Here is a 243,793-nt window from a genome sequence, read left to right on the forward strand (position 1 = left end):
CTGAGAACAGAAAGAGTGTGGCCAAACTGTGAACCTAAAACAACATGGCCGTCCACGTGAGCTGCAAGGGAAGTCAGGTGACTCTGGAGGAGCTGACCAGATCTACAAGCTCAGGTGGGAGAATCCGTTGACTGTACATCTCTCACAAATCTGAACTTCGTGGAAGTGGCATGATGACACCAAATTGTTATGTTTTCCCTTCCATGCAATACAAGTAACACGTCACATCAACCTCTCAGTAAAACATGGCATCATGTGGTGGCGATACTTTCGTAAAGAAAGACTTCTGTTGAATCTAAGGAGGGTATCAGGGGGGTTGTGGTGGTCTGTCATAAACTCCCAATGAAATAAACTGAATGTTGACGTAAAATGAACAAAACTGAAATGTTATACTTTGGCAACCCTGTGTGTTCTGGTGGTCTGGGCTGACAACGAGGCTGCGCAGCCTCTCCTCTGCTTGTCTGCTCGTTCAGGGTGTAAATGCCAGTGAAAGAGACAGAGTGGGAGACACACGGGGAGGTGGAGGACAAACACATGGAGATGCTCATGGAATATACACACACACACACAGAGCAGAGAGAGGTTTTGCCGCTCCAGCGTGCCACCATACACACTCTGCCTCTACTTTATCAGCAGAATGAAAGTGCTTTCTGGCAGTATTTGAATGAGAGAAAAGAGCCCTATTCAGCCCTTGTGCCCAGCTTTTATTAACACTGAGCGTCACTGAGGCGGCGACATAAGCCCCCCCACCTCTAACCCCTCCTCTCAAACTCCCTCTGTCTGTCCCCCCACCCCTGCATACAAACACTTTTCACGTTGCATCACACGCATATACACAGATGGAGTTCTCCTGTTCAGGTATGTTCCTGCTTTTACCATTTTTTTATTTCATCATTTCTAAGTTGACTCCTCCTCATTTGTGGGCTGCTGTTGCCTCACATACCCTCCCACCCACCCACTCACCCCCATTCCCCTCCACCCTCCTCCTCTTTTCCCCCCTCCTGTCCTTTTCCACCACACCTCCCTCCCTGCTCTCACTTTCTCCGCTTCTCCCTCTATGACTGTGTGCCTCCGTGCCGCTGAATGGGAATACGCACAGATGCGTAAAGGGGCGGTCAGACTCTCCAGCACAACCACCGGTGGCAGCGGCGACCATCCACCTGTCTGATCCCGCTCGTTTTTTTGTGTGGTTTTTTTGTTTGTTTGTTTTTTCCCCCCCGGACAAGATCACCACGCAAAAAAGGAAGGTGGGAGGGAAGCTATACTGTTTTGAAACAAAAAAAATGGGGGGGGGGGAGGTATTTCTAACTGAGACCAACCGGACCTCCGTTTGTTCGGATCAGCCTCAGAGGTCCCAGAAGAACCGGACGGAGGACGCAGATGGAACAGTAGAGGAGGAGGAGAGACACCGGTAAATGAGTCAGAGGAAGCATGGATGCACGTCTCCCTCCTGCTCCAGCTGCTGCTGCTGCTGCTGCTGCTGCTGCTCCTCGATCCAGAAATAGCTGCAGCTCGTCAGGAGGTGGTGTGAGGAAGCGTCTGTAATGACGAGGTTTTATTCGCAGAATAATCCGCCAGCTTTTGTGTTGTTGTTTTTGTTTTTGCTTATTTATTTATTAGATCTCCCTCGTCGCCTCTATTTTGAGCTTCCAGCTTTGATGCCGCTCAGTCTGCTTGGGGTCGCACTAATTAAGGGCCTGATTGACAGCTCGGTAATTGGATTTATTTCATATCCGCTCCTTGAAGTTGTGAAACCTCTTAAGGCGAGACAAGAAAGAGAGAGGGGTTTTCAACCTCTGTTTCATGAGAAGGAGGGAGGGGGGGAAAAATCCCCAACTTACCTGCTCTTGACTCTCAGAGGTTTGTGTTTTAAACGTTTTGCTCTCGTTTTACTTGCAGTTTCTTGACTCGTTATTTTTTTGGGGGGTGGGGGGTTCAAATAGTGCTGGAATTTCAAAGGCCAAAGAGGTCAAGAAAGAACATTTTGCTGTAGACAGAAGATGCTGTTTCAGTCCTGCAGCTGAAGCACTAAACTACAGAACCGTGATTTACAATTTAAGAGTCTTATTCACTTTTAAATCTCGCTTATGTTAAGAACCTGCAAAACATCAGAGAGAGACGGATCTCCACACAACTTCCACATGAGGACTTCACTACATAAACATATACTTTGATTCGTAAACTTGCAATGCAATAAACCTTCTGCTAATTTACATTTAACGCTAACAATACGAATCTAATTTTCTGTTGTCTAAGTCCTCAGACTTGATTTCTTTGCAGCAGATTGCTCCTGAGGAAGAGGACAACAGGTGCCACCGTTCTGCACTGGCGGGAAAAGCATTTACATTTTGAGCTTTTAGCTGCATTAGCTGCCACAAAACCTCCAAGTGAAAAAGGAAATCGACTTATAATAACGCAAGTCTTTAATTTCAGAATAAGACTAATGCCAATGATTTTACCGACTGGAAATGTTTACTGGTAAACAGTTTTGCATGACTGCACCAGTTTAGAAATATTTAAAGAAGTTTTGTATTCTGTTCTTTGTTCTTGCACATCATTTGAGGACTTGAGGATCATCTTGAAATTTAAAACCTGAAGTAATATTCTGAAATAAACTAGCTTAGTGTCCAAAAGTGGACTTTGTGCAACTCTGTGACCTGTAATCTGACTGTCTGTGACGGTTAGCAGATGACTAATGTTCCCGTTCACAGGAGCGATCACAAGACGTCGTTCAGTGTGATCCTAAGGAAATGTGTCTCTACTGGGGATTTTTAACCTGTTGCCTAATCCTCTGACTCCCTAACATCTCTCCTGTTTGATGATTCGTCATGTGTTTCTCATTTAACCTGCACATTTAAAAAAAAAAACATTATCTTCTCATCAGCCCCGGGGTTATTCTGTATTTTCCGTTCATCTATTAGAGGGCAGAGCATCAGCCTGTCTTCCTCTGGAGGTATCCATGTCCTTCACCTGCTGTCTGTTTTCCACTTCTGTTAGCCTGAGGTGGTTTTTGTTTGAAGCTGTTTCCTTCTATCATCAGAGTTTCTGTCTTCTTGTTGTTGTGTTTTTTTTCAAAATGGCAGTCTTCCCTATTCCCAGTTCACTGTATGGCTTTTTATTCCTATCTGACTGTGCTAATGGCTCATATAGGGATGGAAGCCATGCACTGCGCAGGGAGCAAAGCATACTGGGCCACAAACTCATCTCTGACACCACACACACACACACACACACCCACCCCTACGACATTCACACACCGCTACTCACTGAAGGCAACAAATGCACAGACACGTTCAGACGCCTGTCTCAGAAGAAAAATATCCTTGCACATGCACTTCACAAATAAACATTTATGCATTTGTTTATGCGTATGCATGTTGTAGTTATGCATATGTATGCTGAGCGCCATTACAAACACTCCGAATGGAAATACCCTGCCCTCCCCCTCCCTCCCTGCCTCCTCGTCCCATCAGGCCCCTGCTGCAGCGAGCCAGTCTGAAGCTGTCAACTGTATCGGCTGACAGACGGTTCTCTGAAGTGAAGCACGCACATCTGCCACAGCATCCCAACATGTTCGATCCAGATCACAACAGAGATGGATGGAAATGATACTGAGAGGAAGCGGACTGGATTGATTCAGAACAGAGAGGGAGAGACGCGCTTTCAGGGGAACGACGCAGGCTTGTCACCAAAGAATTCATTCTGTCATGCTCTTTTCCAGTTCAAACCGCTTTTTTTGTTTGTTTGTTTTCTTTTCTTTTTGTATTTGGAGATCTCTTGGGGATGAAACAATGTTTCAGGCTGGAGAACTTCAGGAGGTGTTTGGTGTGGAGATTTCTTTTTTCTTTTTTGTTTTTGCAGCTGTATTACAGCCAGACGTCTTCCTGACAGAAACGTGCATAGTAACGATGATTTATGCCGCGCAATGAAAATGAAGACATATTTATAATATATTCATGATACGGTTAGGTGTAAAACAGATGCATACTCGGAAACTGAGATGAATATTTATATCAAAGAACAACTGATGAAGATGATTCGTTTTCTCACAAGAAACAGAAACAATATGAAATCTGGCTCATCTGCTTACCGTGTACACTGGCTTGATTAACATGTCTTCTCTTGACAGGTGATTCTTATTGACACTTGTCCATATTAAAGTTAAATCTTCAGTAAATGTGACGTATTAGTCCTTTTTGATGTATCTGTTTCATCTCAAACATTTGCGCTGTCGTAATGATTGTTTTGTGCAAAAAGTTTAGGACAAGATTCACATTAAAGGAGAGATTTCTCCTAAATTCATACCATTGTGCTAAATTTTGACTAAACGCTTCACAAAGAATTGTATCAATATTTTAATTACAGATTTTATTTTGGTTTTACTTGAAGTTTTGAACTCCTGATTCAGATGTTTTTATCATGATTATTTTGGGGAGGAATAACACATAAGCAAAGGGGGAAAAGATTATTTGGTCAGAGATCAGGATGGGCAATTTTTTCCTTGGTCAGCTTTGATCCGGCATCTCCTCCATCGAAAACTAAAGTCTGAAATCATTTTCCCATCCAAGAACATATGAAATTAAGAACAGTGAGAGCATGTGGTATTTTTCAATATCTAAAAATAAGTTATTGGGGAAACGTTACAGGCAGAAATGCACCGATTCAGCTTTTATGGGGGCCAATATTGATTTTCAGCTTTATTTGGGGTTAGACTTACTGATTTTGATTTTGATCAGTTGAGCTTTTCTTTTCACAAAAAAACAACAACAAAATTATTTGCTTTTTTTTATAGCAAGCTACAACGTCTGTAAACATGACGTACTTCTTTAAGGACATCAGGTCTACCTTCAGTGCAAAAACGTAAAATTTTTCCAAGAGCATTTGTGTTATTTCTAGTCAAAATGTCTAATTTCTAGTCAAAATAAGTCTTATTACACTTAAAATAAGACTCATCCTGTAAAAAGTAACTTGTTTTTAGACAATCACCACTTGTTTCAAGCGAACTTTCACTAAAAAATAAGTAGAATAATTTGCCAGTGGAGCAAGTTTTTATTTCCTATTACAAGGAAATAGATTGTGCATTTTTATCATTACATTATTGTTTGAGTTTGCTATGACACGTTCATAATGATGCTCATAAACGTTGCACTTTTCCATGCAAAGCCTTTCACATAGGCAAGCAGGAATACTTGAATTAATGACTGAGCTCGCTATGACATGTTCATAATGAAGTTCATAAAGTTTGCACTTTTCCATGCAAAAGCTGCACACTTTTATCTGCACTTTTATAGCAAATAATTAGCTTAAAAAAAAAGTAAAAAGTGGTTTTGGATCCAACAGAAAATGACAACATTTAAAAGACTGTCCAAATTTAGCCTACATTTTAGCATAAGAGCATATGTCCTCAACACATATGTTTTTTAACTTTATTAAACTGAAGGAAGGACATCAATTCTTATTGTTGGAAAGAGTGTGCTTGACCTCAGAGACTAAATGTTTTGTTATTGGAGATGCACTGATTAATAGGCTAGAGATCAGCTCTGATCTCTGATATCAAATGCTAAAAAAAAATTCTCCCTAGCCAGAAACAATCTCGATTCCATTTTTTAAATCTTAAAAATATGATACATAAAACAAAACGTGCTACAAGTGGGTTGATAGAGATAGTAGTTTTGAATCCGATTTTTAAAAAATTGGAAGGAATATCAAAGTAGTATGTAGCATTGTTCTGCCATGTGATTTTTGTTCAGCTCAAAAGAAATTGCACAGAAGTGTATGCTGTCTGTGGTGTTTTCTGTTTGCATGCATTTCATGGATAATGTAAAAAGAAAAGAAACACTTAAAATCTTCAGTATTTGAATTGCAAATCAGTGATTAAAAAAACAGGCCAACTGAAGGATTGATAAGCACCTCTATAAAAGTTATCAACTAAGATTACACTATCACATTTAGTTCAAGCCATTTTTATAGATGCCACTTTGTACTAGATTCATGTTATTATAATGTAATCTAGATTTTTTTAAAAAAAAACAGTGGTAGCGTTCAGCTCAATAGGTAATAAGCTAAATTTCATAGCTGACAGCTGATTTTAATTGGCTTTAATTTGTCTCTCAGCAGGGAAGCTTTTCTGCAGCTGTGCTCATGATTCACTTCTTTATAGTTAAATGCCATAAATGTAAAAATGAACTCCTTGCCCCTTGCAGAATCCTATCATGAGGCTCGCTTTTTATAGAATTCAATGACTGCTCTCAATATGTCACTGAGGGAAATAAATTGAAGATAACACTTAAATATCAAGAGTAGGAGGACTCAGTTTAAGCTCTTCAAAGGTCTTCATGCATGGACAAGCTGATTTATTATGTATTAGACAGGATCCTCTGAGCAGATATATATAATTTAGTTTCTTCTTGTCAAAATGAACATTTCAGATCAACCGAAAGTGAAATGTGTTGTCAACAATCTACGTTCCTAACGTTTCAGATTTCATTGTGTGTAGGAATGCTGTTTTCCATGTAGGGAAATAGCATTTATGTCAGAATGAACATTAAGGATGTCTGGAAAAGAGCTCCAGAGAAAACTCACATTGTTACCATAGTGATAAGTTTTACTATTTGTATCCACAATAAGGGAAATAACTGCTCCAGATTTCTAAATCCATTATTTTAAGTCTCCATTTGATTTAGTAAAAATATATAGAGATGCAAACATTGTTTGTGCAATGATTAGATGAATTAACTTGTCAAAAGAATTTGGTAGCTCTATTCTCTATTTTCTAAATCAGTCATTCGTGCAATCAACAATTAAGTTTAATTGTGTCATTTCCTTTAGAAATATATATACAAGTTTCAATTAAACTTTTGTCATATAAAACAGATGTGTGAAAACCATTGAAGATAGTGGTATGGATGTCTGAAATTATTTTAATTCCATGTATGAAGACCGTGGATACATGGAACTTGAAGCTTGGTAAACATCAATGGGAATATTGACAATTTTGATTCTAGGCAGAATCAAAATACTTCCTAGAACCTGGAATCGTCAATCAATGGATTGACCTGGAGGAAATGTACCTTTCTGCAATGCATATCTAGTTTTTTAGAGTAAAACCGGTTGGTTAAACTTTTTAAAGCATGTTGCCTCCAGGCAGAGGCAGATTGTTGCTGCTAATGAAGTTGGGATTTCACACGTTAACCAAAAGCAACAGAATTGCAGATGTTATGCCTCTGTGGAAAACATAAAATGTAGTTCCTGTTTCCAAGCACCTGTATACAAAGGATTAGCTGATTCTATAGTACAAAGTTTTCCTGATTAAATTTTATTGTTTTTGAGAATACTGTAAAATCGCTCATGCTCTGGAGTGAGTGAAAGACATTCATAAAGGAACAAAATGAAGGACAATTAAAGAAAGCATGCATTTCAATAATTAAGTAACAAATGAATCTTTGTTGCAGACTTTGAAAAAAAAATAAGATGTCTAAAACAGAATTTTAGACATCTTTTTATTTCAGTTATTGTTAGCAAGAATCCCATTTTGAGTGCGAGACTTTTCAATAGTATGCTGGTTATATTTAACAATAGCCTTCCATAAGGAAGAAGTTTTTCGTGGTAGTTTTATGTAAAATGAGGTACAACACTGCCGCTTGGTGTTTAAATGAGGCATTACAATAGATTACCGAAGCTTGACTGTATTTAAGATACTTGGTACACATTTATGCTAGAATTTAAGGGTTAATATAGGCTGGTTCACATAGAGCTCCTGTGGTTTAGAAGAAGCAAATTCATCTCTTTCTGGAATTTATTTCCAGCGGAACAAAATGCCGACTCCAGCGGAAGTGATGTCACGGTCCGGCCCCCTAAACAGCAGCAGCCTGATGTTATGAAAACACGTCAATGAAATGTTGAGTAACTGCCTGCTTCTTCGGCGTTACACAAGGCCATGTGGAGAGGTTAATATCAGCTACTCCAATAGTTGGCCAAATAAAAATCTCCAGGAAGTAGTCTGGACTGGGAGAAGACACCAGGCAGGCGGCATGGCCAAGCGGAGGAAGTGTGCAGAGACCGAGGCCGATACAAAGAAGCCGAAGCAGGTGCTGAACGCAGAAGGCAGGGGAGCAAAGACGAGGAGCAGGAAGAAAGCTCCAGGTATTAAAGTCAGGGATGCAAATCTGACGTGCTTTTTTTTACCAGCAGTAGCTGGCTTTGCAAGGGTTGCTGCTGGCATCCTAGAAAACTGTCATAGATATGTAAATCTGTATCTGAGATCATTGTTTCAGCAGCAGAGTGAGTGAATATTATAGGTTAATTTACCTCTAATTGACATCCAAAGATATTTCCAGTTGTGCAGAACATTGTAACTTTCACATTAATTTTTGCAGGACATAAAGAAAACATTGAGTTTGTTATTGCGATTTGATTGTTTGTTTGTTTGTTTTAAATCAAGCCCCGTACTTGAATGGAAATTATCATTGAACTCCTCTTTATTGTGCACATGTGTGTATATTTTCATGCTGGCATAAGCAGACAGTTTGAGCTTTCAGTGCAGGTGCATGGATGAATGGTGTGCATGGTTACTGGAGTGGAGCTGCTGTCCTACATGCACATCTGTGCTCCACTTCATCAAAACACGATGCACAATACTTTACCTCAGTACAAAACATGAAAGATTTGAGTTTTGTAGTCTTGCTGGTCTGTCCATTAGTTTTAGTTTTGTTTTTCTCCCTGGTTTTATAGTTTCACACCAACTACGTTGATCAGATGTTCACACACACTCATCGTACACATGGATTTTGTATTCATTTCATTTTTTTCATAAGTAATTTAAACTCAGTTCCATACAGCAAATAATTTTGATACATTTGGATACAAGTTTTGATCTGTTGCAATATTTTTTGAAGCCACAGAGGTTCAATATCACACATACATACAGCCACTCTTATTGGGTAAAATATCTCATAGCATTTTGGTTAAAGTTCAGCAATAACCTCCTCACTCCTGAGTCATACTTTTTGTTGCCGTGTCTGCATAATCGTTGTCTCCTCTATAAAATAGTTATCTGGAAGGGGTCAGATTGGGTCAGATTGTTAAAACTTGGACACAGCAGGACAATGATCCCCAAACACACATCAAAACTGGTTTTAAATTAGATCAGTTAGGCTAACATTAAGATCCTTTTCAAAAACTTGTGAACTAGGGCCTTAAAAATTGATTAATCCAAAGAAAATGATCAAATTTAATGAGCTTATTTGACTAATAAATTCAAACGTGTTTATTCTGATTGACACTGTACTTTATTTTTTATTGTCAATTTTTTTGTGGGGCTAGAAAACGATCCCGCAGAAAAAGAGGAGAGGCTCGAGAGGAAGGTCAACCCCAAACCACGTTTGTCTTCAAAACGTGCAGCACAGAATAAATCCTCTTCAACCACCATCATCACTGCTGACAGTAAAACAAGTAAGTACTTCCAGTCTCTGCCCAAGGAGGAGGTTAACAGTGAAGACGACTTTGAGATGCTGACCGCTGCGCCAGCCGCAGTTAAGAAGAGCACCAAAAAACCAGAGGAGGAAGAAGAAAAAGAGGAGGAGGAAGAGGATGATAGTGAGGATGAGGATGACTGGGAGGAAGTGGAAGGTAAGCCTGGAAAATCAAAGATTTAATGGTGTGAGCAGACGGGTGGAAAGGAATCTGAAAACACTGGGTTTGTTGTTGTGTGTGTGTGTGTGTGTGTGTGGGGATCAGAGCTGGCCGAGCCGCTGGGTCCGGCTGAAACACCAGAACCCGTCCTGCCGCCTCAGCCTGTAGAGATCGAGATTGAGACCGCAGAAGTCAGAAAGCAGTGAGTAGATATGTGCAGAAACAATTAGAAATACTAGAAATATTTTAGCTTTAGTGTTATTTTTAATTATAATAAAAAATGATTACAGTGTTGAAATAATAGTAGTTTACACCCCTTACCTCTCACCCCATAAACACTTCAAACCTCCTGTGCATGCAAGTCAATGGGTCATGAGGACACTCCTGTCCTCATGCCAGTTGAGGGGCTTTAAAGATGGATGATTTCACGAACTTTGGGTTTTATAGCAGACATACAAATAATTGCACAAATATTCTCACCCCTTGATCTTTTTCACATTTTCTCATGTTAAAATATGGCCTGTAATAGACCGAATTAGTGAAATGAAATGTTTATGGAAAATGATTCATGGTTTTCTGAAGCTTTCATAAGCAAAAATCTGAAAAGTGTGGTGGTGTATTTAACTCACCACCTCCAAATCAACAATTTGCTGAACCAGTTGGATTTGAGTCTTGACTTTGACTAGGACATTATAGTACATAAATGAGCTTTGATGTGAAACTTTTAATCATAGGCGTAGCTCTGACTGTATGTGTAGACACCTTTTCCTACTGAAAGGTGAACATGCACAACCTAATCAGTCCAGGGGCCCAAATGGAACAAAACGTCCAGAAAGCTGCAAAACATTCGAAACACTGAGTTTCTTTAAATCTGGGCTAAAAACCCCCTTGTTTAGAGTAGTAAACAGAACATGGATCAATATGTTTGATGTGCATTGACTTGATGATTTTGATGATGGCATTTGACTAAATGAAATGCTTGTTTCATAAATAGTGACACAGATTTTTTTTTTTTATGATGTAACAGACTTTGAACTGCCTTGCTGCTGAAATGTGCTGTACCAATAAACTTTGTACGGCCCTACTCTAAACATTCTGAAGTCTCATACATTTTTAATTTAAACATAGGTGGTAATAGTTTTAGGTTTTGTAACCTTTATGACAGATATACAAACTGCAATATCTCCATTTTATATGACTAGGAGTTAAAAGCAAGTATTTGTTTCTGACATTCTGCCAGGAAGAAGAGGCAGGCGGAGTTTGAGACGTACCTCAGGCGAATGATGAAGCGGTACAAGAAGGACCTGCTGATAGACACACACAAGGTGAAAACACCATTCACACCTCCGCTCCTTTGGCCTCATTTTTGTCGGCGCAGCGGGGTTTCCTGATCTTCACCGACCTCTGACCTCTGGTGTTTCAGGTCCACCTCCTGTGCCTTCTAGCTAACGGGATGTTCCGCAACAGGCTGTGCAGCGAACCGGACCTGCTGGCGGTCGCTCTGTCTCTGCTGCCCCCGCACTTCTGCACGGTGGCCAGGGAACGCATTGACCAGAACTACCTCTCTGGACTCCTCAAGTGGTGTGTGTGAATGTCTGCAATGTGCCTGAACTTTGAACTCTTATTTTTTTTTTTTGGAAAAACTCTAAATGTCCTCAAATTCTGCCAACCATGTGAATGTGGACATTGGAATCCTCTTTATACCTTTCAATTAGAGTAGAAGCATGTTGTGTATTTTTTTATATATTTTTTTTATTAGAGCCAAAGGAAAAAAAAAAAACATGCAATACACATCTCACTATGCACACATACTAATCAATACACTCAACAATACAATACTGACAAAACATTGGGCAAAAAGAAAATTAGAAAATTTTAAGGCACCAGTTTCAGCCCCTTTTTTTTCCAACAGAAAAAAAGAAAAATTAAACAATAAAACTAGAAAACAGTTATAATAGAAAACAGTAAATATTGTGGGACATTTATCAGACTTCCAGTGTAACAATAAAGTACATCTGTCCATTAAAGATGGAAAAGCAACAATATCCATTTGAGCAGAACTTGGCACTAAAGTAGGGTTGAGAATTACATTTTTTAATTTTTTTTTATTGTATTCTACCTTTTTGCCCCTTTTAGGTTTAGAGCGACCTTCACCCTTGACCCCAGTCTTCCCACTGAGGAGCGTCCGGACCCTCAGGCTCTCCTGCAGAGGCGACTGGGAAGCCTTCTCAGCCAGAGACCACCAGGAGATGACTCATGTTGGTTTTTAATAAATAATAAATGAATAATTAATAATAAATAATAGTTTTAGCATTAATTCCATGTATTTTGTTTTTTCCTGCAGCTTTTCCTGTTGTTCCTGAGGTCTCTGCAGCTCTTCTGCCGACTGGTTCTCTCTCTGCACCCAGTTCCTTTCAAGCCTCCGTCCTCAAAGGTGATAGATAGCCTTTCACTAACTTCATGTTGATGGACATATTCTGTTTAGATGATTTCTTGATTCTGCAGGTCAGGCAGAATAATTGAATAATTGCTTTATTATAGATTCATTATAGAGCTACAGTACTTCTCAGTGCAACGCTGGTAAAAACTTAGTTGTGTTGTGATGTTGTGATGACTTTCTGAAGGCAAGGTTTCAGAAAAAGCAGGTGTTTTTAAAGAGACAGAGCCCCAACTTCAAGGTGCTAAATTATGAAATCTGTTATATTTGATAGAGCATTTTTATAAGAAATGACTGAAAACTAGTTGATTGTGCGATTTATTTATTCTGTGTGGCTTGAAAACACATAATACTGCTGCTTTAATGTCAACATTAGCTTGATACTGAAACATTTAGGTGTGACAAAATGACTAAAGCCTGGAGAAAGCTCTAGAGGCACAACTGTAATAACCATAAATAGCTATTTTTTCCAGTCCAAGGGGCTAAAACATCAACTGGCGCTGCAGAACGTTGCCAGACAAGCCAGGAAAGCTCCAAGAGCAACTCTCCTGAGACAAAAGTTTCTCCAGGCACCAAGAGACGAGCTCAAGGTGAGAAAGTCAAAGGGAGCAGCAGAGGCAAGAAAGCAAAGAGGAAAGAAATGAAGGAGGAGGAAGAGGAGAAGCCCGTGTTATCTGGAGGCCAGAGACCAAAAAACTCCAAACGCCGCAGCATCGCCTCAAAGGTCAACTACAAAGAAGAGAGCAACAGTGAGGCAGACGAGGAAGAAAAAGAGGAAGCTAGTGATGCCGAGGAATATCAGGAATCCAGCGAGGACGATTTTGAAACCAGCACCAAACCTGCAAGAAAGAAGACGGGGAACGGAAAGAGCTCTGAGAAGACCTCAAGTACCCAAGGCTCTCTAAAGAGAAGAAGAACCGGTGGGAAACAGCAGGAGAAAAACGAGGACGGTGAGTGGGAGGAGGGTAAAGAAGAAGAGGATGATGAAGACGAAGGCACGACGAGCAACAGAGCGAAGGGACGGAGCAGGCAGAGGAAAGACGGACCCGGAGCGGATGAGTGGATAGAGGTCTACCTAGACAAATCGTCTTCGTGGGTGTGCGTGGACGTGGAGCACGGAGTCGGAGTTCCCCACCTCTGCTCACAGAACGCCACCGCGCCGCTGACCTACGTGGTGGCGGTGGACGGAGACGGCTTCCTGAAGGACCTGGGAAGGAAGTACGACCCTACCTGGATGACGGCGTCCCGTAAGAGGCGAGGTGGACGACGAGTGGTGGGAGGACACCCTGGAGCCATTCATGGGCCCAGAGGATGAGCGGGACAAAAGGGAGGAGAAAGAGGTATGTCCAAACAATCGACTCCAAATGCTTCACGAATTATTTTCTTCTCTTGTAGTAAATCCAGTGCTTGTAAAACCATTGATTTCTCTTGAACTCCTGCACTTTGGCTCAAACTGTGATGAGTATTATTGGGATTTCATGTGATAGATCAATACAGATGTGAATAATTGTGAACTGGAATGAAAATGATCCATAGTTTTCCAAAGGTTTCTACCAATAGAAATCTGAAGTGTATTTGGTATTTCTGTTAAGCCTTTTTATGTTTGATACCCCTTAAATAAACTCCAGTGCAACCAATCGCCATCAGAAGTCACCTTATTAGTAAATGGGGTCTGCCAATGTGTCATGTAATCCAATTTTAAATCCAGCTTTTCTTTAAAGACCAACACTTCAAGTAGTGTGGTGTTACTGCAAACATTTGGCTAAATTATGTACAATGTGACAAACCAGGTTAATTACGAATGATCTGAAAGGTTGTGTCAAGGAAAAGAAAATGCACACTTTATGCATTTACTCATAAATAAACTGTATGTATTTTTGATCATTTCACCTCCCTTCCCAGCTCCAGAGCAAGCTGCTGAACAAACCTATGCCGACCTCCATAGCGGAGTATAAAAGTCATCCTCTGTACGCCTTGAAGAGACACCTGCTGAAGTACGAAGCCCTCTACCCTCCAACAGCCGCTGTGCTCGGATACTGCAGAGGAGAACCAGTGTACTCCAGGTCAGTTCTACCCCTGTCCTTATCAGCTGTACTGAGCCAGGAGATGGATATGAGTATTTAAAATGTTCGGTAGCCTGCAGAATTTGAGTTTTACGCAGTCGTTAGCAGTTTGGAGTTTATTTCAGCTTCCTTTTTTGCATAAAACCAAAAAACTAGATCATTTCTAAACAGAAACAAGCTGGTCGACTAGGGTTCTACCTGTAAATATTGCCCTAAAGATGGAAACTGTTGAGTCCATGTTTTTCTGTGTCCACCTGATGGTGCTGTGTTGTTCTTAAAGCTGTTCTTCTCCACTTCTCAGTCCAAAGTTAATGTCATTTTAATATTACACCTTTATTAGAAATACACCTAAAAGTTTTCAGTAAGCTGCTTTATAGAGCAAATACCCCAAATAGTCATAAAGAGGATATGATTGTATTCAGATGTAGTATATATTTAAAAGAAAACCGTAGGATACGGACTTTTAACGACAAATTAGGGTAAAAGAGAAAAATAAAAGCATCTTAGATTTGTTTTGGAAACGCTCATTTTATTTGCATATCTAAAGTCTGATAAAACACGATTCCATGTATTTCTCCTTTATTTTTTTCATTCTGATTAGAAGGCCAGACCTCAAAGAGTCTAGGGACTCGAATGGCTTCTTAGATATCGTGGTGCTCTCCCATTTTAAATGCTTTAAATTTACAGTCAGGCCTGACAAGCCATGTTTGACTGAAGCAATTTTTTCCCCCTTTCTTTTACAGAGATATCTTGCTGTTAACTAAAACCTAACAATAAAAAGAACAGTCTAAATGCAATTTGTGTTTCCTTCCTCCAACACAACATTTTGCTCATTTTAGTACCAATAATAAAATTTCAAACAGGAATAATGTAATGCCTTTTCATTTTCTGTCATCGTCACTCATGAGTGACTGCATCTGGTGGTTTCACTTTGCCAGCATGAAAAGAATTTTAAAAATGGAGTGGGAAAATAATATTTCTGTCTTCACCTTTGTTAGGGATTGTGTGCACACCCTCCACTCCAGAGAAACCTGGCTGAAGGAAGCTAGAACTGTTCGACTTGGAGAGGAGCCGTACAAGGTGACACCCTAGCTGGATCCTGTTAGCCTCTGAAGTTCGAGGAAGCCTTTAAATGAAAACACGGTTCTACTCTTACGTTTTAGATATGTCCGATCGACATCCACTTACAACCTCTTTTAAATACTTCTGTTAATTATTCCATCCTTATCAGATGGTGAAAGGCTTCTCCAACCGCTCCAGAAAGGCCAGGATGATGTCCGAGATGAAGGACGAGAATGATCTTCCTCTGTTTGGAGAATGGCAGACTGAAGAATACCAGCCACCCATAGCTGTGGATGGGAAGGTAGCTGCCTCAAGAAGAAACACACAGTTGTGCTCATGTGTTTGCAAACCCTGATAGAATTTCTGGGGTGCTGTGGGGGAGGTTTGGCAATCTTTTAGAGAACATGAAATTGCAACAAGTGGAAAATTATTGGAAACAACAAAATTTTCATCATAACTGCAAAGACGATTATTCAAGATGCAAAGAAAAACCCTTAAAAGTTTGCCGCCTGTTTGCAATACGCACAATAAAGAGGCACTTGAAGAAATTTGATCTCTGCGGCCCAGTTTCCAGAAGAAAGCCAATACTACTCTATAATTCACAGAGACACGTTTATGGGCGAATTTTACTGCCATAAGTCAAGAGCACACATTTTCAATTTGAAAGCTGTTTCATTTCTTTGCACTCAAAACTTCTGCTCTCTTTCAGATGTTCTCTGTGCGCTCTCAAATCTTTGTACTCGCACTCAGACTTTCTCCTCACGCGCAAAACTTCTCTCCACACTGGATTAACTCTCCGCTCGCAAACCTCTCTGCTCGCTTGTGAATTATTTTCTGTTCTCTCTCAAAACAAAAAAAAAACCATCGCCCTGGCAACGTTTCAGCCAATACAATGAAAGTGTTATTCTGTAAATCTGTAAGATCCCATCAACAGTGTGTCCTATCCCATTTAAAAGGGCAAATTAAAAGAGAAACATGCAACATTTTCGGCATAATTCTCTTATTTACTCCCTCTGTGTCCCGTTCAGGTCCCCCGTAATGATTACGGTAACGTCTACCTGTTTAAAGCCTTGTATGATCCCGGTGGGCTGCGTTCACCTGAGGCTGCCCAACCTGCATCGCGTGGCTAGGAAGCTGGACCTGGATGCTGCGCCTGCAGTCACAGGATTCGACTACCACGGAGGATACTCCCACGCTGTGTAAGACCCGACGGCAGGGCTGACACACACTGCCACAGCACCTTTACTCGCACCTACAAGCTCCAGCTTTCCCTTTTTGAATATCCTCATCGTGTATTTGATCAATTAGTAAATTCCTCTGTGTTATAGGACTGATGGTTACATCGTGTGTGAAGAGAACGAGGAGGTCCTCCGAGCTGCCTGGGTGGAAGAGCAGGAGAATTCAGAAACAGAAAGACAAAGAGGTGTGGATCTTTCTGGGGTTCGTTTTTACTGAGTGGACTGTTTTGAACTTCAGGTTTCCCACGAGGTCAAAACGAGTCAGGAAAAGTCTGGATGTTCGTTATTCTTCTATGCAAATGTTTGATCCGACTGTCCATTTGTACATCCATCCATCTAAACATCCCTCCATCTAAACATCCCTCCATCCATCATTACATTTAGACGTCCATCTATCTATCCATCCATCCATCTATTTGTGAGTCCATCTGACCATTTGTACATCCATCCATCCATCTATACTTCCATTCATTCATTCATCCTTTTGAATCTCCATCCATCTAGCTGTCCATTTATCCTTCCATCCATCCATACGTCTATCAATCCATCCATCTATTCATCCATCCACTGATAACTAAGGAGTTAAATATAAAAAAGTAAACAGTTCTGACCATCCATGTAGTATTTTAGTTAAAAGTGATTAGATTTTTTTTTCCAAGTTAAACACAAACCAGCCATTTAAACTCCACTTACCTGGAAAACTCAGCTTGAGCTTGTTTTCTTCTTTCTATCTTTCTGCCTCCCAGAAAAAAGAGAAGAGAGCGATCGCCAGCTGGACTCTGCTGGTGAAGGGACTCCTGATCAGAGAGAGGCTGAAGCAGCGTTACAGCCAGAAGAGCCAGGGCCTAGGGGAGCCTCGCTCCTGGAGAGGAAGCTGGAGGTTTCTCCTCCGATGAGGACGGGGTCGAAGTTGATCTTCCCGGAGCCAAAACGGCATCTGAGACTCTGGCGCTGTCCTGGCCCCAAAACAGACAAGCAGAGGAGGACGCAGATCCAGGCAAACAGAAGAAGAAGAAGACGACAAGGCGAGAGAAGAAGGGTCAAGAGAAACATTTATTTCCTTTTGAGAAAGTTTAAAGCTAGAAACCAAACATCAACGGTTTTCCTTTTTGGCTAAAAAAAAAAAAAAGTGATTCAAAATGTGAATCGACAAAGCACTAAACTGAACACTTCTAGCATTTTCTTGCTTTGGTAGCAGGATGTAATGCTTCTCAGGAGCTGATGCCACAAATTTTAGCAAGACTAAACAAAAAGAGGAGGTGAGGAAAGGAGAGAAATGTTTCTTCTTCCAGCTGTGATGCTTTTTGTATTTGCGTGTTCACTATACAATTTGGAGCCAGCAGGAATGCTCTTGTTAAACCTTTCTGTAGAGAAAACAAACACAGTATGAATGTTAAAAAAAGTGTCCTTCAGGTTAAGGTGTGCAAATCATCACACTGCTGCTGGTTAGAGGTGGCTGCTGTCCAGTAGGTTTAGCATTTACTGTCTCCATTGGTGAAGATGTGTGCAATTATATTTTATTGCATTATATTTTATTGCAGCAGTATAATCTCACACTAAAATATTTTCAGCACTTATAGAGATCTTTTACCTCCCACATCCGTTTTTCTTCGCTGTGCACAACATCAAGATAAACCTGTGTCCTCCACCAAGTTGTTGTTTTAAACTTTTTAATCACATCTCTGTAGATATTGAAAAGTTCCAATAAGAAATTATTTTCGTGCAGCTGTTTTCAGACTAGTTGATCAACAGATATCTACCTTACTTGAAAGAGAAGAAAAGAAACGGAGAAAATGGATGGATGGACGACTATGACTATGAACGGCCCTCTGTGTCGCATCATATTTATACTCCAGGGAAACAGGTTGTCATGGATTGCTTATGCTTTTGAATAATATTATTTTAAGTGAATTGTTAGAGATGTTAATAAATGTTGGATTGTATGCCCACACTGAATCAGCTAAAAGGTTGTATTTCTTTAATTTTTTAGTGTGAGATTATACTGCTGTGGCAATAAAGGAATTTATTTCATGACTTTTTAATGCAATTTTCCCCAATAATTGTAGAATCTGTAGCCTATGATAATGTGTTGAAGGTAATTACAGTGGTTGGTTGAATTGGCTGATCCACCAGTTGTTTTTTTCACGCTCTATAAAAAAGAATCTGCAACAAAAACATGACAATAGAAATTCAGGAAGGACCAAAAGTCCTGCTGTGTTTATTTAACCTCCGATTGTACAGATTTGTCCATTTTAACGCAATCACAGCGACGTTTAGCATTGATGTGAATCGGTTTTGGTTTGTGAGGCAGAAAGCACTTGATGATCAAAGAGCAGGCTGAGTCCTAAAGTTCAGGGTGTCCTTACTCTTTGAAAATGTTCTCTTGCTTATGTGCTCCATTCTTTCACAGTATTTTTTATTTTCATACAGATTCCATTGTACAACTTTCCACATTTGTCTTTGTATCTTTTGTCACTCTTTCTCAACTTTAATTTCTGCAATATTCTTGTACACGAGGTGACTGTAGCAGTAATAAAACTAGTAATGTGTTTTTCTATGAAAAGTATTTTTGTAAGAAATGTTATGAGTAAAAAGCAAAATAACCAAAAGAATTGATGAAGTCTTGTCTTTTTTGTTTTCAAGCACTTACAAGACAAACAGAGCTTAACAAGTTTTAAACCACTAAGCAAAGGGCATATCTGAGATCATTTGACTTGAAGCAAAACCCTCTTGTGCAAACTGTACAACACATTGATTAGATTAGGCATCATAGTTGTTGGAACATTTTCACTCTTTACATCTTTTCACTCAACACAAAGTCCTCTTTTATTGTATTACTTTATTCTTAATGCATGGATATAATAGTTGCCTAGTTGCAATTAATACATTAACATTAAAATTCTCCTAGATAGATGCTAATTGACTGACTGAGTAATCTTTATGATCTTAAAGATAAACAGAAGGATTACAAATAATAATCTGCAAATAGTATCCTGAAATCTGTTATTGCTTATTGATTCTCACACTTTTCTCGATGTCCATATGTTGTGGTTTTATCTGTGTGGCCAGCTTTTCCAAAGTTTCTTTATCAGGGGAGACTGATTGGGAGGTATTTGTGTACAGTGAACTGACAGTTCCAGTACTTTCTGGTGAATTTTGCAGCTGATTCATTATTAAAATAAATTAATTAATTACTCATCTTCTGAATGTGAATATGAGGAACTTTAAATCTACACTTTAAACTTAAAATTGAAACTTCAATGTCTGGCATAAATTTTTCTTCTTCTTTTTTTACCCATTTATCAAGTTACAACCAAAACACAATGTATTATAGTAGCATTGAAAAGTGGAAGGAAAACTATTCTTGTTCTCCGTAGTTTACTATTTAAAAACTGAAAAGTGTGGTGTACATTTGTTTGCAGAAACATGTAATCTAACACATCTAAATAGAATGTAGTGCAACTAGCTACATTCAGAATTTAAGATCTTTTTGGCCTATGCGCAAAACTAAAATTAGATACAACACATAATTACAGTAAAACATGGTTCGGGTGTCATTGTCATACAACCACAGGGACAGGGAAGGTGGTCAGAGATGATGACCGCCTTCCCTGAGGATAGATGAAGCAAAACTACAGGGGAATACTGAAAGAAAATAAGTTAGATGCCCTACCAGACTTGAGAACAGGACAGTATAAGAAAAACCATTAACACAGTCACTATCTTGAAAAATTCAGGACCAGAAGATTTGCTTTCTACTGCTTGAACAATAAAACTGAACTCTGGCTAATGTAAGCAAAAGCTCCAGAGACATAAAAGCCACTGCACACTTTTCTTTTATTGAACTTTCCTTTAAAACCCCGGCTGCTTTGAAACCTGAATACTAAGGAAACGTACCACTCTTATCGAATGTAAAATATAAACAGTTGCAGCATTAAGCACATTAGACCTACCTCCTCAGCAGTTCCGGACCTATTATCTCTGCATTTACTCCTGCTCCTCAACCCCCTCGTTCTCATTTGCAACACAGAAGCACATTAGAGGATAATGCATAAAAAATGTAGACCTTGCTCCGATACCTTTACTGCCACAAGTGCATTATCTCATCTAACAGAAGAGATGCATTAATGTTTCACAGTTTCACTTTAACCTATGGAACTTGTGAAAAACGCAGTGGGCATGTTCTGGGTCTGTCAGATGACGAATTTATGGGTCATTAGTGGACAGGGATGTTCTTTATGGTATGACATCAGGACATTGGACACTGAGGACACCATCCATGTTCACTCAAGAGCATCTCATCTACTCTGAAGTTTCATGATGTTGTTTTTGTTGCTGACACAAGTGTGGGATGTGAAACCGAGAGCAGCAGAGCATGCACTTAAAGCAGGAGAATGAATGCTTATACGGACTAGAGTGGTTATTATTACTGTGTTAAATTGACATGGCTTCTCTTTGCATCTGCACACTCCATTTTCAGTCCAGAGCGTGAAATTGTCAATAAATAATTCTAAGTAATTTGAACTTAGAACAAAGGACTTATTTTTGCTAAGGCAGATTTAAATGTACATATTTGACTAATTATTTTTTAATATGTTTATTACTGAAATTTTTTAACAAATCATTTACTGTTTTATTACAGTCCCTAAGAGGACAGTGAGAGGAGCTAACTCCTAATTGGTCTTAACTTGGGTTGCTGTGCAGGTCAACCAATCAAATTTTAAGGTCAATAGTGAGAAAGTGATAGTCTCACACACGACGTAAGCAACATTTACAGGTAGGCCTAATATCAAAATAGTTCTAATAATGATTTTTTTTCTTCTCCAAGCAAGGAATAACACTTTTCACTTTTCTTATGTAAATTCTATGTAAGTTTTTGTTGTTTTTTTCATAATGTCATGTCGATAATGTTATGTATGTTGATAATGTTATGTCGCTTCTAATACAATTCAGATAGTTACTTTACTAAAAACTACTGATTTAAAAAAAAATAAAAAAGTAAAATCAGTATGTTTTAATTTCTCAAAACATTGAGGAATTAATGTTTGGCTGGAATTTATTATTGGGTTATTTTGGGATGAAATTATGAATAATAATAAAAAAATACTCGGTTCTAAAGAGCATTTTAGTGCTGATAAGGCGCTTTAATGCGACCACAGAGATCCGTCCTGCAGCGCAGAGAGAAGCGGACGTTACGTCGCCGATAAGCGCCTCGCCACCTTCCGCCAAGCAAAAGAGTGGAAATCGCTCTTTAGGTTTTCCCCCACACAGAGGCCGTTGTCCGCTGTTACAGCAGGTCCAGCCAGCTCTACTCTGACAGGTAACTGTCGGCCTGGTTTTTGCTCTGGAAATGAACGCAGCAGTTGTTTAAATGGACGTGTTTACTCCGGAGCTGCACCGGGCCTTGTTTACATCTCAGTCCCCGGAGTAGAGTAGGTGAGAGGCGGAGGCTGAGGGGAGTGATAAGGAAGGGTGGCTACTTCTTGGTGTGCTTTTTTTTTTAAAATTCTTAACTGAGTAAATATAACTTGTCGTATAACACTTTTGCAAGCTCCCTCTAGTTGCGCTCATTGGTGTAACTCGTCGTATTTTGGGGGTTTACGCATATCGCTACTTAAACTGCTGAACACAACTACAGCACGCTAGCCTGGGAGCTAACCCTGCTAACGACAGAGGCAGCCACTCTGGGGATTTAACTTCAGCCGTTCTTCTGGCTCTGGTCGGACTAAAATGCCAGTGCCCACACTTTATTAACCAGTTTTCCCACTTTCAGTTCCCCTTCCGAACACGCCAGCAGAGTTCGGTTAAACCTGTTATCTAACCTGTACGGTCGCTGTGTTGCATTAGCCTAGCGGGATGTGTGTCACCCACTTTGCTGACTATTTTTAACTTGGATCGGACGGAATGTGAACGCTGGTCCAAAGCTAGGCTGGCACCGGGACCCGCTGGCTGGCTCCCCCCGTGTTTTCTTTCCAGATTAACATTTGCAAAGTCACATCTGAAGTCCGTTACCAGTTGACCTCTTTAATATATATTTTAAACTGTAATAAATAATCGTGTATAGAATTTAACTAGGCCACCTGGGCCTTGTTGTCCCTTATAATTCCCATAGTTTTTATTTTGTATGCTTATAAAGAATTCAGTATTAAAGATGGTAGTCATACTTTTACTCTAAACTCATATAAGATACTTTATCTTAGATTAAAAAAATCAATTGGTCAAGTTTTCTATTTAGTTCGATATTTCTTGTGTAAAACAATAATTATACAATGTATATTGTGTGCATATATATACAGTACAGACCAAAAGTTTTTTACACACCTTTCTAATTAAATGGGTTTTCTTTATTTTCATGACTATTTATAAGGCAAGAAATCCCACTTATTAACCTGACAGGGCACAGCTATGAAGTGAAAACCATTTCAGGTGACTACCTCTTGAAGCTCATCAAGAAAATGCAGAGTGTGTACAAAGCAGTGAATCACAGCAAAAGGTTGCTACTTTGAAGAAACTAGAATATAAGGGGTATTTTCAGTTGTTTTACACTTTTTTGTTTAGTGCATATTTCCACATGTGTTATTCATAGTTTTGATGCCTTCAGTGTGAATCTACAATGTCAATAGTCATGAAAATAAAGGAAACTCATTGAATTAAAAGGTGTGTCCAAACTTTTGGTCTGTACTGTATATATATATATATATATATATATATATATATATATATATATATATATATACTATATATATAACCTTATCAAAACAAGCAGCTAGCCAACATGCCTCTAGTGATGTTACAAAACAACTGCTCATTTTTAAGTATGTCCATTTGTATTTCTTGTTTTTTCTGTTTTGCTTAGTAAAATTCTTCTTTAAGGGGCATTACTTGTATTTCTGTAACAAATTTACCGTACTTGAGATGGAAAATGTGATAACAAAACGCATGAGGCTTTTCTTGAAGAGAGTCAGACAAGTCGTGTCAAAAGAAAAAAAAAAATTGCTTAGCGTTTGTCGTTTTCCAGATCATTATTTCTTGTCCCTTGATGTCACCGACCAAAATACACATCGAGCAAAATTTTCAGTTTTCAACTTTTGTGTGCTTTAAAAAAATATTTTTTTGTGAAATCCTGCAGTGAAAATCAATATTTTATTATTCCACTGCCAGTTGTTGTTGGTGTAAAGTTTGTACTGTAAAAATATACTACTGAGTAGACTCTTTAAGGATCTCTTTTTAGTTTGGTATGATCTAGTCCAGGCTGTTTAAAGCCTAGTTAGAGTTCATCAACAGGGTCAAACTTCTCTTTGAATTAAGACCATCTAGTCATCTGGAATCCATAAGAACTAATAAATCAAATTTACAAAGCGGTAGTTATAATTGAGACCTATTCTAGATCGTTTTATGGATATAATAACTGAAAGATCAACTGTTTAGAGGAGAAATGGTTGATTTAAGGACACTTTGGATTTTAGCACAATCTGGTTTGACTTGATTGATTCTATGCAGTTCAGGTCTAACCTCGTCTTCTATGACTAGCTTATGGGGATCAGTTGTCATGCATAGCAAAAGTATTTTCTCTGCGATTTAGTTTTTTACTTATTTTATCCACCGCAGCATGTCTTTAGTCTACAGAGGATAGTGTTCATATTTGTGAAATAGCCAAAACAATTATGGACTGTGTCTAACACTCACAAGTTTTGCTTAGTTTTTTAAATACTTTAGTCACTTGTTGTTTGGTGCCGTTTTTTTTTCCTCAATGGAATTTGGCTTCGACTTTAAATCATGCGGTCATATTTCTGGCTAGTTAAGGAAACCGATAATAAATTTTGCTCTCATTTATCCTGCTGCATTGCTGTGAAAAAGTATTTGCTGCCTTATCTGTTTCTGTGTTTTTGTCATAGTTAAATGTTTCAGATCTAAATTAAATTTCAGTAATGGAAATTTACTCCGGATATACCTGAGTAAATATGAAATTCAATTAAATTTATCAGTGGAAAAAGCAATATGAAACTCTCAATCCCGTGTAAACGAGTAACTTCTAAAGCCAATCACTTGTGTCACCACCGTTGGCATTTCTGAAAAGAAGAGGTTAGGGTTTAATGTGATTGTAATGTTACCTTCTGGGGCTGATTTGGAGCTTCGGGACCACAATAACTTGCTATAATTGATGGATCCATGAATTCAGCTTTCTACCAAAAAACTCCTGAAACGAAGTGTCTGCATTAAAATGATCTGAAGTCACCAGCAGCAAATCCACTTGCGAACAGCTCAAAAACAACTGAAGGATTTGGAGTGTCCTTGTCAAAGACTTGTATAACAATTAGTTTCATCTAAAACATCGGAGTATGACCGAAAGCACGGTCCAACCACATGGAGTATTGTTTAAACTATATTTTCACAAATGTACTTTTTTTTCATGTAATCAGTTTGCCATTAAAAATAAAAATAAAAATCAGAACATTTTTATAAAAATTTTGCATTTTTGGCAGTACAGAAACTCTATGAACATCAGTTTACAGCCATTTTTAACTGGAAAGAAATATCACAGTACTCCTGAAATGTGTTGGTACACCATCTGTGTCTTATATAACCTCCAAACTAGTAACAAGATGTTTGAATATGGAATTAAACTTCATGGAACTCATTGACAGGTCACTTTTCCATTATTTTTGTTACTGTTTTTACTCTTCCTTTGTCTGTTTTGTCCTCTTCCTCCAGATTGCGCCTGGAACCCGTTTTCCAAATGAGTGACGGGGAGTGTGACTTCTTCTGCTTTTTCCGCTGCTGCTGAGTGCGCTCCGTTGCGCCTCAGTCAGAAAGGAGGGGAGGGTTTCTCTCTCTCTACACACTGACTCGAAGTGGAAAAGAGGAGGGAGCGGAGCTTCAGTCAAACCATTTCAGCTAGGGCTGGACCTTCTGAAATCCGACAGGTAGGCGGCTCGTCTACCTGTCCGGGTGATTGGCACAATCGACTGAATGTCTGTGGACATGAACAGCCAGGCATCGGACAGCAATGAGGAAGACTTTGGGGTGAACTCTGAGGAAGAGCAGGAGGAAGACGATGGAGGAGAGGAAGAGGATCCGGGCGATATCGCAGACTATTACGATGGGGTGGCCAGTGACGTTGAGCAGCAGGGGGCGGATTCCTCCGACCCAGAGGAGTACCAGTTTACCTGTCTGACCTACAAGGAGAGCCAGCGAGTGTTGACGGAGGAAGTGAACACCGTGGCTGCTGCTCTCGAAGGTACGTTTATCCCATAACTGGACTAAATCGTTGGGAAAATCTCACTTACTTTCTGCACCAGAGCGAGAACATAAAGTACTTCTACAACATAAAATGTTTTCCAGCATTTCCTCTGTGAGCAGTTATTGATTGTAGTAGTTGAGGTGACAGTGTCAGAGAGCAGACATTTTAAATTGACATTTGAAACACTCTTGTTAGCAGGGTTGCTAGGTTTCTAAAACAACAAGTTTTCTATCTACTTCTTTAAAAAAAGCAAAAACACCTGTAAGATCTTAAATCAGAAACTTCCTAAAGGCTGTCAACGATTCCAAATCCAGATTGTTCCATGTCAGAGCACGGTTGAAAGCTCAGAAGGACTAAAACATCAACCTTGCTGTACTCCAGTCCACTCAGCCTTCCTGTTTACTATTTAAAGTGTTGCTCTCTTGCAACAATGTCCTTGAAAAGAGTTTAATCTCTGCTCTTTCTTTGAATTCATTTTATGGCGCATTGCTGATTCTAAAATCAAACTAACTGAATCTTCACTCAGTTACAGAGTAACGGCCGCATGTTTAGGTTTGATGATGGAGTTTGTCTCTCTGGGGTGTGTTTAGTTTGTTTCTGGAGCAGTGATAGAATAGGTTTTACATACATGGGGTAGGTAAAACGTAATTAAGCAAAGTGTGTTTTGATTTCTATTGTTTTATATTATTTAGAATAAATAGTTTACTTGGACATACGACTAATATTATTGTTTTACACATGCAGTAATGAGACCTACAGAGATTAAACCCCTGCTTTTCTCACTCTTCTTTCTCTTTTGTTCTCATAATGTTCCAGCTTCTCTCCTTTAGCGTTAGCATCTCAGTCACTAAATCGAACTGTACACATTGAAGAGAGTTAAACTCCTTCCAGTGGGTTCAAATTTAATTGTGGCAATGCAATATGTGACTGCATGGCCTCTTGATATATAGTTGCCCTCTAAATGTTGCATCCAAGCAGTCTTCTGTGATCGCAGAGTTGCACACACATGGTATTGCAGTGACCTTTGCAATTCTGTAAATTGTGCAAGCTCTATGTAGTTTAGCATCATTAATCAGCACTGATCAAAATCAGACAGTTCTCTTGACTGTTGTTTGACTCAAATCACTGATCGGCAGACTAGAAAATGAAAATAATGTTTTGTTTTCATTATGCGTTGGAACATTACATGCATTAACACTGAACACTTTACTCTGTTCATAAAAACATCAGCAAACGGCATATTTAGTGATGCATTTTGTTTCAAGTTTAGTAGAAGTCATATAAAGGTTAGGACTGATCCTTTAATTGCAATGACAGGCAAGTTCTTTTATTTTAAACTTCTGCTCTTATCAAGGAAGTTGTAGAATATGTTTTCTAATCCAATATATCTAGCTTTTATTTTTGTCATTTTACACAGACTACTTTTGCAAGAAAATCCTCAGAATCCTTTTTTCTTAATCAAAATCACTGTGACTTTAAATTAAAAATAACTTTAAACCATGTCTTGTTTTTTTTCCCTTGCAGGTTTCACCGTCGGTAGCAAAACTGATCCTGGTGCATTTTCACTGGCAGGTTTCACAAATACTGGACAGGTATGTCTCTTCTTATGTGTCACAATTCATAGATTTTTTTTTTTTAAATAACTGGTTGTTAACTGGCTCATCTTCCTCAGTCACAAGGTTCTCTCAAACCTTTTTGTTAGTTTTTTTTTCATCTTAGATCCCTCTGATTTCTCTAGAATATCATTTTGATTTACATAACGTCTCTTATGACTCTGTTACGTTGATTTTATTGGTTTTACTGCAGTTAGTGCCAAAGTCCAGCTCTTAAGGACTTTCTAAGATGATATCTAGTATTAATATATAATGCTGATAAACTCCTTCACAATACTTTTGACATTTAAAGCTATCACAACAATGATATTTCCCAATCCCAGCTCTACACTGAGAGATCGACTTTATAGTGGTGACGCTACTTTTCAAGCATTTGTTCTTTAATATTGAGCTGTTACATGAACTAATCTGTGAACAGAAAGCTCTGTTTTGTTTTATTTATGTTTTTTCCTCTTTCCCTTTCAACCTTTTTTTTTCTGCCCATCTTTCTGACAGATGTAAGTCCAGCTCTTCTCAGCTTTTGTCAGATGCTCTGGTCCAGTCTAGCAGCGCATGCAGATTAGCCACTGTGAGTACAACTTCTTTCTCTTGGCCAGTGATTGACTGTAGGGTTGGTAGAATTTTATTGCAATATTTTTGGTGCTATTGTGATAACGATAAAAATTAGGTTAACTGTATGGCTGTGATTACATGGCACAGCATTTATAATGCCACAAACACAAATACAAATATTGAAAAGAATTTCCATTTAAAATGGGTTTGTTTAGGATGCCACTTACTAAGAAGTGTTATATCACACAAAGTATCTTCATTCAATCATGTTTTCAAATCTACTGGTATTTATTGATGCTGTCATGAAGCAAACAGTGGAGAAAATGGTAAAAATGACATTTCCAATAATACAATAAGTTTTTTTTTTTTTAAAGTTGTCATTAATTGAAATTTATCAAGACAAAAATGAATCAAAATTCTTAAGTTATTTCTCAGTAAATGATGCAATAAATGCCCATTTTTGGGTCATCATTACACTCCCTTTCTTGTATCATCAAATTTACAATTTATTGTAACAGCTGAAAAATTGGTTGTTACTCATATTTGTCAACTTCAGCTAGATTGACCCTGACTTGGTTGTAGAAATAATAGTAGTAGTAAAGTAGCTCAGAGCTACCAGGTCATAAAGCCTGTAACGACAAGAAGAAGACTCTAGATTAGAGGTTTTCAGAATCTCTAGGTGTTTAATGATCCAATAATTGATATAAAAGGAGCATCTATTTTCATTGATATATCCATAAATGTCAGCAGGTCCATTGTGGCTGTGAGAGGACGAGCGAGAGCACTACTTTCAACAGGCAGGCTAAATGGAGCGGATTAATTTGCCATTCATGAAATAATTACTAAAAAAATAAATGTATTAGGTGAGCGGATACTGCGACTGCTGTGCTTACTTATCTTCCCGTGTGTGTTTCAGGCCGCCCAGTCCCTCCAGTGCGGTGTGTGTCTACAGGTTGTACGGAGAGACTCCCTGCTGGCTCTGCCCTGTCAGCACTCCTTCTGCAAAGCATGCTGGGAGCAGCACTGCACCGTGCTAGTCAAAGACGGCATGGGAGTGGGTGAGTGCTGTGCTCTGAGCATGTGTGCGTGTGTCTCTGCGATCATCCCATCTGGTGTTACAGTGGCCGAGTCATTCTGGTTGTGTTCCTGGTCAGAGGTTGGGTTATTCAGAGCACGCACAGTTTTAGGGTTTTTTTTACTGGCTGAAGGCTTTGCAGGTCCTAGATATGTCTCTACAGGTTTCTTCATAAATATGGAGTCAAAATGTCTTAAAGATTTTAAGCTTTTAGAGGAGATTTGATGAGGCCCATCTGGATTGCAGTTTACAAATAAAGCATGCGGTTGCAGCAGGCTCATGAAAATCAGCAAGTGTGTGAAAGTGTGCTTGTGTCAGCAACAAAACAAATTAGTGTGTAGGCGTGTATATGGATTGGTTTAAAGTTGCTCTGTGTTTGTGTGTGTAATGGAAAAAAAAAAAAGCCTAGTTTATTAGAGTCACTTTCCTGAAGTTGTGACTCCACTAGTTCTGTTTATGATTCTGTTTGTATGAAAAATGTTCCTGTGCTTCTTTTTAATGACCTCTGTGATAAATTCAGCCTGTAAAGGTCAGATGACTCTGTGCTGGCTGCAACCAGGACAGATTTAAAATGACCTCCAACCCCAGTCCAGTGTAACAGTAGAAACCAGTTTGTTTTCAAACCAAACACAACAGCATGGATTTTCCAAGTTATTAATCAGTTCTATTTGGTGTTGCTTTTACACAGCGTTGTGTCCAATCAGTGCTCTCTACAGTAGCAATTCACTTTGCTGGTCTATTGTTTTTATCTTGGAGCTGACTCGGTCTGTTTTATATATGCAGTAAGCGCCTTGCAACCTTTTCATATTTTATGACATTGTAACTGCAAACTCTCATACTCAGTCTGGTTGGATTGAGACCATTTGTGAGCATCCATTTTTACATTTTGTAACACCTCTCAATTCACCATCCCTTCATGAGACTGTCTTGGGAAAACAGAGTGTCTTCAGTCAGAGGCCTATTCAGATTCGCTGTAAAACAGACTGCTACTAGAGATCTTTCTTGCGAACAGCCATCACTTTCTACAATAACTCTTTGAAAAATTTTAATTAATGAGTTACAACAATATTTTATTTCCCTTTGGGGAACAATACAGTATTTTTGAATTGAATTGAATTTGATCTGTACTTTGACTGGGCCATTCTAACTCATGATATGCTTTGATCTGCACCATTCCATTGCAGCTCAGGCTGCAGGTTTGAGGTTGCTCCTCGGTTTGAAGGTGAACCTCAGCTCCCAGTCTCAACCTTTTAAGGGTGATGTGAAACCCTTAAAAGCAAATTTTTGTAAATCTGTATTTATAGCAATAGAAAAGTTTACATTGTTTTTTTTCTGAAGACAACTGACACTCTATTTTACTAAGAGTAATGGAGTAAAATGAGCTGATTAGAAATGCATATCACATAATGTTATTTAGCTCGGTTTGAATTTCTCTACTACTTCATAATTATAAATCACTTTATGTTGGCCAGTCATTTAAAAATCCTAATAATCCTAACTGCATTGGTTCTTTCTTCATTGCCTGTTTATTTTTAATTAAAAATACCCTGACTTTTTCTGTAGGAGAGGACTTGTAAAGGTTGTCCCTTGTGGATGCTAGTTTAGCCACGTATGCTTATTCTGACCTGATGAGTATCTGAGTTACCTGAGGAATAAACAGCCGGACTGCCGGTATCAATATGTTATTGTTTGGACCTTCAGTTTTCCTGTTATTAACCCGGGAAAAAATTACCTGACCTGTTTTTTATTCTTTCCCTAAAAGCTTCAAAAAGATTGAGGGTCTGTGGAAAGCTCTGCATCCATGTTTTGTCACCGAGAGCCTCGACATTTCATCAAACAACGTTTGTGCTTTCAGGAATCTCATGTATGGCTCAGGACTGTTCCCTGCGGATGCCAGAAGACTTTGTCCTCCCGTTGCTGCCAGGAGAGGAGCTAAAGGACAAATACAAACGCTACCTCTTCAGAGACTATGTTGAGGTGTGTTCGTCCACCTGTCTGACGAAGCAGCAACCAAACACATCAGTTTAGCAACATTTGTGCGAATGTCGAAATTCAGCGAGCTTCAACATTCACACAAATGATGGCAGAGAGAGGTTTGTGTTGAATTGAGTAGAATAAAATGTTCACTCACTGCCGAAATCACTTACTGTTTAATGCCAACAACAATTATTGATTTCATTGCAATCAAACAATCAGATGAACATCTAAGGCTATGTTCACGTAGCAGGCAAATGTGACCCATATTTGGCTTTTTTACCGCAGCCTGAATGGGCCAATTCCAACCTTTTCATAAAAAATAAAAAAAATGAAAGAAATGCGATCTGTGCCACTCCCATATGTGGTACTAATTCAGAAACCCTCTATTTGTTTTTAACGTGTCTGCAATCTGAACTGGCCATGTCACATTTTATCCTCCTCCTATGTCATTCATGTGAGACATGCGGCAAAATTCTGCTCCAGAAAAAGCCAGACGTGGTAAATCCAGACGTAAACACTGGCTGAAAATTATAATTATGAACTTATGAAAGAAGTTTGTTCCACTGAAGCGAAAGATCACAATCCCACCACTCTTCCCTCTGCCTACACATCCAGACAGACGTCTTTACAGAAGCTGCAGTCAATGCTCTACAAAAGGCCATTATTAGTCCAGATTTTTTTTTTATCATCTTCCTTCTTATGATTTTGATGATACTGTCAACTCCCAATTCTAAAAAAACTTTAACCTCCATCCATAAATATCTCCATATACTATTAATTCTGTAAAAAAAGAAGTGTTGCTGTGACATCAACGTTCTTCTTCTGTGCATGCGAGGCACTTCGGGGTCATAAACCGTTCACACAGAAGCCTCACTGCGGTTTAATTAGTAGTAAGAACGACCAAGCAAAAAAATCAATAAAAAAATCAAGAGTTTTGGCAAAAAAGAAAAAAAAGATCATAATTAAACATTAAGACCTGATGTGTAAAGGTAGCCTAAATATTAAAAGCAGGGAAATTATTTCGCAGTTACAGCAATAATTTTTTATACACAGATTAACACACACACGACAGGAGCTGCGTCTGCAGGCAGCCAGCTGAGCCGGCGCCATAAAAACGTCCTGCTAGAAATGTTCCCTTCTTAGACCTGGATAAACTGTGAAATCAGTTTTATTAAAACATTTTAAAGGGTTTCTCTTGACTTGCATACATTCTTTGTGTTTTATTTTTTTCAGAGTCACTTCCAGTTGCAGTTGTGTCCAGGTGCAGACTGTCCCATCGTCATCAAGGTGCAGGAGCCCAGGCCGCGCAGAGTGCAGTGCAGCCGCTGCAGTGAAGTCTTCTGGTACGACGCAGAGAATGCAATACGTCGATTGAAATTTGTGAATCTTTTATTTAAAAAAAAAAAAGTTGAAAATCCTGGAATCCAAGTTGCTTGTTGACACATTTCAGCTAAAATGCAACTTTCTTCCAGTTTCAAATGCCGCCAGATGTACCACGCGCCGACAGACTGCGCAACAATTCGGAAATGGCTGACTAAATGCGCAGATGACTCAGAGACGGCAAACTACATCAGCGCACATACTAAAGATGTACGGTCGCCACACACAAAGCTTTGTGACCGCTGTTTACTTTGACATGCAGCAGATACTTACTGTGCGCTCGGAGTTTAGAATAATAACAGAAGGACTTAGGTGTTTCTCTGTGATCTTCGGATCAGATTTGCGATAAAGAGCCTTTTTTTTTTTTTTTTTTCTTCCAGTGTCCGAAAGTGCAATATCTGCATCGAAAAGAACGGAGGGTGCAATCACATGGTGAGAATCCCACTTTGTCAGAGTACAGAAAATACTTCTGACTCCAGCTAAACACTTTATCAGCATATATTTGCTGTTACCTCTGTTGAGTGTGACTAATAGAAGTAGCTGCTTTTTGGTTAATTTCTTCCTTTTTTTTAATCTCTTTTAGCAATGCTCCAAGTGCAAACACGGTAAGTTTTGCTTCTCAGACTTTCTCATCATTAAGAAGCTATTATCCATCACTCATACTCCCAATCATTTTGGATGCATTTGGAGTCCGTTAAGGGTTATTTTTCTGCTAAAAGATTTCTGCTGGATGTGTCTTGGGGACTGGAAGACTCATGGCAGTGAATACTACGAGTGCAGCCGATACAAAGAAAACCCTGATATAGTCAACCAGAGCCAGCAAGCTCAGGCCAGGGAGGCACTCAAGAAATACCTCTTCTATTTTGAGAGGGTAAGATGCTTTTCTTTTTTCTATTTGATCTTTTATTGCTCTGGATGACCATCTCAGCTAAATACAGGGGCTTAAAAGAATTCTAGATTTAAATCTTTCTACATTTTTTAAATGTATAATTTTAGATTTTTTTTTTTAAATTTAGCTCCTTAGATAGGTTTATGATTCATTTTGTCATTTGTATGGAGACGAATAAAAGATTTTAGAGAGTTTCAGAAAATGGTGCAGCCTTGTTGGATTCAGGAGTATCCAGATTAGACAGAATCATCTTTAACTTTACATTTTGCTGATGCTGCTTTGTTCATACCCAGTTGTGGTTCTGTCTCTCCAAAGCCTGTGATGCTTCAGCAACTTACAGTCCTGGAACAATTTTAGCTTTTTATAGTCACTTTTTGTACTCTAAAAGACAATTCTCCTCAATAAAATAAGGTGGAAGGAAATGTACGCTGGAAAAGCTTCGAGGGCCTGATCTACTGTTTAGTTTTTTTAACCTTAACTACAGATATATTTCATAAGTGAGAGATGCCTTGTTTTATATTCCCGTTTATTTATGTTGGCTGTTTTTCGTGTAACAAGTGGGAGAACCACAATAAGTCCCTGCAGTTAGAGGCTCAGACGTACCAGAGGATCCAGGAGAAAATCCAGGAGAGAGTAATGAACAATCTGGGAACTTGGATCGACTGGCAGTACCTGCATAACGCTGCAAAGCTACTGGCTAAGGTATGGATGAAACAAATTATCTGATTGGATGGTTGGATAAACTGCAAGTATACAAGGTTACTACAAAGACTTTTAGTCTGGAATTTAATTTTAGTGTTTTCCATGCCTGGATAAGTATGGATAAATGAAAATAAGGGGTGGAAAAATATTTGTATTTGTTTTCTTCCCTTTCCTCCTCTTCATTATTTCTTTCTTTTTGGCTTTATGTCCTTTTCTTCCCTGCTTTTCTTTTTCCTTCCTTCGTCTAGCATTTATTAAGCATTTATTTCAAACATAAATGTGTTAAACAACTGACACCTTTATTTGAATTAAACTCAGTTGTTTTATTCTGCTGTTCTGTATATGAACATAACAATCAGCAGAGAAGAGAATGTTCTTCAGGTTGCTACACTTTGTTCCTTCATTTGTTATTCTATTCCTACTGGAGGCTTTATTTAGAACAAAGCATATGCACTATCAAAGCTTATGTCAGTAAATTTAACTGTATTGGCTCATTTTTAGCTTTTGTTGAAATGACTAGGATGAGTTTTCCTTTGTTTCCAGTGTCGCTACACGCTGCAGTACACCTACCCTTACGCCTATTACATGGAGTCTGGGCCGCGCAAAAAACTGGTGAGAAACAAACTTCTACACAGTCAATTTTACAGGTTTTCATTGTTCAAATGTTTTGGTTTTTAAATTATGTAAGCTGACCTTTACGTGCACAAAAACATGCCAGATTCCATCGTGTTGTTGATGAAGTCAAAATGGGAATTTGTACAGAACAAATGAAGATCTAGAAATGATAAAAAAAATTGTATTTTCCTTTTTACTTTACTTTATATCAGCTGCGATTCAACTTTGTTACCATTTTGGCTCAATCTTATCTTACGTGAACTTTGTATCGGTTAGAAATGGAGCCCTCCTTTGAAGCAGGAGATCTGTTTCTTTCCTCTGCAGTTTGAATACCAGCAGGCGCAGCTGGAAGCAGAGATAGAAAACCTGTCATGGAAGGTGGAGCGGGCCGACAGCTACGAGAGAGGAGTGGTGGGAGGAGAGGTGGAGCTCAGCGCCAGCGACAGAGGGGTGAGCATGTTATAAATCTATATTTATGTTGCATCTTAACCCCCCTCCACTCATGAAATCCACCATTTCACCTATCATGGTCTAACTTTCTTAATCTGAAAAAGTATTGAAATGTTTGAATTTCCATATTTCTGCCATATTTTCTTATCTAAGAAATAGCAGTTTAATTTTCTACCTTAGATTTCTCATGTCGGTGATGAAGTGTTTGTCCAACGTTGGAGTTACTGATAAATCCACTCTTATTGAAAAATCTACTCTTTTTCCTGTTTGGATGTAGACACAGAATCCAGCTCCAGCATTGTGCTTGCGATTTATGTAACATGCAGATAAAAAAACCTCAACTTCGTAAAGGGTTTCTACTCAGACTTCAAGAATGTTGGAAGAAACCATCAGAGAAATGTAGAACTTTGAGTCTGTATGGAGTTTTGTTGGAAGAAATTTTGTAGGAACCCCGTACGTTCAGACCCCTTCTCTCTGATGCCTCTAAATATGCAAGACCAAATATTCTCTTTCACAATACACCTAAAAAGCTGACATTTCATACAAATGCAGGCCATGTACCATTTTTGTAGTTCTCATGTGTAAAAATGTGAAAAGTTAAGGATACATAAAAATTTACAGAAAACTCTGGTCATTATAGCATGCTGATGACACAAGCATAGTTGTGGATAAGCGCTTACCATCTGGTTTGAGTCTACACACGTTGTGTCTGATAAGTTGATTAACACAACTTTTTATTGTGTGTTTACATTTGTTCTTCTCTTTGCTGGATATTTAGAAGACTTATTAAACTCTCCAAATAATTTTGACCCGGCCCCCGACTCGGGCCTATATATCAAAACACCGTGCATACAAATGGACAAGTGTATGCAAGTGTTGCTCAGCACGTTTTTTTTTTTTTATTTTTCAGGATCTGGAGAATCAGATGCACATTGCTGAGCAGAGGCGACGCACGCTGCTGAAGGATTTCCATAAAACCTGAAGCTCCATTCGCGACTGCAAAGCACCAGCGTCCTCCCTCCTTTTCTTTGTTCCTCGCCCTCCTACCTTTGCTTCCTTCCCCTATCAGCCGTTGTTGCAGTCACACTTTCCCTCCCTTCCTCCCTCACTCTGCCTCCCCACACTGACTCATTCGCTTCCTTCGCTCCGCCTTTCCCTCCTCTCACCGCCATAACGCTGCAGGGTCACAGAATGTCACACTTGCTTCACTCCCTTCCTTCTCATTTCATTCCCATCTCCTTAGATATATTTGACACAACGTCCTGTTGTGGTCACACTCGTTTCAACACATCCGGTCTGATCTCGTGGGTCACCGTTTGAGGTTTCGTGTCTGAAAACAGAGTAAAATTGCTTTGACATAAGCAACTACAAGCAATGTGTTGCCTGCTGGAGATTAGGCAATCTTCCTGAGTAGTTTTTCCTCTTATGGTGGGATTATCATTTGAGAAGAGCAACTGAAGTAGAAGCTTGGGCTATTGAGTAGAGGAGGAATTGGTGGCAGAATGATCGTATTGGTTTTTTTTTTAAGGCAGCAGTGCAACCAGTGGATCTGTATTTTGTGGTTTTTTTATATAAACCTGACTGATATACAGGCACCTGTTAAGTCTTGCACCTGTGATAGTAATTTGATTTGGAAATTTTAAGAATGGATATCGTCTCATGTGCTGCAAAATAAGTCATGGAAATGATTAAAATAATTCCTAAAAATGTATTTTCCTGGTTTACATCAACTCATACAACTGCTAAGTTGTATAAGAAAGATGCTTCCTACTTTTGTCTTTCTTTTTTTTTTTTTCTTTACAAACTGTTCTCAGCACCCTACTTAATATGCGTAACTTCAAACCAAATTTAAAAGTAGTAATATTAAGGTCCAAAAGAGTTGAATAAAATGTAGGGATTTAGACGGCAGCTACCTTGAGTTTTTGCCACCGATGTTTACCTTTATTAGGTGTTGCACCATGACCTGACAGCAACACACGAGGTAAAACCGAGATTTGACCTCCTTCCTTAATGTCCAACATTTAAATGTAATCTCATTCGCATTCGTCATTCACAAGCGCTACAGCACCTCCCGGCGACATTCAGATGGCGCGCGCACGCCAACGCTCCCATGTGCAAACACTCCACTAAAGAAACAGTAGCTGTTAATTTGTTCCCCCTGTCCTCCTCCCCCCCACCGCTCCGTCTCATGCTCTCTCTTCTTACTTTGTCATCCCAACGTTTTATTTTGCCGTTTTTTTTTTTTTGTTTTCCTTCAGCTCATGTTGCTCACCTCTGAAAAATGGCTGTTGATAGTTAGATCATTTAAAAAAAGAAATGGGTAAAAAAAAAAAAAGAAGAAGAAAAAAAATACACAAAAAAAATTTGCTGTAATTTTCAACGGTTGTACATTAATACAGAAATAGAGTTACTGAAAGTTTTTAAAACCGGACAATGTCTCTTGTGTGTTCATTGCACATGCAAACACTGAATAAGCACGCTGCACACAAACTACACACATTTCAGAAAAAAATCTTAGGTTTGAGAAAATTATTCATAGGTGGAATCTCACTGTAAAATAAGAAAGCCAGTTTCTTTTGTTGATTTTTTTTTTTTTGCAAGATCCATTCTTATTTTTATTTTACTTGTAAAAAAAAAAAAAAAGTCCACTTCTAACGTAACCATGCTGGCCCCTCATCACCTGGATCAGAGTCTTCCACAGAGTTTTCTAGTTGAATGCTACTGTGTGCCAAGAAGTATCTTAAGTGTTGCCACTGTTTGGCCGTATGTTTGTGTCTCATATGTTCACAGTTGAGTCTGTGAATGATTACTCCCTCAAGTGGTTACGTCAAAAACACCTCTATTCTATACCAGCTCCATGTCCACCAAGGGCCAGTCTGATGGCCCTTGGAGCTCTTGGCCCATTTTGCTGGTCGTGAGAAATGTTTTGTGCATCAAAGGGGGAGAAAAAATTGGTTTGGTAAATAACTTAAATTCAGACAAAGGCTAATTTGTATTTTTGCTTTTCTCTTTGTTTAGAATGTTTTATTCCATGAAAAGTCAACCTGCTATCGGATTGGCCTTTTTGTTCACTGCCCCATGTATTAAAATGATCCAATGCACAGTGGTGCAGTTGATGTCTCTGTTGCCTTACAGTCCAAAAACGTGCTTGGTTATTTACTGTCCTGTCTTTAACTCCATTGAACCCATTTGAACCTATACAAAATTTTTCATTGACATGGTAAGATGAACTAAACTTATTGTGTTCGGCCCTCTGTTGCGGTACAGTCGTATTCTCTGAGAACAGCTAAAAGACCATGTAAACCTGCTTTTCAACCTCAAATGTCAGGACAGGAGAAATTAATGTGTGCAGGAGCAACAGAGCCCCCTAGAGTCATTAAGCGGGACGTAGCGAAAAGGTTCATTCCGAAATAAAAATAATAATAATAAAAAACTGCCAAAAAATGTTAACATTTATGTCCAAAAGTCATAAATGTTTGTAATAATGAAAATATTTTTGGTGATTCTTAAGGGGGGGGGAAAAAACCCGGCGAATTACCCGGATGTGAACGTCAGGTGTCGGAAACTGTCAGGAGCAGGTTGCACGTGCGGACTGAACATGAGCAGCAGGCCAGCGGAGACGCAGAGGCCTGATGAAGGGACGAAATCATTTTTACACACTCCACATTTGTGCTTGGTTTTAGCAGCTAAGCACACCCAGACAGCAGGACCCACAGCAGCTGCTGGAGGAAGGTTGGACCGGTAGCTAAACGGACGGAGCTCAACTCACGGCAAGAGGGAGGAAAGTTCTGGATCCGCGCTGTTGACCAGCCGGTGTGTCCGTCCGGTTTCACATTCTGCGCCCCCCTCAATACCTAGGTTTTTTTTTTTTTTTTTTGTAAAGGTGGTTTCTTAGTTTGGTTCTGTTTGGAGAGTTTGACCATGGCGGACTACCTGATCAGCGGGGAGACCAGTTACGTACCGGAGGACGGGCTGACGGGACAGCAGCTGTTCAACTGTGGAGACGGCCTCACATACAAGTAAACACTAGATAAACACCAATAACTTGGGTTTAAATGTTGACGTTGCTCGTATTTGAATCATGGGGATTTCTTAACAAAACGTCATAGCTTAATACTAAAGAAGGATTACTTTGTTTAAAATGATTTATGCCTCCTGTGTTACAGGTCATGTATGAATGTCACCCCTTGTAAATTATTATTAGAAAGACCTTTAAACGATGTCAGGGTGATCCTAACAGCGTTTTGAAATGCGATTATTTTAGTGTTTTTACAACTAGAGCGCATATTTAATATCATCGTTTCTCTGCCACTATAGCAATTTGTTGTTGCTCAGACCACCCTGTGATGTAAAGACCCCCTGGGTGCAGAGCCATATTGCCCATGTGAAAAACCACCACTGCTTGGCTCACCGGCTGACACTCACTCTGTTTTTAGCCTTATTTCTTGTTTAACTGGTCCTCTTCTGAAATATCATACTCTGAGGTGCTTAAATAATTCATGTCATAACTTGAACTTACTCAAGGAAGTTTGTTTTATTATGTTTTCCAGTCAAATAGATTGGCTTAGTCCTTTGAACTGAAGGTTTCTGGAAATTGTAAAGCTCTGTGGAAGTGTTTTCCAGGTCTGGATAACATGGAAAAATAAACTTGGATTTACTTTATTGTCATTGCACAAAGACACAAGAATTTGGCTACGAAATGTCGTTGCTTGGTTACCAGTGGACACAGAAAAAATACTGAGAGCTATATGTGTGACTATATATACACACATGCACTTATAATACTACTATTTCTAAACTTTATTCTCTATCCCATTATTCCTCCATCTTGCCAGTCTGCTAACTATCCTTTCTTGTCATCCATTCTTCCATTCGTCTGGTTTAGATTCATATTTGAGCCTGATTGTTTAAGGGGGGAAAAAACAAAGGCATAAATTCAGAATAAACTAGTGTAAGTCTGAAAATATAGAGATTTCGATGTGAAAAATGCATTGTAGCTCTGTGAACTTGGAACAGCACAAGCAGATCAGTGTCATATAAAACTTTAGTTTTAATTCTATTCGATTTGTATCTCAATCTCGTTGTAATCTGTTGATGACAATGACAATAAATCTTATCTTATCTTATCTCCTATTTGTGTAGAGAAGATGGGTACGTTTAAGCAGCTAGTGTTAGCTAAAGTAAGTTTGGACGTTTTTAACTAACCTCGGTGTGTAAATGCTTAGTTTCTAAATCAGTTATCTCCAGTTTATGAAGACGACTTTATGAAGGCTCCTAGGATGGATAAATGTGTAACCAGCTATTCTTTCTCTTCTTCAGTGACTTCCTGATTTTACCTGGCTACATCGACTTTACGGCTGAACAAGTGGTGAGTAAATATGCACAAACATGCCGTAGCCTCTCCATTGTGCTTTGACTGGAAGTGATTGGATTGCATAAAGTCTGTATAATTTCAGATTAATTCTTGGTGGTTTTTCACAGTGTGACATTAAAAGAATGAACAGGTGTGTGAGCCATGTTTCAGCGCAGTGAGACTTAAACTGAAGGGGCTAAGTTTAGCCCTGTTATCTGACACAGATTTGCAGGCTAAGCTGATGTATTTTGACGTGCGTCTCTCATTCAGGACTTGACATCAGCGCTCACCAAACGGATCACCATGAAGACACCGTTCGTCTCGTCCCCGATGGACACAGTAACAGAGGCCAACATGGCCATCGCCATGGCGGTGAGCGATCGCAGAGACCCAGGGTTTCTTTAGGACGCAGTGATGTTCACTCACTCACTCGTGTGTTATTTCCGTCTCAGTTAACGGGGGGCATCGGCTTCATCCACCACAACTGTACTCCAGAGTTCCAGGCTAATGAAGTTCGCAAAGTCAAGGTACTGATTGAAAGCTTCACTGTGCTCTTTCTTCTTCTGCTGTTTTGGTTACACTTCTTCCTACGATGTAATGACTTTGTTTGATCTAAGATATTTTCTTTGTTTTTATTCATCCAACCCCATTTTCATCATCTCGCTGTCTTGATTTTGCATGTTTGTCCCACTTCCTGGGGGGGGGCAGTAATGTTGTCTGTTGATCCTTTTAGAGCAATCTTTTTTTTTCTCCGTGTTGCTCGTCTCCCGGCTGTAGAACGTAGTCAGTGATTGCTTTATGTTCCCTGTGTTGCTCTCTCTCCGCTGCGGCCTCCAACTCCCCAATCCTTCCACATCCCAATTCCCGGTCTTCCCACGCTTCCTCCCTCCCTCCAGCGGTACGAGCAGGGCTTCATCACAGACCCTGTGGTGATGAGCCCCCAAGAGCGAGTGCGAGACGTCTTCCAAGCCAAGGCGCGCCACGGCTTCTGTGGCATCCCCATTACAGACAACGGCAAGATGGGCGGCAAGCTGGTGGGAATCATCTCGTCCAGAGATATCGATTTCCTGAAAGAGGACGACCACAACCTGCCACTAAGTGAGGTGAGGAATATTCATAAACTTAAAACAGGTGTCAGGTTTCAACAAAGTTAAGTAGCTTTTGTGGTTTTAATCAAGTACTCAAGATGAAGTGGGGGTTTTTTATGTATACCTTCTGTTGGGCTCAGTAGCTATTTTAGGCACTTTTGGGTTTAATCATTTAACTGTGACTTGTTTATTAACAGCGCCTTGCTAAAGTATTCAGTGTGCTTTTGTCCACTTACAAAAACTTTATTGAAATGGATGTGATTAGGGTTATAGCTAACTGATCATTTTAGTAATCGGTTAATCTATAGATTATTCTGATGATTCACATTTAAATCGAGAAAAGATATGGCACATTCTACAGATTTTTTTATTTAACCACTTAATTCTGTTTGGGACTATATTAGAAAAACATTAAATATGACAAACAATTTAGCTCCTTTTTTAAATAGAAAGAGTAACATTTTATTGCCTAAAATGCAGTAACATAGAATTCCTTTAGTAAATCTGAACCGGGTGAAATTTTGGCTAGAAAGCTATTTACAGACTAAGGTATTATTATCTGAAATGCAAAATGTATATATTTTTGCACAGTTTTGCTTAATTACTGCTCTGAATATGTTGTTTTCTTTCAGCAAATTGCTTTGTTTTGAGTCTATATTCTCCAGTTAATAATTAATCGATTCCTAAATTAGTTGAGGATTATTTCAATAATCGATTAATCTGATTTATCGTTTCAGCCCCTAGATGTGACAAACACTTTCTACCACAGTTGAGATGTGGGAGGGAAATAATGCAGTTTTCTAAAAGTGACAAGTGTAGCTTCAGTTTGTAAGAAATAGAAAAAGTTTGGCTCTGCTACATCAGGTCAGTATCTCAGAATCTATTGACAACAATTAGTGTCTCACTCCACAAACCCTTTTTTTTTCTTTCATTTTTTAATAGAAGACTGGCAAGAAGAAATTCATTGAAATAAGATTTGCCGCTTTTCATATTCAATCAAAATCTTTGGCCAGATTTATAAATTGTTGCTTACAGAAATTTTCCAATCTGACAAGATTTGTACTTCTCTGTGTAGATTTGGGAAAATATTTCAGTCTCTATATTTGTGTAAAAGGTAGAGATGAGTTCTACAAAAAGCCGTCTGAATATAAATGTAGAACACATTGTTTCTGATTTGTCTCTCTGACTTGCTTATGTACTTAATATCACAAAAAATACTTTGGAGTTGGTGAAGTAAAAGATTATTATGAGTTGAATGAATAATAATGAGTGTGCTGTTCTTACCAATATGGCAGGTGATGACTAGGGAGGAGGATTTAGTAGTTGCTCCAGCTGGAGTGACGTTGAAAGAAGCCAATGAAATCCTCCAGAGGAGCAAGAAAGGTGGAGGGAAAAAAAACACATTTTGCACAACTTGCTGCTTTTAAATGTAGCCAAAGTGGAACTATGCAAACTCAGTGTGTTTACCTGGTTCCTCCTGCAGGTAAACTTCCCATCGTGAATAAGGAGGGCTCCCTGGTGGCCATCATTGCGCGTACAGACTTGAAGAAGAACCGGGACTTCCCTCTGGCCTCCAAAGACTCCCGGAAGCAGCTGCTGTGTGGCGCCGCCATCGGAACCCACAATGACGACAAGTACAGACTGGACCTGCTGGTGCAGAGCGGCGTGGACGTGGTCGTACTGGTGAGCACTTCTGCTTCTACTGGTCTGCTGGGACGAGGAGGACGACTGTGTTTAGAGACTCCAGAGTTTTTGTTGGACCAGTCTGGAGAGCTATGGAGTTTGATTTCAGCATCCGACAGTCCTTCTGTTTGTCTGTCCTCCCTCCTTTTCTTTCTGGTGTCCTTTCTTCATCGTGGCAAATCTCCAGTTCTTGATTATTTTCCTATCCGTCCTACCTTTCTTCCTCATTTCCCATTTGCTACTTCCTTTTCTTCCTTGTATCCACACTCCTGGCTTTCTTTGTTGTATTATACCTTTATTCCCTCTGTCCTCCTTCTTCCATGTTTTCTACTTTGCTTTCATTTGTTCTTAACTTGCATCTTTCCTTCTTTCTTCTGTCCCTCTCTAGTTTTCATACTTCAACTTATTCATTGTGTAAATCCTTTTTGCCTCCTACCTCTTTTCGGTCTTTTCTTTTTCCTTCTTTGTCATCCGTTCCCTTCTTCCTCTTTTTTGTCTTCCCTCCCTTGCTTCCCTCTTCTTTGTGTCCCCCCGACTTTCCTCCTTACTTCGTCGTGTCCTACCATTCATCAATTACATCTGTACCCACAGATATCTGCAGTAACGTCACAGTGATGATGATGATGTGTTTCTGTCAACAGGACTCGTCTCAGGGCAACTCCGTCTTCCAGATCAACATGATCAAATACATTAAAGAAAAGTACCCCAGCTTACAAGTTATTGGAGGCAATGGTAACCACACAGATTAATTTCTACATCTGAAATGTAAAAGTGTCCTTGATTAATTCTACTGATCTCTGCTTCCCAAATGAACTGTTTGGAAATATTGTTCTGGAGGCCATTTATTCTCCAAAAGCAGATCATTGTGATAGAAGAAGCATATATTGTATTTTTGTCATTATCTTTGATGGGGAATGTATCAAAAATGTAAACTTTTAGTGAGAAATCTTTTAAATTCTCTTGAGTTCTGAGGTTCTGGTTGAGTTCTTACTGGTCCTCTGTCTCCCCCTGTCTGTGGCAGTGGTGACTGCGGCTCAGGCCAAGAACCTCATTGATGCAGGCGTGGATGCCCTGAGAGTGGGGATGGGCAGCGGCTCCATCTGCATCACACAGGAAGGTGAGGAACACAGAAACATGGCCGAACTCAGGAAATAACACAGCTCCACTCCTTCTGCTCTCATCTTTCTGTTTGATCCTGATGTCTCAGTTCAGTTTGTTTGGAAAAATAGTGTTGTTAGAATCTGCAAGTTTGTAACAAGAACAATAATGCTACATCCCAGATGGATGTGAAATACCTTTTTTTATTTCTTTTTACATCTTTTCATTTTTCTGAGATGTGGTTCTTATTGTTTGTAATACAGGTGATAGATAGAAGAAAACAAGTGGCATCCATTTGACATCAGTTTGGATTCTGAAAGTGTCTTATTGATGCCTTATTCCTCATTTTCACATGTACAGTTAATACAAATAAAGCACTAAAATTGTGGTAATTGATAGTATTATATGATAAAGGCAGTTAAAAACGTCAATCTTTATATTTTTGAATGTTTCCAAACATGAGCTGTAAAATAGTTCCTCAAACCAGGTGTGACACAAGATAAAGTTATTGGTCAGGAACCGGTTCAAGGCTCCTCTACAGTCACATCTTTTATTTAAAATGTCAATCCCTGATTTAAGTATTTCTGGTAACAGCTTTGCATTTGTGGGTGTAGGTTTTAGTGGCTGGAGTTTTGGGGTTTGCTTGCTCTTGCATCCATTGATCTATTAACCATCCATGGTCTTCCTCCACCAACTTTTCTGACCTGTTGCTCTCTAGACATGCAGTAGGATACCAAAAGTTGAAAGAATGTTGAGGACAGCTCAAACTAAAGCTTCATCCTTTTATTTCTGATTTTTTTGTTTTGTTTTCTAAACATGTAAATAAAGACTTTTTTACTAAACTTTTGAGCAGCAGTTTGATCACTTTCATGAATGCAGATAGGGAGAGCAAAGATGTTCCTCTTAACAATGATTTGCTGGACTTTTTCAATCAAATATTTCATGGTGAATAAATGAAAGGAGGAGCCCTTTTTAGCATTTTTTGCTAATGCCTTTCATACACACTGGAGGAAGTTTCAATGAGTGAAAACTCTGTCATCCCGACATTACGCATCCTTAAAATCAGTGAATAACTTTACTACTGATCGTCCTTGTTCCTCTTTCTTAACACTGATTGGTCGGTTTCAGAAACCTATCAGCCGGCTGTACTGAGCTTAATGCTGGCAGATGAGTAATATGGAGAGTTTTGGACATGGTTTGATATTTTTTGTGCTGATGTGGCAACTTTAACTTCCTCATTTTCACACGTAGCAAACACGAAGAGGCACATTATCAGCTTGTGTTTTTACTCATGTATTCTTTTATCACTTCCTGTATTTAAAACGCGACATGCACTTCATTTTTTAAAAATCAAATTAGCTTATATGAATTCTGTATTTTTTTACTTTAGATCTGTAAAAGCAGAAAAGAACAAAAATCAGACTTTAAACAGATCATGTGAAGAGCGCGGGTCTAAAGCCAGTCATCAGACTGGAATTAAACTGGTACTCTTCCTTGGCCGTCCATGGTAACTCCTTTGACTCTGTTTTATCAGTGCTGGCGTGCGGCAGACCCCAGGCCACAGCCGTTTATAAAGTTTCCGAGTACGCCAGACGTTTCTGTGTGCCCGTCATTGCTGACGGTGGCATTCAGACTGTTGGGCACATCGCCAAAGCCCTGGCTCTGGGAGCATCAACAGGTGAGGATGACGGAGGAAATACGCTCAGAAATAAAAGTTTTAGGATGCGATGTATGTCAATTTAGGTGTGTGTATGTACCTGTAGCAATAGACGGAAATGTAAATAATTTGCAGTTAGAAGGTGTGCGCCTTTTGTTTAAAGATTTTTTTAGAAGTTGGTTCATAGAGTTATGTAGTAGTTTTCAAATGGTGAACCATGGTCACTCAACACACAATTGTATCTTGACTGACCATGTTGTAGATTCTAAATAGATTTGCATCAGAAACTGCTTTGGGTGAAACATTTTTATATATATATGTGTGGGCGTGTGTGTGTGTGCGTGTGTGTGCGCAGTGATGATGGGTTCTCTGCTGGCTGCCACCAGCGAAGCTCCTGGTGAATATTTCTTTTCCGACGGGATTCGGTTGAAGAAATACCGCGGCATGGGCTCCCTGGACGCCATGGACAAAAACCTCGGCTCCCAAAACAGATACTTCAGGTATGCAATCCACACAACATCCTGCTGCCACAGTATTCTGCTTCCCCCCCCCAGCTTTCATCACGTCTTCCTCATTTCATTCTCAGTGGTATCTAGACAGCATCTTGTGGCACAGACTGATGAGCCTGCTAGAAAAGAGTGGCAGAGATTTCAGGAAATGTCTGAAATGTCTTCATGCAGTGATTTTTTTTTTTCCCCCACAGGAACTTCATAAAAACCGAAGTGTGCCGCAAGGAGGGGTTTTGCACTTGATCTTAATACAGTCATGACTACATGAAAGCACATCCTCTTTCAATTAGGAGGCTTTACAGACAAGAAAAAAGCTGTTCTAGAGTCTAAAAAGCTTTAGCATCTCAAATGTACAAAACCAAAACGGAAAAGATGTGCATGAAAAGTTTAACTCCACCTTTCCAAGCAATCAGTGGTGCCCATTAATCTGGGAGGGGTTTTAAGGGTATTCCCAACTATCATCCTACAGTCCCACTGTAAAAAATTTCTGAAGGCCCTTTAAAAAATAGATTTACAGTCAAAAGAGTTAGTTGAAGAGTATAAACATTTGGACTGTAGCCAGTTTTCTGATGATGTGAAGCAGTGCTATGCTCAGGGAATTTGCAAAAAGAGCATAAATTTGAAATTTAAGACCAACGAAAAGATTTTTGGATATAACACATGTCAGATTTCTTTCTGTACCAGCTGTATGCATGGTGGTGGAGTATTGATGATTTGGGCTTGTGTTGTATCCAAAGGACCTAAACCTCTTGCTGTCATTGAATCAACCAGTGAACACAACCAAAACACAAATATGACACCATTTGTCCAACAGAATGGCTGAAAAAGAAAGGAGCCAAGGTGTTGCAATGGCCTAGTTCAAGTCCAAACTTCAACCTGACTTTAAATGCTGAGGCGGCAACGTAAAGCTGTGTAGAACGAAATGAAAACAAAACTCCTATTGACGCAACTTTGTGTTGTTGCTGTTAAATGTGGTTCATAATTTATTGGCTCAAATATGTTTTGTGTTGTGAACATGATATGGTGACGTGCTACTGGAGGTCAGGTCCGTTTTATTGTTCTCGTCATGGGAAGCCCTTTAAGTGGGTGTACTGTCTTATCAGTACTTCAGGTTAGTCCGGTGTATCCTGACTAATCTGAAATCAGATTTAAGAAATGAATGAAGATTACTGACATTTACCCAAGTTAAGCAGGTCTGACCCCACCAGACTCACCTAACCGACACTCCACTTTTCCATCTCTTCCTTCACAGCGAGAGCGACAAGATTAAAGTTGCTCAAGGCGTTTCTGGAGCTGTGCAGGACAAAGGCTCCATCCACAAGTTTGTCCCCTACATACTGGCTGGCACTCAGCACTCCTGTCAAGACATCGGCGCCAAAAGCCTCACCCAGCTCAGGTAAGGCTGCGCCGACACCATCAAAGTGTCGCAGTCCCCAGTTCAGTGATACAAGAGGTACAGATGAGCTTAGAGGACAGTTACTGTCCCGTCAACATCTGGTGACGTAATGGTTCGTTTTTGTCCGTTTAGAGCCCTGATGTACTCTGGAGAGCTGAAATTTGAAAAGAGAACATCATCAGCTCAGATAGAGGGCGGAGTCCACAGTCTGCACAGGTATATAAAACACACACAAATTGGTACTTTCCACTCGGTTTCACATTCCATTGTCCTAATCCGCTAGTTTCGTGTCTTCACCACAATCACACAAGCCTTCGGTTCGACTTCCTCTTGGTGCCTCAGTTTGGACGCTGAGCGAGTCGTGTGATCTCTCCTTCTGACTTTCCCACAGTTACGAAAAACGTCTGTTTTGAGAGGAGCGGCGCGTTCAAGTGGAGAATCAAGTCCGGCGGATGACACTACAACCTCTTCCAAGACCTGCTTAGAATCCTGCAGCCGACTTCAGATTACACTAAATCACTACTCTTCCAGAGATCCATTAGTCTTCCTTTCAGTGTCATCTATGCATTGTAGGGTGTGTGTGTGTGTGTGTAATGGAGAATGTTGCGAAATTAGCTTTTATTAATAGGTGCATGCATGAGTTGAATGAGGAGGGAAGTTCACTCCTATTGTGATATCTCCATGTTTGTCCATTTTAAAGCAAAAAAAAAAAATTAAAGGCCTCATTGTTTTTCACACTTGTCTGTTTTTCTTGTCTAGAAGATTAAAGTCAAAATTCAGGAAGTACTTTTATTCCTTAACTAGTAGCAACTTATATGCAAGTCAGTCTGCATATAATTAAATAACTAAACAAGCTTAAGAAGAAGAAGTTTGCGTCTAAGAATATACCTAACCTGCCTTTGCAGTGTTTAAGGGTGAAGAGGCAGGTAGGGTTACCAGGGTCTCATTACCTGGAGGGGGGCTCGTATCCCATGAGGACTTGCTACAGCTTGTAGTGAGAAATCTGAGTCTGCAAGGGACAAAAGGATTCAGCTGAGGGCATGTGGTGAACTGTTGGGCTTAACTGCTTGTAATGAGAGGTTTTTGCTACCAGTTTATAATAAAGTCAGACAGGCAGTGAGGATATATTTTAATCTAAGAAGGGAAGAAACAACTTAATATCACCTAAACCATAACTCTGCAATCTTTACAGTCCAAAGAGCCATTTTTATCCTCAATGTTGCCAAAAATCCTTATTTAGAGACATACATTAAGACATTTTATTTTAAATACCTACTGTAGGAAATTTGTCATTTTTTAAAGGGGCAACTTTTTAATTAATATTAAATTTTAATTAAAAAAACACATTGGGCAGAAAATGGATACATCGTTTTCCTATAGGAAGTTACTCGTAGAAAATGTAAAAGAAAGACAAGAACAATGTTTTAGCAAATGCGAAACCTCCATCTTGTTTTAGTATCTATATTTAAAAACAGTTTGTTTTATCTTAGCCTTAGACTACAGATGCTCTTTACTGCAAATCATCCAAACTACATGGAGTAAACCTTCAGTACCTTGCAGAGAAGTAAAGATGTCATTTATTATCCATCATGGTTTTCATGGGATCAACACAAAGTTCCCTTCATGTCGATCCTTTTACTCTGATACGTCTAACAAATTGCCTTCTGGGGTCACCTAAATAGGGTCTGGCTGTGTGTGTTTTAATGTCTCCTCTCTGATTCAGCTGTTCTGTTAAGGCCTCATGTTTGTTCATAAACAGCATCATGAAGACCAAGGAACGTGGCAGACAGAACAAGGACAAAGATGTGGAGAAGGTTACTTCATGGTTGGGTAAGAAAACTACTCCAAGCTTCGAGAGCTGTTCATTTCTTCAGCATGGACAGTAAAGCTGCGTGGTCAGAATGGGTGGAGGATCTGCTAGATGCTGTAGAAAGTTGGGTGGAGGTTCAGGAACTTAGCGTACAACCAGCGGTACAATGCAGTGGTTTAGAACATCATGTGTTGGAAAAGACCAGACCTAAAACACAACGACAATCAGTCAGATCGGTTTTTATTTGTATAGTCCCAAAATACATTTATGTAAAGACTTTACATATTATATAATTTTAATAGGTGCTCATGAATTCAATTAACATTTTGGCAGTTTGTTAATTTTACACTCTACCCCAACCACTGAGGGCATTCATGATCTTGATTTGGCCTGAAATGAAAATGTTTTAATCAGAAAATCCACACACAAAAAAAAAAAGTCTGTTTGTAACATGACAAAATGTGGAAAGGTTTAAACAACCATACTTGTATATGGGAAAACTATTTCATATTTATTCAAGTCAAAAATTAAACAAAAAAATAAATAAATAAATAATGCACACGTTTCTTTACTGCTAAACCTCTAACGAACATCTGGTCCAAAGCACATCATTAATGAGTTGCACTGAACCGAAGAACAAGCAAACAGCTCGTCTCCTCTCGTCCCACCTCCACCTTCCTCCTCCAGGTCTCCAGAGAGAATCAGGTGCTCCTCTGAATCCTCCGGACTTTCCAGGCTGAAACCCAAACGGACCTGATGGGAGTCGTCCCCGTCACGCTCTGTTGGTCACACCTGTCTCACATCATCCATCATGAGGCGCTCAGATGTTTCTAATTAGACAGAGAAGAAGAGCACATCCACAGACCTCCATTAGCCTGGTAGAAAGATGAGCTTTTCCCATGAGAACTAAAAAAAAAAAACGGCAGCTCATGAAAGTTTACCTCAGCCAGATGCTCGCTGTACTACAGTCACAACCAGTTTCATTAATACTGACACAACATCACTGCTTTTGTCCCATCAACAAAATTATAAAATGTGTTCATTTTTTCTTGCTTAAAATACAAATTTCTATTGCCTATAAAACACAAGCTGTATTAACAGACGGTTGCACTGAATGTTGGATATCACTCACTTAACAGTGCAAGCTTCTTGCTTGAATGCATTCAACCAGGAATATGAATAATTTTGTGCTCAACTGTAACAAATCCATGATGAATCCAATCCAAACCAGTATAAGAAATAAGCAAAATGCATGAAATTACTGAATTATCTGATTATCTTAACACTTGATGGGTGTTTTTTTTATTTATTTCGACAGGTCGGAGTATTTTATTGCATTTTAGGCAAGAAAGGGTAGCTGAAGCGTTCTTCTGCGTGTTTTATGAAATAGCTACGTAGAATATCTAAAACAGAAGGGGCATATTTAGCTTCAAACTATTTGTATTATATTTTTAAATGGTTTGTGCATCTTTTTTTTTTTGGAAACAACTCACTCTGCTGGCCTCATCCTAAAAACATGTTTTTTTTTCCCCTTAGTAAAAGTTACATCATGTGGTTCTAAAATCTGAAAAATGGAAATATATTTAAAATATTGTAGTTTAATTTCTTTAGCTTTTAAAATGAAACATTTAGCATTTGCAGCTTTCATCTACCAAATGTAGCTAATTATTTCTATTTGCTAAATGCCAGAAAACCTGGCGTGAACTGTTTTTTTTTTTCAACTTTCCTTGAATTCAAGTGGTTACATACATTTGGTCAGTATCAGGGATAACTGTGTTTTAAAATGTATGATTTTGGTCAAACCCAAATGGACAATGACCCTAAGCAGAGAGACAGAGAGGTTATAACGTGGGTTAAGGACAACAAAGTCGATGTTTTACTACAAAACCCCAATCTCAGTTTTATGGAGAAGTTTTGTGGGAAGATCTGAAACGGCGTGTGCGAGTGAAGCGGCTATCAAAGTGGACCCAAGTCCACCTGCTCCATCTGGAGGAAGAGCCAGAACTCCAGCAAACTATTGTGAGGAGTTTGTGGAAGGAAGCCCAAAAGCCAGACAGCTTAAAATACAGTTATCTCTGATACTGACTAAATGCATATAAACTTTTGAATTTTTGAAAATTATGTTAAAAAAAAAAAAGTCTAAAAATCTTTTAAGTTCTACAGACTTTAGAAAATATAAATTTGGTTAATTTTAAATAAGCTAGACACAATAAAAGTTTGGTTTGATTCAACTTCAGACAGTGATAAAAAAAAAATGTGTCTTTGTATTCAGTGTATGTAAATATCTGGTTTCAACTGTAAGCCAAAAATGCTTTTTGTCTCCTTAAAGTGCACGTGATAAAATACGGTCGACCTGCCACGGAGCTGATTTTAGGGTTATTGATTGAACGGTGCTTTGTCAGATGTTCAAATGTTGCAATGTTGTTCTGCAGCCTAAAACCTGTTTTGTTCAAACTTCTCCAAAACGTTCTCCCTAACCTGTCTGCTACATTGTTTGGTCTTCATAATGTCATTTTTCCTGTAATACAGTAGAGGCCTTCACAGAAAAGCTGAACTCTATTATTTACACTGGATTGTATTTATTCATTTGTTTTCACTCACTTTCACAACTCTGCGTTATTTTGTATGATCGGTCACATAAAATTCCATTAAAATGCATTGAAGGTTGTGATAAGTTTGCACAAAGTTCAAAGGGGTTGAATACTTATGCAAGTTACTGTATTTTAATGGGACCTGTTCAAATTAAAAATGGATTTTACCATTGTGGTATGAAAATATTTCCTAACACTGCTATCTGAAAATGCACATCCTTCTGGTAAAAACAAACAAACAAAAAAAACATTTCATATGGAATATTACCAAAAATCAATAGAGAATAATAAGAAAATACAGAATAATAGAGGTGAGAGAAAAAAAAACCTTTCTGCCCAGAAGGCAGAAGGGAGAGGAGGCAGGGAGTTAGTGGACAAAGGAAGGAAAGGAGGAGTTTGGGCCGCTCAGGAGAAGTGAAAGTGAAATGAATCTCTGGAGTATTTAAAGAGGAAGTTTGGACTAACAGAGCTGTTGGCAGGCAGCGCTGCGGAGGACGACCTGCTGCTCCGAGACGATGGTGAGCTCAACAACATTTCCTATTCTTCACACTCCACCGCTCATTTATCCACAGACAAGCCCAGGCAGCGGCTGCTTGTTTGTTTTCACTTTGATTTTATTCATTAGGCTCTCTCAAAGTCAGTCCGCCCTCTTTATTCATTCTTCACTTTGTCACTCATTTAATATTTCACCTGACTTATTCTAATATTGGATCACTTCACTGCTTTAACAGGCGGTTAAAATGAATGTTTCACAGGCACAAAAGTGAAAATGTTTCAGGCTGTGAAGGTTTGCAGTACAGCTGTCAAACTGAAAGTATGTTTAGGACGATTGTACTCTTAGGTGTGTTTAGGTTCATTTTCTGTCAGTCAGTTTTCAGCTTTATTTAAGTCGTCTTGTGTCTTTAGGCTACAGGAAGCTTCAAGTCGGGGTAAATCAGACGTTTAAATCTCTTTCAGCCGTCTCTTCCTTTATCACCTCATCAGCCCTTCCTCGTCAGATTGACCTCTTGTACAACTCCTTTCCTGCATTTCTCCTCCCACCCCCCATTTGTCTTACAACAGATAATACACAACAGGTTTTTCAAGACAGAGCGCTAAATAACAGCACAGTGATACAAAGAGAGAGATGAGCCATTATGCAACACAAAATGAAAAATATACAACTTCCCTGCTGGACTTCCAGACTTTTAAATATGCAGAGTTTTTTTTCCCCCCTCTTTCTTCTTCTTCTTTCTAATTGAGATAAAAGTTGTTTTCATTCTTTGACGACGCTGTTAGGCTGCGACAGATGCATCTTGGTGCCGCTCCTTCTCGTACACGACCCAAACGTCAAGGAGGAGTCACGGCTTTGGTATTTTTTGTAGATTGATCTAATCTGGCTGCTAAATCTGCAGGTTGTTTCTTGGAAAGAAAATGTAAAAAAAAAACAAAAACATGTCTGAACCACAAGAATTGCAAAAATATATCATCACTTTTTCTTGTAAATAGAAAAAGAAATCAACATTAAGAAGAAATGTAGACAATTTCGCAGCAGGTTTGATCTTGAAGAGCATTTTAGATTCAGTCATAAGGACCCGGGTTATTATTTTTTAGAAATTGAACAGTTCTGATTAGATTCTAACTTTGTGGTTTAACTCAAGTATCTGAGTTCAGGCTGAATTAGAGCGATCACTCTATTTATCAAAACAAAACTGAAACTCTTTAAGGTGCCAATAAAGTTTTATAACCATTTATAGTGCAATGTGCTCTGCTAAATACAGCTTTACAGTAGGTGGAATACTTTTTACACCCAATAATGCATCAAGTTCCACTCTGATTACTGTAAAAAAAAAAAAAAGACAATTTCTTCCTGATCACGTGTGACTGAGTCACATCTGCATAATAAAAATGGTGAGCAGAAGTCACTTTGCCATTGCTGCCACATTATTTCTCAGTAGTTTTTGTCAGAGTAGAAAGAAGAGTCAGTTCCTATTTTCAAACCAGTTTCTATAACAATTTAAAAACAAAAATAAGTTTTGCTTGGAGTTCAAAATTGATTTAGGGGAAGATTTTTTATTACACCTTGTTTTTTTTTTTTCCTCTACAGCGCTACAATATGAACCAGAAAACCCAAGAAAAAAAAGCATTTTTTTCTTTTTTCTCTGTTTCTAACCGAGTTTTGTCTTTTTAGCTGACCGGACACAAGCCCACCCTTGCAACCTGTTTTCTCCTTTTGTGGGTGGGATTGTAACGGAACCCATAATGCAGCTGTGATTCTGAGGCCCAGCTGGTTATGGGGTCCGTTTCCATCCCACAGTGCACAATACACCCCGAGGAGACGCACCAATGAGGAGAACCTCTGCAGCGAGACGAACGATCCGACTGCGTCCTCCTTTTTACATCCACTGTAAGGCGCAGTGACAGAATTGGTAACACAATTTGTCACACCTCGAGTCTTTATTGCTCAATAGTGGGGCAGTGAAAACAAGTCTAAAAAAATGAGGTCAGAACAGAACAGTGTGAAAAACGACAGGCAGCTACTCCCCTGCCGCCTCCATTTTATGTTTAGCTTCAGTTTGGCTTTGATACGGAACGAAGTGAAACTAAAACCACCAGGGCTACCTGGGCATAAAGGTTTCTTGGTTTGCCTTCATGGTCCGATGATGATGTTGTTCCTCAATGACACGTTTTCTCCCGGATTGCTGGTAAGCCTGAATGCAACCGGGAATTTCGTGTCAGCCAAGAATGACATCTATGTCAACACTTAAAAAAAAGAAACAAAGAAAAAACAGTAGCCATTTGTAGAAGGAGTCCATGTGTCAAAAGTCTTAATAAATGTTGTGTTTTTAATATATGGATGTGTGTATTTTTGTTTAATAAGTCACTTCAATTTAGCTTTAGAACAAATTGAGTTTCTCCACCTGTCAATGCAAACCTTCACATTAATGTCAGTAAGAAGTGAATAATAAATTTCCTTCAACACAAACAAAGAATGGAGCATCTCTGGTCTCTGAAAAGAGCAGCATGCGTACAGGAAGCTCAGGAGCTGGTTGCTGTGATAAATATTTCATATTTATCTATTCGTCCTGATCTGTATCAGAGCAGATGGTCACGTTAAAACAGCAGCTAGAAATGCAGGAGGCCTAAAAATGATCAAATAGAGTTTAATTTTCTACTTTGATCCATCTTCTCTGAAATTATTACTCCGTCCTTCGCCATTTAAAAGCAGCAGCCAGACTTGCTAGAAGGGGTTTATTTTCTGAGATATCTGTCTGGCTTTTGAAATGCTTGCAACATTTTCTTAGCCGCTCATTGAGCAAGCAGATCTCTTTTCTCGCCGCTTAAAAAGCGATCTATAGAGGTCCTGGGTGTCCTTATGTTGCATGCTATTCATGCTGATGAACATTTAAATTCTTAATCTAAAAGAGTGCACTCTAGCTATAATATAGTCTGAACTAAAAACAGAAATCAGCATGTGCCCATAAAACTCTGATCAACTCAAAGTATCTTGTAAATGTGACATTTTAGGAGATGCAACACTGACACACACACACAAAAATAATAATTTCAACATACTAACCTCTAAGTCAAATAAATTTTTACTGCAATACATATTTTTCTACCAGTATCATATCCGAGTCTCTTGAAACAGGATTCTGATTTCCTCCCAACCATTGAAACCATCCATGTTTCCTCTGCGACCATTTGAGGTTTTCTATGGTTTTGAGGCGTTTTTAGCATTAAATTAATTGAAAGCCTACTTACAGCAGGCCCTATCAGTTGTCTAATTATTTTTAATACAACATGGATTTGAAGAGAAAAGGTTCAAGTTTTTGCTCTAGCATCTTTTGTAGTCATGGAAACCACATTTAAAGAGGAGCAATAAAAAAAATTTTTTAAGAAATCAGCCATAGTGCGACATGATGCATTTTGAACCAGAATGAGTACCTCTTACCAGTTTCTAGGTATCAGTAGTCATAACTTTGTTTAATTGCTTTTTGTAAGATAAGACCGGTGAGGGCTTAGGCCGCTGTCAGCTGGCAGAGAAAAGAGTCGGAGGATTTAAATACCCCCAATAAATCCTACGGAGCCGAAGTCGCTCACACAGAAAGAATCCATTAAAGGTCTGTGGAGGATGAAGGCGAAGGAAACCTGGAGAGTATTCTGAGGTTCCTTTCTTGGTTTTCTCAACTTAACTTTTAACTCATAGATGTCAGCTGACTAATGAGATTGTTCTCGTGGTTCATTAACCGCTGCGGTCGAGCATCTTCCTGCGCCTGCATGGCAGCGTCTATCTGTCTGAGCTGTGCCTCAGTTGCAGCCACTTTCTTAGAAACTTGCTGCATCACTTATGTTGTCCTTTAATGGAACTGTAAACATAACAGGACGGTAGCTACTCAAAATGAAAGCTATCTTCCACTTTCAACCTCAGCTGTCTACTGTTATACAAACAGAACCATGTTCAGGAGCTACAAATCTGGGCCCAGGCCTCCTTTTCTCACCTCGGTCTAATGCGCAGCAGCGATGCACTGATTCTGTACTTTAAAGCCATCAAGGGGGGATAGTGACAGAGCTGAAGCCAGGAGTGGGTGTGAAGACAGAGTGGTGCAAAAAAAAAAAAAAAGTGCACAAACAGCAGCGCTGTCACCCCACTGCTTGCAATGTCTGAAATATGTGTGTAAGCAGGAGTTGTTGCAGGTTACTGATGAAACATTTTTGGTTTTTAAGAGGGTCTTATGGGATACTCACATTTTATATATAAATACATTTGGGGTTTTCATTATGCAAGCTATTACCTAACTTACACATAAATGTCTGAAATGTGTCGTCCTATCTGTGGTGAATCTATATCACACTGAACTTGAAATAAACTTTCAATGATACTGTACTTTTATGAAACATACCTGTATCTAACAAATCTAAAAAATATATAATATTAACTTTCTTGGAGTTCTCCTGTTGCCTTGGCCAGAAAAAGACCCAATGTTGTGAGAGATGTTCAACATTCTGCCAAATTAACCCATGTAAATCCAAACATTTAAAATTATGATCAACTATTAAAACATCTTCATGTCTTTAAAAAAAGACAATAAAGCCAGGTGATTGAACCTGTTCATAAACAGGTGTCTACAAAGTTTTTTTCAGGTTGCAATCCTATTGCTTATGCAAGGTGACCCCCGCTACCCTCACCAAGTTCTGTTGTGAACTGCATTTTTTTTTTAATCAGAAGCACCATTCACAGCTATTTTAATTAAGATAAATGTCTCATCGTTGAGTAAGAAACTACAGAAAATGGTTTTAAAAAATCACAAATATATAAACAGCAATGCCATAATTATTTAATTTGGGTCATTGTTTATTACTAGCATAACGCTTTATGAAACAGATCCAGTTGCGTATTAGCGATATAGATTCATATTTGACGTCAAATGTCAGAGAAAACAGGCTGGCAACACCTGCACTGTGAAAGTCACATTTTGAAGTACAAGCTGCATTTACTCCTGCAATCCACTAGATGGCACCACACCGGTACAACCAAAAAACGTATCTCGGGAGAAACACGCTTTTCACGTAGTTCCGCTGACAGTAAACAACCAATGCAGACCTCCCAACCACACACAGCCAATATCTGACATCGACCAGCAAGTAGCGGGCCAGAACACCGCAACATCCACCGCTACTTCCATCAGCGGCACCAACACTTCAGCGGCTCCGAGACGGACATGGACGGAGAGTGAGTGAGCAGATAGCGAGCTTAGCTCACCTGTCAGAGCCGCGGTGAGGATGGAGAACACCGAGGAGCTCTCACCTCTGCGGATCACCTCCACAGTGCGAGCGCTCAGCTCCGCACTGCGAGGGAAGAGTGAACACGTCCACGGCTCCGGCCGCGGTGAAAGCGACAGGATGTTCCCCGAACCGGAGAAGCTCTGGTTCAAGGAGAGCAGCGCGAAAAACCTGCGGAACAGGGACTTCTTGTCCCCGAGCACGATGCTCAACACGCTGTATGCGGACGGACAGGTCTGTCAGTCTTATACCCATTAAAATAAAATAAAATAAAATAAAATGCAAATGTACTGTAATCGTGTCTCGCTTCAAATTCTCGTTCGCTGTGCACATAGAAACTTTAAGCTTCTTGTATGAAGGCGTACTAACTAAATTTTTAACGCCAACTGCACTTATGACGTACCATCACTTTATCCTGCTGATAATTACACGTAAAAGTTCATGCGCCAAAACTCCTCATTTTATTCTTCCGCTGAGCAATATAGTTCTCGTTCGCATCAATGCTTCCACTCAGGTGTTCGACAACTTGAACGTTAGCCAATAAAAACAGAGGACGGAACTATCTACCTGAAAACGTAGGCTGACTCCAGAAAACTGGCTGTAGTTACAAGCTACCAAAAAGTTACATTTGCTCACTATGTAAAGGAATAAGGCAAACCATAAACTACATTTAAATATGTATGGCACTGCCAGAGTCCATATATTGATTATAAGCCACTGGTTTCCCTCCGTTGTGTGAGAGCAGACACTACCAGCCTGTAGCTGTAATTATTTACACACTGAGTTGCAAATCTAATGTGGGTCAGCTGGCTGTGCTGAAACAGAGGCTGCACATACATTTCTCAGGCTAGAACTTCACACAGAGCACTACTAAATAAAAGCAACCTTTACCTGTTTAGGTGGAAACATGTCTCTTAAAGTTCTCTCTATTAATTGACATTTTTACACGTTTGTGTAGAAAATGTTTTAGCTTGTGCTGCCGTCATAAAGATATTAATAAATGCTTCCAGACATCATCAAAGCTCAGCCACCCGCCCGACATTTACAAAATCAAATAAAATATGGTGTCAATCACCTGTGCTGTGTTAGCACAAATTTCATTTGTGCAGTTTTTTATTTTTATTTTTAGGGATTACTCTTTTTTTCCCCAGAGGTCACAAGAGGTCAACCTGTTCCGTGCCAGCCCCATACTAACAACATCAAATGAAACTGATATAAATTAACTGTGATATGTTTGTGCAGCCAACATGTTTGTTTCACAGTTGATTGGCACCAAATTTGTTGGATTTTTGTCAATGAGGGGGGAAAGGGGATGCCCTTTAGTGACCTCTGCAAACATTTCTTAATATGTTTAAAATGAGAGCGGCACAAATCTGCACAAGCTGTTGAGCTGTTTCCACATGCCTGCTGTAGTTGTATCATCTACTTGATTATTTCTAGTCTGTTCCCTTTTATGTGTGTCTCCACTCAGGTTCCTCTGGCGGTCATGTCCCGAGTCCTGTCTCTCCGAGGCGGTGGGGTGCTTCCTGTGGCGGGTGGTGAGGTGATGGGTGAGGGCTTGAGGCTGCGAGTGGACCGGGTTGCAGCTTTCAGGGCTGTCCTGGTAGGCGGAACCACCGAGTATCTAAAGCCCTCGAGTCAGAGGCAGGGCTGTGTGGTGCTCAACTGTCCTGCGCTGCACCCTAAACCCAACACACCCAGTCCTGACACTCTGAGCCTGGGTCAGCTGAGAACTGTTCTGCTGGCTGACCACATGGGGGCACTGTTGAGGAGACAAGGGTGAGTCCGTAAGGGAATTTTAAGATGACAGAGAAGAATAACAGGGTGTTTTATTACAAGATCAGACTATTTTTATTTTTCATTAATTAATAAAATTTTTAATGACGTGATAATTCTTCCTCCCCACAGATTTGAAGTGTACTTCTGCCCAACTCTTCCGGAGGACAGCGACGTCGCCACCTTCTTCCAAGCTCTTGGCATTGATTGGCCGACGGCTCCCGCTAACTGCGCGAATGATGAGCGGGAGGAGAAGATCCAGAAAGCGCTAGAGAACTCTCCGTACAGAGAAAGGGGAACAGAGAGAGGCAGGAGGACCAGCGGGGGAGGAGGTAGAAAAGCTGCGGAGGAGGAGAACGAAGGAGGGCTCCGAATTAATTTGAAGCGGGTTTTCCAAGAGGAAGGGCTGCTAGGGTATGACCCCACCCTTGGCACTTGCAAAGGTAAGGCCTGGGTCTTAGAATTTTGCATTTATTTAAAAACCCCTCGTTAAGTTTCTATGCTGTACCCCTCCTCCAATGCACAAAGATTATTTATGAACATTTGCTTTATTAAATGTGTTTCTTAGTTGACTGAGAGACTTCTCAAAATCCTGGTTTTATAATGAAGCTTCAAATCTTGATTTGTTGTAGGCAATGAAGATGTAAATGTGAATTTTGAATATTAACTGGTTAGATGACTTGTGTTTTGAATATGAGTGGCCATTTTCTGCTTGTATTTACCCAGTAGATGGGGTTTTGCTTGGTATGTTTATTTGGGGTTAAGAATTGTTTCCGCTGTTTGTTGTTTCACTAGCACACACATATACCAAAATTTATATTTTCTACTGGATCTAAGCACACAATTTTACTGCGAGGAGTAAACAAAAAAGATAAGAATGTTGCCAATCTTCCCAAGAAGGGGGCGCCCCAGCAAATGATCACCGATGTCAAACCTCCGAGAAATGACAAAAACAGTCAAAACCTGTTAAGATTTTCAGGACTCGGTTAGCATGCCAAAAATCTGAACAAATATGTTTCGTTTTAAAGTGCTTGGTAGAAAAAAAAGTCTCTTGTCCCTAAAATAGTCTGGCGGCATGACTTAAATATGTACAGTTCCACCTGAACAAACTCCAATACTTCAATCTCAGTTGAACAGACAAATGACAAGTAGAGATGTCTGCCATAAAGCACCGCGCCATGTTTAGGAATAATAGAGCACAGCGCTTATGGTCAACTTTAGAGTCCAGCTGCACACGGAAAATATTCATTTTAGAAAAATATTTAACTTATAAAAATATCTCCTGTAGTTTGTTTTTATCACGTGACAGCTCAGTCACTGTATCTGTAATAAAGCCAGGTATAGTACTTTCAAAAATACATTTTTGCTACAAAATGTGCTGGATGTTTTTGACCAGGTTTAGGAAATCAAATATAAGAAAAGATGAGAGGATGGATGCTGAACAGCAATTTGATTCTCTCTTCTTTTTTTTAATTATTTCTAGTTCACAGAGACAGTGTTTCCCACCTGGCATCAACTGGATCTGTCCACGGCTGACATCACCGTGAGACAAGCAAACACACACTTCGAAGCACACAAGTACCACATGTTGCAGAATCCTCTTTGTTCTCACGAAAAATGTCCTTCCTGGCTTCTTTTTTTTCCCCCCAGGAAACCATGGTAACAGTGCTACATGTGACTTCTTGTCAGGATGAGTTTCGCCAGCAGCAGATAGCAGTGCTGTGGAGAGCCAGTGGAGCGACACACTCTCAGGTAACCACCATCATTCGCTCTCATGCACACACACACGCACACACACGCACCCACACACACACACGCACCCATACACACACAACAGTGCAACTTATTGTGTTCATATTTTTTTAACCTGCTTTTACTCTTTCTGGGTGCAGAGACATCTTGTGTGTGGGCCTGTGAAGACCGCCGGTTCTCACCTCACTGCTGCACAGTACCTACAGTAAGATTCATTACTGTTCGTATTTATTAAGTCTTTTTATCTCATGACTTGTTTTATAAACTTACCAGACTTTCTTCTGGTAAATTTATAAAACAAATTTACCAGAAGAAATTTGTTGTCTTTGTGTTTTAGACCAGAAAAAGAAGAGATGTGCTTTTAATCTTCAGTACTAACATTAATTACTAAATTACATTTCTACAATAGCTGAATGCAAGACCTAGTGATTTTTTTTTCTGTTAGTGTTGTAGCCATATGTTTTAAACCCAGACTTTGGTGTAAATGTAGCTTCTGTTTTCCTCTCATCCAGACTGAGAAAAGGTCAGATGAAGGAGGCTTCAGAGATGAAGTATGGAGATAAAGTAGAGGGTGCGTATTGATTTTTAGAGAGTCCTGGCTCCTTAAACAAATTGCTTTTGCAAAAGTCTGTACTTTTAACGTTTAGTGACCGTACAACCATAAACATTTTTTTAAAGTTTGCAGAATATGACTACCTGTGCCACTTCCTGTATGCGCTCTGTGTGTGTAAATGTTTTGAAGGGCAACAGGAGTGATGTTCTATACAGTATGTTAAGTGTAAATGAGTCAAATGAACCCCTGTTGCAGGTCAGACCTGGGATGACATCATCAAAGTTATGACCTCTGCCACGGTCAGATTTGAGCTGCTATCAACAGTTCACACAAGCCCTGTGAGTTAAAACTCTCTTTACGCCTGAACTTGTCATGCGGGTGGTTCTGTACGCACATGCGCAAAGATTGTATGTTCGTAAAGATGCCTACATCGCTTAAATAAACCCACTTTTCCGCTGCTTCATGGTGTCAAACACGTCTTTCCTTCAGGCTGAAGGAATTTTGAAGAATGTAGTGAGCATGCTCGAGGTCCGTGTGTCCAGGTGACGCTGGACGTCCAGAGGGAAGGGGGTGTGTCTACCAAAGGGCCAAGAGGAGGCGTGTTTGTGATGTATAACTGCGCCAGATTGCACACTCTGTTCGACAGCTACGAGAGAGGAGTGGAGAAGGGTGAGACCCGCTGACGCCTTTCAGTTCTGATGAACAGCTTGCAAACGAGCAGCCAGCTGACCCTCTAGTTTTCCCAGAATATAACATTAGTAACATTTATTTGTTGTATTTATTGAACCTTGAGAGCTGTTAGATGCCAATACAGAACACACATTTACAGTTAAGTGACAGCATGTCATGGATTGTGTTTTATAAAGGAATTTCTAAGTAGATACTTTGGTAATGGTAGTAACATTCACGTCCTATTTACTTGTTTTCAGTCGGTCTCAAACTTTTCTAACCCTCGGATGTACCTCAGTGTTCACATGTTTGATGAACAAATGAATGCTAAAAGTGATGTTAGCAATCCTTAACTAGACAATATCTTAATGCCAGTTATATTTTTTGTTGTTTTATATAACATTAGGGAGGGATCATTATTAAAGTATTACTTCCAAACATATCTTTAAGTGCATTTTGATTTTTATTCACTAATAACCGCCCCCTAATTTTTGCACTACTTTACCAATTGGGAGATCTCGCCCTGTTGTATTTTATTTAGTTTAACCCAATAACTGGCATTTGTAATGTAAACATTTTGCAATAAAATTATTATTATAAGAAAAAACTGAGCGCTTGAATTTCTGAATAACGGAGTAAAAATTCTGGTTTTGGCAGAAATCAATGTTAATTGAGATTTGGAAATTAGATTTAGTGTTTGCCAAAACTGGGAGCCAAAATTATTGATTATTAGGTATAGATTACTGTGTTGCTTCCAGTTGTATAATAAAGGAAAATAATGAAAACAACTACAAAATAAAAGGAGAATCATCAGCTTTTATGCGGGGGTCATTGTTGTTGCACGGCTTAACACACACTCGTGTGTATAAATATGCATTCCTGCTCTGGTTGAAGTGTTAAGACTGAAAGACATTAGTGCAACATGAGAGGCTTTCCACCATCTGTCTGCAGGTCTGTACCCAGAAATCCCTGATGGGTCCCAGTTGGACTTCTCTGCTCTCAAAGAAGAGGTACCATTCCATGTTTTTCCCTAATTTCTTTACATTTCATTGTTGTTTTTGTTGGTGTTTGAAGTCTGCCTACCACTGCAAAAACAATTCAACTCTAAACTCTGCTTTTCCTTTCCCCCCCCCACAGGGTGAGTGGCTTTTGCTCTTCAATTACCTTATTCCTTTCTCGGAGCTGCTCGACCAATCAGGACAATCATTAGATTGTGAAGGAGGAGGAGCCAGAGCGAACATTAAAACCGAACAGGTACGCCCGATTGACGAGCCATCGGTGTTGTCCGATAACTCAGGACTGTTGGAAGATTTTAATGTAACTTCCTTGCTTGTGTCCCTCCAGATCTGTAAATTTCTCGTCTCGCTCAGTAAAGACTTCAGCTCGTACTACAATAGAGTCCATGTGCTGGGGGTGAGGACGCGCTCATGTGATTTTCTGTGTTTTGATCGGATGAAACTGCATCTTATTTTAAAATCAGTTCAAGTTGCCGACCATCTTTGTTCTTTTCAGAATCGCTTGCGAATGTACCTCGGCCCACTGAATTTTTCCACATTTTGTCAAATTGCAATTAGGCCTCTCACAATAAACAATAAATCAATTAATCACACGATAAATGAAAAGAAACTCGATAACTTTCATTTGCTTGATTTATCGATTTTCTCTTTTCTCTCTCTCTTCTAAAAAAACAGATCTTCAGTCATGTGTTTTGGTCTCAACTATCCCTTTTTTTGAAAGACGAATTTGTTTACAGATTCATAATTCATTTGTTGTTTATTTATTTTGGATATTTCAAATGCCTCCCAGTTCCGTTGTTTAAATGATCATTAGAATTTAACGTTTATTGATTTTGAGAATGTGTTCTTGCATTATTATGCCATTATTACTATTATACCACTTGAAAATGGTCTCAAAACAACAATATCATCGTTTATCGCAATAAATTCTGGGACAATTTATCGTCCAGCAAAATATGTTATTGTGACAGGCCTAATTGCAACCAGAAACTTCAATGTGATTTAGTCATTATCCTCAGAGTTTCATGGAAGGTATTAAAAATTGAAAAAAAAATTGTCCTCCAACTAAACAACTTTGTACACAAAAAATGGACATTTGTGGTTGTGATGTGACAAAACGGGACAAAATCTTCATATTGCAAACAATCTATGTTTATCCAATGCGGTTCTCATGTGTTTATGACTTGTTTGCTCAATTAGGCATATGCATTGCTATTTATATATGTATTTACCACAAACATATATAAATGCTCTCTGTAATTGTTATGTCTTGTTTCCAGGAACCATTGCCTCACCTGTTCAACCAGATGTTTTGTCGTCTCCATCTGCTAAGAGCCCTGAGGGAGCTGTACCACAGAGCTCTGGAGACCCTTAACCTCCCCCCCATCAGGCAGCTATAGCCTCAACATTACACCATCATCCTTCACACTTTGCTTCACCCAATCCGCCTTCTTTCCTAAACTCTTGCCTGTATGTCGTGTATCCAGCTGAGAGGACTCAGTGTTACAGATACTTGTAGGATTTCTGCCCGTCAGTGTTGGTGGACTTACTGGAACTGATTATTTTATAAATGTCACCGTAAGATAGTTGCTCAGTTGCAGAGTTTTGACAGGAATAATTTGGCGTTTTGACTCTGATGATGGGTATGGATGTCAGTATGACTCATCCATTTCATTCCGACTCAGTCGATTCTCGTGCGTATTAGGAAAGCTTGATTTTTTTTTCTCTCTCCGTCCGTCTGGAGATCAATCAAAAATATCAAAGTATTCCTTTACCTTTTTCCATCAGCACATCTAGGACCAGAACCGGGACACCAGAATCGGGCTTTTGATTTCTGAACTTGTTCTCAGAACAGCACTACTGACAGATACCGTGTGATCTGACTCAAAAACACACTGAACCAAACAGATATAGTTTGATGTTTGTGCCAAAAACGGAGTACTATGAATCTACCAGTCGACAGATTTAGCTCTAAAACCTGCCTTAATGTCTCCGTGTATGCGTTTTGACCAACATTAACTCGAATCAGATTAATTTTGCGTATTTTAGGATGAATTTGATCAATTTTGAACCTGAACCTTGATATTGATGGATGATTTTACATTTTTCTAATTTACTATAGAATAAAAGTCTAAATCAGAATAAACAGCCTAAGTTTAGTCACAACAAAAACTCACCTGTTTCATTTTTGCTGTGTGAACTGGATGTAATTAAAGTCTTACGTTTGAAGTTGATGCCAATGAAACTGGTTGTTAAAACTAGCTTTAAAGAAAAGCCGAGTCAAACTGACTCTAACTTCAGGTTGATGCCGTTCTTGAAAGTGGTGTAGTATATAGAGCACTCTGTATTTACACAGTGCATGTATTTATTAGCACCACTGGCTTAGAAAAGCTGTAAGAAGAGTTCACCTATAGCATACTAATGTAAGATCAAACTGGAAAGATGACAGAAATCCAACCTTTCATTAAGATTATTTAGTTGAGGAAAAACATTCTATGAGCCATGAGGTCCTGCAGCTAGTGGTAGCATGATGTACGCAAGTAAAGCTGCTCCTGTGAGAACCAAGCTATTTACAATTTACAGTCATAATAAAGCAATTGGAGCTATAATGCACAAGGCTGGATCAGGACCAAGTTTCTCTCCCTGCCAAAACCCGGGGAGGACGACGATAAGGGAGGTAGAAAAAAACTTTCAAAGCTCAGTTTTAGGAGAATTGCAGCTATTTTTTTCCCCCAATCTAAAAAACTAGAAAATTAAAATGCAACTTTGTGGCAGAAGTTGATGATAACTCGCTCATTGAGGTTAAAGAAGCTTGTTAAAGTAAACTGGTTTCTGTAAAACTAAACCTTTTTTTTTTCTCTGTTGGTCCAAATCGCATTCATGTCTCGCCTCTTTAAATCACCTCCACTTCTCTACGCCTAACTGAAGTTTACTGATTCCAGTTCGTCTGTGTATTTGTTCATGCCATAGATATATTTATTGTTGATTATTAAAAAATAAAATAGATATCTGTACATTGTGTATGTTATGCACACAAGTCTTAATCTTAGATGTGTCCCTGAAGGTATCACGTAAATCCCCATTAAATCTCATCTATCCTGCTGGACAAATCACAGCCATTAGTATTATATTGTGGAGTAAGTTATTGACAAAAACCCGAGCAGATATTAGGTCGTCGTGCCATAAAGTTAGAAAATATAAGACATAGCATGAAATTTATACATGAAAGTCTTATTTATGGATTTGGGAAGGGGAGACTTAATGGCTGAACTTCTTTTTAATTTTGTATTAAACTGATTATTTTATCAGTTTCTTTTTGTTTTTTTTGTTTTTTTTTTTACATCTAGCGTACATTTCAAAATGAAACTAAATTGGTGTTTTGTGAACAAACGTCAAACACAAAAAAACTCACATTTTAAAGATGATTTCTTTATTTTGACCCATGGAGATGTGTGGTACTTCTGTTTTATAGACTTTTGTTTGCCAAGAAACGGTGAGACGATTTTATTTGCCACTGTAATTGCAACAGTATTAAAGCAGAGGACATGCATAAATGAAGATTTTTCCTGTTTTTATTTCACATCTCTACACTCTGCGAAGAACAACAAACCGTTCTCTACAAACAATCCACCATCTTGAAAATCTCTCAAACATGTTAGTATATTTATCTATATGATTATGGATAATACTACCGAACATCTGCCTATACACATCTGTCTGGCCTGTTTTCTCTCTCTATGTTTTTTTTCCCCCACTTTGCAGAGTAAAACAGCAGAGGCAGACGTTCTCAGAGTGGTTGCCTCCCTCAGGCTTGGGGAGACAGATGGACACACTGTTGATGCTTTGAATGATAAATCCCCGCATGCAAACAAGCAGATCCAACAAATGTCAACAAACAACACAGATCTACATCCTGTGAGGAAGAGCTTATTAATCCTCCATCATCTTTTTATCTCTAAGTCTAAGGAGCTGGTCTTTCTTACCATTTTTATCCTGATTAGTGGATCTCTAGTCTTCCTGAATGTCCTTTTTTTTTTCCTCTTAAGATTTGAAATTGACTTTAGAGTAGATTCACATGCCCTTTGCTACTTGAAGCCATAATGTGTTTGAATTTCCTTTGCTTAGACTAAAAATTAGCGAAGACAACATTTTGATAAACTAGAAAAAAAAAATCACAGTCTTTGTTTTGCAGACGTAACAGTCGCACTAAATGTAATTACAAGAATAATTGACTTTGTTTAATTAAAGCTCAAGCAATGTCAGCTGACTCTTTACTAATAATAATGGAAATATGAGTTTTACCACCTTCAGGGTCACAGGCATCAATTAGCGTGTGCTTAGATCGAGCATTCAGTCAATTACTGGGCATTTTCATGGAACGAAGAAGGTAATTGAACACTATAGGTTTATATCTGTGATGATCCTTGGGCACAGAGTGTTTTAAATTATCTCAGGTCAATAATACATGAAATGTGTTTTTTAGTCACCAGATGTGGCACTTAATATGAATAATAATCAGCATGGAAATGCTGTAGTGCAAATATGTGGTGGAATCATTAATCCTGAGCAATTAAGAGGACTGAATCAGAGGACAGAGGCGGGGTTGTGTGTTATTTTGGACCCTCCATGCATGAATTCTGAGCTTACTCAGGATGTACAGTACAGACCAAAGGTTTGGACACACCTTCTAATTCAATGGGTTTTCTTTATTTTCATGACTATTTATAAGGCAAGAAATCCCACTTATTAACCTGACAGGGCACACCTATGAAGTGAAAACCATTTCAGGTGACTACCTCTTGAAGCTCATCAAGAAAATGCAGAGTGTGTGCAAAGCAGTAATCACAACAAAAGGTTGCTACTTTGAAGAAACTAGAATATAAGGGGTATTTTCAGTTGTTTTACACTTTTTTGTTTAGTGCATATTTCCACATGTGTTATTCATAGTTTTGATGCCTTCAGTGTGAATCTACAATGTCAATAGTCATGAAAATAAAGGAAACTCATTGAATTAAAAGGTGTGTCCAAACTTTTGGTCTGTACTGTATGTCCTAATTGTTAAAACTTTAGGAAAGAAAAATAATTAAACATTTTAAACAGGCTTCTTTCAGGTCTACTCAGGTGGATAACATGGATTTAGACTTTAAATGGGCCTCCCATTGGACACTCCTGATCCAGTATATCTACATTTACATGACATATATAGACAATGCCTATTACAAACGTCCACTACTGCAATGTAGTAGTATAATTAAATTTAAAGGATTTCACTGTAACTCACACAGTAGAATGTTAGAACAAGTGTTGCTTTCGTAACAAAACCCCATATCTTAAAACAAAAATATTAATAAATATGAAAACAATGTCTGTTTAAATATTTCCAAGAACAATATAGTCAAAGTGCTTGATAAAGCATAGCCAGTGATGCAAGACTTCCACAAAAATGGACATATGATCAATCGTTATAATTTTATCACAACATAAAATGAATCCATAAGATCTTTTTGACAGTTATATTAGTCTTTTTTTTTCTAAAATTTGTGTAGCTGTGGAAATTTCCATTTACATCCAGAAGGTGGCAGTGTATGGAGTGACACACCAGATTTAAAAAAGAAAAAAGCTGTTAATTTATAAATAATCATCTGTTTCTACATATTGGCTTGAGGTCATTAGTAGAACAAAGACAGACAAAACTCTTTCCTTACTGAGAATGTTAAAATGTTTTAACCGATCACTGGCCCTTACCAGGACCTAACAACTGTGTGAGCATTATACAAAGAGCCAAGCCCATTTTGACGTTATTCTCGCATGCTGTACTGCATCTGAGGCTTTCCCAGGGACGTGATAACGAGCCACCTCTGAGATTTGAAGGCGACGCGCAGATATTCAAAGACCAAGCAGAGCCAAACGGCCAATGTGGACAGCTCTCCACAGAGCAGCTTAATGAGGCCTGCTTCAACCTGACCTCCAGTAATGAGCTGCCAGCTGTATCCTGTCTCTGCTGCAGGTGACACAGTTCACCAAATCAAACACACAATGCAGCCTGCTTTCAACTATAAATCATTGACAGAAAGCCTCGAGAAGCACCAAACCAGGCTGGAGTTATTGCCCACTGAGCGGCCAGTCGTTATCAGAATTACGGACCTGAGACCTGAACATTAATCTCTCATGTGATTATGTGCAGCATACATTACTACGCATGCATTCGATTAATGCAGCGTCCAAATATAGGAGCAGCTACTCAGGCCCTCAGCAGCTATAACCCAAGAATCTGTTCCCAGCTTCTTCTCTGGCTGAAGAAGCTGGGAACAGGTGGGTTTAAGTCCCAGAGGGAGTGTGTTCAGGAGCATCATGTGTGTGTGTGTGTGTGTGTGTGTGTTAGACTTTTTCCATTTGTAGAATTATCTGGGAGTAAGTATATGTTTCAGCCAGAGTGTCTGGATATTTTTAGGAGCAGTAGCGATTCAAAAGAGCAGATTTGTTAGCTACAAGTTATGGGTCAGAAAACAAAGCACCTACTCTGTATAATATACATATACTTTTACATTACTGTATTTAAATCTCATGCATTTGCACAGTTTCCACAGTGAATTTACCTCAGTGAGAATGTGATCAGTTGGGGCAGACAGGAAGCACAGGTCAGTCTGAATGAGAAACCTTGTAAAGACATGATGTAATTTTGTAAGCCATGAGCCGTTCCCACCACACGGTGGCGGTATTGAGACAGTCATTTTTTAAATGCATGACCCTCAAACCCTGAACCCAGCTGGATACACTACAAAACAAACAAAACAAAAAGTAAAGAAAGAAAAAGCTGAAGCCCTAACAGGATGGACTGTGGGGTTTTTTTTTTAGCTACAATCACAGAGAGATTGGTAAACAATTTTTACTTTTGTGTTTTGCATTTCTTTGCTAATCCACATTTTCATTAGATACCTTGCAGTCAGTATAATCTATAATTTCCCACAATTAGTCATTGAGCTTGGTGTGTAAAAAGCAAACTGTATCATAAATCAAAAGCTTTAGGTCCTTTGTTTTTAAGCATATGCACTGACTGATGGCACCTTTTAAATTTCGCTTGTCCTTGTGACAATGACAATAAAGATTTATCTCTATCTCTCTATCTCTACTGGGAGAAGAATTTTAGAAAATATCTTCTCTTTAATTGCTTGAATGACCAGATGTGTTTGTTTTTTTTTGTGCGGTTCATTGTATTTTCACCCTGCTGGAACTTAAGGAGGGTTCACAGATCCCAAGAGAAAACACGTAAGATGAGGATGGAGCGCTCCTCTGCGCTCACCGTTAAGTCATCCCAATTAAGAGTTGCAAAGCTGCCTGACAGAAACTGTTGCTTCCCAGACATCCTGTGGGAAACCTCTGTGATGAGACTTCAATAAGTAGGTAGTGACTCTCTGTCTAGTCAGAGCAGATCAGACTGAACAGACACCAAGGCTTGTCACACATGTCTGCTTGCTGTTCTCATTCTTGCAAGAATTAATAAAGTGCTACCTGAGTGAAAATCTAAGAGTGATAGTTAATTAGGGGAAAGTCATTTTTTCCTTTATTATTTATTTATTCTTTCCATTTGCACCTGCTAAAGCATAAATTCAAAATGAACATTTAAATATGGACAGAAATCTAGTTTCCTGACAACCTGGTTAAAGGTAGAAACGTTTTATGTAACATGGAGGATTTTTTTCCCCCCCCTGCTGGTGTTTTGTGCACCATTGAGTCTACAATATAAATCATCTGTGCAACTCATATGATTGAGAAAAAGCTGCAGGGACGCACATTATCCTGAGTTTTAACAGCTTCTGTCGTATTTCATCTGGGTTGCAGATCAAAACCAGCCTGCCAGGTTTTTAGTATCTACCAATTTTGAAAGAAAAAGAAAACTTAAACAGGGACATTGTTGATGTATTTAGACATTTGTAAAGACGAGGTTTTGTCCTTGAAATTAATTTTAGTCCTTGTAGTTGCTTCACATTAACATTTATTGAAGTCAGTGGGGGGGAAATGAAGTTGTGGAGGGAAAAAGGTAAAAACTTGCATTGTGAAGCTATTTTTAGCTTAATTAACCACTTCCTGTTCTTCGTTTTTCCATAGTTTTTCTTCACTCATTCTCACTGCTCAGTTTGGTTCTCCAAATTCCTCAAAGTCTTTTTGGCCGCCAGAGCAAAAATGGAGAACAAAAGCAGAGTTCAAAGTAGCCACTACAAGCATGGCTGACGTGAAGAAACCTTCCAAAAAAGGATGCGATAAATTTCAAAGAACGTTTTTGCAGCGCAGTCCAGAAGGCTTTCTCCTTTTCATCTCCCTCACCAATCACAATCTCCCCTTGGAAGAGCCCTACTTGGTTGTCAATCACTTCCCCTGGGTGATAGGTTGGATCAAGACAAAAGAGGGAGGAGAGTGATGGAAATAAAAAAAATAGGCCTGGGGGTGGGGGGTAGACTGTGAAAACGGATGAAAACACAGGGACGGGATGTTGGAAAGAGCGGAGCATGTAGAGTAATTGCTGAAAGCAGAGTCACCGTCTTGAAGAGGGATGAATGAATGGGGTCAGGGACGCTCCTGAGAATTAAGAGGGAGAGGAAGAAAAGGGGGCGTGGAATGAAGGGAGAAAGGTTTGGGTGGAGAAATATTGTGAGCTGGATACGGGCAGAAGGTGGGAGAAGAGACGGATTCAATCAGAGCTAAATCAGAGATGGAGAAAACCCTGTGGAGTGCTGGGCAAAAGGAGACATCAGAGGAAAAAAGAAAAAAAGAGAATCCATCAAACTTCAGGAACAGATTTACTTCCCACTATAGACAAGAGAAGCAGATAAATACCTATTTAATATTAGCAACAAATAACTCTTATGAAGTTAAAAAAATACTTTGGGAGAGTTAATATTGAAGCTCTAACAGTCTAGTTAGTGTTAGTGTTAGTAGTGTTAAATGACTAACTCCAGACAGATTTGGAATTTGACACTTAGAGTTAAGGAACAAACTCAAAAGGTATATATATATATTTAACAAAAATTTCAGATATGTCTTATGACTTTGTTCAGTGAAAAAACACCAAACAACTGTGAAATCAGCTACAGGAAAACCAAACTATATGTGTTCATATGAGTTTTATGGGAGCTTGAATTTCTACCCAAAAGATTTGCACATCAAATGTTTGTTTTATTCCCTCTTTATTTAGAGTATAGAAAATCATTGCTGCTCATCCTATCAAAGGCCTGGTTTGTTGATCATTAATTTCAAGAATTCAATTTGGAAGCAAAGTTTCTTTTCATGTCAGGACAGTTATCCAGATACGATCTCTATTATTTTTGTATCCTGTAAAGATCCTGACATAAATAAAAGATGACTCGCTCGACACAGACCGGGAGGGAGAAATGTGTGACAGGAGCTCAGCTGTAACTTTGTTCCCAGTGACTGCGCGGATACATTTTGTGTGAGCGTTTCCAACCGCAAACGCTCACTCAACGTGGCAGCAAAAAACAGAGGATATGAAAGGAGCTAAGACTCTATTTTGAGCTGGATTCATCTTCCACCAGGCGGTGAGTTCCTTCTTGACTCAGCAGGAAGGCTGAAGGAGGAAGAGGAGGAGGGTGGGAGGAAGACTGAAGCAGGCAGGAAGGAGGTGAGCCGCCTCTGGTTTGGTTGGCCCGCTCACTTAGCATCAAAAACAGATGACTTGTAATTTTCCTGATTCACACCTAGAGCTATTGTGGCTGAGGGCAAAATGAGTTAAACTCAGCAGTAAATGTCACTTCATCTTAAGGAGAAAAAAAACAAAAAACATGCTGCTTTGCAGTTCTGGGTTTCTCTCACTGAGCTTCAAAAATGAGAGCAAAAATTGGTGGCTGCTCAAAAACACAGAATGTTCTGATGAGAGAAGTCAGAGTGATCTGACAATGGAACCACGTCCACTATATATCTGCTTCTTTTGACAAAATTACATGGAAATAACATCACACCTAAGTTCTTTTTTTCTAATTTTGTCACATTACAACCACAAATGTCAATGTGTTCTTATCAAATTACTATTACGTAGGGCACAGTTGTAAAATGACAAATGGTTTTCAACGTTTCTTACCAATAAGAATCTGAAATGTGTGGCAGACATTTGCATTCACCTCCTTCGTCAGTACTTCATCAAACCACTTTTTGGACAATCAGAGACGGGAATCTTTGTTCATTCTCCTCAAAATAACTCAGAGTCGGAGTTCATGACCATGAATTTGTATTTTTACAACACCATCTCAACAGGATTTAATTTCTGGACTTCATCACATAACACTTTTAAATAAACCAATCACTCGAAGGCTGCATTTTAAAGGTTGCTGACCTGCGGAAAGGTAAACTCTAAATCAAGGTTTAAAGCCTTGTGTAGCCTTGAAAATGATTTCCTTCAGCACTGTCCTGTAGTTAGCTCCTTGTAGTGTCCCCTCAACTCTGACCAGTTTACATGTTACAGAAAGCCTCCATGATGCTGCCAACACCATCTTTTCCTGTGGCGATGCGTTCAGTGTGATGGGTAATGTTGGCTTTCTACAACATGCAACATTTTGCTTGTAGGCCAAAAAGGTTCAAATTTGTTCTTATCTATACTAAGATTTAACTACACGCACATGGACTTTATTTTTTGATTGAAGTGACTTGTTGCAACGGATTGTATTTAAGAGGGTTGGAGTGGGACTAAACATAAATGAAACCGCACAATGAAGGTCTTGATGGGAACATGAGTAAATGTGTTCAAATTTCAAACAGTGAATATCTTTGCAACTCAAAAATCTCTAACAGCTCAACATGAGGTTGCTATGCAGTCAGAAAATCACTTCTATGTGTATTTACCCAAGGCCAGCACTTAAAGTAACAGAGAAATCTAGTTGCTTACATTTTGCGGCGAAGGATTCTGAAAATTGCACTGAATTACACTGTGAACTCTGAGCATCATGATTACTTTACTGAAGCATTTGAAGTCAGGCACAAACCTCCCTGTTAAGCTGGCATCCCACATATTTTTATGAAGTAGTGCACACATGGCATCAGCGGAAACATGGCTGCACTCGCATTGATTCGGGAAGGAGGATGGAGGAGCTGCGGATATCACTGTGGCTGACAGAGTGGAAAAATCTCCCCGCAGCAAAGACTCAGCTCTCTGGCTGGTTCCAACACGTGGGGTGTTTCCTGAACCGTGCACCTCCATTTAAATTCCCCAAACAACTGCAAATGTTTCTGTCAAACGCAGCCGCGGAGGGAGTGAAAGGTGGGAGATTGCGACGGCTTCGGTCGCGTCAGCAATGCCTGCAGGGAGGCCTGCAGAGCAGAGACGGGGTCCGTGTTAGCCAATAATTGAATAAATTGGAAACAGAATCAAATTTGATAATAGAAATTAGGATTCTGGTTTTATATAATTGCTGTGAACGTGGTTTGCTTGCCCTGGGCCATAGTTCAGGATGGGGGGCTGGGCTGCAGCAAGTGAAAGAAAATATGTGACAAAGTGTTCCAGAATTTAATGCAACAGTATAGATTTTGGGGGAATAACATTTTTTTAATAAAGAAAATAAAACTCTGACTAAAAAAGTCTAAATAGTATGAGCTCATACAGGAGCTCAATACAGGGGCTATAATAGGCATTAACTCCCTTGGATGTTGGACTCTTTTTAATGCCTTTACATGTAAATCATGATCAAAAATGTCAAAGTGAAAAGTGATTTTTACTAAATAGTAAATATTAAGGTATTAAGTATAAAATATCACACCAAACTTATTAAAAGAAGAATTTCTAAATAACTGGAGATTTGTTGGATCATTTGATTCGAAGCTATTATATGTGAGCATGTGTTTGGATGCATCACTTTGTCATGATCTGGGATAAAACCTAAACTACTGAACTTAGGATGTTTAGCAACAACCCAAGAACCATGATAGCTAAAACCTGATATAAACTGGAAGCAGTGAAGAGTTTCCCATCACATCACCAACAAACAGTCTACAGCTGATGTTTCTGTGCTCATGTCTCACCATGCATGCACTTGTTAAACAGGAAAAGCAGCGAGGTACGCTCTGAAAGCACATTTGTTTTGGGTTAAATATTAACATAGAGGCTATACTAAATGTAGATAGATTTCTACTTAAAATGTCAAGCTTTGTAGTTAGAGTTGTATTGGAAATGCTCTTCCTCTATAGATTCTTCTTCTACTAATTGTAGATTATATCTGCGGCGACAGTCCACTGTCTAAAAGATGAGTCGTGGTGAATCAGGTGTGCCTCAAGCAGGTAATACAATTTAAAGAACTTTCTTCATGTTGACAACACTGTGGCAAGGGAAGGGAAAACTGATTATTGAGAGAGAGGCAATTGGGAAAAGGCATCTGCTTTAAAATCAATGCCATCAGGCTGGAGATTTCCACAAGGACAAACCAAATGTCCTCTGGAGAAAAGTTGTAGAATCAGAGGAGGCTAAACTTTTACTATTTGCCCCCACAGTGATGACAGGTACAGTATATTGTGAGAGTGAAATTGAGGCCACAAAATCTTTTAATAACATCTTGTTTTATAACAGACAAGGCAGGGAAAATTAAGTGTCATGAAAGGCTTTTCCTGAACAATACTGAAAGTTTGTGGTTAAATATTCAGCTAAAATCACGACAAAAGCTTTTTGATGTTTACAAAAACCATAATCTGGTAAGGATATCCAGACATTAGTGGGGATGTCTGTAGATATTTGACCCTGGCAGTATAACTTTGATCATAATGAGTAAAGGTTGTAAACCCATATCTGTTTTTTTAAATCAGTAAAGTTGGATGTTTTATCATAGTGCTACTCCATCCATTGGAAAAACAAACAGTCTGTCTGAGTGCATTATTAAATATATAACAAACTTCTGGCCCTAACTCTGTGCTTATAGGCTTAAAAACACAAGAAACACCAAACAGCTGCAGGAATAAAACCACTTAAAGAAGAAGGCTAACTACACTGAAAATGAGAAACTCTCAACATTGCTGCAGAGCAACCTCAGCGTCAGACAGAAATGTCCTGCCAGAGCCGGGTAAGTCCTCAACTCACATGGCAAAAACAGGTCATGGAACATAACAGGGAGCCCAAGGTCCTGAGAAGGACTTAAACTCCCCAGATACGTCTGTGATCAAGCATCCCCCAAGCAGCACCGGCACAGTCCACAAAAAGGATTTGACTTTGCTCACTGCAGCAGCTGAAGGATCCACTGCCGACATCAAACACTCAACACTGTCCCTTGTCTGTGTCTTGACAATTCACGAGAGGAGGCTGCATTAAAATCATGTCAGTGTGTTACTTTTATGAATGTTGGTGTTTAAAGGGCTGCGGCGTGTGTCACGGTATTAAATAGGTTAGATTTTCATCTGTCTGACTCCATTTGTTAAAGGTTCCCTGAAGAGGAGGAAACTGGCAAGCCGAGGTATTACTGCTCTTCCAAACATCAGTACCTGTAACAACCACACTGGAAGAAAGCAGCACGCACTATTAATATGGAGACAAATGGTGTGCAGCAGCTATCTTGAAATGTGTCCTGATCATGAAACTAGATATTTAAATACACTGTGCAAAAAGAACCCCTGACAAAAACAAACAAACAAACAAACAAAAAAACCATAACCTCACTTTCTGCATAAATCTGATTCAACTTTTCTGCTTTAGTTCAGCTAGAGTTACCAAAATGATTTCTATTTGATAGGTACCTGAACGATGAGGGGCAGAATTTGTAACTTATTTTTCTTCAAATGCATATGTTTACATTAAATAAGACCACCATGGCTTTACACAATACCCTAAAACCGAGGTGATGACTTTGTAAGTTTCTGGAAGGTTAACTCACAACGTTTGAGTTAAATTGTTACGTCAAACAAGGGAACAGGAAGTAAACCGTGGACGTCAACAAGTCTGGTTTATCCTTGCAGACGTTTAAGAAGCCTGAAACTGCCATCTCTTCAAATAATTATGTGCAGGTATCCAACCAGTATCTCCTTCAGGAATTACTCTTCATGGTTCTAATACCAATCTAGTGGCTTTTCCTGCATGTCTTCATCCCTTCTCTCCTCTCAACACGTTTCCTGTCTACTGTGGATGAAGGCCACTTGTATCACACGTATTTCAAGAAACACCACAAAGAATTCAGGAAATCCTTGAAAAGCTACTGTGTGATTTAACATGAAACAGTAAAAAAAAAAAGGAATTGTCTCTTTAAAGACTGCATTAAAATGTCTAGGTGTATTTATATATCAATTTTATATTTTATATATATATATTCATGTCTTAACCCTTTTCTTTTTTTTCCCCAGCTCATTTTGTTAACGTAGCTGAAGGTGAGCTGTGTGTTTTCTAACGCGTGTGTGGGTGAGTGAGTCTGTGTTTGCGCCATAATTTAACTGGGTCCCACCCTCCCACAGCGGAGATGGTCAGATTTAATCAGATAAACTCTCGGTGCAGCAGCTGTCGGACCAGCCCCAGCCTCCATGACCCAGTGTCCCTGCCTCCCCTTCCTCCCACTCTCCTGCTCCTCCTCTTAATTCCTCTGTATTCTATCTGAATCTGATCCTCTTTAACTACATCTGTGTGTAAAGTACGCCTTGAAAACACACGCACGCAGCATATTCTGGAGCATATTCTCCCGAGCGAGACGTTGCTCTTACAAAACAATGCAAGCACGATAAGGTCAGAGGGTAGCTCACATATCCATCCGCAATCCAAGCATCTAAGGATCTGGTTCAATAAAACTTCTCTTTGGAAGAAAACAAACCTGAGCATATATTATTTATTTGTTTATTTATTTAGGGACTGAGGCACCAAGCACATGGTCTTTGAGCAGTCCATCTGAATGAGGGATAGTGAAAACAGGACACTGCATGTGTGTGCTGCTGTGATCTTAGACCTTTTCCTTGCATACCTCAGGGTCTAATTGCCATGCAACACTCGCTGCGCTACTTTTAGTTTTGCACCAAAAGTAGGTTGTGTGTGAAATTTGCCTTCTTATTGTTTAATAAGAGCAACACATTTCTGGATTACTTCTGATGTTACACTTTGAAATGTAGTTCAAACCTTCATCCAAGGTTGTAACTTTGAGTTGCAAGTTGGTGGAGATGAGAAAGAGCCCTGGGGGCGGAGGGGTGATGCACCCACAGTTACTGGAAGGCCTTTTCTTTTTTAGTGCCAAGAATAAAGCCAAAACTTACATGTGAATGCCAGACAGTCTTATTCAATAAATTATACGTCCTGATCAGGCTTGTCAGATTGATAGTACCTTTCAAAAATAACCTTTTAGCAAGTATAAACATGCTACTAAATATAAATATGTTAAAACGGAAGTAATCTAATTAATCTATATAATGTCTTTCAATTGGTGATGGAATTGATTTTATCAAGTGCTAAAAACATCAACAACATGAGATTCTGTAACAATCAAAATGTTATTAAACATTTCAAAAGCAGAATAAGGAACGTCTGTGTAACTTCTGTGACAAATGAATCTTTGTCAGTACAAACTTTGTATTTTTCAATGATGTGATTCTGACTCCACAGCTGTTCCTCAGCTGGTTGGCAAAACCTTTGTCCTGTTGAATTATACATAGCAGATGAGATATGATGTGTCTTTAATATAGAAAATGTTAAAGATGCAAAAACCTTTTTGGGTCTGACTGGGGCATTTCATGAGTAGAGAGACCATCAATATTAGATGTGGCTTAAAGCTAAGATGCTGATGTTTGGATATGTAAAAATATATATTCCTTTTGAATATAAATCTATAAATCAGTTTGGTTTCTGTCAGTTCTGTAAAGACACCAGAGAGAACTAAGCGAATTTCTGTTTTATATTGGCCAATATTTTAATTTTACTTAATTGTCGCTGTAGGAGTCATGGTTTAAAATTGAACAAACTTTGGCTCTTTATGCTTTATGAAATATTTCATCCTATATGATGATTGCTCTGAATATTGCCACGTTCTACGAACATTTGATGCAATTAGTCCAGGGGAAAAATGTAGAAAAACGGGCGACTGTTGTAGCAGACCCCCCCTCAAATGAAGGATTTTGGCTTTACTGATGAACAGGTTTATTGGGAGTATGATATGTGGTTGACTTCCGGTTCCTGATTTGATGCTTTTATTTTGATAAGACCACCAATAATGACACTTTTAATGCAAAGTTGCTCTAAAAGTTGCATAGAAAGTCCATTAGAAGTGCGAATTTGGATTATTTTGTAAATAATGAAACTTTAATGCAAATTTGGCACTTTTAATGGACTTTCAATGCAACTTTTAGAGCAACTTTGCATTAAAGGTGTCATTATTTACCAAATGACACTTCATGACAACAGTCATAGACATTCAAAAAGACTCCTTCATGTTCATGACAGGTGTTTCGTCATGTTTGTGACAGTGTCATGTCAGTCTTATGCACACCCTGTCAAGTAAAGTGTTACCGGATCGGCTGTGGTTCTTGTTTCTTTTTTTTTTTTTGACCTGTTGTTTTTTTGAACATTGGGACAAACAGTGGTAAGTAAGTATACACAAAGATAGATTTACTAAGCAATACATGTGTTTGTTATAATCTGGGACCATGTACAGAAAACCCTCAGTTTAAAGACTCAATATGTACTATACCAGATTATTTCTTCTCTCCAGATAATTTCTATCTGGATTACCAGTGGCATCTACAAGAAAGACCAATGAGGAACAGAATACATTAAAAAAAACCTCAAAGTTTTTAAAGAAAATATCAGTTTCTAAAGGCATCAGAAGTAGATGAAACATCCGATATTTTATTTATATAATCAAGGGAACTATGAATAAATAAAATCTTACCCTGCTTTATCTCAAACGGACAAAAATTCTCTTCTAGGACACAAATATGATCCACAACCAATACGTACTGTTCTGGTGCCCAAACTTTGGATTTAAAAGTAATCTACCAATGGGTCTCAATCTTCTAACATGAAACAATGTTGTAATCTATTTAAAAGCAAGACCAAAACAATCCAGGAGCAGCGGGACACCGTACACTTTCACACTAATCAGCAGGACGGTCTGAAAATGACAAGAAGCTCAAGTCACCTCCATTCAAATTGGTTTTTCTCTGAGATCTTTGACATTTCACAACATTTATGAGTCATATTTAAATGCTCAAAAGAACATTCGACTCAAAACATAGCACCCGTACAGTCAAGCATAATCACAGACGACACTTAGTTGTCGACTTGATAATTAAAGGCAACATGCACGCTAATATTTATTCTACTTAACTGCCTCAGTGATGGATTTTTTTTGGTAATGAACTGACAAGTTAGCCTACAGGAACACCATGCCGCTGTATTTTAAATGAAGGGGTATAATATAACGTGATTTATTTATTCGGCTGTGGAAGAACTTCTGCTTTTGCATGCTTTCTGCAGTTATTCATCAAGCACACATTAATTAGGCATGTTTTAATATAAATTGTCTGTTGTGGAACAGGACTATAAGAGGAATGAAAACAACTGAACACATGTATAAAGAGACAAAAATATGCTAAAGCAATCTAGATGGTTCAGAAAAAATTGGGAGAATGACAGTAAGAGCAATGGGCCTATAAAAGTTAAGCTTAAAAAAAGAAAGTGGAGGCAAAGTTTAAATACGACTGCAAATGTTTGCTTAGGGCTTAGTTAAAAGTTGAACAGCTCTAAGTTAGCTTAGAATTAGCCTCTGAGCAGCTATTGATCTTTCCAAATTTTTGTCTCAATAGAAATTCAAGAGTTTGCATACAGCCTGTGTGGCTGCAAAGAGTTAGCAGCTAACAAAGCTAACAAAGCTAATGAAAGTCAATCAATCAACCAGACCTCAAACGCTGCTGGTGACCTGCTAGTCATTTTATTGTTAATTTGAATCAGCTGATATCACTTTGTTATTCTGACTGGATTAGGAAAGTAGAGTAGTTGCTGTAGAAAAACCTGCAACCTCAAATTATTTGCTTTGTTCATTAATAGCGACGGCCAGAGGAGTCTTTCAGCGTAATAAAAGCTGCTAAATATTTGATAAATAAGCCTGTAGATCCCTAGGGAGTAACAATAGCAGAATTCCAGATTCAAGTCTTGCTCTGTACACTTATGATGAGTGTCTACATGCAGTGATAAATTAAACAAAAAGGAAATGCAAATGCCTTGACGTTTAAGGTTCTGAAGAATATGGGAAAATGTTGCCATTTTGTTCTGCTGAATCTGCTTCTTCTCCACCCTAATGCGTGTCTCAAGGCTTTTTCATGTCCACCGATTCAGTAATTATGTAAAAGAAAGAAAAAAAAAAAAACCCTCAAGTTTTACTGCTCCTTGGTATTCTGCCAAAACGAGAACACTTGTACTGGTCTCAATTATCCTGTCAACCGTATGAAATGCATATGGAAATGCTCCACTTTGAAAAGGTGTAGCGGGTTGCAAATTATTGTGCCTTCTATTTGCATTGCAGCAGGAAATCATGGGTGCAGATAATGTAGGTTAAAGGGGGTTATTACCTGCCATTTATTGCCTTGCAGTGTGGCAGCATGTCTTTTAAATGCTGAGTGACAGATACTTGCCACTTTGCTGCCGTGGCCTCTAGACTGCTGTCGACCCCTGAAGGATCTGTGAGACAAAGACTTTTTCATCTCGTCTTTTTATGTTTCACATTTGAAGAGCTCCCCTTGTGTTTCTAGACAGGTACAAGGTAGGGAAAGTTAAATTACAGATGCAATCTAATGCTTTTTCCATCTTTTCTATAGAAAGACGCTGTCGGTTTGCCGAATTTAAGAATAAATAAGGTTAACATGGATTCATTGCAAATCTTTAAGTAAACAGCAAATAAGACAGATCATTTTAAAGATTCCCAACTTATTATGTATTTTAAAGAACTGCCTTGAACAGTTATAATTTCATGTTTTTTGGGGAACTTTGGACCTTCAGAGACTAAAATATTTGCCCATTTTTTAGAAAATAGCTCAAGCTCAGTCTGACTGGATGGAGAACATATGTGAACATCATTCATTTGTTCATTTTGTTCATGGGTTTTTCTGACATGTCAAAAAAATCTGACATGTCAGGTTTTTCTCTAGACATATCTGGACTTTAGCTGGGTCATTCTAATGATAACTGCTTCTAATAGAAACCATTCTATGCCAGCTCAGGTTTTATGCCAGCCTTAAGCTTTTTGCTGCCTCCAATAGATCCAATATTCTCCTGTATTTAGCTCCATTCAATTTCCCATCAACTCCAGAATTTCTGTGCATACAAGAGGAAAAAAACAAAACAACAAAAAAAAAAACAACCAACACCCCCCTCCCCTCTTAAAATTAGTACACCTGATATAAGATAAAACTACAAGTAACTTTTTTTCAGCAACATATAGGAACTTTTTAAAAGTAATTTTGTCCTTAATATAGATGAAAAACTACTAGTTCCATTGGCAGATTATTTCACTTGTTGTTACGGTCACTGACCTCTAGGGGCTCTCTTCATGAGGGAGGTCTCTTTGTGTTTCAGTTCTACCTGGCTGCCACAGGTGCAATGTGTTGGAGCTCGTCAGCCACCCCATAAAGAGCTGAGATGTCAGATCCCTTTTTCCCTGGGTCTTGATCTGAAGTGATCTTGTCTGTGAGTTGACCTGTTTTGTGGGGACTTAAATCATTTAAGTTAAATGATTTTGCTGTGAGCATATTGTGAAGAATCAAGTGTCTAACTAAAGTAATGTTTCTATTCACAGTGGAAGCTGGTAGGGGATTCTCTGCCATTTTGTTTAACTGTTTTCTCCTGTTTTGTGGTTAGCTGGGGAGTTCAGGTTTTGTACTATTTTTTTCAGTTTTCCTCTAGAAAGTGTTTTTTAAAATTATTTTATAGTTAAAAAGGAGGTGATTTGTTTATTGTTTTGGCCTTGGAGACCCTGAAGCTTAAAGCTTCCATGTGTTTTCTGCCTCCTGTGATTGAGGTTTTACCTGAACTGTAAAATAAACTTATCTTTTGCTATTGACATCAACTGTCTAGATTACTGATTTTTGCGTTACAACCATGTGCCAGAATTTATCCTTAATGGTTTTGGGGAGGGGTTGTAACACTTGTAACAATATTTTTCCATGGTAGAAATGAATCAGTCTGCCAGTGGAACTAGTAGTACTTTTTCATCAATATTAAGGTAATTTTATACTTCTAACAAGCCTCTATGTATTGCTGGAAATTTATTTGTAAGATAAATTTATCATTTTTCAAGTGTACTGATCTATTCACAGTAGAAACTAGTAGACCAAAAATACTTAAGATTTTTTTGTTTTTGCAATGGAAAAAAAAACATGTTGAAACTTGTGGATGTAGCATGACAAAATATAAAATGGTTCAAGGAGCGGGAATACTTCTGTAAGGTGCGGCATGTGATTGATTAGTCATTTTTACCATCAGTTATTTTCTCTCAAACCGTTCAAGTATAATGCAATCACGGCATTAAAGTGCAGTCTTCCCTTTTCATCATGCATTAGCGTTGCTCCCCTCACAGGTAATCTGGAGACAAGACAGTGATGCAATAAGATGTATCGCTCGCTCCTGGCTTCACTATTGATCCAATTTGTGATTCCCGTCCTGAGCTTTGGCAGCAGGCTGACTTGCAGGGTGCCAAGCAAACAGACAGACTGACTGGGTGAAGCAGGAGCCAGAGCCAAGCCCGCACAAAGCTCCACTGATCTGAATGTGAACACAGTTTGACTCGAATCCAGACAGAAGCCGCTCCACTCCGAGGGGGATGCAGAGATGAGTGGCACTTAACAGGCTCAGATTGCAGATGTGCTTCACAGGCTGATGACCGGTTTGGTCGTCTGATTGGGCCAAGTGTCTCGTTGTTAATGCGGCACGTGCCAAATTGCGAGAAACGATACGAGCAACTGGTCTAGTGGTCTTTTAAAACATAAGAGAAGGAGAAAAAGATGAGTTTTAGACTTTTATTTTTAAAAACTAGGCGTTTGCAAGAAGAGCAACGGAGAGTGTTTGAATACACGGTTCAAAAAGCTTCCTGGTGCATGAAATCATATGCATAGAATCACTTTATTTTTGGTTCAGTTGTCACTTTGTTTTTTTCTCTTTTTTTCCTGTCATTTTTGGCAGATCAAAGAAATATCCCAGCTTGGGTTTTTTTATGGAAATGTTTTATGTTTAATCCTGCATTTTTATTTCAATGCACAATATAGTAACTACAAAGAAGGCAACTTATTGCTGCTATTTTTTCATATCTGGATACCTTTAGAGAAATAAATATAGCCTCTGTTTATTTGAAATATTGTATTTTCAGAGCTGTGTTGGCTCTCTGACTGTCCTCTGTCCGGCATGTCTGTCCCTGTAACCATGTAGAAATAATGTGCGACTTGTCTTGGGTCTGGGATGCTGTTCCAGCTCGGTTTGACGTCACACCTGCCTGTGGGCCGTACAGCAGAGTGGAAACCATGGAAAAAGCTTTCCAAAATCTATCTCACTTGCTTTCTTCTGCTATTTTAATTTAAACCGTCTGTCTGTCCGCCTGGAAAATCAACAGGACTCTCTAGTAGTTGTAAATGATGCCTGAAGTTAACAGTTACTGGCAATACTATCAATAATAGAGTTATCTCCATTTTATGCACTTAAACGTTAAAGCAAATTTGCGCCTTTGAAGATTAAGCAGTTTTGCTAATAGTGCATGCACAGTGCTATGTGTGACACTAAGCGTCAAACGTGCAACAAACATTTCTGAACAGTGTGACAGCCATGTTGGATAATGAGCTGTGGTGACATTTTTCATGTCTAGATGACATTGGTGTTTAGTTTATTCTGTTTGGTGTTGTACTTATGCCATTCCAATGTTGGTTTATGCAGATTAAGTTTTCCACAGCCTCTGTGTTTCTTTGTAGATGCTACATGTGTTCAGTCATTTATGATAGTTAGCCTTCCTCAGTTGCCACAGACTTCCTGCTCATATCGTAATGGACCAAAATTAGTGAAGAATGTTCCTGACTCCTTGTTGGATCCATGGCCCAAAGAATTAAGGCCATTCGTAAAATGTGGTCCAACTCTGTTGAAGCATAGTGTACCTAATAAAATGGCCGGTGAGTGTAGCTATGTAGTGAAGTCTCTTCACTGTTGCACCAAACATTCTGAGCTCATCCTAAGTCTCGTAATAGTCGCAGTAACTTTATAAGCAGATCTGAGCCGAAGGTACCGGCTCGCAATAAATCTTTGATATTCTGGATCAATAATGAAAACTGGAGTATGAATCAGAGCTGTGAACCCTCTGTTCACCCAGAAATGTTAGCTGCTCTCAAAGGTATGATGAGAAAAATACCAAGCTGTTCCTGAATCCTCCTGACGGCACACTGAGCTACTCATGCCACAGAGCTGTGAGTGCTTGCTGTTTTGAGCTGAGGTTGCCACGAGCAGCCATGAATCCTCTGAGTGATGCTAATGGATTCTGCCCTTGTTTCTGATCACATTCTCAGCACTAGAAACGCACTTATCTGCCCAGATTAATATTCAAAACGAGGAAAAACCAGATCCTCCCCCCCTTTTTTTGTAGACCAAATATCTGCAAGTGATAGTTTGTTTTTTGAAGATGAATTACTCCTTTCATTTAATCTAAACTTTTAATGCTGTGTATTCAGCAGCACTTTGCTGTCCAAATACGGCTAATGATCCCTGTGTATGTTGAATTCACAGCTTGGCATGCTTCAGATGTTTCCTGTTCCCTCATGCATGTTGTGGTGCTTTGCTGTGGCTGCAGGGAGACGGTGTGTATGTGTGTGTGTGTACTGTGTAGTGAACCATCGTTGCAGTCGCAAAGTTTTTGCTCTGGAAATGTAAAACAGGCAACACAGGAATAACAAGCTCAGATATTTATAACTGCGCCGCATAATTTCAACTCCATAAATGTCACCATTTTCGCTCCCTTTCCTCTTTCTCTATTATTCTCTTCAACACCACTTCCCCGCCATCCAACAGAACCTTTTCCTTTCCCTTCTCCTCTCTCTCCACGTCTTTTACTCACTTCTTCTCAAGTTATCATTGCTTCCCATTGCTTAAACCCATGAACAGCCCAACAAACAACCCACAAACACTCTCTATGGTTGTTCTCTCTCTTTTTTATTCTGTGATTTAGGTCACTGACTGACTAAAAGACGACACACAGCTGGCCTATAAACCTTCCTTTGCAGTCCCCTCCCCTCTGTATCACACGGAGCATGATGAATCAGTCTTTTTCCCCGAATCTCGCCCACAGTGTAGCAAAGAACGTTTTTTTTTTTGTGTGTGCTTCTGTAAATATCTATTTTCTTCCCTTTAACTTGATCTGCAATCGACTTTCCCTTCTTCTAAAATGTTTGCACATTTTTCTAGTTATTCCTAGGCTCTTTCATATGCAAATCCCTGGCATTCAAAATATAATTTGTGTTCATAGAGCACGTGTTTCTGGCCTGTGGAGAATGCTGGGAAGTTTTAACGACCTATCATCGGGTCTTTAGAGCTCTTTTCATTGATCAGACGTAAAACGAGGTGATGTCAGTGAACACATCATGTGTGTTGAGCAGTTTATAATATTTATGATGGGCTATTTTTAAAAATCTTTTTATTTTGTTTGCGTGTGAAACAGGATTTGATAAAGTGTAATGCCAAGACCAATGGAGAGCCAGCATCTTGTGGTTAATTTTTATTTTATTTATTTATTTATTTATTTTGATCAGAATCACCAAATTAAAAAAAAAAACAAAAAAAAAAAAAAAACTGTTCAGATGTAATCAAAAAGTAGCATGGAGATCATTTAATTCAAAGATGAAGCATCCTAAAAATATTGCCCAGTTTTATAATAATCTGTTTCACGTCCAGATGTGAGTTTTCTATTCATAAAAAAAGGCTAATTTGGGTTTTACTGCACTGCCTCTAGCGGCAGACATGAGTATTACAGCAACAAACACAAGACTCAAAAGAAGGGTTGACTTTCTGGACTGAACAGGAGGAATATTTTTTAGCTTCTTTTTTAAAAGGAAGAATAATATAGTTGAAACTAAATAAGTAAAAAAAGAACAATTGATCAGAGTTTGTAAATCATTTTTTTTTTACCCTCAGAGAAAACATAGTCTGGTAGTAAAAGAAAAATAAAACACCAGAAATATAAAATATATTAAGAAAATGTGGCTTCTTAATTGCTACATAAAGAAATTGTTTTTGCTGGCATAATAACTCAGATGTGGATATTCTTTGTTTGTTATTATGCTGTTTGTTTTCTTTGGATAAACAGAACAGCAATAGGTCAACAATTTAATGACCAAACTGCCCATGCATGCAGGCTCACCCTCTCTAATTTTGTCATCTAATAACATGGCCACCAGACGCAGCGCACAATCCAACATCCAGGCATACACACACAGCGATGCATTCAGATGAAGACAGTGACACACACACACACACACACACACACGCTTAATCACATAATCTCTGGGCAAATAATTAATGGCATCATTTTTGGATGGTGCAACGAGACGCAGGGCAATTGGGCGCCGGAGGTAATAAAGCAGAGGCAGAATGGAGGAACAGGAACAAAGACAGTCTTAAAAACGGTAGAGAACAGAGAAAATTGGTTGAAGGAAGGAATAAAGACAGCAATCAGTGTTGTATAGTAACGAAGTAAAAATACTTCACTACTTTACTTAAGTATATTTTGGAGTACTTCATACTTTCCTGGAGTATGAAAATTTTTGATGACTTTCACTTTTACTTCACTATATTTCCGAACTTAATTGCGTACTTTTACTCCGATACATTTTCAATGTGTGGTTTAGTTACTCGTTACAAAAAAGCGAGAGAGAGAAACGCAAGTGTTTTGACCCCACCTACTGATTAGCAAGTAGCAAGTAGGCTACCGAACAAAGTCCGTAGCCTGCTTGCCTGGGCTTGTTCATCACCACCAATAGGATACTTCTTCTTCTTCTTCTTTTCTATTATGGCGGATCACAAGCAACTTTAAGGTGCATACCGCCACCTACTGTACATGAGTGTGTAGAAGCATTACTTCATATCTATTAAATTCTACTTTTTAATTTTGTATTCTTAAGATAAATAAACAATGCTTTCCTTAATTTGTGAATATCTGTTATGTTTCCTTCATTTCCTAATATACCTTTAAGATTCCATTCATGCCCCATATTTCTAACTATTCTCTTTAATTCTTCCCTTTCGAGTTCATTTGACTTACAGTTCATCAATATGTGTTCTACATTTTCTTTCTCTCCACATCTCTCACATTTATCATTATTTTTCCTCCCTATTTTATAAAGCATGTCATTTAAGTAGGTATGACCTACTCTTAATCTACTAATTATTATTTCTTCTCTTCTGTTTCGTTCATTAATGCTTCGAATTCAAACTGACTTTTGTACTTCATATAATCTTCTTCCTTTCTTATCTTCATTCCACATTTTTTGCCATTTCTTGATTTCTTTACTTTTAATTAGGATACACCTGTTTCGCTTCTCCCATTAAACACAAAGCAAGTCTCGCAATCAGTAGCAGCCACATGGAAATTCTATCTTACAAAAACTCCCCGTTCAACTTGAAGAAACACATCGAGGTAACTTCTTATGAAATGGTTATAATCCTCCTGTTTCAGTAACTATAGCTTGGTCACTAGGCACTACTGTATTGTGAAATCTTGACCATAAATGAACTTTGTTTGGCATTGTTTCAGTTCCACACGTGGTGTATTTAGCTTAGGCCTAATGTTGACTGTAGCAGGCTACCTAGACTCCTCTGTTCAAGGGGGGACAGAAGCCATAGCGATAGCAATTTAGACTAAATTTAACGAATATAGGAAAGGCATGCAAGTTCAAAACCAGGTTTACAGATGCCAATAAGCTGCATTTCCCTCCCAATTCTTTTTTTCTTTTGCATAATGACCAGTTGTGTGCACCACCTACTGACTGTAGCATTCACTGATTCACTGATTTGTGAAGTAGAGTAATCGTAACAGCTCTTTTTCTTCATGTTGGCCGCATTTTCTGTACTATTTATTTTTCTCATTTTCAGCACTGACCTTACTTGAAGGGAAAACTTAAGGCTTACAAAAACTTTGTATTTTCTGTCCTGGAGGGTATACTAAGAAGCTGGTTCAGTTGTAAAGCAGGTTAAGTTAACCTTGTGCTATAGGTAAAGCACCTAATTTTCTTAACTAAATGATGCCTGCAGGTATATCTATTAGCAGGTTTAATTTTGCCTGCACTTGGTTGGGTACATTATTTTAAGTGTATTTGACAAGTTTACCAAAATATAAAAAATGTCATTCAAACTGCATTTGCTTTGTTTTACTTTTTACTTGTACTTTTCATTACATTACTTGAGTACATCCATTTTTACAGTAATTTCCATACTTAAGTACAAGAAGTTTCAAATACTTTAAGACTTTTACTCAAGTAACATTTCAGTCAGTGACTTCGACTTTTACCAAAGTCATATTTTGGAGAGGTACTTGTACTTTTACTTGACTCTGAGATTTCAGTACTTTATACAACACTGACAGCAATGTTACAGGAACAGAAATGTTGGGTGTTTGTTATGGAGCTTTTGGCATTTCAGTACATGCTTTTACACTAACTAGTACTTTTGAGTCAAAGATGATCTAAATTAGACATTAAATTTGTCCAAAGGAAGTAAAGCTGAAAACTGGAACACTTTGAGACACAGAACAGAGATTTCATTTGATTATTTATTTGTTGTGGTGTTTTTACACGGCTGTATCGTGATCGGATTCTGAGTGTTGAAAGTTATTTCAAACTATATATATATGAAAAAGTTTCACTGTTTTGACTGGCTATTTATAAATTGACCCTGATTATTAGTGTTTCTTAACCTTAAGAGGCTTTTATTTAATAATTCCTTCTTATATTTGTTGTTACCTGACAGCCTTACCATTATCATGTATAGACAAACGAGTATAGATGATGGATGGATGGATGGATGGATGGATTGACAGAAGTTTGCTTCAAGTTTGTGGTAAGACCTTTAGACATGATCTTTAAAATGTCAACTCAGATTGGTTCACCAGACAAAAATGAAATATTTATTCAACCAGCGATTCAATTCAGTTTCCCAATAGAGAACAAATGTCGTCTCCCGGCACTCCCCCTCCTCCAAAAAAAATATTTTTTTTCAGTTCAGCTACATACTGTACGTTCCCACTGATCTTATTATCCAACAGTACATAAGGCTCAATTAATTATTCAAAGTAGTTTTAAAAGTTTCTAAGGAAACCAAGTGGACTGCTTCAAGTCAGTGACATGCAGACAATTTTTAAATTTGGATTTCAACAGAAAAAAGTTCGACCTTCAAGCGACTTTGAAGGTCGAAAGTGGAAGGCATCACAATCCAAATGACTGCGATGCAAAACTTTCTCACAATAGCACTGAAAAGAGTTAGATTTATTAAAGAGCCTATGCAAAAATAGAAACATAAGTAAAACGAATAAGACACATTAAAAACTATACTTGATCCAGAGTCAAAATAATTTCTTACGCCTACAGGAACTTGCAACTTCCATGTAACTCATCAGTTCATAAATGGTCACAACATTTTAATCGAGGTGGGTCAAGATATGCATTTTCTTTTTTGTGCCTCCTCTGAGAGCTCTGAAGGTTTCTTTCCTGTGGCGGTGGGGAACACCTGGGAACCGTGTTCAGAAATGAGCAGGAATGACAAAAGCTAAAGAGAGCAAATGTCATTTTAACGCGAACAAGACAGAGGCTGAGCGAAGAGGAGCCGAGAGCAGGGACTTTAATGATGAAACGAGGAGCCAGCTGTTAAATTTACAGCTATGGTTCACAGGAGAAGGAGCAGCTCTACAGGAGGTTTCCTTTATTTTATTTTTTTTTGTCACCTCTTTTTTTTTTTCTCCCCACCCCACAATGCTTTCATCTTTTTCATCAAGAGATGCGCGTCCCCGTGGAGAGGCGAGGCTCATTATTCATGCGCGCACAATCATGGCACGCGCTGGGCAGCTGCCGCCATATGCCTTCCTCTCTCTCTGTGTGTGTGTGTGTGTGAATATTTTTTCCAGCAAGTGTCTGTCTCGCCTCTTTGAGTGGTGGGCACCCGCGTTTAGCCACACACGTACATAAAATCAGTCCCGGCTCAGTCACCCTTGGCCTTTAGTTAAATATGCATCAGCGCTGCATCACTTCCAGGCAGAAGGCGAGTGGCCACCTGCTGGCCCCGCACAGGAGCTCCCTGGTTTTATTTGAGGGGGTTGCTAGGAGGGGGAGACCCAGGATACAGACAGCCTGTGGCCTACCCCTCTACCTCTACAGCCCCCCTTCATATTCTCCCTGTGGGATGGATCAACAGAGAAAGGCTGAGGGCAGGAGGCAATTAGAGGGGAGTGTTATACGAGAGGGGAAAGGCAATGAGGACACAAAACGACCTTATCTGCAGAGGTTACCTTTACTGTCATCACTTCTCTTTTGATATTTCTCCTTCTTGCTCTTTGTGTTTGTTGTGTTTGCGTGTGTGCGCGCTCTTAAGGTTCCACTTATTTATTTATTTTATTTTTTTTCAGCTTTTTTCCCTTTCAGTCGTCTCGCCTTGACCTCGGTGGTCACCTTTACGTCTTTCTGTCTCACTCTGTTTCGCTCAGTCTCACTGTAACCCCCAGTAAGCACCCCCCCCCCACCACACAACAAACACACACTCAGACCAGTGGACTGTTCCCATGGAAACTCGCGTCGACAGAAAGCATACTGGCCTCTGCCTGGAAGCTCGAAGCAGTGTGGAGACTTCCTGCGAAGAGTCAGCCGGTTATTGATCCATCAGCACATGGAGGCCAGCTGACTGCCCAAACATACACACGCCCACGCACACACACACACACACACACTTATTCTCTGGTTACCATAGACAAACAAGAAACTGAAACTGAACCCAGTGCTGGTTTTTGATTTTGCTTTGATTGAGAGTTGAACTGAACCGTAAAACATGTCAAACAATGACCTCTAGTCATTTTTAAGGCTCTCGGCAAAATATTAATGTGATTTTTATTAGTTTGAGTTGAAAAATAAGAGTAAGAGTGATGGAATGAAGAGCAGAACCAGAGGTGAGGAGAGACCTAGTCGAGGGTTTGGGAGAGTGAGGTTGAAAAATGTGATCGCTGAATTGGGTAGAACGAGACCAGAGGTTGAGGAGTGGCTCTGCTACCAAACATAAGTTAATATGTTATTTATTTGGCGACGTTGGCAGAATTTTGTCCGGTAATTGGTGAGTTGCTGGTTTGAAAACCCCCGCTCCATGTGTTTTGGATCGTTGTATCCTTGGGCAAGACACTTCACCCTACCTTGCCTGCTGGTGGCGCCACTGCATGGCAGCACCACCTCTGTCAGTGTCCCCCGGCACTTTGGAGTCCTCTGGACTAGATAAAACACTGTACAAGTTTGGACCATTTACCATTTAATTCTGCATGGGACACATGTTCCACAGAGACGCTTTTTTTTTTTCTTTTTACAGGAATTTCTTGTGGCTTTCTTTTTTTTAACGATCGATCGAATCTTCCTGCCATTTTACCACCGGCCCCAGATTTCCCAGGTGTATGAATAATAGTTGTCCTGTCAGCTGATTCCTCCGTCCTGGTTTGTGAATTTCAGACGATGGATTGAACAGTGCTAGTGTGAAATCCTCAAAGCTAATTATTATGTGACCTGTCCTAGCAAACCCCTATTGCTTTCACATAACTGGATTTATGCTTCTCAAGGCAGTTGGTTTCAGTAGATTTTATTTAGGGGTTTCAGAGTAAAAGGTGTGGAAAACTAGACAGATTTTTATGCGTAAAAATTTATCTTTTTCTTTCCACTTCACCATGCTGTCTCAGTGTCTCAACACTGTGAAAAGGTTGAAGGATTATGAATACGTAATTCAGCATTATGTACATGCATCTATCCCAGTACCTGTCTATGTGATCCTTGCTTGTAGTTTCTTACACCTTTGAATTGTGGAATGTCTCTCCTCTTAACATGATTTCTATAGTTTTTTTTCCCTTTCTTCATTCAAAATATTCTACAAGTGCTTCATTTAATTGTGTTTAATGTTGCTTTTATTGTTATAGTCATGTGTAAATATTATTATAACCTTTGGCTTTGTTAAACTACGTAGGGTGACACGTCCACTTCAAAACTGACACACAGAACGTAGAGACGAATTTCAGGATAACAGAGTAAACCCACATTTGCTCAATGCTCACATTCTTGTGTTTTTTTGGGGGAAATGTCAGAACAGAACACTCTAAAACAATCATTCCCTCGAGGCGAAGTAATAATTAAATTCATAGGATTCCAACATGACCTTTGGGTTGCTTTGTAATTGTTGTAAGAGCTCCTCCCTGAACCCCGCAAGCAAAACGAAATGAAATCCTGTTCTTCAACACCTGACACCATGGTATTAAAATATTTTATAGTAGTTTGTAATTGTGCCATTTTTTGTGTGGCAAAAGTCACTAAAGTTACTTTTCTTATATTAAACCAATTAAACAGTCGCACAGAGCTGTTTCCACGCAGCATTTATTTTCAGTTTTAATACTCCGTTCATATTAGCATGCGGATAGATATTAATAAGCTGCAGAGCGGATGGCAGCAGAGTGGATCAGAGCTCTGATTCAGCTGTTCTGACCCATATTGCCTCAACTAAATTAGGAATACATTTTTTCATATGAATGATGTCTGCACATTTCTGATTTCGCTGCAAGCTGCTGGCTTTTAGAAAGCTGCTCTCAGGCTCCTGATGCTACCCAGAAAAAGTCAGAGGGTTCCAGTTTTTTGTCTTCATTCTGTTAGTTACAGCAAGACCACACAGCAGGGAGTACACTGTGGTCCTTAATGAAGCAAGTCTTCCTACTTTTAAGGAGAAATTCTTCCAGCAAGTCATTTCATCCTATTAACAGGCAGGTAGGAGAGCTTGGTTCTATTTTCCTGGATAATTGCCTCTTGAGGAGTGAAATGCTCTCTCTCTCTCTCTCTCTCTGGGATGTGTCCATTTAAAGCTAAAATGAATGGAAGTTATTTCTCAACCACCTGCAGATTAATTCAGACTTTAAGCTGCAGAGTCGGTCGATGAAAAAAGAAAAACAAAATTATGCAGCATCAAAACTGAAAAAAGCAAACACATTTTCTCCACTTATGGGAACAAGACTGAAGAAATCGTCAAAAGACAACCTACAGTCTCTTTTCAGCTCAAAAACATTCATCGGCATTCTGCGTCCGTATGCTGCAGATTTACGAAATGACACAGCAATGTCCATTGAAAAGCAACATTTTACAGGTTGAAGAACTCATGGAGTGAAATTGATTATTTTCCTTGAAAGGGTTGGCAATCTTCTCAGTATTTCTTATTATGAAAGTTCTGCAGTAAAACAGAAGAAACCTCCATGTCAGTTCTCTAACGAAAGGCTTGTAACATTTGTTTGGTTCCGCGCTGTAGTTAGTTAGACATGAGGGTTCATTCTACAAATGGAGGTTAATAGCTTTGGATTGGATGATTATATGGCTTAATGTAATTACTTAAACTTCAATGCGGCTGGTTGCTGCCAGTTGTCAGGGAGCCGGATGCAATAAAAACACTTGTTTGGACATTTGCGTTTTACATACAATCTGATTTTCAACTTTTATTATTACCCTCTTCTTTGTATATAACCGCACTACAGTTTCTGTCTTTCAGGCTAAAGTCTCTAGATTAAATGTTTTGGGAAAGTATTCACATTTCGTTAAACTTTTTTGTGTCTCATCGGATTACAACCAGAAACGTCCGTAAATCTGTTCTTTATGGAAGAAAGCCAAAAGACGTCCTGCAGTGTGTTGCTAAGCAGGGACAGGGAGTTAATATGAATGGAGTTGAATGCAAGGCAATGCTAGAAAGAACAGCAAAAACAGTTGTGAGCTGCAATTGCTGAAGAATGTGGCTCAACAAAAATAATGACATTAGTCATTTCATGTATATTTCTGGAAAAAAAAAAATAAAGTCAAGTGTCATTTGCTTTCCAATTTTCAATCATCTACTATTTTTGTTAGTCTCACACAAAAAATCCCATAGAGAACAAACAGTTAAAAAGATCAAATATAAATGGGTGTCAATACTTTTCCCATATTATCACACTATGCTTTTTGTCTTAAAAGTTGATCCTTTCTTATCTCACACAGACAGAATTTGTTTCCATACACAAGCGGATCAGGCTGTTACATTCAGGACCACAGACAGCTCCCTGACATGGAGAGGAAACAAAAATGTTCACTTATTTTCTGTCTTTAAACATGTCCTGTTGTCATCCACTGTAAGGCTGTAAAACTTCAGCTGTAATAGACGATGTGATCAGAAATAAGCTTCTGCTACATCTGGGAAAAAATATATATATATATGTCAAGTTACTTTTCATGTCTTTCAGCTGCTCAACTTTCCTTCCCTTCCCGCCCTTCGCAGTCTCTTCCCATCATGCTCCGTCTCTCTCTCCCTCTGATGTCAGAGCCCCACAGGGTGCCGTAGTAACTGTCTGTCAGTCAGTTTCGTTTAGCGTTTATAGTCCATCCAGCCTCTCTGATCCATAATAAATAGCTCTAAGTGGCACGGCACACTCCTTGCTGCCTCTAAACACCCCGTCTATTAGACTCCCTGCTCGGCTTAATTAATCTGACTAGATGCTCGGAATTAAAATAAAGGTGGACACGAAACAGCAGCATCCCCGATGTATAATCCTATTAGCCTACAGATTAGTAACTTTTCAACAGATCAACTCTAAAGTTTATTTACTGAGGCATGTTGAATCCGTTTGTTTACTTAATTAGAGCTGCACAGAATCGGGGATCAGGGACGGTTGGTTTATGTTTGTATTCATGTGTACTGACATCCACGGCCATTCATAATTATTATTATTATTTTTTTAAGGATGCATTGATGACTCTTCAAGGTTGTGTCGTCTGTCAAATAGAACAAATCTACTAATGTTTGAATACAACTTAAGTTCTCCCTGGAAATTTTTATCACTTTTAAACTGTTAATTCAGATTTTGTGACCTTTTGTTTACAATACAAAGGTTGGAATTTCCTAATCTGCTCTGATTGTAGGATTATTATTATTATTTTTCAGTTTACCGTGATGTTTGCTTTGACAACAGCAAGACTTGGAAACACGGTAGGCTTCGTCGGTGCACAGCGTGGGTCGGTTTACATCCCATTTTCCAAAATGGACCCAGAGCCCGCGCACGTTTTCACGTCCCGGTGTTATTAGACTTCCTGTTCGCTGTAATTAACTGCCTCTCTTCCACAGCAGAAGAAGCAAAATTATTTCACGGCAGAAAATTTCCCCCCGGTGGATTCTCTGCGGTCTCGATTATATGCTCCCTGATGGAGCGGCGGGGCTTTTAATACCTCAAAGGCCTTCAAGGGCAAACAAGGATTAGACTAGTTTTCCTATTCTGTAATGTGGAGAGAGACTTTTAATATGAAATGTGTAATCCCGTCCATCCTCATGTTTAATAATGCCTATTTTTTTTGTCTAATGAATGCTGTGTGACAGACCTGTAACTCCACTCTGAAGTAATATACTGCTGCAATACTTGTTCTGTAAGGACTATAGTGATCAAATATGCCAATAATATTCTCAGTAAATTTATATATAATTGGGCTATTGATGTGAAATTCACTCTCATTGTCGCTAACAACAAAAGTGCTCCAAACATACAAAGAAATTAGAACAATTATCTCATAATTCAAGTCATGTGTAACAAATTGGATTGGCAAAGGGATGACATTATGAAAAAGGCATAGAAAGCTCTGCATCATATTATGGATTCTTTAGTGAATTAAACTGACCAGGTTTGTCATCTGCTACGTTTTTACCAAACGCTAAACTTTACCAGGATTTGGCTTTGAAATATTGTACATTTCAGGGATGAAATTCTTAAGATGAAAAGAGGAGGATTTTTCAGCAACAGGCGGGTTGATCACCTGACTTTAATCCATTTGGAAATCAACGGAAAAAAAAAATAAATCACTCGCAACACAAATAGTAACAATGGGGTTTAATTACTGGTATTGTGCTACAATAGAGCAGATCAGATCTCAAAAAGCCTGAATGTGTTCATTTCCTCTAGATACACTGTTACAATTATAATTCCTGTGTGTGTTTGAAGGTATAATAATGGTAATAAATACCCCTTTATTATATTGTCACATTACATTCTCAAACTTCTTTGTGTTTCATTTGGGGGTTTATGCAATAGCAACTCAGAGTAGAGCACAGATGTCAATTTGAAGGGAAAATATACATTAAAAAATATTTTTTTAAAAACCTTGAAAAGTGCAGTATGTATTTGTTTTTAGTCTTTAAGGAGTTCATGAGTTCAATTTATTAATTTGTTGTTGTTTCACATATGCCAAACATTTTTTTAAGCATATTTTGCATAACGTGCAGTGAAAGAGTGGACTGAACATGTGTGAAAGAGCAGCTGATTCTGTAACTTTGTCTTTATGATGTCGGCTCTTAACTCAGGTCCCAATCATGAGACCTCTGACAGTCCATAGTTGCAGTGAATTTTGATTTAGGTTTATCAGAGTAAAACAGGGATAAATCAAAGGCACATAACACTTTTCAGATTTTTATTTGTCAAAAAAATGTGAGAACCTTGAGTGATTCTCTATCCTACTTTGTGTTGGTCTATCACATAAAGTCCTAAGAAAATACACTGAAGTTTATAGTGTGCCAAAATGTGTGACCCAGATGTGTGATCAGGCAGTGCCTTTACTTCATGATGCTGATTAAATACGAAGCTGTGACAGCCACTTCAGCAGCCACCTGCCTCGTTAAAGCCTGGATTTCTGCGACCTCTGACCTCTGGATGACCGGCCTCAAACCGAAGACTTCCTCTATATTTCCGGTACAACTATCATTGTACTGAAGCTGTCGTTGCTGAAGGGCTAAACCGCCCCGCAGCCATCATCCTGCTTCTCACGCTGACCAGTTACAACTTGTCTAGACGTCCTCGTGCTCTCCTGACACGGACCCATCCCAAATCCTGTTAACATCCGCGGCTCGCGCCACAATAACCTACATTCTGCTGCAGTCGCTCCCGCTGGCTGAGGCGGGTTTGTGAGGAGGCGCCGGGATAAAGGAAAATTAGAAAAAGAAAAAAAAGCTGTAAATCCTGGTGACAGAGCGTGAGCATGAAGGGAGGCTGCGGACACCCGGAAAGGGGAGATGATGCTTTTTTTTCTTTTGTGTTTCTAAATCTGTGTTGGGGAAAGGAGCGTGTGTGTGATTTGGATCACCATATTGACGTGGCAGCGTTCCAAGCGTTCAAGCCAGGAAGGAAAAACACAGGAGGCAGGGATCTAGCCTGACTGGGACACACACACACACACATAGCCATGTTAACACAATGTGATACAAGTATTGGATATTTTATTCAGCAAAGAATAAAATTGCTGATTTTGCTTAAAGCAGCAATTTGGACTTATGAGAGTAAATCAAAGGGTCAAGTATTCAATGTATATTTAGATTTTATTCTTATTGAGTAAACTTTATTGAATTGAATTCAGTTTATTACAATACAACTTTTACAATGATTACTAAGCTGTTACTAATATGTTAACTTAAAAAATATTTTTTTATTTGAAGCCATTGTACCACACCCTTCTTATCAAATTTCACTTTCTTAGGGCTAGAAAGACACCCTACCCATTTAGTATAAACACAGAAAAGTAGGGTCAATACAAAGAATGGGACCAAGAGATTAAAAAGGTTTAGCTCTGGGGTAACATTTTAATTCTTTATTTTTCTTTCTTTCTTTTCAAATCTTTGTTTGGCTCTGCCAGCTTATTCTGTTTTACTAACTCGGCAAAGAAACACTCTGGTCCATATCTGCTGGAACCAGATAAACTACCTGAAAGACAAAAAAATTGTTATAATCATTTCATTCACATGAAAACTGATAAACTTGCAGTTTACGTCAATGTGTTCTTACATACCGACATTTGAAAATATCAAATGAGGGTTGGAAAGAGCCAAAGGTTGAGTTTTGAGATGATTTAAACCGACCTAAGCATCAACTTGGTTGGCACAGAAGGACATAGTGGTGATCTATCAGCTCCACTTCCAGCAAAATACATTGAAGCTGTTATGTGGCAAAATGTGGCAAACATCTGTAATCTATCATCACCCGTTTGATGTAAACTTACTTTTGTCATTTAACAGCTTATTCCAGTAGATATTTTAAAAGTGTCAACAAAGTTTACCCAGGTCACTTCAGCTTAATATTTTTGAACAGACTCATTTTTGCAGTTAATGCAATAATGTGAACACCGGATCTATTGTTTGTGTAAATCTTTGTGACTTTAACACGCTCACAGTCCGAGACCGCTTCCCTTCGTTATTGTGTCTCTGCGAGGACATTTATTACTCGAAGATACCACGGGACTGAGCGACCTCTTCAAGACACAGGCCAGAGTAAACCAGGAGCACAGCGTGGACGGACGCGTGCCCGTGCAGACGCGCGGTCACGCAGCTCTCTGTCTGCTCCTCTGGGCTTCTCGTCTCAGCCTTGTGTATCTCCTTCCATCAGCCGTGATGGGGGGGAAAAAACTGATATTGAATTTGAGCCGTCATTAGAAACTGTGTACCACCCAGACAGCATTATAAATTGGTACTGAATGGGAAGCTTGTGAGTCAATGTTGGAGGAAATTTGAAGCTTAAAAATTTGCATAATGCGATTTTTTTTTTTCCAGCCCCCAAAACTAAGTATCAGGAAATTGATCTGCCCATTTAGCCGCGTGCAAATTAGTGTTAAACTGGGATGATCGCGCGGATGTGCCTGTAATTATTCGCATCACTAATCCCATATGTTACGTTTTGGGGAGACGCTATAAAGGAGATCCAAAATTACCTAAATATTTTAAATAAATAAGAAAATCATTATCGTGTTTCATTAATTAATTAAAATTGGAAGTAAACCCGGCTTATTGGGCATAGCTGCGTATTTACATTCAGAAAATGTTTTTATCCACAAAAAATATCTATTTCACTGTTTCACAAAAAAAAAGTCAACTTGAGTCATAATTGTCGGTGGGCGGGGCTAATACTGCTAAATGCTTGAAGGTGGACGGAAACATGAAGTGATCTAAAACTTTGGTCCAGGTTGACTCTGCTGACTTTGCACTTGATAAAACAAACAGCAGATGACCTGTTTCTCCGTATCACAACTAATGTAAAAACATCACGTAGATTCTGGACCTCTCCATCTTGAAAGGGATTTGCTTTTCAATATTTCCAAGGCTGTGGTAATCCCTATTGACTGTACCAGCTTTTCTATACCACTTTCTTCTTCCACTCAAACTTCTGGGACACTGTTGATGCCCCTTTTCCACTTAATAAATAAAATCATCTTTTGGAAATTTTTTGCCTTATTGTTGTTTCCTTATAATGTATTATGCTTTTTGGAAGATGTGATTGATAACCTAAATTAACATGTGCAATAAAAAAAAAAACAGAAGATAATTATAAGGTACGAGGTGCTTTTTCCACCGCACTGTAATGAATGAATTTCACATTTCTAAATACAATTACTGAAATTATAGATAGATAGATAGATAGATAGATAGATAGATAGATAGATAGATAGATAGATAGATAGATAGATAGATAGATAGATAGATAGATAGATAGATAGATAGATAGATAGATAGATAGATAGATAGATAGATGATGTTTATTTATTACACGAGGCATCTTCGGATCCCCAACCTTTCAGAAAATATATAAGTTGCAGCTGAAATTGGAGTAACCCATGTCTGAGTGTAAGGGAGATGTAGTAATGGGCATAACAAGCAGATTACGTCACTTTTACATGATTTAATCTGATACAACCGGAGCTGACCTCACAGTGAGGGATGCGCAAAGCAAGAAAATCTGAAAAATCTGAAACGGCAACCTCAGTCTTTCTTTAGCTTATATGCATTTATTTAAGTTTCAGAGGATTCCCTTTCATCACATCATAAGTTTGTGCTCTTGTTGACAGTGCCCGCAGGCCGGGCACTGTCTGTAGGGATGGTCACGCTTCATTGTAAGGAGATGACGGTGTGATACGGACTGCTTCTCCATCCTTTTCCAGCTGCGGGGATGGCGACGCCGCGGGTGCTGTGTAACAGCCCTTCTTACCGGAGCCGCGCATTTAAAGAGAAAAAGGAGAGAGGGAGAGGCGGTGGAGATGCAAGCAAAAGGGGGAGGGGAGGCGAGATGGAGGAGAGCGTGATTGCGTGTGTGTGTGCGTGTGTGTGTGTGCGTATGGATGGATGCTACACATTTATACTGCCTCTCTCTCTCTCTCTCTCTCTCTCTCTCTCACACACACACACACACACGCTGAGCGACAGTGTGTGAGCCAGCCCGCCAGTCAGTGTGAGTGTGTGAGCCATGTTGGATGTGAATGAACAAGAGGAGAGATGCTGCCGCCGCCGCGCCGATCCTAGCGCTCACGCCTCCAGCTCCACGGAGCACAGCGGGTAGATGCCAACTCTCCAGGCCGGCAGAGAGACGGGGGAGCCTGGGGGAAGGTGTCGGGCGGTGCAGGCGGTCCTGGAAGTGGCCACCTAGCCGGAGCGGAACGAGGGTGGAGAGAAGTAAGGTGGAGACGTGGAGAAGTGGAAGCGCGCACTCTGGAGAGAAAGATAGAGGATAGTCTGAAGTGGAGAAGGGAGAAAGGAGGGGAGGGATACGGAGAAAGGAAGAGACTAAATGGCTGCACCTATAACGGGCTTCACCCCGCTCCTGCTCTCGTCTCTGGCGCTCCACCTGCTTCTCCTCGGTCCTTTGTTAGCCCTCACCCCGGGGACGGTGAACACAGGAGGGGCTCCCAGCAGAAGGACCCCTGCCCTCAGCTACCGAGTCGCCGGTGAAGTAAACCACCACCACCAGCAGCAGCAGCAGCATCGGTGTGAGGAAGCAGGCGGATTACCGAGGGGCAGCTGGGATCTCCGCTGGAGCAGGTGGACTGTAGTGCGGATACAGAGAGAGGAATGCACCGGAGCGCAGCGCGCAGGAGGGAACCTGGGAGGAGATCAACTGGATGGGGCACGGAAAGAGAGACTGAGAGGATTACAACGCCCTCGGGCTCATTTCCTACCACCTTTTACTCTTCGCCTCCCCAGCACCAGGAGCATCTCTACCTCTGATGGCTTCGGCACTGCAGAGGGTGTGGAGAGAGGCGAGATGGGGAGAAAGGGCGTTGTTTCACCTCCCGCTTCACCTGTCTTTACCTCTTTGCCGGCTCAAAACGGCAAGAAAAGGGCAGTACAAAGGACTAAAACGTGCGCGCAACGGTGGTGGGCGCCGAGGCCACACCTCGTCCAACGTGGTGCTGACAGAGCCTTTGTGCACGCCTCCGGACCGCGCAGCTCACCCGGAAGTTGCGAGAGGAGAGGGGGAAAGGTGTGCAGAGGGGCTCCTGAGGTGAAGAGAGTCTCAGCACCACGGCGTGTCCGCTGTCTAATCCCTAACAAGCAACACATCCTTTCAGCCAACAAGCCTTCACTTGGCTCCTTTACAGCCGCTCCCTCCTGGTGCAATCATCCTATTTCTGGATGCAGTTTACCTCATACTGACTGCTTCAGATGACATCTTCAGATGTTACACAGTTTGTACCATTTCAGACTGTGTCAGAGCAACAAAACTGGACTGCATCTGTCAGTTTCCAACTTTTAATCTCTGCAACAATGGCTGCATTTATAAAACCAATCAGCAACCAGTTTACAGGGAAAGCAGCAGCAAGATGGTTTGGGATGCCAATGGGAACTCAGCTAGTGTGGGGAGGAGGGCTGGTGATTGTTCTTACTTAAGGAGGCACAATGTTATCAATCTAAACAGGAGCAGAGAGAGGGGTGATGATGGAACGGTGGCGTGGTCCATGACAAGAGGAGGGGCTTTTTTAGATGGTTCTCTTTTTTGTTGTGGGTTTGCAAAACCCAAGCCTGCCAGAATTACAAGTGAAGGGAGGGGTGACGGTACAGATGGAAATGATCTCAGAGGAGGAAGAGGGGTTGACCACGTCAACAAACACGTTAACTTGTCTAATTACCCAGATAATGATTTAGTTTTTCCGTCTCCGACACTGGGGAAATTAGTGCCTGCATCCAGGCAGCAGAGCAGTCAAACCCTGGGAGGAAGGAGGGAGGTTACCGGTGGCTGCTTTAGCTGTTTGGGCCGAAGAGAAATGGGGGTGGCTCTCTCTATGACCCCCATGGGAGGCATGGCTCAGATGAATCTCCTCATCCAATTTGCACTCAGCAGCATTGCAGAGATGCGAGGCAGACAGGTTTTACCCAACAAAAGAGCCATTACGCCACTCGTTCAGACAGATGTAGATCATTTTTCAGTGAGAGTTAAACAAGCTGAAAAGCTCCACATGTGTGCTCTAAGAGTGAAGGAAACTTCAGAGGCTGAGTCTACCGGTGACTCAGGCCTTTTCTTGCCTGCTAAGTTTCCCGTTACATCTCCTTGTGCTGTGTCTGCCACATCTTACTCTGCTGCTGAAGATAATCCCTTTCTCCCTATGCAGCCTAATCACCCAGTAGTAAAGAGCATCTTGTTTTTCTCGCAAGTTAATGTGACAACTCAGCAGGATGAAACCATGCTTCACTCATCCTCTGCAGAGGAGGTAGTTTCAGCACCAAAAGAAGCTCTGCATGTGCTTTTGTGGAGCAAATTCAACACTAACAGCAATAACAACAACGAAAAGAAAGAAAATAATGAGAGTAATGGTCAGGAATCTGATATTGGAAAATCCTCGTGGCATAGCGAGATGCAACAAGGGGAATCTTGGGTGCGCTGAAAGTATTTCCAACGACTGCTCAGCAACTGAGCGAGGTGAAAGCACACATATGCAATTAAAATCCGGTGATCAAGAGCCATTAGAGCCCGAAGGTGTCAGACAGTCAGATAGGCAGCAGATGGGGACTGGAGAAGAAAGAAAGAAGAGTGCTGAAAGGGAGGGAGAGAGCTTGGAGGGGTCCGCTGCTGTTGCTGATGCTGTTTGGGGAGGAAAATTACAGGTGGGGGAGGGCAAGACGAGGCTGATGGGAGGCAAGGAACCACGTGCAGAAGAGGAAGAGGAGGTGTGGGAGAAGGAAAGGGTAAAGGGAGTAACAAAGACTGGCCAGGAAGAAAGTGAAGCAAAGGGAGGGTTGGGTCGGTATAGGGGCAGCAGCACCTCAACCATCACACAGTTTGATCGCAATAGAGGGAAGAGAGAAACCCAAGCAGATGAAAGCCACCAGGGAGCTGAGGGGGATGAGGTCGAGTGGGAGAAAAGACACACTTCAAGGGGAGAGAGGAGCCTGGAACGCCTGATAATAGTGGCAGATGATGATAGCTCTCAGGGAGAAAAGGCAAGGAGGATTTTGATGCCATGGTCTCGTTCTAGACGTGCAGCCAATAGACACCCTCATTTCTCACTGTATAACTACCAAGTCCAGGTGGCAGAGAACCAGCCACCAAGCACCTCTGTCATTATAATGTCAGCCACAGACCCTGATGGAGGTGATGCAGGCCGGGTGAGCTACACAATGGCCCCACTGATGAATAGTCGATCATCTGACTATTTTCACATCCATCCAGACACAGGACTCATCACTAGCACTCAGATTCTGGACAGAGAACACATGGATCTGCATTACTTCCGGGTCACAGCGACAGATCACGGATCCCCTCGGCTCTCTGGGACCACAATGTTAGCCATTACTGTTTCAGACCGTAACGATCATTCACCTATATTTGAACAGGCAGAGTACAGAGAGACAATTAGGGAGAATGTGGAAGAAGGTTATCCAATTTTACAGTTGAGAGCAACAGGATTCAGACTCTCCATCCAATGCCAATATCCGTTACCGTTTTATCGGTGATTCTGCTGCAATAGCACGAGCTGCTTTCGAGATTGACCCACGTTCAGGACTAATTACAACCAGAGGATCTGTGGACAGGGAAACAAATGAACATTACACTCTTCAGGTGGAGGCCAGTGACCAAGGGAAGGATCCAGGTCCACGCTCTGCCACTGTCAAAGTTTATATAACCGTTCTGGATGAAAATGACAATGTACCACAGTTCAGCGAAAAGCGCTACGTGGTGGCAGTGAAGGAGGATGTTCGACCTCACTCTGAGATCCTACGTGTGAGCGCTACAGACAGGGACAAGGACAGCAATGCTGCTGTTCACTATAATATCATCAGTGGTAATAGTCGTGGACAGTTTTCCATTGATAGTGTAACAGGTGAAATTCAGGTGGTGGCACCACTGGACTATGAATCTGAGCGGGAGTATACACTTCGTGTTCGTGCTCAGGACAATGGCCGGCCACCTCTCTCCAACAATACTGGAATTGTGAGTGTGCAAGTGACCGATGTCAATGATAACCCTCCTATCTTTGTATCCACACCATTCCAAGCATCTGTACTTGAGAGTGCCCCAGTTGGTAGTTCAATCCTCCACATCCAGGCTATAGATACAGATTCAGCTGATAATGCTCGGCTGGAGTACAGGCTGACTGGGACTGGCTCCGACACACCCTTTGTCATCAACTCCGCAACGGGCTGGGTCACTGTCAGCTCGATTCTCGACAGGGAGTCTGTGGAACACTATTTCTTTGGTGTGGAGGCCAGAGATTATGGCATGCCACCTCTCTCTGCTACAGCGAGTGTCACCATTACAGTCATGGATGTTAATGACAATCAGCCCCGAGTTCCTCCAAAAGGAGTATTATTCCCGCCTGAATGAGGATGCAGCCGTTGGCACCAGTGTAGTGACTGTCACGGCTGTGGATAGAGATGTAAACAGTGCAGTGACTTATCAGATCACAGGCGGAAACACCAGAAACCGTTTTGCTATCAGCACAGCAGGAGGAGCGGGGCTTCTCTTCCTTAGCTCTACCACTGGACTATAAACAGGAGCGTCGTTATGTTCTAACTGTCACTGCCTCAGATCGAACACTCCATGACACTTGCCAGGTGCACATAAACATTACTGATGCCAACACGCACCGACCTGTTTTCCAGAGTGCCCATTACTCTGTCAGCGTGAACGAGGACAGGCCACCAGGAAGTACAGTGGTTGTGATTAGCGCTACAGATGACGATGTAGGAGAAAATGCTCGGATCACGTACTTTCTTGAAGACAACATCCCCCAGTTCCGTATTGATCCGGCAACAGGAGCGAATCACACTCCAGGCAGAGCTTGACTATGAGGACCAAATGACCTACACTTTAGCTATCACAGCGAAAGACAATGGCATACCACAGAAATCTGACACTACATATGTTGAGGTGAACGTGAATGACGTGAATGACAATGCACCTCAGTTCCTCAGTCCCAGATATCAGGGGACAGTGAGTGAAGATGCTCCCCCCTTCACTAGTGTCCTGCAGATCTCCGCCACTGACCGTGACGCACACGCCAATGGCCGGGTTCAGTACACTTTTCAAAATGGTGAGGATGGAGATGGAGATTTTACCATTGAACCCACTTCTGGCATTGTACGAACTGTTCGCCGTTTGGATCGGGAGAGTGTGCCATTTTACGAGCTCACAGCCTATGCTGTGGATCGTGGGGTTCCCCCTCAAAGAACACCTGTCCACATCCAGGTGACAGTTCTTGATGTAAATGACAATGCTCCTGTCTTCCCTGCTGACGATTTTGAGGTATTGGTTAAGGAAAATAGCGCTGTGGGGTCTGTGGTAGCCCAGATTACTGCCACTGACCCTGATGAAGGTGCTAATGCTCAGATCATGTACCAAATTGTTGAGGGCAATATCCCTGAGATCTTTCAGATGGACATCTTTTCAGGAGAGCTCACCTCACTCATTGATCTTGACTATGAGGCTCGCAATGAATACGTTATTGTAGTCCAGGCCACATCAGCACCTCTAGTGAGCCGGGCTACCATCAGAATCCGTTTGGTGGACCAGAACGACAATCGGCCAACCCTGCAAGACTTTCAAATCATTTTCAACAACTTTGTTTCCAATCGGTCCAACAGTTTCCCCAGTGGGGTGATTGGCAGGGTACCAGCCCATGACCCTGATGTGTCTGACAGGCTGTACTACACCATCGACAGAGGCAATGAGCTTCACCTTCTGCTCCTGAATCACACCAGCGGAGAGATTCGACTGAGCCGAAAACTGGATAACAACAGGCCCCTGGTTGCTCCCATGCTGATCACTGTCACAGGTAAGAGACCGTGAAGGGAATATGTGTGGCAAATGTGGACTGGAGAGTGTGTGTGTTAAGCTCATTTAGATGCCCCTACAGCTTTATTTGGCAAGGAAAATAGTGTGAAGATAAGAATTTCAGCTCTACAAGGTTGGGAGTAAAAGATAAATGCTAAAGCTGGAGAATGAGAGGGTTGCTTTTTGAGTTTCTCTTGAAGAAAATGCTTTTATTAAAAGCATGAGCTGGCATTTCTAAAGGCCTCTTGAATAATAAACCAACCGAAAAAATATTGCAACTTCCATCCACAATTCAGATAGTAAAAGAAATGTATTTTATCTACTTTTGTATTTTATATATTCTTTTTGGAATAGAATAATCTCACACTGAAACAATTTTAAGAAATTAAACCCTTAATTCAGTAAGGAATTAAAGCCCAATCTTTAATAAATATTGGTTTTATCCCTAAATACATCAAAAAGTGGCCAGAGTGTCTCAAATCTTTTGGTTTATATTACTTTAATGTTCTTTGTTTTACAGGTTTTCTGTAAAAACAGTAAAACATTTAGATTCATTTCGTTTTAATCTTCCAAAATCTGGAATTGCTTACTATAAAATAGCTACCTCACTAAACTTGCAGAAGTACACAGACACTACAGTGCATAAACATTTAAAACAACTGAAACTATGGCAAACAGTAAGAGCAATAATGGCCATTCTGAGGTCACCAATAGTAATAGTTTATTTTAAACATTTTTTTTTTACATGAGTGTTAAAATTGTTTTTGTTCTGACCAGAGTAGCTTTTGTGTTGTGTTTGCAGATTCTCTAACAGTAACTCTAGATGGAATATAGAGAGTGAAGAAGGTATTGTTTTAGCAAGAATTGCATAAAATCATGCAAATTAATAAAGACTGATGGTCATTCTATCTGCAAACACAATTAATTGATTAGATCTGAGAAAAGTGTGACCCAAATTGCCTTAACTATTTCATTTGAATAAAGAAACTGTGAAAGCTAAAATAGTAGCATAAAATGATACAGTTCTACCTAGTCAAAGTAAAGTGCTTTTATTGGTCAGATATCTATAATTGACTATCACTGCATTTAGTATTGTAAGGTGTTTGCTGCTTGCATGATACAGTTCAGAAAACGTTGTGAGGGCAACAACCTTTTTGACTTCCCTTACTTGTAAATCAGTCATATCAGAGAACGAATAGAATTTATGTTTCAAGCTGCTTAAATGTACCACCACCACACAGGACTTTGTTTTATTCAAATATGTTTTCTGTAATGTGCTTTTAAAGAAGCTTTCCTTTGCACTTATTGGGTTTAGCTCTAAGGCTTCACAGATCCTCTGCTGTCAGCGATCAAAGCCTTGGAGACCAAATAAGCTCCAGAAAATTAAAAGGAGAGCAACGTTCATGCTTTGAGGATGTGATTGTTTTTCTGTTTGCGTTCTGCTCAGCGGAGGAGAGGTTGCATGGGATTGTGTGTGACCTGCTATCCCACTAACACAGTTTTTTTTTTTTATCTTAAAAAAGAGCTTCATTTGCTTAGATGTCAGTTGATTAATATTTACTTTGGTGTCATTTTCCACGACTAAACGAGGAGAATGCTGTGTGAGAGGATGAGAAAGTGGTGGGAAGCATAATGAAAGTGAATGAGAGAGTGAAAAGAATGAGAGAGAATGAATTATGAGTTTTTTGGGATCATTACACGAGAGTGAGTGACGGTGAGCGAGCTTGAGCGAGAAAGTAGATAGTTTTAGTAGATAAGTGAGTGTGTAAATAGGTTTAGTAGAAGAGTTACTTCACTAATCATCCAAGTAGCAGAGTGAGAGTGAGAAAGGAAGATAGAGTGACTTTGTGAAAGCATATGAGTTTATACATAAATTATAATGATTATGAAGCAGAGCGGTGATTAGCTCTAAAATGTGTAATAAGCCTTCAAATGAATTCATCCTTTTTAGGACCAGCAAATCTCACACTGAATATAAAACAAAACAGAACTTCATTTGTGTTAATCTATTTCAGTCAGAAAAAAAAGAAGAAAAAAAGTCAGTATTAGATTTTTTTTTTAAATCCCTTGTGGAATAATAGTTTATACATCACCGTTTGGCAATTGAACAGCACTCAGCCTGCTGCTGTTGTTTCAGAAGGACTTCATAAGGATTTTACTGGATTTCTATTTAAAATTTCCTGGCACTTCAAACCAGAGGACAAAATGTCAACAAACATGGAGTTTTAAAATCCACTTCAAAAATTAAACTGACGAAGAAGAGGATGGCAAAGCACTTCTATCATATAAATATGAGGAGAAATGAAAAACAATTCTTGCCATTAGACGATGTTGGTTTTATCTTTGTCTCTGTAGTCGACTCAGCTGATAGTCAGGGTCACTGACTATCTGCTGTTGTCAGAAAGGGACAGTTAAGAAAAAAACCCTCTTAAGCAGTTTCTAATTTCACTCTAAAAAATTTCTGGGCACAAAATAAAGTATTACTCAGGGCAACAGAGGTCCTTCCTTAACAAATACATGTTTCCAAAAAGATCTCATCTATGCAAAACGTATAGTTTTAGTAGAGTTTAGCAAACATTTTCCTAGCATTGGTACACGGAGCATCTAGTGCTGCTCCTCCGTGGTAGGCCTTACCATCTTGCTCTCTGAGCTTTTGGTAAGATAGAGATGGGTCTCGATCAAGATGCTTTAGTACGTCTCCATCATTTACCTTTACTTACATTTGTCAACCTTTGCTTCCATCTGCCTCTTCCGGTTTGCGTTCAGGTCAGATGAGCCACATGTCGATCCATTTCCATTTTCAGTCTGTTCCTCCTCCTCTGTGAAGCAATTACACCCTCCCTCGCCCTTTCCTATTCCTCCTTCTCCGCCGCTCCAGGATGTGACAGTTATGAGATTATAATGAAACAACAGTCAGGCAGAGTCACAGTCAGAGCAAAGCTGTCACTTTCATTGTTTGCTGTGTATTATCTGTGTCGCCATGTCGGCTCCCAGCTCACGACTCACTTCCTCTTGCCTCATTGCATTTGTAGAGCTAAGTTTTTCTGTTTTAACTTTTCTATTAGTCCCTTTTTCCTGTCTTTTTTATTTTTACATGTGTGTGTTTTTTCATGTGCCTTGATCTTTCAGGCATTGTGCTCCCTACGTTTTGTCTTATTTTCATTCCACCTGGGATTCTTTGTACACTGGAGCACAGGAGAAGGGCCCCTGGCTGTAGCTTACCTCTGTGAACAACACTGCAAGAGAATGATGGCTTGATTTCCAAATGCAGAAATGTGAAAATGGAACACGTTTTGAGCAATTTTGTTATTTCAAGAGCGGAAAAGGAAAATGTACTTGAAGCAAAGTTAGTGATCACTGCACATGTGAGTTTTTGTAAAGCATGTTCCTGTCAGATTTCGCCCGTTCCACTGAATAACACATTTTGGACCTAATAGAACAGTGAGAGTCGTGATAAAAAAATAAAAAATAAAAATTTTGTGGAAAACCAGAGGTGCTTTATCCTCTTCATCATTCGTTCTTGTTTAATATCCATGCTTACCCAGTTCATTGTTCTGTCTGTGATAAATTCCTGCACAGAATCAAGATAGACCAGCATTTTACTCTTGATTTAGTACAGTTCTTCTGTTTTTTTCCCTCCAAAATGCCACAGAGTTGTGTGTTTTATCTTTATCAATTTGCATGGCTTGTTTTAAAATGACTTTATATTTCTTTACATTTTCAAACTTGTAATTTAAATGTAAAATTGGATAAGATGCTGAAAAGTTATCATTTTTTTTCGTGTCCATGCAAAGCATCACCATTCCTGGTGTCTGCTGAATGCCATCAAAGATTTGTTCTTCAGTGGAACAAGGTTTTATCTTACTTTTTTAATCAAACTTCTAATTCATCTGTTTTAACTATAATCTAAAATTAAATGCCTATTTCTCTAATCATAGTATTAATTACGTAGATTAGCAGCTACTTTATAACACACTCCTCCTGCTGTTTGACAGACATCAGTTATTTTAGTTTTTTAAAGGCTTACTCCATATCTGCTGGTTCGTGTAATAAGATTTGAAATGTTGGAAAATTTGTAAAATGTAGATGCATTGCATCACTGCAATTTTGCGAGGGCAACAAAAAAATTCACCTATTTTCTCTTTCTCTCTGAGTTTTTGCCTGTTTAATCCCTCTCTCCTCTGATTATCCCCCTCTCCCTCAGCCTCTGCCTGTAATCCTCTCATACAGTAACTCTCGCTGGCTGTTTCTTTAAACTACATATTTTTCAGAAATATGTAGAAATATGTAGTTATGCTCCTTTCATTCTATCTCCTCACAACATTTCTCTGCTTCTTTTTCTTTTACTTCATTGCTTACAGTACTTCCTCCCTGTGAGTGTCTGCGTTGTGTACTGTGTAGGGTTGCGCATTCCGTGTTATTTGCAGACATGGGCATGCTTTATTTATTTGTGTTTCTGAGCAGTGTTTTCCTGTAGCAGATAGATTTGTTTTTTCTGTGTGTGTGTGTGTATAGGTTTTTGTGCATCACTTGCGTTTGTGTATTCTCAGGTGGCTCTGGATCGCACTTGAGGGTGCATTCATATCTTCTCTATGAATAATATCTACACACGCCAGAGTGCTGGGACTGCTTTCCTCCCATTTTTGCCCTTCGTGCTTTTCTCAAGTGCTTCCCTTTGCTCTTTCCTCCCTCTGTTTCTCTCTTTGCCCGTGTTGTCTGTCCACTTTCTTTCTCTAAATCTCTTCTTTGTTCTCTTTGTGACCGTTGGTGTCTGACTATTGATTCTGAGGGGATTCCTGTATTTGTCGTGCAAAGAGCCGCTGTTTATGCCCACAAAAACATGCACATGAAGCTGGCTTTAGGGTTGAGGCCATAATGAGATCACTTGGCATCCCAAACAGCAGCTGCTCAAGGTGTCCTTGAGCAAAGTAACCCTCACCAGCTCCAGTGGCCAGCAGCAGAGTCTGTGGCTGGTTGTACTGGCAAGCTCCCAGTAGTGGCTGTAGTTAGCCGTCTGAATGTAGAGCAGAGCTTTGCTGGGAGAAGAAACTTGTGCCTAAGTAGACGTCTCTGGGTGAAGGAAGGTTAAGGCAAAGTCGGCAGTGGCGTAAACATGTCTGGGAGACGTTTTCAGTCAGCATTTGTCTGAGAAGACATTTAGACAAGAGACAAACGTCAGTGTCTGCCCAGACACATTTTCTTCTTCAGTTTGACAGTCAAGTTGCTCAATTAAATGCTTCAAAATAAGTATGTGCAGCAATTTGTCTGGTTTAATTTTCATGGGAGTGATGAGTTTGAGGGTCAGATGGAGAGGAAAAAAAAAACCCCAACAAACAGGCTGATTCTCTGGAGCTTTACTCCGACTTTTCACACATTTATGTTAAGCAGTCAGGGTTTTCCAATACTTTTGGTAACACAAAGTGAAGGCGAAGAGAAATAGGAATGTCTTAGGAAACACCTTAAACCAGCGGCTAAAAAAGTATTCACCCTCCGTGAACTTTCCACTCTTTGCCACATTACATTTACAAATCTCATTGAATTTTATTTGATTGACTAACACGAAGTGAGTGTAAAGTGGAAGAATAGAATAGAAATTATGCCCTTTATTGTCCCACATAAGAATAAAACTCCATTCATCTGCAACCTCCCTGCTTTGTAGTTGAGAGGATGTGTTCAGGTGGCTGTCTAATGTTGGTTTACCACAATAGAATGTATGTAGCGCAAAACATTCAATTTTGGTTTCATCTGATGAGAATACCTTCTGCAACAGCATTGCTCCTTTGGACACATTTTGGTAACAATCAGATTTGTGGAGTTCGCTGTCAGCAGATCTTCCTACCTGAGCTGCAGATCTCTACAGCCAGTAAAATACTCAGCAGTGCCTGCTTGTGACGTGACAAAATGTTAAATGAAATGCAATCAACGTGCAAGAGGTACTTGTACTTGTAATATTTGCTCTGATGAATATCATTATGTTTACATCCCTGTCATTCTCAATCGTCTTAACAAGCATATAAAATAATGCATGCTGAAGTTTGCTGCTGGCAAGTTTTATGTAACATACACGGGCAAATTAATATTGCATCCGTTTCCATGCTGGGAATTAGCAAAAAACAGATGATGTAACCCCTTCAAAGCCGCTAATGGTGTTTGTGCCTGCAAAAGAAAAAAAAAAACCGCTTGAGTTATAAGCTATTTTCTGTAATGATTACAAGTTAATACATACATTTTAGTGATTTGGTTAGACTCACTTGATGCTAAAATAAATATAAATGTAATTGTGAAACCCAAGACATCCAGCTATGAGCTAAGAAATACATGTAATTTTAGATGTGCCCAGATTCGCTTGTTATTGTCTGTCATCACATTAACTGGCTAAATAAGCTAAATAGTTTATGTGTTTTAGTCACACTCACTGTGACATATAAAACACGTACCAGTGCACAGAGCCATATGCTTCCATTTTCTTCGCATTACTTCCATCAAAGCCTTCATACTCCTGATGTTCTGACGCTGTATTTTTGTACTTTTTTTTTGTTTTTTGACATTGACTTCTCTGTCCAAATTTGCCACACAAAGTTGCCTGAGCTTGAAGGCGCGTGTCGAAGAGTTGGCATTCTGTGAACCATCCAGCGCTTAGGAGAAAAAAAAAGCCCCTTTAAACTTGAGCTGGGGTAGAAAAATAGTTGCATAATCCGTTTTTCCAGTGCTATTTGCCAGGTATTCCAAGAGCTCAGATGGTGAGCACATTATGTAGTATTTTCAAGCCTGGATACAGATCAGTGCACAGGAAATTCACTTACAATACATATAGGTCAACACTCTGAAGTTAACCACTGTCTTCTGGGTGAGCACGCTGACGGTTCTTGTCTAATGTGGGTCAGCTGAGAGAGGTCAGGTCCCGAGTGAATATGCTTTTATTCTTGATTAAGTCCATCTGAGAAGGCATTGGGTTTTTGCTTTTTTTCTCTTTTAAAACAAGGAGAGATTAAAGTTGCGGTGGCTCCCGAGGCGGAGCAGGTTGTTCTCTCATCATTATCTCACAAGTTTGATCTCCAACTTCTCCAATCCACATGTCAAAGTGCCTTCAGCGAGAACACTGAGTCCACCGGCCTCTGATGGATCAGTGAGGAAAAGGAGCGTTTTACATAGGATAAAATGCTCAGCTGGATGGATGAAGCTTTCAATGTAAAGAGCTGTGAGTGGCCAATAGCACTATAACCTCCGTTTACATCGTTCTCCTTTTTGCCTCCTGCATTTGCTGCTATGGATAAGAACCATAATTCCTTTTCTCCTGGCCATCCAAGACTTTTAATGATCTATTATATTTCAGTGTTCTGGTGCAACAGTGGTGTCACTTAAAAACAGAACGGATAGAGAAGACAAGACTTTGAGTCTTCTCGTGTTTGGATGAAAACACTTTAATGTTTTGACTCACAGGAAGGTTCTTCATCCTCCGAAGTAATAGCAGTAGAGATTTTACTAGAAAAGTTCAGAATTGTGAACTCTTCACTGTCATCTCAAACAGAAACCAAACTAAACATCTGAGGCATAAACACTTAAAATACTGAGCAACAATCTTCTAGTCATGGTCACAAAATCACAAAATAGAACATGGACACGTATCACTGACTTCGACTATAAATCTGAAATAAAATTTCAACTTTAATCCTCTGATGGAATAGATTAAAAAAAAGCATTCCAATAAAACCTGCACTATTTCTGCACTCATTTGTAGGTATCCTTGTGTATGAGGCCATCTAGTCTTTGTGCAACTATGACACAAAGACTAGACATCTTTGTGTCATGAAAAAACCTGCGACTACAGGCGAGTTTTCACATTGACCTAAATTTGCAGCTTTATTTTTGAAAAATATCTTTATATCTTTTAAGCTTGTTGCTTTCATTGCATTTCCCCAACAGCAGACGCACACCTCCGCTTCAGAATGTTTTAGAAACGTGCGGGACCGTTTCTGACACAGAATATAAGATTAGCCTATAGCAGCGCTAATCTAATTTCATGCTATGTCGTTTAACCAGCTGCAGGCCAAAGATGCCGTTGTTTTGGGTCATGTATGTTACGCCCGTCACATGTGTAATTGCTTGACATTACACTGGCACTGAAAGTAAAGTGGGCGGTCTGTCTAGTCGACAAATATGCTGAAAAACGTCTGCTTCCCCAACTTGTCGGATTTTCCCCCTACGTTGTCATCAGGAGGCTTTAACCATTATCTTCAGGGAGCTGCCCTGCACACAAGGAAAAGAGGTCTCCTTGAGGAGCGTCTTTCATTCCAAAGTGATTTGACTGACAGAATAATTCCTGGGAAGTTGAGATAAATGCAGCAGCTTTATACTGCAGGGGGCATGCTGTGGCGGCGAGTTCACGCTTTGGAACGGAGGAACGTTCTGACACGAATAGTTTCCATACAATTCAAGCGTAACAAATTCACGCTCCCCGCTGAGAGCTTTGCAGAGAGGCTGGGGAAGCTCTGCTGCTGAAAGCTGCTCCTCACACCTTTTAGGTCCAATTCACATGAAAAAGCGTCCACGCATAACAGGAAAATTACTACCTTTTTTGTTTTGTTGATTCTGGAAACATACTTAAATCATTAGAGAAAAGGAGTAGGGTTTTATAACGATGAAGTGAACTCAAATGTTTCACATAAATCATCACCATATAGTCGAGGAGCCAAAACTGTTTCTGTGCTCCGCTACTTTATCTTGACATTTATCTCCCGTTTGTTTCTCATTAGCAGCTTTTCGAACATATGGTCGGGTGAGTTTTTAAAAATACCACAGAAGATTGAGTTTAGATAAGGAAAGGTCTAAAAATGAAAATAGATGCTTACAGTTACAGGTTTTTAGAGAGCAAAGAGTAAATTGTGGAGTGGAGAAAAGTAATCCATGAGTCTATTAGCAACAATTGTGTCTGTCCACATTTAAAGCCGGTGGTGAATAAGATGAGTCCATATCAGTGAGTGCAGAAATCATCATGCGACTGAAACGATGAAGCACTGTCACAAAACTGGCACTGTTATTAATGAAAAACTATCACATTAGCCTTATAATTTTAGTATTTTGTTGTACAAAAGCAAGACTGCAGCAGTGGGAAAGAAAACACTCACGCCCCCTGTGTTTACCGCTTCAGTGTCATTGAAGATTTTGTTTCCCTTTTCTGTGTTTTCTTGTAAGGCTAAAAATTAACTTTTGTTCCATTATTAATTATAATTGTAAAGTTTTGAAAAGTTTGCCCCCCTTCATTCTGACGATACCAAAGAAAAAAACTAATGCAACCGAATGTTTTCAGGAAGTCTCTCGTCAGTAAACACAGTCAGTCTGTGTGTAGTAAAAACTCAGTGTTTACAGCCGTTCTGTGATGGCAAAAGAGAGTTTTTGAGAACATACAAAAACCGTGTTGGACACATAAAACATGTTGAATAAGATGTTCAGGTGAGATGAGATCAAAAATCAAAATTAAATGTCACGGCTTACACTGAAAGCACCATATGTGGCCGAAAACCAAAACTGTAATTCATCCTCATTTCCCAAGGTGAAGCATGGTGGTGGCAGCATCATTCTTTGGGTCTGCTTTAGTTCAGCAGGAAAGAAAAATCCAGCAATAAACTTGTTAACAAATAAACAACCATAGCTGCAATCTAATGACTTAGATTTTCAAGTTTAACAATGGCCTAGTCAAAGGCCAAGCCTAAATCCAGTTAAAAATTAGTTGCAAGACTTGAAAACTGAGGTTAATAGATAGACTCTGATTAATCCAGCTGCAGTTGACCAATTTTGCAAAGAGGACCGGGCAAATATTTCTGTTTTTATATACACAGCTGATAGTGACGTACTGCAAGAGAGTTGGAACTGCAATTAAAATTAAAAGTGTATGAAAACATTTGCTAGGCACTGAATATTTAACACGATGATAACAAGAGTAATGGAAACTTGTATTCCACTTAAAAAGTTGTTGTTGAAGCTGCACATCTGAGAGAATGGCATGCAGACAGAGGCAGGTGCAGGTATGAGGAGGACGGCTGCAGCTGCTGCACACGCTCAGTGGAGAGGTCACTGCAGGTCACTGCAGAACAATAAACATCAGGATTTGTCTGAACTTGAGAAGATTCAGTGACTTTTGAGTGTAACTCATTGGACAGTTGACCCATAATTTAGTTTAGACTTAAAATGAATTATAAACCATAAATTAGGCTGCTGTTTGTAGCTTTTCTGATTTTCATTTTCATAAGAATTCATAAAATTAAACTCCGTAGATCCCACGAGTGGAAAGACTTTGGCAATCAAACAGAATCCGCGAACAAACAGAAATCCACTGCCAGGCCAATGCCTGGGTGTTGTTGTAATGATGCATAATGCACTTTTCATTCTTGTGTTATTCTACAGGCTTTAATATATGGTCTCTCTCGCTATCTCTTCAGACTTGCCTTAACTGAAGTGTTTCTATATTTTGACTCTTCACACTTTCACACTGTCTTTAGGAGGGAAGTCATTTTTTCCCCCTTCGGGGCGTGTGCGCTTCAAGCAGCCGTCTCTGAGCTCCATTAACAGCCGCGTTCAGAAGTGGCTGCATTTGTTCAGCAGCAGCAGCAGCCATTTATTTGACAGAGCCGAGGGCAGCTGGGAACGCCGCCGGATTCGTTACACAGAGTTTTGAAAATACTCCCCTGCGCCGCCTTTTGTTGGGACTTCTCGGGAAGACCCAACAAAAGCACAAGTGACAACACAGTGTGAAATGGGATTTAAAACCATGTGATTGTGAGTGCACAGCCTGTGAAGTAACGGGTCGAGGGCGCTCAGATAGAGTCTGGAACGTTTGAGGGTAAACCAGCGTAGCTTTTGTTCACTGTAAATCCGATTGTACTCTTTTATTTATTTATTTATTATTTATTTATTTATTTATTTAATTCCTGGGTTCTGCATGCAAGCTGCACTATCTTCCCGTTTGGTTTATTTCCTTTTAATCCGCCCTCATTATCGTTTTAGGAGCACAAACCGTTCCAGTCAGACCCTTTGCTTCAGCAGTGTTAATGTCATGAGTGAAGCATTGCTGAAGCATGGAGGGTTTTGAACTTCTAACCCTGGCAGTGTGAGTCTTCACCATGACTGATAAAGAAGAAATGCATTAACGACACTGTAGGCACTACAGTTCCTTTACATCGTTTGAGTCCAGAGATCAAGTGTACAACATGACCTCAAAAAAGGTTTTTTGACTTACAGTTTGAAAATAAGGGATATTTAAAATCTGTCACGGTTGCATTTTGTAGCCAAATAGTTACATTTTGGTCTCCTCTAATGAGAGCATGTTCTTCTTTGCTGTGTGGCTGGTGGAAAAGTGCAAACTGGAATTTGTTTTGCTTTTTTTGAACACTGATTTTCTTCTTGCCATTCCTCCGTAAAGACCAGATTTGTGAGACGAACGATTAAAGCAGACGGTCTTGTTAACAGATTCTCCCACCTGAGTTGTGGCTCTCAGCAGCTGCTCCAGAGTTGGCCGGTTTTCTGCGTTGCCACAGTTTTCTAAAGTTTGATGGTTTGAACAGCGCTTTCAGAGCTTTTCAAGGCCTGGAAGGATGTTTTTTAAAGTAACCATGCATGCTCTAATCTACTCCATGAATTTATCTCTCACCAGTCTGCTGTGTTCCTTGTTCTCAGATGTTCTCTAAGAAATCTTCTGACGCCTTCACAGAACATCAACACACATAGATGAAATTACATCTTGTTACTAATTATGTGATATTTGAAGGCAAATGTTTGCACTACGTTTTATCTAGAGCTGCCAGGGAGCTGAATGCAAATGTCCGCCACACGTTTCTGATTTCTGTTAGTAGGTTAAATATGAAAATCTTTGTCATTTTGCTTCCGCTTCACAGTAATGTCCTTCTTCTTTTTGGTCATGAAATTTGTGGGTGCGACAGAACAAAATGTGAATAAGTTCATATTTTTAACCCTCCTATAAGGTCACGTACCTTTAAGTTGTCTTCAAACCGGAAAATATTTGACTTAAATATTGAAAGCCTTCTGAAATCACAAGTCAGCTAACTGGCATATATGAATTTGTCCCTCTTCCTGCCGTAGGGGAAAATGCCAGGGCTCTTGTTAATGACCCCTCGCTCTGGCATATGTTGACCATTTTTTAAAGTATTTCTGAGGCTGTTTCCTGCCTTTCTGCTGAACGCTTCTTAATATACTATTTCCGTTCAGATTTCCTGGCAGCAGGCTCAGGATGTTCTGACATTCAAGAAGCTTTGAGTGTGTTATTAGTCAGGCTACCTGGCGCAGAGAGATAGCACTGAACTCCCTCAACCCTTTGAAACGCTGGGACCGCTCTCCCCACAAAGCGTCTCAGGGAGCCCAAGCGCCGATCGGAGGTCAGCCTCACTTTCATGGCTCGCGCATCGGCTGAACCTCTGCGTTGGTTCTAAATCAGTGTGGTTATTCTTAGAGTTTCTATGCATGCCAACCCCCCGACTCTCCTCCTCCTTTGAAGTGCGGACACATGCAGGGGAAAACGCCAGAAGGAAACCCATAGGAGCAGTAAAAGCTTCCAAAAGTGTCTCAAAGTTGTTAATGGGGAAAAGCTTTGTTTTCCCCTCGGTGCAAAAGATGTCAGAGTAACCTTCCATTTGTTCGGTTTTCAATTTGGGGGTTATTAATGTTTCATTGTTTTTATGCACACTGAAGTGAGTAGGTATGGAGGCTGTTGGATGCATTAGTTATGACTTTCTGGCTTCAGGGGAGGATTACCTCTCCTCACCTCTCACCTAAAGCAATCCACATTTCATACAGTCTTTATATTACTCTGAAGTAGATCTGATAGAGTGTGGGCGAATATTAAAGGAAGAGTTGGCAATTTAAAGAGAGATGTTAGGGGCTGATGAAAAATGCATATTTGCTTTTATGTCTTTTTAGTCAGTTTCAGTGTTGACCCTTTAGATTCAATTTATCACCAACTCAGCTGCAAAATACTAAAATTACCTTTCTTTAAATTGTGAAGGAAAATGTGCAACAGTATTGTAAAATCTGGATTGGGATGGATCTTTTCTGGACAATAGCAGAAAAATATGGCTTTTTATATATGGTGTTGGAAAATAATGATAGTAGAAAATATGATGCTATAATTGACAACATTCAAGTCGCAGCAACGTGATGATAGACCACGTGTGTTTACAGAGCATGTAAGTAGGATGACTGTACTAAAAAAGCAAATCTTATCACATCATTTTCTTGAGCGGCTTTCTTAGTATACATATGGGGAATTTCTCACGTGTCCAGCTCAGCTGTGTCAGAGTCCTCATGCAGCCTGTCCAAATGTACTCAGTGCTTTAAGTAAAGCAAAAGTTGTTGTAAAGTCTTCTGCTGATCAACATTTGTACACTCAGCCTTACTAAACCTGAGCTGATCTGCATTGTCAAAGCAAACGTCTTTTTGAGTGGAACGTTCCCCATCTATTCTCCTGCAACAATCCTGAATAGAAAAACCGCCACACTGTGCACTGCTTACGTGAAGCCCTTTCTTTCACAGGAGAATATTGCAAAAGAGTTTTTAACCTGCAGCAGTAAAACATTCACATTACGTGCTGCCTAATCAAAGCCCCAAGCAAAACAAATGTACGAAGAAACCAAATTAAAGTCGGTGATGCTCCGTGTTCCTTAAAAACAAGTCATACTTTATTCATTATTACAATTTCACAACAATACATACAAGTAAAAATTCATGTTACTGGGTGGAAATAAATACCATGAAGGTGCAGGAAGCAAAACTAAACTTTAAAGATTTTTATCTAGTGGCTGAGTTTGGATGCAAAATTAATATCAATAATATAATAGATACGTGGACTATTTAGGTAACTAAATATTTACTACCTTTACCTTTACAGCGCACAGTCAATACATGTTAAAACAGAAGTTAAAACAGCAACCACCGCATGGTTTGATAATTGGTGGTCCACTTTAACCCTCATCTATGCTGGGAACTTTTATGATATCATAAAAGTAAAGAATACATGTAGATAACAGACTGAAAGGACCTTAGACACAAGGCGTGAAGCTTAAAGCACAGCTTCAAATACTGAGGAAAACCTTTTAGCACTATGCGATACAAACTCCCCTTTGGCAATGAATATCAGAAGATCTCATAGCACAAAACCTTGTAACACCCCTGTGGTGGTTTTACTCCTCATTCTCAGACCTCCAAACTGGTTCTGTGAAAGTTCCTGTGCTAATGTCAGCTGCTCAGATTAGCTTTACTGCAACTAAAAAGAAAGCTGTGAAAAAGACTTAAAAGCAGGCAGAAAGACGGGAATTGTACTGAACAAATGTCTAAAAGCTCAAACAAAATGTAATCACACAACATGAGTTTTCAAACAGATTTTATTTGACGAGATTTGATCACAGGTAACTAAAGAATGGAATAGAAAGATAGAAGGAAAAAGTTCCTGTCTTTTTTTGAGCTGATATTTTTTGTCCTCAGTGAATAAAATCTGTCTATAAGCCGTCTTCAGGATTGCAGTCAAATGTGGTACGTATGCCGTGCCAGCAGGTGGCGATCACCTCTACACTAACAACACCAAAACCGAAAAAAACCCCACAATAACCTTAGCAGGGTCAGGCATTCCTAAGCTAAATATGCTCCCTCAGCCTGTTTGGCCTGTTTTTAACTTCTTGCAGCTCACACGCATTTAGCATTTATTAAAAATAGAGTCAGGACAAAGTGAGACGGATGTCGTGTGGGACGGAGAAACATTAAAAAGGTAATACACGTGCAAAATAGGCAACCAGGTCAAAGTTTTGAATTCTCTCCTGAGGTCCTTTCATCAGGACAACAAAAAACAAAATCTGTTTTCCTCACGGGGAAAACTCAGTTTGCATGTTTACAGCAGCTGGAAATGTTGAAGAAAAGTGTTTTACTCAATATCTGTGGTAGAGTGGAGAGCACCTAACTATAACATCTGATGTTATAGTTACCAGATGGCTCTGGTAATCACTAATTAATTAGTAATCATGACTAGGCGAGACGTGGAAGTAAAGCAAAGAACAGACTTTCACACGGTGATGGTTTTGACTGGCTGAAAAAGGGTCAGCACAACTAAAATCAGTCCAGTAAACAAAATCAAATAAAATCCAGAGATGAGACTCCACTGAGTTTTTGCGTGAAACAGATGTACAGTATATCTGGTTTACAGTCAGAGGCTAGAGTTGTAGCTTGAGGGCATAAAATGCTCTGAAGTTTGATAAAATCTCCCTGAACTTAGAAGCCACCATCCAGTCATCCGTCGTCCGAACCCGGTTATCCTTGCAGCGGTGAGGGCGGGGAGCTGGTCCCTATCTCCAGCGGTCATTGGGCCGGAGGGCAGGGTACACCCTGGACAAATCAACAGTCCATCAACAACACAGAGCAACCAACTGTGCACACACACACGCACACATAAGAGCAATTTCAAGAGATCAACCTAACATGAGAAAATAGGAGAATACCCAAGCTCTTTGGAGAAAGAAACCACTTTGGGATTGGACTGCATTGCTGCTTGGGAACAGTGATACCAACTGCATCACAATACTGCCCTGGATCCCACCAGGAGACCTGATGCTGATTCCTTTAAAGGGCGTTTTACGTTTTGATCCATTTGTGTGATTTGTTGATTTGTCAGAATTTGCTGCTTGAACGCACCACGTTTCTGCTGCGAGCCTCTGAAAGAGGCTTCCTGTGAGGCTGTGACTCAGATGAACATTTCCCCTTTGTCTGGCGGTGGGATTGCTTTTTATGTTTGTCTGAAAACAAGCACAGGGACTGCAGGAGGCTATCATGCTTCCTGTGCATAAAACAGCTTGCAAAAAAAAACACCACATCGAGCCCCCAGAGTGTCTGTGTGAAGAATAATTTTTTGTTTTTGTTTTTTTGGGAAAAGCTTCCCTGAAAATATCACATTTTTGTTGAAATCGAAAACAAAAATTTTATTTTGAGTCATAAACTTAAGCAAAAATATAGAATAAACTAAATCTGGTCATTTTTTTGAGTGCTTGCTACAAAGAATATTATACAGTATTGCTCCTCTGCTTTTTATCAGCATAACATTGGGAGTCTAACAACATGATATCAGCTTTCATCATTTAATCAAGAGATCTGCTTAGTAACCAGCCTGCATTCAGCTGCTTTACAGATGAGCCGTCATAGCTTGTTAGCTCCACTTTTAAAATGGCATTACCTGAATAAGAGTGATGCACCTCTCATAGGAACTCAATTATATGATGTAAAACCAGAGTTTAGTAACCATTTCCAGGCTGAACTGTGCATTTAGCAGTGTATTTAATGACGTGATCGTGTGCTGCTCCAGCAGATTACCCCGGCTTTTGTCACGGATCCCAAGATCATTTTAATGACAGAGAAGGATCAGAATCAATTACTGGATTTTGTTTGCTTTTGGATTCAGCCTAGTAATAAATAATTTGGACCATTTAACATGAGCAGAATAAACATGTCCATTATGTGCGTATCTCTATATTGTAGAGCAGTTCTTCCTCTTGCTGTAAATGTATTATGAAGGCCATTTGGTTTTGAACGTGGGTGCTGGCGTGCGTGGGTGTGTGTGTGTGTGTGTGTTGGGGGTCAGTAGGGAGTGAGGCTCCTTGTAATCCAGTAATCAAACCAGCTGCCACCGAACCCAACCCCCCACTTTTGTACTCCTGTTATTTCTCCCATCCTCCCTCCATTTCTTCCTCCTGTTTCAGTGATTCTGACCACTGGTTTTATTTGTATGTCCGTCTTCGTTTTGACAATCTTGCTTATTTTTTATCTCTCCTTTCCTGCCTTTGTTTGCACAGTTTCAGTCCACAGTAATTGACAAAAAAAATCCAAACAAGTATTTGGTTCTTTATTCTTCATATTTTGACAGGTGTGTCTTCTATTACTTTTTAAAACCAATCTTTTTTTTCCGCTCCTTCACCATTGCGTGCTTTTCCTCTTCCTGGGTTTTTAATAAACCTCCTTTGCCGTCCTTCATCCTCTGCTGCCTCTCTGTCCTCCTGATCCTCTGTGTCCCTCTTTCCCTCTGCCCCTCACCCTCCATCAATTTCTGCCATGCTCCTCTCTTTCCTTCATCACAGTATTATGTTTTCCTGCTTCAGGGCCTTTTTTATATATTGCTGCCTTACTCATTCAGTCAAGATTTACTGTTTTTTATTTGTTTGACTTTAACACCAAGTCACTACCGCACTGTTAGAAATTGCCTCCTCCAGTTGGTGCAGCCCCTTTGTCACAATGGATTGCTATATGGACACACAGAGCAGCAGTCTATTGTGTATCCTGTATTGACGATGAAACACAGGTTGTGGATGAAATAGCTGTTGGTCAATAATGAACTGTTTTTAACTAAAGGAGCACGACTGGTGTTGGAAGTAAGGAGAAATAATTGTTTTGTGCATCTTTGTGACTTATTAAAACTTCCGTGGAGTGCAACAATATTTAATACAGTATATTTATGCTCTGATATGAAATTAATGAATTTCATGTTTACATCGATGGTTCTGGAATTGTCCATTTTCTTAAATGCTCAATGGATTCCTATTCACACGAATGATAACTGCACTAGCAGTGATGTCTCAAGCTATCATTAATAATCAGAAACATGTTGAGACATTGCATGAGGCCAAAGGTTGGAAGTTTCCTACTCTGTGTGCTTCATGGATGATTTTATTGTAACCCTGGAAGTAAAACTAACAGGGCAGAAATGTTTCATCACATGACAGATGGGATAGTTCAGAAGGATATTTTTCTCCTAATGTACTATTCTTGACCAAAATCTGCTTTCAAAATATGGAGAGCTGCCCATTTACTTCTCCAAAAGCAGTCACTGTTTTTGATTTTTAAAAATAATATATGACCCATAAATGCAACTTGTCTCAAAGTTTTTCTTACTCGAATAAACGGATTCAAGAAGATTAAGTATAAACTTGCTCTGGTAAAAACAGATGCAAAAAGTAAATCACATTTGATTTATCTTGACAGTTTAATTAAAATAGGCTTGAGGAGGGTTTTGTGGCTGATGTAGTTCTTTAATACAGCAGCCATTACCAGAATATTTAATTTGCTGGCAGCATCTCTTGCCATGAATGCATGTATCTGTAATTTATGGTCATATACAAGTGAAGTACGCAGTGAGCAATTGTTTCATTGTATTACCTTCACTGCATATTTCATCTCCATCTCTGTTGCTCTTTTATTTCTCTGTCTCTTTTTTCCTTTCTCATTTCTGTCCTGGATTAGGTCACACAAAACACACAGGAGGGTTTTTAGACCACATTAGTAAATGTAATTTAGCTGCAGCTATTATTTCATGTGATATTCATCACTTTAGATGTTGCTCAAATCTATTTACTCAACTACATTCAAAACCACAATTTATTACTGTCAGGATCTGTGTTTTTTCTGTGTTTATTTAGAGTTTTCTGTGTCCTTAGTCTCTTCGTTGTCCTGTCCTCCCCTTGATTGTTCCCAGGTGTGTCTCGTTTCTGTGATTACCCTCCCGTGTATTTAAATCCACCTGTGTTCCTTGTTCCTCGTCGGGTCCTCGTCAATGTTTAGTCTCCTCGTGTTCAGTTTGTGTTACTCCTGCTCGTTGTTTGGACTTAGTTATTTTCATTAAAAAACATCATAATTCATCATTCCTGGGTCCGCTGCCTCTGCCTCACCACTTCACCACACCACTTCATGACAATTACAACTTTAACTGCTTAATGTGTTTGGGATTTTTTGCAAAACTAAACAAAAACAGAGGCAATTGTTCCACCAATCTGAGGAACAAGTTGATTAAAATAAGAACTGTCCATACGTTAGAAAGACTGGAATTATGACAAAAGAAGAAAAAAAACGACTTTTGTTCATTGTTATTTAATTCCAGTATGTGTATCTCTGTGTACATATTTTTAATCTTATTTTATGTTTCTTAGCGATGCTTGTATCTACTTGTTATATTTAAGTGATATATGTTTTATTATCTTTATTAAACAGCATTTTGGTCTAAGCTGCATGTTTTAAAATATGCCACTAACCGACAGGCGCACTGAAAAAAAACAAAACAAAAAAAAAAACAGGTTTGGATTTACACCAACAATCTTCCCCTCTCGACTCTTTCCTAACTTTTCAGATGGCGTCCACAGCATCTCAGCCCAGTGTGTCCTGCGTGTCCTCATCATCACAGAGGACATGCTGGGAAGCAGCGTCACCGTCCGGCTCCAGAACATGTCCCAGGAGCACTTCCTCTCCCCGCTGCTGGGCAACTTCCTGGAGGGTGTGTCCGCGGTTCTCTCTGTGCCCGTCGAGGACGTTTTCATCTTCAACATCCAGCCGGACTCGGACGCGACACCGGGACGCATCCTGAACGTCAGCTTCTCTGCCGCGTTGCCGGGCGGCCATTTCTTCCCCTCCGAGACGCTGGAGGAGCAGCTGTATTTGAACAGGCCCAGGCTGACGTCGCTGACGCAGATGGAGGTTTGTTTACATTAAGACACAACACAGAGATGCTCGTGCACAGCCAATCAGGCAAGTAGCTGCTTCACTTAGTCCTGTGTCCTTATTCAACTCGAAATGCCATTGTGCAGCCATTTGTAAAGTTTACTGAACAACAGATTTATATTTTTATTTTGAACAATGCTTAGTGTCTTACTTGATCATGATTTTAAGAAAAATGTTTACAACAAAATAAAGCTTATTTCAAAAGGGAAAAGGTTGATAAAAGTTTATTACTAACCATATATTCTTTACCAATTTCGTAGCTATTTTTAGATTCCCAAATATACATTTAAAGGAGACAATTATGCCCTTTTGTAAAGGTTGACATTCTTTCTTTAGGTATTAGTGAAATGTCTGACTTTCAAAATACATAGAACCTGATAAGCAGAAACTTTACCAATCAAAACAATACAAATATGGATAAAATACCCAGCTTCACCTCAATAAAAAAAAGAACCAAAAAGTTAAGGGATTTCAGTAATTAAGTTCAAAATGTGAACCCCTTACATGTAGAATTGCACATTTATGTGTTTATTTCTGTTCATTATATTGATTATGGCTTACAAAAAATCAGAATTTTACATTACACCAATAAAAAATATATTTTCAATACAGAAATGCAAGGAAACTGTTGATCTAACAGCTGCCCAGCAGACAGCCATTGCCATTATCCACAAGGAGGGAACGCCACAAACGTTCATTACTGAAAAAGCTCACTTAGAGGGATCATCTTACCTGGTTAAGGGAGACAGAAGTACTGTTTTCAGGAGAAGGTGAAGTGAACATTTCATTTGGAAGTTAAGGGTCAAGAATCTGGAGGTAGAATGGAGAGACACATCATCCAAGTTTCTTGTTCATCCAGTCTAAAGTTAGCACAGCTCTTTACCAGGAAGTCATAGAGCACTTAATGCTTTCATGTGCTGACACACTTTAATGGAGATGATCATTTATCGAGATGAATGCATGTTTGTTAAATCACCTAACTCAAATAGTTCAGATTTCTCTTGACTTACCAAAAGTGATCTCAGGAACTGACAGTAACACGAGCCAGATGCTAATCACACAGCAGCCATATGGCTTCACGCAAGACTACACAAATATCACCACCATATGTTACCATGCATGAAATCCACATACCTGCACACAACACTGGGCATCTGTTGTCTACATGTGTACACAGCCCTGAGCAATTCTGTGCACACAGAACCAGAAACAAACACACAAAAAAACACACATATCTGAACATGTGAACGTGTGAAATCTGCAGGGTAGAGCATTTCTAAAATGAATGCCCAGAGATGCATTGTGAATTGTCTATGGCTGCCATTTCATGGGTATGAAGGCAACACTGAAGAACTTTGATTTTAAGAATTCAAGTTGAGTTTTTATTTCATTTAACAGATCTGATAGGGGAAAAATGGGCAGAGTTTGGAAACTAACTGATCTTACACAGTTTGGTGACAAACTACTTAAAGGTTTCCTCATACTGTTGACGTCCTGGCATAATATTTCTAATATGTAGTGAAAGCAATTTTATGGAAAAGTACTGATGCCATCCATCTTAATCTAATACTTTTGATTTTAGGAAATAATTTAAAAAGAATAAATCATTTTTACAATTTAAAAGTGTACATCAAAAACAAAGCAATATGGCAATTTAATGTGCGTAAGTGGAGACTTCAGATTCAAACCTAACTATCAACGAGTAATGGCTCTCCAGGAAGAGCAAATCTGTCCTTAGTTACTGTCTTTCATGTGCGAATGCACATGAAAGACAGGAAGGGATCACAGATTTGCAGAAAACAGGACAGGCAGAGGACACTATCAAAAGTATCTCAGGATAGAGACATTTTGAGGGAATAAACAGAGGTTTTTCAAGGACAGAAAGAACAGAAACATTCAACATAAATGGCCAACATCAGGATTAAAAAAACAAGTGGCAGTGAAAATTTCTCAATGACATGTGGCGCGTTATTTCATACAAACACAGTGATGATGAAGAATTGCAAACACTCATCCTCACCAGTTATAACACAGCAGCAGGTACAGTTCCAGCTGAGGATCCAGAGTCTGGATTATGTACTAAGTAGCTGTGGCAGATTTAGACTAATCAAATTAATTGGAAGATTTATTTTGGCAGGATAAAATGGTTTTAATTGATAAACTTTTAGAAAACATTAGAAATACATGGAAAGTTGATGAGCCAGACTCTGAGATCCGTCCGTCCGTCCGTCCGTCCGAGAGTCCATTTACCTTTCCATTGATACATCATGTACATTGTTGCTTACAGAAAGTACTGAGTGGTGATTGGGGTTCTGGCTGAAGGTTTTGGTTTGTAATGGAACATGCTTTATTTTATTGATTCATCTTCACAAGGGAGGAGTTTAAATTTTTCCATCACTGCTTTTTATGACTCATAGGAATATCCATTAAAAGAGCCATTAAAGTTTCCATCTAAACTCAGCTCCCCGTTTATGCAAAGCTGGCTGAAGTCTGAGCTAGATGGAGGCGGGCTGATTCTGGTTTAATTGTAAAGTTAAGATAACAACTGAAAAGTTGAAAGAGACAACATGAACTGTGCAGAGGCCTAATCCCGGTGGAGGTGAATATCTACAGCGACGTAGCTAAAAGAGACAAGTTGGCATGAAAACCAGGGAGCAGATAGAGCAGAGGTGGGTGATTAGAAATGAAGGAGAGGTGAAAACCAGCAGAACAAAGATAAAGGGAATCAAAATGACTCAAATTATATTAAAAAACTAAGCCAAAAAGTAATTCTTGGTTAAGTGCAAAGAAGTAACATAATTCTTTTAAGAGTGGTACAATGTGGAGCCATTTAATAGCACCACATTGTGCTATTAAATGGCTCTGTGAAGTAACTACGTTATATTTAGCTGTTATGAAAAAAAAAAAAAACAACTTAAATACTAAGCAATGAAGTACAATGGTCTGTGATTGGGATTGTTCTCCACAAGTACCTTTCTCTTTCCTCTCTCCTCTTCCATTGTTCAAGGTTCTCCCATTCGATGACAACGTGTGTTTGCGAGAGCCCTGCCAGAACTACATGAAGTGCATCTCAGTTCTGCGCTTCAATAGTTCTGCGCCCTTCATCTCGTCGCCTTCCATCTTGTTCCGCCCGATCCATCCCATTGCCGGCCTGCGGTGCCGGTGCCCGGTGGGCTTCACGGGCGATTACTGCGAGACGGAGATCAACCTGTGCTACTCCAACCCCTGCCTGAACGGAGGAGTGTGTGCCCGCAGAGAAGGAGGCTACACCTGCATCTGCCGTGAAGACTATACCGGTGAGTGGGATGGAGAGAGTCCTGGATGAAGGCAAAGAAAGAGATGCAGGCACAGTTTGATCTGTGGAATAGAAAACTCAAATGTGAGCAATTTCAGATTTCTCTTCTGAAACGGAACCATTATAACTGTCCATGTAGTTGGTTCTGACTGCTCTGGTTGGCATATTCTGGCCGTACAGCCTCCGATTTTCCATGCACTTCCAACATACATGGTTTATATTAATTGCTCTTTCCTGTGCAACTGCTACAATGAAACATCGGACTCTGTAAAGAATGTGTGAACTTGGCTGTAAACTGGACCTTCATTGGGTTGCAGCGGTAGTGGAAAACATGACTCAATGCATATAAACATTGAAGGTCATTGTAACCAGAACCATTAGACTTTTTAACACACAAATTGGCAGATTTGTTAAGGGAATAATTAATAACTAATTAATTGCATTTTAGCTGTGTTGCCATATTTAGCATGTTTAGTTCCAGTGAACTTTTTTTACAGACCATCATGTGTATGAATGCCGTAATATAATTTTGGCCTTTTAGTGATTCATTTTAATTATTTATTTATTGAGCGTGGCCTACAACAGAGACTAAGAAGGAAGCCAAAGTTTAAGTAATGAATACGTTAAAGCATAACAAATTTGCATCTGTCTATTAAAGAGTCAAAGATTCAGCTCCACTGTGAAGCATGGGGGTGGCAGTAGCATTCTGAGGGTCTGTTTTGCACTCCAGGAATATTAACAGGATCTTTGTAATGGCAACAAAAATGTTGTTGCTTCTTTGCAACGAGCATTTAGCTCAAAAATCATTTTGGTTGTTTGTGGGTGTTTCAGCACAGTGTTTAGCTCTGTGTGAATGAAAAAAAAATTTCACAATCAAACTTTTGCAACTAATTTTATATATTTTTTTCTTTAATTCTATTAACTGTTTTTTTTTTCAACCCAAAACCCAAGATACATTTTCAATGTATTCTTTCTCAATATGCCAACCCTGACATAAATGTTTGAAAACTTGAAGGCATTTGAATTACTTAATTTAGTAATTAAAAAAAAACATGTTTTATTACAAATACAGGAAATATATCATGATGAATTTGTTCATAGACATTAGCGGTAGGAACAAACCAATGTTTGCTTCCACATTATTAATTTAGAAGCTGAAGACACATTGAAAATAAAGAGCAGCGAGTGCATCCGTATGTTTTTGTTTTAAGTCTTTAAGTGCGCTCTGGTAAAGTAACACAGACTGTCAGTGAGTCTTTGTTCTTGTCCCACACTGACTTCCTTTTTGATCGACTCCGTTGTCTCTCTTTTGTCATGTTGAGACGAACAACATGAAAACACACACACACACACTCACACTCACCCCGCCTCACGGGAGCCTTTCCTCCTCCCGAACTACCTGTTACTTCGTCTGTAACACACAGGCATTCACACACACAAACACACCCAGAGAGGCAGTTGCTATTTTTTAATTCGTCATCTTCTCGCCTGCTATAACCCAGACACAAAAGCTGTTGCATCTTTCTTACCTTGCCCAATAGACCAAACTCTTTTCAGACATCATCCCTCTTCTCTGTCCCTTTATATTGCCTCAGCCATTGACTTGATATAAAAGAGTATGGAGACTAGGTTGTGTGCGACTATATCCGAGTCTGGGGGATATTTTACATTTCCTTTTATTTCGCGTCAAAAGAGAGCTGGAAGAAGGAAGCGGCACTTCTCTTTCATGAGCGAGACAGAACGTTTTCCAGTCCTCCCACTGAGACGGAGGGGAAGAGATGAGCAGAGAGATAAGAAATGAGGAGAGCAGAAAGAGAAGTGTTGTGACAAAGTGAAAGAGAGATGAAGGAGCCCAGGAAAGCTTACAGAATGGAGAGAAATCTGAGAAGTAGAGCTGACGGGAACATGAGGGAGAAGAAGTAATAAAATCTTTATTAGGGAGAAATAGAAAAGCGGTGGAGATCATTTTAGATAATCGGATTTAGGAGAGAAAAGTTATTTGGTGGGTAAGAAATGCGGTAAAAAGTTTGGTCTGTGGATTCCCAGCTGTGTGGGCGGATCCCACCAAAACATTACCAGAGAGGATCCAGATTTCCAGACATATCTGGACCGGTGATGTGAGTTCAGTTAAAATAAGAAATGAGACGGGCAGCGACTTAAAAACGATGTGTCACGAAGAGATGTGGAAATGTTTTAAAGTAGTACATTTTATGTTAGTGAATGAAAGTAATTTGATGGAAGTTGGAGCTTGGAGCTGGGATTGACGTCATGGTTGTGTAATTAGTCGGAGAACCAGTGGGATCTTCTAGTTAATGCTCAGAAACCAAGATAAATGCAATTAGCAATACAATTCATGTTTAACTTTTATGTCTATTCAATGCATTGAAACGCTACAAGACCAAGGTCACAATTTTTGTTTCACTGTGGCTCATTGGAGATGGAAGTGACATGGCACAACATGTCACTTCCTACTGCAAGTAAAAAACTTTTTAACTTTTGGACGTTTCCCAAATCATAAACTATGATTTGTTAATTATTTAAAAAAAAAAAAGATTTAAGTCTAATAAATGAAGACAAAGGGGATAAAAATAATTTCAAAATAAATAGATAAAGATAAAAAGAAAATTCTGGGTGTCACAAAGAAAATGTTTTACAATAACTTAACAAGAAAAATTTGAGAAATAATGGAGTCAGCTTGAAAGGAGAGGGTTGAGTATGACAAAGGCTTTAGTTGTGGATGGAGGGAGACGGATGAACTGAGTGAGAATAATAAAGAGGTAAAGCTTCCGGGGGAAATGGATGAAGAGAGGTGAGCGAGAACAAGGGAAATCAGCCCGGTCTGTTGTTGTTGAGCTCTTTCTGCGTAGGTGTCGGGAGTTGTAGCGTCTCCTCACCGCCCCGGGGCGAACAGAAGGAAAAAAAAGAGGGATGACGAGGAATAGTCAGGGACGAATTGATTCTGCAACTCCTAGAAATCTCCAGACATCTACTAACCTTGTTTGCTTTGTATTTCATTTGGTTTTCCGTCCAGCCCCGCCGTTACCCCTTTCCCCCTTAGCCTTTCTTTGTGGCTTTGATTCGGTTTTTCCCTGAAACTCTATGGATCGCTCTCACAGGCAGGAGCTCAGCTTGCCCGGGGTTTTCATCAACACTGGAAACCTTGGTTTTCCACAGAGGGAGTCATATCTTTACCTTTATTTTTTCAATCAGAAACAGAAGTCTGCATCAGATCTGAGTCAGGTTTGATGCGTGAACAACTGCGCTGATGTCCCTTTGCAGCACACAAGCTCTGAAAAGAGATTAGTGTAGTGCCTACACATAACCTAACTTCAAAGAAAATCGAAATATTATTTTTTTTCTCATCTGCCCGTCATGGCGGTGACGTTTTAAATTTGATGAGAACCCAAATGCAGAAACCAAGGGACTGGAAACAGCAGGGAACAAGTCTAAGGAACTGAGGAGATTAGACTAGTGACAGCATAGAAATATAGAATAACAGTGATAATCAACTTTCACACAAAAATAACTCAAAAACACAATGCACAAGATACAGAAGTCAGACAAAAACTAATCAGGGTGACGAACAAAACACAATCAGCCTTAACTTAGTCAGAATTTAACTCTTTAAAAGAGAGGTTTCCTACTTTCCTACTGCAGTAAATCGCTGTGAAAAGCCCATGGATGTCTTGGTGTTGCATTACAGCTTTAACTCGGTGTTGTATTAGAGCTTTAACTCGGTGTTGTATTAGAGCTTTAACTCGGTGTTGTATTAGAGCTTTAACTCGGTGTTGTATTAGAGCTTTAACTCGGTGTTGTATTAGAGCTTTAACTCGGTGTTGTATTAGAGCTTTAACTTGGTGTTGTGTTAGAGCTTTAACTCGGTGTTGTATTAGAGCTTTAACTACTTTCAGGTCTTTTCACTGTGGTCACTTATACATGCATATTGTTGGGGAATAATGCATCCTTTTTCAAGCATTTTTAATTTTCTTCTTTCTTCTTCTTCAGCTATTTGTGCCAAGCTCAAATAAAGATACCACCATTTCTATGAAGGCAACAAAAACCCAAATGGGTAATAAAATATAGATTTCCTATGTGAGATTTCACATAATGCAAGACTTTGCTTTTTTGAGACAAAAGCATTAAACTGTTCATCAGGGATTAGTAGAAACAATACAGGATGAGGGATTTTTGATAGATTTTGACATTCTGAAACAAGTCACATTTGAAATGCAAGTGGGTTAAACCGAGCCTTTAAGGAAGTATTCGGAAGGTAAACGGTGAGAATGATGATTGTCTTCAAACCTGTCAGTAGTGGCAAATCTGTTTCATTTTCTGTTTATGTTCCCATCTGTTTGGTTAAGTTTTAGGGTCCTCACTGATAAAATGACTTAATTCTGTGTTATGTGATTTACCAATACAGTGGCAATGCAGGCACCCTAAACTCATTCTACTTAACTCGTCTAAGCAACTCAGCTTTTTCTGGCAGCGGTTCTGTAGGAGACATTGCCGGGACTTGAGCATCAGTATCTTATGTAATATCACCGTAGTGACAGTGTATGCATGGAAACATGTTTTTGAAATAAATGTTATTTTGGTTTTAAATGTCAAAATAAAGATAAAACCTGACAAAATCATGTTCTACGTTATGCCAAACTAGGTCAAAATGAGCTCAACTGATTTTACAGAAAAGTCTAGTGTTATAAGGAAACAAATGAGAAATACACTCACTGACTGAGTCTTTGGAAAAGAAAAATAAATCAGCTCTTACGCGCCTGCAAATTTCTCGCGACCTGACATCTGCCTCCTTAAATAATTAATCTAAACTGAGAATGAAACAGCTGCTGTGGTGTTTTATATTAGTGAGTCCAAACCTCAGAGGATGTCTGCTGGCCAAAGAGCAAAACTGGTTGAAAAGTTGGTTTCTAATCTTCCACTTACTCAAATGTACGTTCATGACCACCAGATACGCTTCCTGTACAATCAAAATGTGCTTGTCAAATATAAAGATATTAAACATAAGGGCTATTGTTGATGTTGATACAGGTTTAGGGTTTGGTATTGGAGCATAAGTTTGGTTTGAATTACAAAAATATTAGTTTCACTAAAAAATTAACACTCTGTGTTGGGAGTCTAGTCTGCATGTACAGTACCTGCCAAAAGTGGAGAATAACCTCTCGTGATAAACCATGTCTGAATAAAACTAAAGTTCTGGCTGCTATCAGGCAGACACATCGTCCTGTTCAGGTTCTGCTCAGCCAATCTTGCAAAATGTTTCCCATCTCCTATAACTTCTAGTAAGTACCGTGTAAGAGCAGCAGTGAAGAGAAGCAGCTGAAAAATCTCAGTTTTGTAAAATTGTAACCTGTAAACCCTGTAATAATGTGGCTGTCAGAGCAGGGGGTTTTTTTATATATTTTTTTTATTTTTTACAGCCTATGCCACACCACTCAAACATTGTAACTCCCAAAAAAATCCACTTCAAGCTAATCCTACACAAGGGAAGCTAAAGGACTGACGTAAAATTCAAAAAGCAGCTGCAATCAAACACCATCTTCAGATAACAATTGGTGGCGACCACTAATTATAACGGGTAAATGTGTAGGAGGACCATTTGTAGAAAACTGTTTTAATTTAATTTATAATGGCACTATCTGCTGAGATCAGCCAATATGTTTTACAGAAAAAAGCCCAAACATCACTAAAACAGTACATTTCCCGAATAACACCCACAGTGGAGCTTTTTGTTTTCAATTTGGCATGATCTGTGTTATGTTCTTATCCTTCAGCTTTGGGTTGTTTCTTCCCTGCAAGCCAACTTTACAATTGCTTCATATTCACCAGAGGCACACAAAAAAAGTATTCTTAATAGAAGAGCTGTATGAGGAGAAGTCCTCCCTCTTTACTCACATTTCCTGCACGGAGAATCGATAGTGAAAGTAAAAGTGCTCACTCCATCATTTTCTGTGTTGCCAATAAGTAACATCCATTTGAGTTATATTTCCATTAGAAAGTGTTTCTTCTTGTTAACAACAAGGGCTTCTTTTTAGTTTCAGCGTTGTGCTCTGGTGGTCCAGATGGCACATAGTGCCTTTTTATTTTAGAGACAGTGCCTTCAAAAGCTCTTTTTGTGTTAGACGAGTTATCTGGCTCCAAAATCTAATGATATTTCCGCTTTAAAAAATTTCTCTTGTTACTTTCCATCCATCAGTCTTTCCATAAACTGTTCTGTATTATGGGAAAATCCTACTGGTGGCGTTTTAGGACATCCTGTAAATATGTGACAAGTTTCTATATTTAATTGATTTATTGATTTTTGCCTTGAGTGGTAGTTTTAGTGAATCCTACTGGCTCATAGCGCCAAACTCTCATCATACCTTGTGATAAATGAGGTTAACTTATGAAAATGTAGAAAACAAGAAAAAATTTTTCTTTTATTTATAACAGAAGTAGCTTTTACCTACATAGAAATTATTCCTTAGAAATAAAAATGCATATTCTGCATCTCTGACATAAACAGCAGCACACCATTTATTAGCTCTGAAAGTAGTCAGTGGTTTCAGGAAGTTCCCAGTAGACAGCGAACCTTACAGGTGTAGATAAAAGCCGACAGAAAGGGCAGGTATGTGATTACACTCGCTGTAACACAGGGGCAACGCCTCGCAGAGCTGAACGATACAAAGAAAAGATTCATGAGATGCAAGGGAGACGCAAGTCAGAGAGACGGAAGTCAGAGAGACGGAAGCGAGGATCCGCACTAAATTAGTTTGTGAGAGGATAAACTGGTGAACGGCGAGAAGAGAGGACAGAGACAGAAATTAAATCTGTTGGTTCTGCAGAAGTAATTTATATTTTTACACCAGGGGAGGTAGAAGCACAACATAGGAGTTAGTAACACAGAGCAAGCTGGAGAAGAAATGCGGTAGGCAGAGATCAGATTAGTTTTGGGTGTGATAAAGTAGATATGCATGTTAGACTGAGAAATCTAATCCTGCCGATAGGGAGAGGAGACAGATCCCACACAGAGAGCACATTAACCGGATGAAGCTTGAGAAGAAAAATGCTCGATATAAGCAAATGCTACTTTTTATCACCAAAATGGGCCGGGTTTAAAAGTCAAGACAGGAAGCAACGTGGGAAGAGGAGACAGTTGGGAAGAGAAGGATTTATAAATGAAGAAAAAGACAAAAGGGTTAGTCTGTGATCTTTAATCAGACTGGACGAAATGACAAGCGACAGGAAATGGAATTAAATCAAAGATGGACACAAAATACATTTTTTATAGCTTCTTTAAAATAACACATCACTAAAGCAGAGTGCACACCTGAACCCTTTGCAGCACAAGAACATTTTTTTTAGTATTTTACTTTGAATAACAAAAGCTTTAATATTTTTTTGTATATTTAAGCTAAAAATTATTCATGCCCCTGTCACAGTTAGATGCACAAGCTTCAGTCAAACGTTTTCTTTCTGAAAGTGAGCCAAGCAGCTCACAAACGTTAACATGACGTATAAGGAGTGCAAATTTTGAAAAAAACATCTGCTTTAATTTACACGTTTGCCAATTCTAAACTGGCTATGAATAATAAAAAAATACCTTTATTGGCATTAAGGCAACCAGTCAACAATTATTTAAAAAAATCATAAAGTATATGTTGACACAGAAATATGGAAATATGGTGTACAAATTTTAGAAACATGTCTAATATTTTGCCTCATCTATTTCTGAAATTATTTTTGTAGGACATGTGAATGTAAAGTAACCAGAGGCAGGAATGAGCGTGAACACAGAGCCAGTTATAAAGGTTATGGAGCTGATTATGCAGGACGCTGAAACTCTCTTCGGACTGCAAAAAAAATCTATGTTTTACATCAATTATTTTGATGAGGCAAGAATTTTCTAGTTTCTTTTTAAGAAAGGTATTTTCATGTTCAATTTATTCGTTTTCTTTTGTCAATTTATTCTGTGAATTTGAGCAAAGATTCTAAAATTGTAAAGAAAAACATTTGAGAAACAATAATTAGTTATTTAAATTCCGGTGTGGTTTAAACACTAGAATAACTAGCTGATCCTTGTTTATTACACAGTATTTGGACAGTTTTTCAGCGTACAAATACCTTATTAAAGATTTGCAGGGCACAACAGTCTGACGTTTAAGAGTCATTCGTGGAGAGAAAGTAAAACAAACTCACTTAGCTGTGTAGCGAGTCTGACAGCTGGGAGAAAATGCAATGAAAGTGATGGCGAAAGAAATCACTGCTGAGCTAAAACGCTGAGGATGCTTCAAGAATCGGAGTTAAGATTACATGTTGAAGAAAAAAAAGGTAATTTTGAAAGAAAATTGAAGAAAAGCAGCTTGAATAAAACGTTTAAAGTGGGAGATGAGTTAGAAGTAGAAACAAACAGTTTGAAAAGATGGCTGAAGAGGAAGATGAGGGCAGCGGGTTGTTGGGTAGGTAAAAACCATTCAAAGACAGGAGAGCCAGGGACGAAAAGAGATAATGGTATAGAATGGATTCAGCGAGTGACATTCATTATAAAGGTCATAAACCGAGTGACTGATTGGGTCTCTTGTGCGTTGAGACTGGTCAACAGAGAATTAAGTGAGCGCCATCAGTTCCTAAAATGATCCGTTTTTCAAGTAGCCGGAGGAAACAGGGGTGTCTAAATACACAATAGGCACTATTTATAATATGCATATTGAATGGGAAAAAAAGAATCTTACTGCAGTGGGCATAATTTGCAGAACTAAGTGGGATAAATGAATAAAAGAGTTTGGTGAGGACAGGAAAAAGGAGGCAGGGTTTTTTTTTTTAGGAAGATAACTCTAAGAGCTGTGAGGTGCAGGTTCAGGCTCGTCGAGGGGCATTTCTGGTTTCTTTTAAAAGTGAACAATTCAGATCAGATCAAAACTTTATAGAGTCAGTGAATATTCACATGACCTTGCTATTTCTGTACCAATCAATTAGAAAGTAGTTATCTTCAGTGTTCCTGTTTTCCAAAGGATGAAGGACAGACTTTTTGTATACTTTGGTGCTAAACACCCGTATAAATTAATGTTATGTAAAAAGAAAAAAAAAACAACATAATTTCCTTGTATTACCATAAAAAAAAAAACACAAATGTGTACTCCACAGTCTATCTTTCACGTTTCACATTTTCTGCCACGGTACATCCAAAAACTGCCGATGTATTTCGTTGGGCTTTTATGTGGTAAATCTTCAAAGTGCCAAATGCAGAGTAAGAGGAAAATTATGTAAGCTTTTAGCATTTTTTTTTTACCAATACTTCTAAATAAAGTTACCAACCCAAATCACAATATGAGGACCATGTTGATCTGCAAAGAATATTTTGTGGGCTTTAAATGTCATACATTCATGTTCCAGGTATGAACTCTCGTTGCTTTTGCTGTCGACACCTGATACGCCACAGAAAAGGCGTGTCAGAAGAGACACGATAATGAAGGAAGAGAAGAAGAAGAATCACAAAATATGAATGTCATATTTAAACAATAATATTCCAGTTGCTTGTTTTTCGAACATTTTTCCAGCTTTTCTTTTTCTTCTTTTTTGACAGACTAGCATCAAAGAAGCCATTGTTTGCAGGTTTCCACAATAAGCTGAGTCAGCAAGCATGTGCAAGAAGGTTCGGTGATCAGACGAGACCAAAATCAAACTTTTTGTCCTACAAGCAGTCTCTGTTCAGTTTCTGGATGTGTAAAGCTTGTTTGAGACACACCAGAAAATACCTGTTGCTGTAGTCGAAATAAAACAAAGTTCTTCAAAGTGCTGATGAATTTTTGCACGACACATGACCCTTACTTTCACTTTACAGTTTTGCTCTCTGTGTTCTTCGATCACATAAAGTGCCTTGAAATGCCTGCATGTGGCAAAAATGTGGAAAAGTTGAGGGCATATGGTTATTTTTGCAAGGCGTTGTATCGGATACTTTTACTGAAATTGATTTTGACCAATAATGTTAACTTAACCTGGACCAGATCCTTCTTCCTCTGTGCTTTTGTTTCTTCAAGTCTGAAGAGGCGTTCCCAAGAAGACCTTCAGATTTTACAAACAAAGCCCGAGATTTGAAAGGAATAAATTGGCACCGCACAAATACTCACTGTAGTAGTGAGATCACCGACACACTAATAAATAATGAAGTACACTACGAAGCTGTTTGACAGCAGCTTTCCTTTGGATGACACATCCCTGAAATTATCCGTCCTCAGGCTGTCGGCTGGCCAGTGTCGTTTCATGACATCATCTCTATTTTTGCCTCTGGGCTCAGATTCCCGTCGAAAGGGCGCAGCAGACTGTGTTTATGGTTATTGATTTTATACATCAAAGTCACAGTCTCTACAAACAGTGCCTGTGTTTTACTTCTAGCCGAAACATTTGTTCCAGTTTTGTACAGCATATCTTTGTTTTTCTTGCAAGTTATTTCTGCTTGCTTACAGCGCAACGGTTGGGAATTTTGTCCCACTCTGAGAAATGTGAATCTTTGCATAACTTTGTTTTAAATGAGTAGTTAAAACACTGCATGTGGTCTAAGCGTCGTAAAGACGCACAAGTAAGGAAAAGCAAGTGCAATAGGAAGGAGTAGGGGGGAAGCAAGTGGGAGCGTGCTGGCCTCTGGGGAAGCACCATGTGTTGGGCTGGAGGAAGAGGAGGAGGAGGAGGTCCATGGGGCGGAGCGAAGCAAGATGCCGGGGGCGGGGGGGTTGAAGAATACCCGCTTTGATGAATAAAACATCTGCGTGAATGAAGGGGCGGTGTGAATGCATTAAGGCAGGCGCAGAGGAAGAAAAGGGAAAAGAAGAAAGAAAGGGTGAGACTTGGAGAGAGAAAGAGAGAGCGGGAACGGAGGGAATTGTAGAAGGACGTAAGCAAGGAAGAAACATGAGGATGCAGGGAGGGAACACGAGAACATAACGTTACATTAATGAAGTAATAAATTCAAACTGGGAGCAGAAAAATATGTTTTGATATGCTTCTTGAATTCTGGACAAGGTGTGAGAATCACACAAGCTGGAATGTGCTGGTAGGTGCGTCCCAGTGAAAACATAGATGGGATACATGAAAATGTTAACTCTAGGCATGGGCTGAAATGTGATCCTCATGCTGAACACGTTGATGTAGCTGGTTAGTTAGTTAGGCTATCTGCAAAGGTAGCTAGCCTGCACTCAGCTGCTTAACACTCTTAAGTTATTAACCGTTATTTAAATCAGGGTAATTGCTGGTGCACATTTACCTTTGGTGTAACTGTTTATGTTTTTATATATGTATTTTTTATGTATGTAGAAAAGCGTTTTGGTTCCAATAGAGGATTTTGGAGCCAAACGCACAGAAAAGCTTTGATTTTGGTTCCAAAAAGCATTTCTATTATAGAAGAGCATTACTCACTGGTTCACAAATCTGGAGAAAACGCCAATCACGCCAGCACTTATTTTAGTATTACAACAAATAAAAAATTAAACCATAACTTTTTAAAATCTTGGTATTCTTTGGTGCTAAACACCTGCATAAATTAATAGAAACGGCCTCAGACCGTTTTGATGGTTTAAGTCATTTGATGTGACTTCAGAGACAGTGACTGTTTGCAATGGAACAAAGAGTGATACAGCACTCCCCCATCCTCAGACTGTTGTTGTACACCGCTGGTCAGCTGGCTGAAAAAGACAGCTACTATCGTCTTTCCTCGCTTTCAAGTAGATCAATTTGGCCGTTTGGAAAAAATATTCAAGCCGTGAAAAACACAAGTACTTGTGATCTGCAAACTTAAGGAGTTCAGCCCGTTGTTAAAACTGTCAATATGTAATATTGTTTTTGTGGTAAAATGAATTCTTTTTTGTTTTAAGCTAAAACAGAGTACACGAAGCATATTTTTTGTTATAGCAATACAAGAAAATTATGTTTATCTTTTTTTTTTTTACATGATATTAAGTTGCTCATAGCCGATATAATGTAGCGTTCATCTATATCTAAGCACACACACACACACACACACACACGAGTCTTCTCTCTTCTTTGTGCTGCTGAACATTTTAAGCGATCCAATTATAGTCAATAGAGCTGTCAAACTGCTTTATGTTTGTTAAAACATGGGACTGCAAAAGCAGTTATTAGTGGCAGTGAAGTGGAGTAAAAAGTTTAATGATCCCACCTGACATGTTGCTGTAATTTTCCCCATTTGCCTTCAGTAGGGCTGTCTGCATGACGCGTCTCACTCTATATGCTCTTCTTTGTTCGGCTGCATGTATCTATTAAATGCCATCTCGCCTGTGTGGCTGTGTGGGCGTGCTCGCTTCCATTATGGTATGCTCATTAAAAACCATCTGTGCATGCAGCTTATGCATGCTTTTTTTTTTTTTGCATGAATTTCTAAGTGCTTTCTTGCAATAGGACTCCCACTGTTTTGTAATCGCTTGACCTTTGTGTCCGTCTGCATGAGGAACCGCACACCATTTCCCTACTCCCGTGTTGTGTGTGTCGTGCTGCTGTTGATCAATGGGAGCCTCGATGGAGTTCACACCTTACGAGACAAGAAATAAACCCATCTTTGATTCAGTCTGAGAAACTGTGTCTGCTGGTTTTCTAACTATAATTACAATGCATAGATTCCTCTGGATGCGGATTTTTGTTTGTTCTCTTTTTGATATTGTACATCTGCATGCACATATGTTTTATTTTTTTTGCCTTTTTGACTGTCTTCCTTTAGCCAATTTATTTTCTGTCTGTCAACTTGAGCTCAACTCTGTGTGCATAACAAACAGTGTATATCAGGGTGTGTGTGTGTGTGGATGCGTTTGTAGTTGTCTGTGTTAAGGTCTCACCTCACGCATAATTCATGAGTATTAATGCGTATTTATTTATTTTAATATTAATGAGAGGGTCTCTACGGATGAGCGGTTGCTGCAAACAAAAGCAGGAATATGGAGTGGTGGTTCTCCCAGTCTATATACTTCAGTTTTTTTGTTTTTTTTCCAATATAATTGCTTCCCTGTTGTGTACACTCACAGGCGAGTGTAGACTTAACCTGCGATGACCGGCGTCATGAGGGAAGGCAAAACACGGACAGGCAGATGTGATCATTCTGAAACGTCCCCAAGTCGTTGTAAGCTGAGCTGGGATTGTGTCTGGGTGTCTCTCTGTATGGGTGAGAGCGTTCGCATCCCCGGGGGGTTTGACGCAGCCGCGGTGTGAAAGAGAGAGTGCTTGTCAGCCAAAATCGGGAAGATACGGGCCCGCCCGGAGCCATGGCAAATTAAGTGAGGCAGAGAAACAGGGTGATTAAAAGCAGAGTGGACAAACTGCGAGAGAGTGATATATGGAAGAAAACACGGCTCAGATAAACGGCGACAGCCATCAAGAGTCGGGCCAAGAAACAGAGACCTCTTATTAATTGATGAGATCAGGTGGGTGCTAACAAATGAAGTGGATTTTTTTTTTTTTTTTTTTTACAAGGATTTGATGCTTTATGCATACAGTGCCGAATATTCACATCCTGATACACATGTTCACATTTTACCTTGTTAAAAAACACAAACTTCAATGATTTACTGGGAATATTTTGGTGATAGACTCAACAAAAAGAATCCAGTTTGACACGTTTGATCTGAATCATTACTTTATAGCTCTGATTGTTTGTTATTGGCCTGTTTTCTTCTCACTGTTGGTAAAAAAAGAATCCCCACAACATCATACCACCACCACCACCGTGTTTCAAAGTGGGCAGTGTGTGTTCAGGGTGGTGTGGTGTTTTGCTTGTGGTCAAAGCGTAGAATTTGTCTGTGTTTCTGCTTGTTTGCTTTATCCCAAAGGTGACTCGGTGCAAACTACAAACAGGACTTCCAGAAGCGGGTTCTCTCTCTCTCGACACTCTTTCAAAAAAGCGAGGTTTGTGAACGCACCACTAACAGTTGTCCCGTCAACAGACTGGATTTCTTGAAAAGTGAAATGGTTATGAAGACATTTGCGAGGAGAAATCATGGTTCAAATAAACAGGAAATGATCAAGAGTCCAGAGAATACTCAGCTGAGGTCAGATTAATCTTGGAAATGCCGTGAAGCAGCTGAATGTTCTTGTAAAAGCTCCCAAAGCTTTAGAACTAACAGCGTGCCATTCGATTTGTCCTGTGTCAGATAGACTCCGTATCAACATGTGAATCAGACATGTGAGTTTTTACAGCCTTCCTCTTGGTGTGTTTCTTTGACTCGCCCTGCAGAATCTTTATGTGTTTCTCTAAATGTGTGGTTTTTTTGCTGTATGTGGGATGGCGGTCTGGAAGTGGCCGTGTCTTGCGTGTGTCATGCCAAATTTATATCTAATTGGTCACGAGGAAAGGTGAGGACTTTTATTGACTCACATCTGCAGTGCTGTATGCAGGCGTGTGCGTGTCTGTGTGTGTGTCCCTGTAAAGATGTGAGGTCGCTGCCAGCGGCTTCTCTGGCATCTAAAAGCAGCGAAAACAAAGTGCCAGCAAAGACAGTTACATGATCAAACCCGACAGCCTCGAGGGCAGGGGCAATGATCCATGTATGTGTTGATGTGTGTGCGTATGAGGTAGAAAGAGAGGGAAATAAAGTGTTTATGTCCGTTTTGGATATAAAATATATCTGCATTGTGTTAATTATTGATGTGTTAGCAATTTGGTTTTGTTTTGTCTGGTATCTCACTGTCTGTGTGTATTTTGGGGCCGTCAGCAGGTTCTAAAGTGGGTCCTCAAGGAGCCATCTGTCTTTAGGCTACTTTCAAACCCGTCTGCTCTGCCGATGCGAGGGGGCAGTGTGTGTGGGTGTTCTTTGTGAGCAGCTGCTAAATGTCAGACAGTGTGTGTGTCCAAATGCGCTCAAGGAAAGGTGAAAAGAGAAAGTCAATGTGCTTCCTTATGTACCTATTTCTGCAGTGCTTCTGTTTGTGTGGGTGTGTGGGGGTGTGTGTGTGTGTGTGAGAGAGGGGGTGGGGGGGACCGGGAGGAGTTCAAACTCAGACTAGCACTTTCTTGACTCGCAGCCAAATTTGTGTTTATTCCCGTCTGCAGATTTGTTCATGCTGTTTTTGTTTTGCCACCCATTTCCGAAGCAACAGAATTGAGTCAACAGGAAGATATTTCTTTCTCTTTATATCCTGCAGAGATGCACCTTCAGCTTCAAACAGCCTCAGAATATCTCATGGCTTTAAGGAGGAAACTTTCAAATGTAATTTTGATTTCTTTTAAAAGGATGGAAAATATTAGCCCAATGCAAACTCGGCTAGAAATTAGCATAGCTTCATCCATTCTCTAATCAAGGAGGAATTGAATTTTTTAGCATTCTAATAAACCACTGCCATACATGTTAAATAATTATAAAAACTCCCATGTTGGAAAACCTCCTTTAACTCGTCAGAGTCCCACACAGTATTTGTTGATCCACGGAGCAGCAGAGAGACTGATTAGCTGATTGCATATCTGAATTTCTATGTTTTCAAAACCAAAAGACATGATCAATTTCCCTGGTTTTTAGAACCTTATGAACCGTAAAATATTCAACATGCACAACCATGTAGTCAGAGTAACGTGTTCAATAACAGGATCTCATAGCATAGTCATGAGAGGAAGGTGTCATTTGGGGATCATCCTTGCTTTTCGCAGAAGATGTCGATCTCTTGGCGCCATCAAGCCGGGACCTTCGCCGTGAAGTGGAGCGGGTCCACAGAGTGAGAGTCAGCTTTGTTAGGTCTGAGCCAATGGTTCTCAACCTGCTCTTGTTGGGTTGTGGGGGTCGGTCTCTACTTCAGGCGGAGGGCTTCATGTGCTTTGGTGTGTTTTTTCACGTGGGTGGCTTTGGAGAAGGATGGACAGGTTGGTGCAACGTTTGCAGTATTGCAGGCACTGAGAAGGTCTTCCTTGTTGAAAACATTAAACTCTAGATTTTCTGGTCTGTCTTCACTCTGACTGACCTTTATCTTTTCTGGGTCACGGCTGAAGAAAAGAGATCATGAATACAGCAGCAGAGGTATGTTGAGATGCTCCATCATCTGTGCAGAGCTGCTGTTCCACATTGAAAGAAGTGAGTTGAGATAGTTGGGGCAAGATCTGATCAGGATGCATTGATTATGCTAGTTGTGTTTCCCCATAAGACATTGTGACTGGATAAATCTTTCACCAATTTTTTCTGTCATCAGTAAGTAGCTCACCCTTCTGTTCGATAACAGAAACACATATTAACCAAGTGGGCACTTCTTTTCTCCAGTTAGTGCTTCCTCCACACGGCAAAACCAGGGGGTGAACTCTTGTAAATAGCTTTACATTCATTTTCCCCCAATTAGTAAAACAGACGTTTACTGTTTGGTGCGGAGAAACGACCAAACTGGTTTCTCACTGCTTGAATTAAGAACTTTTTTAAAAGTCTGTCTTTCCTCTCCTTACCATAAACCCTTTGTATGTAAGTAAGTCGCACTCAGTGCTTTTCATTAAGGATTTCTGTATGACTGGTCAGAACCAGTTTTTGAAGAGACAAGCCCTGACTTTACTTTACTGTGTTTACTGTTCATGTCTTTTAAAAAGAAACATGTAAAAGTTTCTTTGCACTAAATGAAAAAAAAGCAAAATGGTTGAAATAAATCATTAGGAGCCCATAAAAAATGTAGAATCCATTAACTATTTCACTGAAGAGTGTGACTAAACTACTGACAGGTAGTATATAATAATCCAGCTACACGTTTTCAGGATTAGAATAGATTTAATCTGCTATCCTGACCCTTTCTGATGCATTTTCCCTGAGTACTCACTTAGTGCCTCATGCAGCCTCATTTTAAAGAGTATTTAATCTGAGCCAAAGGTATTAACCAGAATGTTTGTCACAGAGGTAAAGATCTGTCCGTCTGAACGATGCTCGCCTAAAGCATCTGCTTTTTTCACTGGCTTGTTTTTATCCCACTTTAAAGAAATTCCTGAAAAGGATCTCTGTATTTCAGGGTGTTTGTTTCTTCTTATATGTAACATCTGATAACTCCGCATATCATCCCACAGTGTAGTAGCTCTGGGGTGAAACAAGAACTGTTTTGCAGCAAGTGTGTATTTTCTAAAGGTTTAGTTTCATCTGCTTCATTCGTTGACATATAAACTGATGATTTATTTTCCTTATTTCAGGTGACCGATGTGAGTTGGACCGGAGGCAGGGTCGGTGCGTGCCCGGCGTGTGTCGTAATGGAGGGACATGTCGGGAGCTTTCCGGTGGAGGTTTCCGCTGTGAGTGTCCGCCGGGAGGCTACGAGCGGCCGTACTGCACCGTCACCGCCAGGTCCTTCCCACCGAAATCCTTTGCGATGTTCCGGGGCCTCAGGCAGAGATTTCACCTCTCCATTTCATTGAGGTCAGTAGAGTTTAAAGCGCACAATTAGAAAGTCTTTCTTTGTAGCTTGTCTTCTGTCTGCTCCTCATCATCCAGCCTCTGACAGACTGAGATCCTTAGGTATTCATCTTTGATTCTGGCTTCCCTCACAGAGCATCTTCTCTTTAATCTATTCATTTAATCTCTATGTGAGATCAATCCTGCAACTCATCTTTTCTCCCGTTGCCGACTCCCTCCATTGAGGAGGGCCGTTTCTCCACACACTTCTCTTTCATCTGCCTATTTGCTGGTTTCAGTAGCATCTCTGCGACCTCCTGTCCTTAAAATTTATCTTCTTATCTTACATCTAATTCCCGTTTTTGTCTCCTATCCTTTAGGCTTACACATGGGTGACCTCAATCTTTTCATGTCAGATCAGGAAAATAAAAAGCTTGGTTTTCAGAGCTGATAAGATGTGTTTTTTTTTTTTTTTTTTAATAAGTTGGACATAAATGTTCAACTTATTTAATTAAGAAAGGCTAATAAAAGGATTTGTTTTTACTTCTGTGAAGTAAATGAATGCATATATAAAGTCTTATGAGCTTGCCAGAACATTGTTTACTAATAAGCTACCAATTAACTATAGTTTCCAGTCTTGCTTTGTCTGCTTTTGATTAACTCTACTAGTAAGCTACGACCCCCACACTCATTTGTCTGCAGCCTCTTAACATGCCAATTGGATCTCCAAGGGAGATCTCAAGGAGTGGCCATGCAGAATTATGGGATGGTTGCCATGGGTGAAGTCATCTAATGATAGTTGCTAAGGTGATGTTGCCCGTGGGGTTGTTGCTGGCCTGATAAGGCCACCATTAGTGGTTTCTGGGAGACGTCAGTCGTGGGTGCCTTAAAGCGCTGCGTCTGATTTGTTCTATTGATTTGTGGCGTCCATTTGTGTAGCGATGATAAGTGGAGGAATGAAGTTAAGGGCTAACAGGGGGTCTTTCTTAAGGAGAGCCTTAATTTATGAGCTTTTAACAAATCTGTTAACGTTACTTCTTTATAGAAGATAGACCGATTGATGCTGGATGCTCCAAGCCCTGTTACAATAAGCAATAAATCAAGTAATCGCATGATAAATTAAAACAGGCTCAATAACTTCCACTTGCACGATTTATCGTTTTTCTCTCCCTCTACCAAAAACTGGATAACAAAAGTCTTCAGTCTGGCATGTTGGTCTTAACTTAACTGAATGACAATTTTATTTTTGGTTGTTTTATTTATTTATGTTGGATATTTAAAACGTCCTCCAGTTCCGGTGTTAAATGTTCATTCAAATTTAAGATATTAACAAAGCTACACAATATACCAACCTAATTTTACAAAAGGGCATACTCTTTTTATAGGAGGTGTTAAATAAAATTGTCACATATAAGCATTGTGCATAGGTAGCACTTAATTTTCACTTATTTTTTAGTTTTTACAAACATACTTGCATTCACACTGCAGCACAGCTTCTTGCTTCAGGAGGTTAGAACAGTGTTCAATGTTCATAGAAATAAATAGTCATAACAGGCCTACTCGGTGAAACTAGTTACACACACCAGGTTAGAAGGTTAGTAATATGGTTTATTATTAGTAATAAAATAGTTTGTTGTCTTCTTGCCTACACCCAGGTACCCTGAAACATCTCATTAAGAGCTGAGAAACGGACGCCACAGTCGTAGTTTCTAAGTTTCTTTGACTTTCGGTGTTTTGTGACATAGGTTAGAACTTTGTTTACAACTACAAAAAATGTTTGTAAAGGTCTTGTATTTGTAACCCACTGTGTTAAAGTATTGGTAATTATTGCGCTACTGAACTGAGATATGAAAACACAATGTTTTACCCTGCGGTAGAAACGTATTTACAGCCCAGTTGGGGAAAAGTGTGAGTAGACAAGCTGTTTTTGTTTTGTTTTTTTTCCAGACATTTTTCATGTCTTCAGCTCTACTGGAAGTCATAGCCGACTGACGAGTTGAACCAGTTTTAGGAAAAGAAATTATAACGACGACATAATATTTATACATGCAGTTTTATTACTAGTGGGAATAAGTCACTTCATTTTGATGAGGAGTTCAAGTCATGAATTTCCCTAACAGTAATTACGCTATCTAGAAGATGTAAAGCAACCTTCTTTGCATATGTTTGCTCCCTCTAGTTGTGTGCATCTCTGATACATTAACTCTGCAGACAAAGGTCAGGATGTTCCATTTTTTTCTCCTGTTTCTGGAGGCATGTAGAGATTTGATCTGCATGCATTAAAAGATGGCATAATGACACGTCGGATGCACAAGGATGAGACTAGAGTTTATGTAGACGAGAAATTATCCCCAAATAAGGTTTTATGACGGATTATCTTATGTTTTATAGAAAGCTTTTCTTCTCTGTAAATTTCTACACATTGCAGCTGTTCTGTATTGTAAGAAAATACTAACAAGGATTTGTAACTGTATAAAGTTTAACCTTCTAGACTTTATGATTTATTCAGCCGTATCACACATTAATTATCTCTTAGCTTGAACAAAGCTGAACCTGACCTTAAACATTGGCGGAGTTAAAAATATAGTCTCCTGGGATGATTGGGTTGTATCCATTTAACCTTCCTGGTAGTTCGTAACACTATCATAAGGCCTGTTCACCAATACTTATTGGATGAATCATAGGGGTGTGTGTGTGTGTGTCTTGTCTAGTTTTGCCACTCTGGAGAAGAGCGGTCTTCTCTTCTACAACGGACGCTTCAATGAGAAACATGATTTCATCGCACTGGAGATCCAAGAAGGACAAGTGGTCTTCAAATATTCCACAGGTACTTCATCAGCTGAAGAGTGAGGCTCTGCTTAACACTGTTTGTATTCCCAGAAGAAAGCTTTGTGGGAGTGTAAATATAGCGCATACGTCTACTGTATTTTTCTCATAAAGCTGTAAATTTTGTTCATGCCTCATGAACATGTGCAGGCTGTGGAAAGGAATTTCCCCACAGGGACGATAATATCTAATTATCTGTCTCCTTGTGCCTCCAGGGAGGAAATGCTTTGAGTCAAAACAAAGAGAGTAATGTTGTTGAATGAAAATTAATTTATTTTGCACATGGAATCGCAAAGATCGTTGTAAATGAGCGCATTTATTTTAATCAGGACATACAACAGGCCGTATTCCTGCATCGCTCTCAAAAGTAAAGTGTTTCTATGATGAACAAGCACAACCATGATGCCACCTGCTCAGGTTTAACACGTCTTCCTCCATCCGCCTCCAGGTGAGTCGTCCACTCAGGTGAGCCCCTTCCTGCTCGGAGGCGTGAGCGATGGAAACTGGCACACGGTTCACATCCATTACTACAACAAGGTGGGTTTGCCGCTCCCTGCGAACCTCCACAATTTTCATCCCTCGACTTTGATCTCTGATTCCTGTTTCGCTTGTTGTTTGTGCTTCTGATGTGTTGGCAGAAAAGTTTTCCGTGCTGACGGAGCACTTTGATTTGAGACGATTTGTTTCTGCGTGTGCTTATTTTTTTATGTGGGCGTTTGCTTGTCCCCATTATTCTCATGCATATTTGCTGCACATCTCTTTTAATTTTCTACATTGTTTTTTGTTTTGCTTCATTTTCTTCAGCCGGCTACACGCTATGTGAGTATGAATGCGTGTCATGATGCACAAAAACATCCCTCTTCCTTTTATCCTGCCATGCTTTCCCTTTTTAAAACTAAAACCCTGATGGAAAGATTAGGAATCTCTTCCGCCTGCTGTTCTTTGTTTTTGCTAAATTTCTGCTTTTACTTCTTGCCACACTAACTATGATTCCCCCAACCTTTTTTTCATTAACATTTAATACTGTAGCACAGTGTTTCTCAACTGTGGTTCTTAGATTTAATAAGCAAAAGCTGTTCTCTTTCCTGCATGTCATCTTAACTCAACTTGTTTCATTCTCTTCTAGCTCTTTGGATTGGTTTTTAATCCCGCGTATGTAAATGTATGTGTTCAGCCCAGACGCAGTTTGATCGGAGAAGCCCAGGGTCCGTCTGACGAGAAGGTGGCCGTGGTGAGCATCGACGACTGCGACACGGCTCTCTCGCTTCGCTTCGGTACGCAGCTTGGAAATTATAGCTGTGCTGCACAGGGCAAACAGACCAGCAGCAAGAAGTGAGTTTTTTTCTCTTTATTTGTTCTCTTCTCTAATTACATAAAGTGGATGTGATTTTTTGTTTTTGTTTTTTTGGAGCTGAAGTAAAAACAACACATTGTCAAGATCTGTGGTTTTTCTTGTGTTTCTATTTAGGTCATAGGCCTGTCACGATAACAAATTTTGCTGAGCGATTAATTGTCTCAAAAATTATTGCGATAAACAATAATATTGTTTGAAGACCTTTTTACACTGATTTAATGGAAATGACGTAATAATCCATGCGATTTCCTGCCAAAGATAGATACACTTTATTTTCAAAAGAACACATAACACTGGAATTGATAAACAAAATAAACAAATAAACCAAAAACAAAAATAAAATGGATTCTCAGTCTCCATTAACAAAAAATGTACTTGAATAAAAACTAAACAACATAAAGCCAAAGTGGAAATAAATACTGCATTCAACCAAAAGAGTGCAGATTATGAAGTCTGTATATTATGTTGCCCTTCAGTAATAATTAGATTTAAATAGAGAAGATGGGCACAACGACTACCTGATGCAATAGTTCACACTACACGATTTTCTGCTGCTATTTTTACGACAATCTTAGAACGTCGGCCGTTCTAAGATTGTCGCTTACGATTTCATAACCTATCATCCTGTAGAGTGTGGTGTGTTATGGTAGATCGTTGTTGCCGCTCCCATCTAAATAAGGGGTTTTCCCAGACTGGGATCGTTAGCAGCCTGTCGAATGTGACAGGTAGCCAATCAGAAAGCGCGGATTCTCCTCCACGCTTTCTGAGGGGAAATTACGTCGGGGAATCCCAAACAGCTGACACAGCACAACCCAAAGTCCAGCGGACATTGGAGATGATATGTGGAAACAACATTAATGTTTATTCAACATGCAAAGAATATAGAAATGACATGAGGAGGAGTTGGAGCGAAATTGCTACCGCAGTTGATAAACCCGCTAACTTTTCATCTGTTCTTCATTAACGTGACATAAATAGGTTATAACGATTTTCATTCAGTCAGGACTTTACGCTGACACTAGCCACATGCATTGCAGGTAGATTGTAGTAAAGCATTGATTAATGCCTGGTTTTAAGATTAGTTAACTGAACTTGTAGCCATTATTTTGTGCCCATTGTTGGACAACACACGGCACGATTGAACCGATCGAACCGTTATACCTAGGATTTCTGTGGGCTAATGTGTGATCTCTCAGGTATTGAAAATGGGCCGACAATCGGCCGATAGCTCTAAGATCGTGTAGTGTGCGCTGGGCATTACACATCATTTTACATTTTTCTGAAATATCAATACAAGAGAACAATAACTTTTCAAATTGTTTTATAATCTTTTGTATGATATTTGTCTCATTTCATTTCACAGACATTTTATTTGAATAAAATAATCTTAGTTAATCTGCTAGGAGTAAATTTGCTATATTCAGAAGCTGATTTTGAATCTAAATTTCTAATCTTTGCTTATGTTTAGTTTTATGCTATTCTTGATACATTCACTGGTTATTTTTTAATGGAACCACAGGCAGATGTAAAATGTGATCAATAGTGAAGATTTCCACCAGAAAACAAAAACCATAGATACAAAGTTTTTACTTGTGAAAATATTCAGGAGTCAACTGATGCTCCAGGCAGGTTAAATTGTTCTGAACTGGTACCTCAATAAACTCTACGGTTTTTGGACTAAGAAATGAAAACTAAGAGTCTGAAGTAACTGAAAACTGCTCACAGTTTGAAACCTTTATATATCTATCTTAAAAGGACGTGCTCTCCTCCATACTACCTTGATTTAAACCTCAGCTGTTTCATAACGGATTTTATTTCTAGTGCACTGACTGAAAACCATTTAATTGCCGCCAGCCCTGCACTGTCAGTGGTGTTTGCACAAGAGGTGCCAGCGTCGTCGCACAGATAGCTTTCATTAGATATAATCTGCAACTGATCAGGGGCTCCGTGTTTATTCAAAGGTAATTTCCACAAAGTAAAAATCCAATAGAATTGATTGGTGTTGGTGTCAGTATACAGCCCAGCTGGCAGTAGGCCACTAGATTAGTTTTAAAACGACTCAGCTACTGAATGTATTCCCGTATTTGTTTAGGCAAATGTTGGGCATTTATTGAATTACTGTTTTATTTTGTGCTGGAAAGCAATATTTTCTAGCGACTTCAAAAAAATCTCAATCATGAATTTGTCAAAAGTGGAAAAGCTTCTCATCACTGGTGCCAGTTACTGCAATTGCTTGGTATTATTTTGTTTCACCTGAAAACCTACTAAAGTTTCTACACTAGACCCTTAAAAACATTCAGGTTAGCGAGCACATTACTCTCTTTTGTAGCAAACAAAAACTGGAGAAGTAAAATAATCCAGCTCCGATTTACGCTGTCTAATCTGTTAAAACCCTGCTCTGAAGTCAGTCAGAGAGGATTCCCAGGTCTAATCTTTGCGTAGAGGTGACTGAGGGAATATTGGGGAAAACTGAAGCAATAAAAGCGAGACTGAAGCACAGAGATTTCCTTATTAATTGTCTGTCTGAATATTTCTTTTCGTACCCATAGAGCAATACACTACATCGTCAGTTCTGTGAACTCACAAAACGCCTTGCAAAAGTTTTCACAAACTCTATGGAAGCCTGTTTCTGCCATGTATTTATTTAAAAATAAATACATAAATAATCTCATAATAATGAGATAGTATCTGAAAATAATGAGATATCTCAAAATATCTCATTATTTTCAGATACTATCTCATTATAATGAGATTATTTATTATTTATTTTTTTAACAGAGTGGTGGAAACGGGCTTCCATACGTTTCCGCCACTCTGTTAAAAAAAATAAAATAAATATTTTTTTATTTTATATTTTTTTAGATTATTTATCTCATTATAATGAGATAAATAATCTCATTATAATGAGATTATGTATTTTTTTTTTTTAACAGAGTGGCGGAAACGTATGGAAGCCCGTTTCCACCACTCTGTTAAAAAAATAAAATAAATTATCTTATTATTTTGAGGTTGACGCTTAAAATAATGAGATATCTCAAAATATCTCATTATTTTGAGATATCTCAAAATAAAATACTATTTTGTATTTTATACAAATAGTATTATATAGTATTATATCTACAAAATAGTAAAATATCTTATATTTTGTATCTTATTATACATTATTATTTAGTATCTCATTATTTTGAGATATTATCTCATTATTTTGAGATAATTTATTTATTTATTTATTTTTTAACAGAGTGGTGGAAACAGGCTTCCATATTGTATTGACATTTTAATGCAATACAAAAATGTTTTTAAAAGTAAAAAAAAAAAAAAGGATACAGACCCTGAATAGAAAATAAAAAAGGCGACTTAAACAGCAACTCTGACAGATCATCAGTAGAGCGGTAGCTAATCTACCACATTGATCACTTATTAATAATCTTAAATAAACATCAAGCAATAAAAACATAAAACTGTAATGGACTGCATATTCTGTTTTTTTTTGTGTGGCAATATTAATATTACTTTTATTATTATTAAAAAACATCCATTTATTATCTAGTGTGAACAAAATCTTTTTGTACTGTGGGAGGAAGCCGGAGCACCCGGAGAGAACCCATTAATCAATCAATCAATCAATCAAATTTTATTTGTATAGCACATTTCAGCAGCAAGGCATTTCAAAGTGCTTTACATCATATCAAACACAGAAACACAATTCAACATAGAATCAACAATCAAAATAGGACATTAAGTCAGGTTCCATCAATAAATTTGTAATTGATTACGTTTCAAATACAATCCTAAACAGGTGGGTTTTTAGTCGAGTTTGCATCCATAAAAGGTTTACCTGTTACACTCCTACTGTGTTATATGGAACAAAATACCTATTGCCATTTTTATTCCCACTCACAATCACACAGTTTAAAACGATGTAGACAGCATTTTAATGGGCTTCTGGCACGAGGCTCCGTACTCCTCGTTCACAGAATTTCGAGCAGGGACTCCGCCGTCCCTCACGGATTTTTGTGCAATTCTTTTTGTAATTATTTTTTTATTTAGAAAGAGAGATTCCCATCACATTCGTTAATTACAGCTTTACCCATCTGAGATTGTACATGAGTATACAACCGGAGAATCCAAGTGATTTTGTCCATACTGCCTTTCTGGTATTTTCTTTTACAGACTATTACTAAATGTTGTTGTGAACAATAACAAAAATGAACAGAATTGAACAATAACGGGGATTGCACCATCTCGAGCAATAAAAAAAAAACACAAGAACATACAAGGGCAGAGCACATAGTTCTCAAGAACAATCAAATGAAGTCAGATCTAATTGGTTTTACATACTCAGTCCAATTGGTCCAGATCTTATAAAACTTTCCTCTTTCAACTTGGAGGGAAAAATAAATCTTTCCCATAACAAAAATCTGATCAACAATTTCAATCCATTCGTCGATAGTGGGTGGGTCTGGTTTTAGCCATTTCCTTGTGATGGCTTTCTTACTGGCTGCCAGTAGTATAGCCAGAAGATTTTTCTCTTGGTTGGTCCATGTGTCCAACTGTAGGTTGCCCAAGTACAACGTTTCACATTTGAATGAAATTTTTACATTGAATATATTTTCAATATGTTTGTGGAACTCTTCCCAATATGGTTTTATTACTTGGCAGTCTCAAAAAACATGGAAGTGGTTGGCTCCTTTAGACTGGCAAAGTCTCCAGCAGGCGTCCCCGTTATTTTGATATCGTCTCTGAATGGGTGTAACAAAAAATCAGTGCAATGTTTTTCCAACAAAACTCCCGCCATGTGTTTGATCCAGTCGAGACCCACTGCAGTTGACATATTTCTTCCCATCTTCTTGTGAGATTATTACCTTAATTTCCTTTCCCCATTTCCTCTTTATGTATTCTGTATTCTCATGTTTAGATAGCTGTATGGCATTGTATAACTTAGAGATAATTCTGCTGTCTGATCTGGGTTTAATTAGTGTTAGAAATACCTCCATGAAACTGGAATCATTTTTTCTCAACACCTCTTTAAAATTTCTATTAAAATAATGTCTCACCTGCAGGTACCTAAAAAATCATCTTTTTCCAGTCCATGATCCTTCTGTAAGGTTTCAAAACTCTGAAATATCCCTTTGTGGACAAATTAATAATAGGTAGTTAAACCTTTTGAGATCCATAACTTGAATCTGTTATCATTTCTATTTGGTGTAAAATCCGAATCATAGGCTCACCACCTCATAATTTTAGATGCGCCTCCGAGGCATTCAAAATATGATGCAGCACTTCTTTTTTTTTTCACGTCCGCGCAAACGTTTCTTCCTTTCTTGACGACGTCTTCGTTCTGCGTTGCAGACGTCGCAGCCAGATAGGAGGGGTTCTCGTCTCCTGGGAGCTTTGGGAAGTTTGGGGGGGTATTTGTCCAATGCGACAGATTTCTCTTCTTGGGTCTCTTTCTTTAATGTCGCTGACAGATCTGAGGTTGGGCCAGAGGTTGGGTCGGAGGTTGGGTCGGAGGTTGGGTCGGAGGTTGGGTCGGAGGTTGGGTCGGAGGTTGGGTCGGAGGTTGGGTCGGAGGTTGGGTCGGAGGTTGGGTCGGAGGTTGGGTCGGAGGTTGGGCCGGAGGTTGGGTCGGAGGTTGGGTCGGAGGTTGGGTCGGAGGTTGGGTCGGAGGTTGGGTCGGAGGTTTTGTCTACGGACTCAACTTCTAAGGTCAAGTGAGAGGTTGAGTCTTTGGTGTCTTTGGGCTCAACCTCTGAAGGTTTTTTTGCTTCACAGCAAACTTCCCCAGCCGGGGAAGTTTCTTTTTCAGTGTCGTCATCTGAAGACTCATCGTGCTGCGAGTCTTCTCTATCCGGTATAGTTTGCTTCCGAGTCCCGAAAGTATTGAACAGGTATTCGGAGTAATCCACGTTCTCGTCTTGAGAGCTGGTACAATCAAATGTGACACCAGGAAATAGTGTGGTCACAAGTTTTCTCACACCAGTTGTTACTAAATACCCGGCGCCAAAAGACAACGGAAAAAAGACGGCGGCTGTTAGAAGTTTCTCCATATTAAAATTTTTTCAAAAGAGAGCGAGGGGTTGAAATGCTGTCAAAGTGCTATTTGTAAAATACCTGATGTTTTGAGATGGACGCATTCATAACCTCAGATATTCTTTGATCTATGACATAGATCTATGTCATAGATCTATGTCATAGATGTCGTCATAGCTACAATGAGCTCACTGTAGTTCTGGGGGAATGTCTTGCTTCTGAACGTTGCTATGGAAACGGTCAGATCAGTTCTGCATGACTCAAACTATTAACCCTTTGCAAGTGTATATTTCAGGAGGCTGGGGATTAAAACAGGGATTTTAATAGTTAAATATTAAGTTTAGTTTGACAATAGTATATTAAAACCATTAATTTAAGTAGGTTTTTTTTTATCATTCTATCAGGTTTAAAATTTTGAATCATACTTGACTTAAAAATATCTTGAGAGGAAAATTAAATGTAACTTACAGACATTTGCTGCTGCTGTTGTTGTAAAATGTCACAAGAAATTTTGCCCGCTTGGAGAAGAGCTACAAAGAAATAATTTTGGTTTAATCATTTTACACGTTAGCATAAATATAGAATAAAGAACGATCCCAAAGAAATGATGCTGCCGCTCCATATTTGATGGGTTGTAAACAACCCACTCCAACACATTTGTTCTGTATGGTGCGGAAATGTAAGTAATAGACAGAATGTAATGTCTTCCAGCTTTTTCTGTGTAATTGAGAGCTTGACACCAACAGCAGCCCACATTGCTGATAGCCGGGAAGGAGATAAATGAGTCCATTTCTATGCTCTCCTGTAAACTGGTTATGAGTCTGGTGGTTTTTTGTGTATTTTAACTATTAAAACTGGTAAACAAATGTTTATATCTGTTTTTAAAAGAATAGCAGCTTCTCTCTTATGTCTCCATCAGATGACCAGCATTAGCAGCTTTTGGTGACATTATTATTAATAATAATTAGATTGTTTTTGAATACGATGCAGGATTTAAAATGAACTGATGAAGATGGTCTATGTGTCAAGTCTGGCCTGGGAGGGATGTCTGTGGTTCCTTTCTGGACCTGTTAAACCTTCAACCCGATGTGATAGACTAGCTGTGCAAATGCCTTTCCATGCAATTCAGCTTGATTCTCATCTCCCTTCAGTACTCTGTCTGAGATTTCTCCCACTGACCTCGGTTTCTCCAGTAGGATTTCAACCAGGCCAATCGGCGAACAGAAGGAGAAGTTGTGAACGATGATATCGATTTTCTGGGCTCCTTTAGTGTTATAATCTGCTTGTAGTTTTGTTCACTGACTCCGCAGTGAACAAAGTCTTTCAGTCTGTGTTGGCCACTTCTCCTAGCATTGAGAAATTAAAGTCGGACCAAGAAGAATGTTCAAGACATTTTATTCCTGGTAAAGATGCCATTTGGCTTGGCATTTCTATTTTGGATGGTTTGCATTTACCATTAAGCTTCATGATTCCTTCATGATTGAGCTGACACATTTTATACGTCACGGCCAAACGCTAGCAATTTGGTATTGTAATCGAATTCTTTGAAACTTGAAGTTCACACCTCTATTAGACAATCATTTCTCAGTAGCCCAGGGTCTAGACCCGGTGTATGAAGCAAAGCGTAAATCAAGGAGCTGGGTTTTTTCCAGGCTAGTGGGACACAACAGATAGAAATTGATCTTAAGTATGTGTGCATAGATGCGTCTTTGTCAGTGACCCTCGGGACAACCTGTGAACAACAAAAACATTCAGCAACCATGGTAACTGCGGCCGTCAGACAGTAGAAACCGATGCCAGAGAACGCTGGTGTGGTTAGTTTTGAGTTTTAGCTGAAATTGTGATTTGTGGAATTTCTAACCGTATCAGAAAAACATTTGTTCTGCTTCTGGTGTGACGTATAAAAGAAAAAAAGACAAGCAGCACAAAGCTTACTTCAAGATATTTATTGTTGTATCACTGTCATCACTGATTTACATAAAATGTAAATTAAGAGAGAGATCATCTCAAAGCAACCGTTCTAGTCCATAAGCCAGCCCCAAGCATTCTTTTTCTATTTGAGCATATCTGCATTCAGCTTTGGTCATGGCTCTGGACGCATAAGCCACTGGCTTCCATTGTTCATTCTCAGCCTGAAGAAGAACTGCTCCAAGCCCATCTTTTGAGGCATCTGTAGATAGTTTTATTTTTTTAGTTGGATCGTAGAAGATGAGCACCGGTTCCGTAGTCAGATATTTTTTTAATTCCTTCCACTCTTGTTCATGAACTTCTGTCCACTGGAATTGACTATCGTTGTACAGGAGTCTGCGAATGTTTGTCATCTTTGCACTCAAATTGGGAATGAATTTTCCTATAAAATTAATCATCCCCATGATGCGTAGGACACCCGTTTTGTCGACAGGCGGTGGCATTTTCAAGATAGCCTTTATTTTATCTTCATCTGGTTGAACACCCTGGGCAGATAGTTTGTCTCTGAGAAACATAATTTCTTTGACGCCAAACTCGCATTTATTTTTATTGAGCTTCAGTCCATTTTTCTGTATGCGCTCCATGACGCGTCTCAATCTGTCATTGTGTTCTTGAGCTGTTGATCCCCAGATAATGATGTCATCAATGTAGACTCTCACTCCTTCCAAGCCTTCTATGATCCGCTCCATCGCTCTGTGGAATATTTCTGGTGCCGACTTTATTCCAAAAGGAAGTCTTAGAAAACAGTATCTTCCAAAAGGCGTGTTAAAGGTACAATACTTGGTACTGCTTTCATCCAGCTTTACTTGCCAGAACCCTTGTGCTGCATCCAACTTGGTGAAATATCTTGCTCCAGCCATCTCACTGATTATTTCCTCTCGAGTGGGTATTTGATAATGTTCTCTCCTGATGTTCTCATTTAGATCTTTTGGCTCCATGCATATTCTCAATTCTCCATTCTTCTTCTTGGTAATCACTATGGAATTAACCCAATTGGTGGGCTCTTCCACTTTCTGAATGACTCCCAACCTGGTCATTCTGTCCAACTCATTTTTCAACTCCTCTCGCAGTGGTGCTGGAATGCGACGTGTAGCATGCACAACAGGTTGAGCGCCCTCTCTCAGCTGAATCGTGTATGTGCAGGGTACAGCACCTAATCCTTGAAAAACATCCTCATAATCCTGAAGCATTGCATCAACAGGGTTATTAGATTCATTCAATTCAGTGTTTATGTGATACACTCTTTTCACCAGTCCAAGTTCTTCACATGATTTATCACCTAAAAGTGACTCATGATCTTCTTTTACAACTGAGAAGAACACAAGATGTTTTGTTCCTTTAACTGTCACATTCAGCTGACATGTGCCAATGCACTCAATTGATTGTCCATTATAGTCTCTTAGACCCGACTTTATTTCTTTTATATGAGGTTTTACTTGCATTTCTTTTATATCAGGCATGCTAATGAGGTTCGCCTTAGCACCTGTGTCCAATCTGAACTTAACTGTGGTTCCATTTATTAACAAAGGAATTGTCCATTTATCATCTCTGTCAACACACTGCACTTTTTCTGACTCATTTTCACAATTCACAACACCAATAAAGAATGTGTCACTTAGGTCAGTTTCCTCTACTAAGTTTACACTATTCCTCTTTTTTTCTTCTTTCCTCTTCATAAAGCATTGCTTTGCAAAATGATTCTTTCCATGGCAATTTAAACACTGCTTACCATAAGCAGGACATTGTCTCACTTTATGCCGTGATCCACAGCGCTTACAGTTGATAACGGCTTCCTCTGGCAGCTGCCTCCTCAGTGCATTGCGTTTTTTCTGGCAGGACACCACTCCTACTGCCGCTGCTCCGTCACTGAACTGTGAAGTAGTTCCTGTTGAAAGTTCAGAAAATGTCCTCACTTGCTGCAGACACAGTTCGCTCGCCCGACACATCTTTACAGCTGTTTCCAGGGTCAGTTCCACTTCTCTCAGCAGTCTTTCTCTGAGCTTCCCATCACGTACACCAAAGACGATCTGATCTCTGATCATCGAGTCCTTCAGCAGGCCAAAATTGCATGACTGAGCTTCTACTTTCAGATCTGTCAGAAAGTTATCGAATGGTTCATGCTGAGTCTGCATTCGGGAACGAAACACGTATCTCTCATAGCATTCAAGGTGAACAATGATCATCAAATTTATTTAGCACAACATCCAACTTTCCTTTGTCGTCTGGTTCATCAAACACGAATATAAATGTGTTGTAGACTTCCAAAGCCTGCGCTCCCGCTATGGTCAGCAACATCGCTACCTTTCTTGGCTCCGGCTTTGTCTCCAAACCCAATGCGGCGACATATAGTTGAAAGCGTTGTTTGAAGGCACGCCAATGCTCATCCACGTTTCCCGTCAGCTTCAAGCTCTCCGGTGGTTTCAGCTCCATGGTCGGCCTCTCAGTTCACTCCTGACACCATGTTATATTCGTGTTTGATAATGACCAGGCATCTTGTATTGCTCAGACACTTTTATTAAAGTCTCTTATCAGGCGTCTGCTCACACAGGTTTCTTACAGGTGTGTCACCCAAGACTCTCTCACTCTGTTGTTCTATTCTTTACATTTATGCATTCACATGAACTCATGATCGCCACCTAGTGGGCATAAGTATAATTCATTCAATCATCACACCGTTATGCTGTACTTAGCTAACGGGAAGCGTGTGTTTGTGAGACGTCCACGCACGTGACCACGTAGAATGGGCATCAGCCAATGAAAAGCGGCCCCTCTGGTAAGGTCCATAGGAGATGAAATGTGGAAACAACATTAATGTTTATTCAACATTTCATGCAAAGAATATAGAAATGACAAAGTGAGGAGTTTGAGCAAAATTGCTACCGCAGTTGATAAACCCGGTAACTTTTCAGCTGTTCTTCGTTAACGTGACATAAATAGGTTATAATGATTTTCATTCAGTCAGGACTTTACGCTGACACTAGCCACATGCATTGCAGGCAGATTGTAGTAAAGCATTGATTAATGCCTGGTTTTAAAATTAGTTAACTGAACTTGTAGCCATTATTTTGCGCCCATTGTTGGACAACACACGGCACGATTGAACCGATCGAACCGTTATACCTAGGATTTCTGTGGGCTAATGTGTGATCTCTCAGGTATTGAAAATGGGCCGACAATCGGCCGATAGCTCTAAGATCGTGTAGTGTGCGCTGGGCATTACACATCATTTTAGATTTTTCTGAAATATCAATACAAGAGAACAATAACTTTTCAAATTGTTTTATAATCTTTTGTATGATATTTGTCTCATTTCATTTCACAGACATTTTATTTGAATAAAATAATCTTAGTTAATCTGCTAGGAGTAAATTTGCTATATTCAGAAGCTGATTTTGAATCTAAATTTCTGATCTTTGCTTATGTTTAGTTTTATGCTATTCTTGATACATTCACTGGTTATTTTTTAATGGAACCACAGGCAGATGTAAAATGTGATCAATAGTGAAGATTTCCACCAGAAAACAAAACTATAGATACAAAGTTTTTACTTGTGAAAATATTCAGGAGTCAACTGATGCTCCAGGCAGGTTAAATTGTTCTGAACTGGTACCTCAATAAACTCTACGGTTTTTGGACTAAGAAATAAAAACTAAGAGTCTGAAGTAACTGAAAACTGCTCACAGTTTGAAACCTTTATATATCTATTTTAAAAGGACGTGCTCTCCTCCATATTACCTTGATTTAAACCTCAGCTGTTTCATAACGGATTTTATTTCTAGTGCACTGACTGAAAACCACTTAATTGCCCCCAGCCCTGCACTGTCAGTGGTGTTTGCACAAGAGGTGCCAGCGTCGTCGCACAGATAGCTTTCATTAAATATAATCTGCGACTGATCAGGGGCTCCGTGTTTATTCAAAGGTAATTTCCACAAAGTAAAAATCCAATAGAATTGATTGATGTTGGTGTCAGTATACAGCCCAGCTAGCAGTAGGCCACTAGATTAGTTTTAAAACGACTCAGCTACTGAATGTATTCCCGTATTTGTTTAGGCAAATGTTGGGCATTTATTGAATTGCTGTTTTATTTTGTGCTGGAAAGCAATATTTTCTAGCGACTTCAAAAAAATCTCAATTGTGAATTTGTCAAAAGTGGAAAAGCTTCTCATCACTGGTGCCAGTTACTGTAATTGCTTGGTATTATTTTGTTTCACCTGAAAACCTACTAAAGTTTCTACACTAGACCCTTAAAAACAATCAGGTTAGCGAGCACATTACTTTCTTTTGTAGCAAACAAAAACTGGAGAAGTAAAATAATCCAGCTCCGATTTACGCTGTCTAATCTGTTAAAACCCTGCTCTGAAGTCAGTCAGAGAGGATTCCCAGGTCTAATCTTTGCGTAGAGGTGACTGAGGGAATATTGGGGAAAACTGAAGCAATAAAAGCGAGACTGAAGCACAGACATTTCCTTATTAATTGTCTGTCTGAATATTTCTTTTCGTACCCATAGAGCAATACACTACATTGTCAGTTCTGTGAACTCACGAAACGCCTTGCAAAAGTTTTCACAAACTCTATGGAAGCCTGTTTCTGCCATTTATTTATTTAAAAATAAATAAATAAATAATCTCATAATAATGAGATGGTATCTGAAAATAATGAGATATCTCAAAATATCTCATTATTTTCAGATACTATCTCATTATTATGAGATTATTTTTTATTTATTTTTTTAACAGAGTGGTGGAAACGGGCTTCCATACGTTTCCGCCACTCTGTTAAAAAAAATAAAATAAATATTTTTTTATTTTATATTTTTTTAGATTATTTATTTCATTGTAATGAGATAAATAATCTCATTATAATGAGATTATGTATTTTTTTTTTTTAACAGAGTGGCGGAAACGTATGGAAGCCCGTTTCCACCACTCTGTTAAAAAAATTAAATAAATTATCTTATTATTTTGAGGTTGACGCTTAAAATAATGAGATATCTCAAAATATCTCATTATTTTGAGATATCTCAAAATAAAATACTATTTTGTATTTTATACAAATAGTATTATATAGTATTATATCTACAAAATAGTAAAATATCTTATATTTTGTATCTTATTATACATTATTATTTAGTATCTCATTATTTTGAGATATTATCTCATTATTTTGAGATAATTTATTTATTTATTTATTTTTTAACAGAGTGGTGGAAACAGGCTTCCATATTGTATTGACATTTTAATGCAATACAAAAATGTTTTTAAAAGTAAAAAAAAAAAAAAGGATACAGACCCTGAATAGAAAATAAAAAAGGCGACTTAAACAGCAACTCTGACAGATCATCAGTAGAGCGGTAGCTAATCTACCACATTGATCACTTATTAATAATCTTAAATAAACATCAAGCAATAAAAACATAAAACTGTAATGGACTGCATATTCTGTTTTTTTTTGTGTGGCAATATTAATATTACTTTTATTATTATTAAAAAACATCCATTTATTATCTAGTGTGAACAAAATCTTTTTGTACTGTGGGAGGAAGCCGGAGCACCCGGAGAGAACCCATTAATCAATCAATCAATCAATCAAATTTTATTTGTATAGCACATTTCAGCAGCAAGGCATTTCAAAGTGCTTTACATCATATCAAACACAGAAACACAATGCAACATAGAATCAACAATCAAAATAGGACATTAAGTCAGGTTCCATCAATAAATTTGTAATTGATTACGTTTCAAATACAATCCTAAACAGGTGGGTTTTTAGTCGAGTTTGCATCCATAAAAGGTTTACCTGTTACACTCCTACTGTGTTATATGGAACAAAATACCTATTGCTATTTTTATTCCCACTCACAATCACACAGTTTAAAACGATGTAGACAGCATTTTAATGGGCTTCTGGCACGAGGCTCCGTACTCCTCGTTCACAGAATTTCGAGCAGGGACTCCGCCGTCCCTCACGGATTTTTGTGCAATTCTTTTTGTAATTATTTTTTTATTTACAAAGAGAGATTCCCATCACATTCGTTAATTACAGCTTTACCCATCTAAGATTGTACATGAGTATACAACCGGAGAATCCAAGTGATTTTGTCCATACTGCCTTTCTGGTATTTTCTTTTACAGACTATTACTAAATGTTGTTGTGAACAATAACAAAAATGAACAGAATTGAACAATAACGGGGATTGCACCATCTCGAGCAATAAAAAAAAACCACAAGAACATACAAGGGCAGAGCACATAGTTCTCAAGAACAATCAAATGAAGTCAGATCTAATTGGTTTTACATACTCAGTCCAATTGGTCCAGATCTTATAAAACTTTCCTCTTTCAACTTGGAGGGAAAAATAAATCTTTCCCATAACAAAAATCTGATCAACAATTTCAATCCATTCGTCGATAGTGGGTGGGTCTGGTTTTAGCCATTCCCTTGTGATGGCTTTCTTACTGGCTGCCAGTAGTATAGCCAGAAGATTTTTCTCTTGGTTGGTCCATGTGTCCAACTGTAGGTTGCCCAAGTACAACGTTTCACATTTGAATGAAATTTTTACATTGAATATATTTTCAATATGTTTGTGGAACTCTTCCCAATATGGTTTTATTACTTGGCAGTCTCAAAAAACATGGAAGTGGTTGGCTCCTTTAGACTGCACAAGTCTCCAGCAGGCGTCCCCGTTATTTTGATATCGTCTCTGAATGGGTGTAACAAAAAATCAGTGCAATGTTTTTCCAACAAAACTCCCGCCATGTGTTTGATCCAGGTCGAGACCCACTGCAGTTGACATATTTCTTCCCATCTTCTTGTGAGATTATTACCTTAATTTCCTTTCCCCATTTCCTCTTTATGTATTCTGTATTCTCATGTTTAGATAGCTGTATGGCATTGTATAACTTAGGAGATAATTCTGCTGTCTGATCTGGGTTTAATTAGTGTTAGAAATACCTCCATGAAACTGGAATCATTTTTTCTCAACACCTCTTTAAAATTTCTATTAAAATAATGTCTCACCTGCAGGTACCTAAAAAATCATCTTTTTCCAGTCCATGATCCTTCTGTAAGGTTTCAAAACTCTGAAATATCCCTTTGTGGACAAATGAATAATAGGTAGTTAAACCTTTTGAGATCCATAACTTGAATCTGTTATCATTTCTATTTGGTGTAAAATCCGAATCATAGGCTCACCACCTCATAATTTTAGATGCGCCTCCGAGGCATTCAAAATATGATGCAGCACTTCTTTTTTTTTTCACGTCCGCGCAAACGTTTCTTCCTTTCTTGACGACGTCTTCGTTCTGCGTTGCAGACGTCGCAGCCAGATAGGAGGGGTTCTCGTCTCCTGGGAGCTTTGGGAAGTTTGGGGGGGTATTTGTCCAATGCGACAGATTTCTCTTCTTGGGTCTCTTTCTTTAATGTCGCTGACAGATCTGAGGTTGGGCCAGAGGTTGGGTCGGAGGTTGGGTCAGAGGTTGGGTCAGAGGTTGGGCCAGAGGTTGGGTCGGAGGTTGGGTCGGAGGTTGGGTCGGAGGTTGGGTCGGAGGTTGGGTCGGAGGTTGGGTCGGAGGTTGGGTCGGAGGTTGGGTCGGAGGTTGGGTCGGAGGTTGGGCCGGAGGTTGGGTCGGAGGTTGGGTCGGAGGTTGGGTCGGAGGTTGGGTCGGAGGTTGGGTCGGAGGTTGGGTCGGAGGTTTTGTCTACGGACTCAACTTCTAAGGTCAAGTGAGAGGTTGAGTCTTTGGTGTCTTTGGGCTCAACCTCTGAAGGTTTTTTTGCTTCACAGCAAACTTCCCCAGCCGGGGAAGTTTCTTTTTCAGTGTCGTCATCTGTAGACTCATCGTGCTGCGAGTCTTCTCTATCCGGTATAGTTTGCTTCCGAGTCCCGAAAGTGTTGAACAGGTATTCGGCGTAATCCACGTTCTCGTCTTCATAGCTGCTACAATCAAATGTGACACCAGGAAATAGTGTGGTCACAAGTTTTCTCACACCAGTCGTTACTAAATACCCGGCGCCAAAAGACAACGGAAAAAAGACGGCAGCTGTTAGAAGTTTCTCCATATTAAAATCTTTGCAAAAGAGAGCGAGGGGTTGAAATGCTGTCAAAGTGCTATTTGTAAAATACCTGATGTTTTGAGATGGACGCATTCATAACCTCGGATATTCTTTGATCTATGACACAGATCTATGACATAGATCTATGTCATAGATGTCGTCATAGCTACAATGAGCTCACTGTAGTTCTGGGGGAATGTCTTGCTTCTGAACGTTGCTATGGAAACGGTCAGATCAGTTCTGCATGACTCAAACTATTAACCCTTTGCAAGTGTATATTTCAGGAGGCTGGGGATTAAAACAGGGATTTTAATAGTTAAATATTAAGTTTAGTTTGACAATAGTATATTAAAACCATTAATTTAAGTAGGTTTTTTTTATCATTCTATCAGGTTTAAAATTTTGAATCATACTTGACTTAAAAATATCTTGAGAGGAAAATTAAATGTAACTTACAGACATTTGCTGCTGCTGTTGTTGTAAAATGTGACAAGAAATTTTGCCCGCTTGGAGAAGAGCTACAAAGAAATAATTTTGGTTTAATCATTTTACACGTTAGCATAAATATAGAATAAAGAACGATCCCAAAGAAATGATGCTGCCGCTCCATATTTGATGGGTTGTAAACAACCCACTCCAACACATTTGTTCTGTATGGTGCGGAAATGTAAGTAATAGACAGAATGTAATGTCTTCCAGCTTTTTCTGTGTAATTGAGAGCTTGACACCAACAGCAGCCCACATTGCTGATAGCCGGGAAGGAGATAAATGAGTCCATTTCTATGCTCTCCTGTAAACTGGTTATGAGTCTGTTGGTTTTTTGTGTATTTTAACAATTAAAACTGGTAAACAAATGTTTATATCTGTTTTTAAAAGAATAGCAGCTTCTCTCTTATGTCTCCATCAGATGACCAGCATTAGCAGCTTTTGGTGACATTATTATTAATAATAATTAGATTGTTTTTGAATACGATGCAGGATTTAAAATGAACTGATGAAGATGGTCTATGTGTCTAGTCTGGCCTGGGAGGGATGTCTGTGGTTCCTTTCTGGACCTGTTAAACCTTCAACCCGATGTGATAGACTAGCTGTGCAAATGCCTTTCCATGCAATTCAGCTTGATTCTCATCTCCCTTCAGTACTCTGTCTGAGATTTCTCCCACTGACCTCGGTTTCTCCAGTAGGATTTCAACCAGGCCAATCGGCGAACAGAAGGAGAAGTTGTGAACGATGATATCGCTTTTCTGGGCTCCTTTAGTGTTATAATCTGCTTGTAGTTTTGTTCACTGACTCCGCAGTGAACAAAGTCTTTCAGTCTGTGTTGGCCACTTCTCCTAGCATTGAGAAATTAAAGTCGGACCAAGAAGAATGTTCAAGACATTTTATTCCTGGTAAAGATGCCATTTGGCTTGGCATTTCTATTTTGGATGGTTTGCATTTACCATTAAGCTTCATGATTCCTTCATGATTGAGCTGGCACATTTTATACGTCACTGCCAAACGCTAGCAATTTGGTATTGTAATCTAATTCTTTGAAACTTGAAGTTCACACCTCTATTAGACAATCATTTCTCAGTAGCCCAGGGTCTAGACCCGGTGTATGAAGCAAGGCGTAAATCAAGGAGCTGGGTTTTTTCCAGGCTAGTGGGACACAACAGATAGAAATTGATCTTAAGTATGTGTGCATAGATGCGTCTTTGTCAGTGACCCTCGGGACAACCTGTGAACAACAAAAACATTCAGCAACCATGGTAACTGCGGCCGTCAGACAGTAGAAACCGATGCCAGAGAACGTTGGTGTGGTTAGTTTTGAGTTTTAGCTGAAATTGTGATTTGTGGAATTTCTAACCGTATCAGAAAAACATTTGTTCTGCTTCTGGTGTGACGTATAAAAGAAAAAAAGACAAGCAGCACAAAGCTTACTTCAAGATATTTATTGTTGTATCACTGTCATCACTGATTTACATAAAATGTAAATTAAGAGAGAGATCATCTCAAAGCAGAAAGGGGAACAGTATACAACACGTCAAACAGGTCCAGTGCAAAAACAAGGTAACAGAAGTTTTCCTGACTACATGACTAATAAAATGTAAATTTTTCACACATATATATTTATGTTTATATATACTCATTTATTTGGTCTCATTAATCACAACTTCATGGAAAACACCAATTAAAACTTGAATTTTGTAGCCCAATATCAGTTTTTGATGAAAAAACAGTCAATAAATGATCAGCGTTTTGGAGATTTGCAGCGAATTTAAGATTTAATAAAGAAGTTTACTTAGTTTAAAGAATCATCTTATGAATATAACATTTGTCCTCAGATGTAATAAGATGCACCAACAGATGCAAAAAAAACCCAGACAGTTTATGCAGGATCATTGGCTCAAAAGGCATCGTGTCACAGTGTGAATCTCTGTCCTCTAATCAAGCTCACTGTGTCCTGTCGGCTCTGGCTGAACGCAGAAGGAAGAGGAGACTGATCAAAGACGAAGGCCAAAGACTCACTTCACTTCAACGTATTTTTCTCTTCTTTTCCATTTATCCATTACCAGCTCAGCCTCCTCTGATGCAGACACCACATCCTTTGCTAATGACTCATTCTGTTGATATTTGCTTCAGTTGTTACTTAAGCGCTTGTGTGTTTGACTCTGTGGTATCGTTTGTCTTCTTGCTTTTTTAAAACATTCTCCACTGTCTGTTTCCTGGCATTCAGCACTTCTGGTCGTAGTTCTGAAGAGGGATGAAAGGTCTTTCTTCAGTAAAGATAAACATGTTGAACAGGACAGCATTTTCTCAGAGCTGCCATCAACAACTTCATCTCGTTTTTACGTTGTCCCTCTGTCATTATTTAATCATTTAATCTTTTATTTGTTTCTCTCTCTCTCTCTTCTCTCCAGTCCCATCCATAGGGATTCATGTTCTCTTATCTAGCTATGTTTTGATGTCCACTAACAGCTACCGTACTTCATGTTTTACTTCTTCCTGTTTCCTGCAGCTGTCCAGAGATTTGCTATAACTCATGTTTAATCTTTTGTATGTTCACCATCTGCTTTCGGTTCTGCCTCAACTTTTCCAACACATCTCCTCCTCGGTGGCCTGAACTTTTCTCCAAAGAGCATCCCAGCCTTTTACATTCATCTCTCCTGAACTCTAAATCTGGTTCCTTTTAATGTTCACCTTTGATGTCACATTTAATCTGTTGAGTATGTAAATCCTTTTCTAACATATGCACCTTTGCACTTATCAGGTTCCTGTTTTTTTTTTTTTTCATTCGTCTCCCCTCACTCTTTAATTCTGCTTTTATTCCCTTTTACTCATATTTTCTCTCTTTTTAATCCTCCTCTTGTTTCTTAGGTCTCTGGATCTGACTGGCCCTTTATTTCTGGGTGGAGTCCCCAATGTACCTGACAACTTTCCCTTTGGCAGCAGGGAGTTTATCGGTTGCATGAAAGACCTGCACATTGACAGCAAGGCGCTGGATCTGGCTGGATTTATCGCTAACAACGGGACACTTCCAGGTCAGCGCTACTATTGCAATATATTGCCTTAATGCATGAATCAATGTTAAAAAATGTAATAGATTCTTAGCTGTTTTTAATAAACAAATGACAGATGTAGGTTATTATAATAGTTGATTTATTGTAATCTTCTTTTGAAGAAAACAGCACATAAAATAATCCTATCTAGTTTATTTGCCTTCAGATTTGCATTCTATGACATCACCATGAATTGAAATATAGCATGACTAACAATATTAAAGCCCAGAAGAAAATACAGAATTTAATTACATTAAAGGATAAGGCTTCATATCCCTTATTTTGTGTAGTATTAAGCATACTGTCTGACTCATAGTATTTATGCCATTCAAGATGCAAAGCACAAGAGAGCGACTTTGTCATTTGTGTCATTAAGAAAAAAAAATCATTTTGTAAATATAGAATTGTGGTTGGCTAAGTCTTTCTTTTTTGTCTTTTTAAACTCCAAAGTCAAGGAATTTCCATATATGTATAGGTATAATTTTAAAACTTTAGCACAGCACATAAACCGCTGCTCAGACACATAAATAATCACTTGAATATGACCAATATTTGGCACTATGGCTAAGGTCAGCATGTTTTGGTCTTTACCCTTGATAAAGACCAAAAGCCTTCTAATATAATCCCCACCAAAACAAGGAGGAATGGCATAGAAATGTCCTAACTGTATCAAAAGACGAAAACAAATGCGGTAAACAAGACCAATTATTAGACTCTTGAAAAACTACATGGTAGCTAGTTAAAATGTTATATATGTTATATATACATGTATATGTATATATATTAAAATGCTTTTTTCCAAAAAGAACCAAATTTAAGAACATTGAACAACAATGCTGCTGCATTGCAGTAATATTTAAGCATATTGACAAAATAAAGTCCAAAGAAAAAGTTTAACAGAACAACTAAAAGGCTAAAAAAGCTCCATCATAGCTAACTGTAGAAGGCTACGAGAATGTTTTTTTCTTAATTTCAAACACTTTTTAGCGAACACTTATTCAACAAACATATTCATCAACAAATTGATGTAATAATTTATGCATAATTGCAAAAAAAAACCCAGTAACCTAATTTTCTTAATATTAATGACATCTGAAGGTTAGTTATCAAGACTTCTTTGAACAACTAAAACAAAACGTACTAATCCTTATTAATCTACCCTGCTTCGTGTGTTGCATTTCTCTGCAGGCAGTTTTTAAGGCAACCTTTTTTATTTGTGTTGTTGTTTACAGGTTGCAGTGCCAAACACCCGTTCTGCAAGTCCAACCCGTGTCAGAATGGGGGAACCTGCCGGGTGAGCTGGGAGACCTTCTCCTGTGATTGTCCTCTAGGTTATGGAGGGAAGGACTGCAGCTACAGTAAGAGCCTTCATCTGTTTTTAACCACTTAAGTATAGTAGCACATGTTGTGTTAATAATTGCTCTATCATTAATCTACAGTAATGTTAGTCTGATATAGTCTTTCTGTAAAATAGTGACATAATAACGGGCCATTATTTCATGGCATCTTACCCATTATAAGTAAATCAAGTAATGGCTGTAATTACTTGGCCATGTTTAAGTTGAGGTGTGAATGCGCCGACTTTCCTTCCTCAGCTGCACATCGGCTCAGGAAGGCTAAAACATTCGTCCATTGGTGTTTTCCTTTGTTCTTGCTCATTTTTTCCTGCAGAGCTATTATTTCACATTCACAGCTGAGGGCTTTCAGAAAATGTAAGGATTCTGATTGTATGAGAAGAACCATATTTATCAGTAGAGTTAGGGCTGGTGAAGTTTAATCATATAGATGTAATTAAGGGAAAAAAAGGACAATCAAAAACTGCTGGGTATCTAAAAGTATCTTTGAAAACTACCTAAACTTTTCCTTTGAGATATGCACTCTGGACGTTTGGCGTTATTTATTGGGCTATAATTGGACAAAGATAAAAACAGGCTGATTTTCTCTATAGTTGGACAATCTTTTGTTCAGGTGGATGCAAACTGGGTAATAGTCAGTTATTTTTACTGACACTTCTTGATTGTGAGCTAAAACATCCAACCCTAAAGGGAAATCATTTAGTAAAGCTGTTTTTTATCACTTAAAGATGAATAAAATCTTTTTACCATCGCTATTATGTTTTATTACCCTACAGCACATCCATTTAATAATTCACAACATGTTCATGAAGATTATTTGATGGTGTAAAATGTAGCAGTTTATATTCCCACTTTTCATCTCAATCCCCGTTGCAGCCATGCCACACCCACATCGCTTCCTCGGGAACAGCGCCCTCTGGTGGGACCTGAAGAATGATGTAACCATCTCCACGCCCTGGTACCTGGGTTTGGTGTTCAGAACCAGAGCAAGAGAGGGGACGCTGCTGCAGGCCCAGGCTGGTCAGTACACCAGTCTGCTGTTCCAGGTGGGTACAGACGCACACATGCGCATGGTTTGTTTCTATCGACGTTTTAAAAGCCAGATTTTGCCAGAAAGTACGGCATTCCCCAAGGCTCAATTTTAGGTCCCATTTTGTTTCTTATTTTTATTGCCTCTTGGTCAGATTTTCCATAAATTTAATGTTTCCTTTCATTGCTTTGCGGCTAACGTCCAGATTTATATGCCCCTTAAACTACAAAATGGTAAAAATGAATCTTCAGCTATTGGTAGATTGTTTAGCTGAAGTCAAAACTTGGATGGAACAAAACTTTCTTCACCTCAATCAAAGTAAAACTCAAGTTATATTATTTGGTCAAAGTCTTCACACTACAAATCCAGATCTGATTCTTGGTTCTTTAGTTCGGTTTTGTCGGACCTCTGCTAGGAATCTTGGTTTTACTTTTGATAGCTGTTTAAAGCTAGATAAACAAGTTAGCTCTGTTGTTAAATCAAGTTTTTATCACCTGCGGATTTTAGCAAAAGTTAAATCTTATTTTTGTTTTAAGGACTTTGAAGGACTTATCCATGTCTTCATTACATCTTGTTTGGATTATTGCAATTCATTATATAGAGGCATGGATAAATCGCAGGTGCAGCGACTTCAAATGATCCAGAACGCAGCAGCACGACTTCTTACAGGAACCAGGAAGTGTGACCATATAAGGCCCATACTGGCCTCTTTAGACTGGCTGCCTGTTTTATATCGAATAGATTTTAAGATTCTTTTATTAACTTATAAAGTTTTAAATTTATCTTCGGGACCTTTTAAAATTTCAGTCTGTGTCCAGAACCCTACGATCAAATAATCAGCTATTACTGACAGTTCCTCGGACCCGACTTAAGAGGAAAGGAAATCGGGCTTTTTCTGTTGTTGCTCCTATTCTATGGAACAATTTACCTTTCCAAATTAGATCTGCCCACAGCCTGGATCATTTTAAATCGCTTCTCAAAACTCAATTTTATTCTTTGGCATTTACTTGAAGTAGTGTTTTGATACTCTCTTTTTATTAATTGGTGTTATTGTCGTTCTTGTACAGCACTTTGGTGCAATTTTACACCTGTTTTTAAAGTGATATATAAATAAATTTGACATTGACATTGAGAAACAGCACGACTAGTATGAGAACATGTTTGAGGGTGTATCAGTAACAGTTATTACGTATAATCTGGCCACAAAGACGAGCCTCTGTTTATGTCACTTTGAGCCATTTCCATAAGCCAAACACTCACATTGACAATGAATATGTGTATTTGCCTAAGCATCACAGCAGTAGGAAGTGAAGGTTGGTTGATTCCCCACTGCACACCTACTCAGCATTTTGCCTCTGTGACAACCTCCCTCAGTGGATCTTAACGCCGCACAGTCATTCCCTCTGCTTTTACACAGATCTGACCTAAACGGCCAAAAAGCTTTAAAGTTTGAGTTGTTTTTTCTTCGGTTCATGGTGCAGCTATTGCAGAATATGAGTGAATCAAGGTTGAAATATGGTTAGGCAGAAATGTGAAGTCCATGCTGAAGCCTGACATTTAAATTACACAGAAAGTGGTTGATGACTTACTTGCTGACTCAACGTTCAACTATAACTGATATTACATCAATGCTGATTCAACTATCATTAAAATTTTGACCTACACGTACATTTTAGATTGATTTATATTAAATCAATTTTGATTTATCCGATATCTAAATGGTAATCTCATGAATGTTTGTGTAATTATTAGCATGATTGTTTGATTTTGTGCCACCTTTTAAATGCCGTTCATATTGCTGGACAGACGTTAAAGCATCAAACAGTAAAAGAACAAAAATTTAAAGTTTGCAATCTGGAATATTTCCAAACCACCCCAGATCAACAACCTATGGAAAGGTTCTGGATCTTTGCAACCCTAGTCCAGACAGAATAAAAAAAGTGAATGAACATTTTAGTAAAAACTAGGAAGAAGACGGTATCTTTAGTGTTTTTAGCTAATGGCTAGCCAAGTGTGGTAAATTTATTGCGGTCTGTGAAACTGTCACACAGTTCTTTTTCTACTGAATACATAAAGTATTTCACAACATTTTGTGTAATAAACACAGAGGCTTCATCTGTGTTTATGTAGCTAAGAACTTTTAGCCAAGTCAACAGGAAGTCTTCCCCCCAGCAGGCCAAGGCTACTTAAGAACTACTTCCTTTACTTCAAAATAAGAGTCATGCATTGTCATGTGTTCTGCCCAAAATACTTCAAAAGACTTACTTAGACTTCAATAGACTCACTTTATCTTAACATGGAACATAATACAGTATATAAAATAAAGATGCAATAATGGTGCATTTTAATATTGCAAGCGATTCGTTTGCATCCCAATTAGACATCTTTACTGTACTGAACAATTGGTGTGAACATTTATGTATTGAGAACTTTTGTGAAAATAATTTCTGTGGCTAGTTAGCAATTTTTTTTGTCTTCTCTCATGAATGCTGTAAGATAAATAATATCCTAATTTCCTTGTTTGTCTCTTCAGCAGTTTGTCTTGAAGCTATTTTAGACTAAATTCTGCCAGAGGCCCCATGATGCTGGAGGCGGTTAAATGTGTTAACTGCAGTTGCACAGAAAGTGATAACACTTCACTGTCAGACTTATGCAATGGTGATCTATTTAGTGTTTAATTCTAGATTATATACTTCTGTGAGATGTGCTCTAATGAGAGGTTTTTCCTTGTAAAGCCAAAAATAAATAAATAAAAAAATTCTTACATTTTCTGAATCTTGGCAGGAGTGTCATTAGATTTCATGCTCTTGTTTTCACACACAACCGCGCTCACAAGAACAGACGTTACATTCACAAGGGATCCGTTTCTTTTTTTTTTCCTCACCCGTTCTTGTGATTTACTATTCTGTTTTACTGTTCTCTCTTACCTCATAGGTGGTAAACGGTCAACTGGTGTTCTCAGTAACCCGCGGCGCCACCAGACCTGTGCGCTTGCGATTGGATCAGGTCCAAGTGGCAGATGGCCGGTGGCACGACCTCCAGCTGGAACTGCGAGACGTCCGCAGCGGCCGAGAGACACGCTACGTCGCCACGCTGCGGCTCGACTTTGGACTCTATCAGGTAAATCGTCAATATAGACACCTCTAATTGAATGGCATCAAGATGGAGACCAGCAATATTTTTGAACGTTTGTTTTTTACATACTATGATTTTTTATCTGTGGCTTTTTAAAATAAATAAAAAATATTCAGTAGTGTTTCAAAATCCGTGGTTCAACCGTTATTAATTTTTGTCATTCTGCCCTGCCGGGGTATAAATCATAGTTAAATAGAAATGTTTGCAGCATGCACAGATTTTCTACATCCCTGCACAGAATCAGAGTCCCCAAGATGTGGGACACTAATCCCAGTTTGCCTAATCTCTGCTGGATTACTGTGTCAGATTATGATGGATGATGTCTATTTGATGTGTGTGTCTGCATGGGTTTGTGTGAAGCGTGGGGCAGCCCATAAGTACAGAGAGAAGCAGATACGCTTCATCATTTTTGGCTTGTCTGAAGTCGAATAAACACTTGTTTCATGTTGCTGGGACTCAGAAATGATCCTTGGTTACATAATGCCTTTCATCTTTGCTGTTATTTCGGATGTTCCTCAAAGTGCATGAAAAAAACACGCAGGTTAGACGTTGCAGAAAGCATTTGTAGATTTGAAACGTTTAATTTCCGGAGAAAATTAAACGCTGAATATTTCTGAAGGGCTGTTGCATTCTTGCAGGGATTACAAGATGCATGCGAGCGTCTTCCCTTGCTGCTGAAACAGTAATGAATGGAGCTCATTGATTTAATGTTCATTCTTCCTGAGAGTTACTCACCTCGTCAGCTTTGCCTCCAGGTTGTAATCTGAGTACTGACCTCTACTGATATCTTACTGAAATTTGTGAAAAGAGAGTCGGTCATGTTTTCAGAGGAAGATTATTGTCCCTTCTTGCAAAACGTATTGCTACGCTGAATTGTTGTAAATTTTTTTGCAGTTAGAACTTTAAACTTTGATATGTTTGATTTAAATTGTACATGATAGACCTATTTTAAATAGTGTGCCAGAAATGTGAACTGTGCATTTGGTTTTCATCTTCTTTACTCTGATACCCCTAAATGAACTACAGTTCATCTAATTGTCTCAAAGGGGCCGTGTCTTGTAATATCAACATTTTTTGAGCTGTACATCATGTTCTAATGTAACTCCCTCATCAAAAAGATACCTGGAGTGCAACCCTGTTTGTTTCATACATATCTAAGAAATTCTTTAATCTCTCACACATCACACGTCTCTTGTGATGACTTCCTGAAGGCAGGGTTTCAGAAAGAGCAGGAGTTTTTAAGAAGAGAGAGGCCCAATTTCAAGGTGCTTAACAGGAAGTAAAATTTCTTTTAAGTCATACTTGACATATATAGCATTTTTATGACAACTCAAAGTAATATAGTTACTTGATTGTGCTATAAAGTGGCACTATGTACGTGGAAAACACATAATACTGCCCCTTTAAGAAGTTACTCAAGTAGCAAATAAATCCACCTTTGTTTAATTTAATTTCCGTATAAATACAGACAGCTGCTGTGTTAAAGCTTCACATTGTTCAGTGAAGCAGTCAAGAGGCCCATGGTAAATCTGGAGGAACTACAGAAATCCAAAGGTCAGATGCCAGACACTGTTAACAGGATGAATATTAGTCAAACGCTCCACTAATCTGGTCTTTATGGAAGAACGGCAACCAGCCGAAACATTAAGCCAGAGCCACAATAAGATAGTTTAGATCAAAGACTGTTCACAGGCACTCTTAATCCCGTCTGACATATACTATGTTGCAAAGCAGAACGGGGAAAAAAATGTCTCCTTATGTGCAGAGCTTGTCAAGATGTACCCCAATGGACTTAAAGCTTTAGCTACTGAAGGTTTTATGAAGTGACAGAGTCGGACTTAATATAAATTGAAGCTTTTGCGATTTTAATCTGTGAAGAAATGTCATACTGTGTGTAAATTTTCCCCCGCTTTACAATTATGGACTACTTTTAAAAAATGATTGTGGTTCTAGTGTGAAAAAAGTTAAATAGTCAAAGTGATATGAACATTTAAATCTTTAAATTCTTACTTTGAGACTTATGCAGATTATTAGATTTTTTTTGGACATTTTTATATAATTAATAAAGGCAGCAACGGTCTTATCAAACTAACCCTTTCAGCTCTGTGTCTTTGCTTCCCCCTGTTAGGGAACAGTGATTGTGGGAAATGACATTCATGGCTTGAAAGTGAAACACCTGCATGTCGGAGGAGTGCTGGGCTCTGGCGAGGTCCAGAACGGGATAAAAGGATGCATACAGGTGAAGATTAATGCACTGAATTTTTAATGTTGTGGTGGATGGGCAGATGGAAGCTTTCAATGTCAGAGGAAATCAGTCATTTCTCAGCTATTTCTTACCTCACTTCGACACGATCCTCGCTTCACCTGCAGGGAGTTCGTCTGGGCGTGAGGCCAGATGCCCCCGCCCTCCCGCGCCCATCCAGAGTTGTCAAGGTGGAGACTGGCTGTAATGTCGGAAAGCCCCTGTGTCTCGTCTCCTTGTCCAGCTCACAGCCGCTGCACCGACGTCTGGGAGCGCCACACCTGTATCTGTGAACCAGGTCAGGACACACACAGTTGGAAACAGTTTTCTGCGTGAAGTTTTGCTCTAAGTGGCTGTACGTATTAGTCTGCTGATGACAATGTGATAATATTGAAACATTTGCTCTTTGGCGGGTGTAGGCTCAATGAACTCTAACTAAACCATCTGCTTAATTTCATTTGTTAATATGAAGAATATTATTATTGCATTGCTTTGCCTTCTGATTTATGGCTTGCTAAGTTTTGATTCAAGATTTTACTGGTCAAGCGTAAGTGTAAACTAACACTGATATTTTTAATAAGATATATACGTAGATATCTTATTAAAGATATTAAATATCTTTAAATATGAGGAAATATTAATATTTAATTCCACCTCCTTTGTTGTGATAAAGGCTCATAATTTACAAGGTTTGGATTTGATTGAAATAAAGGTTTCCAGTAGTTGATCATAATCTTTAAACATTACCCGTTATGTTTAAAGATTATGATTTAGCCAGATTTTTCTTCTCATCAATTTATTTTATTATCGTTCTTGTACAGCACTTTGGTGCAGTTTTACACCTGTTTTTAAAGTGCTATTTTAATAAATTTGACATCATCATTGAGATTATAAGGTTTTTTATTTACTGGATTTTAGTGCTGAGGCAACATAGCGTCACAAAAAGAACATCAAATAATCTTTAAGAGGCTAACTTACTGAAACCTACAGAAACTGTTTTCTTTCCTTACAGTCCTTCTCACTTTCTGCAGGAAAGTTGAAATATAGTTTCTCCTTTTGTCAAAGTGACTTTTGTCTTGTTGCCCTTTTCTGATTTATAAAGTTCAACAAATCTTTCCTAACTTGCATTGCATATTCATTCTGGGTTTTTTTTTAAGAAGTATCATCAAGAAATAGGACATCATATCATTTTTATCCTGTGATACACTAAAATAAATATGAAGTTCAAAAATGCATTTTATACTAGCAGGAGTTATGAGAGTTGCTGATTATTGCACCAAGGATTTTGCAATTAGTTCTTAACAGGAGATTTGGTTCCTCACTGAATAAAAACATTTCAATTAAAGTTTGACATTTCCCAACATTTTTGGTGTGAGACTATTTAATGGCTGGAAGTGCAGCCTTTTTAATGGTATCTTTGCCTTAGCTAATAAATGTGAATTTGTGCTGCATGATGATGCAGCACCCATTCAGGTAAATGTGTCTCCTTCAGGACACATTTACCTGAAGGCATATCAATGTGTCCTTTTTATTGAATAAAAAAAAAAAAAGTTACGTAGACTTTCTGAAATGGAAGGAGAAATTAGATTATTGCATGCCCATCTCTCTGTAGGTGTCTGCCAGCACTCTGACTGGGTTAAACTGATATTTAGGTAAACATAATGAGCTCTCACTTGAAGCCAGAAAAAGAGGTTGAGGCCAGGCTAACTTCCAAGTCCCTTTGGTTAGGTGAAATATAATGAGGCGGAATTACCACACTGGAGAAAAATATGATTAAAAAAGAAATAGAGGAGGGAAAATTGAAAATATAGTATTTGTAGAGAGATGGAGAGAAACAATAGGAAGGATTAAAAATGCAGAGGAGGAACAAAGGCGCCCAAATATTTTAATGATTAATGAGTTGGGAAAAAAAAGCACATGGCAGAAATGGTGCAAAAATGAAAGTTTTGAGGCAACGCAAGGGCACATAAAATCACATCAAATAGCCTGAAAACTCTTGTGACACATTTGGGAATAGATGCATTAAAAGCTCACACAAAAGTGCAGAAAAATTAAGATGACAGCTGCACACCGAACAGGAAAAATAAAAGGCAAATGTGAAAGCTGAAGACAGAAGATGAACAGACATCTGGTAATAATGAAGAGATTTATTAACGACAGCTGCAGTTCAGTACTGCAGGTATTGATTAAACATGCAAGACCAACTGAGCAGAGATGATTAAGGCATGTTATTCATACTTATGATTAAAGGAGAACGGGGAACCAAAGGTCTGATGGGATATTAATGAAAAAAGGAAAAGGAGAACAGGAAGAAAAGATGACTCCATTATTCAATCAGAAAGCTGATTCTCTTTTTAGTTGCCTCTCTTCATATTCTCATTATTTGTCTTCCTAAGTTATCTTAGGAATTTATTTATTTTTATTTAAATAAAAACTGCTATTTTTATTTAAATGAAAAGAAAAAGAAGTAGAGTTAACCAACCAAAATGTTCAGCTGCCACTTATAAAAGAAACAGTCAGAGCTACACATAAACCTTGTGCTGGCAACATTTTCATTGATTCCAATTGTAAACGTATTGGATGAACCATTTATGACATTGAATCATGTCTTTATTAGTTAAAATCAAACGTTTTCCCGTCCAGTTTTGAATAAAATCGACATTTTTTTTCCCCCTCCAGCTGGAGCTCTAAGCAGCTAAGCTAACATGTTGCTGATCTGCAATGGTCTGCTTTCAGTCACTACACAGAGCTAGAGAGCATAGATGAGGATAGGAACGTCTTTTGACTCTCTCTTTACTGTGACACACCGGTGCAGCTCTTGCATCACTGCAGACGCTGCATCAATCCACTTATCAATCTATCAGTCTTCCCCCATCATTTGTGAAAAAGACCCCGAGCAGCCTCTATCTGGGGCAGAACCGAGAGAAGGCACTCCACCTTTGTCCGGTTCAAGACCATTGTTTTAGATTTGAAGGCGGTTAGGAGCTGGCATGCTTACATTGGTGGTTTGAGTCTCACCAATGTGAGTCTAAAACATTTCAAACAGAATTTGGTTTTGAATTTCAAATGTCATTTTCTGCGTATATTCTATTACAAAGAAATGCGACTGTGCTACTACAAACTTTTGGAGCCCAGATCAAACAAAACCCACTGTCAGTAACTTCCTGTTGGTAGATATCATTTAAGAAAATATTCTGCTGCGACTGAAGGCCCATCCTCAACAGCTCTAGCAAAAGTTGCTGCTGCTACAGCGGCACCTAAGTTTAGTGGATGGAGAGGAAACTTAAAACAAAGTTAGCAATAGAGGAGAAGTTGATCAAAAGAAAGTAAAAGATGAAAGTAAACGAGGATGGTGTGAAGGAAAAATGAATGTGCTCTGAATAAGAGTGTAATTGTAGTAGAGCCCGGGGTCTGGGAGCGCGGGGAGGAAGCAGAGAGGCGCTGTATCCCTGTAGCATCCTCTGCTAGCCTGCAAGCGAATGCTAACACCGTGACTCATTAAGATGGGAGCGCACACGGATGTTTCCACACCTAGATGGGATTACAGATACATGAACACACACACAGATCTGCAAGCTTGATGTGTGCACGCACACCTATTTGCTGTAATCTCGCTCAGGGTGTCGTTCTCATTATCATTATGTTTCATCAGCACAATAAGAATTAAAATTTAAAAGTGTTATACGATGAATGTTGCTTAGAGACAAATCAAACTTTAATAAGTGTAGATGGGGGGAGAGAGAAGAGGTGCTGTGTGAATAATTCCCTTTCATTTAGGTGTGTGTGTGTTTTTAGCATCGTAATAAGTTTCACACTGCTGACAGTTATTCAGGTTTGAGCGATACAGCCTCCTACGTGGAGAACAGATGCCTTCTGTGTAACGCACTCTCACACTGAGACGAGGCTCTGCAGTGATAAAGCACGAAGATGTGAGCTTTTCCAGCTCCTCGCTTTGTGTGTCTGGAGGTATATTCACACTGCCGTTTGCTTACCTGGCACGACAGCGTCAGACAGTTGCCACTGGCTAATTTTCTGCTGTAACAAAATTCGGCCTAAAATGATAAATTACAGCCATGTAATTCACTGAATTGAGTTCCCAGAATTGGTTAAAAACCAACCCAATTACAACCTCTTGAGTCCTTCTGTGGAGGAAAGAGTCATTTAGTGGAAGTGGGACTATTTGTTATGATATCGGTGATTGAAAACAACAAAAAAACAAAACATATATGCATATTTGTACCTGAGGATATTTTTTTCTTCCTGGGAAGAACTGAATGAAGGTTATTTTTTTTGTGTGTGGTGTGCAGCTGCAGTTTGTTTGGCTCCATCCCTCAGGGAGAAAATGGGACGGAGAAATGATTTATGAGTTTCAAGCTACATTTTCTGTGTTGGAACCTGCAGGAGGTGCTGGATCTCCTCAAGCTGCTGAATCAGGATAACGTTGTTCTCTGTGACAAACGACTCCACACCTGAGAATGGCATTTATTGACCAGGATTGATTATGATGATTAGAAATTTATCAGCTGGCAATTGTTATCCAGTTATATATGAATTATGCTTTTATAAAACTTGAAGCAGTTTTGTGTCGTTTAAGATTGGATCGTACATCTTATCAGTTTGTTTACTGTAGACACACAATTTGCTTGCATTTTTTTCTTGAATCCTTTAAAATTTCCAAAGATAAAATCATTTGACGAAGATGGAAAGAAGTAAAATAGTATTTCAAAACCAACAAGGTAATTTACAGTAAACTGTCAATTCAAGCCCTCAACATACAGTTATGAGGCATCTCTCTGGCAATGTGTCAAGACTTTGGTGGATTTTTACTTATTTTCCAAAGTGGAATTAAACCCAAAGTGAAAGCATAACTCCTCCTTCATAAAGGCGGAGAGGTTAAGTGGAAGGAGCCAAGAGACACCAAAGGTCCTGGCCAAGTGTTGGGCTGAGCGGAGCATCAGGACGAGGGTAAGCAACGTTGCCAACTTAGCGACTTTGTCGCTATATCTATCGACTTTTCAACAACAAATTTAGCAATTTTTTTCTGTGTTGATGGAAACCTCAGTGACAACATGTGAAAGCACCAATCGCTCTGCAGTAACTGTGCTGAGTGAGCAGCTAATGCTGCTGTGAACTTGCTTTAGGACAACTTCAGACCAACACAGAAGCTTTATGCACCGGTAAAACCCTGGACTGGATTAACAGGCACTGACTGCAGAGTCTTTAACACACGGTTTGTACTTCATGAAACCTCTACCACATTTGTGTGAACCAAAAAAATTAGAGTAATGTTCCCAAGTCTAAAGTCTTCTCACGTCTTGTTCCCTTGAGCCTATTTCATGTGTGGTCTCGTCTTGTGAGCTAGATGTGTTTTAAGATTAGAGAGTTTGATTCAAGCAGTAAAATCAGTGTGACATTCAAAATCTTTGTTGAGTCAAAGATGCTGTTGGAAACACATGAGAAGAAAGGCTGGTTCAGTGAACAGATGGCCTATTGATCTATCCTGATTAAAGTCTTTTGGGGAAACTCAACCTGCTGTTGTGGTACAACAAAGTCAGATGAGAAACGGTGAGTCACAGCGGATGCAAGCAAAGCTCAGTGGGCATAACTTTTGAAACAAACTTATGGACCTTGACTTGGGAAGTCAGAAACATATTTAACTTCAAGTGATGTATGCCTCATTGTTTTTGCAGACTCTAACCTCTTCCTATCTATGTCTATATCGTCTATTGTCTACTGACAAGGCCAGTGTCATTATGAGAATCTGAAAACGGCCAAGGCCGCCAGGTTCCTCCCTTAGCCGGTTTCCATGGTGAGAGTGTGAATATGTATACGTTTGACACAATAACTGAATGTGTACATGATGAGCCCACAGGAAGAGATGAAAAGGAAAAAAGAAAGATGATGACTTTAATTATCGTTTCTTAAGCCGTTATTTTGCTTGAACTCCTGAAAAAATCCAGAAGTGAAAACTAAAAATATAAACGCCTCAGTTTTTTTCTTTGCATAACTCACAACCTTTAGACAGGAGAACTAAAAAGAAATATCATACACACCGTATTAGAAAATCAATGCCACTCGGTTTCTCTTCTTTTAATGTATATATGTAATTTTTTTTTTTAATTTCATGAAGAATGAAGGTCGGAGATAATAAGCAGAAGTCGCTGAAAAGCTGTGTGGGTCTGCAGCTGCAGTCCAAGGCCAAAGGCTTAATGGAGACTCTCTGCTGCAGTTTCTACAGACAAACACGCAAAAGCCCACCTCACACGTCATTGTCGGCTCCAGAGGGAGGGCAGAAGCGCTCGGTGAGCTGCGCACACATCAGTCAGTGCCTCTTCAATCCATAACAAAAATCCCTCAGTTCATTGCTGTGAAATTAAAAAGGGAGCCTGGAGGCTGTGGCTGTTTGCTTTAAGCAGGTGAAAGCAGAGATTTTCATTGATTAAGACAACGCTTTGGCTACAGTGTGATATTTTCTTGCAAAAGTTGCATCACTTTGTAACCCGATATGTACATACATGCATTTGGATTCTCTCACATTGTGTATGAACAGAACAAAGAGCTCAACTGTGCTGCTTTCTTCTCTTTGTACATGTATGTTTTCCTTGTTTCCTTGGATGTTAACATTTATATTATATTCTTCAACAGTCAAGTGAAGAGCCGGCCCAAACTGAGCTTAAGCGTAGCGGCTCCAAACCATCAAAGGGCCTTATGTAAATGCATAAATTTTAACACATACCGTAGATCTAAGATTAGTATTTCTTTTCTCAACAAAGGAAATAATTAGTTAGATGTTCCAGCATAAATAAATGAAAATATTAAATTTTTTAATCTAAACTTAAGTTTTAAAGTAATTGGCAAGTCTACTTTGCAAAAGTGTGAGGAATAACCTCCACTTGATGGTTGTGTTAGCATGGTTACAATCTGATGGTGTGAGTTTAATATTTTCTTTTGGTTTAAGCTCAGTTTGTTCACAAATACATCTCAGCAATACCACATAATAATCCATCACTTCTTTTAAAACCAGCCAATTATACTTGGTGTCCCACATTCCTCCTCATCTGAAGCGGAAACGTTCTCAACAGGAAAAGGGGCCCTGTAGCAAAATATGCTTGTTATAGCAGATCAACAAATAAGTCATGCTTTAAGATTTTCCTAAAAGTGGATGTCTTTATAAGCATATAAACACAGAGCATAATGCAATGATATGAATTGTTTTTGCTCTGGAATCAGTAGAAAATGAAATGCTTTATCCTAAGGATAAGTAAAATCCCTGAGATATTTTATTCTAAACATCTGTTTTCCATTTAGGGAAAATGATTCAAATTGTCTTTTTATTCACTGTTTCCATCTCAGTCAATATACTAGGAACTTTTATTCACCTCCCGAAATTAAAGGTGTTTTACCGTTTATTCCCTCAAAGTTGATTTATTGCTTCTGTAAATAACCACTCCTTAAAGACTAAATTGCCCAATTATGTTGTTTTCATATTAAAATAAGCCCTTGGTGAGAAGCTGATTGCATTTGTTCTGAACACACCCCAAAGTGTTCATGAAGCTCTCCGTTTTAGTCATTAGATTAAAAAGGGGTTTCACTGTGTGGGCCTCTGAGAGGCTGCTGTGTGTTTTGTGTGGAGTGTCTGTGGATCGCACTGAAGTGAGTGACGGCTTCATTCATCACAACGCACAGGTGCAACTCTGAAGGGAGCGCAGTTGGTGTGTTGCAGAAGTGTTTTCAACTACCTCGGAGTGTTTTAAAGTATATATGCCGCTTTTGCCGCTGGAGATCTGGGGTCTCTTACCAAAGAGAGAAGTTTGTGTTGCTTAGATAAATTCATGTTTATTAATTATTCCTTCCCACTGGTTTTTGTCTCAAGCTCACTGCTTTACTATGTGAACTTGTAGTTGGGGGTCATTTTAAAAATGAATGATTTAATAAGTGAAATAACCCAATAAAATAAAGATTTTTTTTTAGGTAATATTTAGTCAATGTTATTTTTTTTAACAATTGAATATTTAACGTCTCTGATTAACTGAAAGTGTTTTTAATTTAAGTTTGATAGTTAGGATGTCGAAACTATTTCTTCCTTCTGATTTCAAAAGCTTGCACAGTGATTCTTCTATCGTTGTAAATTATAATTTTCTCAGTTGCTTCTCAAGAGTGAACAATGTGGACCGTTTTGGTCTTTCGGGGACTTGCTTACTCAGCGTTCTTTGGACCAGAGCTCAACAAGACGAGGCAGTGTTTCGTGTCTGTGCTCACCAGCTCTGGAACAAACTGCCTTAGAACTTGAGATGTGCAGAAACGATTTGTACCTTCAAATCCGGACTGTTTACTGCAGCTTTTGATCACAAATTATCAGACTAATGAATAAATATCAAAGGATATCTTTGATATCTGCATTGCAACTTATATTTCTTTTAAGAATTGCTTTCATGCTTATGCTTTGTTATTTCTATTTCTCTTTCCTTTCATCTCCTGCAAAGCCCTGTGGATTGTCCTGTGTATGAACGGTGTTATATAGAACTGTCTAATGTTGTGTGAGTGAAAGTAAGTGAGTGAAAACTACTTTTTTGTGTAGGGATAATTTTTAATGAAATCTAAGCTGATCATAAAGACACAATAAGAAAGAAAAATGTTTATTTATGTCTCGCCTTGACAAAAACAATCAGTCCCTCGATTGCTTCGTGCAAGCTCAGATCATTAGCAGTCTGGAAGTGGAGAGAGCAACTCCGACTGGACCGACGTTTTAAAAGACAGATCTGAAAACCTGTAAAATATGAATGAAAAGTTTGCAACACTGTGCTGAAAGTCTCATTGTTGCAGCTGTTTGAATACGCCTGTAGACGTGTTTGAACAAGTCTCTATGTGTCTCATTCCGTCATAAAATATATATATTTTTTCTGCAAGAACGTCTCACATCTTCTGCACTTCTTCTGACTAATAATTACTAACGTGATTTCTTTGCTCCGTCGCATCTTCGACACTAAAAAGTGTTGTCGTCAAGCGTTGAAATATATTCACTGATCTGTAAAATATGAATTTTTTTATTTTTATTCAAATAACTTGTAATTGCACCCGTTTACTTCACAAAGTTGTATATTTTGCTTAAGAACGGTTTCCCTCTGTGCTTCACAGGGTACTACGGGAAGAGCTGCACCGACGCCTGCCACCTGAACCCATGTGAAAACGAGGCTCAGTGCCACCGGAAGCCGAGTTCTTCCCATGGATACATTTGCGACTGTGGAGATAATCACTATGGGCAGTACTGCCAGCATAGGTACACACACACGCACACGCACCCCGACACGCAAACAAGCTTAATTGTTTCAGCAAGTGAACCCCGATTTACCTGTGAGATGTCAACAGCGTCTGAAGTACTTTGAAGTCTAAAACCATTTAAGCTCGGTGAGCGTCGGTGTGTCTTGTTAGCTCCCTCTCTGACTTGTTGCCCCACATCTCCAAAACTGCTTGTAATTCACTGCGGGACAGGTTCAGGCAGGAGTCAGAAGATACTCTCGCACATTAAGGTTTCACGTGTGCAGCTCAATTTTATTCACAGCGAGAGTGACTCTGACCTGACACCGAGCACTCTGCCTCTCCGAGAAATCCACTCAGCTTCAGCTTTTCCCCATGATCTGCTCTTTGTTTGAGTTCAGGTGTTTGTTTCAACCGTTCGCAGTTCAATTAATGTGTGTGTTTTCCTTTAAGATGCTCCTTGACAGATACTAATAAAATAAACACTTCATATAGTCAGTGTTCATAAATATATGCATATACTGCCACTTTCAAAGCCCCGTTAATCGCATCAACTATAAAGTGGAGAGAACAAGAAATGTAAAAAAAAAAATAAAAATCAGAAATGCAGCTTGAAGATTTTCTGATCTTATATTTCTTTTTATGTTATGCAAATGCTCTAAACCTGACATAATAAATAACATTAAATATGTTGACAGGTGTATCAAATTTCTCCCCGAGGGAAGGCTTGTAATTTGTACGAATGTTTTGATTGTGAGGAAAGTCTTTTCTTCTTCGCCTCTGTTCTCCCATCAAGGATTATCGTCAAACAAAGCCGCTTGTCTTTTATAAAGCAAATATGCACTAATGGATGAGTCAGTAAATGCATTCTTCCCAGATCAGTTACATCTTGTGTTTGTTATATTGAAGGAATTCACAGTAGCTTCCTTCCAGATGCAATAAAGAGATGCAGACAACCAATGAAAATCTGTTTTTCAATGACTTTTCAAACTTTATACGTGCCGTTTGATTGTAGAGCCTTGAGATTTATTTGTAAGGAGCAGAGACTCAGCTGCGACTTTAAAGTCCCCTCTTTTCAAGTCATTTCAGAATAAAAAAATTGCCAGACTTGCACTACTACTGATACACATTGTTGTTCTGCTTCATTCGTCTGCTTTGTCTGTGTTGTCAACACGTAGGATTGACCACCAGTGCCCCAGGGGCTGGTGGGGATCTCCCACCTGTGGACCATGTCACTGTGATATGAACAAAGGTTTTGACCCCGACTGTAACAAGACGAGTGGACACTGTCACTGCAAGGTAATCAACGCAAACGCAACAGCTTGGTTTCACAGAGTAAAGTGGGCAACCTGTGCATCTACAAAAAAAAAAAAAAAGTATCAAAAATTGAGTGGAAAAGTGTGTGTATTGATTACAGAAACACGAGAGGATGGTTGAAGGAAACAAAAGTAATTTATTATTTACACGGCAGCTGAGGCAACATCTGACACAGATCTTTGAATAGTTTTGAATTAAAAATGGACTGGAGCTTTTCCAACAAAAAAAAAAAAAAACGTATTAAATAATTGCAAGCTTTTAGGTTCAAAGTTCACATAAAAACAGGGGAAAACCTGTTGTGGCTGAGGCCAGACCTCACAGAGTATTACAGACTGATCAAGACACACTACTCTAAGATGAGTCCTTTGTTTCAACACATCTACCTTCTGTTCATTTATTTGTGCTGTAAAATGTTTGTGTGCAGCCAGGATGCTTAACCCAGATATACCCTGCACTTAATCTGATGTTTGACCACAAACTTTAATCTCTGTTATTGACCTCAGCTCTGACCCTTACACACACATTACACACTCACACACAAAGACACAAACAGATCTATACCCATCCCCGAGGAAGACATTTTCTTGACTTAATTATGGTTCCTGGAGACTTGGAGAATCTACAGATTTTGTACGATGATCCAGATCAATGTCTAAGCATTGCTTCTCCTCTGTGTTTCTCCTGGCCAGTGTTTCCATAATAATTACGCCCCCCTCATTCCTGCCGCAAAGTGGCACTTGTATGTCCAATAAATCCAGCTCATACAGCTCTTACAGCTAATTTGACATTGGATTGGTAATTCATGTTATTGCTGCTTTTGTTTTTGAGTGCACAGAATAAAAAAAGCAATAGTCAATGCACTTCTGGCGATCGTTAAGCTTCTGCTGTCAGGGAAAGATGTGAAGGTGCAGATCTGGAGCAGCAGCGGGAAAAAGAAAAACGGTGAAGAAAAAGATTTTTTTTTTTTAACTCTATTGTAATTTCAAATACACTTATTATTATTCCCAAAGGGGAATTAGATAATTACATCAAAATGTCTCACCTTTGTCATGTTGCATCACAGCGAATTTGTCCAAATTTCCAGATATTTTCCCACATCACATACCTGTACATACCTGATGTGTTGATACTGTTTCCAAAACTGAACTGCAGAACATTTTTGACAAAAGTCAGGCTGACTGTGGTGAGTGCAGTCACTGCAGGACCTCGTCTTCTCTGTTCAGGAGTTTCACTATCGACCTCGAGCCTCTGACACCTGCCTCCCATGCGACTGCTACCCGGTGGGCTCCTTTTCACGATCGTGTGACCCCGAGACGGGCCAGTGTCAGTGCAGGCCTGGCGTGATTGGCCGCCAGTGCAACATGTGCGACAACCCTTTCGCTGAAGTCACTAATTCAGGATGTGAAGGTGAGAAGGAAGAAACTAATCCTTTCAAATCTACTTCATTTTGCCTTCTTTTTTCTCGTAGCATCTGTTATTTCTGATTCGTTTACTTGTTTGTGAACGTAAGCCTGGAAGTCTCTGAATATTTCTGCGTTTGTTGGTTTATTTTCAAATTTCAAATAGCTCCAAATCTTTTTTTCAGCATATCAAAGAAAAATCGTGTAATTTCAGTGGCTTGGCTTTTTATCCTGATATGTAAAGCTTTTTCACTGTGCTCTCCTTGCAGTTATCTACGATGGCTGTCCAAAGACCATCACTCAGGGGATCTGGTGGCCCCGAACCAAGTTTAACCTTCCTGCTGCCGTCCCCTGCCCCAAAGGCTCTGTTGGTAAGCACGCTCATATTAATGCCGTCCCATTATAATCCTTGTCCGTTTTAAACATCGTCTTTAAAGCTTCCTTTTCTGCCTCCGTCAGGCGCAGCGATCAGACACTGTGATGTGGAGAGAGGGTGGCTGGAACCCGACCTTTACAACTGCACCTCGCCTCCGTTTGTGGAGCTCAACATTGCTGTATGTCTTTGACTTTACAGACGTATCCAATGACATACTTGTGTTTACAGGGTTCATTCGATCGTACAAGATTATTCATTTAAAACGGGGGGATACCTAAAAAGATTAATTTGCGTCTGATAATTCTGATTCATTCTGTCTCTTTTTAAAGCTCTAAGTTGTTTTGTAAAGTCACCAACTCATTCAGACATCAACATGCTAATCTGTGAATTTATTACTGTATTGAAAAGTAAGGGAAGGAAACAGAAATATAATTTTTGGTGAACCAAATTAAATTCTCTCTAGGATAGTGGTTGTAACTTATTCTTTGAGTACCTTGAGATTTCCATGCTAATATTTTTTGTGTGTGAAATCCTATTAACATCTCCGAAGATGTAAATGATGTATATCTATTTGTTGTTGTTGTTGTTGTTGTTTTGTATAGCTTGATTCCTGGAACGTAATGAGACAGAGCTCAACACCATCATGGAGAAGAAGCTTGCTCACCAGCTCAGGGATGTTACCGAGGCTACCGGCCGGCTCTATGGCAATGACCTGCAGATTGCCGAACGTCTCCTCTCCCGCCTCTTGACATTTGAGACCCAACAGAGTGGTTTTGGCCTCACCGCCACTCAGGATGCTCACTTCAATGAGGTAACGGACAGTCACGTTGTTGTTGTCTACTTGGTTCCAGTATTTCCTGTGCATGTGATGTGCATACGTTGAACACAGATTGCTATTACCTTTATTAGTTCTAGTTTTAAACTGCTACGTTTATGACTTTCTGTCATAGGCTGCTTTACTGAGGTGCTGATGCTAGTTTGTGTATTCACAGAATAGCAAGACGAGGTTTTTTTTTGGTTTTTTATTTCCTTTATTTAACCAGGTAAAAACCCCGTTGAGATCTGGATCTCATTTTCAAGAGGGACCTGGGCAGAAGTCTGCAATACACAGCAACCTGGTTACAGGTTCTTCTGTCATTCTCTATAAAACAATTTTATCAGCATCTATTCATATAAAATTGAAAGTATATTCCAGTTTAATTCTGGATGTGTAAAGCTAGGTTGCTATGTTGAGTTAAGTTGCTGATGGTCACTTACAGAGGAAATGCAGGTTGGAGTTGGTCAATCAATTATTTTCCTGTGTGAAACATACTGAAAGCATGACACGTAATGCTTTAATCTGCAGACTAACAAATTATTAAATGATAAAAAGAAATTGCAGAGATTTTCAAGCAGTGTGAAAACTAATCATCAATATGCATAGGTAATTTCTGTTATTTGCTAAGTGTCGCAATTTTGCAACACTGAGGTTCAAGACTTAGCTTGAGAGTTGGCACAACTGGTATTTTGAAATACCAGTGAAGCACAGCTTAAAACAATAGTTAATAATTTATTCGAACAAGTAGGCTAATGAGTCCTTTTAGTCACAATAAACTAGTTTTTGATGTTAGCTAGCTTTATGATTTCTCACTTTGAAACCTCATCTCAATCTTACTGCCTTATATTTTACCTTGAGTTTGAAAAACCTGCTTTTTTAAGCACTGCCTGCACATGATTGATAGACTGCACCATTGTAAGGGACAGAGTAGGTGACTCAATTTTAAAATAAGATGTCTACCTCTTTGAAATGGGAAGTGCTGCTGCTTTGACATAACCCAGGAGAGATTGCAACATGTCAACTAAACACATCAGAATCTCGTTTCTTCTGCTGCAACCCCGACAGCTGAGGATGCACCAGCTGAGGCGATCACAGCCGTTTGGCAAACATTTCTTTTGGGTTCTTCAAACATTTAATGTGCTTCTCAAATTTAGCAGAAAATGTCAATTAAACAGAATTTTTAAAAAGTAACCTTTCCCATTTGCGAGGTATCAGTTGATGCTTCAGGTAGTTCCAAATTGTTTGCTGTAGCAAAGATATAAACATGGAGCCTTCTTTCATGAAATGTAAAAAAAAAAAAATCATTTTCTGCTTTATCACTGTCACTCAAAAACATTCTTACACATCACAGCAGTTCACAGCATCTTTTTCTAGCAATGTCAGTGGTGACCAAGCTTATTACAGTATTATCCAGATTTTCTTAACACATTTAAGATTTTATGCACATTTGCAGTGATCCAACACTACCTCATATTTTTCACTCTGTAATCTTTAGCTGTTCAGTTTCCAGGGAGTCGTTTATTCATTTTAATAAGGTCCATAGCGCATGAAAAAAAAAGAAAAAAGAAATGATTTTCTCTGATTTACAAACCTGGTATAAATAATTAGTTTTTGCTAAATCTCAGGATTTCATCCATCTCCTGATAGACTTAGCCACACCCCTGTGGAGGTAAACAAAGGCTGAAAACCCAAAGAGATTCTAATCAAATAAAGCAAAAGAATCCCTCCTATATTTTCAAGTTTGGGTGCCTAATTTCAAACCTAATTCACATTTCTGTTTTAAATCTGGCAGAAATGTTCAATTATTTGTGTACTGTATATTTTTTGCCAACGAGATTTATTCTATTAAAACTGAGAGGTGTCGATAAACTTGATTTTGTTACATTTTAAAGAGTAAATGTGCAATTAATTACAGTGTGGTGCCCAGGCTAATGCCAAATGTGGATCAAATTCTCCCTGTTGCCAAATACGTGATTGTCTGACAAAGGCAGTTTCTATGCCAACCCAGCAGCAGCATAAATTATATCCTATACAGAGGGAAATCAAAAGGAACCAATAAAGAACCTCCTATCTGACATATAGTTTAACCTGCCAATAAATCACAATTACGCCTTCAGCTGCTTTATAGTGCCATAAACCCGCTGTGCATTGCTACAGTAATAGAATAGTAGTTTTTATGGTTTTTTTTTTTTTTTTTTGCTCATTCTTGAACAAAAACCTAAAATGACTGGCTCTGTAATCTGAAGCTCTACTTGTGTGAAGCAGTTCTGTTGTCTTTATGTTGTCTCTTTAAAGTTAATAAGTGGTTATCTCTGAAGCACAATCACAGACAGGCTAGTGGGGTTTTTTTCTCAAAAAACCCAAGAATATACATCTGATAACAGGTGACACCCCACTTTAGACAGCATCTATTAGCCCACATGAGCAGGTGATGCAGAGGACAGTTTCTATAGTAACACGGTGGAGGCAGCAGAGATTTGTAGCTGCAGGAAAAATGAATAAAGGCATGGTTGACAGTAGTTTTTATATCAAGAGTAAGGCTCCGAATAAAGGAAGACGTAAAACATTTCATGATAAAGCTGTGCTAAAAAATGAATCTGTGAATGAGTCCTTACTGTAAGTTTGCTGTAAAAATTTGATTGTTAAACATTTGAAACTGTATAATTATTACAATACACATTATGCAAAAAAAACAAAACCCTGTGTCAGTTTATAGAGCTGCATGTTAGCGTAATTATGGCTACTATATGATAACGTTGTATTAGGGGCATTAGTTGTCATTTTAGTATAAATTGTGTGGAATCAGAAATTATGTTATTAAAACTGATTTACTCAAAACAGCACGAATATTAAAGCTTGTTGTTTGACTGGCACATGCAATTTGTCAACAATTACGTTCACGGTACCTCATTTTCAGCCTGTCATTTATTTTCTCTGCAAAATTATTTACCTTTTACCTTGTTTCCCAGCCTCTTCGTCCTGTTAGACTTGATGTAACTAAAGAAGCAGGATGGGAAACAACATCCTATCTGTTCAGTCCCTCCACATGTTTTGAGGGGGTTACTGGTTTCATTTATTGCTATTATAATGCTTGTCTAATTCTAAGGTTGACCGAATGCCAAAATAACCCTGGAAATAATTGTTTTTTTATTTTGTTTTGTAAAGTAAAAGTTTACGCTAAAACAGAATTAGGTTGTTTAAGCACAATCTACTTCGGGAATATCGAAGAGCTGATAAAACCCTAACACATTTTCACTTAACCCGTTTAATCCCACCGGCAACAATTGTTGCTAGACATTTTTTTCTAACTTCTGGAAGCTCTAGAACAATTGTTTTGACTTTTGGCAGCTAATTGAAGTTTTAAAATAAAATAATAGGGCGTCTACTTTAAGCAATATCAATTTCATGTATCTAGTGTGAAAGGTCGCGTGACCAGACCTCTTTGCTTCCTTTGTGTGACGCTGGAGGTAAATGTCTGTCACAAACCTGAACAAGAGGAAGTCAGTAAAATATTTAAATAAACAAATATAAATACAATATTTTGAACATTTGTTCTTTGAAGCGTCTTTTACTGTTATATAAAGAAAATTGTATCCCTTCATCCATATTTTGATCATAAGAAGAGTGAATGTAAGCATGGCAACAATTGTTGCCGCTAGCATAATACATAGACAGCACTGTGCTGTGTGTCCATTGGTTTGCTGTTTATTCTATGTAACTTGCTGTTCCCAACCAGCTTAAAACTATCAGATATTTTAGATCTTCTAGACCTTAAAAAACCTCAAAATGATGTTTTCTACATCACTGTCATTCCCACAGTTGAAACCCTCCCCTGTTTCACCGCCCCCAAAAGGTGATCCTTCACACAAAGTCTGGCCTGTACACCGAATAACGACTACAAGACGACGCCACGCCTGAAACTAGTTTAGGACAGAGCCAGGGTGTACTGCTTGGTCTGGTGGAACAGGGACAATTTCCTTCCAGATGCACATTTGTTCACTAACATGTACTAACATGTTCGCCTGAGTTTGCCTCATTGATGAGATAACTAAATAAGGTCAAAGGTCACTTGGCACATTAAGACTATGACATCTGCAGGATGTAGCATTGAATCTTTATGTATCTAAAATATTTCTGAACACTCTTGTAACCATTCTTTGTTATAAAAGGTTATGCATGTCATGATTTTTCTTATTTTTTGATATGTATAAAGAGGATAGATTTGTGTAATTTAGACTATGCAGTTTCCCACTGGCAACAATTGTTGTCGAGTATAAAACCTATATTTTCACTAACATAACCAACATAAATGTAATAATTTATAAATATCGTGTGGGGGAGGTCTAAGGATTGAAATGCATGGACTTATTTTGAAGGAAAAAATTTGGGATTAAACGGGTTAAAGAAATGTAAACAAGCTTTTTAAAAAGTAACTCTATGACCATAATCTCAGCAAAAGATGTTTTACTCTTACTAATCCTTTAGTAAATCTGAAAACATAAGAAAAAATTATTTAGATGATACTTTTTACATGCACCAAAGAGACTACAACAAAATAGAGCCAACAGCATTTTTCTTTTTCTGCTCATTTGGAAATAAATTAATGAATTATGATATTTTATTCCAGTAACATTTGCTGCCATATCAGCATCCAAAACTGAGAAAAACATATGAGTTTGTGTTCACTATGTGTTGGTTGCATGCGTCCCATTTCCTTTAGTTACAAACTCGAGCAAGTATGACCTAACATATCAAGTTTGTGATTTGGATTTAGGTTATTTTTGTCATTTGTTGCAAAAATGTATATGTGCTACTGACATATTTGCTTTTAGTGTTAAATATATCATATCTAGCAGACTGTGTAATGATGATGACTGATGTAGGAATATGAATAAACAAGTTCATCATGTTCTGAAAACCATATTTCAAAACATGAGCAGAACCCAGGGAGCTAGAACAATAAAGATAATAAAAGACACTTGGCTTGCCTACAAAACTGCATTTCAGCAACATCAAATATACGAAACCTTCAGTAGTCATGCATTTTATCTCTGCCCCAAAAGATTTCCTTTGCTGGTTTGAATTTTTTCTATTTCATCCCAACTGTCTGCCTTCCATCCTCCTATTCCATCTCTTTAAATGTTTTTTTTTTCATTCTTCTACACCCTTCCTAATTCCCTGAGCATTTCACCACCTTCTTCTCATACTGCACTGTCTGTAATTTCCCTTGTTTGTCTGGAGGTTGTTGTATGTAATTTTTTTCCTCCTCCCTTGAGCCTTGCATGACACTGCAGTAGTTTATTAGCTTTAGTGCAGCCTGACTGCAAAGATTCACCGCCTCAAATATTACTCTTTGTTCAGAGGAGTCTGCAAGGCTGTGGCCTTTGTCTGTGATGCCTCCAACAGGCTTCCGTCCAGGGTCGCCATGAAAGGAAATGACAGGCGTCACGGACGGTGGTGAAACCGGCTCTAATTGGCATGAAGATTTTGTCTGGTTTGACGTTCAGCTTACATTTTTGCAATTCATGGTGAAACACAGCTGAAAGGGTTTACAGGGCTGAAAGGGTTCCTTTTCACTTCTCTACTCATACATCCAACATTTACATTTGATGTGAAAAAGTTTGACACTTTAAAGTGTTTAATAAGGACGTATTATGCTTCTACTCATGAAGTCATGGGTAATAAGACCATCTATGTGTAATTTAGTCTTAATGTGAATCCAGCTGTTCTGTGAAGGACTCAGAGGGTTTGTTAGAGAACATTAGTGAACAAACGGCACCATAAAGACCAAGGAACTCGGAGGGAACTTTGTGAAGATCTTTGAAACAGAGCTAGGTCATAAAACAAAATTCCAAGTTTTGGAGGAATATTTCTTTAATCCAAGATGAGAAAATGTAAAGTGTCTGACACAAGTAAGCTCCACCCGAGAGACAGCCGTCCACAAAAACTGATAAGGAGACAGTTAGTCGGAAAATCAGCCAGTAGGTTTACTGTAACTTTGGAAGAGCTGCGGAGGTACACAGCTCAGGTGCAAGAAACTGTTGGTTGTTCATCCCTTGATGTATGGGTTAACATACATTTGTGGAAGAGTTGCTGTGGTGAGAGGAGACCAAAATCAAACTTTTTGGCCAGCATGCACAACATAATAACACCAAGAAGCTCCCACAGTGAAGCATAATGGTGGCAGTATCAGGCTGTGGGGAATTGAAGGGTGTTTTCCGTCATCGTGGCCAGAGAAGCGTCTCGTAGTTCATTAAAATACAGGCAGACTCAAATAAAGGACGCTTCTGAAAGAAAACCGCTCCATAACTTTCCAAATTTTGATTTGTAAAAAAAATTGTGACTGTTTAATTTTTCCTCCCACTTAACAATTTTGCTCTGCTTTGCGTTGGTCTGTAACATAAAGTTCCAGTTGCGACCATGTTCCAATGGTCCAAATTTTCTTGCACCATGTTCTTATCTGCATTTTCTAATTGTTTGTGTTCCTGCTGCTTTCAGAACGTCCTGCGAGGCTGCAGCGTGCTGTTGGGTCCCGCTACCTCCGGGCTTTGGCGGGCTCTTCGCTCAAAATCAGAATCACCTTCTCGGCGGTGGTCCGGCTGAGCTGACAGAGCTGCTGGAGCAGTACTCCAAGAACATTGCCCAGAACATGAAGCTTACCTACCTCAACCCTGTGGCCTTGGTCTCCCCCAATATAGGTGAGAATAGGTTGATCCACTTGCAGGCGGACGCACAGCATCGTTAAAACCAATGAAAATGAATGAGTCAATTGTAAAGTGCTAATCTTTGCAGAAAATTCGATTTGGTTTTCTTATAATTCTCAAAATCTCTGCTGTGAAATCAACCAGAATGACTCATTGTGAAGCGGGAGATGAAGAGCTCTAATGCAAATGATGATGGCACAGCCGGAGCGCCTGGCAGGAGCACAAAACGACTGAATTTCACACTCCCACTCAAACATAGCAGTTAATTCTATGAGCACATGCACAAAAACCCTGAGGCGCGAACGCTCTGGCCAACGCACCATTCAGAATAACAGATGCCAAACGTACACACACACACGCACACGCTGAGGAACACGAGACAGGAGTGCAAACATGCTGCAGACACACACTAGTAGGAGCTAATATTAGTTTTAACATTAGTCAGATTAATGTGTGACTGAAAAATCCATTTCATATATGTAGACCTTTATGCACAGTCATGGCTGGGAGCCACTATTAGGGGTAAAACGCTAATCTGCAACACAAGAAATGAATAGAGCTTCTAAACAATAAAACCAGCTTATTTAGCACTTCTTTTGTTTTTTTTCTTGCTTTGTTTTTTTCTAATCCCATTCACAATGTGTTCATGAAACACACCGGAGTTACCTGTCGCCGATTCCTGCCTCATCACCTCCCAAAGTGGGTTTACTAACAAGCCTAATGATGCTTGTGAAATTATCCTGTCTGTCTCTGCTGGTTTCAAGTATATTTTGCCCCCAAAGTATTCTTCTCTTAATTAAGTGGATGTGTCTCTTCACGTTGGAAATCATATAAGTTGCAGTGAAAGTGAAGCCCGGTGCTCAGTAGGTGGGTATGCTATAGAAATACCATGACTGGTGCAAGCAGAGGGACCAGTAGACATGACTAATGCTATATTTCTCACTCCTACACACACATATGCAACATTTGTTTTTGTCTTCAGGCAAATAGAATGGAATAGATGCCATGAGATTCTGCCTTGACAAAAATATCTGTTAATAATTTTCCTCTTTTACTGTTATTTCCACTCATTTACATGTTTATTTGGCAGCGATAAAAAAAAAAAAAAAATCACATTTCTGCATGTGATTTTAAAAATCAGGCAAAAAAACCCCAACATTTTTAGCACATCAGCAGCTCCAGACATGTTTTACATATCCTCTACGAAGAATGATTTGGTTAATTTCTAAGGTCGTTCCATTTCTGTTTGTCAGCTGATGAACGTAGAGGGTTTGTAATTTTAATCTGTCCTTGAAATCAAGTTTGATTTTTCGTTAGATTGAAATACTCCAGTGGTCGTATCCGTTGAGGGCAGCAGGGGCCATCTTCTTTCTGACAGAGAGTCGATAAGTGTAATTCTGACATCTTATGTGTCCTTGATAGCATACAGTTGAGTGGGAAAGAAGGCCTTATATGCAGAATGTTGCAGGTAGAAGTTGGGCATCCTGATGGGAAAGCAGAATTGTTGTATTTATTTAAAATTTTAATATATATTTAATCAATCTGGAGAGGAGGGCTGCAACTATTAATTATTTTAGTAATCGATTAATTTGATACAAAATGGCACATTTTGCTGTTTTTTATTTCACCACTTGAGCGTTAAAAGATGCAAATAAACAGATAAAAATATTTTTAGAACTAATCTATTTTAACATTGTCAAACAAACGAATATAGAAACTAAAATCTATTTGTGCTGCAGTGGGTGCGATAAGCATATGAAAACTGAAAGTGAAGAAGTGTTGGTGAGTGTGGCTGCAGGTGTGACCATCACAACATTTTTTGGACAGTTTTGGCTTAACACGCTCTGACTGTGTTCTTTGATCAAACGGCCTTTTGTATGTCTGTTTACTCCACTTGACATTCAATCAATTACTAAATCATTTGACAGCTACTTTAATAATCAATTCATCGCAATTGATCCAATTAATTGTTTCAGCCCTACTGGGGAAAAAACTATCAGAAAAGCATGAAAAAGAGTAGACAGCAGTGCAGCAGAAACAAAACGACAAAATGGATTACCAAGGCAAAAATGGCCGAAAAAAACCCAACTTCCCTGCCCAGGAGTTTTTAGACAGAGAGTTGTAAAGAGGGAGCGCTAAGCATTTCAAACAGGTTCTAGTTTTCAGCATTAAAATTCTGTAATGTCAGTTAAATAATCTCAAGTTCACACTTTCAGTCACCTTTACCTGTAATAGATTTTGCTGTTATACTGCACATGCTGTGGGTATTTCCACAGGAGAGTGCAATATGAAAAGCAACCGAAGCGTTTGAATGGAGTACAAAGACTGAAGTAGTGGAAGACCATGATGCTGTCATTGATGCTACTTGATGCCATTCGTAGTTTTTGAAAATTTTCACATACAGAATTTGATCTTGCTTGTCCCTCAGTCATGAACCTGGACCGCGTGGAGAACCACACCCACGTGCGACGGCGCTTCCCACGTTATCAGAACACCTTGTTCCGTGGTCAAGCTTTGTGGGACCCTTACACTCACGTGATACTGCCACCTGCTGCCCTGGTGCCGCAGCGACAGCAGCAGCAGCACAGCTGGAAGGAGAAGGAGCGCTCAGAGAAAGAACGTAAGCGAAGACTCGCTAATGGAATCACTGAAACGTCAGAGGTCAAGAACCACAAAAATATTCTAATTCTAGCTTCTCTTTTCCAGCCTCGGCCCCTCAGAGTGTCGCCTCGGCCCCTGCCAGCATTTCATTCAATCAGACTAAGGAATATACAGCAGCTAGACGCAGCGTTTCGTTGACTGACCCACCCATCACCATCGTCATCTTGTTGATCTATCGAAGCCTTGGGGCCGCGCTGCCTCCAAAGTACCACGCAGACCGGAGAGGAGTGAGGTGGGAATGAGTGGCTCCTAAAATGTTTTGATACTTTACTGAGTGAGGCCATTCAATAACTGAAATAATTAGTAAATCATTACCTTTATTCTATACTAAACCGTCTTTCATTAATTTTATCCCAAAATTGCTTTAAGTGCTATGTGCTGCAATCTCTTTAGTAGCCTTTCTAAAGTGCAGGGCCAAATTGTGACCTCTTTCTACTGTTTGTTAATCTCCTAACAAAAATAGTAAGCTCTCAAAATTAAAGCAAATGGTTTCGGTATTTGGTTCCTTTCCTCATGGATGGCGTGAATGAACATAGAAGTCGGCTAGCTTCTAAATTAGTGGAGAAACTGCTTTAGCACTAATTACAATATTGCCTTATTTGACATCTGTTCTTTTTTTCTCTATCTCGTTCTAACGGCGCCTTCCCTCCCGTCTGCCGTTTCTCACCTCTCCTCTGGGCTTAATTACACAGTAACGAGCTGTCCAGTTTGCAGTTGGCATCAATGAAAAGCCATTCATATCTAATCTAAAATGCAAATCCCGCTGCCTTTCTTCTTCACCGCCGGATATAAAACTCTATTAGTCTGATCAAGTGACTGGTTGGCAATTCTGTCTCTCCCCTCCCCCCCCCAAGGCTTCCCAGACACCCAGTTATGAACTCCCCGGTGGTGACCATCTCCGTCTACAACAACCAGACGTTCGTGGGCGGTCACTTGGACCAGCCCATACTGCTGGAGTTTAAACTGCTGGAGACAGCCAATCGCAGCAAGCCTCTGTGTGTGCAGTGGAACCACAGCAGCCCGTGAGTGCAAATCGACACATGAAGGGGTGGACACAGCAATGCAGCAACATCAACACCGTGTGTGCTCATAGGGCTGATTTTCTCATTTTTTCATAAGAAAATTCTGTATTAGAAACATTGTTTTGGATGGTACTTTTCTTAGGGCGCATTAATGATTTGATCTTAACTTAATTTTACACACTGATTTGAAAAAGTGAGTGTTCCCCATAAGTCAGAAAATATATTTCTACAATTTTCCAGGCTGTGTAAGAACCCTGTACTCCTTAATTTCTGATGAGCTGTCATAGCAGAGAGGACATCAATATACAGTATATATGACTAAAATAATGATAGCTGAGCTCTATAAAAAGTCCACTAGAGTTCATTCTGAGTACAAGGGTAAGAAGCGGAGCTGATGGATGCTGTTGAGTGGGTTGGAGACATTTCGTAGCGACACACCAGCGTAATTTTACCACTGCAGAAGTGAAAAACTGTCCAAACTTTACTAACAGACTTCTGGAAATACTTAACTCGTGTTTTGACGAATCGTTTCCCATGGAGTCCTCCTGTAATTGAAACCCTTCTGTTTGCAGACATGAGAGCGGAGGCTGCTGGACGGTGAGGGACTGTACAGTGGTGTACAGGAACACCTCTCACGTCCGCTGTCAGTGCCAGAGACTGGGCACCTTCGGCGTGCTGATGGACAGCTCCCATAGAGAGGTTAGATTTATACCATGACAGGTTCTATCATGATATGGCGCTCAATCAATCTACCATTGCTAACCCTTATGGGTAAAACTGTCTGCCGCCGCATTTCTCTTTTCATCTGAACATCTTAAATGGTTATGGAATCTAGTTTGGCTAGCTTTTTTCCTTTATTAACAGAATCCTCATTACTACTTTAACTTAGTGATGTTTATGTGCAGAATCTAGTCATATTGTCATGCCTCATTATCACACAAGGCTGATCAACAAAGGTCTGACAAAGTTTCTTTCCTTCCCTTCTTTCCTCTCTCCTCTGTGTGCGAGCAGCAGCTGGAGGGGGATCTGGAGACGCTGGCCATGGTGACTTACTCCTCCTTGTGCGTCTCCATGCTGGCCCTCCTCCTCACTGTCCTGGTGCTGTCTTGCCTCCGGGGCCTGAAGTCCAACACTAGAAGCATCCACTCGAACACAGCGGCAGCCATGTTTCTGTCTGAGCTGGTGTACTTACTGGGGGTCAATCAGACTGAACAACAGGTAGAGAAGTTTGGTGTTTTTTTTCCCTAAATGTTGGTCTGTTCTAAGATGCTTTTGGCCTTGCTTTCACGATTTTCCTGAAGCCTGTCCATCCAGCTTTTTTCCTCCTACAATGGAAAAACTTTACCTGTCGTATTATTTTTTTTGTAATGTATGCAATATAGACATGCTTTTTAATTGAGTCCATTGTGCAAATATGTCATTTCCAAGACACATTAACAATTATTTACATCTATTTTCATTTTTTTAAAAAAGCTTATGTCTTTTTATTCAACTAATTTTATTGAAATTTATGTTGCTGAGCTGTTTCAGTCTTGAAGTTTTGAGGTTTTTAACCAAACCTGTCTGAAATCAGAAAAACATGGCTCCACTCATGTGATCACTGTCTTGCTATAGTTACCTCCACTTCGCTGTTTCTTTCCCCCCCCCTCGCCTATTCTAACCTAAGCATGTCTGCTTTGTTACATAACACATGTTCTCGTGTTGGAGTGTGTTTGAAGAGCAGTGAATCTTGCAGAGAGGAAAGTGCAAATATGTGCTCACTCTGCGTGAAATCCAATTAATTAAGCTGTATCCCACCACTCTGTGGACTCTAAGGCTCTTTGCAGAGCGATTGGTAACTTCTAGCTGAACAATATGTTCTCTAACTCATGAACATCACGCTCCGGAAAGCATGTTAGTGCTCGCAGCTGTGCTGTGTATTTATTTTTTTTAGGAGTTTGTGCCTCTTTCTGTGTTAGCACGCTCCTGTTTGTGTGGGAGTGTGAAATTCATCGTCTGGCTGTATCGCTGCCAAGGTTGCTGTTGGTTTTTTTCTTCTTTTTTTTTTGGCGTCGTCCTTGGCTGTCAGTGTCAATTTGTACTAAGCTTCTCTGGCCTCAAAATATGAGATGTAGCATTCTGCTTTCTTTAACCTAAACACACACAGAGCTCAACCACAAAGGTTTAGAGACGTACATACTCATTCCAGCGTAACAATAACATCTCAGAGATCCTAAAGTCTCGTTCTAAGTTTCTTTCCTTTGAGACAAAGGTAGAGTATTTTAAGGTAGAAAACTATCCTGAAGAAACACCACCAAGGTTGATTAACGGCTTGTGAAGCTTGTAAATGTTTATAATATCTGCACTGTTAAAAAAGTCACTGTAGTAACTGTAGTAAAGTACAGTAACTTACTAACAGCAGGGTTGCCAGCCAGCTAGTTTCTGTAGGTTTTACAGTACAAAATTACAGTAACTTTACTGTAATTTTTTTTTTACAGTAGCCGTACTGTAAATTTATTACAGTTTTACTGTAATTTTATTACAATTTAACTGTAATTCTATTACAGTCTTACTGTAATTTTATATACATAAATATAAATATAGCACCTTCTACGTTATGACGTTATATGTGATATTTTAGTGATATTTTGATTTTGATGCAGAGCCTTGGACAAAAAATGAATACTTGCTAAACTTAGCAGTACTTTTTGAGGGATCACTGCGCAAAATAGCATCCATTTTATCCATACATCTTCGTTAAAAAGGAACAATTAGTTGATAGTTGCTGATTATTCTGGAATAATCCAGAATAACTATTCTGGCTTTCTGCATAGCTGGACCAATCTGCAATCAACCTCTGGGAGAAGTGTTGTCTTCTTAAGATGTTAAACCATAGAGATGTTGTGATGAAATATCTAGGAAAATGGAACTATTTAAAACTTGGTATAGATTGATTTATGTAGCTTCTCAAAGTCTTTTCTCAGGAAACACCAATTGATAAAAAATACATAAAAAGTTAAAATGGCTGACAGGATTTTGGCAGAAGGAGTTAGTCAAAGTATATCCTAATCCAGAGTAGGATTTTCTCCTTAATGTTTTAAATTTGTAGATTTTTTTAAGCAAGAATACAAAGCCTCAAGACTGCTCTTTATTTTTCCTGATAATCACTCTATGCAAAATTTCCAAACTTGAGAACTGTCGAGATGTTTTGATGGTCTTTCCGGTTTTAGCCCCACAGTTCTCTCAGAGAACTTTGTGGGTGATGTAAAACAGACGAACAAGATAGTAAATATTGCAAATCAACCAGTTCCAACATCACTCCTGCAGTCTGAGAGTAATTTCTCGACAGATCTTAAATGCTTGTGTTCTACATTATTTATATGAAGTCAACATGACTTTTCCACAACAAACAGATCTTCACTTTGAGGAGTTACTGTGAAGCTTTTATCTGCTCCAGTTATACGCACTGTAAACTGTGCTATTAGGACGACTTCAGCTGACTGCAATGAACAAAAACATTCCTACCATTTTTTCTGTAAAATAAATGCAGCTTTTACAATCATCACCCTCTGAAATGTTCTTGTTTTTGTAGTAATTACAGTTAAAAGGCTCTATTGGGTCGAATTTCTCGATCACAGCACCTCTACAATATTGACTTTCAGTCGTTTTTGTGCTTTTCCAGGAAATCGTCTGCAACACCTTGCCCTAAACTCTGTTCATTAGTAATTGAATCATGAACGGCTGCTCTTTCACAGCTAACACCTGCGCCGCTGTGCTTTAATGAAGACATCTTGTTGATTTGCAGGGGAAACCTGCTTTGCATTAGCTAGGCACTCAAGTTTTTCTCTTTTCTCTTCTTTTAGCACTACTTTTATTTGTGCTCCCATGTCTAGTATTTCTGTACTTCTTTTTACAAATCCATGTTCTTACCACTGTATTCAATTTTCCATTCACCCCCCCCACAGGTTTTTCATTTCTCTCTGTTTTCCTTCCAGTTCTTGTGCACGGTCGTCGCCATCCTGCTGCATTACTTCTTCATGTCAACGTTCGCTTGGTTGTTCGTCGAGGGTCTCCATATCTACCGCATGCAGACTGAACAGCGCAACATCAACTACGGAGCCATGAGGTTCTACTACGCCATCGGCTGGGGCGTGCCTGCCATCATCACAGGTAACGCGGAAACGCGTCTCCGTGGAAACGCAGGCGGGTCTCGCCTCAGCTGCGCGCTTTCATGGCACTGCAAAACACCGCCTTCGCACAGGATCTGCACCGTCACATGCGTCACGTTCGTTCGGAGCAAGCTTGGCTGTGGAGATAAGGTCCTTCCTATTGACACTTCTATTAAAACCGTTTCGGTGGCATTTTAATATTGCGATAGTGAAGCAGAAATCCACAAGTAAGCAATTACCGCTCTGAGACATGTAATATCTGCCGGCTTTACTTTCTCTCCCCTCCCTTCACACGCGTACATTTGCAGTTTCCATCCAGAGCCGTAATGTGCTGTCAGCTCACCTCTATCTGCTGCTGCTTCTGTCACCGTCAGACCTGCAAGCTGCCGTCTCCCTTCGCCTCGAGAATGGAGCCGTCTCCCACTACCTTACACACACCTACTCACACACACGCGTGTCGTTCGCCTCAGGCAAGGAAGGTGCGCTAATCTGTCTGCCTTCGTTTAGGCTTTTCCCATCTCTTATGGTTTTGCAATTCAATTTTGAATATACACATCCGTGAATGTCAGAACCTCGACAGTGATCTCTAAGGATACAACTGGACTGGAAACATCGTCGATGTCCTTGCAACCGCGTCTAGCACACGAGGAAAATGTCAAATGAATACCTGCAAGTTGTGTTTCAGATAAAAATTGTTTTTTTTGTTGTTGTTTTTTTACTTTTTAATTGCAACACCTCACTTTAACCGTTTTTAAAAGCCTTTGGACTTTTCCTTATTAAATTCCATTGTAATTAAAGTTTCAATAATATTTCATTTGAGCTGACAGCCCTTAAAGTAATGATTGTTTTTTTCACTAAATAAAAATTCAGTCTAGACTGAGCCATACTGCATCCATTAATTACCTTTTATATTATTCCCATTGTGTCATATTATAACCTTAAACCTCAATGCATTTTGGGGAATTTTATGTGGCAGACCAACACAAGTTTGTACATAGTTGTGAGTTAAAAAGAAAAGGATACATGTTTTCCTTTTGTTCTTTTCTTAGAAATAAAAATCTAAAAAATGTGCCATTTGTATTCAAGCCCCCTGAACTAGACTGCTTTATTACTTTGAGCGTGTGAAGTAAAGTGTAAACTGCATGTTTTTTTTTCTTTCGAAAAATTTTATTGTTACCTAACACATTTTAAAAACATGGCATTTTACATTTATACAGAAATTTTCCTTTTTTTCTTTAATAAATACAATTCATTCTCAAGTAAAACTAATAGAAGCTAAGAACAAGGATATAAAAACAAAGTCTCTATACGTTAAAAGTTGAGCAGGACCGGGGTGACCCCTTACGAAGTCCGTAGCCGTCCCGTCCTTCCAAACAGCGCTTGGTGCTCAGAGGGGAAACCTCCCCGAAGCTCCTAAACTGCATGTCACAGACAACGCTTCATTTAGATCTTTGTGATCGACCACAGACACAACCTTGATGTCTTATCTATCTGTCTCTGTCTGTCCTGCAGGCCTGGCTGTCGGTTTGGATCCTGAAGGTTACGGCAACCCAGATTTCTGTTGGATCTCCATATATGACAAACTCATCTGGAGCTTCGCTGGCCCTGTTGCAATCGTCTTACTGGTAACCATCTCCCTGCACATCACATATGCTGCACTCAACTCTGAAAGCACCCAAACCTAAATGAAATATTATCAAAGCAGTGAAGCAAAGGATGCTGATGAACATTGTTCAGCAAAGAAAAAAGTCTTACCAATAATTCTATTTATTTATTTTTTTTGGCTTCGTCTCAAAGAATAACAAGCCTCTAATGATGTGAAAATAATACCACCTAAGAAAAATAAGGTCTTGTTCATTGAACATTGTGTGAAAACTTGCTTCATACTGTCCTGGCTTTTAATCTTTAGCTTGACTTCTAAGCAGGTTTCTGTCATCCACCACAAGAGGCAACATTATACTTGATTTCAGGATGAGAGCCTACTTGAACTTTACTGGAGCACAGTTTTAATTGCTTTTCTCATTGTGTTAACGCATTTCAATTTGAAAACAACAGCCCACTTTTACCAGTCTTCAAATAAATCTTCCACTTCAGTGTAACATCTCATCATGGTATGAATAGTTTTACTGAACGATTGTTCTTTGAGGTGTGGATAAATTTGTCTGAATTGGTTGCCGATGGGCAACTATTTTATCCCCATTGATTTTGTGTCAACTGCTTACCCGTGATCCCAGATGTTCCCAGGAGCAGAATTGGATTTGTTGAAGCACATTCGGTATGTTACCTTACCATGGTTATTGATCTCCCTTTCTCCAGATGAATGGAGGGATTTTCACAGTTGTAGCCAAGATGTCCTGTAACCCATCGCAAAAGGAGACGAAGAAACTTCCTGTCATGTAAGTTTCCTTCTCAAATTTCACTTTACAGACACAATGCAATATATTGAGTGCTCTAAACTAAATTCAATTAAATTATCTTGCTGATAAACAGGTTAAGAGGCAATCTCTTAACCAACATAACATGGTCTCTTGTTTCAGATGTTGCTGCAGAATATAATGTGGAACACATGTGAAAATGTTTCAGTGTAATCCAGATTCAGATCTAAGTACATATGACCCAAGTACAATCCCAACTGGAAGAATTTACAGTCCAATCCAGTTTATCAAATAATCATATTTGGTAAAAAGAAGGGGAAAAAAATTATTTATCTAAAAGCGCTGAGATGACTTTGTAGAGCTGTAATCTTTGCAGCAATCCCTCATCCGGATCAAGAAAGTGACGACTGTGGACCCATTCTTGAAAAAGAAACCTCTGGCAGAACCAGAACCAGACTCTATATGGGCATAGCCTTTCCCTGTTTCACTCTGCCTTACTTAAATATTCAGGTTTTCTAGAATAAAAACAAATTCCCGTATAAAACATGAATGATTTGTGTGTATTTATAAAATCTGTCAACAGGTTGTATAAATGATTGTGAATACCTTTAGTAGAGCTTACCTCCAGTTTAATGTAGATTTCCTTCTTCTCTGTGCTGCCTTTCACTGTTTCAGTGCTACTATCCGAAATGCCTTTCTGCTGTTGCTGGTTGCCACGTCCACCTGTCTGTGTGGTCTGATGGCTGTAAATAACAGCATCCTCGCCTTCTACTACATCTTCGATGTTCTCTGCCTACTGCAGGTATAAACAAAGCGCAGAGCGTGCGCTCTGAATCTGCACGGATACAGAGCAAGTCTTACACCTTACTGTATTGCTTTCTCTCTCTCAGGGCCTGTCTGTGATGCTGGTCTTCACTGTGTTCAACTCTGAGGTTCAGGAGGCCTGGAGAGTTGCCTGTTTGGGTAAGAAGAGCCCTGGAGAAGAGCCGCAGAGGCCACCGCAGAGCACAGTGAGTCCCACACGTTTGGTATTCCTAAACCATACGCAGGTTTTATCCATCGTCGGCATTAGAGGGACTTTCATGTGCATTAGTCTGAAAATAAGGATGGAGCATTGTCAGCACCACTGAAATAATCTTTAGTGTCCCAACAGGATGGTCATTATTAAACTTTAATGACTCACAGAGTGACTCTAAAATCCCTGAAGTGAAGCCATAAATCACCTCTCTGCATGATCCCAGAGCTTTTCTCTGTGGTTTATCCCATCTCGGTCTCTCTGAGACACATTTTCACCACGTCCCATTACTTGACGACACAAAAACTCTCCTGTCCTTCGTTTCTACTTCCCTCAATCCATCCATCAATCTTTCCTGGCCTCCCTTTGCTCCTCTTCAGCTGCCCTCAGGGTTTGCTGCTGACCCACATTAAACAATACACCAGCCACTGGAACGCTGCCTGTTCTTTAGCCTCTACAACGAAAGCTCTACGCTGTACTTATTTCATGACTGCGCGTGCGTGTGTGCTTGTGCATGTCTGTAAAATCCTATCCTACTTTGCCCTCTTTACTCTCTTCTGCCTCGCGTGTTTATTAGTACAGCTCAGTGCACATTAGCCACTGCCATGCTCAGCTAAGGACTCTTGATTTTCTCTCTTGTTTGCGTGTGCGTGTGTGTGAGCACATGCATGTGCTTTGTATGCCTCGTATACAATTTGAATACAATATGCACACGGCCCCAAGAGAGGCATGAATGCATTTGTGAGATATTTGTATGGTAGGATGGGCTTGGATGAGCAATTGTGTGTGTGTGTGTGTTTTACTCCCCATTTCGCTTTTCCTCTCCATCACTGAGTCATCTGGGGAAGACGCCTGGAGCTATTATTAGAAGAATACTTTGAGGTTTTTATCTTTGATGGGCAACACATATTAATGGCAGCTTTTTCCCTGTCTGACTCATGTCCTGCTGCATGTTATTTATGAGTAGTTACTTATAGTATGCAGAGTAGGAAGGGCTGTGTCAGTTAAATGCTCCACTTTATTTCCTATGGCTAACTACACGTTCTGAAAGTAATGGAAAAATACATCAGTGGTGTTCTTTAGGACTAACAAAGCTTAACAAAAGCTTTGAAATTTTTTTTTGATTGTCTTAAATCCACTGTGATTTGTAAAATCTCAAGGCAGAATAATAATTCCAGGTTTGAAAGGTGTATTACGTTCTGTCTCAATCTGAGGTGACCCTAATGCGAAACAAGTAGTTGAAAGCTCCCTTTTTGATTTTGAGAGGCAAATAAATCTCAGTTCATGTGAAATTATCTATCTAAGTGTAAATATTTAGTCTTTTTAGAGATTAGTGAGGATCAAATGAAGTCGATATCCATTTAAAACTATCTGAAAGGTTTTTACTTTAGTGCTGAAGTAAGAGCAGATGCTAAGTATATAGCGAGGTTGGCCAGATCTAATGTGGAATGTAATGCTTTTCTTATGTGCTTATGAACCAAATATACACATAATGGTTTCAAAACAAACATGGAGAAAAAAATGAAAAGCTATGGAGGGTTTCTTTATGTAAACAAACTGTTGTCAGACACATTAACGCAACAGAGCATTTTAAGAATGGCTTCCTTCCATCCTACAAAGAGTTAATTTCACAAGATCTTATGAAACTCTTAGATAATCAGTCCTGATGTTAATATATGGCAAGAAAAGTCAGGAAAAAAATACTATTTAGCCACCGTGACACTGACATTTTGCTTATCCTTTTATTCATTCAACTAAAGACATTTTTGAAATCTTGACGTCCTCCAGTGTGAATCAGTCATGTTTTGTGTGTGTTGTGTTGTTTGTGTGTGTGTGTGTTCAGACTCAGAATCCTTATCATAATGCATCTCTGTTGGAGCAGAGTGGGTTGCACCGCATCACCCTGGGAACCTCCACCGTCTCCTCTGTCAGCTCTGCCAGGTATTCATCAAACAGTTTACACACTTTTACCAACATACTAGAAATCAGTCTGCTTTGAAACACAGACTTTGAGTAGTTTAATTACATCCCTGATAAAGGTGTTCAAAAAGCCTCAAGATTCATTATTTAGTTTTATTTTTATTCCTGTAGCATTATTTTTCTAAAACTAAAGTCTTCTAATGGGAGTACAAGTATTCAGAAATATCAAGAAATATCTTTGTTGCCATGTCCAATTTACAGTTCAAGTAAGTTTGTTATTCTTAACCATTGTGTTCCACAGGGTTATGTTCTTGGTCCTATTTTATTTCTGGTTTATTTCATTTCTTTATATCATCTTATAAAAGCTGTGTTTATAGTATATGTGTTTTAAATTCTCTTTAAACCTTCAATTTCTGAACAATCAGTTCAAATGTACATGAAACTCGTTGCTCTTTCATTTAAATTCTGTTGACTCAGTGGATAGTAGAAAGAAAAAAAAAAGCAGAAACCAATAATTCTACCATCCGGGATTTTAAAACAACTCTAATTGTGTACATTTATATTTTTATGGAGGGAGAGGAGGTTCTCCACTGACTGAATGTACTAGAATAAACATCTAGAAATTATATGACTTCTTTAAAAGATTAAATCACTGTCAGGCTTTTTTATACATCTTTAACAGTGGTGACAACAAATTGTCTCTTTGTGCTATTGCTGCAAGAAGTCTACAGCATCAGCTATAACAGACAGAACATTAAAAGGATAAACCGATGTTGACTCTGAATGACAAAGAGATCATCGTTCAAAAGGGACTGCATTGGGGGTTTGTCCGCATCTCTGCTGCTGTCTGAGTTAGGATTAGTTTGCTTCAGAGAGGAAATTCCCTGGTTAGTAAAATCCCCACTGTGTCCTTTTTTTGGGTCAGTGGAGTAAAGATGAAGAAGATTGGATTGAACAATGCACTGTACTACATGTAGAGCGACACTAATGGACTCTTAAAATGGTAGTTGATGTCTTTAGGGCTCAATGATTGTCTCAGAGTTTGTATACAGCACACACACACACACACACACCCACTTAGATGGTCGGATGTGCTTTAAATATATGTAGGTCTACTGTGAGTTGTGTATGTACTCATTTGTCCTCGCTTGTCTCCTCCGCCTGTTAGAGAAAATCTGTTGGCGCGTCAGAATCTTGGAGCAAAACATCGTCCACACCGGCGCGACTGACCTGGATGTAGCCATGTTCCACCGAGATGGAGGTTAGGGTGCAGGCACACACACACACACACACCCCCCCACACACACCCACACCCCCACCCACGCACACACGCACACACACACACACACACGCCAACAGGGAAGGGTTCACATCAGCTGTGTCTAATTCCAGTCCTCAGGGAAGTGTGTTGCATGTTTTAGATGCGCCCCTGCTACAACACACCTGATTGGATGGGTAAACTGCCTGCTCAGCATGTCGCCAAGCTGTGCAGGTGCCTGCTAATGGGCTGTTCGTTTAAATCAGGTGTGGCGATGCAGGGAAACATGCAGAACATCCCCTGAGGGCTGGAATTCAACATCACCGGTTTGTATGACAAACTCTCTCCACCTCTGGGCTCTTCTCTTTATAAAAGATAAATCACCTTCAGTGCAGTCCATGGAGAATGTTTTCAGTGCACTGTCTTACGTTTATGTCTATTCTGCCCTGTTCAGGCGGGGATTCAGATTCAGACTCGGACCTCTCCATGGATGAGGAGCGGAGTCTCTCCATCCCTTCCTCCGAGAGCGACGACAATGTGCGTCTGCGGGGGCGCATCCAGCGGCGATTCAAGCGCTCCAATCACAGCGAGCGCCTGCTCACCGAACCCACCAACAATGGCACCAAAGGTAGACGAGCACCTTTCCTGTTTTGAATTTCTGAGCGAACTTGGTCATGAAAAGTGGGATTTCATAATAACGTTTGATAATGAACTCATCAAACATCATTTTCCTTCCACTTGACAAATGTGAACCTTCTCGTGTTGGACTTTCGCATAAAGTTTGTGGTTATAACTTGATAAAATTTGGATGTACATTTCTGCTGTTATTTTGGGGTCCATGCAGACTCAAGACAGATAATTAAAAATAGCAAAGTCCATGGAAACCGGTCAGCTCAACTTCTCCGGTCAGTCGATTCCCTCGCATCACTGAGCTAAAAGCCATATGATGAAAACACGTAGCAGAGATTGGCACAACGTCAAACACCCACAGCAAGAAAAATGTCAGCACAAGTTGTCACTATTGAATACCTTTCTCTTTCCGAAGCTTGTTAACTTATATCATTTTCTCATGCTCTTGACAATTGGTGAAATAAATGTCATGCTTGAATTGTCCTTCTGAAAGGCCAGATATGTTTAAATCAATAAATCCCTATAAGTAATCATCTTTTTTAGCCTAATAAGCTGTTTGGATCAGTTGAACGTCATTTGGGTTTAAACCAGAACGCAGCTGTCTGCTGCGAGATCCAGATGGCCAGCCGGGTCCAATCAATACATCACTGCAGACAAATCTAAGAGCAGCGCTGAGATAGCCGGCTTTTTTACCGAAAGGTCACAATGTGAAGGGATCCATTGACTACGACAAAGCATTAACCCCTGAAGGAACATAATATGTTAGAGGCTGTCAGCTGAGCAGCAGTTAACCTTCCATCACTGCAGATTCAGACAATGACGGGGAAAACTGTCCCAGGCTAGGCAAATCAGATCAATAAAAATGACCACATCGACAAATCAAAATAGGCTCCTTAAACCTTGCTCTGTGAACAGAGACTTGAATAACAGAATGTAAAGCAAACCTTCAAATCCACAGTTCCGTTCTCACCTCGTGTTTGTAGACTCGTTCTCATGACACAGCTTATTGACACTGAACTTATTTGAACTTTAATGAAAAACACAATGTGTCTTATTTGATTTGATTTGCTGCATTACAAACGTGTCTACTCATAGATTATTTGCCGTAATCTGACATGTAATTACCATTTTACACTCTTGAGTTTGCCGAGAACCGCTTCAGTGCTTTGCAAAAGTATTTATTCCTTCAAACGTCTTCACTTTTCTAAATCTATTTTGACAGAGCAATATAAAGTAGGACAAATTGAAAATTGAAGAGAACTAAGAGATCATTTTTTGTTGTTGTTTTTGTTTTTTACTAGTAAAAATCTGAAAAGTGTGGCGTGTATTTTTATTCAGTCCCCCACATAGTCAGTGCTCTGTAGAGGCACCTTCAAATCGCAATTAAATCTCCAGACAATTTTATTTACTTTACATATTTATCACTTTCTTTTTGACCAGTGTGCCGTGTTTGCTGTTCTCCACAGTGCTGTTTTATTAAGATTTAATCCCAAACAAATGGGCTGTATTAATTGATAAACGACTTCTGAAGGCACTGAGCTTTATTTGTGGATATACAATGTAGAAGTAAGGGAGACTGAACACAAATGCTTGTCAAACCTTTCAGATTTTATTGGTAAAGGCTTAATGTCAACCAGAAGGATGAATTAGTAAAAGTCCAATCCTGAAAGCAATAATGCATGATCCAGAACTGAAAACCAAAAACTCGTCCTACTGTAAGTGACTAGTGGTCAACTGTAACCTAAAAGAAGTCACTCCTGTTTTTCATGCAACAGATTTGGATGGCAATGACCTTCTGTCCTACTGGCCTGCTTTGGATGAATGCGACACCTTGCAGAAGTGGGGCTCAGAGCGCCCCCTGGGGGGGGATTACAACAAAGACGCCGCCAACAACAACCAGCTTGACGCAGCGCTCACCAGCGGGGACGAAAACGGCCTCACCCAGCCACACAGGCACCGCAAGGGTGAGAGAGACATGAAGCCTACTTCTTCCTCTGTTCTGTCTTCTGCCATATAGTTTAATCAGATGCAGAAGAAAGAATTAAAAAAATTTTGTTGCATCTGATTTGCATCATTGCAAGATTATTATGCGCAATCTGTGGCTGGCTTGATTTTCATTCATATATTAATGTCTTCAATGTATTCTCCCCAAAATGTCTCCAGACGGAAAACTTCAATTCCTATTGAAGACGTCAATAGGACGTCTGAAAGTCAGGAGCATAAGCTTAGGAAGTATAACTCTTTGCAGAAGAAACGACTGCTTTTCATGTCTGCCTCAGGCTGTTCAGTTTTTCACAACCAAAACCAATGTGGTATCAGGATTCATAGCCTTTTAACAGCGACTGAAGGCACACTAAAATATTCATAGTGTCACTGTTGTCTTCTTCTTTTCATTCTGTTTTTTTCTGCATAAACCTAAAATCTCATTTCTCTTTTAAATCTTGTCTTACATTCTCCTCAGCTGATATTGTTTATTCCCAGTTTCCTATTGTTCTTTGGCAGGTATCCTGAAGAATCGCCTTGGTTGTCAACCAGCGCTGCAGGGTCTCTCCACCATGGGCCGGGTCCCTAGTGAGCTCAACTGGTACCGTACCTCCACACTCGGCCACCGAGGTGTTCCAGCAGCCTCCTACGGTCGCATGTACTCCGCCACCGCCGGTGCTACAGGAGGCTCTGGTTCTCTCTCCCAGCCGGCTTCCCGCTACTCCTCAAGGGAGCACCTAGACTCGCTTGCCAGGAGGCAGCTGTCCAGGGATCCCCTCGGAAGACAGACAGTCGGGGGGTCGAGAGAGCGTCTGGACTCCCGCGGCTCCAGGGATAACCTGGATCTTCTTCCCAGGAGGAGGGAACTAGGATTCGGACTAGGGGCGGGGCTCGGGGGCTTGGATCACCAACGAGTCTCGTCGTCCAGGGAAAACTTGTCAGGATCCAGGGACAGACTGGACAACCATCACACCGCCAGCTTTCATGCGTCAAGGGAGGACTTGAGTGGGAATGGAGGAGCTGTAGGAGTCCGGAATGGAGGGATACCTCAGTGGTTCCAGGTCCCAGTTGAACACATTAACTCGGCGGCAGGCCTCGTCGCGAGAGCACCTCGGAGGAGCTCTGATGAGCAGTAGGTCAAGGGAGCAGTTGGAGGCCAACGGGGTGGGAGCTCAGGCTCAGCCTTGTCGGGAGTGGCTCCGCAGTCTACCCCCCCGGCAGCCCTCGCACCACGACCAGCCTCTGTCCGCTTCTCCTCCTCCGCCAATCTCAGAGGAGCCACAACAAGAACAGCTACCTCCTCCAGCTCATGTCAGAGGACGCCTGGACTCTGCACCTTCATGTAGGTACCCTGGTCAGACTGTCCCCCAGCTTGCAGGTTCAAATCCAAACCCTCTGGTCCGACAGCCGTCCAGTGAACAGTTGGACATTTTATCCTCCATCCTGGCATCCTTCGGTTCCTCTGTCCTTACTCCTCCTGCTGCCTCTAACCCCGGCCCTAATGGCTCTGTCCACGGACCCTCCCCATCCCCACCCCAGTCTACCACTCACAGCATATCCGAAGTCTCTCCCGATTCAGAGTAAGTTTGTCTGTGTGCGTCATTCCAAGCCAGAGGTGACCAACGTCAGTCCTCAAGGTTCAGTATCCGGCATGTTTTCAGTTCTCTCCCTGACATACCTTCTCAGTATGTCAATGTGTTGCAGAGGTTCTCCTAATGAATCATTGCTGGTGTGTTGAACCAAGGAAAGAACTAAAACATGCAGGATAGTGGCCCTTGAGGACTGACTTCCTTATGTTTTCATTTTCTTCTGCATTTTGTGGTCCTGAAATAGGTTGTTTTTTTTACAGCTTACAGGCTTTAGCTCACCTCTGAAGAACTTTCAACTTGTTTCTAAGTAACTAATGCAATCTACAAAGTGTGCAGTCTTGATAGTTTGTTGCTCATTAAACCGGTATCATACATAGTTGTATGGATACCTATTTGAGAATGTAGCCGCTATGAACACATAGAACAGATAGTTAGCACCAAAACAAATTCAGCTGCTTTTCAACTTAGAACTAGAATGCTTTCAACTCAGGTGGGAAGTCAGTCTAACCCCGACTTCTGTGATTCTGAGTAACTGTTAACATAACTCTGAGGGTGGTTTCACACCTGTGGTATTTAGTCCTTTTAAAACAAACTTTGGTTTGTCTCACCAGCGGGGACGAAAACGGCCTCACCCGTCTCGCCCCTTGGTGCGGTTTGTGTCAATGTGACCACAGCAATCACTCTAGGGTGTGGGCCAAAACAAAATATTCCAAGATCACTAGCCACAGCTACCAGGTGTACACTGCAAGCTTGAGCCAATCGTCTTTCTGTAGTCAAGTTTGCATTTCCTTGTGGGATCATGCTGTAAACAATCATCAATAAACAATGTTGGCAAATCTTCATCAGAAAAAGTTACAAATGAACAAACTCACCAACTGGTTTGAACCAAAGTAAATGAACTACAGGTGTGAAAATTCTCTTCATAATCATTTCAGTCTTAGTGGCTCTTAGTTTGACTCTAGTTAGCTGTTAGCTTGACGCCAAATCATTTTTAGCTTGAATCTTAGTAGCTTTTAGCTTGACACTAACTTCTTGCTTCTTCAAACTGAAATTGTTCTCACTGCTATAGTACTGTACATGCTCCAGGTAATGTTCATGATACAAGCACACACCACCTTTCTTAAACCTAAAAAAAAAAAAGTAAGTTCGCATTTTTTCATTTTGTTTTAGTGAATTGAAATTGGGAGCATTGGCGTATGAACTTTTTGATGTTCCTTTTCTTTCCCCTTCACCTCAGAGCCCACAGGAGCGAGGGACAGTCTTGATGACAGCCTCCACACCCATTAATGCATTGCAACAGTGCTGGAACAAAGCTCAAAGGTCAAGAATGGGCCTGAACTAAATGGACAACCTGGGAAGAAGAAACAGAATTGACTCAGAGGAGACAGAAAAGATGAGAAGGCAAAACGAAAATTTACAGACAAGAGAGAGAGTCTGTGGCAAAAGAAGAAGTTTGTGAGTGGGTCGTTTTGTGCATATCGAGTTTTTACGTCCCACTGCTCTCGATCTATTGTTCCACGGACGTTGAATAAACCACCTAATCCTACTACCTAAGAACAGTTAGACAAAAAAGAAAATTACAAACAGACAAAAAAAAAATCTTCTCAGATGTTACACACACATACACACCAACACACACAACCTAAGTCCGATCAGACCTGTCAAAACAGAAGAAGAAAAGTGTCTGTAAATAGCCTTTTTATACATTTTTTATCTTTTTCATTGAAGGTGAAAAAATATCTTGTGAAGTTTCTTTTTCTCTCTCTTTTTTTTTTTTTTTACGCAGTCAGTGTCCGTGCGTGAGGTTGTGAAAGAGGAATGAAGCGAGTGCTGTCTTGTGTGTTGCCGATGGAAGAAATTTCCTCTACAAAGTAAAAAAGAAAAAAAAAAAAACACTCAAATTTCTCCCCAGAAATTCATTTCCCTCAGAATGTTGTCCTCAAACCTTTGAAGTTCATGTAAAGCGGCAGGGGTCCGGCAATAGAGTGACGAGGTTATGGAAAGACTCGGCTGAAAGGGTGATATCAAAGTATCGAGACGTGATTGTAAACAGAGGAAGGAATTATTATAGGAGAGGAGAGCTGATGGAGCAAGACGATTGTGCAAAGAAAGATTGCTAACAACACATTAGATTCAAAGATGGTTGCCTAACTATTAAAACTCAGTGACGTGTCATTTTTTATTATTATTTTTTGAGCTGGCACATATAATCACGACCCGGTGCTCTCTGAAAGTGGACCTGTATCAATCCACTGACGTAACGGGAACATATCAGCGCAGTTTTAAAAACCTGGTGGGTGAAAGCTGATCTCGCCGTCTGCCTCTCTCCATGAGGCAGGATCGAGCAACAACCACTTTTAAGAACCCCTCAAGGTATCCTTTTACACTTTGATGCATCATGACCCAGCCTGCCTCCAGGGGTAGCACAGGAGCAGCCGAGTCTCTCCAGCAGCAACCAGGAAACCCATTTCTAAAAGCTTCTCATGCAGAAGCCTCTCGCCCAAATCTAAAGCCAAAGGGACATAAACCAGTGTGAAACTTTGTGTTGCTCTTCGTTTAGAAAATGCTTTCTACATGGTGTGATGGCTGTAGAAGTAAACCGCTTTTTTTCTATAGCTATATTATTATTATTTTTTTTTTTTACACAAATATGAACCAAAATGAAAAATCTTTTGTTACCGAGGCCTTAGTTCTTCACTAGAATATAAACAGCTGTTTGGCTTTTTATCTCGCTGTGCGAACTGATTTTGATTCTGAATGACGGAAGAAAAGACAAAAAAAAAATATCGAGAACAATGCTGTTGAATCCCGGCGCGCTCAAATATTTATTGAAGGCATGAAAGCAAGCGTGATGCTTGCATGCGGCGCGGTGTCTACCTCAATATGTCAGCTCACGTCTTTAGCATCTTTTCACTCCCAGACGCTCCTTAAAGGAAATATTCCATACAGGAAGCACTTATTTTCAAATCTAATCAGGCTCCAAAATGTTCACCGCGAGCTCAAAGTGTTTCCTTCTCTTTCAGACAGATTGTCTTTTCCTTCCATTTGGAGGATTAATGGAGAGGAGGTAATTATCTGAGGTCAGTCGAAGCTTCTGCTGCCGTGCGTTGGCTAACAAAAGGAAAGAAGAGGTGTCAGCAGTGCTTGGCGCTAAAAGCCGTCTTTTCTTCTTTTTTTTTCAGATGTAGGTATTTGAATCAGCTGCTGATTCTTTCACACTGATGTTTGCAAAAGCAACGAGTTCCTGGTTTAAAGATTCAGGATTCTTAGGTGAGGTTCATACAAAAGTTACATCGTGTTGTATCAATCTCGGTTTCTTCTTTTAGTGTGAATTCACATGGGTTGGTCCTAATGGCTCAAGTTAGCAATTACCAATGACTGAAGGATAGGAAATGAATAGGAGGTGGTGCGCCACCATTAATCTTCCTGTGTGAAACATGACAATTCTTCCAAAATACAGTTTGAAATAAAATGTTTGCTGTGCACACTCTTGTTTACTCTTGTGTTGGGCAGCTAATCTGATCTGAAACACTTTAGATGTAGCACTCATGCTTCTCATAGGAAGATCACTGGTAACACTGCCTCCATTCTTTATGACAAAACAAAAACAGGAATTTAAACACGTGGAATTATAGGTTTGTGATGTATTGTTTGCCTGCACTGCTTTGACATTTTTGAGATCTGAGAGGTTTAAGATAGTAAATTTGGATCTCGATTCCTCTCAGAGTATAAGTTGGCTTCGGCCTACAGAACCAGCTCATCTAGTTTACACTAAATGATGATAAGAGGGTTATGGGCATCAGGTAAAATGGTTACTGCCAATATCCTCTCAATCTTGAACCCTTAAAGCGAAAAACACGTCTTCAGATGTATGAATGAAAAAGAGGTGTTTGTTAAAACAAAAAAAACAATTTGGCCAAAGTTTGTCTGAATGAGCAAGATCTTAGTTCAACAAAGAATGGACACAAAATACAAGTGAGCTAAAATCCAACAGAATGGACACGTAAGACATTGGATGTTACAAAGCTAGACATCATCAGGAGGAGGATAAACTGGGTCAGAAATCATGACTGTGTTGTAAAACGCGTAGCTGCAGGGAGGAAGGCGTGGACACCGCTCGTCACGGAGACAGAAATAGTCAGAAATTCAGAAAAGAGGAGGGAAATTCAGACAGTGGAGATAAAGACGCGCATCACAAGCAAACGCGTATCTTCCCGCTCTGACTGTATCTCTGTCAGCCCCGTCTCCTCAGAACGTGACGCCAAATCTGTTCCTGACAGGATTATTGCCAAAAATGTTCCTGCTGGGGGAATTCCACCTGTCAGCTAGTTAAAGAAGCAGTCCGCCTAAAAAAAATATGATTTTTTTGTTTCCTTTTCACCTTTTTCCTGAGATCTATTTTATTTAGTTGATAATTTCTTGACATTTTATGAAAGAGTTGTTCTACAATTTCTTTCAAATTATATTTATTTTTTAATCACGAATGTGTTTTCTTTTTAAACCCAGATGTTCACTTTTTTTTTCTTACACATGTGACTTTATTCATTGTTAATTATGATGTTAATTATGTTTCTCAAGGCCACAAGTCCCCAGTTTGATGAACAATGGGGAAATGTGTTAAAATAAATGTTTATATGTAAACAGCAAAAATTAAATCTAATGCCAGGCACAAGTACAGGACCTGCAAGAACCTGCCAAAACCAACAGACTGCAGTCAGTTAAAGTTATATTTATCTTCTTTAAATGGCTCACTTGGGTATGATGAATGTGTGATTTACTATTGCAGCGACGCCTCATTGCAAACCTGCACAAAACTGATCATTTGTCTGCTTAGACACTCTGTCGACTTATCAGTAAAGGGGAGAGAACCAGAAAAACAAAACCACAACTCCCAGATAATTTGTTTTAAACCAACAGAAGCCATAGAACCAGAGCCAGAGAGGGCAGATTTGAGTCGAAAATGTTGTCATCTGTTCTGAAGGCTGAAAAGGAAAACAAAGGGGGCGGGAGGGAAGAAAGGCAGGGGAAAGGTGGCAGAATGATGAGAGATTGTATTTGTTGGCTTGTGTGTTCATTATGAGATGCCTTCTGTCCCGCCGTCGGGACAGAAACAGCTGTTCCCCCTGTTTTCACAGAAAAACAAGAGAAATGTTGGACATTAAAAAAAAAAAAGACTTATTCCTACCAGACTGTGTATGTGTGTGTTTATATTCCTGTCTGTAATTGCTTCATATTCATGAGGACATTTTAGGGAGTGAGGCAGCGAGGAGAGGACGCATTCTGACAGGGCGTTTTTTTTTTTTTTTGTTTTCCTCTTTTTCTTGTGAAGGTGCTTCTTGCTGACTTGTTTTGGTTCTCAAAGTGCTCAGTTGCCAACTGAATACAGTCAGCTCTGTTACAATATCGTCGTTTCTCAGATAAAAAAGTAGATTAACGTGTGAAGCAAACTTTTAATGCAGCTCTTCGCAAAATGATTCACATCACTTGACCTTTTTGACATTCAGTTCCATTTTTTGTAGCAGACACACTAAAAGTAGTGCATAATTGCAAAGTGCAAATGAATTCAGCCGCTTTTCATGTCTGCAGATAACTCCTTTCATTATCGGGTTCTTGACCTAAAGTCAGTAAAACAACTGAAGTGGGATCAGCAAAAACTAGCGCACAATGTCAGTAATTTCGTTTTCACTAATACGTAACTAAAGCCAGTTTAGTAATATCAGAATGACGCAACAGACCCACAAAAAAATGGTCAAGACTCTGAAGGAAATTTTACTATTCATTCCTTTGTTTATGAAAATTACATTTTTTGAACCAACACATGTTGATTTTAACAGCAAAATCTAATAACATGCTCAATAAGAGTGTTAAAAACTGCATTTAGAGACGACCAATGAATTCAGAATAAACCGAATGCATCAGTTGAAAGCAATTATAAAGAACACATTGCCTTAAAAGAACATAATGCAACAACAAAAAAACAAAACAATTGCCAATATGTTTAAAAAAAAAAGCAGATACAGCATTACTGTTGTGCTTAATGTGCATTTCACAAAGTAATCAAATATATAGTTTTTTCTACTTCACAACAGTGCCTTTTTGTGTTTGAACATCAGTACCACAGTCACTTTAGAACTGCTTCGTTCCAAATAAGAGTTGTGTTGTTGTTTTTGTAAGGAAAGCAGCCACACAACCAGCCTGCCGTCAAACACAAGACCTGTGCACACCTGCACGTTAAATGGCCTGTACTTGTGTAGAGCTTCATCAAGTCCAGAGAACTCCAAAACACTCCACACTACAATCATTCACCCATTCCACATGCTTCAGCGCCACCGGGCGCTCTGACCGCCACCGGGCAGATGAAGCGTTTTGCCCAAGAACACGACGACTGAGACAGACGGAGTGAGGATTCGAAACTGACAACTGTCACTGCCATATGACATCATGGTTGTTATTCATGTAAAACCTCCAGACTCAGCCTTTACTTTCACTTTAAACTATAAAATGCTAACATTCGCTAAGACTGTATGGCAGATTTTTCTACAAGAGATGTTTAAAAAAAATTAAAAACCGAATGAAGGATGCAAGAATGCAGGGAAGAGAGGAAGGAGGTAGGACACGAGGACAGAAGGAAGGGTGAAGGAAGGAAGGTAGAACATGAGGGAGGGAAGGAAAGACAAATATTTAGATTTTTTTTCAGTCGTTTCCATTCTTGGAAAAACAAACTGAATCAAATTCCAGACTTTTCCAGACCGCCTAGGAACCCAAAGGTTTTTTTTGGGTTCCGTATTGTGAATATCCAATCTATGACTTTTGATGCCCACAGTCTATTTTCACTAACCCACACCAGAACCTTCGATATAGAAATCTATCAAAAATAGTCCCAAAGATTATAGACAAACACCACGAGAATGAAACAAGTATGAAAAAGATCAGATCAACCGTTAAGCTCAGATATTTTTTCATCTTCTTCACCACTGCTGGAGGACGGTGGCCACGTCTTCACCCAGCCTCTTTAGTTTGGCCTTGTAATAGGCCTTTTTCATCCTGAAGGCCTTCTCCTTCTGTCGAGCTGCTTTCCTCTTCTCCCTGACCAGCTCCTGCTCCCAGGCAAGTACCTTCATCCGGTTTTCCCACTCCAGGATCTTCATCTGATCCAGCTGCTCCAAAGCCTCTGTCCGCTGCTGAAGCTCCAGTCTTGAAAAGTCCACAGAGTCATGAGGGGTCAGGCGGCCGGCTGACCTCCTCCTCCTTGATGTCGGACGGATGAAGCTGATGGTTGATGGTTCTCGAGGTTCCTGTGTGGATGGAGGTGACAAAGGAAGCTCAGGTTTAAAGTTGTGTAAGCCAAAACAACTGGGGAGCTATTGATGTTCAGGGTGGCAACCGTTGCCAGGCAGCACTAGAAAGGTATGACGTGATTCAGATCTTCAAATTCAATGCTGAAGGGGTATTTAAAGGGATTTTTTTAAGAATTGCACTTGATTATCTCTAGTTTAAAATCTAAGTTGCTGAGATAGACCAGACTTAAGCTGAAATAGTAACCTTTGTACACAGATTCTTTAACAAAATCGGATTTAATAGGCCTGCTTATCATGCAGCGCTTCAGTGCATTCATTTTGGTGAATGTCAGCTTTCTTTCATTCTGAAATATATACAATAAATAAATTCAATCGTAGGTTATGTTTTTTTTCTTTTATTTCTGACATAAAATAAAAATTTCTAATCAGGTTAGTAAATGATTGGCTATAGCGAGATTAAAAACAAAATGTCTCAACAGCAAGGTTAAAATATTTGATCTTTATTGTAGGTCTTTATCTGCCAGTACCTGGGACTGAGAAGTACTGCAACAGGAAAGGCTGCATCCTGCAGCTCTGCATTGTGGGAACTGGAGTTTGTGGAGGGACTCTGATGCAGGTCTGACCAGTCGCTGCCTGCGATTCTGTCCAAAGCTTCACGCTGGAGGGCAAGGGTCATTTGCTCCTTGCTCTTCTCTACCTAATAGGGAGGCAGTGGGCAAGTCAAATTCCCTCTTACGAATCCAGTGGTTATGATTTATGAGCAACTTAGAATTTATTAATATCACTTAAATTATTATTTTTTTAAACTTATATGTTTACCAGATTTGTGTTGCCGTTCATCTGTCTTGCATCGCCTATTAAACCACCTGCAATAGTAGACAAAAAGGACAGAGACAGATGGGGAAGGTCTGAAGGAAAATGTATCTCAGAACACTTTGCAAAGAGCGCCTCCATCTGGTGGACGCAGGCATAACATACTTAAGTTTAAACAATTGTTGCAGTAAACAATTCAATTGTTTACTACAATAAAAAACAATTGCAGTCAAAATTCACAAAACTACAACCTACTGGAAAAAAATCGGACACTAAGAAATAATAGGTTTTACAAGCTATTATTTATAAAAAATAATAGTTGAACCCAGAAAGACTTAGGCAAAGGGGGATTGTAACTGGAGTATTAAAAAATACTCCAGCTGGCCGCTGCTCAGGTTTCTCTCTCTGTTGATGATCACGTTTATTTTACAAGCTTTGTTCTGTCAACATCTCTGATCTACTGGCTGCTGGTGTCCATAGAGACACATCATATCCATGGCTCTCTATCCTTTTAGATGTCAAGCCAATTATAAATCATATTTAAGGGGAATTGGTAAAAAAAGAAGCTGGCTTTTTTATTTTTCTATAAACTGTTTTAACACGAATCATAATGAGTTTGAAAAGAGGCAAGCCGCAGCATTCACGCTGACTTAGTTTATGCAGTGAGTTATGCCACTTGATCAAACACTCAGGTCCTCCACATCCTAACATGCCTGTGTGCTGATGAAGGCGCATCGTCTCAACTCGACACTGCAGAGACTCCGGTTGTGATCGACGACCAAATGCGCCAATTAAGAGTTAAGCAAACAAACACAACGCGTCCCATTCAACACACGTTGTTATTACCAGTCATTTTGCTGTCATAAACACAGAGGGAGGCGTACTAACCTTCCAGCAGCTTTCGGACCGCAGCTTTGTGGCCAGCTCCGCCTGCGTGGCTGGTGAGGGCAGCCTCGCCCATGGTCTGAAGTTTGATTGATTTGCAGCAGGCCCTGCACCGAGCGAAATGAATGTCATCGGCGTCTTTGACCAGCCAGTCCTTGAAAGCGTCCTTTGTCAGCCAGGAGTCCTGGAATTTACATTTCCCAGGCATTGTTAGCTTCAAAGTTAGCTGGACCGCTACCTAACACGGACAAGAATCCTATTTACTGTATTTTGCCATGTGATGCGTTTATGTCCTCTGTGAAAGTGTGTTCAAAGCAGTATTCAGTGCTTTGAACAGTGAATACTGTTCACTATTATATATATTTAATATATAATATATTAAATTATATTTATTAATAATAATAATAATGTCACGTAGGACATTATTCTATAAATGACACTTAGGTAATATAATAGATTCATGCACAATTGATCGATCCATAAAACATAATACCCATTTCAACTATTCCATATGTGTCATTATTTTTAAAAAGATAAATAAAACCACATGCATCAAACACCTTGATATTACACACAGTCACTCATAATTATTCTTATTATATATAAAAAAAAACAATCTGTGGAAGAAGCCAAAAATTTGGGTGATGACAAGAAAGCCAATCCAACCTTAGAGACTCAGCAATGATAAGACTTTGCTTGCTCTAATGGGAAATATATAAAATGTAATTAATATGTTCCTATTAATTATTGAGAAAACTGTAAATATTAATAACTACTACTAGAAATAGCAATTGCATCTATTTCATTAAAGTGTAAAAATAAAATTTTTAAAAGACATATCTCTTACTGTTTTGAGAGTTCAAGCCACCTCATTTTCAATCTGAGACTAATTTCTTTTTATAAAATCACAAGAGGTTTTAAATAATGTGAGCTTAACTGTGTTTCTTACAGTGAACAACTCACTTTTTCAACTAACGTATTTTTTCTGAAAACACCTCAACGCAGCACAACGTTTCACCTTTTATCACGTGTGTTTTTTGGCCAATAAGCGCAGGTCAGTATTCCTGCAGCCAATCAGCCTTCAGAAATCGGATTCTGTAGTTTTATTGGTTAAATTAGACCGGAAGTAGTACAGAAACACATGCAGACAAAATTGCTGTTCTCAGAACTGAATAGCAATGTAAAAATACAAGTCAGAGACATGTTTCAGCTGTATTTAAAGCTTTAAAGAGGTACGCATTGATTATCATTCCATACGAAAAGCGAGCATTTTATTCCTCTGTTTATTAAATATAAATGAAGTGCTCCTGCTGTTAGCATGTCTTGCTAACTGAACGCTTTTTCGTGTTGGGTTGTTTTCATTGCTAAGTTGAGCCAAACACACTATCCATTTTCAGCGTCCACCAAACCCACTTTATCGTCAAAAATACAAATTCTAAGTAGTAGCGTTGTGTCTTTCAGGAAGCATACAGAATGTTTCTTTTTTTTTCTAATAGAAACTAAACAGTAACTTGTAAAGATGGAGACTGCTGCCCTGGTGGCTCCTATCACAGGTTTGGAGTTGTTTCAGGATCAGTTTCTGCTGACAGGTAAGTCTCATTCTGCCACGTTAGAACCACACACTTCAATTAATGATACATGGTTTTGGGTATGATTAAATAAAAAAATAAGATAAAAATATAAACACTGCTCATCACTCTGAACACACTATCCTCACGGTCAAGAGTGGTAGTAGCCGCATGCTGTAGTGACGCTTTTCTTCAGCGGGGATAGGGATGTTGGTCAGAGTTGATAAGCAGATGGATAAAGCTAAATACAGGCCAGTCCGGCAAGAAACCCAGTTTAAAAGCTGCAAAAGACTTGATACTGGATTGAATGTTCACCTTCTAATGGGACAAAACTAAACATCCAGTCATATCTACAAAGGAATGGCCCAGTCAAAGTCCAGACCAAAATGAGAACAAGTGGCAAGACTTGAAATTGCTCTTCACACCTGCATGCTTTCTGTCCAAACTGGCTTAGCTTGAGTTTTTCAAAGAATAATTGTCAAAAATATTCTGTTTCTGTGTGTGCACAGCTGGTAGAGACAAACCCCAAAAGACCTGCAGCTATATCTGTTGCAAAAAGGTGGTTTGAGTATTGAGTCATCAGGGTTGAATATAGAAGAACTCTTAATTTCTTTTTAGAGTTTTACTTATAATTTTGGAAACCATATATCATCAGTTGGCAGCGTTCTTCTTTCACTACGACATAAAGTGGCTCAGGTAATTAACCAAGAAACTTGAGAAGCTGATGAGCAAAGAGGTTCGAGCAAAACTTAATATAATGACTTGATTATGAAATCTTAATAATGTCAGTATTGATTTTGATGACTAGCATTTCAACTGCTATTTTTTGCAAAAGGTAAATGATTTGCAAAAACTCAAGGTAATAAAAATATAACACACTTATATGTATTTCTTATTTTTTTTAATGGACTCCTGCACACTCCTACGCCTATTTTCCCGTTGTTCTTCATGGCAGGTGAAGGACCAGTCTTGTCCGTGTACAGTCTCCTGCCCCGTCCAAATGTTGGTGCCTCGCTGAGTGTCCTGCAAGGTTACAGAATCCATGGGATCAGAGTGAGGAGCCGGGACACAGTGCCAACACAGAGCTCCACCGCCTCAGGTGCTATGCATTAATTTTCACACAGCAGGCAATTGGTTTGCCACTAACAAATTTTCTCTGAATCTAATGAGGAATGTTGCACTTGAATGTAATAAGTGTAAAAGTTGTACTTACAACATTTACACATTTTTTTGGCTTAAAATGTTGTTTTGAGCCTAAAACAAATCAGTTTTTTTGCCCTTGTTGAAAATAAATGGTGAAAGTGATGCTATCTTTATTAGAGATGCAGTAATTTTTGCCAGTTCTGACACATACTTATTGTTTTTTGTTTAATTTTTTCCTCTAAGGAATAAAAAACAAAGATATAAGTGTGTCAGATTATCCCTCTTTAGCCATTGAAGCATCTGTTTGTCTGATTTTTTTTTTTTTAATTTCAAAAAGTTTTACTTGCTGATTAAGGAAATTCTGGCTGATGTTGGTGTATCTCTAATCTTTATCTGTGGGAGGGGCTATTTGTAATATGTTTGTTCATTGCTTGTAAAAAGAGTTAACTCCCTTCCAGCTCGCAGCTGTCTTGATCTGTTTGTCTATTTCTGATCTCTAGAGAAGAACTCTGCCTCTACAAGCAACTTCTACGACCTCGCCATATTTGGAGGAAAGGCAGTGAGGCTCGTCAGGCTTCATTTAGAGTGCCAGGATGCGGAGACTCTTCGCTTGGAGGCCCTGGGGCCCCTGTTGGACCTCAGGGACTGGGCCCTAGATGTCCGCTGGCTCTCCTCAGACAAGCAGTCCCTGCTCTGTGTCGCTGTTGCTCATAACGGTGCTCTTCTCCTGGACTCTACCACAGGGAGCACCCTGGTTCAGTGCTCCTGCCTGGAGGGCTGTCTGCTGTACTCTGCCCTTCTTCTGGTGCATGACTCTTGGGCGGATACCGTCTTGGTTGGTGGGACTGTTTTCAATCAGATCATCATCTGGAAGCCTGGTCGGGGTGATGAAATGATCAATTCTGGTCACAAGGCTCCAATTGAGTGCCGACTGTTGGGTCACAGCGGGGTCATCTTCAGCATCTCTTACCTCCAGGAGAACGGGTACCTCGCATCGGCGTCAGATGACCGCAGCATTCGGGTTTGGGGTGTCGGTGCCTTGGGCGGCCCTGGAGGGAAATGTGGAGAACCTAACCCGACGTGTTTAAGGGTCCTGTACGGCCACCAGGCCAGAGTGTTCTCGGTCCGTCTCTCAGGCAGGTACGCGTTCAGCGCAGGGGAGGATGGCGCATGTTTAGTCTGGGACTTGTTAGGAGGGGGAAAGGTGATTCGCACACTGAAGGGACACCGCGCGGGCGGGGTGCGTTCCCTAGCGGTCAGTGGGGGAACAGAAGATGGTGAGAGATGGGTGGCCACAGGAGGAGCAGATGGAGGGGTTAGGCTGTGGAAAGTAGGAGATAGTGAGGAGAAAGAGAGCCTAGAAGAGAAACTAACAGACCTGAAGTTTCCAGATGCTGCTCTTCCGAAAGTGGTTTGTCTAGTGGGAGGAGAAGAGGAAAAGACTTACTGGAGTCAGTTTTTGGTTTGTACTGACAGAGGGACAGTTTGCCAGTACAGCAGTGGGAGCTGGGAGACGATATGGGAAGGCCCAGCTGAGTTTTCATCATATTGTGTGATGGAGACAGTGACTGTGTTAGTGAGAAATGCAGCTATCTTGGTTACATTGTGTGCTGTTGGGAACATCAGCGGCTCCATCCAGGTGTTTCCCACTTCCCATCCTCTGTCTGGTGTTCGTCTTTCAGGCAGACCAGGCAAGATCCATAGTATCGTATGGAAAAAGGAAACGGATAATTTGTATTTACTCGCATCAGGTGCCGAAGGATTTGTCTGTCGCTGGTGTGTGGAGGTAAATATGACTGTAAACTGCTCATTAGTCATAAGTGTGGAACCTCTTCCACCTTTTCTCCTCCCTCTCTGCTCCAAGCGCTGGCTCACAGCCGCCGTTCGCCTCCGGCTTCACTCCAACAAGATGCTGTGGGTGTGTGGAGACAGGAGAGGGTCACTGCTGTTGTATCAGGAAGAAGAAAACGTTGAGCTGAACCAAACCGATCATGAGAAACTCGGTGAAGGCTCACAGAGGAAAGAGGAAGAAGGGCATGACTCTACACATCAGCCTCTAAGCTGTCTGTTCGGCGTGCACGGGAAACACGGCGTGACCTCGGTGTGCGAATACCAGGGGTTGCTTTACAGCACCGGGAAGGATGGCTGTGTGAGGATCTTCAGGACTCAGCATGAAGACGGCGAGTTTCGGCTGGAGGTGCTCAGAGTCCAACGGGCCTGCCGGGGCATGGAGTGGCTGGAGAGAGTCTTCATTCTTGAGTCTGAAATCAAGAAAGGAGAGGAACCGGAAAATGCGATCGGAGAGGAGCCAAGGGAGGCCAGATTCGTCATCGCCGGCTTCCACGCTGTCCACTTTGTGGTGTGGGATCCTGTGAGACAGGAGAGGCTGATGGCAGTGGCCTGTGGTGGCGGGCATCGCTCCTGGAGTCTCTGGCCTTCGCACACAGGGGTTTGGCCCGGACGGGGAGCTTTGGTCTTCATCAAGCAGGGGGCCGTCCTGACTTCCCAGCCCCCAGGGGAGATGCTCAGCTGTGCTGGGGACGCAGGGAGAACTGGAGGATGGAGCTTGAGAGAGGGCATACATGGCAGGGGGATCTGGTGTGTGTGCAGGCTGGGAAGGATAGAAGAGACTGGAATTGACTCCCACGCACGTACAGGAAGCAGTAAATCATATTGGGAGGTAGTGGTGACAGGAGGGGAGGACACTAGCTTAGCGGTTCTGGCTATAAACCCAGTTTCTGGGATCATCAAGGTTCTCTCGGTTCTTACCGACCACATATCAGGCGTGCGAACAGCAACGGCGATAACTCGGCCACAGGGAGACACTCTCTCCTCCCTGGTACTGTCCGCCGGAGGCCGGGCTCAGATTCAGTGTAATCGGCTGCTGGTCGCCTGGGACAGGCAGAGACTGGCTCCTTATTGTCAGGTGATCCAGGTAGCGAGCCACCGATTGGACGCGCAGTGGGAGAAGAAGCGGAATCGACACAAAACTGTGAAAATGGACCCAGAGTCAAGGTAAGTTTGGATAGGATAATTTAGATTGAGTTGAGAATAATCCATTTATTTATTTTTTTAATGTGCTGGTAGCAGAGCCATGTTACTATTCTAGCCAGGTGCAGTTTCATTTTATGCAGTTATGGGGCTGATCAGTGGTGCACTTGGTAGCAGCCTTGGGTTTGATTCCCGGCCCGGGTCTTTCTGCATGGAGTTTGCATGTTCTCCCTGTGCATGCCTGGGTTCTCTCTCCGGGTACTCTGGCTTCCTCCCACAGTCCAAAAGCATGACTGTCAGGTTAATTGGTCTTTCTAAATTCTCCCTAGGTGTGAGTGTGTGTGTGCATGGTTGTTTGTCCTGTCTGTCTCTGTGTTGCCCTGCCATGGCCTGTCCAGGGTGACCATGCCTCTCACCAGGAACGTTAGCTGGAGATAAACACCAGCACCCGTCCTGACCCCACTAGGGACAAGGGTGTTAGAAAATGGATGGATTGAGTTGTGGCCACCAGATGGCGCCAGTTAAAACGGACTAAAGGGATGTTTTTCAGTTCCTTATGCTCAGTTAACTTATTAACAAGAATTTGAACAGAATAATAAAAATGAGCAAAATCTTGACATGTCTGCATCATGACTCATAATTAAACAATGCAACTATTCCTTTATCTCAAAATGCAAAATGGATAGATTTTTTGTACAGTCTTGATTTAATTACTGTTCTGAGCAAAAAATAGTGGGTTTTTTTTAATCCCCATTAATGATTAATCAATTAATGAATTAGTTAATTGTCATTTCAATAATTGATTCGTCGCAATTAATCTGATTAACCGTTTCAGCTCCACTCTCATCTTAGCACGTTAAGAACAGCCCTCTGATTGGTCAGACAGTTAACTGATGATTTATCCAACCTGACTTCATTACTTTACTCACTCTGGAGGGACAACAAGGCGCTTCCAGAACAGAAAGATGTTCTCAAAGATGTGGGGCTGAAATGTGTTCAAGCAAATGAAAATGAATGGATTTGTTCTTCAGATTTGTTGTTCTGGATAAAGTTTGTCCTCTTGGGTTTGGCCTTCTCCAGGTACATGTCCATAGAGGTTCTGCAGGAAGAGACGGGCTGCGTCCTCGTGGCTCTGTCCTGCAGTGACGGGGCGCTCAGGTTAGTCTGGTTGCTGAAGACTTTTTAAGTGCTGTAATGTTTCTGAACGTGTTGATGACTGTCAGATGGGTCGGTATGGTGTCTTTACTTAATCAAGAGAGTAAATAGTGCCTTGCAGTGTTTGGACTTGTAGATATGTAGCTTGAATAATTTTGCCAGGAAAACATGAGGAACAAACATTTTGGATGTGATCATTTGAGCCTGGAAAAGTTTTGAATGTTGTAATTTTTTGGAAGTGGGAATCCTGCAGGTTCTTCTGCTTTTGCACAACAATCACACACAATTGGGATCAGTGAATTAGGATAAAACCAACCAACTATCTGTACAAGCTTTGGCTGTTCTCGTGTTTTACACAGTTTTTGCTATTATTTTGTTGCTATTTCTCCAGATTGTTTTCTGTCAATGAAGGTGAAAATCAGATCGACCTGCTGTGGGAGACGTTTTACCACCAGCGCTGTGTTCTCTGTGTCGCCACTTGCAGCCTGCAGGACGACAAAGGCAGCAGGTGATCAAGTCTTTGCTTCATGGACAGTTACATTTGTAAGATGCTTGCATACATTCAGCACTGTCATGCATATCGTATTTGTAATGATTTTCTTCAACAGTTGCTTTCTTCAGTCTGGAATGATGACAAAACAACTTCAATGACTTTTTGAAACAAGAACTGGGTCCAGACGTTTGTGAATTGTCATGATTCCACGGGACCTAAAGAAATACAGACATATATTATATTACATATAGATAGAAACATTTCCACAAACTGCTTGGGTAAATATACTTTAGCAAATGACGGCTTAATCGCTGATCAACTATAAGCACCTAACTTATAGGTGATCAGCAGTAGAATTGATAGTTGATTCAAATCAGTTGGTTTCTGATAAAAAGAAAAAAAGATAATAAACTGAAATACACTGGAGTACCAGTGCCACTGTCATCAATGAAACCCTGTTAACATGGACTTATTTACCAAATAATGCAAAGTTGGCACTTTTTATGGACTTTAGATGCAGCTTTTAAAGCAACTTTCTATTAAAACTGTCATTATTTACCGAATGACACTTCATGACACCAGTCATAAACATTCATAAAGACTTCTTCATGTTCATAACAGGTGTTATGTCATATTTATGACAGTGTCTTATCAGTCTTATGCACACCCCATCAAAAATGTTACTGAAATTTCTTTGATCTAAATCTCCGCCAGGCCCGTTCTATTTGAAGTTTGCATGTTCTCTCTCTTCATGCATGAGTTTTCCAACAGTAATCCCCCCGAAAGTGTAAATGTATAAATTATAAATTTTTTTAAAAAGCCTGTTTTAGACGTTTTTTAGCCGTGATGCAGGAATGTGTTTCCCTCCCACAGGTCCAGGCTCCTGCTCAGCGCAGCCACAGACGGAAACATCGCAGTGTGGCGTTTGACTGAAAGTCTGTCCGTACCGGCCCAGAATTCAATCCCCTGCCTCGTCATCCCCGCCCACCAGAGCGGCATCAACTCATTGGCTGTTTGGGTGGAGATACTGGGACAACAAGAGGACGGTTGCCTGGTAACAGTTGCGAGCGGAGGAGATGACGGGCAGCTGACGGTGTCCACAGTGAGGGCGCAGCACCCAGAAGACGGGGAGCTTGTGGGGAGCCGGGGGTTTTCTCAGATAAGTGATGATCATGCCGCGCAGGATAATCCTTCCAACCAGTTTCAGCTTCGTTTGCACTCCCAGTTCAGCATCCCGCTGGCTCACGCTGCCTCCCTCACCGCCCTGAAGCTCCTGAGCCCCGGCCTCCTGGTTTCCACCTCCTCTGATCAGAGGGTTTGTCTGTGGAGAGTCAGCGGTACCGACATCAGCCACAACGGGGCGCTGTGCTCCCACGTTGCAGATGCCACGGGGCTCGCCGTGTGGGAGGAGGAGGAAGAAGTGGATGAAATGATGGGGTCTGAGACTGAGCGGGTGAATGCAGTTTTGAAGGAAATAGTTGACCCAGTTTGTAAGACCAGCGAAGAGGAAAAGACAACCGATGATCCGAGGAATCCGGCGGAGGACGGAGACACCAGCACAGCTTCCTGTGAGGAGAGGAAGAAGACGGCGAAGGTGGGATGGAGCCTGGTCTGCGGCCAGGGCCTCCAGCTTCTGCGACTCAGGAACGCTGGGATGGATGCAGAGACGTGGAAAGAGAAACAGTAACTTCGGAATTAGAAGCCAAATATGCAGTCAGAGGATCAAAGCAGTCCATAATTTATTTTTAAAAGACTTTTGTTGATATATTTATCTTGACTGGTGTTTTATAAATCAAACCATTTTTAATTAAAGGTCACCAATTTTCCAGATTTCTTGTGCGTTAGTTTTTTTGACACAAAAGCAATGTGTTGTTTGTAGATGAACAGGAGATGATGGGAATCTGTTTTAGAAACAGTTTTAACAGAATTAACGCAAATACATTACCAAGTACTGTACGTACAGCTCAGCTAAAAATGATTCGACCCCAACTACCAATTAGATTTATTGGCAAATTAAACAAACTAGTAGATGAATTAAATTAATCAGCACAACTAATATTATAAGGTTTTATCAAATGAAAGACAATTTGTTCCTAAAATTATTAAATTCCTCCATAACAAGCATGTCCAGAGGTTAGTAGCACTCTTTTGTTGTCTTGCTTTGCTGCAAAAATTATAACCAGACATCAGCTTCTGGCAGGATTTTCTTGAAGAATTTTAACACTTTTCAAGTGGAAAGTTCACAAATGTTTGAAATGAAGCATTAAGCATTCGATTAATATGAGGCTCACCTGTAAATAATATAGCTTATGTTAAATGCTTATGCTAAATGTTGGTTCTAATCAGACCCTTCAATGGATTTTGAGACTAGTTGTCTTTGAAAGTTGGATTCAGATTTGAATTTGAATATCATCCTAGTAATTTTAGTTTTACATAACTGGTTTTACTGCAAAAGCCTGAACGGTTTGGATTTTTGCCAGCAAGTCTAATTTGTAAAATGTGGTTTGTGCTCCAAGTGATCCCTTTGCTTTCAGTAATAAGCACAACAAACATTTCTCATCAAGAGCTGCTTCAAAATTTTCTGGCTGTTTTTAAATTCCTATTAAAATTTATCTTGGCCCATCTGTGGTATGTTCCAGGGAATGATGCCAGATTGTTCATTTATGGCTGTTCTGGGACTGTGTTTAGTCCTAATTAAAACAAATCCAGAACTGCATGACATGCATTCTGTGTATAGCTAATCTACTCTATTTAAATGTTAGGAAAACATACAGTTCCCTTGAAATTGCACACAGAAATGCATCATCCATCCATTCCTGATATTAAATACCAAAACCAACCAGTGACATGTCCAGCTCAAGGCCACAACTAATGCAGGCGTCATTCAAAAGAGAGTCCTGCATAATTTCTGCAAACACAAAACATAATGTTTATTTCTTAGTCTCTAGAGTAAACTCTTGTGTTTTTTTGTGTTAGGAGAGAACACAAAAATCCCCTAACTAGGAGATAAACTGTGTTTGTGTTAGTGCAAACCATTGTCTTCTTATTTAATTTGTGTTATTAAAATCAGACTTTTGCATATATCTTGTATCTGTGCATCTCAGAATGTAAATGTAGCTGCGTCACATGAGGTGTGAGACAGCTTGAACCTTGTTCGTGTGCGTCATGCTAAACGTCGAAGCCTGTTGATAAGAGGGTGAACACAGGCATATGGTAACTTAAAGTCATCTGCTAGGAATTTCAAACCGTCACCTCTGTGTGAGCGCAGTTTTATAGTGGATATTTTGTGGTGTCATAACTGGTTTTGCAGGCCCATAGTAGAGCCTGCAAAACATAGAGAGGACATAAAGAAAGTCCCCCTCTGTTAAAACTTAACTAGATTACTAAGTCCAAATCGCCACTAACACATTTTCCTCACAAAGAAACAGTGATGTCATCATGCTCTAAATATGTCTTCAGGAAAACTGATCAGAGATGATCAGAAAATGAAAGGGGATCAATACAGGAAGAAAACCTGCAAAAGACGAGACTTGTGTCAGAAGCAAGCAAGGGGTTTAGGATTAAAAAGTGGAGGAGGCGTGGCATAGGTTTCTCCTTAAAAACTAGCTCAGTTCAATCCCCCTCTTATTTAACCTCAACAGCAACAGGCACAGCATAAACTAGTTTATGAATTATTAATAAAGCTCCGCTCAAATGTTTCCCTGCTTGCTCTTTTGGAAAGCAAAGCAGTTCTAGGGTTGTTGACAGAAGCTGACCTCGAGGTCGTCATGTGAAAAACAGCATTGCTAACTTCTAAATTTTCCACAAAAGTTAGTAACACTCATCAATATACTGATTTGTCATGTATTTGTTTTGCACCACTGAATTTTCAAAAGAAAAAAGTCATAAGTGTTATAACAGTTACGACACTGCAACAGCGATTTCTGTGAAGATTCAGAAGGATGAAAGTCCTAAACAGGCCATCGCTTCAAAGGAATGAATTAGATCATCCTAATTGTAGATTGACAATATGTCAGTATTTTTACTTTTCTTCCATCTGTTACATGTGTAGTGTTGGCTAGTGGTGACAAAACCTGCCTCAAGAGCAGATTTATATAGTTTATGTTGTTTTCATTTCTGTAAGTGTTGTTAAACCTTCATATGCAAAACGTAGACAATCATTCTATGGTTAGGCCTATTATAGAGAGTCAGGAGGATTGTGTCGGACACATGCCTCTTTTACACTGGAACAACAATGCTAGTCAGAACTGGAGCAGAAACGATACCAATCTGAACGCTGTGTTTCAAGCTACAGTTCTTGTCACAGCCTGTGTTGAATTATCAACATACTGGGCCTGGGACAGAATGCTTTTAAATCTTTTTTAAAGGTGTCGGTTTGTTACGTCTCCAAACCTCTGCCCTCAGACAACATTTCTTCTGACTTCCTCTTCCTCACTTGGAACATTATGTACATTTTCACTTTGTGAACTAAAACTGAAACTAGATAAATTGCTTCACTTCTTTTGTACTGGTTTGACATCCATTGATGTCCAGATGTTTCCAAACATAACATGATCCACTTCATCTTTTGGTTGTTTTTACAACTGTTTTGTGATTGGTCTTTTTCTTTTTCTTTTGCCTTTCAACCTTCCGTTTATTTTTTTACCGCTTACTCAATTTTAGACATTGAAACTGAAAGAACTGCAGTAAGCTATAAACCAGAACACAACTGAAAAGGAAAAGTTACAAAAGTGACAGTACAGTACATGCCCTTTTATTCATTTGGCTGCTCTTGATAAGACGAGTTTTAACCACTGGAGCCCTGTTACGTGCCAATTTCCATGCCACTTTATCTGCATGCATGGGGGGCTTTATTGAGGTTAGAGCAGACAGGCTGCAGGTATTCATGAATATATGAATATTTTATTCTGATCTCAAATTACTTTTTGTCTCGTGCCCATCTCACTAACCTGCACTCAGAATGAAAGAGGAGAAAGAACGCGAGGGGAAGCTTGAGTGACGGAGAAAATGGGGCCAAGTGGTTCTAGAGGAGGAGGGACATGAAGAGAAAGTTGATGAAAGCTCCTTGGATCCGGTTTCCTTTAGTGCCCTTTGTTCTCTGCTCTATCATACATAAAGTAAAGAAAGGATGGGAGAAGAGTGAGGAGGTGGGGAGCTGAAAACATAAACGTGATGTTAAGAAGAGAGAGGTCGATGTGGAGAAGTTTCCTGCTGCACTGAAAGTCCCAGTTGTTTTTCTGGAAACCGCATCAAAATAGAGGGAATAGAAAAAAAAAAAATCAGCAAGACATTTTGGGACTGGATGCAGAGGAAGATGCTTGCCCAGGCCTGGATTTGTGTTTGTTTTTCGTTTTGTGGCTTAGGAGAAGGCTGTGTTGTGTAGTCCTTTTTCAGCCTTCCAACATGTGTGGAGAGAAGAAATAACTTATGGAATAGAGCCTGAGAAATCATCACCATCTGTAGTGATGAAGTGCCAGTAGGGGAACTGTTCCCGTGAAGGATGTTTTGGCATCACCCATGAGAGCGAGGCATAAGAGCGCAGCTGTCAAAAGTGGAGAACGAGCGACATTTTGCATCATTCAAAGAGGTACACACACACACACACACACACACACACAAACACCCCCCCACTCAGAGGCTCCTGTCACTGTCTCCTGGCTGTGTCCTCTATTTAACCTTAGTCCCAAAGTCCGTCTCAGAAATGTCAACTTTCTACAAAAGTAGATTTGTTTTCGCTATCAGGATGGTTTCAGACACAGTAATGGCCGTTCCTCATCTCCCAGCTTTCCATCTCCCCCCAGAAAAACATTGGAAGCCCAGCTTGAGAGCAAAACTGCAAAGACTTTAAAGAGCATCCCGTGCACATCAACCTGCAAGCTTAAATGTCAAGAGGCTCATGCAGACCACTGCAAACAGACTGCAATTGTTTTATGAGAGAATATTCATGACATAAAGCTGCAACTTGATGGCTGTCAATGTCATTAACAACAGCGCTGTGGAAAACAACATGAGCCCTTACTGATTTTTCTCTTCTTTTTTTTTTAACTTCATTTTGAGAAATTATTAAACAAATTGTAATATCAGATAAAGGTTTTAAAAAAAATGCAGATGTGAAAAATATATCATTCATTATTAGAAAAAAAAACTAACCAAACTGAAATATTTTTACCCACAAAATTAAATCCTGGAGGGAATCTATTTAACTGATTTTATTTAATTTTTTTTCATTTCCATTTAAAGAGCCATTATCCACAGCTTAAGAGAACCAAACAGTGATGTACCTCCTCAAAAGCCACAATAACTGTATATTTCAACTAAGAACACGGTGTTACAAGTTAATATAATTTTTACTTTACAACCTTGATGTTTTGTATTTTAGTGCCTGTGAACTATTTCTGTCTGTTATGTCAGTAATGATGGAGCGTAAATTGATGGCATGTTTTCAGGGAACCTCTAATGGCTTTGGAAAGTGATATTGAATTTTGCTTTCTGGCTTCCAGATTTATGATGCCTCGCAAACGAATGCCTCTCATTGGTTCGTCTGGGAGCAGAACAGGTAGCGCTTTTTATGCTGAGATTTCAACACAGAGCAGGATGTTCAGCTCAAGAATTGTCTGTGAATCTAACAGTCTAATATGAGGCTCACAACAACAGTCTCATAAAAATGAATACATTGTGTCTACTTTTTCTTTTAAGGAAAAATTTCATTTCAGACCTAATTAGGGGTTTAGATCATAACTCATCATATATTCAGCACCAACATCTGTTATTTACAAATTACTGCATGATGTTGATTATACAGTAATTTCTTGAAAGTGGTGAGGATGGATTTTAAATGTAACATTCCTGCGATTCCTGCTGAAACTCTGGCAGAAACGAAATGCAGAGAAAAAGCTCACAATAACTCACCACGGCACATATTGCATGTAACTTCTTCAAGGATATATCTTAAAAGCATTTCCTTCTCTTCTGTGTTTCTGTGCATATGCATACAGGTCCACCTCCCTTTAATTCCACTGCTCTCCAGCAACCACACCTCACGAATCGAAAGAAAGCTAACAGGCAGCCCCAGACTTCGTCCTCCTCTCAGCATCACCCAGGACCTTCTTCCATCCTCCTCTCAGACAACGTAACACCGTGGGGTGGCCTTGCTCACTCCGAGTCCTCCTTTACCATAACCCCCCCAGCAATTCCACCAACAAGACCCCCATCCCTCCCACCTGGTCCTCAGCCGACGGTTACCAATCCTCATGAGGAGGAAGAGGAAAACGATGAATGTTCATGTTCAGGTTTCAGCTCCGAAATCTCCTCTCCATGCCTGTTGATCCCTCGGAACAACACAGGTGTGTTATCAGACTGTTACTAAAGAATGTCTGATTTCCTTTCTTTTCATTGATGCAAAGGATAAGAAAAATATGCCTTTAAGCTTTCAAGTGTCTACGTCACATTCCCAAAAGTATTTTGTGACGCAGCCGACTCATTAAATTCAGACAATCCAAAACGTTCCAACTTGTATCCACCACCTGGGAATGTAGACTTCCTCTACAAACATTTGTTAAACGAGGAAGCTCAGCGAAGTCCAGAGGTTGATAGGAAACCTCAAATACAATAAGAACATTTGTGAGATGTATTCCCTGCTAAACTTATCTTCAAAGATATTTTATTTACATTCTTGGTATCTTGCTAAACTACTTGGGATACTGTGCGTATTTTATCAGTTGCGCGGACAGTTGAGATTTCATAGATAAGTTTACTAATTGCATACATTTCTTGTGACAAATTCCTTCATTTGCCACAGTCCAAGTGGATGGTGGCAAGTTTGATAAGTGAGTTGGGCACCTAGCCCCATTTATTCTCCACTAGCGCAGCCACTGCAGTGTGGCACAAAGTGGCAGTCTGACTGATGCGTGTCCTTGCGGCTGGTTGCACCGATTCTCAAACTTTTCAGCTTGATGTCACATACAAAACAGTCTGATGTAAACACAGTTTCCCACCAAGCAGTTTACTCTGTGTCACCAAGTATTTGCATGCAGTTGTAAAAACATATCTTTCTGCTTTGAGTCCATTTCCTCTGACCTCTGGAGAGGGAAATACATCAGAGGATGTGAGGTCCTTAAGAATCCAGTAGAAACAAATTATAGAGTCCAGTTTTCGCATTGGCTGTCTGGACAATGTGGCTCACATGCATCTCAGATCTCTCGAATGTTGATGTGGCTTTCAGATTAGCTCAAGAACACTTCTAAGAGAGCTTCATATATTGTCCAATGGACAGGGTCTGGGTTGGGTGGTTGCCTGGAGAGCCACATTTTCTGTTACCACTCTGCAGAGTGTAGAGGTTCTGTTTTTTTAAAAGGTGGGGCTGGTTGAAGTGGACGCCTTTGCTCCAAGGAAAGGAGCTCTTGATTCTTCCTCTAACCGAGACATTTTGTTGGATAACATTTTCTTGATTCTGTGGAAACACCTTGGGAATGCTTCCTACTCATTCCAACATGACTGCACACCAGTTTGAAATGCAAGGTCTTTAAGAACATAATGAGTGCATTAACTATGGAGAAAATACCCAAACCCTTCACATCAGCCTTGTTGGAGCACCTTAGGGAGGAGTTAAAGACAAAACTGTGAGCCATGTAAGAATATTGATCAAATATTTCCACAAAGGAGTCCCCAAAGGCTACCAATTTCCCTTTGGAATCAATAAAGTATATTTGGACTAAGCTGAATTAAAACTTTGTGAACAGCTTTCTGGTGAATCATTTGTAGCTTCACCAGAAAGCATGAAAAGTCTCAATACTTTGGTCAATAAGACATGTCTTGCACATGTTAACAGAAGGATGTGATCAATGTAACTTAAACAGTTTTTTTTTTAAAGTTGTCTGGTATTTTGTGTGTAGGTGGAGTGGGCAGAAGGCTGCAGGCGAGAAGGCAGGGTCATACCTCAGTGTCAGGTTCCTCGCCTTCCACGCCTGCCACCGCTGAATCCAATCACCGAGCTCAGCTTCTCTCGAAGCTTCACGTTTTCCTTCTTCGAGCTGCCGCTACATCATTCCCCTCACTGTCGGGCAGAACGTGCCAGAAACCTCTTTCAGCTGCTGAAGCAGATACACTACTGATACACTCTTGCATTAAAGGATTGTGAAACAAATCTAAATGTCTGAATTGTCAAATTAATGGTGGTGACGTGATGTCTTAAGAAACCAATGAATACTCTGAACTTGTAACTCTTAACTCCCATCATATGTGCACATTGTGTTGCGTCTCGCATGCTTTACTCGGGTTTTGGTGTCAGTAAAATACCCATTAACAAACCTATTGAGTGGATGAAACGGTTTCAAACTGCTGCTGTTCGTGAATCCCTCCGATGGAATACCTTAAAATAGACTCAAAATGTCATATTTATTTCT

General features: G+C 39.6%; 7 protein-coding genes and 3 long non-coding RNA genes across 10 annotated transcripts; 7 read left to right on the plus strand and 3 right to left on the minus strand.

Annotated features, from left to right (window-relative positions):
* The first annotated feature begins 7,846 nt into the window (after window positions 1–7,846).
* On the plus strand, window positions 7,847–19,042 carry xpc (xeroderma pigmentosum, complementation group C). The gene is given in 18 exon segments (XM_032565379.1): window positions 7,847–8,142; window positions 9,322–9,627; window positions 9,736–9,832; window positions 10,871–10,955; window positions 11,054–11,211; window positions 11,767–11,888; window positions 11,975–12,064; window positions 12,541–13,325; window positions 13,327–13,407; window positions 13,970–14,130; window positions 15,129–15,210; window positions 15,362–15,493; window positions 16,221–16,262; window positions 16,264–16,391; window positions 16,521–16,590; window positions 16,592–16,615; window positions 17,177–17,280; window positions 17,282–19,042. Coding segments are annotated over 18 exon segments (2,940 nt in total). The 5' UTR covers window positions 7,847–7,895; the 3' UTR covers window positions 17,508–19,042.
* Window positions 19,043–21,602: 2,560 nt separating this feature from the next.
* On the plus strand, window positions 21,603–37,355 carry arih2 (ariadne homolog 2 (Drosophila)). The gene is given in 16 exon segments (XM_032565590.1): window positions 21,603–21,750; window positions 25,143–25,659; window positions 27,188–27,263; window positions 27,780–27,852; window positions 28,753–28,894; window positions 30,767–30,888; window positions 32,122–32,231; window positions 32,361–32,478; window positions 32,649–32,654; window positions 32,656–32,700; window positions 32,852–32,873; window positions 32,988–33,139; window positions 33,716–33,859; window positions 34,403–34,471; window positions 34,799–34,924; window positions 35,835–37,355. Coding segments are annotated over 15 exon segments (1,536 nt in total). The 5' UTR covers window positions 21,603–21,750; window positions 25,143–25,400; the 3' UTR covers window positions 35,907–37,355.
* A 691-nt stretch (window positions 37,356–38,046) lies between these two features.
* impdh2 (IMP (inosine 5'-monophosphate) dehydrogenase 2) lies at window positions 38,047–48,445 on the plus strand. The gene is made up of 14 exons (XM_032565433.1): window positions 38,047–38,943; window positions 40,244–40,292; window positions 40,548–40,649; window positions 40,730–40,804; window positions 41,174–41,380; window positions 42,661–42,748; window positions 42,849–43,048; window positions 43,690–43,780; window positions 44,070–44,165; window positions 45,681–45,824; window positions 46,159–46,303; window positions 47,565–47,708; window positions 47,841–47,924; window positions 48,100–48,445. The coding sequence occupies exons 1-14, from the start codon at window positions 38,846–38,848 to the stop codon at window positions 48,119–48,121; spliced, it is 1,545 nt and encodes a 514-aa protein (XP_032421324.1). The 5' UTR covers window positions 38,047–38,845; the 3' UTR covers window positions 48,122–48,445.
* A 1,292-nt stretch (window positions 48,446–49,737) lies between these two features.
* On the minus strand, window positions 49,738–58,007 carry LOC116721715 (uncharacterized). The gene is made up of 2 exons (XR_004339673.1): window positions 57,853–58,007; window positions 49,738–50,348 (listed from the first exon to the last, which is right to left on the minus strand). It is a non-coding gene; the product is annotated as an uncharacterized LOC116721715 (long non-coding RNA).
* Window positions 57,626–67,196, plus strand: dalrd3 (DALR anticodon binding domain containing 3). The gene is given in 14 exon segments (XM_032565420.1): window positions 57,626–58,106; window positions 59,344–59,651; window positions 59,781–60,091; window positions 61,132–61,160; window positions 61,162–61,191; window positions 61,299–61,400; window positions 61,541–61,605; window positions 61,913–61,971; window positions 62,209–62,291; window positions 62,496–62,622; window positions 63,574–63,632; window positions 63,760–63,876; window positions 63,967–64,035; window positions 64,919–67,196. Coding segments are annotated over 14 exon segments (1,713 nt in total). The 5' UTR covers window positions 57,626–57,872; the 3' UTR covers window positions 65,039–67,196.
* Window positions 67,197–101,616: 34,420 nt separating this feature from the next.
* On the minus strand, window positions 101,617–102,533 carry LOC116721729 (uncharacterized). The gene is made up of 2 exons (XR_004339677.1): window positions 102,423–102,533; window positions 101,617–102,333 (listed from the first exon to the last, which is right to left on the minus strand). It is a non-coding gene; the product is annotated as an uncharacterized LOC116721729 (long non-coding RNA).
* Window positions 102,331–223,230, plus strand: celsr3 (cadherin, EGF LAG seven-pass G-type receptor 3). The gene is given in 46 exon segments (XM_032565568.1): window positions 102,331–103,279; window positions 103,281–104,489; window positions 104,491–105,522; window positions 105,524–106,402; window positions 106,404–106,583; window positions 106,585–106,881; window positions 106,883–107,894; window positions 127,050–127,393; window positions 130,425–130,713; window positions 147,841–148,063; window positions 150,751–150,866; window positions 151,314–151,402; window positions 152,040–152,197; window positions 171,633–171,796; window positions 173,047–173,172; window positions 174,046–174,215; window positions 177,134–177,319; window positions 179,463–179,573; window positions 179,705–179,791; window positions 179,793–179,874; window positions 188,712–188,853; window positions 190,010–190,130; window positions 191,372–191,555; window positions 191,818–191,919; window positions 192,008–192,106; window positions 192,527–192,735; window positions 199,240–199,302; window positions 199,304–199,439; window positions 201,874–202,065; window positions 202,152–202,338; window positions 202,961–203,128; window positions 203,701–203,827; window positions 204,140–204,346; window positions 207,103–207,277; window positions 208,789–208,901; window positions 209,593–209,672; window positions 210,327–210,453; window positions 210,542–210,661; window positions 212,510–212,607; window positions 213,755–213,779; window positions 213,781–213,847; window positions 214,299–214,472; window positions 216,250–216,438; window positions 216,977–217,485; window positions 217,487–218,037; window positions 219,284–223,230. Coding segments are annotated over 46 exon segments (11,814 nt in total). The 5' UTR covers window positions 102,331–102,412; the 3' UTR covers window positions 219,312–223,230.
* On the minus strand, window positions 179,575–189,038 carry LOC116721718 (uncharacterized). Its single transcript, XR_004339674.1, has 2 exons — window positions 188,926–189,038; window positions 179,575–179,863 (listed from the first exon to the last, which is right to left on the minus strand). It is a non-coding gene; the product is annotated as an uncharacterized LOC116721718 (long non-coding RNA).
* A 4,928-nt stretch (window positions 223,231–228,158) lies between the features above and the next one.
* On the plus strand, window positions 228,159–236,222 carry wdr6 (WD repeat domain 6). Its single transcript, XM_032565365.1, has 7 exons — window positions 228,159–228,274; window positions 228,539–228,631; window positions 229,566–229,709; window positions 230,254–232,768; window positions 233,825–233,902; window positions 234,291–234,407; window positions 235,266–236,222. The coding sequence occupies exons 2-7, from the start codon at window positions 228,562–228,564 to the stop codon at window positions 236,077–236,079; spliced, it is 3,738 nt and encodes a 1,245-aa protein (XP_032421256.1). The 5' UTR covers window positions 228,159–228,274; window positions 228,539–228,561; the 3' UTR covers window positions 236,080–236,222.
* Window positions 236,223–238,911: 2,689 nt separating this feature from the next.
* LOC116721649 (uncharacterized) lies at window positions 238,912–243,536 on the plus strand. The gene is made up of 4 exons (XM_032565513.1): window positions 238,912–239,979; window positions 240,893–240,948; window positions 241,388–241,735; window positions 243,284–243,536. Exons 2-4 carry the CDS (start codon window positions 240,897–240,899, stop codon window positions 243,526–243,528), a joined length of 645 nt encoding a protein of 214 aa, XP_032421404.1. The 5' UTR covers window positions 238,912–239,979; window positions 240,893–240,896; the 3' UTR covers window positions 243,529–243,536.
* Window positions 243,537–243,793: the final 257 nt, after the last annotated feature.

This window comes from Xiphophorus hellerii, chromosome 1, assembly GCF_003331165.1.
Source record: "Xiphophorus hellerii strain 12219 chromosome 1, Xiphophorus_hellerii-4.1, whole genome shotgun sequence".
NCBI classification, from domain to species: Eukaryota; Metazoa; Chordata; class Actinopteri; order Cyprinodontiformes; family Poeciliidae; genus Xiphophorus; species Xiphophorus hellerii.

Coding starts and splice junctions, on each gene's coding strand:
- wdr6 (XM_032565365.1), top strand. CDS start 228,562: ATGGAGACTGCTGCCCTGGTGGCTCCTATCACAGGTTTGGAGTTGTTT. Junction 228,632..229,565: donor GGATCAGTTTCTGCTGACAG/GTAAGTCTCATT, acceptor TCTTCATGGCAG/GTGAAGGACCAGTCTTGTCC. Junction 234,408..235,265: donor CAGGACGACAAAGGCAGCAG/GTGATCAAGTCT, acceptor TCCCTCCCACAG/GTCCAGGCTCCTGCTCAGCG.
- LOC116721649 (XM_032565513.1), top strand. CDS start 240,897: ATGATGCCTCGCAAACGAATGCCTCTCATTGGTTCGTCTGGGAGCAGA. Junction 240,949..241,387: donor TTCGTCTGGGAGCAGAACAG/GTAGCGCTTTTT, acceptor ATATGCATACAG/GTCCACCTCCCTTTAATTCC. Junction 241,736..243,283: donor GATCCCTCGGAACAACACAG/GTGTGTTATCAG, acceptor TTTTGTGTGTAG/GTGGAGTGGGCAGAAGGCTG.
- impdh2 (XM_032565433.1), top strand. CDS start 38,846: ATGGCGGACTACCTGATCAGCGGGGAGACCAGTTACGTACCGGAGGAC. Junction 47,709..47,840: donor AAAAGCCTCACCCAGCTCAG/GTAAGGCTGCGC, acceptor TTGTCCGTTTAG/AGCCCTGATGTACTCTGGAG. Junction 47,925..48,099: donor GGAGTCCACAGTCTGCACAG/GTATATAAAACA, acceptor ACTTTCCCACAG/TTACGAAAAACGTCTGTTTT.